General features: G+C 45.7%; 9 protein-coding genes across 10 annotated transcripts; 4 read left to right on the forward strand and 5 right to left on the reverse strand.

The window, feature by feature from the left end:
- The first annotated feature begins 33,329 nt into the window (after positions 1-33,329).
- DRD3 (dopamine receptor D3) lies at positions 33,330-46,033 on the forward strand. Its single transcript, XM_009987846.2, has 6 exons — positions 33,330-33,611; positions 40,945-41,057; positions 42,275-42,417; positions 43,574-43,770; positions 44,658-45,003; positions 45,837-46,033. Exons 1-6 carry the CDS (start codon positions 33,330-33,332, stop codon positions 46,031-46,033), a joined length of 1,278 nt encoding a protein of 425 aa, XP_009986148.1.
- Positions 46,034-57,959: 11,926 nt separating this feature from the next.
- Positions 57,960-70,794, reverse strand: QTRT2 (queuine tRNA-ribosyltransferase accessory subunit 2). The gene is given in 9 exon segments (XM_086620099.1): positions 57,960-58,369; positions 59,085-59,202; positions 60,749-60,880; positions 60,883-60,899; positions 63,311-63,510; positions 64,495-64,704; positions 67,507-67,583; positions 69,808-69,863; positions 70,598-70,794. Coding segments are annotated over 9 exon segments (1,269 nt in total). The 3' UTR covers positions 57,960-58,107.
- A 142-nt stretch (positions 70,795-70,936) lies between these two features.
- On the forward strand, positions 70,937-95,082 carry CCDC191 (coiled-coil domain containing 191). The gene is given in 17 exon segments (XM_086622767.1): positions 70,937-71,074; positions 72,283-72,424; positions 76,003-76,134; positions 76,665-76,843; positions 77,337-77,560; positions 78,358-78,514; positions 80,405-80,595; positions 81,360-81,609; positions 82,966-83,453; positions 83,889-83,906; positions 83,976-84,052; positions 85,639-85,721; positions 87,594-87,695; positions 90,405-90,548; positions 91,648-91,800; positions 92,171-92,325; positions 93,809-95,082. Coding segments are annotated over 17 exon segments (2,835 nt in total). The 3' UTR covers positions 94,011-95,082.
- A 7,959-nt stretch (positions 95,083-103,041) lies between these two features.
- Positions 103,042-106,125, reverse strand: ZDHHC23 (zDHHC palmitoyltransferase 23). The gene is made up of 4 exons (XM_086620217.1): positions 106,019-106,125; positions 105,039-105,737; positions 104,218-104,385; positions 103,042-103,353 (listed from the first exon to the last, which is right to left on the reverse strand). Exons 1-4 carry the CDS (start codon positions 106,123-106,125, stop codon positions 103,086-103,088), a joined length of 1,242 nt encoding a protein of 413 aa, XP_086476343.1. The 3' UTR covers positions 103,042-103,085.
- Positions 106,126-107,475: 1,350 nt separating this feature from the next.
- Positions 107,476-161,551, reverse strand: GRAMD1C (GRAM domain containing 1C). The gene is made up of 18 exons (XM_086620334.1): positions 161,468-161,551; positions 159,939-160,067; positions 143,442-143,526; positions 139,511-139,614; positions 137,706-137,801; positions 136,399-136,479; positions 129,941-130,059; positions 128,666-128,786; positions 124,389-124,548; positions 117,223-117,369; positions 116,315-116,433; positions 115,058-115,200; positions 113,221-113,324; positions 112,334-112,513; positions 110,763-110,820; positions 110,141-110,251; positions 109,207-109,312; positions 107,476-107,599 (listed from the first exon to the last, which is right to left on the reverse strand). The coding sequence occupies exons 1-18, from the start codon at positions 161,549-161,551 to the stop codon at positions 107,522-107,524; spliced, it is 2,025 nt and encodes a 674-aa protein (XP_086476460.1). The 3' UTR covers positions 107,476-107,521.
- A 3,546-nt stretch (positions 161,552-165,097) lies between these two features.
- On the forward strand, positions 165,098-172,759 carry LOC147529353 (uncharacterized). Its single transcript, XM_086622777.1, has 4 exons — positions 165,098-165,164; positions 168,674-169,117; positions 171,469-171,609; positions 172,440-172,759. The coding sequence occupies exons 1-4, from the start codon at positions 165,098-165,100 to the stop codon at positions 172,757-172,759; spliced, it is 972 nt and encodes a 323-aa protein (XP_086478903.1).
- A 1,570-nt stretch (positions 172,760-174,329) lies between these two features.
- On the reverse strand, positions 174,330-186,798 carry LOC104373682 (phospholipase A2). The gene is made up of 4 exons (XM_086620451.1): positions 186,756-186,798; positions 183,436-183,601; positions 177,630-177,736; positions 174,330-174,493 (listed from the first exon to the last, which is right to left on the reverse strand). The coding sequence occupies exons 1-4, from the start codon at positions 186,796-186,798 to the stop codon at positions 174,330-174,332; spliced, it is 480 nt and encodes a 159-aa protein (XP_086476577.1).
- A 19,014-nt stretch (positions 186,799-205,812) lies between these two features.
- On the reverse strand, positions 205,813-213,300 carry CLDND1 (claudin domain containing 1). Of its 2 annotated transcripts, none has more exons than XM_086620614.1 (5): positions 213,131-213,300; positions 209,060-209,358; positions 207,754-207,861; positions 207,203-207,340; positions 205,813-207,094 (listed from the first exon to the last, which is right to left on the reverse strand). In XM_086620614.1, exons 2-5 carry the CDS (start codon positions 209,346-209,348, stop codon positions 206,874-206,876), a joined length of 756 nt encoding a protein of 251 aa, XP_086476740.1. In that variant the 5' UTR covers positions 209,349-209,358; positions 213,131-213,300; the 3' UTR covers positions 205,813-206,873. The 2 variants fall into 2 exon arrangements, with proteins under 2 accessions (XP_086476740.1, XP_009977931.2); XM_009979629.2 differs by having other exon boundaries at positions 209,060-209,361.
- A 9,045-nt stretch (positions 213,301-222,345) lies between these two features.
- GPR15 (G protein-coupled receptor 15) lies at positions 222,346-223,467 on the forward strand. Its single transcript, XM_009982160.2, has one exon. The coding sequence runs from the start codon at positions 222,346-222,348 to the stop codon at positions 223,450-223,452; it is 1,107 nt and encodes a 368-aa protein (XP_009980462.1). The 3' UTR covers positions 223,453-223,467.
- The last annotated feature ends 13,673 nt before the right edge of the window (positions 223,468-237,140 follow it).

A 237,140-nucleotide genomic window follows, 5' to 3' on the forward strand; every position in this document is an offset into this window, starting at 1 on the left:
CATCCTGGCTTGAAAGGACTGGAAGAGAAGATCTGGAGAGATCCCCTGATGTAGGGTCAGATAAACTACTGAATGACTCTTCCCTTGAAAGCAGGCAGGACAGTAGAACATGCAGTCTCTTTCTGAGCCATCTGCAGGAATCTTGTGAGATGAAAACCACTGGAAGGTCATCTTCCAGTAATGAGGCAGTGGATGCCCAACAAAAGCACAGTTCATTTGAGAGCCAACACAACACAATGGCAGGAGAGCACCTTTAGTTTGTGACGTTGCATTTGCTTCTGTAAGAGTAGTGACAGCTACAGAGTCCTGGTATGAGAGGAAATGAAGTCTGTCTGCTGAAGTTAATTCAGGTTATGAGCCAATACTCCCCTTTTTTGTTTAGGTGAGTTTTTGTTTTGTTTTCTTGTTTAAGGCAGCTGCATATATTGCTACTGTCAGAGTGACTTTGCATTGTCGAAGAGGAGTAGTGGACTGCTCCAGGGAAAAAGTGGAGCTGAGGGTTTACTGAGCCTGCTGTGTCCAGAGTGCCTTTCCTGCTGTGGTAAAATAAAGAACTTCTGTAGTTTGAGCTGTTGTGGCTGACTGATTGCTGCATATTCCTCCCTTGTGGTGTGACCTGATGGACAAGGAGAGGAACACTGCATGCTTGCAATGCTGTGATATGATGCCATTTGCACTAGTTTTTAAAAAGTACTGCAACCTGAAGAAGTGGGCTTTGAGCCATGCTCCAAATCCAGGTTTGAATTCAGCCTGTTTAAACCTGATTCCAGATGACTCAGTTTCAACAAAACCGGTGTAGTCCATGTAAACAGGAACTAAACCATCTTTTAAAAGCCACATTCCAGCCTATGTTTCCACTCAGTTACAGCGCTTGACTAGATGAGGTCCTGGGCATATGTGTGATTGTATAGTTTTAATGGCTTTTAAATAAGTTGTTCCTTTTTACATGGTCAGTTTGAAACTAGTTTAACTGGAACTGCATTTAAATATAGCACAAACTCTTTTTTTTTTTTTTCAGCATGGTACTAAAGCCCGATGTAGACAGTGCTTGACTGAGAAACCAAGGATAACTTGAGGTTTATTTTAAGAAGCCAAAACATATGTTGCTGACTAGAGATGCCGCATAACTTAATGCCCTATTTTTCTCTCCAGATGGAGAAACACTAACTTCTATAATTCTCCTCCATTTGTCATCCTGCTTCATTGTTGCACCTTTTCTCTTGAACGAAAATCACTTTGGCCAGTGGGCTAGATCCAAAACAGAACTTCCCTGTACTGTTTGATCGTCTTGTTTCTGTGCGTTCATTTCCTCGACATTGACAAGCACTGCTGAGGATCAGCTTGAGTTTTTGCTGGGACTGTGTGGCATAGTTATGGTTCAATAAGATGCTAGTGATATTTTCAACATTATGGTAATTTTAGAGCTTACCCTGGAGGAAAATGTTATGTTTCAGAAGTTCCACGGAAAAAAGAAAATGCCAAGAATCACGATGGAGCTTCAGTCACAGTGCTATAGCCAAGTTTGTAGGGAGCACGTTTCTGGTGGCTGATGATGCTGACATTTACAAAGGCAATTCAGAAGCAACAGAGAGCGTATGCTTTCTCATCCCTGCAGAACTAAGAGAATTTATACTAACAGAACCATCCCAGAGTAACCTGTCAGTATTCATCACTTTTTCCTTGATGGAGGAGACTCAACAATCTGTCACATCACCTTAGACAGCCTGAATTTGCTTCAAGACTGCTCCCAAATGGCCTGCCAGCCAGGTGCCCTCCTCATTGATCCTACTGTCACACTGGCTGGTGATTCGTCACATCAGCCGAAGTGACCAAGAGATAGCCTTGGCCCCAGCTAGGAGCCTTTTTCCTTTCGGTTTTTCATCAAACCAGGAGTGCAATTAGTGGTGAGTAGATGGCAGGTCAACTGTTGCTCCAGATGACAAGAATGGCAAAGCCACATGGCAACTGAGCTACTGTTGTCCTCAAGGACACCAGTAAAGGCAGAAGACCAGGCTCTGGTTGCTGGTGTAGTTGTAAACCTACAGCTTCTGCTGCTTGCCCCTCCAAACTTGTTTTGGTCAACTATGCTGTTGCCCTCGAATATGCTTTGTGTGTGAAAAACTGAATGCGGTTGTTCTGTTGTCTGTCTTCTTTCTTCTGCATCATGGATGTGGCACCAACTTACTCTCACAACAAGCTCGAGTTTTTTTTTGCTGATGTTATTAATATGTAATTCTACTGTAGACCAAAAAATATGAAAAGGAAAAAAAAAACCAGTTTCAAGACATAAAAGACCAGTGAGTGAAAGGTGAAAAATTTAGAAAGCGAAGGTGTGAGAGAAGCAGTGGTTAACTGTGTTAAGTTAGAAATCTCAGAATAGCCTTACCTATTTCTTAACCAATGCTTACCAATCATCCGGTAGTGAGGTTAGATAGCTTTCTTGGCTCATTCGTACTTGTATCCTAATATATATATATATATATATATATATTTTATTTTTGTTTCTTTGGTATTGCTGTTGCACATCATGTTGTCTTTTATAATGCCTGATTTTTATTGTATTGTACATTATCAGTCTGTTTTGGTTTTGTTTTCCTTTTGAAGGATGGGAAAAGTAATGTTTCCTTTTTGTTTTGAATTTTTGAGAAAAAAAATGCACTGGAAGTAAACACAAACACATTTTGCCATTTGAAAAAAAGGAAAACACACAGCCACGTGGTGGAAAAAGCTAAGAAAAAGCTTCCCTCTTCTTCCTTATTATAGAAGCGTCCTCTAAAAGATATGCTGTAAAGAAAGCAAACAATCTCAAACGAAAGAAGAGGGAAGCCTCTTTGATGGTAGCTCTGCAATATGGAGTATTTTAGCACATCATTTTGCAGAGTGAGGCTCCTTAATGGCCAAGAGTCATAAAATCCAGAACCACGTGGGGCAAATTCATCCCTGGTGCAAGCAGGTGTAATTGCGATGAAGTCAAAGGAGGTCCACAAAGGATGTATTTAGCCACATGCGTGCAGGATACAGCGCCTTCCCCCTAGTACCTAAGTCCCCACTGCTAGATTTTACTGCTGTCGCAACGGTTGGGCTTTTGGCTGTGTTAATTGTGTCATACCCCTTGAACGTTGTTCAAGGCAGGCAAAACACTTCCCCACTGAATAAATCAGTTCTGGATGCACCTTGGGGTGACACATTTTGCCTACCAGCTTTCAGCTGTCACCCACTCCCAGCCGTGAACTGATACGATCTAAGGCTGGTCAAAGAGCCTGCCTTTGCCAGAAAAATGGACTTGACGATGAAGCGTAGTAAAACTTCTGCGTGTTTAACTACTATGATCCAGAAATGACCCTTGCACTTTTAAGGCATATGGAAACATCCTCTCTGTCTTTCAAAATGGCAACAGTTCTTTTGCGAGTGAAACACCACATCGTGCGCGCACACCCACATGCAATGTTTGGGCCCGTCGCCCAAAATTCTCCCCAGATCTTTCTGTGCCCAGCAGTGTCCTGTCTCCATAGTGCCTGGTCATGCGAGTACAGCGGGGCAGAGACCTGTGTTGAGATAAACGCAAAGAGCATGCATACATTTTTAAAGGCAGATGGTTTTCCTGGTATGCCAGCATCTTTGAATCCCAGTATCAGCTGATGGTTTTTCGTAGCCTGACGGCTTTCAATCAGTTGTTGAAACATTGGCTTTCTCTGTTTTGTTTTCTAAGGAGGGAATGTGGGGTGGGGAGAATAATGAGGTGTTGTTTGTAACTTCGCAGTCCTGATAGTTGGTTTGTATCTTCCATATTTTATGCAAAAACAGACCTTATAAGTCAATAAATAATTGTGCCCTAGGTTGAAAGTTAAGTGTTCAGGAAAGGAAAAAATGGTTGGCATTTTTCTACATTTTTGTGAAGACTCTTTTGGAAAGGAAGGGTACATATTTTTGTTGTGTAGTATTTTCTATTTTTGAATGCATTTTCTTGGTACAAGACTGTTTTGTGGAATTTTTTTTCTTTTTGGTGAACACATTATTTAAAAAAAAAAAAAGAAAAGAAAGAAAAAACTAATTGAAAAGTTTGCCCTTAAGGATATGCTGCAGTTTTGAGGTTTAAAATAAAAAAAAAAAACATTCAAGGCGCGTGTTAAAAGTTGGGGGATTGTATTGTTGGGAGTTTTTTTGTAATTGTTACAAGAAGAAGTTTGTAGCCACTGCTGTTTATTTTGTTTCAGATGAGTAAGTAAAGGGATTGTTCTTGTGTTATTCTTTTTTTTTTAAAAAAAAAAGTTATTTATGAAATGTCACAAACACTGGACTGTGAGTTTGTGTGGAAGCATTTTACCACCCTGTGTCTTCATAGAGCTGTTGGTGATCCTCCTTCTCATTACTCTGCCTTATGATTTCCTGAGCAAATTTGAGGGGTGATGGTGAGAGGGGGAGAGAGAAACTAAATATGTTTTTGAGGCAGAGACTCGGGGGAAAAATGCAAAACAGTGTTTTGGAATCCCAAAGCTGGGCTGTCAGCACTGCTTCTTCTCCCTCTACCATAGGAATGGGAAAGACTTACAGTCACTGGTAGAGAAAGAAAACTCGTGGTTACCTAGACGTGGCGATGTGCAAGGGGTTAAGTGACTAAGAGCGGCGATGCTCATAGTGACCTCTGTAAATGACATCCCGGTTTCTCAGTCAACAGCTCCTCTTGTTTGCCCGTCATCGGGCCAGTGGCTTTTGTGACCAGCTCACCAACCCACCTGAAACCGTGCAGATGGTTTGCAGTTTCAGTCGCTAATCAAGCCTTTTTGGCACCCCAGCAGTGGGAGTGACCAACAGGGAGCACTACTCAGTTTGATTACTGGTTCTGTATTTGAGGAGAAGTAGAGGCTGAGGGCGACCAAAGAGGTGTACCATGTTCTTAATTTCTGAAGAACGGGCTTAAAAAGACTAACACAGTGCTCCAGGCACTCGTGAGACCAGAGAAAAGAGAAGGAGGAAGACACCAACAGCCATAACAAAAACTGGAGATATGTAACTGGGCTACATTTGAGACCAACCAGACTCTTTTCCTTCTTGGACAATAATGCAGCCAAATCTTGAGACTGTCAAGCAGACAGAAAGCTGAATGTGGCCTTCATTTCTCCTGCCTTTCCTTTTTATCCTCCCTCTTCCTTTGCCCTGAGATTTCTTCTCGGTGAGCATCCGCTCCACTGAGCACTTTTTGCCCTCCACCTAAACTGCCCTTGCTTTCAAAATGTGGGTTCAGTCAGGACTGAGTAAAATCATGTGCCTTCTTTTTCCCCTTTTGTAATTATACCAACCTCCTCCCCTTCCCCAAGTTACACGTGTGAGAGACGCAAGAGGAGGCTCTTTAGAAGTGCTACTTGTCTATAGGTGTCCAGCAAAACAGTAAGGTGGTGGTGAGGGGAAGGGGAGCGGTGAGTTGCTATCAGCTCCTTTCCCTTTCCACACGTAGCAGGTCTTCCCAAGGAGACACCCTCCACCACCACCTCTCAGATGCTCCTCTCTCCTACAGAGTGTAGTGGGCATGGGGTTGCTCCTCTCTCCGATTCCTATCCCAGCTGAGCGAAGCACTCACTTGATTTCAGTTCGTGCCGTTTGCAAGCAGTTATGTTGACGAGACAAATGCAGTTCGTGGCCTTATTGAGATGACTTTTAATCTACTAAAAGAAAAAAAGACAACTCATTTCCCGCCCAAGGTTTGCGTCACTTCTGAAAACCCAGCCCACAGCAGTTCAGGCTCCTTGAGTCTCAATCCATTTTACTGATGGTGGCTACACTGACCAACCTAGAGCTTAAACACTAGACCGTCTGGTCGCATGCTTTCTTTGCTCTAACCCCTACTGTCTGCTTGCTTTTCTTACTTCTGCTATATTCTCTGCTTTACAAGGCAGCTCTAGCCTTTGGTGAAGGGTTAGAGGAGCCAGTGGGATCCTGGCTCAGGGAAGGTAGTTGATGGATCATTTTCAGCATTTTGGCAGGAGAAGGATACACCACCTGCCACAGCAAATGCGTATTGTGATAGGCTGACTGCAGTATTTTTAAGGCCAATAAACCCCACCCAGTTACTGGAACGTGGCTTGTTCCTAGGTCAGAACCATGGAGAGAAAAGACTGCATTGGCGTAACAGGAAAGCATCTTGGAATCCACAGCTACTTGTGGGCAAAGACAGGAACCCAACTGCCACCCGGCTTCTCTGCAGACTTGCCCACTGCACAGCCAGCGTCCTTGACTCCATGGTGTGGTGTAGAGGCTTTTCTGATTTTAAGAATCAGCACAAAGCAGCCCTTGAGTAGTGTCTGTCTGGCAGACGAGCGCGAGAGTAGACGGCCACCCGTGCTGTTCTTCTGCACAGCAGGATACACCACACAGGCTTTCCAGGAGCTTACTCTTTCAGAAATCCACCTGTAAACCCTGTAGCACCTGGGTGATGGGAATGAAAAACCCCTTGATTGCTTCCATAAATGATGCAGTAAATGAAAATGTTGCAGATGGGGGACTGGAAATTTATTCTTTAGGCTGGGCTCTAGAGTCAGGGAGGAGCAGCAGGGGAACGGTGTAGTTATTCCCCCCTCCCAGTTAACAGTCTGCATGTGTGCGCATACGTACAAGAGAAAGGGCGTATTCCTACCCATCTTTGGTGCTGATGGACTTAAGACATTTGTCCAAGGCCTACATTGAACACACTTAAAGAACAGAATAAACTCTATCACATGCAATATTTAAAAAAAAAAAAAAAAAGGAGGGAGGGGGAGGAGAGCAGTGCGGGCAGTTGGGATTGTTAGGGTTGGATTATTTTGCATCTTTTGTAAAACTGTAATTTCAACAGTGCCTTATTCCTAATAGATGCTGGCACTTGGGACACACAGACGATGAAAGACAGAACTAGGGAGAGTCAGACACGTACATCTGTAAGACAGAGGTCATTAATCATTGTAAAGGAAGCTTTATTGGGAATGACACAGCTACGTCGGAATTGAAAACGGTTCAAATATTCAACCTCTAAAGCAATTTCCCTTCCACCACCTCCTGCCTTCCCTCCTTGCCAATGGTGCTGCCCAAGAATAGCTGCCTACACCAAGGCCTGTCACTGCCCCATTTGCTTTTGGGATTGTCAAGTCCGAGGAGTTTAGCATAGTCAACCTTTCCACTGCTATCGTGTTTTCCGTGGGGTATGTGAATGCCAGTTATTTTGCTTTAAATGCACTTTAAAAAAAAGATCAAATCAAAGCTCCAGACTGTTTCAAATACATAGGGGAAGATAGTGCATATGTGTTTGAACCCAGTTCACTTTATCTCCAGTTAAAACGTACTCCATGCAGTGTGTATGTATAGGACAATGTGTATGCATACAAACACACACGTCAACCTTAAATATCAGCAGGCTAACCTTTCTCCTTAAGCTCATGAAACCAGATGCTACACAAACACAGCAGCAGCAGAGGAATTACAGTTGGGCTCTTGAAACAGATCACAAAAAATAAAAACAACTGCTTGGTCCTTTCTGTACGTTCAATAATTACAGAAGGAATTGGGTTGTAACCAGAATAAAAAGGAACGGTGCTAACTGAATGAATGGGCAAAAAAAAAAAAAAGAAGACAAAAACAAAAACTCAGCCCAATAAACTCAGCAGTTTGACTTTTACGCTGATTCTGACATTGGGTTGGTTTGTTACTTTTTTTTTTTGTTTATATGAAAGAAATTTGCATCTAAACTGATCCACCACCACCACAACCACAACAACAAAAAAAGAAACAAATGAAAACGCATCCTGCCCTGAGGAAGCTCTTGTTTATGGGGGATGTCAGAAGTCTCAAAACTCTCGGCCTTGCTCTCACGTACCACATGCTCAATCAGTCCTTTTTTTAAAATGTCTGAAACTGAAAAAAAAGAAAAAAAAAAGAAAAAAGAAAAAAACAAACCTTTTTGAAGCACCTTACGTGGCTTTCCATTCCAGGAGTGGGAGCCACCTTTTTTTCTTTGAGCACCTTACTGATGTGTTAATGCTATCTGCTGTCTTTTTGTTACCCGTGGGCCGAGCGGTGGGCCGTGGGCACGGGTGCGCGCGCAGGGGCGAGGGTATGGCTGTGCTACACACGCACATTGAGCGCGCAGCCCCGCGTCGGTGCCCGTCCGCGTTCCCATTCCTCGCGGCACTGGCTCGAACCCAGCTGGAAATTTCTTGGTTGGTCTTTGTTGCATGGAGGGGAGGAGGGGGAGCTGAACGGTGCAGAGGAGAGCACGCACTCGTGTGTGCAGATGTTTAAAAAAAATAAAATGGGATGTTTTCTTCTTGAGGACAAAGAAATTCCCAATAGTCGTTTGATGCTGAGGGAATGGGAAGCTGCACCCAGGCCTAAATCCCGGGGTCTTTATACAGGCAGCCGCCACCCTCACGAGGCCACCTTGCCAGTGTAGAGACTTCGGGATTTGGCCCCGGGTCTCTGCCGGTACGATGCGTGTCGCCGTGGGCATACGTGTCATTCCACACCCACCCACCTGCACGCCCACGCACGAGCGCTGCCGCCTGCACACACACCCCACCACCACCGCTGTACAGGCATCTCTCGAGAAACATGGTTTGTGACGATGTGAAGAGCAGGTCAAAAGTTTTGAGGGGTTAAGTTCCTTTTTTTTCTCTCATTATACTCTGTAAATGGTATGTCAGTTATCAAAAACAAGCAAATAGAAAATTGTTTAAAAAAAAAAAACCACCTTGCATACGCCTTTTCTATCAAGTGCTTTAAAATATAGAATAAATACACACATCCTGCCAGTTTTTTCTTACAGTGAGAGTATCCTTACCTGCCATTTAATATTAGCCTCGTATTTTTCTCACGTATATTTACCTGTGACTTGTATTTGTTATTTAAAACAGGAAAAAAAAATAAAAAAAGAAAATTAACTGTAGCGCTTCATTATACTATATTATTATTATTATTATTGTGACATTTTGGAATACTGTGAAGTTTTATCTCTTGCATATACTTTATACGGAAGTATTACGCCTTAAAAAAAATACGGAAATAAATTTTACAAGGTTTCTGTTTTGTGTGGAAGAGTAATTGATGTTGCTAAGAATGATGTTTGTTTTTTGTTTTTTTTTTTAATGTTACCAGCACTTTTTTTGTAAGTTTCACTTTCTGAGGTATTGTACAAGTTCACACTGTTTGTGAAGTTTGAATATGAAGGAATAATTAAAAAAAAAAAAAGACAAAAGAACGTGGCAGGTGTCTTTGTGCGTTTCTTTTTCTGCGGAGGACACGGAAGGTGGATGGGGAGTGTCCTGCAGACCCCTCTTAGCTCCAATGCAGCATGGCATGAGTCCTGCTGGCAGCTGTCTGTGAGATCAGCCGAAAGCATTGTCATGTTGGGATCACTGTTGAGTCTGAACATCCATGGTATTTGATGTTAGGGCCAGATGCCTGGAAGTCTGGGATACTGGTGACGAGATTTTGCTCCGAGATAGAATTAGTGACTTCCTGTTCTTCCCATTTGAAGCAACTCTGCAACAGCGAGACGTGTCCCTTGCTCAGCCCTTGTCAGCCCCCTCCAAATATCACAAGAACATTCTGCCTGTTGGTCCAGACTCTTCAAGAGGGAAGTGCTGCTTGGGAGCCGTGGGATCTGCACTCACTCTGAAGGGTCTCGTTTTCCCTGGATTTCCCCTTCTTGACAATGATTAGTCCTCAGTCCACTAGTTCCAGTAAAAATTTTTTTCCTTGGTCATTACAACAAGCAATTTAAAAAGAAATCCCAAGAAGCTACTAATCACTGTGTTGAAGGGTGGCAAAGAACAGCAGCTGATGGTGCATCTGGGTTCATGCTGTTCACAATCATTTTTCCTGCAGATCCAAAGTTGAAATGGTCAAAAATCTGCCAGGCACTGTGTGCGACAGAGACATTGCTGAATGAAACCGGCACAGTACTGTACTTCAGCAACTTTTAAAAGCAGACTTTTAAAACAGAGCAAATTTTGTTAACTGTGGTATTTTAAAAGTTACTGAAGATGTAAGCAGTCCTACCCTTCAGCTTTGTCCTTCCAGCCCTGTCATTTTCATAGTGGATGTCATGCTTAACCTTCCGTACCTTCACTACGCTTTTCCCTCCAGTACCTAGTCACCACCAAGTTGCAATATCCTAAATTGGGTGACTTTCATTAAAAACAGTGGTAGTCAATCCCCACCCAACTCACTCCCAGGTCACGTTTGAACCAATGCCATAAAAAAACTGAAACAGGTTCCTGTAAGTTACAGCAGAAGTGGTGTAAAAAACAGGGCAAGCTGTCGCCAAGCTCGGGCTGCTTAGGCTGAGAATCAGAATTATTGTACGCACCAGAGCTGGGCACGCAGACCTAAACTGAGCTCCTGCTCACTACCAAAACACCGCTCCCACTTAACCAAAACCACATTGGATCTAGAAAAGCCCCTAATTTTCTTTCCAGGTCACATATTGCAAACAGTTGTGTTTAATTTAGGAGAACCAGCTGTCTGCTTGGAGCAGACTGAGCACCCCAAGGTGAGACCAAGGTATTCTGTCTTAACTTCCTCCTTAGGAAAATTAGGACCATTTTGTCCTTTTGTTTTCAGCTGCGTGCACTGTGTGCAAAACAATTATCTTCATTTTCCATAATGGGCTGAAGGACAATTGTCCCCATAGTCCTCTAAGCCATGAGTGGTAGAACGGAAGGACTTCTCCCACCTGGGAGAAACCATGTTGTATGACGTGCTCTGTGAACAGCTCCAAGGGACGTTTTAGCATGGAACTCAAATCCTATTTCTCAGCCACCCTCAGCAAAAATGCCAATCTGTCTCACATCTGACACCTTACACTTCCCTGAGAGTCAGGAGGACAAACACACAAGGATCTGCTTGGACACTGAGGTTTGCTGGCCAAAGCTGGCTCAAGCCACAGCCTTCCCAGACATATCCCCTGTGTGTCCTTGGCAGTGGCCACCTTGAGGTGGGCTGAGACGACAAGAACTTGGGCTTGGTCCTACCTGACCTTTTAGTTGAGAGGCCTCACTGACACCATCATTCATGATGCCCGATAGTTCTCACCCTCCCTGCAAGGAGGAGCTAGCCCTCCAGTGGAGGCCTCCACCAGTTTATGTTTCAACCAGCCCCACAATAGTTTCACCCATTTCCACCAAACAGCTCCTTTTCGTGCATCTACAACTCTCTCCCAACCTCTGGACCTGCTTTTACAGACCTGGGAGAAGTAGGGGAGCCCAAGATAGAACTGATGTCAGGAACAACAGGGTTGACCTCACATCCACATGTTCTGCCCTCAGCCTCCCCCTCCTCTTCACCAAATCAACCCATTTTCATTGCAATGCTCATGCTACTGACATGGCTTTTGTAGTGTAGGACATTGAAATGCTCAGGTCTGGTGCACGCTGGTACTCCAGGCTGACACTGCCCCTTCCTCTGCTGTGGTGCCAGGTCCCCTGGTGTTCCTCAAAAGCACCCTCCATGGCAGTCTGTGTATCATGGTTAGTTTTTTCTACAAGGCAAACCAAGTTGTTAGATTCCTTCTCAAACTAAATTGTTCCACACCAGAGAAGACACCCCCAGGTCCACTGATACCAACAAGTTTTCCCAGGCTACAGGCAGGACTGGTACCAGGGTTTCAGTGAGTCTGGGCAGTGCACTGGTATGACCCAACCAAGGGCCGTACTGTCTCATGAGGAGATTTTGGATGTGAGCTCAGTGGAGGGGTAAGGAGACAGGGAATAGAGATGATTCGGGATGTGTCCCTATACCAACCCCACAAGCTGGAGTGCTCCTTAAAGGCATCACACACTGTTGATGAAGGAGGAAAAGGACAGGTTGAGGAAGGAGGAGTCAGTCATTTATTATGACTGTTATTTATTCCCAGTCAAGGAATAAATAAAGTCTCCCGGGCTGTGACCTTGCCTTTGGTTTGTGAGTGAGAGGTGGGTCTTCTGGGGCGTCTCTGTGGGGTGGGGCTGCAGCTGTAAGATATGCTGGCACATAGGCACACAAGATAAGCCTAAAATGAGGATCCTGACATGAGCCTCTCCACAGAGTTGCACCTGTAGTAGCTGGGAGTGGGAAAACCGGCAAATTGCCTAGAAATAGGCTTCTGGGAAGCCACTGCATGTCCTCAGTAAGCACCTGGAAGGACACGGGGACATCTCACACATACACACATGGGCACACACATGCCGATGTTAGTTCCTGCCGTCACACAGCTCAGAGAGGTTTCCTCGCCCTGAGTCACGGCCCCAGCTCAGCCCTCCTGGGGACTTGGACCTCAGGCCCCAAAAAGGATTGGAGAATGCAGTTGCACACAAAAGCACAGAATTAGGATGGGTTCAAGAACCTCCTTCAGATTTGCTAAGGAAGGAAGACTTTGGCCAGGAGACATTTGTTTGAAACGTTCAACCAAAACTCTGCTGGCCAGGGAGATCTTCCAGCTGCCTGCCAGGAGCTGGGCTGGGAAGGTGCATATTGCTCACACAAGTGGTGTACATCGAACCATACGGTAAGGCAGGGTCCACAACAGCAAGCAGCTTCCTCCAGAAGCTCCATCAACAGCCCTTCCTAGCCCACCAGCAGGGAGGTGAAGCTTCACTGCTGGTTGGCAGACACGGCTGCAACTCTATCAAGGTCAGCCTTATTTTTTTTTTTTTTTTAACGTCCTTTAGTGCAAGGGTCAACAGCTAAACTGCCCCCACAAGGAGAAAAAATGCTATTAATGGACAATTGTTTACCACCTTAGCAAAGGAATGCAAGATCCACAGCTGGAGATCTGTGGCCCAATGCTCAGGTTACAGTGCAACTCCCAAATCAGGATTTTCAGAAATGCATATTTTAAGCTTCATTTTTGCATATTTTAGAGTACAGAAAATGGAACATGATTTTAAAAAAACAGGAACCTCAAACATTTCAGGTTGCTTTCTTATAGAATTAGAAATGCCTCCTTGTGCCAAACCCAACATGAATAATTCCCATTTCCAACGATAAAGTGCACAATTCAAGTAATTTTCATCAAAACTGAGGCTTTTCCTAAGTGCTGATAAAAAATTTAATTATAGTGGAATTTCACTAAAAATAGCTTGCTTTTTCAGAAGGGCTGCTGTCCTAATGTTCCCATTGGATACCCATGGGATGCAGAACTGTTGTGAACAGTGGCTTGGTGATTTCAGAGGCCCGGACAGATTTATGAAAGAGTTTAAGGCCAGATCCATGGGGGCAATTCTGTGTCTCTTGCATGGCTCTGTTTCAAAGGAGGGAAAGCATTTACGCAGCTCCTCAGAGTTGAGCCCCAGTTCCCTTTCAAAAGCAGGATGTAGCTGCTTTTGAAATACTGCCTTGCTTGTCAAGATCCTGCCTTCCTGCAATCTTCCTTGGCTGACCCATTCACTGATGGGTCTGGGCACTGAAACCCAAGTCTGAGGCACAATAGGAAACTGAAATATCATTTTGCTTAAGGAACAAAACGTGACTTCCTTCAGGAGACACAGGAGGATGCCCTTACACAGCTGTATGGAGATGGACCAGGTGAATACGGCCATCATTGCACATCTATTTGAGTATCAGAGCTGCTCCTCGCAGTCCTGGTGAAACGGGGCCGACTGCCACCAGGTGACTGACCTGCTTCTGCGACTCATCCTGTCCCTGCACTGAAGTTCACTGGCCCAAATTGTCAGTCTGGTGTTTTTGCTGGCAATCATAGAATCATAGAATCGTAGAATCATAGAGTGGTTCGGGCTGAAAGGGACCTCAAAGATCATCTAGTTGCAACCTCCCTGCCATGGGCAGGGACACCCTCCACTACACCAGGTTGCCCAAAGCCTCATCCAACCTGGCCTTGAACACTTCCAGGGATGGGGCAATCACAGCTTCTCTGGGCAACGCGTGCCAGTGCCTCACCACCCTCAGAGTGAAGAATTTCTTCCTTATATGCAATCTAATCTAACTCAGCTCACATGTCCCCCTTGGTGGTAGCCCTTGTGCCATCAGCAGATTGTAGGCATCAACAATTTAGCACCTCGTTCACACTCAGTGGCCCAGGGGCCATCTTTGTAGCTCAACACTGGTGAACCTCACGCTCATACCACGGCCCACCCTTTCCCCATTTTAAATTCGCGGGCTGTTGTGCCACGGGATTTTCATGCCATGCTGGTGTGGTGCGTTGGCCCAAGCAAGGAGAAGCGCATGGTCACAGCATGGGCAGTATTACTGACCACAATCCCATCTATCTTGTCTCATTAAAACAAGCAAGCGAAGAAGAGCCCAGCTATTCAGGCAAGTTCTGTTTTCCATAAAGCCATGCTGCCCATCGTCAATTAGCCTGACGAATGGGACAGAGACAGCTGCCTGGAAGAGACCAAAACCAAAGCAATCAAAGTACAGCAAGAAAACAAACAAGCAAACAACAGGATCCCATCTTTCCCAGACAACAGCACAACCCTCCTTTTTGTTTTTGTTGGGTTTTTTTCTCTTTTGCATGATTTTGGAGGCTGGCAGCACTGAGGGAAAGCACTGGGACATAAAAGCAACTCAGCCCCACTGCAGATGAATGCCAGCATTTCAGACAAATCCCGAGATTTCTCATTCCCTGCCTGAGCCCCAGGAAAGCCACGATATCCCAGCACACTCCTAGGACCACACCCGGACATGAGCATGAGGATGCTTGTCACATGCCAGCAGAGCCCCCTTGGCAAGAGCAGCCAGGCCATGGTGCCACCGAGCCATGACAGCTAACAAGCGATAGCTCTCGCAGTTCCCGCTCCAGCAGGCACTGCTGTTACAGAGAGAATCAAAGAGATTACTTTAAAAGCTAATTGGCAGAAGCAGCCATCTCACCTGTCCTCTGAAAGAAGCACAAATGAGCATGTCGCTGACCCGCAGTCAGCAGCACGTGTCTGCAAAAGCATTTCTAGTTCCCAGCGTAGCAGCTGCAGGGTGGGAGATAACTCCTCCTGCATCCCCCGCAGCGGAAATAAGCCATATGGAGACTGCTCTGCTGGTTTGGAGGGGAAGGAAGAGGGGAGAAGCATCTGCAAGCTCATGTCTTTAGTGATGGGAGGAGAAGGAGAGTTTCTCAGTCCAATATGTCCTTGTCCTCTGAAATTAAGACCCACATATCCCATGCCCAACCTGGATCCCAGCAGAGTGCAGGGCTGCATCTCAGCCTCTCCACCAGCAATCCGGTGCCTGTGGGAGCCAAACCTGACCCAAGGATTTGGGCAGCGGTTGCTTTGCCTTTGCCTAAGTCCCAGCCTTGAGACACAGAGCAAGCTGGCAAAGTGCTTCCAGACTTTGCAGCCACAACTCGTGCTTTCTTGGGTCTTGAATCATAGAATCATAGAATGGTTTGGGTTGGAAGGGATCTTAAAGATCATCTAGTTCCAACCCCCCTGCCATGGGCAGGGACACCTTCCCCTAGATCAGGTTGCTCACAGCCTCATCCAACCTGGCCTCGAACACCTCCAGGGATGGAGCAGCCACAACTTCTCTGGGCAACCTGTTCCAGTGCCTCACCACCCTCAGAGGGAAGAATTTCTCCCTTAAATCTACTCTCTTGCAGTTTAAAGCCATTACCTCTTGTGTCCTGGCCTGTATCAGAAATAGTGTGGCCAGCAGGACAAGGGAAGTGATTGTTCCCTGTACTCAGCGCTGGTGAGGCTGTACCTCAAATACTGTGTTGAGTCCCTCACTAGAAGAAGGACACTGAGGTGCTGGAGTGTGTCCAGAGAAGGGCAATGAAGCTGGTGAAAGGTCTGGAGCACGAGTCTTATGAGGAGCAGCTGAGGGAACTGGGGTTGTTTAGCCTGGAGAAAAGGAGGCTGAGGGGAGACCTTATTGCTCTCTACAACTACCTGAAAGGAGGTTGTAGCAAGGTCGTTGTTGGTCTCTTCTCCCAGGTAACAAGCAACAGGACAAGAGGAAATGGCCTCAAGTTGCGCCAGGGGAGGTTTAGATTGGACATTAGGAAAAATTTCTTCACCAAAAGGGTTGTCGAGCATTGGTACAGGCTGCCCAGGAAAGCGGTCGAGTCACCATCCCTGGAGGTATTTAAAAGGCATGTTAGATGCAGCACTTAGGGACTGGTTTAGGGGTGGGACATGGCAGTTAGGTTAATGGTTGAATTTGATGTTCTTCAAGGTCCCCTCCAACCTAAACGATTCTATGATTCCGTGATTCTATGCAATTACATTTCTTCCTTACTTCACCTCTCAACCTATGTCTCCTCTGATGCACTCACCACCACCACTCCCATCCTGTCCCACAAGCCACAAGACAAGTATGGGTCAGTTTGGGGTGCCTGGGCACAGCCATGACAGGGGGGTCCCTTTGGCCCTGCTGGCACATGCAGCTGGTGGCACTCACACCACTCACTGCTTCCTTCTCCCCACTGAACAGCATGCTGAGACTTTCCCTGCTCCTTACTTTTTGCTCTTGCATGCTCGAGCAGAGGAGGCTGCCTCCAAGGGGGTTTGCTATCCAGCACGATGAGGTCAACAGTTTGACTTCACAGCTGCGCGTGGTTTTCAGGGCGCTTCGTGGCCTTTACAAGCGCGGCGGTGCGACGGCCCAGGGCTGCAGATCTCCTAGCTGCCCTTTGGCTCAGAGCTGCATTAGTGACCTGAGCTGACCATAAATACAAGCTGCTGAGTTTAGTATCTCATGCGCATAAGGAACGTCAAGGCATTTTTAATCCCGTTTCCTTCCCCCTTTTCCCTAGGTTTTAGATGAGACCTACTTGAATCTATGTATCTTCCCACCCACCTCTTTTCATCAGACCCTTCTTTGGTCCATTTGCAATCTGCTAATATGGCTTTTGGGAAGATATTTTAGTGACTGTGTCTCATCGCAGTGCCCAGGCTTTGGACAGCCTCCTGTGACGTACTTCACTCGCAAGAGAGAAGCAGCAATATATTTCATCAATATAAGACAGTGAGATAACAAAGTTGCATGATAAATGTGACAGGGTAAATGGTTTAACAAGATTCGATGGCAAGGAACACTTGTTTATTTACTGCATAGAGGACAGGGTTGGATAAAACTGTCAGGGACATCTTCCCGTTGAGTCATGAGGTTCAGAAAGGATCTCTTTGCTTTCTAAACTCCTTCTCAGAAAGGAGATTAGGTGCTACTGGATCCAATCCTAATCCCAGACTTGGTCAATGGTTTATGTCTAAAGGATTTTATGTGCACCATCAACCCTATAATCTTAATGAAGCTTCAAAGTTTAGCCAGCTATTAGTCACTTGCTGAGGATTTGTTGCAGCAAGGAATCTCTCAGCCTTGAGGAGTAACCCTACTCAAGGGGAGACCCTCCCTGCAGGAGAGCTCCAAGGGCTGCTCGCTATTTATGGAGCAAGATGATTGACTTATAGTCATACTTGCATATCGACTGCAGACGCCAGTTTCTACCAAATTCGTCTTGAGTCGGACACTGACCAGCACTGTGACCAGGTGGGCATATTACCATAAATTAGCCCTTGCTATTGTGCTGTTACGTTTGTCTCCCCCAAATCCACTTTGAGCCAGATGCAACCATCATGACCAGACCCATCCATCATGATTGCCACCAGTGGTTATCGCTTGAGCAGGGTTATGGGAAAAGGTCAGGTTAGGGGGAGAGGAGAGAGCACACCGTCACACCTCCGAAGGACTTTAGCCAAGGGATTTAATTAGTCACCATTAACAAAGTGTATGAACATCTGCTTAGGAGAAAAATGGATCATAAATCCATTCTAAGTTCCTGGCAGTGAAGCTGGCACTGCAGAGCATCTGCACTGCTCGGTGTCCACTGCACCTTCTCTCTTCTGAGTGCCCAGGAGTTATGATGTCTGCAGGGACCCAAGGGTGGGAAGCACACATATGTCCCCAACACACATGATTCATAAGCCATGGACCCTGTCAGGCTTGATCCTGAAAGCACTTACCCAAAAGATATGACTACCTGAACATGCTCTTGAGTGGACTTTTTGGGAAAGCCCACCAGGAAACACTTCTCCTTTTGTGTCTGCACTTATCTTTTCTCTCTGCTTTCTCCTCTTTCACACCCCTCCTAGACCATCATCATTCCCTGGCCCTTTGCCCTGCCTTCCTTTCAGAGAAGGAGTACAGTAGTGAGTGGATTTAAAAATCCCAACCGTTTGTGCAAGTGGGAAGATTCGCATGGGCCCCAGCAGACCAGGGCCAAAGCCCATGGCTGCTCAGTCTGAAGGAGGATGTAAGTAGGGTCCTGTTCCAGAAAAACATTGTGTACCCATTTGAATGTGAGTATGTCATTGATCTCAAAGAGACACTGGCACTCTTAAATTTTAGCTTAAGTCCATTAGTAGCTCAGGACTGAAATCAGCATCACCCTGACCTCACAGTTCACAGGGAGGTGGAAATCTTGGTGAGGAAAGGCAGCCAGCATGAGGTAACCTCCCCTCCTAACACCGTCGAAGCCTGGGGAAGGACTCCAGACGAGCCTTTTCTTCCCTCGCCTCCTACATAACAACAGGAGAGTCAGCACTTTAACAGAGACTTGGTACAAACGTGGCATGAATGGCCATGTCTGCAAGCACCAGAAGGAGGGTTACAAGACAGACCTGAACTGATGCTGAAGGACACCATTCCCCTCGATCACATCATGGCCAAAAGGCCGCTACGGCTGCAACACAGACAAGTCATCAGCAGAAGACCCGGCATCCAAACACCAGGATGATGGCAACAAGGCTGTATCGTGCATACCCTTCCATTTCCTGACGGAAGACTAAAGTCTGTTCTTACAGCTCAAATATATGGTCCAAACAAGGAAGATCAGACGTTAGGCAGCAGCTCAGCCCATGGGCTGGTGGAGAGATATTAAAAGGCACTTTCTACCAGGTACTCAAATACTTCACAGCTTTGAAGCTCTTAACTGAAAAGATAATACGAATCCACAAGCCTCAACCAAAAAGAACAGACTGGTAGCACACCTTACCTTTTCAAAAGAGAAGAAAATAATTAAAATGGCTTAGTACCTGCCTTCTTATCCATGGATAAGAATAGGTTAGTACCTTCCATTCTTATACTCAATATCTTCACCAAATACAACTCCTGTGGTTTCTAAAAGTTTGTGGTGAAATCTCCGAAATAATGCCTCCTCTTTCTAATCCACATCAGCAAGTGACTTCAGTCCTATGGCCCAAAGTGTGTATTTCCTTAACTGCAAACGTCCTTTTTGCTGCAAGCGCTTGAAATGATTTAACTTTCCTTCTAGTACATTGAAATACTTTCAGAATCCCGAGGGAAGCATACAGACAGCAAGAACTTTTATGGAAATATTTAGTACTCCAAGGAAGGCTGAGGCAAGGAATTAATTACGCCAATGTTGTACTACAGTTGGCCCACGCTGATGAGCACGGACCTATTGAGGCACCAGCAGCTGGTGAGCAAGGCAAGTAACAGCAGTTTGGTTCTCTCCAGTCCCTCCCAGAATGAGGGCAAGTCTGGCACAGTGCTGCAATAAACTCTGGGCACTTAAAAGTTCCATAGCTTTTTGTTTTACTGAAGGAACAGCTCACGTGCAATTTCCATTGAGGGGAGGGGGAAGGAAAAATGAAAAAAAAATTTTTAAAAAAAAAAAACACCTAAGAAATAAAGCACTGAGGATACAGCCAAAATTTTACTCTGGAGCAAGGCAGGGACTCTTGCTTTAGGTCTGGTGAGAGAACCCCATCCTGGTCTAGCTGCCTTGATAGCTTGGCCGCAGAGCGCTGGTGCGGAAGCTGTGTCACCGGTGTGTGTCGGGATGCACTACACACCATGAAGTAGCTCTGACCCACTTGCCAGAAGGTATACTGGAACAAATTCACACTTAGACACCTCTAATGAGGGACTGAAAAAATTAATGTTCTGCATTGAAAAAGAAAAGGTTAGACATAACAACTAGTTCTCTTCTCTCACTGCATTTAGTGTCTTGTCTTACCTTTTCGGAGATCAGTGCTTATTTCTCCATACCTGAAAGCTTCCTTCCTATGACTAACATGGTCATCCCATAAATGTGAAGCTCCTCAATGCAGAGACACTATAGTCTCTTGGACACATCCTAGAAACAGCACTAGGCAAAGGGGCAGGTACTGATCCCACTTGAGCAGCAGGAGGAATTGGGTGAACTGAGCTGCTGATGGCCCAGAGTTTGCCTCAGAAACATTAATAGCAGCAACATGATTGTTTTCTCTCTTTTGCTATCAGCACTGTTAGTCACATGTTAAACCAGAGAAAGAACGGCTCTCACATTATCCTATTAACATGAAGATGACCTTTCCAAAGCAAAAACACCCCACTTTTTGCATTGGCAGAGGAAAACTCAAGACAGGTGGCTCAGCTGATCGGAGGTAGCCCTCGGAGAAAGACCCACCCCCTGGGACCATACTGCCTGCAAGGTGACAGCCCATGCTGCATTGCAGAGAGCTGGCAACTCCATGGGGGAGTGCGCTGTGGCTCTGGGGGGGCTGGCCCACAAGGAGTCTGGGTCCAGCCTGGAGATTGCCCAGCGTTACAGTGCAGAGACCTCACCAGTTCTCCTGGGCATCTCTATACAACCAAAAGCCTCCACGGGGGTAACTCAAGGCTAAAGTTTCACTAATCTAAAATAAACCAGCAACTATGGACTTTCTAACAACTAGCAGAATGTCGTTTATTTGTGGACTTCTTGCTAGGACGTAGGAGAGAAGATTAGCAATCTCCCTCAGATGTTCATGTTTGACTCTTTCTGGACACAAATGGGAGACTGGCCTCACAACTGCAGGTCTTTGCTTTGGGCAGCACCATCTTATGACGCAATAACAGAACAATTAGGGCCAAGAACAGAGCCAGGTCAGTGATAAAAGTATGAATAATTTCACTGCTGCTCTCTTACGCTCATCAGAGCTGCTAGACAACAACTGGCTTTTTACTGATCAGTTTAACAAACATCACTCGACTTGATATCATTTTGTGTTTCTCCTATGCCGAAGGCGAAAATGCACAGAACTAGCATTTTTATTTTCTTATTTCTGCCTTTTGGAGTAAGACCTTAATCACCCCATTCCAGAGGAGGAACTGAAATTGGAGGTGGGGCTGCCTGTAGAGCTACTCCAAGAGGGCTGAACACCTTTCCCCAGCTGTGACCTCCCTGGAGGCCCAACGCAGGAAACCTCTCTTTCCTCAGTGTGTTGGTCATGCACAGGACTACGAAGTTCTCCTATAATTCTGTGTTTTCTCTGAGTTTGCCCCCACCAGCGCGACTCCACGCCGACTGCTCCCCACCTTCCCAGCCGAAGGGCCGGCTTTTGGCCAGCGGCTGCTGCCAGGACGCTCCGGTACCTTCAGCAGCGGCTGCTCTGGGGAGCGCAGCCCCCGCCCAGCACCGGCCCGCTCCGTGGAGGCTGCTCGGTGCTCCGCGGGGTCCCGGCGGACAGCCCGGGGGCTGCGGTTCTGCTCACCGCCACCGGGTGTCCCGGCGCAGGTGGGGGGGGAGCTGTGTGTCAAACACCACAGAGCACCCACTATCTGAAAAGTCACTTTGTAAATACATTTCCAGAGCTGTTGTGCATCCATTGTTCCTCCCAGCAGCAGCACCTGGTCTGCTGGTGTCCAACAGATAGGCCCATGAGCCGCCAGTACCGCTCCCAGACACATCACTGCTCTGCCACCTGCCACCAACACCCCCCCACCCCATGCCCTGTGGCAGCTGCCTGTGCCCCCACCTCCCTCCACAGCCCTTCCACCAGTGGGACTCAAGCCTCTGTGGCTCCAGTTGGAACCATCCCACGCAGTACGTCTTGCCCGCATACAGGGAAACAGCTTCTTCTTGCTAGAGGCATGCCCAGTGCCTAGTTCAGGATGGTCTTTGTCTTAGGTGGGTCTCCTCGATGCTGTAGCAATAAAAGTAATCAGCCCCGCTACTGCGCAGGAGCTCAGCAGAAGAGATATGCTGGTGAGAGCAGTCCCCAAACCTGTTCATGAGATGTCACCTGTGTGTGCAACCTCAGCTCTGGGTTGGGGCACATCAGACAAACCCCTGCGTGCGCAGGAGCAAACTCCTCCACCTGACAAATTTTGAGTCTGAGCCCTAAACCACAGAAGGTTTCAATTAGAAGAGGTAGAGTTTCAACAAAAGCAAAACAGCATTTTTATTACCCCTGTGTTCTAGTTCTAGCTTAACACTTTTGAAAACATTCAGCATGAATCAGGCCACTGGCGTGGAAAGTTGTACATGTAGCACAGGTAAAAGAAGAGAAGGTGGCGGCCGTATAGCAGGTGGTGTTGGGCAGGTGATCCATGAGCATTGCTGCAGAAGCACAGGGCTCTCAGATCTTAAACACAGTATCTGCCGTTCGGCAGATCTAGCAAGTCAAATGCTATGGGCTTCTGGCTTTCAGGTACTTTCCATGACGAGACATTCCCCCTCCCAAAAGCCACATTGCTCCCTGTCACCAGCCACCCATGAACCACTCTGTGGCTTCACAGGGCTGTGGTGGCCCTGCTCCCACAGCCCTGGCCCCACGGTGCTCATTCCGCCACTGAGTCCTGGCAGAAAACAGCCCCAATGTCTAACACAAGTGGACACTGAGATTCCTGATTTCTGACTCTCAGAGGCCTGGTTTAATAGAAATAAATAAATTAGCCTGAAGCTCGATAATGCTTATGCGGCTGCAAGTGCTCTGCAGATAACTCTGATGAAGCTGCTATTTGCTCCTTCAGGAAAAACCACTTAGTGAAAGGTTCTTAAACCTGAGCAGCATGCAAATGGCAGTGAGATAGGAAGACGCAATTCTGAAAAACACCTTGAACTGCTCCTTGTCTTCTACTGCATGTCAGGGATACAGAGTGGAAAACCAGGGAGGCAGCAGCAGGTCTCACCATTTTCTGTCCCAGCAGACAGCCCAGAATAGAAGCTTACCTCAAAAAGTTCACAAGAAACCCCAGATAAAACAGGGTTCACTGAGGCAGGGCAACGAGTAGGACTCAAGGCAGATATTTGAGGGAGTGCAGGAGAGAAGAGGGAGGTCTGCAAGGAGGTTTGACTTCAAGGCAGACGGGAAGCAGAGAGAGATTTGTTCACAGCCAGGGAAATGCATAAATGCTACATCCACCCCAGCAATTTTCCCTTGAGATCGTTTCATGGTGTGTCTGTATATAGCAGCTGAAGTACCTCTGAAAGCTATAATGAAGAGTACCAGAACACAGCCTAATTATTTGGCTCACTCTTTGGGCTATAATTTTGTCGGTCTTGCCTCGGGTCGGTGTTCTCAGTGCTTTTAAGTAAAAACAGTTCAGATATGTTTTTAGCCTCATTGCTCTTTTAAGAGCAATAGCTCGTGCAATCGTACCATCTCTCTGGCCCTTAGCAAAGATTTCAAGCCCAGTGACCCGAGCCTGACAGAGGAAGTAGCATCAAGCCTAAAGAGGACAACATTACTCTTGGCCCCACACAAACTAGCAGCTCAAGGAGGAGAAAGGTGGCAGACGATGCTCTGCTGCTGCCTGCTCTCCCCAACGTGCCTGCTGTGCTTGCTTGGGACAACTCTCCCGCTCAGACAGGGAGTAAGAGGAGCAGCTGGGGATACAGCGGTGGGAGGAAGGCAGAGGTCTCAAACGCATGGGAGGGCAGACTCTACCCCTCCCACTGCTCCTTCAACAACTCATTTCTGAAAAAAAGTGGAGACAGGATCATCTGTTGCCTGTCTTAAAATGAAACTAAATCTCCTGGAACACTCTTGTTCTACTCATGGGTCACCCTGGCTCAGGGCTAGAAAGTCAAAAAGAGGCAACACTCCCACATGAGGCTTAAGTGTTTGGTGTTTGTTGTGGGCTACATGGGCATCTCGGCCAAAGGCGATTGGGACATGCCAAGTCCATGTAGAAGGCACGGTATCTCCCCACACCCCCCCCAGCAACAGGGATGTCTGACAGCCAGTCACACTCCAGTCTGGAAAGGAGAGGCGGCCAAAGCTGCTGCCCAGTGAAGACACCCCGTGGGGTGGCAGCACAGTGCCACCCAAAGCAAGGGGTAACTCTAGGTGGAACCGAGAGGTCAGGAAATCAGCACAGACACCCCAGAGCCGTGGGTGCCAGATGGCCAGGTCTGAGCAGGAATCCCAGAGGTAGGATAGAGAGCATCGGTACTGTTACTGACAACGCCAGGAGCCCAAAAGCCCTTTGGGATGGAGGAGGTGCGAGGGAAGAAGAGAGACAGACGCACCACAGAAAAGACACCAATGCTGCGGCAGAGCTTTGCTGAGGAGGGAGCCTGTTTGCTGAGGATCCTCAGACAGAGGGGAGGAATGGCAGTAGAAGGACAGTGACTTGAGGAGCAAATGGAGCGTCAGCGTTTGGGTTTGGCTCATAGGACCCCTCCTCCTGTTCAAACTGAGCAATTGTTCCTATAATTGGTCCTGCCTCCAGCGGGGCTTTGCTTCCTTCCAGCAATGAAGAGCTGTCCCGTGCAGAAGGGTCAGAGGTGAGATCACCAGAAAACCCTCCCTGCCCCCAGAGGCAGCTGCGACCAGCGCTTAGCAATAACCAGCCTTGCTGAGCTTCAGGGCCGCTTCCATAAATGACTTGGCAGCCCCAGCTACGGACAGGCTGTGCCTCACGAGAGCGCACAGCCAGAGCCCCAGCAACACCATCCGTCACCCAACAGACAGAGCTGTTTTCAGAGGCGGGGAGAAGGGCCGGAGGTAACGCCAGCCCTGCAGCTCCACCGCTTGTTTGCATGAAAATGTGAACAGGTTTCTCTGGTGAGCAGAATGGTACTTTTGAACACCGATGTCCTTTTTTTTTCCCCACACATAACGTTAGGCCTCCAGCATTTTTGCTTCCATACCTCCTGGAGCTGCTCCACCCAGCTGAGCCCCTCGGGCTCCCTGCGCATGGTGCACCGTGGAGCTCGCCGGAAGGTATCACAAGGTGAGGTACAGCAGTACGGTCCCGTATGGTCCCCCGGCCCCCTCCACGGCCCTTCCAATGGCAGGCATCCCTGCACAAGTCACCCTCCTCATTTTCAAAAGCCCCATCTCCTCTCTTCATGAGCAGCACCGATTCTCCAAGACTGGATGCAGAAGAAAACTAACAGCAGCAGGATCCGTCCTTTCGTGGACGAGCTGCAAAACAGGTGTTCTAACACGAACAAAATTTAAAGAAAGGAAAATAGGATAAAACCAGTAATTTTAGAGAGGAGTTTGGCAGGATGCTGGCTTTATCCACCTGGCCTGCCTTGTGGGATGCAGAGCATGAAGTCCCAGTTCTGCCTAACAGAGAGAGCTCCTCTACTCCAGATTGCATCTTAGGTGAAGCAGAAGAAGGACTTGGATCTGAAAGTCCCAGCCTAATATCTAACCACCTGATGAGAAAGAGAGTTGTTATGCTACCACCTACCCTTGTAACAACATTATTTTGCTGTATAAAATCCGCTGTGGATGCGATTTACATGACGAACAATCCCTGTGGGCTAAGCTCACATCACAGCACGCGGCGCAGGTTCGGGATGTGCCTCCTCTTTCCAGAGTGCCAGAAGAGGGAACAGGGAAGGTACGGGCTGAGCAGAAGGGAAACAGTATCGGCAGGATCTGAATCTCCTATGAATCTTATTTGATTGTAGCTCCCTCCCATTTCTCCAAGGAGTCCGTACTGGTTCTGCAAGCTGCTGTGCGTACATTATCCTGAAGCTGCTTGAGCTCCTTTTTGTCACCGCTGCGAAAACAAGTGAGTTTTGTGAAAAATATAAAGCGACTAAGGCTGAATAGGCATAGTCTGCTGAGACGGTATGAGTATGAACTTAAGTTTCATCAGAATTTTGCAGGTTGTGCCAGCCAGGAAAGCTCTGTTTGTTTTACATCCAGCAGGCAAGGTGATTTTTACGGCAGCATAGGATAATTCAGGTTGGGAAGGGTCCTGCTCCAAATAGGGTCAACCATGAGATCAGATTAGAGCTTTAAACAGTTAGGTCTTGAAAAGCTCCGTGGATGCAGAGAATTTTAACAATACTCATTGTCAGGGGGGCATCCTGGCTTGCAGGATGAGTGATGGAAGGTTTATTCCACCTGAGTGGCACATAAGGGACACTGCTCTTCAAACACCAGCTGTAGTGACAGCAATCATGGTGTGGAAGCATAACAAATAACATTTGCAAACAATCCTCTAAGCTGCAGGGGACTAGCAACCCCACCAGAGACGGCGAGCCAGGAGCTTGGGAAGGCACAGTAGTGGGAAAGGACAAATAGGCTGCGTGGAGCTGACAGAGGTTTGGGAACTGGATAGAAAGCTGAGAGTATGGCTCAAAACTGAAGGAAGAAACACAAGTGTGGGCTGAACAGAGTCACAAGCTAACAGAGGTGCACAAACACACACTGGTCAAACTTAGCCCAGAAGGACATTGGAATTGGGAGTGGGAGAAAATTAAGGGGGAACACTGAGACTTATCCAAGTTACTTGGAATCTTTATCAAAGAGCTTTGGAGACACGTAGGACTGAAAAGAAGAATTAGGGGAGTCAGTGTTGGAGGTGGGGGCAGAGAAACAGGCTGGAGAGAATCCAGAGGGAATGGACCAGGTTTGGGATCAATGGACTATCTCAACTTCTTCACATGGGCCAGAAAGTCTGGCATGGCGCTGGAGATCCAGGAGTTGGAGCAGTCTTTGCTGTTAGGATACCCCTGTGAAACCTGCTGGCACAGCCTCTCGTTTTGAGGTTCCCACAATTCATTACTGTCCTGTTTCTCTGCCACGCTCCAGTGACACCAAGTCGTCACAGCCAAGGGCTGCAACCTGTCCGGTGTTTAACTGGGGCCAATATAAGCCACATACTCGATTTTGGGCTAGAAAGAAGGAGAAGAGTTTATGAGAGAGGCATTGCACTAAGCACTATATTAAAGAAGATGTAATGTTAAAAAAATTCACTGCAAATATCACAATTGAGATTGCTTATACAACTTTAATTCAACCTTACCTCTGCATGTGGTACAATATAATCTAAATTAAACAATCACACAGATTATCTTGCTCCACAAGACCTCTGCCGCAGAGCAAACACAAGAAAGTCATTAAGTTCCTACCCTAAAGAGCTTCCAGTCTCAGGAAAACCAGACAAGGGGCCTGAAGGGAGTCACCCCGGGAAGGAGGTGGGAGGGAGCACTGGTGAGAACAAATTTAAACAGAGCAGCAACATTTACAACAGGATTATTTTTTTTCTCGAGTCAGAGCAATATTAAGAAAAAGAGATAAAAATAATTAAAGCAAGAAACAAGTTTCACAAGCAGAGGGAATCAGTTTCATTGATTCATGGACAGACTGTCCATCTGTCTCATTGATCTGAGGAGGTTGATGAGGACAGGTTGCTGCAGACCTCTCAGGACCAGAGGAGGGTAAAGGAGTGGGACATTCACAATGGAGATCTATGGGGTGGGAGAGACAGCACCAGAGGCTCCACCGACACATAAAGCAAGGTGACAGGGAAGGTTTCAACACTGGAAGATAAAGATGTGATTCAGAACAGTGGTGCTTTTGTGAGTAAAGCACTGGGATCCCCTTGCTGAATCCCCTCTGTTTTAGAGGGGGAGGCGGGTGCAAGGTAACACCTCTTCATCGATCCTTGGTTAGCCATCACATTGAACAGACAACATCAGTAAAGTGTATTGCAGTAGCGCCTCGTGCTCCCAGAGTCCTAGAGACAATGTGAGCACCTTGCCGGCCACAGTCCATCGGGAATCGCCTCCAAACCAACTGCATTTAAAAAAATGCTAAAATGAAGCTGAAATGCCTCCAGCCTGCAGCTCTCCAGCCATGCTGTGACGAGCCGTGCTCACCAGCCATTCGCACCTGGCCCCTTCCCGCAGCCCCAGCTAGACAGAACAAGCATCACGGAGAGTGCTTTTCCCTCCGGTTTTAATCACACGAGTGTGGGAGTGTTGGACTCTTTCCAAGCTCACAGCTAAAAAGCCTCTGCTGGGGATGGTTGGAGGGTTTCCCCCTGCCTTCCTTGGCTGCTCCAGGCACAGTTAGGAAATGCATTTCCCTGAAGGTGAGAGGTATGGGACGAACGACAGCCAAAGTTTGATGTACATATATAATATAAGCACAGTAAAGGTAGTCTGTGTCACATCGTTTTGGAGCTCCCAAGGGAACAAGGGGGCTGTAGAGCCCTTTGTGGCTCATCTGGTCTATATGCTCCACCAAGGACACCTGTGAATGTGTCACCTGTAGGGACTAGGCAGTGACTCACCACATTCACCCAGCATCATCCACAGATCTGCCTTGGGGCAGTCACGCCCTTGACTAAAGACGTTGGTACTGCTTAGTCTCCATCAAGTCCTGTACGGGCACTTCCATCATCCCCAGCCAGGCTAAAACTGGTACTCTCATACCCCTCACACCTCATGGGTGGTCTCTACAGCACTCCTCCCTCCTACCACCCTTACCCACAGAGAGATTAGCTTGGATAGCTGCAATCCGGAGAGACGACCCAGGCAGCCAGAGTCCCAAGGCATGCTTGTTAAGGTAACTAATTTCTTAAAAATAAATAAATAAACTCAGCTCTCCACAGTATCTCCTTTTCTTCTTGCCCACCTCCAAGTTAGCCCATGGCCACCAGCGGGTGCATGAAGGGGAAGAATATTTTCCCTCCTCTCTGCCGGGGCTGCAGTGCTGATCCCACAACTCTCGCATGTTGCTCATCAGCCTGGGCTGCAGCACCAAGGACGCTGTTGCATCTTCTGCAGCCAGGAGGAAATGGCCTGCCTCTTGTAGGCAGGATCAGTACGTTGAGTTGATTAGTAATTAGTTCATTATCTCAACTCAGTCCAGTTGGGTAATAATGACTGGTTGTCATAATTCCCCCTTTTTGTTTTACCATTTTTTGTTTTCACGAAGGCTTTAAGGTGAGCAGAGACCCGGCCCATTCATCCAACTCCAGCACGCTTCCCTCCCGCGAATACCACGTCGGGGCTTGCGGCTTTACCTTCTTCTCCGAAGGACTCTCGCTCGGGCTCCCGGCTCTGGCTGTTTTGGCTCGGGCATCAGGGCTTCCCAGGGTCTCACCGAGGTATCACGTTGGGGTCACCAGTTGTTGCTCACCAGCCTGGGCTGCAGCACCAAGGACACTGTTGCATCTTCTGCAGCCAGGAGGAAATGGCCTGCCTCTTGTAGGCAGGATCGGTACCTTGAGTTGATTAGTAATTAGTTCATTATCTCAACTCAGTCCAGCTGGGTAATAATGACTGTTTGCCATACTCGCACACCTGAGAAAGTGTCCTGGTTTAACCTGCCCAGCAACTAAATGCCACACAGCCGCTTGCTCACCCTCCTCTGCCCCTGGAAAATGGGGAAGAGAATTACAGAGGAAAAGGGAAGGAGGCTCATGAGTTGAGATAAGAACAATTTAACAATTAAAATAAAATAAAATTTAAAGTAATAACAATAAAAATTATAATATATAAAATGATAATAATATATAAAAACAAGTGGCACACAGTGCAATTGCTCATCACCCACTGACCAATGCCCATCCCATCCTGGCAAGCGATCCCAAAACAGAGAAGTCCCAAAACCACAATCCTGGAAAAGCAAGAGGCCCGAAAAGAGAGATTTGAAAAAAGAGACCAAGAGAGAGAGAAGACCTGAGAATCTGAGAATTCTAATATAACTTCCTGGCCAACCCTCTATATACTGGGCATGACATTGAATGATATGGAATATTCCATTGGCCAATTTGGACCTCAAACCTAAATCTACGTTCAAATCATAAGCTAAGGATTGTGGGTTCTTTGTTCCAGCCGTGCTCCCCCAGCCTGTTGTGCTCCTGCACACTGGCAAAACACGGGAAGCTGAAAAGTCCTTGATGTCTCAGCACCAGCTATAAACATCAGAGCGCTATCAATATTCTTCTCATAACAAATCCCAGACTAAATCCAAAACACAGAGCTATTCCAGCTACTAAAAGGAAAAACTAACTCTGTCCCAGCCGAAACTAGGACAGAAGGGAAAACTCAGCCCTGCAGCTGAGCCTCCTGCACCCTTGAGACAACCCACAGCGATCCCCACTTGCTATGCCAAAGCAGATGGTGGGCACAGCCCAGCTACAGGAGAAAGGAGGCCCACCAGGATCCTTTGTATCCCACAGAGCCCTCTCAGGGACCACAGTCCAAGGAGAATTGATCTCAGACCTCGAGGGAAGCCACATCTCAGATGCAGAGGTTGTGGTCATGCTCTGGCTATGGTAGATGTGATGTGCTGTGCCTACAGGCAGCGGTCCCAGGAGGACACGACCCCAACATCGCTCTCCTTCCTGGCTGCCTCCCCGGTTATCCAGCACTCTTTCATCTGAGGTATAAGGTAGTTTATGTAAAGATTTTTAAAATTCTCTCCCTTTTTAAAACCATCTCTACTTTGACCATTTTTTTCAAACTAACAATGTTTTTAAGAGCGAACTTCCTATCCCACGCCGCGCGCTCGCAGTCTCCCAGCAGCGTTCCACCTGTTCCCCTTCCACCGCAGCGCCGGCAGCTCCGGCCGCGGCACCTGCCCGGGCTCCGCCACAGCCCGGGGCCGAGGGCACGGCCCGGATCTGGGGCTCCCAGCTCTCTGCTTCTTCCTCCCAGGTCAGTCCCGCAGCAAAGCGCACCGTTGCTGAGGCCCCTAGCTCCAAAATTAGCCAAGATCCCTCCGCCAGGTCCCTTTGGGAGAGGGGCAACCTCTCGGGCACCTGAGGACGGGACGCGGAGCGCAGCCCCCGACCCCGCTGCCCCCTCCCCGGGCACCGCGGTGTCCCGGCCCGCGGACACCGGCGGGCCAGGGGCGGGGGACGGGCGGGGAGGAGGTGGCCAGCCCGGCCCCGCCCCGCGGCTCCGCGCCGGGAGGGAGGCAGGAGGGAGCGAGTCGCGCCGGGAGGCGGTGCGACCAGGACCGGGGTCAGCACGGGGACCGGGTCCGAGCCCTGCTCGGCGGCGGTGCCACGGCCCGGCGGGCCGGGGGTAAGTCCTGGTTGCTGCCCCTCCGCTCCCCTCCCGCCCGGTGCCGGCGGTCCCCTTCCCCGCAGCTCCCCCTTCCCCTCCCCGGGTTCCCCAGCCTCCCTCGCCCCCCGCGGCATCGCTAGGTCACACGGCAGCCCCCGGCCGAGGACACGGCGGGGAGCCGCGGAGCTGCCGCTGCCCCTCGAGTGCGGGAGCGGCGGGCGCGGAGCCGGACCCGAAGCCGCGGCCACGCCTGGAGCCTGCGCTCGGACCTCGGACCCCTCCCCTGCACCCTGTACCCCACTTCTGAACCCGCGCCCGGCCCCTGCCCTCCGGACCGGGACCTGTACCCGGCCCCTCCGAGGCTGAGACGTACGGGAGGAGCATCCCTCCCTTTCCCCTCCGTCTGCTCGTCCCCACAGCAGCGACCCTTGTCCCTGCCGCAGCTGGCGGCCCGGGTGCCCCGGGCGGTGGGCATCCCAGTACCCTGGTGTGCCTCTACCCCTGTGTCCCGCCACCCTCATATGCGGGTATCCCAGTACCCCAGCACATCTGTATCCCTGTACCCTGGTACTCACCTGGTTTGGCAGCACCTTGGCCGCGGGCAGAGGGAGCAGGGCCATGGGGGTGGGGAGCTGGGAGGGATCCTGATAGGGAAGATTGGCCTTTGGGCAAGAATCAAAAATAGTCCTTTAGGATGTAAGGGGCAGGATACAGGGCAGGAAATCAGCAGGCAAACTGTGTAATGCGGTGCCTTAAGCCTTTTGCTCGCATTGTGTGTGATGTTTTGTTCATTCCCTGTCGTGGCTTCGCTTACCAACTAGGCAGCTGCTTAATGCATTTTTTTTCCAACACGATAGAACTGCCCTTCCGTGGCCCCAGACAGTACAGATTTCCCAGGGCAGGAGCTGTGTCGGTGCAAGGGACGCTGCAGAATGAGTCCTGTCTTTCGGCAGCAGCCAGCACTCATGCTACGGGAAATCCTTGAGATCCAGTGGAAGGCTTAACAACTTTGTCAGGGGCAGGCAGAAGAAAGATAGAGAAGGTGAGACAAGCACAGGCACTTTCAAACAGCACATATGCCATAAGAGATTGTTTCACCTCTGTCCTGAGGGATCTGTGTTCACGGGACAGAGGGAAGTTCAGTTTCCATCTCATCTAGCCCTTGTCCTCTCCCAACTACAAAGCAGCAGGGCTAAGTGACACCAGTTTTAAGGATGAATGTATGCCAAGGGGCTGGAGCGATTCATACCTATGGCACGGCTAGTCTTCCAGGAGCGTGTGCATCACTGTTCAAGGGATGAGGTGGAACAAGGAGTAATGTTTATACCATCAACATTGCAACGTTTTGTCCTTGCCTTTCGTACCTGTCATATTGATGACGAGTTCAGCGATGGAAGCACTGGCAAAGAAAGGAAAAAAAAATGGATACAAGCGATTAAATGTCACAGAACAACCCTAGGACAGCAGCCTTCACATACCTGGAAAAAATCCTCCTCCTCCTAGATCAAGGAAGGGTAGGTTCTTGAGCACAATCATGAAGCCATTGTGAGAAAAAGAAACGCAGAGTACGCTGCAAGCATCCTTCCATTATTGCATCCCAAATGACAAGCTGATTTTGCTCTTCAGCGCAGGAAGCAGGTCTTCAGGCCAGGCACGGGAAACACAGGGCACAATAGGGATGAAACGGGGGCAGCGCTGACAGCCAGGCGTTGGCAAGGCAGGCAGGGCTGAAGCGGAGCGTCGTTTGAGCAGAAGGCCTGGGACAGAAAGATGTTGCAGGAAAAGTGTTGCAGTAGCTGGTGCTTGCTGCCAGGCAGCCGGGGTTCAAGAGGCTACTTGAGCGTTGCAGGTGCCGTCTCTCTGCCAGGCTGCTGAGCACTGGAGTGTGTGAAGTTATTGAAGAGATTTTTTTTGACGAGGGAAGGGGGAAGGTCCTTCCCAGAAGAAAAGACACTAGTGCCAAGCTTCTGGCCAAGCCTTACTTTGGGTAAATGCGTTGGGTCTTCCTCAGCACTACAAGCTGTTGTCTGTCAGGCTGCGCTCTTGCCCGGCTGACTTGTACTGGGGTATGACTTTGATGCATCTTAAACCCTTGCCACTTTCCGTACAGCAGTACTGGTTGGTACGATGCACCTTTCAGATGCGCACAGGAGGTGAAATCTTGCATTCCTCTCTTGGCTTAGATTTGATGAAAAATCCAAGCAAGACTCTAAGCAAAACTCTGCCTATGTATGGGCAGGAAAAAAGACCTCTATAATTGCCTGGAAGTAGCATTCTTAAAGGATGTATGAAAGTCATACACCGTCCACAAAGGTACTGTTCTCCACAATTATTGCAGAGCCCTGATTTTCACTCATCTCTTTCTCTTTGCAGCAGCATGCCCATGGCGCTCTTCGCAAGAACTGTCAGTCATCCTAACACCACTGACCCCATTCCCTGTGGGGCAGACAACATTACAGAGCCTGACCTGCCACACTCACATGCCTACTACGCCCTCTGCTACAGTATCCTGATTTTGGCCATCATCTTTGGGAATGTGCTGGTCTGCTTAGCCGTGCTGAGGGAGCGCACCTTGCAAACCACAACAAACTACCTTGTGGTGAGCCTGGCGGTGGCGGACTTGCTGGTGGCTACTTTGGTGATGCCATGGGTGGTGTACCTAGAGGTGAGTATATCTCAGAATCATAGAATGTTTAGGTTGGAAGGGACCTTAAGGATCATCTAGTTCCAACCCCTCTGCCATGGGCAGGGACACCTTCCCCTAGATCAGGTTGCTCAAAGCCTCACCCAACCTGGCCTTGAACACTTCCAGGGATGGGGCAGCCACAACTTCTCTGGGCAACCTGTTCCAGTTCTTCCAGTGCTTCACTACCCTCATTGTAAAAAAATTTTTCTATATATCTAATCTAAATCTACCCTCTTTTAGTTTAAAGCCATTATCCCTTGCTCTATCACTACATGTCTTTGTAAAAAGTCCCTCTCCAGCTTTCTTGTAGGCCCCTTTAGGTACTGGAAGGCTGCTAGAAGGTCTCCTCAGAGCCTTCTCTTCTCCAGGCTGAACAATGCCAACTCCCTCAGCCTGTCTTCATAGGAGAGGTGCTCCAGCCCTCAGATCATCTTCATGGCCTTGCTCTGGACCAGCTCCAACAGCTCCATGTCCTTCTTATGTTGGGGCCGCAGAGCTGAATGTAAATTCTCCAGGTGAGGTCTCGTGAGAGCAGAGCAGAAGGGCAGAATCACCTCCCTTGACCTGATGGCCACACTTCTTTTGATGCAGCCCAGGACACGGTTGGCTTTCTGGGCTGCAAGTGCACATTGCCGGCTCATGTTGAGCTTCTTGTCAACCAGGAAACCATCGCTGTAGGAAACGTTAGCAGAACTGAACTGCAGTATGAGCTCACTGGCATTAATGCATGCTCTCAGGATAGGCCAGCTCTGGCACAGATAAAGTCCGTTCATATTTTAACCCCCCCAGCTAGCTCTTGGGCAATTGTGGGGTGCATGGCAGCCCACAATTCTATACAGGTGGCCCTCGTAGGCTGGACGCATGCCAGACAAACACACCACAGTCCCACCCTTCAGCAGATGCCCTGAGCCTTGCTCCTTCTGGCAGAGCACGGCCTCTCTGAGCTTGAATAGCAGCCAGGCTACAGCCAGTGAGGTAGATTGTGGGTTCTGATGTGCTAGTACCACTTTCATGTGAGCATCCTTGAAGCTGAGTCCATCAGCCAGAAGGGTGGCCAGCGAGCACCGTGGTGATTCAGGAATGACGGGGGAGGTAATAGAGTGGAAGTACCTTATAGGAACTCATCTTAGAGCCCAGTTCAGTCCCTGCTCCTGCTGGCCAGAAAACAAGCCAGGGCAGTCAAATCCTCATCTCCTGCAGAGTTTAACAGCCTTAACGTTCATGATGTTAGGTCATCTCCAAGCAACATTCCCCAAGCTGGCTGAAAAAGAGGTGAAGCTGAAGAACATGCTCCAAAATCTCTTGAAGTCATGTGAGCATTTTCGTAATAACTTCAAAGGACTCATCAAGCCCTTGGGGTCTTATTCTCCATTTCCTGATCTTTGCACATTGGCTGGTGTAAAAATGTACTGGCATGACCGTGCACGGTATGGACAACACCACCAGATATAGGGCAGCAAAGATGGAAACCAAATTCCCCCCCACTGCGGCAAAATCCTGAATTATTGAAGCCACTTCTGGAGCAAATATTTTTACAAAAGTAAATACGTGAAGGTATGCTGCAGCTGACGTTTTTCATCTGTTCTCTTCAGCATTTTTACACTAATTCACAAAAATTGGTAGGTCTAGAAAAATCAGAGTGAACATGTGCCAGCTGTAAGCTTTCAGCTGAGCCCTAGTACCTGTTCTCATGCTAACAGAGACAGAATAAGCCTCTGAGCCATGATCTTGCTGAAGCCACGTGCTCTTTCTGTAAGGCGCAAGCCGGGATCTGGCTGAAGGATAGGGCTTCAGCTGCCCACCTTCGGCTGACCTCCTTCCTGCAAAATGAAGCAGAAGCAGAGAGGGATTTTGACTTGCGCGTATGGACTGCGCAGTGCCCGAACAGAAAGTAGGACAAGACAGGACAACATCAGCAAATGCCAGACCTGCTATGCAGGTACAAGGAGATTTGACCAAGTAGCAGAGGACCGGCTGTGGCAGACGGCCCTCCTCTGCCACCAGAGCGCATTGCACAGGCAACACAGCTCTGAGCTTTGGCACTCAGCCTGGGCATTTCCCTTGTGTTGATCCAAGTGGCTCTCCCAAACCGTACCCACTGCAGTCTCAGCAAGGCTACAATTAGAGAAATTAGGGGTTTCCTCTGTGTATAAGCATATTAATAAGGGCGTTGGTGGTTAATTACTTATGTATAGCATCGCTGTGGAGTGAAAGAACAAAGAGAGCACCATGATACCTCATGTGTGATCACATTCCTAATGAAGTCAGCAGCAACATTTAGACTAATCTGTGTGGAGCGGTCGTGGAGCTGGCCTGCAGGATGTGTACAGCCCCATTGTGTTACATCCAATGACTAAAAAGCAAGAAATAAGTGGGGGGTGGGGCAGGAAGCCATCCCATCAAGACAGAATTAGACTCTGAGATTTGGTTGCAACTAAAAAGTACTATTAAAAGTCAAATTTTATTTCAGACTGGAATAGTTCATCACCTCAAGCATCTTTCAGTCTTTAATGAAATCATGGTATGATTTGCATTAGAAAAGACTTAGCACTTACTCTTGCTGTGGGCAGGGTGGGACTGAGGCACGTCTGTGAAGCAGCCTCTGCCCTCATGCCGTACTGTGGCCACAGTTTGTGAGCATCACAGTAGGTCCATCCCCTAGATGCGTTTGTAGATCCATTCAAGATTCATTTCCATCTCTGGAGCTTGGAGGATCAAAGTAGCTGATCCAAGAGTCACCTGAACAACAAGGAGAAGAACCCACACTCATCCCAAACCCAACCTGCCACTCCCAGCATTGCGCAATATCTCCTAGAGAACTAGGCTATAGGACTCCAGCAAGATTAAGATTTAAAAAACAGTCCAAAAAAGCCCCAAAGTTGTTTAGATATTTGCTGCTGTTTATGGATCAACGATGCTATCAATGAAGCGGAAATGGCATCATGCTTCAGTACACTATGGGCCTGGAAATCGCCAAGAAATCATTCAGTCCCCAAAACCCTGTAAGATACCTATTCATCTGCTGAATGTTTTGCCAAAGCAGACATCTGAAACCTGGCTATTATTTATGGAGAAGCTAAAGGTGGATGAATACCTCAGATTTAAATGTCACTTGTGAACTTTGTGCTTTACACTCAGTTTTTAGAGCCATCTGTGGCCTGGACCTTCTCCACAAAATTTGTCATATTATCAATCACATAAACTAGAACTGTCTCTTTCTGAGAAGTCTTTTGTGAAGGCTGTGACAGAGCAACAATAGGAACATTTTATAACCTCAAAATCCTCATCTCCAGCTAATGAAGTTGCTGGCACAAAAATGCTAGTCAGCACTATGTCTAGTGATCTTTTGGGGTCAGTGGATAGGTCTAATATACCAGTACCGCTTCCCCAGTTCTTTACTGGTCTCTGATGCTGTGGCTGGTGTGACTCCTGAAGCTCACAAAGGTTTCCAAGACAGTGGCATTAGGGTATCCTGCCTCCTGGAGTTTGATGGCGTTAAATACAGTCAATGTATAAATGGAGGAGGACATATAGCAGCATGGCCCGTAGCATCCTTCTCAGTCTTCTCACAATATCCAGTTCTACCTCCAAAGGGAAAAAATCTTCAGGAGACGATTGTCACCGAGGCCTAGTCTGCAGCTCCGTTCATAGCATTTGAGAGGAGTAAGGGTGTCTTCTCCTCTGTGGCTCTCACACTGGAGCAGCAAGCCCTACAATTGCTGTTTGAGCTCAAGGAGCTCACCAAGCCCCCCTCAAAGGGAGGACAGGCAACTGCGTCACTGCAGCTCTGCAGTTTGTCACTTGTCAGTGGGCCAGACCGCACACATGCTCTTGGTTACTCTTGCCGTGCAAAAGTGTAAGCAGCCGTTTCGCAGCTGTGGGGAGCTAATGGCACCCCCAAGGAGAACGCTCTCTTAAACACAAACCATTAAAGCAAGCCTGCTTAGATGCACCGCTGCTTGCAACGCCTGTCGTCACCTGATGCAACTTCGTGTTCGCGCTTTAGTCTTTCCCATCCAAGTACTCCTCAACACGGTGTCATTATACAAATCTGATTTACAGAGATTCTTTTAGTTGTTGCTAAGGATTCAGGAGAGTGACGGATTTGAGTAAGTTTATGAATGCACAATGTTTGGGTTTTTTTTTAATGGAAGACTTCCTATAGGGTTGGAAAGTTAAAAATATTAGAACTGCAATTTTGTGGATAAAGCAGACTGGTCACCAAGAAAGATGAGGTGAGAGCCTGACCTGAATAGTTTATAGGGAGCTTTAGCATTGTCTCCGACGGAGTCAGGATTTCATCCTGGACTCTATTCCCACTTCTGCCACACACACACTGAGTGGTAATGTGAGATCATATGAGCTCATCTCACTGTGGTTTGCCCTCATCAGCTGTAAGAGAATAATATTTGACCATCCACCTCACCCAGGCAGTTGTGAGGATTCATTCAATTAATACCCGAGATGTGCTTTGAGATTCCTGGACAAAAGGCACCAGAGGGATAAAGAACAGGTACCCTGCCAGCACATGAAAACCAGAAGCACACACCAGCAAGTTCTAGCTGCTGTAGCAAAGATGAGTGGAACAGAGCAATAAAAGAAAGAGCAGAAATAGAATTAAAAAAATGATGAACGAGGCCTTTAATAAAAAGGCTCATCTTCATTGTTAAATTCTGGCATAAATTCTGGGTGCGCACAACCCCCAGGTAAATATTAACTACTTCGTTGACTTCAGCAGAGCTACTGCCCATTTTTGGGCACCACCAGTTGTGGCTGGTGGAAGTCAGGATGGGCTTTAAGCCCAAACGTTTTGATCTGTCAAGCTACAGCTTAGTATGCAGGTGGTGTGATCCGAATGCATCATCCTGAGAGGGTTCACTTCAGAGCCATTCCCACCACCACCACCTTCATTTTTAATGGTTCCCATTCCCAGTGCTTCTCTTCAGTCTTAGTGTTTGAACGTGCTCAGGACCTTGGAAACTCCCTCACTTAAGTGCTCGCACATCTGCTGGGCTAGCGGCATCTGGCTTTCATGCCAACACCTGGCACCAGGTCCTAGTGAAATATTCTTCAGACTCCACAGATCACACAGACACTGCATTGCATTTTGTCTCAGACTGCAGAAACACCCCTTACTGGGTCCCACTGCAAAGGCTTCCAGCATTTATAATTTTTTTTTATGTTTTGAGGTGGCCAAGCATGTCTCAAAATCTGCAACTAAAGCAAAAAGTGTGGTATTTCTTTGAAAACTGAACCTACCTATTAAGATCCCAAATTTCAGAGGAGCAGCCTTCAGTTTGCACATCTTGTAGCCCACCTTATTGTGCAGAAAAACTCAAAGGCGTTTTTTTTTTCTTTGCTTGCTTTTTTTAAAGAAAAGTATCAGAGAACTGAAGATGGAAGCACAGTTCCCTACTGCATTTTGCAAGCCAGTTGCCATTTCTCTCCCCAGCATTCATTCAGCGTCAGGGGGTCTAAGGAAGACCGCCTCGTTCACTACTTGACTTCTGACATGTAGCAGCTGGGTCCAGCAAAGAACATCCTAAAGACGCAGCTCACCTCAGCAAGTTTCTGTGCCCATGTGCAGGAAAGCTGGCGTGACCAAAACATCTGAATTTCTCAGGATTATTTCTTAAAGAACCCTGAAAACAGCCCTCACAGAGTGAACTCTGTGTTTATACAAGTGCTTCTCTCTGCAGGGAGCTGCATCCTTCCTAAGCGTCAACACTTGCTGCAGGGTTGGCTTTAGAAGCCAAGCTTACTTGTGGCACCCTCTCCAGCCTGGTCTGTGATGGGTACTTTTGAGTAGGTCTTGAAAACCTCCAAGGGTGGAGCCTGCACAGGCTCACCACACAACCAGTTCCACTGCCTCACTGTCCCCATGGTCAGAAAGTTTGCCTTCATAACCGGTTTGAACCTTTCTTCTTTCAGCTTATGCCCGTGACCCGTTGTTCGCCCACCACGCACTGCTGCAAAAAACCTGGCTCCATCTTCTTGGTAACCTGGCTCCAACCTTCTTAATGACCTCCCACTCGGCACTGGGGGATTGCTGTTAGGTGCCCCCCAAAGCTGCCTCTTCTCCAGGCTGAACAAGCCCTGTTTCCTTAGCTGCTCCTCACCAGACAAGTCCTCCAGCCCCCAGGGGCTGGCTGTCTTGGTGACCCTCCGCTGAACTCGCTCCAGTCTATCGATGTTTTAACTGTGCTAGTGCCCAAAAAGCAGATGCAGTACTCCAGATATGGTCTAAACATAAGCAGAGAGACCAGGAACTAGTGCCAGTTCCTGATAGCTTCCCAGGGTCCAGCTGAACCAGCAGGATCTACAGGCTTGAAGGCTAAAATCTCTCCAAATTCTCTAAAATCTCTCTAAATTCTCTCTTGAAGGTAACTCTCTCCAAGCAAGGACTTTCCTCCCTTTTTCTCTCCTGCCCTCCTTCTCCAACTGCCACAACATTAGACTTGTTCACTGTACTCATCCAACGGGCTTGTCTCATGGAGGGCAAGCTGCCTCCTTGGTCATCTCCTCCTACATGGAGCGAGTGCTGAGGCAGACCACCTCGCTCGGAGTCAGGCTGTCATCCCATCCCCGAGAAGAGCAATGCCACACGGTGCTTGGAGCATACTGTAAAGCAAAAAGGTCATAGTCAAAAACATGATGGTTGGGCCATAAACCGTGTTTCTCCATCACAAAGATCTGCCACAGCTAAGCTTTCATGATTACACAATTAAAAATTCAAACCAACCAGAACAATAGCTCGACATGGTAGCAAACCAAACCCCTTTATCCAAACAGCTTGTGAGTTCTTACTCAGATCTAATAATCAAAATCCGTAACTGAGATAAGAATCTCCGATTGGAGAAGCCTCAGGTCTCAGGTCCCTGTTTCATACATAAATGCATAAAATTTGCAGCACTTTTCCAGCTGACTGCCTGCAGACAACTCCAGCAGCTAAGCTGAGAAATACTTTCAGCCCTAAGATTTTCTCAGGTAATCCTTAATCAAAGGCTATATACAGCGATATCAAATTTCATTCGATTTATCATGCTGGGCCTTAAGGAATGGGATAGCTGCTACCTATTTCTTCACCCTGCCTCCTTCTGTAAGAGTAACTAAAGGACTGAAAATCAAGGTGTGGATCCTTCTCCGTGACCTACTACTGAGGCAACATAAATGCCTCAGTTTCCCTCTGTGCATCACAGTGGACATGAACTCACCTGGCTGTTGAGATACTCGGAGAAGAGCACCTCCTTGTACGTAACTTACCAGGGCTGAGTGCAGAACAAGGCTGACAGTTTTGTGGTTGCTGGTGCAGGTGACTGGAGGAGTCTGGACTTTCAGCCGCATCTGTTGCGATATCTTCGTCACCATGGATGTGATGATGTGCACAGCCAGCATTTTAAACCTCTGCGCTATCAGCATCGACAGGTGAGAGCCAACAGCATCCAGGGGGATCATCTGGGGATGGGGTCGGCCCCGTACCCAAGTGTGGCAGGGATAAGGATGTGGGATTTGCATAGGCAGCGTCGGTGTCTTCAGGAACATAAACTTCCATGCAAGCCTGTCACTGCCACTACTGCTGTTAATATGGCTCTGCCCACCACGTGCTAGATGTTGGTGCTTAATAAAAGGGCAGAGGGACAGAAGTGATAGGGCATCACCAGTAGGTAGTCAATCACATTCTTGTGCTTTTTGAAGGCAGGAACCAGAATTGGTCATCTAATTCCCATTGAGTCTCAAAGAAGGTTTCTCCTTCTGGAGACCTCACTCAGGAAGTTTTAATAAACAAAATCCTGCCATATATAAGGAGGGGTGAAGATTATTGCTGCGTAATCTTCATCCTCACCCTGGTGTTCTGCATCTTAAAACTGAGCCTATTCTAAGCAACGCTGAGGGCTGGGAGCCAAGACCTCGGCACACGTGATGCTGTCAAGACCGAGGAGTGGGGGAAGGAAAAAACACTGCAGGCTGTGCCTCTGCAATGTGTGGTTCAGCGGTAACCGTACGAAGCAGCTCTGGATGCTGGGTTGGTCCCATTGTTCCTCCACGGCAGTCTTTATCCCCCTTTCAGTTCGGTTCCATCTGCAAGGAGCAGCCCCTGGGCTATCCTCAAGACGAGGCCTTCCAAATCCCAGGCTTGGCGAGCTGCATCCCCTGGGGCACCGCGGCCGCAGAAGACTCTGGACTCTCACCCGTGGGCAATGCTCTGGCTGTCAGCGAGGCCGACACTGGTGCAGGTGGCTGAGGGAGGCAGAGCGTAGCAGACAGTGGTTGCTCCAGAGCCTGCTCTTTCCCAGCAGTGCACATATAACTGTAGGGCCTTGAGGGATGGGGGTTTCCTGGGGTTTCTAGATCCATCCCAAATCTTGCAGCTTCATAGTGCCAGCGGTTCTGCAGGGCATTTCTCTGCAGCACTGCCAACTAACTCTGATTTCTCCTGTTCCTCCCCACAACGCTCTGCTTACCATTTCTACAAAATGCTGATACCATCATCTGATCTTCTCTCCTTTCCTCTCCCGTTTCTTCACCATGTTCATCATCACGTTCCCTACGTGGCTTTCATTTCTCCTTTTAAAACCTGGTCCTTTTCCTTTTCCTCCTTCCATTCTTACGTCTCCTCTTTCTGGAGCTGGTTTGGTCTGCAGATACACGGCAGTGGTGAAACCAGTTCAGTACCAGTACAGCACTGGGCAGAGCTCCTGCAGGAGGGTCTCTCTCATGATTGTGATTGTCTGGATGCTGGCGTTTGCAGTGTCATGCCCTCTCCTCTTCGGCTTCAATACTACAGGTAGGTGACATCCCGAAGAACAGCGCACAGGGAGAGGTTGGAAACGGAGCTGCCCTGTGTCATTTAACACAGGTCATTTAACTGCGCCTAGGTCATTTAACGTAGGGCCTGCAGACTTTTCAAGTTCCAGGAAACTTTAGGGAACTGGAAAGGACACTATGAAGGATGAGAAATATCGCCAGTGCTGGAGAACAGATACGCGCTTGTCTCTGCACTTGCCATTTGCTCGGGCAGACACTGACTGTTGCTCTGAGGACAGACCTGCCTGCTTTGCTGCCAAATCAATGCCTGTCAAAGTGTCCAGGTCTACAGATTCCCCCCCCCCAATCACCCTGCGCACACAGAGCAGATCTCTGGATGTGCAGCACTTACAGCACACACATTGGGTTTACTGAATCTCGCCCATATCAACAGGTCCAGACACCCAGTTTTAAGTCTAACACAAGACTTCTACACAGCAAGGATTGCATATTGGCATGGCTTGTGAGAAGCCTCCATCCCTAGCAGTCTGCTTCCTCACCTAATACCTAGAGCAGAGCAAACTATTTAGCCTCCTCCTTGGAAGCAGGTTGGTCTTCCTCGTTCCCCTCACCTCGGGCAGCCTATTTTCACTGGAGGCAGAAAGACAGGGGAGCTTTCCTTCCCTTGAGCCACAGGCAGAAGTACTCTGCTCCCCATCCATCCTCTGTGCAGTGCGTGAGGCGGGAAGGGGATGGGGGAGGGAAGTGCTGCTCTACCCTACTGCCTGGTCCAGACAGGTGGGGGTGAAGGCACACTTCTGCATCTGGGCGGCTCAGAGGGTGTCAGAGGAGTAGGAGAAAGGACAAAGTGAGAAAAGATCCTCTGAGAAGGGATGGGAATAGACGTGAGGGAAGAGGGCAGAGCTGTTGGCCAGAAGAGCAGGTAGATGCATGTTGGGTCATGCCGGGTGGCCCTAGGTAGAGTCCATTTTAAGCAACTGTTAGATGAGTGGGTAGACCACAGTATAATTTGCAACAACAGAGGTGACAGGAGATACCTGTACTCCTTAGACTGCCTTTGTCCCTTGGCCACCTTTCAACTTGCGTTGCCAACGCACCAGAGCCTCCACGTAATAAACCGAAGCAGCTCAGCCGCTCCTTTCTCCCTCTCTCTCTCTCTCTTTTCACCTCCCCAGGGGATCCCAGTGTCTGTTCCATATCCAACCCTATTTTCGTCATCTACTCCTCTTTGGTGTCCTTCTACCTCCCCTTCATGGTGACCCTGCTGCTCTATGTCCGGATTTACCTGGTGCTAAGACAAAGGCAGAAGAAGCGAACCCTGACGCGGCAGGGCAGCCACAGCGCCAGCACCAAGCCTGGTTATGCGCACGAAGTAAGAGCCATGTGAATGCAGTAGGAGCTGCCAAAAAGGACAGGCAGCTGTCAGCCCTTCTCCCCAAAGGGTCAAAGCGCAGAACAGAAAGCATAGAAAAGGACACAGCATGTTTTCGTCCCATCCATCACTCATACACTATGATATTCGAGATGCAGGAGCTCCCGTTAAATCAATTTCAGCCCTCTAGAAAGAGGATACCCCTTGTGTACCTCTGCTCTCTAGAACCAGGCAACTAGAAAAGAGCATGGCCTATTTCAATATTTCTTCAGAGCAGTGCTTTCTCAGCCGTGCACAAGTCTGGCTAATTTCTTCATTTGTTGATTTTAATATCTTCATTTATTGATTTTTGCTCTATGAAGTTTCATTCTCAGGGCTTCACAGGCTTTAACCTAGATTATTTTTAAAAAAACCCTCTTCATGTGACAAACCAAAGAGGTCAAATTGCTCATGGTGCATGGAGCATTTGTTCCACTGACCTTTCTAGATGAAATATCTGCAACCATGGGAACCAGGACGATGGTTTGAAAGGGATCGCCTGGTCATGCGTATCTACTTGTTTTCCCCATTTTCTTACAGTGAAGCTACATTTTAAAAGGGTAGGGATGTTGAGGGGAGCAAGGCCAACACAAACATACAAGTGAAAGCTTAGCAGAGGTGGTGTTTCAGGTCTTCTTCTTCTCATGCTTCTCCTTGGTGGGATGGAGGCAGAGAGTTGTCTGGTGCTGGTTCACCCCTCTGATAAGCCAAGGTCAGTCCAGAGGGTACAGTGCAAACCTAAGAAGCAAGTGGGGCTAAGGTTGATTCCTACCACTTTCCTCATCATCCTTTGCCCCAACGAACGGCTTGGATGGTTGTCAGGTCCTCTGTGGCATCTTCTTTTGCAGGAACACACGGAGAAAAAAGCTTTGCCAAACAGATGCCAAGGGACCATTTCCTCCTGTCTCCCGCTCAAGTGCTCAGGCCAGGAGATGTCTACCAAAAGGAAGCTGCTGACTGTCTTCAGCCTGCAGCGGTACCGCAGCTTCTGCCACGAGGCATCCCTCACCAGGACACCGGGAAAGACGCAACACAACAGGCTGGAGGAGAGAAGAAAGAGTATGAAGCCAGGACTGGAGGTACGGCGGCTCAGCAACGGCAGAACCATCAGCTCTTTGAAGCTAGCGCACCAGCAGCCCCGGCTGATCCAGCTGCGGGAGAGGAAGGCTACACAGATGCTGGCTATTGTCCTGGGTGAGTGGGAGCCACTCTGCCTAGTGGGGTGCAAGGGGTGATGGTTTGGGAGTTGCAAGAGCAAGGAATCTCCTAAAACAGTATTGAGACTCAAGAAACACAAGCCAGGCCCCGACTTCAGCTGTCACTGCTTCACAAACTCAGGAGAGACAACGGCAGGATCGAAGGGAATGCTCTCAGATGTTGAGAGCCGCGTAGGTTAGTGTTTGATTTGCTACGTTTTGTTTTAAATCAGTGGCCAACAAGCCCTGCTAGAGAAAGCAACAGCCAACATCTTTGCTTTCCCTTTTCCTTTATTATTATGAATAAAGCTGGAACAATCCTAAGTTTCCATACACGCTGCAGCTCTGAGCTCCAGATACAGAAGGGGAAACTGAGGCAAGGAGCAGCAGAGGAACCTGCTCATAGATCTGGGTACAAAAGCCAGGAGACTGCATCCCCAGTCACCTGCCGTGGTCACCAGACACTCTGCTTCCCCTCATTAACTCAGCACTAGCAGGGAAATAGTGCAGACCTCATCACAACTGATTAAACCAGCTAAGGCAGCAGTAGTCTTTCCCTCTAAGTTGCGGCCACTGGCTTTTGTCTGTGGCCAGGCCACTTCTGAAGCCCCATCCATACATCCATCCGTTCACACAACTGATCCCAAGGAGCCTGCGCTTTTGCCAAGTCCCTCTGCATCAGAAATAGCCGTCACCTTCAGTGTTTATCAAATGTAGACAAGTGCATGGAAATAGCAAGAGGATGGAGGGAGAGGGCACAGGTGCAGGCCCCTTTCCAAGCAGTTGCTGCTCTGAAGTCACGGGTTGTTTTCTCCCTCTCTGTAAACCCAGGGGCATTCATAGTCTGCTGGCTGCCGTTCTTCTTGATTCACATCCTCAACGCCCACTGCCCGTCCTGCCGTGTGCCCCCCGGGCTCTACAGTGCCAGCACCTGGCTTGGCTATGTCAACAGTGCCCTCAACCCCATCATCTACACAACCTTCAACACCGACTTCCGCAAAGCCTTCCTCAAGATCCTTTGCCGCTGACCGCCGGGACGGCACCGGGCTGCACGGGGGGTGGTTTGCAGCAAGACTTCTGGGCTGGGGACATGGCGGGGGGCCCTGACCTCCCTCTGCTTTACACGCTATGGAGAGCAATGTGCTCCCCTTGGCTATGAGCGGCGGTGCTGCTGTGACATAGTCATTGCCAGCAGCCAGGGACCTTCTGCACCAGAGGGAAGAGCAGGAACATGTCCCACTCGCACGTCTGGCTGCCCACACTGAGCCTCAACGTTCCTGCTTAGGAGAGGACAAGTGCTCCCCACTTCTGGGTATGGAGGGAGGGAGAGAAGATGCATAGGCGCACCAGTAAGTCCCTCAGTTCTGGGCACCATAGCACTGAGGCAGACCCAGGTGTGCGGTGGAAGATCAGCCACCGCATCGTGCTGCTCCTGGGAGCTGTCGGGCTCGCCAAGCGCACAGGATCTGAGCGGATGGCATCTCTCATCTCCTCCGCCTACGTGCTGGGAAGGCGTTTGCCCTCCCACTGCTGGAGCCTCAGCCTGCAGAAGGCACCCAGCTCACGTGCAGCAGCCCTAATAAGAGGGCAAGAAAGTGACCTCCTTGATAAGGATCCTGTCTCTTCGATCGAGAGCCAAGAGCAAAAATTTGGCAAGGCAACTTAGAAACAGGGCACTGGTGGAGAAACGACAACATCACTGTTGTCTCCATCAAAAGGTTTGCCCATAAAACTGGATTAGTCTCAGCGCTTGCGAGAATTGCCCCAGTTGCAAATGAAACCTTCCTCTGGGCTGCCAGTTTGTATTTTTTCACTCCTTCCAAGGTAGCGAGGTGGCTACCATCCCTCCGGTACATCAGATGGCACGATGTAAATGCAACGCTGTCACAGTGTTCCCTCTCTTCCTGACCCAAGGACCAGCATCAGACTGGCCCCCACTTAACTAGCACACCCCCAGTCATCTGCTGGGGCCACTAAACAGTGAACCTAGGAGCCTAGGACAGCTCCAGTCATGCCTGCAATAGATTCAAACCTGGTTTTTCAGCTGGGGCAGGTTGCACGTGCCCTGTCTCAAAACTCCTTCATGGTCTCTTTGGAACCAATCTCCATTCGTGCTCCTCTCCTTGTCAGGAGCACTGCTAGAACAAGGGTTTGTCCCATCTGACCACTGCGATAACTCCTGTTACAGCCCATGCCTGGAGGGAGCTGCTCCAGTAACACCCCTCACAGTAAGCAAGGATGTGTGCCTGTGGGTCAGCCCCAGGGCTCTCCCTGGCTCCCCTCGCCAACAGACCCATCGGCACGCAGGACTTCTGTACACCCCAGCTTCCAGGAGCTGGCCAGACACAGCCCTGCCACGGTCGCCTTTCTCAGCAGTATTTTACAAAGCCATCTCCAGTAGTTCTGGATGAAAACACCAGAGAAGCTCTGCCATGCCGTGTAAGCTGGTCTCACGTCTCTCTCATGCTCTTCTCTGTGTACAGACAAACCTGACCTGGGGCAGCCTCAACACCTTTCTCTCAATTCTCCCCCTCACTATATGGGATCGGAGGCTCCAGCTCTCGCTCCCAAGTTAGCCGCATTCGCTTGACAGCTTTGGGCTAACCGTGCGTGCTGTCTCTGCCCGTGCCTGTGCCACAGCTCCTCTGTTCAGGAAAGGCTTCCTCTTGTTCCTAGTATAAAGCCAAACCCATTGTCTTCTGCCTCAGGAGCACATAGCAGAGCTCTATCTTCCTCTTTTGTTTGTCTAGGTTTCGAGAGGAGATGCTCATGGACAGCATCTGTTGTTTGCCTGGGGAGGTGCCTCTGTACTGCATTGTAACTGCATTAATCCAATAAAACACAGATGTAATCGGAAGTTTTGGTACCTTTGTGGTGAGCGTAGCCCTTCCATAAGCCTCATCTCACCTATAGCCCTGTTAACACTTTCCCTGTACGAAATGACCATCCGCCTGGACACCCACAAGAGGTCTTTAGTATTACTTGCATTTTACTTGCAACTGGGAAATAAATCGACAGCTACTGTAAGCACTTCCAGCAGATGAAATCTGAAAATATGCTTTCCATTAGTTTCCCAGCTACGGCAGGCAGGCGTGCAGCAGTGTTACTCCATCTGCTCAAAGGTGCCGGAGAGCACGGGAAGTGCTCAGCGCACAGGGTATTGGGGGCATCAACCGAGTGAATCAGCCTGTGGACGGATTGCTGCTCAAGTAATTCTCATTAAGGTGCTTCATAACACAGATGACCAGAGACCAGTTTCAGTTGCTTTATATACACAGTTGCCAGCAAGGTGGAAATGGGGAAAAAGCTCTTTTGAAGGGTGACTAGGTCCATTTCAAGTCCTGGCCCAGCATCTCTCTCAAGTGTCACGTTCAGTCTGATCTTACAGTCTTCAAACCTGTTCTTCAAGCAATGATCCCCGAGGCGATTCAGGATAGAGGTAAGGAACAGGAGGTGTGGCAGAAGACCAAGCAGTATTTTGGTACCCACAGAGCTATGAGAGCCCCTCTGTGCGCAGCCAGGGCTCCCACCCGTGGTGCTGCTCTGCGGGGGCTCCTGAATGGCACAGCCCACCCAGGCGTGTGCCCTGGCGGGACACGGGGGACCCTGGTGATGGCTGCAGCTCTGAGGTGCTTTTTGTTTAGAGTATAATATGTAAATAAAATGGATTATGAATCCGCAGTTCAGAAAAAGAGATTTTTCAGAATAAGTGGTAAGAGGCTGACTCTGGGCTGGAAAGGACAGCTGGCCAGGCAGCAACCTGCTCTCCATGGTGCCTCTCAATCTGCAACCTCTCCTTAGGCTGCTGTGTGGTAGCCACGATGGTAGAGGGTATTAAGGTGGGTATTGATCGTCTGAACACAAGGCAAGACAAGACAAGCCGCCCTGAGCAGCTCTCACTCACTCACTGCTACCAGCGTGGCAGGCAGAAGCAAGCAGAGAGCATCTCCATAGCTCACCGCCACCCCTTCACAGACTACCAAAAATTTCTATTTAGGCTGCTCTAGGCGGTTATTGTAACTAGTCCCGTGGCTTACTGGGGTGCAGGTGCAACAGGAGATGTCCATCACAGATCAGAACCCACGCGTGCCCCACGGCTCTCGGTTGTGTTCTCAGGGGCCACGATTTAAATTTCAGGTCTAGCAGCAAAAACACGGGTTACCCAAGTTACTAAAACCTTAAATGGTACCAGGCACCAAACTGAAGCCATCCAGAGCTAAAATCAGCAGTTCTTATGTCGAGTTTTACATCATAAAACGCAAACAGAGAAGAAACCATAAAACACTCTCCCCTATCAGAGGCAGCAGTAGGCACAACAGGCACCAGGTCATGCAGGAGTCTTAAAGCAGGAGACCACGAAGGCTCATGGGGCAGAAAGTAAAACAGTCTTCCATGAGGGAAAGCTGCCTGCTGGGAAAGCGAGGAAATGATGGAGGCCATCATCACAGCCCTCCTGCTCTGCTGATGACACTGCTCAGCTAACATACAATCATAGAATGGTTTAGGTTGGAGGGGACCTCCACCACACCAGGTTGCTCAAAGCCTCATCCAACCTAGCCTTGAACACTTCCAGGGATGGGGCAGCCACAACTTCTCTGGGCAACCTGTTCCAGTACCTCACCACCCTCAGTGAAAAGTTTCTTCCTTAGATCTAACATGCTCCAGCGCACCTTGCAGCAGCTGTTGGACACGTTGCCTTAACAATCCCAGCTGCAGCCAGACATTAAAAAAAACACGTGCCAGACTACAACAAGTCTTGCAGAAAACCTCGCTTCCCCAGGTAATCCTCCCTGAACTCCTTTGGGGATGGAGAGACCGGTTACTCAGCTGAGCTCAGCTGGACTCCACTGTGGGGCTGAGGACGAGCAGGTCCCCTTTTGCGGGGAGTACACCTGGAATCTGCTGTATTGCAGCCTCTCTGAGGGGGATCAGCGTGACCTGGGGATCTGCTTCCCCAGGCTGGTTCTGTGTCCATGGCCGGGGTCAACATGACCTGCTCAGGCTAGCAGCTCTGCTGGAAGGGGCAGCTTTACGCCAGAGTTTGGCTTAAGTTTATTGCAAAGCTTAAGCTTTGCAAAGCTTAAGGGCAAAGCAAAGCCCTGTCTCGGTCACTGTTACTGCCGTGATGGTTTTTGAAGAAAGTCTAATCAATGCCAGCATTTCAAGGAAGGATCAACAGGCTGCAGGCTGCTGATATGGTGATGCTCAGAAAACTACAAACAGGCATCACGGACACCCAGAGGACATTGGTACCAATGTGATGAGTTTCAGCCAGGTGTGTGATGGTTTGCTCAAGAAGTGATGATGGGCTCCGGCAGCCTGCAAGCCCTCCTGGTTGTGAGGTGTCTCATCTCCCAGAGAGAGCGGGCACATCAGCTCCTTCTCAGACCAATGCGAGTACCCCAGATCTGAACTAGTCTTTGAGCGAATCGTTGAAGTGAACTTTTCCTTATCTAATGGTAATAATGAATTAACACATCGTCATCTCCCGGTGGTACCATACCATCTGACCTGCTGCCTCAGGAGCAAAGGAAGGCTCACGAGGCTGCAGGTGATTCAAGGTGCGAGGGACTTGAAACAGTACCTCTTCAAAGTCAGCATCAGCTGCTACATACATCTTGCCGAATGACATTGAACAGGAGGTAGAAGATACATCCCAGACCAATCCTGCCTTTCAGTCTCAAATGCCACTGATCCGGCTGTGCTCTGCTACTCTCCAAACAGTCAACCTCAACTCAAGACAGAGTGGTGACTTTTCTTGTTCCGCTTTCCTGGCATCATTCAGGCCACCTTCCTTGGTTTCACACCACCTCAAGTGCCAGAACGAGAGCCCATCAGCTCTGATGTCAACTACACCTTTCTCCAACAGGGATGCTCTTTCTCCCAGGCCCAGGCAAGGAATTCTCCTGAGCCTCCTTTGTGATTCTGCCAACGTGTCAGTGAATCTCTTCCTGCCAGACACTGGTCTCATCCCTGAATGCCTCTGGAAATGTGAGGCAAAGAAAAAGAAAACCCCTAGAGCCAAAGAAGAAAATGAACGTAATTAAAAATTAATTTCAGTATAATGATTTAAGCATCTCAGCAAGACAAGCACCGGGCTGCTGTATGTTTGGTGATATGGGGAAGACCCTCCTGGTTCCCCACCCAGGGGACTCTTGTCAGTTTGAATAAGCTTTGCCCCGCGGCTGTGAGCATGGCAAATCAAACGGCACAAATATAAGCTGCTTTTCCCTGGGCAGAAGCACACCTTCTATGGGACCTCACGTTTCTTTCTGCCATGCCACACCGTGGGCAAAGAGCTGTGGTGCAGGTAGGCTTCTCACCTCGCTGTGCCTCTGCTGAGAGGCAGCAGCATTTCTATCTGTCTGGGAGGGACAGGCAAAGGGAGACGGGCGGACCGTCAGTGCTGTAGGACTCCCTGGGATATTTGGGATGGCACTGGCTGCTGGGAACAGGGGAGCTGGGTATGAGGGCAGAGTCAGTTCCCCACCAGCCTCAGGTCTGAAGGCCACCAGCATTACTCTGTAGCCTTTTGCCCTTGTAAGCAGGAGTATAACAGCCATCACTAAACTTCCTGAACAACAACAGAATGCCTCTTCCTCCTCAAGACACGTACGAAACAAGGGATGCGCATGCCAGCATCTTCTGCAGCCCGCTGTTGGCAATGCTATACATGGGCATACTGCACAGCTCCCACTCCTTTCTTTGCTGACCTTGCCAAATCCTAATCATCCTGTTTGCCAGTGCTCCTTCCTCCCAGATGCTCCATTTCCTGCTCCCTTCCTTGAAGATGCTGCATCTCTTCAAAGGCTTGGGCTGCCTGCCAGTCTCTGTTCTCTCCCACCCCAGTTCACTCAGCTTCATCTGAGGAAAGCATCTGGCTTTCCTAAGGGTTGGTTTCTTCAGCTGTTTTTCAGCACATGGTAGCATTAAATTTGACTTTACATTGTAGACAGTTCCATTCTGGTCTGGGAAGGGCAGTATAAAAAGCTCAGGACAGATTTGTAGCCTCTGCTGACTTCCTGCAAGATGCTGGCTACATCACTTCAATACGTCCTCTGACTACCTCATCAAAAGACAAATCAGTCTTTCTCCTCTGAAAGGAGGGAGCAACAAGCACAAAGCATTGCTACAAAGCCACCTTCATGTCATGCTTTGCAATACATGTCCAATACCTCAGAAAGGCAGTCAACTCAGCGGAAGGTATCACACACACAGTGCTGGAATGGGCCCAGGAACTCTGGCCAAGGACCTTGAAACCACTCCTTCCTTTTGCAAAAATCCGTGCTGGGCCATTCCATCTGAGGGCCGTAGTTTTTAGATTTTTCTTGACCATCAGTCTGCAGATCAGCCTGCTCTGCAAGTACGGACACATGAGATACACCTTGTCCTGTAGAGCCGCAGGCACAATCCATAGCCATTGCCTTTCCCAGCACACTGGCCATCCTCTTTATCAGAAAATGCTTTACACAGTAGCAGGGGGATAGGGAAGATGGGAAGCTGTCTGGCAGATCCAGATGCCTATAGTTGCCATTTCTTTATATAGGGCACTGTCCCCACTACATAGCTTCTTGAATTTTCAGGCTGAAGGTTGAAATAACCCTGGTTAACCAGATAACCTCTTTGCATCCCAACCTGCTTCCCGACGAGCTCTGCAAGATGTTCAGACACACAAAGAGCTGCCGAACAGAGCAGGCTTTCTCTGTAGTTTTTGAAATGATGGAGTGAGTAAGGCCAGGAGCTGGAGAAGGCAGCATCCCACTATGTCACGCCTTAACCCAACCAGTCTAATTAAACCGTACAGACGACAGATGTAGAAGTAACCAGGTAGTTTATCATCACCTCACTGTGAGGCAGGGAAGATTTTGCCTTTCCCAGCCAATATGCCACTGGAGAGGAGACTGTGCACTGACAGACCCATTCACACTGGCAGGTCAACAGGGAAACAAGAACATTTTGCTGCAGGAGGATGTTAACCGCTTTTGTGCCAGCACCAACTTTGCTAATCTAGATCCAACTCCTCAAAGGGATTTAACTTGTGGTGGTTTTAGGCTGATCCAGCAACTAAAACTCACACAGTCTCTCCTTCTCCAGTAAAGTAGAGAGGAGAGAAAAAAAACCAAAGGGACTGAGGGTTGAGACAAGAACAGAGGGAGCACCCACCAACCATGGTCCTGGGCAAAACAGGCAGAGCTTTTCTCAAAGCAAAACAGTTTATTAATGATTACTTAGAAGGACAAAGGGAAACAAAACCAATTACTTGAGAGGACAGAAAGAAACAAAACCAGATCTTAAAACTGACACCTTCCCCCCCCTTCCTTTTCCTCCCGGCTCTACCTCCTCCCCCCAGCAGCACAGGGGGCAGGGACTGGGGGAGTGCAGGTCAGTTCATTCCGTGCTGTTACTGCTGCTTCTTTCTTAAAGGAGGAGGAGTCCTTACACCCTTTTCCCCTGCTCCAATGGATCCCCTGCCCACGAGGAAAAATCCACAAACTTCTCCAGCGTGAGTCCAGCCCACTGGAAACAATCCTTCCCCACAGATTGCTCCGGTGTGGGCTTTACCACAGTCTCGGGTACTTAGGGGGCTGTAGCCACTCGCTCCAGCGTGGGTCGTCACGCAGACTCCAGATGCCTCTCTGCCTTGTCGTGCACCCCAACATGACCATCCTCAGGCTCAGGCATCTTCTCCCCACGGGCTGCAAGTGGGTCTCTGCTCCACCAAGGCCGAGCTGGTTGCAGGGGGGCCGCCTGCTATCTCACCATCAGCCGCAGGGGAAACTCGGCTCCGGCACACCTCCTCCCGCTCCATCCTCACTGACCTGCTGTCGATGCGGCTGTTTCTCTCAGATCTCAGTCCTCTCCAGGTGAACTCAGCCCAGTGGGCACCCCGGGAGTGGGGTGCCCCCGAGTTCCCCAGCTGGCTCTGCCGCTGTCATTCTCCGTAGGCGGTGCTGGCCCAATGCAGGCAGCTGCCCGGCCAGGAGCCAGGGAGCGGGGGCAGTGCCCTCCTCCCTTCTCTGCTCGATCCTGGGCAAAGCACCTTTTCCGGTTCCTTTGTCCTGACTTAAACAGGGCAATTCACAGAGGCGCCCTATTGGCTCAGTCCCGAGGGGGATGGCAGTCTGATCTGGTGGCCAGAACTAAGCCTAACCCGGTTCCAAAACCGGGGAGGTCGCAGGGAGCAAAACCCCTCTCCTGCCACCAGAACCAGCCCCCCCTCCACATCAAACCATGACAAACTTCATTCTCTTTTTGTTTGGAAAGTTCTATCATGCCTACAGAACGTGCTTAAGGAAGGATGGTAACATGCGCCTAAACATCTTTAATAGTCTGAAGGAGTGCTGCATTACCAGAAAAGAGAGGAGGTCCCTAGTGGATTATGTGGATCACCCCAGAGTACTACAAATAAGGCCATTAAACTGGCCTGCACCATCATCTGTTTTTGTGTATGCCTTTCATATCACAGAGGAAGCCTCTCTGAAATTACTGAGAGGAAGGTTTAAACATTTTACTGGGGCCCTTTGCCTGCCGACTCAGGTTATGAATCAAAAATCAACAGAGCTCAAGAAGAAAAAAAAAAAAAAAGCCACCCAATGCTTAAAAGCACCTCTGAAACATACCTGGAACAGATTTTTCTACACATAAAAACTCCATGATCTGGAAGTCCTCTGGACCTAAGAGATGTAGAAATGAATTGAACACCCTGCCAGAACACTTCCAGTCTTGGGCAGCTCCTGCAATTCTGTAGAGCCACAGCACAGCAGACCTAGAAACTGTCAGACACGGCTTGATATAACCTGTCATGGACCCCGTGTCCTACTAATTTAGAGGATGGATGAGGTGGGTGAACGTGTGGGGAAAGAAATTACATACCTGAAGGAAAGGAGAAAACATTTTTGTGATAAAACGATTTCATTATTTTTTTTCCTTAACAGATTTTAAAGCATACCTTTGAAACTGCTAAAGAGTCTGCAATATGAAAATAGCTCTGAAAGGAGTAAGTTACTGAGCAGAATACTGATGCAGCAGTCAGAAAGACACAGGACTTGGCGTTTAACATGTGGCCCTGCCAGTTATTCTCATCGGAAACACAAGAGAAGGAAAGATTTTTCTTTATCAAGGGGAAGGTTACACTAAAAGTTGCTAAGGGAAAGATGCTCAAGGGTCTAACGTTTTTGTAACGCACCCTCTCTTTTGTATTCTGCTCTGCTCTTTTATATTCTGCCATTTAGGGATGGATGGCAGCCGAGGATGTTTTTGCAGCATTCTGTGCTACATAAAGTAGCAGAGAAATTTTTCCACTCCTTACTCATTTAAATTTTCACTTCTCCATGAAAAGTTTAGTTTTCTTCAAGTAGTTTTCTTCCTCATATTAGGACAAGAATTCTGTTTTTGAAAAAGATCAGATCTCTGCTTGGAAATAAAATAAAAACTTTCTTCATTAAGCATGTTGCGTAATTTTTACAGTGTGAACTAGGAGGGCTGACAGACTGAAAATGTAGGTAAATACAACACATTAAGATTGTTTCAGGGCTAGTGCAGTTTGTTACCATATTTGTTAGACATGTTCGCTTTGTGCAGCTCTGGTACTCACATGCACACACATACCAGCTAAGCAGAGAACCGTAACAGGAAAACCCGACCAGTACAACTGGAGAATAAAGAGGAACACAGCAGCATGGAACAACTGGAAGACCAGAAGGGCTATTGAGAATGGCACATTATTGGCACCTGGCTTAGCGGGTCACTAACATCCCAGTACAGCTTTGCGCAGCTTCTCAGGACACCTAGGTTGGGAGACCAAGAAAAATGAGTATATACTAATGATTCACAGAGGTAAGGCAGGATGGGGAGATAGATCACAGCTAGCTCCCAAAGGGTACAAAATGGCACCTCCAAAACTGGCAATAAGGCTACCGACCTAAGAAGAATGCAGGCAACGCAAGGAGCATACAATAGCTAGCACCCCTTTTCCTCTGTGTCTTCACAGAGCGTCCCTGATAGACCTCTTGAACACAAGCGTCTTGGTGCCTGAGTGCTGGGCTGACTCATGCATTTCGGTAATTGTGAGCATGTGGATATGAAAGTGTCAGTGAACGAGAAGTTTTAAGATAGTCACTGTCCCCTCCCAGAAGGTTTTGCACTGACACTTGCAACATTGCAAAACCAGACATTGCAGAAGCAAGCGTTGCAACGTCCCAACACTACCATCATATCCTGTATTCCTCTTGAAAGAGGCATAAACCACTTTTGTTTCGTTAGAATTCCCTGGCCTATAAGATAGGCATACCTTCTACCTCATGCTGTATATCCAGGACACCATCTCCGAGTTTCCCAGTGCTGCATCAACATTAACAATCGTAAGGTACTTCTTGGCATGAGGACGTTCGCCCTGTATTTTAAGTAGTTTCTGTGGCTGGATTATTTCCCATAATCTGTTTAAAGACAACAGTAGAACAGTCTTTGCACCGTTTCTTTAGGATCCTGCGGAACAGAAACATAGTGCAACACAGTGGATAAGGCTGGAACGGTAGGAAGGACACTGACACCATTGTGTAGCTGCTCAAGGAGCTAGGGATGCACAGGCAATGCTGATAGGGAAGCTAAAAACTCCCTACACTCTACGGTAAAATCATTCTGATGTGAGATATTAAATTCTTAAGACTTTAAAGAAACGGTGAAGAGCAAACTGCAGATTAATCCTTCATTGCTTTAAGGTCAGCAACTTAAACTGTAGTATTTTTTTTTAAGCTTAATTCAGGTAGTAGAGTTCTTATGGTGAGAGGGATGGGCAGGTGTCTTTAACACTTCCAGGTCTATTATGGCATTCTTTTGAAGAAAATATTTGGACTCCTGCTCCGTGACAGGACCCTCCTCTTAGATGAGTCACTGTCCTGTGTCAGGCTGCTGGGTCAAGTTTCCAGAAGACATCTTGAGCACGGCACTCAAGCTCTCTGGTACACCACTTCTGTCATACATTGAGGAGCCTGCGTAATGAGTAATAAAATTTCTTTATTGTTGCTTTGTAACATAAAATGAATAAATCCAGGATTCCAAAGTAAGAGGCATAAAAAAAAATAAGTAAGAGGAATGTGACATAACTAACTCATACTTTAAAACAAGGAGCCACAAGAACCTTTTCTAAATGCCTTTTCCTGTTATGCATCTCTTCCACAGCCCCACCTCACACTAACATTTGTGTAGCCTGCTATTTCACCAGTGCTAGGACAGCTGGAAAGAATGGTACATTCATTATCACCCACATGCTAGAGTGGGAGTGAAATCTTAGTCCATACAGGTGAAAGGCTACAAAGTCAAAAAAAAACCCCTCTCTAGCAGGAAATGGAAAATTCCTTCTCTTCTTTCTGGCTTTAATGTTGCAGACTGGGACTCTGGAGGCAGGGGTTTTCAAGGCCAGGCTGATGTGGAGGGCGTCCTCCTGGCCTCAAGAACATTCTGCACTGCAGGTGGCCCGAGAAGGACACATACAGTCCCTGGAGCCACTGAACACAGCAGCACCGCCAGTCAGTTCTTGCCAGGGACACAACGCTGGCAATGGCCACAGCGAACAGTGTGTTAGACTGAGGTGGCATCTTCCATCAAGGAGCTGCACGATGGGACAACACCACCACTAGGATTTTCTAGAAAAATAATTACCTGTAATATCCATTGGGTATGGAATGAGAGGCCCAAACAGCTGCTGAGCCTTCAAGCAGCTGGATTAATTCTAAGTATACGTCAGCCGTATTAATTCTAAGTATACGCCCCGCTGCTTTTTCAATCACAAGTTCAATAATTCTATCCTTCTACATGGAAAACCAACAGTGAGTAACTGAAAACAAAGCTATCCGTACTGGTCTGGCAAGCTGTTCAGGCTTTTCCATACCCCAAAGAAAGCACCAAGCCAGTTAACTGAAAGGGGATTTTGAATAAGATCTTCCTTCCCTACCAGGAAGTGAGATTTTCTTCACATTCCTCCTTCAATTTCTGGGAAGGAAGGTATTTTACTGCTAACAGGTCCAGGTGACTCCACTGACAGCCCACCTTACACAGCCCCACCAGATAAGGATGTAGCGTGTCACCTCCTCTGTCCTCTCTGAACTCACTGGCCTGGCTTTGCGTTTGCTGGCCCTTGAAGCGCCTGCCTGAAGACAAGCTTTTTCAGCTGATCCAGTTTATTGTCTCTCAAGGCATCCCGTATGGCATGGAAGAAACTGAAGTAGTGCTGGAAGTTGTGCATCATCAGCAGGACACCAGCCAACAGCTCGTTGGTCACGAGGAGGTGATGGACGTAGGCGCGAGTGTGCCTCTGACAACAGTAACAGGTGCATCCTTTCAGCAAAGGACCAAAGTCTTCTTGGTATCTAAAGGAGGGAGCAATGGTGGGTAACATCAAAAGTAAGAAGACCCATTCAAGCAATAAAGAGTATCCAGTTACTACATGACCTTATGCAGGGACCTGAGCCCTGAATCCAGCTGCTGTAAGATGCGTTGACACCTAAGACCAGCACCACTGGCACATGGGACTTCAAACACCATGCCAGAACTCACTACAGAGCCAAAAGGCCACGCACCTAAGTCGGAGGATAACTCTACTTCCCAGCTAACAGCAGAGAGAGGCCTTATCCGTGCCTTCCCTGACAGCAAAGCTGCAGCGCAAGACACACCTCGCTAGCTATCACACAGTCTGCGAAGGAGGAAGCGACAAGAAACAAGGATTTACTGATTCCTCTATTCACAAGGCGGTATCCTCCTCTGCCATGAGAGGAACCTTTGCGAACCTACTGTCTTTCAGTTGGAACACAGTTATGACCACAGTATGTCTGCTGGATAAACGACCAGAAAATCCCTGGCTTTAGGTCAGGCAAAAGACAGCGCTTTCAGCCATACACTGTTGCCTGACAACAAACTACAACACTTGTCCAACACTCTCCATTCAATGTCCAGAAGTACCGTCTTCAACACCTTCATGTTTTATGAAGTCTCCCATCCAGCTACAGACCACATGCCATCAAATACAGAGGACAAAAGCATCATATTTAGTAACTGACACGGTACCCTCCTCACATATTCACGTACCTTTTGTCCTTCAGAAATATCTCAAATGGTGTCATTTCTGGGTCAGCTTTAGAGATTTCATCCTGGTCTTCTTCAACACTATTCTTCTCCAGGTCCTGGGCCTCAATTTGGTTTAAATCTGTTTGGAAAAAAAAAAAAAAAAGACACGACTGCCTTTTATGAACAGACAGCAAGGGCAGAGGAAGGGTAGCGACCTTACAGTAGGCATTTCTGCTGCTCTCTTGCCAGATGAAAACTCCTGCCATCAGTTTCCACCTCTTTCCTATAGCAAGCAACTATTTTTCTTTAATTTTCATAGGTTAGTTAACACAAATACAATTTTAGATTATTGAAACAGCAAGAGACAAGTGAAAATTAATCTACTAAACCTAATGAATAGTGAGAGCTGAAACAACAGTATAACTTTTTGCTGCTCTACTGAGCTGAATTCTTAATAAAATGTCAAAAATATTTCCAGTCTGAACTGCATGCTGAATAGAATGCAATCACTTGAACAAATTGATTTTATTGAGATTTTTGTTAGAGGAGACAGGCAACTCATCTGCATTCAATCATTCTACTTTTCATGCCGTCATCAGGCTCAGAGATCTAGATGCCCCCTTTTTTTTTTTAAACAATTAGAATCAAAAGAGGTTGGTAGCACTAAAGCAGAAGACACAGATTCCACATTGCTTTTTCAGCAGTCTATCTTAAAAATAAAAAAATCACTCCATAATTTTGTAGGTTTGCATTTTTAGATTTGTTCTTAAGCAGGAGATATATCTGGAAACATCAATATTACTATTTGCACGATCCATGTCCACTGAGTGCTAAACAGACACAGAACAAAGAGACTGTCCTTATGCAGAACCTTCCAATTCAAGAATAAGATGAGACAAGGTAAAGGACAACAAATTAAGAGAAGGGTTAAAAAAATAGCAGCAAGCACAAAGAAACAAGATGTTCTGTTCCATTCAGCTGGTTTTGAATTATCCAGACATGAAAAGCTGCTAGGTTCTACCTAGGAGGAAAAATGTAAAGTGTTTTTCTGTATTAAAAGCATTTAATAGGTGAAAACAAAACAGCTGCTTGAAACACATTTGACAGATGCTTTAATGGGTGATATACATGCTCCTGTCTCTCAGCATAACGAGGTAATTAGCTATGAACATCTCCTTTTTGTTATGATATGAGCTGATGAATACAAGGAGAGAAGAAAGCTGACCAAAGAAGTGAGATCCCTAACTTTTGTCAGCTAGAAAGAAGGGACTTCAAAAACATATTATTAAAACAGACACATATTCAATTAATCCTAGAGATCAAAGTAGCTTAAATCTCCCCTTAACAGGTCTAGCCTTCACTTCTAACAGTAATAGAAAATTTGCCAATGGTATCGAACAAAACCCCCTCTATTCAGTAAGTGTTTAAGAAATTCTTGAGCATGTTTTGGGTAATCAGACATTCAGATCCTAGGTTGAAGCCTCAAGTTTTCCTCAACAGGTTTCACACCAAAATACTCCACCTTCAAAAAGAACACTTGACAGTGGAATCCCAATTTTTCCAGTGGTTACTGTACTTATTTCAGGAACAAAAACCTCAGATCCAGATTCCTCCAAAGCACGAACTACGCTTGCCACAATACTGGCTGATACAGTAAAAATTACAATGACCATCAAGAAGCCTACCTGCTGCTTCGGCATCTGGATGGCAGTCATAACTGAAAACCAAGGCACAGCCTCGCTCCGTCACTTGGAAGGGGAAGAAGCTCTCAAAAATGTCCACTCCCCTTTCAATGCACTCAAGCACCTCATCTGGTTGCCTACACCATGGATGATTCTGCAAGAGACACACAGGAAGACAAGTATAGAATATTCTGAGCAGAAGCAAACAGGCACCTGAACGAAAAGACACAAGTGCAGCATGCGCAGCTTACCCCTGCAACTGCTAACCAGAACGCAAGCAGGTACAAGAGTCATCACTCAGAATCCTATGTGCCTCCAGTTCCCCACCTCCAACCTATCCAGTACACAGCAGCTTTTCTTTATCTGCCATTTGGAAGACAGCAATAATCCCTCATTTACTGCAGAAAAATCTCATTCTGTTTGTTACATTTGAAGTGATTTGGTTTCTTTCACATACACATGTTTACACTTAGATTCAAAACTCACCTAACATCTATGCTGAAAAACAGATATTTTCCTTAGTCATGTTTGTGCCCCAGGGAAGTACCATTTTCCAGACACATGGAGCCCTTTGCTTGGTAACTGTTTAGGAGACAGTCTGAAAAGACTTGATCAAGAGCAGCAGAGACAGCAGTAGATGGCTGATCAAGGACACAAGTCCTTCAGGTGACAGACACATCATATAGCACTTGCAGAACTGCCTGGAGGGGAATTCACTAACGAGAAATGTCACTGGAAAGAGAAAAGTCCTCCCCTCCTCTTACACTCTACCTGCTCAAATGACTTACCCAAACACCTGGGCTGTAACATCTCCTGGGACAAGGCATTAAGAGCCAGGAAGAGCCCAGCTGGACTGCCGTCTATGGTAACAGAGATCCTGCTTTTAACCAAATTTAGCTGGCAGCTTCTCTGAGAGTGGGTGAAGCAGAAGAGAAAAGAGCAGTGCCTGTTCTGCAGGTGCATGGCTGGGCTGACAGAAGTAGAAGCTAATGTATCGCAATGAGCTAAACAAATAATTAGGAAAATACACAGGGGCTGATAAATGAAGTCACAAGGTGCCATTTGTAATCACTTTTCTAAGTACTCCAATTAAACTGATGAGCACAGAATAAAGACGAGAGAAGTTTACAGCATAAGTGTCTCATGTTTCAGGCTCTCATGGCAGGGAGAGAACGATATTCAACAGTTAAAACAGTAGCTCTGCATATATGATCAAAACCCTCGCTAAAACTTTTGTTTGTCCTTACCTTTGCACAGGTAAGGACAAACATTTGTTCTTCGAAGGCTTCTGATGCTATTGAAAAGGAAAATAAAATTTTACCAAGAGACTTTAGCGTCTTTAGGTATCCGAAAGGACTCTAAAGAGCACACTCATAAGATCATTTCACCATCATACAAAAAGTGTTTGTCTTCTATGGAATTACATATTGGAGTAGAACACAGCTGCAGAACAACTTATCCAGCCAGAATAGCAACGGTGATTCAGGAAAGTGGGATTGTCTGAAATTCACTTGAGGTACTTACAAGACCCCTCAGGGCTAGCCAGCTTCCTTCCTACAAAGAGGTCAGAAACATTTGTCTTAACCAGACAAGCAAACCATCTGATAGATGAGGCAGATGCACTGGTAGCCACTAAGGTTAGCTGAGCAGATTGGACTCTAATGCTCCCAGGGGACCTTTTTAAGGAGCTCAACCAGACAGGATGGCAACAACATAGCAAGCCTTCTAATTGTCAGGAAAATTCAAACCCCAGGAAGCTGCAACACGAGACACGTGCTTTTGCATCTAACTTCCTTTTGAACACCATTAGATCAGAGCAATGCTCCCCTAGCAGAGGGCAGCACAGCTACAGAAAGGGACCTGAGTCACTCTCTTCAGGAAACTATGAAAAAAAGCACCCATACTACTTCTGCTGCAGCTGCTCTTCTAAGAGCAATCCAAGCAAAAGCCAGCAAGCTCAAACCAATGCTAAGAAACCCCTCTACTTCTGGACCCCTATCAAATATTAGCACATTTTCTGGAAGTCTTTAGTTACTGTTAGTCATTTGTAAGAGTCAAGAACACTGCCATTCCTGTCCAGTCTCTGGCATGGATTTGGTGGGCATAACTAACAACTCAGAAATACACAACGACCCCCACACTATGCCAGTCCAAGCAGAGCATACAATTGTTTTGGGCCAGGTTGCACCACCTCTGGTGGTTCACAGGCTCCGTGTGTCAGGTACTAGGTCAGAGCTGGCTGCTACAGATTGTGTAAGCGCTGGCTGGTCCTGCCAGCACCCCTCTCTGCTCTCCTCTAGTTCAGACCAGAGAGAACTGGAAACATGAGTTTTTCAGTGAAGAGGTCATGTCAGGAATATTCAAACCCACAGCGTGAGCACAGCTGAAAATTGAAACAAGGGTTGAAGACTTCAGCCTGACAGTGGTAGAATTTAAGCAGCCAGGCACACGCACAGAGCTGCACAATACTGTGATTATTTCCTACAGTGATATTGCACAGCAGCCTGCAGATACTCCTCATACTAGGACAGATGGACTTCTTGGGATGTTGTCCACACAACTTACCTTGGTTTATCCTCTGGCAGCTCTGCAGTGACAGAAGCTATCAGTTTCAACTTGGTCTCCTTGGCCATGGCACATCCCTGGAAGCCATCTAGCAGAAAGCCACCCACAGGTCGCTTGGCAGTTTCCCTGGCTGATCTGAGCCTCTCTTCCAAGATATCTCCACCTTCGATTGCCCCAAACATTACACTTCCTTGGAGTTCCTGGCTCAGGAGAAAGCTACAAGTGTTAGAGCGTGCTCTGCCAAAGACACACAAGACATCTCACAGTCCAGACTCCAAATGCCTGCTACTTAAGCCCCACATTCCCAGGAACTTGCCAGAGCCACACTGTTTCATCCCATGTAAGACTCTTCCCCACACAACACTGTGAAGTCCAAGCATAAGGTAGAAATAGAATCAGGAGAGACAAGATTCTGCTCCTTACCTTGACACTAACCCAACTTTGGTGCCATTCTGCCCACCTCCCTACAGAAGGCAATAACCACAGATCATCTTCGTACACAGCTTTTATGGATGCCCTCCAGCACTACTCGTGTCAGTGCAGAATGCAGAGCAGGTGCCATTATCCTGGCTGTCAGACACCAGATGTCATAATGAATTGCCTTTCAGAGGACACCAGTATCAGCTCCTGTCACCCAATTTCCTTTGTACTACAGACCCAAATAGTATGTCACATTTCACCAAAAGGGAGGGAAGTTTCAAAGCTGCTGGAAGAAATAAAAAATTCTGGCAAGTCCTCTCTCACTCGGAACTGAGGAACTTCAGAGAAAAAAGATGAGTTTTCCCGATCTGAATGAGAAGATCCTACTTTGCCCAAGTATATAGCATGAAGGTAAGTGGAAAAAAATGCACTACAGTCCAATAGCAGAAAAAAAAAATAATTTAAATAAAAATAAATTAATAAATAAAATTTAAATAACTTAAAATAAAGAGTTCTCTTCAACGAGTAAAGATCAGTATCTTGGTGCAGGAGGCAAGTTATTAAAAAAAAAAAAAAAAAAGAGTGGCAGAAGGAAAACCCACTATGCTACTGGTTATACCTCGTCCAGGACTGTCACCTGGGCATTCCCTGATATGTATGCGTGACATGATTTCCTACAACATCACATGCTGGACTGGCCCAGGATGCAGCACAGACCAAAAAGCAGCTGTGATGCTACTGCCCTGATGTTCTGGGGACCTCACCGGTGATTCTTCTAGCAGCTGAAGGCATACATCCAAGAAGGAAAGTGACCTATCCACAGCCTTCTTGGCCCTTTTTCTACCGTGCTCTCCAGAAATGGTGTCTCCATCAGAGATACACTGGAACCAGTCTGGCTGGATGGCCCGCTGTATGTCCATGAACTTGGAAGCTGTCATTTCCATGCGCCCTGAGTTTCCCCACAGGGACACTGTCTGTCAAGGAAGAACAGGGATGAACATTAGTTTCAAAGGTTAACAGATCTTAAGGGTCAAAGGAGAGAAGGAACTGGTCTGGTGAAACACCAGATACTGGAATGACACTTCATAGATAAGTTCTCCAGGAGCATGGCTCAGACAATCAGCTGCACTTGGCACAATGAGTTAAAGGAGATAAATGACTGAATTGGGATTTCTGCAATACTCTTTAGGGAAACCATCACACTCAACACAGTGAGTTCTCCACGTTTGGAAGTCTGTGAGAACAGCTGGCCTATCATCACACAAGTTAGCGGCACAACTGGAAAAAAAATAATAAGAAGAAAAGATTTAATTCCCATCAAACATATGTTGCCATCTCATGAAAAACAGCAAAGGCTGCGATGGGAAATAGAGCTCACTAGTTTTCCGTACACGATGCAAACCCAAGAAAATATTTCCTCTTCTGAGCAGTGAATTCCTACCACCCATGTGAATACACGTGTACATATAAACGACACAGACACACTGGGAAGAATACAAAAGGTCGTTACGCAATTTAATCTTAGAATCCAACGCTATTTTAGGTCCCAACTCCAGCCACTTAAGAGGAGACTGAAATATCAAGCACGAAAGAAACACATAGCCTTCAAATCGAGCCAATGCAAGAAACGGCAGGTACTCATTAGGATTTTACACCCAGTCTTCTCAGTCTCTTCACACACTTTCCACTCTGTGTGAGCAATCATCTTCCACTGTTACTCCATGCTACCCTCCAAAGGTTTTAAAGCAAGACAAAAGCACCTGCACGAATAGGTTATGTTACCTGAACACCTCAGGGCTAATAGATGTCCCTGTTCAATTCACTGAGCTTTCAGATGCACAAAACGTTACTGCAGCCACCGCAGCTATGCGTGCTACCACGTTTCATCAGATTTCACAGAACCTGTAATTAACCTGTGCGTGCAGCTTGGCAGTTGCTTTTGTTGTGTTACTGCTTGACTTGTGACACTGCAGCTCCAAAATTTTAAAGGAGTATTCAAGTAGGTCAAGTATTGGGCTTGAGCCCTTCAGAAGTTAGTTCTTTTCATCTGCAACTCCATTAGTGCTTGTTTAAATGAGGACCGTTTTTTTTTCAGCTATCAGAAATAGCTTATAGCTTTAAGTGTTATGGGGACTTTTTAGGGCTTGAGGGTTTAAACACATTCTCCTAGCCTGTGCCAGACAGACAGATTAAGCAGTGCAGTTCTCATGCATACTAATTCACAAATTGAATTTGATCAGCTGATGCAAAAAATACAAGCAGAATAATTTTTTTTTATATGTTCTCCATAAAAAAACAAAAGGATTGCACAAATATATAGCATATCTGTTGTTATCCATCCGTCCATCCATTTCTCCTGATTACTTTTGGCCTCATCAGCCAATTTCACTAAATTTAGAGTAACAAAACCAGACAGAAGCCTTCAAAGTAATAACGTTTTTGTAAATATCCCATTTGAAAAAAAGAAAAAGCAACTCCAGAGGAGGGAGATGCCAAATTAGTACCTGCAGAACAGCTGGAACGCAGCAGCTGCACGTTGTTATGCAGCAGTGTGTTGGCCAGTTAGTACCTACTGCCTCTTACGTGAGAGCACCAAGGACCAGCTGGTGAAGGCAGGCTGAAGAAAGCCAGAGCTCTCTGAGGCAAAGGACACTCAGGGTAGTCAAGTCTAGTTACCTTCATTCTGCTCTCCAGAGGAAAAAAGCTACTTTAACAAGTAAAATAGCCACATGGCTTGGAGAACTGAGCATTACCCCACGATTATTTAAATCCAGCCTGGGCCAGGCTTTTTGGCACAGAACCCAGAGCTTTCTGTCTTGGTGCTTTCAAAAAGCTTTCCTAAGCATTTGTCAGCACAGATCCAGCTGCAGAAGGCCTTGCAATAAGGTGACAAAAATCTTCACCAGCTTAAAAAACAAAACCAAACAAAAAATCCCCACACCAAAAAGAGCCGAATCAAACCTGCAACACTCAGGCTTAGATCGCTGCCATCACCTCATAGCTGCACAAGAGTGAGACAAACTTCAGGTAATTACTTCCCTGCAGGGAGACAGCACTCAGCCTGTTCCCAGCAGCCAGGAATATCCACTGACAGCTGGATGGCAGTGGTTACCCTCGGTCATTCAGTGACCTTGCACCAAACGTCACCATACCCAAACAGGCCTTGGGACTGACTGTACCTGAGCAGGTGCCAGGAGTGGCCCCTCCAGGCCAAAGCCGTGGCAGGCAGCAGGTAGCTGTGGATTGCACAGGAAACGCGTGTGCCTGTGGGATGCAACGGGCAAACATCCGCAACACTATGCACTCTCGAACTGCTGAGCCACCTTGCTGCAGAAATACCAAGTTCTTCCCCTTTGTGAGCCTGTAGCAGACTGCAAATACACACTTAGGGGTTCAGGTTTATTGCGTATCAGTGGCATCACCCCGCGCCTGTAGGGCGCATAAGCTAAAACACATGTATTTTCTTTTACTACCATATTAACCACAACAGCATGGAAGTCCAGAGCTGTCCTTTCTATCTGAATCGCCACTAAACCATTCAGGAACTGTTCAGGGAATGTACTGCCAAGTAAGAAAACGTCCAGCTTTATTTATTTGGAGGTACGAGCATGTAAATGACATTCCTCTTTGGGCAAAGATTTATTTTTCTATTAAGCATAAAAGTCTTGTGGCTGTCTAAGCACACCCACACAGATGAGGGGAGGACTGGCAGCTTTCTTTTGGGAACTTTAGGCAGACTCTTTACAGTTTACTTTTACCCTTTACAGTTACTGTACCTTGTTAGTATTGTAGCCAGATGGACAGGGAGTGACCGGGTCATGAAGGGAGCAGTACAGCACGGTGTCCGGCATCCCTGGGAACAGAGCAAAAAACAGGCAGCAGAATTTCATGAATCAAAACAAAGCTAAAGCAAATATGTGGTTAGTAAATTTGCAAAAGGGAAGAGGGTATTCTCCCACATGCAAGCATATCCACTCTGACAAAGAAAACATTGTTCCTTTGATCTCTCGCTCCAAAGGCAGCAGACTTTTCCCCCAGCTTTAGCTCCAGGGAGGAGAGTGCAGCATCAGGACAAGCCATCAAATAATACCCTTTGGTTTTGCAGCCTACATAGCTCCTTTATTTATGTTTCTTCTTGATTAATACTCCTGCTACCAAAATTTGCCAGACCCAACAGCTGACTCACTTGACCACTCAACTGCCCCACTGGAGACATTTGACACAATCTAAAGTGAACAATAGCCTCAAGTCTAGAACTTTTAAGGAAGGACAATGTCTAGTCAGAGAACAGATCAGCTACACAAATGAAAAATTTATCATCCCTGCCAGATTGGAGGTCTCAAATGTCAGAAAGCTACACAGTATGTCTCAATGACACACGGTTTTCTCTTCACAGATAGTCACTGAAATTGGTGAAGCCTCCAAGAAGTTTTGAATAAAGAGATTTTCAATTCTTCTTGAAGGAATAAGTTGTCCCAAAGCAGTCAAAGTTTATTGAAAGTTGGGTGCCAACTTCCTTTGGAAATCCAAGGCATAACATTTCATTACATAAGCAAAGTACGTCCAAAATTTTGATGTGCTTTCTTTTTTTAAAAAAAAAACAACTTGGTCGCTGTATGTAGGACGAAAATGCTTAAAACTGTAATAATTTACATTATTTTATACATTCACAATGTATGTGCGACTGGCACATACAAAACATTCATAAAAATACCTCAGCTTTGACTCAAGCATTAGCAACTCAAAAGCTTTTCTCCCAGTCCACTGGATTGCATATACAAAGAACTATCAGTAAATTACAGAAATTAAAGACGTCCTCATTTCGACAGGACTGACCCTACACCCAGTTTGGCCTGAGACATACAGACAAACAAAGCAACCCAGAGAAGCTCACTGACTGGGCTGACTGCTGCCCAGCTCCCCGAGCTCCCTCCCCAGACATCCACCCAGGCTCCGACACAGCCGTTCGCACAAGACGCCAGCCCTGCACTCACTGTGCCTGCGGGTTCCTTGGCCACAGGAGCCCGACAACAGCGATCCTGGCTGCATGACGCACGCCGTCAGGCCTTTCCCGACCCATTACAGCAGCCAGAGGGAAAACCCGGGAGAGAAATAAAGGCGGGAACTGCTGCTTTACTCGTTCTGATCAGCAAGGTGTTAAGATAAAGATTTCATTCAGGAACTCCTCCCAGAATGGAGTACAGGGACCGGTGAAGATCACAAAGGCTTGGTGCAGCACCTGAGGGCTATGGCAACACTGACTATTTTGCATGTGACCATCCATAAGTAAAATCAAGTTTATTCCTAAAACTGACTCTTTAATATGGAAAAATAGAAGAATACAGGAAGCAACTACAGTCTGACTGCTAAACTGACAGTAACAAAGAACAGGGGAAAAATTAGCCTCTCCACCTGCTTCTTTGGTTCCTCAAAGCTCCCGCAAATCCAACAAGGGCCCTTCCCGCAACATCTTCTCAGAGCAGGAACAGCTAGGAGGCAGAAGTGTCCACCAGCTGAGACTGATCTGACGTTCCTGTTTATTCTTCATACTGGATGAAGATTTCCTGTTGGAAATCTTTAGACGAAACCAAGTATTTTATGAGAATCAAAAAAGCCAGCTTGAGCAGATAGAGACTCTCAGGAAACATATTTGAACAGCTGTATGGGGAAGGCCATTTTCATGATAATTTCTCTTCTCCTCATCAAAAGAAGTCAGAAATTGCATCTGGTAAGATTCATTTGCAGCAGTGACTAGGGGCTAGAGTGAAACCTCTCTCAGTTCTAGTCTCAATTTTTGGGCTAAGCCCATCCCAGTCAGTGCTGAAATCCTCAAGGAGAAGGCTGAGTGCAGAAAAAGAGAAATAAAGCAAAACCACGTATTTTCTGTAGCCTGTTTGAAGGATTCCTGGTCACACTAGCAACAACATACTATTTCAAGTCTTCCTTAGTGCAACTTTGAGTGAAAAAATGCCTGTGTGGAAAGCCTATGCCTACTGCACTGCCCAAAAATGCGCCAGCAGGACCCACCTGCATTATCTCTCCAGACACACAAGCAAACACACACACACACACTTTACCGATAAATTTTGCAGCTCCTTCTTTGTATTCTTCCAGGACGTCATGAAGTTCTGCCCTGCATCCAAATACAGAAACACATTAACTAAGTAAATGACTATCAGGAATGATTGGTGGCTTCATAACTAAGGCTTCTGTTTCCATACTGGTGCATTGTCTGAACTGGGATTGGTTCAGGCACTGGTAATGACCATCCAGCTCTCAGGTAGCAAAGCAGGGACAGACGGAACTGAACACCAGAGACACAGAGCTCAAGAACCACAGCTTACAAACTGGGGCACCATGCTCTGTGGCAAAAAGGCAGAGCCTTTACCTGCACTGACTGGTGACCACCGACTTGCTGGAGAGGAGGTCACACTGCGACCTTCCAGGCAGCATTCCTAATGCGTACAGAAGCTAGGGAGGGGAGAGGAGGTTCTAACGAGCTTTGTGATGGCAATCTTTCCTTTCAGTTGCCGCTAGTTTTGAGAGCTTGCTGCTTTTAAAGCTGGTTATTCTGCTGGGAAGATGACTATGAAATCGCTGAGAGAGGTTCGGCCACAACACACTCAAAAATTACGCAGCCCTCTTGGTCCCTTCCCTTTGCCTGCGTCCTACTAAACCACTGCACCCTCCTTCGATGGGTGAGCGGTGAAGGGTCAACCGAGCTCGATGGGTACGGAACGAAGGGACAACCGAGCTCGATGGGTACGGAACGAAGGGACAACCGAGCTCGTCATTCTGCCCTACACCTGGGGAGCGCGGCGCCTGCCGGCGCCCGCCGTCCCCCGGCAGCGTGGCCGCGGTACTCACACGGAGGACAGAGCGAGCTGCGCCACGGCGGGGACGCCGCGGACCGCCTGCAGCGTGTCGCCGGTGAGGTGGGGCGCCGAGCCGGTGCGCGTGTAGAGCAGGCAGCCCGGCAGCGCCAGGGCAGCGGCCCCGCTCCTGCCCAGGCCCGCCAGCGTCCCCAGCCGCCCGCCGGCGGCTCCACACAGCTTCACCCTCATCCCCGGCCCCGGTAGCGCCGGCCGGGAGACGCGCGCGCCAGCCGCCCCGCTGCCCAGACCCGCCCAATCACCTCACGCGACGTTATCGGCGTGCGCCGTCGGGGAGATACGTCACTTCCGCCCCCGGCCGAGCGGCGTTGCCATGGCGATGCCGTTCCCTGCGCGGCGTGCTGAGGCGGGCGGGCGGCTGGCGGGGAAGCCCGGCCCGGCCATGGCCTGCCCGGGGCACGGGCCCCAGCTGTACCGCTGGCGGCGCCTCACCGCCGGGGCCGGAGCGAAGGTAACGGGGTTGGCGGGCGGCGGCCGCCGCGGGGAGCGCCAGGGGGCGTGTCCTCTCGGTGAGGCGCCGCCGCCGCCATGCTGCCAACGGGGCGGGAACGGCGGGGCGGGGCGGCCGGGCCCAGCCGCGGGGGCGGTGCACACGCGGGGCGGCCCCGCGGGATCCCGGCCGCTTTTAGGAGCGGGATCAGGCTCAGAAAAGAGGCGTCCCGGGTCTGCGGGAGGGCTGCGGCCGCTTGCTTCGCCAGCGGTGGGAAGGCCGCGCTGCGCTTGGCAGCGTCACGCTCTGGTTCAGAGAGACAGGTGGCCGCAGCAGGGTTATCCTTTTAATGTTCTTTCCAGCCGGTTTGACTCTGGTAACTAGGTGCCCCGGATCGAGTAACTTGCACGGTAACTCACTGGTGAGTGAGGTGCCTCGTCTATAGGCATAAAGCTCCTGGGTCACACAAAAGGTGCTGTGGAGCAGTCCTGCAGGCTGTATGTATGAGCAAGTAATAAAAGAGATTTACCCCAAAGCACCACCTCCTGCATCTACAACCACTTGAGACCAAGAATTAATTCCAGGGTGAACTTCCCCGTGGTTTTCTTCCTTGGGCATCCCCGTGCTCCCACCCTCAGCCTGCTCCTTACAGCAGCAGGAGTGTGCATCTGCCTCCTGGTGCAGCCCCCTAGGCCTCCAGCAGCAGCTTGGTCTGCTTGCCCGAGCACAAAGGGAAGAAGTTCCACAGAAACGCGGGCTGTCTAGGGTCCAGGTATTGCAGTGACACACCAGGACCATTGACACCTTAGAGAGATGAACATGGGACAGAAAATCACTCAGACCATTCACACAGTAGCCAGCCCGGTTATGGCGAAATGCTGACACCAACTTTCCTCGGTGGGGGTTGCTGGGGAGTAGCTCAGCAAGGCTCCATCCAGCCCCCAGGGCCCGGGTGTTTGCATTCTGCCTACCTGTTCTCTGATCACTGTGATTGGCACTAATTGCCTAATGAGTGCGTATTACTTAATGATTCCTAAATCCAATTTCTCCAGTCAATCGAGCAGTCGGAGAAACATGTTTCAAAAGAAAGCTATTCCTTACAACAGCTGTGCTGTCTTGTATTATATTCCCACTGATATTTGCTCTCTGGAGGAGAAACTTGGATATAGGAAGTTTAAAAATTAAAGTCCAGAAATCTTTAGAAATATTTTCCTTTTTTTAATTTAAAGAGAGTGGACCAAGCCTCTGAGTGTGCTGTCTCTGAAGCTTTTTCCCTTCAAAAGTCAAGGTGTCCTCAGGGACCTTGGGATCGTGTGGCAAGTTTGGAAACCGTGGAACAGCTGCAAGATTATGATGAGGCCTGTGAGGAAGGTGAGCTGAAATAATGCTTGCCACGAGCTACCTAAAATGAACTGTTCTTGATCCAGCAGTGTGGCTCTGGTTTGAACAGGCTCTTGCAAAGCTTGAGACCGTAAGAAACAGTTCAGAGTAAGACATCTTTCATCTAATGGAGAAGGGCGTAAGAAGAATCAATTAGTGGAGTTCAGAGTAGATCTTTATTAACATGCCTAAGAAAAGGATAAACTCTCTGTCTCCTGGAGATTTCAGGGAAGGCGAGGATGAATACTGCCCTTGAAGACACACTGTAGGGTCAAATACAAGTTAGTGGGCTATAGGAAACTGGATGAAATTACCTGACATATTTTCAGCAGCAGGCCAGATGTGAAAATGGAGTTGCTCTGTGTAACTCTCACATCTAAAGTAAGTGTGTGGTTTGGCTTTGATTCCAATGCAAAATCTGCCTCGCTAGTTAGTTAACTAAATATTCCCTTCGTAATGCCTGCAGCCACAAGTGCTTACTGAAATTTCAAAATAAAACTGTGGTATGTTAAAAAGAAAAAGGGAAATTATCTCCCATCGGTGCTAGAAGTGTACCTGCAGTGTAGAAAGCTGATAGGAGACAGGATCTTAAAACCTGAGGTAACCATTCTTTTAAGACTCAAAAGTGAGCCTTACAAAATGTAATGAAGATGCATCTCAGGAGCATCCACGTCAGCTTTTTCACTTGCAATCGTCAAGAGTTCAACTGATAGTGCAGAACACACCTCTTTGCTTACAGGGCATTACAGTGGCTCTAAAGGAGCTGTCTCTGCAATTGAGGGAAAAGTTGCTTGCTTTCCTCATGTTCCTTTATTATTTTTGTTTGCCCTTCTCTCCTTGGGTTTTCCTTTTTATAGCGACCAATCCCTCAGGATTGTTCCTAGCTCAACTGAAAGCCTTTTATCTGGAGTGCATTATTAGAATGCTCAATGGTATCAACTACACAGTCCACTTGGCAAAGAAAGGTATCGATAGAGAAGTGCGAGGACTCTCTTACTCCAGTTATGAAGAGCTCACATTTCCCAGTCCAAAAAGTAAGCCCAAGCGATAAGCTGTTCTTCTCTCTTCTTTCACTTATCAGATATATCTCCTTGTTCCTAAGCTGGCCCAAGAGATTATACAAGAGAACAACAGTGATTTGAAGGATAACAAATGTTCGATTTATGTTTTCTTAAAAAACCCACCTTTTTAAGGAAGTTTTAAAAAGGCTTTATTGCCTTCGAAATACCGGGACTCAATGGGAGCACCTTCATTTTGTGTTGTAACTGGAGATGTGGAGCAGCTGCTCCCTCCTGTCTGCCAGCTGTGTGCCTTTGCAGGGACGACTTGCACTGAGTGGCCACTGAGATCCCGGCTTTTCGCCCATCCTTGCCGCGCGGATGGCTCAGCCTCTCATGGGGCTGCTCCTGGCGCCTGGCAGTTACAGCTCTGCGTTCTGCCTCAGGAGAGCTGGGCCACCCATGCAGCGAGGCCAGGTGGTTTGTTGAGGAAGCAGCACGTTACCTGTCCTCGCTTTTGAGTAGGAACTCTGGAAAAAGGAATTTTTGCATTTTTCCACAGAAGAATGGACATACAAATAAAGTCCACAGCAGGACTGTATACCCAGTTGCTCATTAGGGATTTGAGCTCAGTGAGGAGCACCAAACCCATCATGGGTGCATTCCTGCAGTTGCATTCTTAATTCTGAGTACAGGTAGTCCCTGGTGAAGCTTGCCATCTGTCAGATCTGTAATTTAGATTCACCAGTTGTTCCTGGAGCCCTGGTACTTGCAAAGCTTAACCTCTACCATGAAGCAAACGTTTGTCCAAACAGCGGTTCTTTTTCTATTTAACATGTGACAATTTTGGCTGTACATGTGGAAACTAGCTAAGTGTCTGCAAGGGCAGTGGTAAAACATATGAAAGCTTATCTGAGATGTGACTTACCTCATGTGAATTCCATCTCCTTGATAAATGCTATTATAATCACACGAGTGATCTAAATGTCCACAGAATCTTGTAGGAAAAATGGAGTGGAGAAGAATTCATTTGTGACATATGTGACTGTGCTGGATTGGCTGGGATAGAGTTCATTTTCTTCACAGTAGCTGGTATGGGGCTGTTTTGGATTTGTGCTGAAAACAGTGTAGATAACACAGGGATGTTTTCGTTACTGCTGAGCAGTGCTTACACAGAGTCAAGGCCTTTGCTGCTTCTCACCCCACCCCACCAGCGAGCAGGCTGGGGGTGCACAAGGAGTTGGGAGGGGACACAGCTGGGACAGCTGATCCCAGCCGACCAAAGGGATATTCCACACGACATGACGTCATGCTTGGCATATAAAGCTGGGGGAAGAAGAAGGAAGGGGGTGGATGTTTGGAGTGATGGCTTTTGTCTTCCCAAGTAACTGTTACTTGTGATGGAGCCCTGCTTTCCTGGAGATGGCTGAGCACCTGCCTGCCATGGGAAGTGGTGAATTAATTCCTTGTTTCGCTTTGCTTGGTGTATGGCTTTGCTTTGCCTATTTGTCTACCTTTAGCCTGTATCCAAGGCTAAAGAATAGCCAGCTGTTCTATTACCCAACAACCCCTCCCCACTTGAGAAGGGGAATTGGGAAAAGGAAGGAAGACCATGGGTTGAGATAAGAACTATTTAATAATTGAAATAAAATACAACGGAAAATAATAATGACAGTAATAATAATATATACAGACAAGTGCTGTATGGTGCAATTGCTCACCACCCCTTGACCAATATCCAGCCCATTCCCAGACAGCGATCCTGGAGCAGGAAAATCCTGAAACCACAATCCCAGAAGAGAGAGAGTAAGCCTTGGGAGCAGAATGACAGATGAGACCCTCCAGGGACAGCAACCATTGAGAAAGAGAGACCATCCCCAACAAACTTTGTAATTTATAGTGAGCATGACGTTACATGGTATGGAATACCCATTTGCCTATTGAGGTGTCAGTTGCCCTGGCCTTGCTCCCATCAGGTGCTTGGACATCAGGGTCGTTAGCAAAGACACGTTGAAAAGTTCCAGATCCCTACGGATACCTGCATACCATGCTGGCTACAAGCTAAAACAGTCTCTTATCAACTTTGTTCTCACCAAATCAGGTGCTGCAGTCTTCTTAAAAATGCAGCTTACTTTAGAAATCTGTTACTTTCTGTTACTTCTGAACAGAAAATTGATTCTGTGATTCCATTCCAGCGAAACCAGGACACTATTAAACTGCCTTTATCTCATCCCATGAGTTTTCTCACTCTTACTCTTCCGATTCTCTCCCCCATCCCACCGGCGGGGAACAGCCAGCGGCTGTGTGGTGCTTAGTTGCCAGCTGGGGTTAAACCGTGACAGTGACGGGGAAAAAGTTTGCCACCTTCTCTTCCTCTTCTTTTATAGATCAAGAAGATGAGAACGGAACTATTAGCCTTATTCCATGTTCTGGTGCAGATCAGCTTTCAGTCATTTTAGACAGCCTTCCCAGCATGTGATATAACTGTCCCAGAGACAGAGTCTTGCTAGTTTACACTTACCCATATATTTTTTAAGCAAGTAAAGTCATCAGTCTCTTTCTTTATGATAGCCCAAGAGCTGCTCAGTAACTGGATGAAGCCCAAACTGGAAGTGGAGCTGATGAGTGATGGAGAAGAGGACGTTGACTCTGGCCTCCTGGAAAAGCCTTCTGCAGCCCCTCTGAAGTGTGAGCGGTTTGATGGTGAGAGCACAGCAAAGCAGTTCCTGGCTTCCTTCCCAAGGATGTGCTGGGGGAGGGAGCAGGCCTCCCAGCTTGGCAGAATGAGAGGTAAAAGTTGCTCTGAGGCCAGGATAGCGGGCTCAGTAGAAGCAAGATTAAAGGTGACAATTTTTCACCCCCAGCTCTTACAGCAGCTTGCTGTAGGGCTGCACAAATGCACCTCAGAAACGTTCGGTGTCTCCCTTCGTGAAGGAGGAATTTACTTCTTTCATGTATTTGTGAGGCCTGCCAAATTTATACAGCCATTTGAGCTGCTCAGCGGCAAGGCAGTAAAAAATGGATGAAATGTTGTTACTGCTCTAGCGTGTTCAATGGGAGACTGATTAAGACTCTGGGGATAAATGGAGTGCAGTCAGCGTGTCCGCTTTCATCAGAAACGCATTCAGAGTCTGGGAAAGTGATCCCTTTAATTACATTAGGCTTTGTGATCTGAGACAGAGGGGTTTATTCATTTCAGACTAGCCTGAGATAATCTGAATTCCTCATTTCAGACTTGTGCAGCTATCTGGAACATGAACTGGAAACTTCTTCTGTCCAAGAATACCTGCAGCATCTTTTGCAGAGTGAAGTTGTAAACTGTGGGATAGAGGAAAAACTTAGACTTGAAGACATGAAGGAAAAACAAAAACTTGTAGATCCACGAATAATCATGGAACTCAGACACAAGCAGGTGAGCAGGCAAGGCAGCACAGTTAAAAGGAATAAGAGGGAGGATTATAGGATTAGAGTAAATGCTCAGTGACACTTCCCCAGTATTCTCTCCCAACCTGCACTAATCCCTGGCTTGGAGGCAAACACCTGAGGATACTCTTCCACAGTTGAGCTGAAGCGTTACTGCATTGGCCATTCACAGTAGCTTGCACAGTCAGCTTTCACTGTATCCAGTCAGGTTTTCTGCCTTTCTGAAGACTGACAGGAAAAGCCTCCATGGCAGCCAGTTCCGAACTTGCTCCTATCAAGTAATACTGGTTTAAACCCATTGTCTTAAATGGAGTTTTTTGCTGATCTGAGAGCAGAACCAGTCCAGTCAGTGCCAGCTACAGATAGGGTTGCTTGCTTCATGTGAAAGGTGGACAGTGACCCACCCTGTCAGTGTACCATGAACCTCAAATTCTGCAGCCTTTGGCACCTGCTTTGACTTTTGCTGATTTCCTCCTTCCCAGGTGAAAGAAAACCGAATGAGGCGTCAGAAGGCATTAGAGCTTCAGAGACAAGAAAAGTCCCTGAAGAAATCGGTTCTGTCCAAGGCCAAGCTCCAAGCACAGGAGGAGGACAGAAGGAAGGCCCTGAAGGCCAAGAAGGAGAAGGAGTTGATCCAGAGTGAAATGGTGAAGTTGCAAAAGGAGATGGCTGGGAAGAGGCACACCATGGCAGAAGCATGGATAACGTAAGAGGGAGGGGCAGGGCTTGGAAAGAACCATATGAAGAACGCTTCTCTTATCAGCTCCTTTTGCTAAACGCAAGAGGAGTAGTGGTCCCAAAGGAAACATCTGCTGTCCCTCGAACTCTCCCAAAACCTTTTAATCTTTTGTTACCAACTTCAAGGGCAGAGTTTGTCATTAGTGAGGAGACAGGCTAAAGACACAGCTGTAAAGATCCATGACCAGTGTGTGTACACTGAATCACAGAGTAGGAGTGTGTGTGCACCACCGTGCGTTCTCTCCACCAACACTGTGGCCACATGCAGCCTTGTTAGTGTCTAATGCAGCGTGAAAGCCAGTACACACACCCAAAAAATAGAATTAGTTGCTAGCCTGCCTAGAACAGTCTGTGTTGAAAGTCTAGCGCTTAGGATACTTCCTCTGCTATGAGGGAAGAAAGAGCGTTCTTGGCTGAGAATTCTGCAGAGACAGATTTTTGCTTGTGCTGAGCTTGGACTGTCCCAGAGATGTGACTTGTAGGGATGCCATTTGGTTACTTAGGCAGCCCTGAGATCCTAAATCTTCTCATGCAAGTGCTTTACTGAAATCTTACTATTTTCTTCTGCCTGTTACATTTTGGAAACGCTCCAGACTGGGGGCCTAAATCATGACAGAGGCTGTTTTCTAAGAAGGTTGAGTTCAATAATCAGCAACTTTCTAAGCTGTAGAGGTGATTCTCTTAGGATTGGCTGAAAAGACAGTGAAAACTGTGCTCTAGTACTTTCCTCATTGTATTACATCTGTATGTTTGTTCACTTTCCAGGGAGGGGAAGAGACAAGAAAAAAATCAGAAGCTGTCAATGCAGAATGTATCTATTGCTGCATCACCACCCCTGGTCCTGAAGAAAGAAGTGCAAGAAGAGGAGAAACAGAGAAGGGCTCAGGAGCTGCTGCACAGGATTCATACTAATAAGCAGAGAGTGAGCATCCCCCTTCTTTATCTGAGACTCTGAGTTGCCTGCCCTCCGCTACTGTTCGCAAAGCTGAAGTAAAAAGACGTGGTTATCAGAATTTTTTACTTCTTCCAAGCCCTCCTCCTGATACCAAGAAGAAGAGCAGGGCAAAAAGTATCTTGTAAGACTAGGAGCAAGAAATCCTGATCTTCCATTCCCAGTGTATCTGTCCTCAGGTGTACTCAGTGGGAGGTGTCACTAGAATTGTGGAAAAGATGTGGCTCTCAGGACAGTTGTGAACAACAAGGCTTCCGCCATTGAGAAACAGGCAGATGTACAGAGGAGGCAGTGGAGCAAGATTTGTCTTCCCTTGAGGAAGGAAGTAAAAGTGGAAAGTGGCACAAAAGGGCCTGAGAAGCCCTTAGTGTGTGTATGGGAAGATATTTTAAAGATTGTGTTGCAGACCCTGATGCAGGAGCAGGGAGAGGAAAGAGAAGTGCGGAGGCCTAGGATGAATTTTGAGCTGGGTCTCCAAGAGCTGGAGAGTGCCAGCATATCCACAGTAACAAGTTCCTCAAGGATTCACTCCCGCTGGGTGCAATAGGGTATTCTGTGATACTGCAACAGCTCTTTTGAGGCAAACATGGAGACTTTAATAATTCCTAGTAGGAACCTATTTCTTTTACCCTCATTATGCTGCTACCATGGCCAGCTCGGGGTTAAACACCTAGTCATATCAAATACTTGCAATTAAAGAGCCATCTTTTTGTACTGAATGATTTTATATGGACAGTCTCAGCAAAGGGAATAAATTTCCCTGAGTGCAGGTATGAATGCCATCCATCACCTCATGTTTTTAATTAATAGCGCAGTTATCATCACTAATATCTACTTGTCTACATCTAGATTTTTTTTTTATAGAAGAATCCTGTAGCTTTTATGGTGATTCTGCCCTTGGCTCACTTCATCTGCACGCCTGCTGGATTTGTGCTTGGCTACTGTTTAGCAGTACACAACCTCTCTCCAGCACAGTCTAAGCTGAGAAGATCAGCCTGCATGAAATCACAGACCAATTTAGAGCTGGCATCATGTGAGAAGCCACAGCTTAGCTGAGCTAAGCAATAGCGACACTTGGATAATTTTGCTAAAGCCAAAAGAAATAGCTAATGCGGTGACATTTTGCCCTTTTTGTAAGTCTCCATTTGGAGATCTCAGTGACTGAGAGGAAAACAATTAAAACAAGGCATCATGACAAAAGGCGAACAGCCGAGTCCTCCAAGTTGACCCACTTGGAGGGTCAAAATAAACAGTGTCTGCAGTGACAGGGCTAGAATTATGGGGTAGATTAGATAGCAATTTGCTGTTCTGTGCAGTGTATATCGCTCCCAGAGGCAGCGAGTCTAGTTTATACAATAGGGAGAGGTTTGGCTTCCTACTGGAACAAGGGCGAGCTTAGGTCGTGTCATAAATTCACACTGGGAAGTGTCTTCATTTTTGTCTAAGTTAAAAAAAGAAAACAAGTGGTCCGTAGAGATATATGTGAACTGTTCTCCACAGAAATGTTCTTACCTGTAGCATCTTAGACATGTTCTAGATTTTGAAACATCTTTCCTGTCTCTAGAAATTCTATGTTCTTCACCCATTTTATTCCTTTACACTGAACTAAGTGTGTTTCACTCAAAAGCATAGAGCCCCATGACGTTATCTTTCTAGTCGCTTTCTGCTTCTTGTAGAAGACCTGCACATGCTCTTTTCTGCTTATTTCTTTTTTATCCCTCAAGGTTATTGTGGAACATGGGATTCTAAAAAGAATCTCAAAAAGGAAAGTCAGATAAGGGGGAAGGGTGGAGAGAGGATCAGCATTTGTGTGATGGGCTATGTCTTGCTCACTGGTTTTCTGAAACTCTTCCCATGCAGTGCATGCAACGACATTTCTCTGCTTGGCTGAAAGTCATTCTGGAGTACAGAATTAAAATGGAAAAAGCCAGAGCCCTTGCTGACTGGAAGTGCCAACTGAAGGCCCTACGAGCTTGGAGAAACTATAACTGGGCCCAGAAAGTGGAGCGGGAGACACAGCAATTGGAAGTTCATCTCCAAGATCAGAACAGGTAGTGACCTCTACACCGTGGAATTCCTCCTACTGCAGAAGTACTTGGGCAGAGCAGTGCTCAGGGACTGTAAGAGGGGCTTGCCAGTTAGCCCGCAGGAAGAAGCTGAGAAAATTGCTACATTGCCTGCAGTCTGCCAGAGGCGTTGTGGCACAGATGAAAAGGAGGACAGAGATAAACAAGAGCTTTAGCGCTTTCCAACAAGCTTGCTGCTTGCTCTCGCTGTAGGTATCTTTCCTGGAAATCTCACCCTGGCTTGCTCTAGACCCTAGAGAACATGAGGTGCCATATTTATTCCTGATTAATATAGTTATTTCCTGTTTCAGTGGCAGTATAGCAGAGATCATTTTGGCCAGTGCCTTTCATTAAGGAGGCTGTTGGATGAATTCCCTGTCAGCCAGAGAAAATTTTGCTCTTGCAGGTGTCTGGCGGGCTGTGTGGTAAGGCACTGCAGCTTCCCTCTATGCAGCTGGCAAGGAACAGGATACCTCTTTTGCACCTATCCTACAGCCCGAGGATGACACAGGAAATTGCAAAATGCGAACCAGGGAAACTTACTTACTCCAAAGCAGCGGGCATCCTTTCTGCCCTCCCACTGCTCCTTGGAGGGACACTGTAGAGCTTTGAAGGGCCTTAAGCAACAAGACTTGGGAAGTTATGGGGCCTCGTGCCATGGCCTGGACTGCTGTACTTGGCGCAGTTGTTTCAGGCAGGCCTGGGCAAAAGCCTCACTCCTATCGTAACACAAGTGCTTCCACATTCAGGAAAACACAACTGTCTGTGGAGCACAACCAGCGACGGCTTTTGTGCCGCTGCTTTCTGGCATGGCAGCGCTGGAGCCACGCAGAGACAGAAAAGCGAGAGCTGCAGATCAAGAGGGAGGAGACGAAGAGGAAGATGGCACAGCTGCTGGAGGCAGTGTCACTGGGGAAGGGTGGTCTGAACAGGCCACTGGAGGTTAACAAGCCTGAGACAGCAGAAGTAAACCATCATCGAGATTTGCAGCAAGACAAGGTAAATCCTTCCCGTGTAGTTTTGTCTGTTGGCATCTCGGTACTCTTTACAAAGTACTTTTGTGCAATCTGAAATAAAGAGTGCATTGTCCCAGAGGAAGGCTTCTTTCCCAGGGTGACCCCCAAATACCTGCCTGCAACTGCTCAGGAGAGGAGTCTTTAAAAATAAGAGGCAAATGTGGCAAAAAGGACAATGGATGAGTTTTAAAAATAATCCCTAATGCCGCCAGAGAACTACCCTTCACGTACTGAGAGTCGCAGTGAGCGTCCCACCCCCAGATCACGTCTGCTGAGAGATCAGTTACATCTTTGATGTCTGCTCAGACTGAAAAAGAATAATGCTTGACTGCATGACAAGAGATTTTGTCATGCCAGTGCAGCTGTCTGGCTTTTAAACATGGGGGGGGAAATGTTGTCACTGTCTGTTTCAGGATAATGCGCATCACAAGGAGGTAGGAAAGGAGAATCAGAGCCTTGAATTGTCATTTGTCAAGTCAGCACCTGCCCTTCCTTTCTGTCTATAAATCCTGTACCACAGCAGTGTCCTGATCCCAGCACGAGAGCTCACACACACATATTACAGGTCAAGCTTTTCATTTGCTTAATTGTCAGCAAAAGTTGATCTCCTACAGTGCTTATATCATCCTAGCAGTACCGTATTTTTCTTCTGATGCACTGGCAAAATTTGTGCTGGAAGGATGAGACTGAATTTGGGGTTTGACCTAGGAATCAGAAAGCAGACCTTATATCTGATTCCTCGTCAGAGAAAGCCACGTGTCAGAAAAGGCACAGCACAATTACACACGGTGCACCAGTTTCACAGTAATATTTACCAAAGCTGGAGGAGAGGCATGAGGAAGCAGCACCTTGTAGACTTCCATCTGAAAAGGGGCTGTCCAGTAGATCAGTCACGTAGATCACTTCGACAACTGTTTTTTCCTTTATTACCCATCTGAGCGCTGAGTGGGGACAACACAGTCCAAAAGGGAGTGTGCTAATCCCTGAGGAGATGAGCTAACCCCTGAGAAATGAGCTGTCCTGAGCTATGCTCCCTAACCAAATAGTCAGGATATATTCCTGCCAGAGCTCTTGCCTGATCAGGATTTCTTCCTCCCAGTGAAATGGCACACAGCTTCTTACCAGTTCTTTCCCACAGTCTCCCATTTTGTGCATAACAGGACCCTTCTGCCCTGGCTAGGAACTAGATAAAGATTGCATAGCTGAGATTACCCTACTTCTCAGGCATCTCACCAGATTTCCACTAAAGAAACACTTACTATGTAGCAAGGGCAGAAGAGTGCTTGGTTTTAATCAATGCCAAAATTTCCTCTTTTTTTTTTTTTTTTTCCCACCTTAGCCAACCGAAACTTGTCTCACACAGAAAGAGCCTGACCAGACCAGAGACCACTCTTCTTGGGATGCTGCTTACACATCTCCTTCCTCCAGCAAACTCAAATTTTCCTGGGAGATTACCCTAAAACACGCAGCCTCCAGCACCCAGGACCAGGCTACGTACATCAATCAAATAGCCACTTTGTCCCAGCAATTTCCAGTACGTGGTCCAAAGACAGCTCCTGCTTCTGGTTGCCATTTTGAGGACCATCATGCTTTCCATCAACGTCTGATTGAGAAGCAGAGGCAGCAGCTTCAGAAACAGCGAGAGCTGATCCTTCAACTGCAGCAAAACCAGAGGCTGAGCAAAGCTAAAGACGAGGCAGCACAAGTCACAGCTGTTGCACAAGTCACAGCTGTTACCCAGGCGCTTACCAACTCTGCTTCGCAAACGAGAGAGGAAAAAACAAAGAGGTAAGAACAATCCAGATGCAAGAATACAACCCATTTGAGGTATATGCCCTCAATAACGCAAGCTTAATTAGTCAACGTCTCATTCCCACTCAAGTTGAGCCAGGATTTGCCAGGCACACTTCAGTCATGCGAGCGCTGTCTGCTCTTCCTCTCACCTGTGACTCAGCCTCAAGGGTAGTATCGGGCTGGCCACAGTTCTCCGTCCTTCTCCCTTTTTGCAATGGCTCAACATCATGTGATCCATACAGGATCCACCTGGAAACAGCAATGCTAGAGTGTCACACATAGTAGCAGCAGGGATTTATTTAGTTAGGGAAAAAAAGAGTGTCATTCTCAGTATTTCAGAACATGTAGCAGCCCTGGGTACTCGGCTCCTTTGCAAGCATCCATCGTTAATCCCAGTTCAAGCAGAAGAAAGGTGTATTGGGGATTCAGAATGAAAATGCAGCACAACAGAGGATAGAAACTACAAAGCCTGTTTCTCAACCATAGGTGGTAGGTGTGAGACATCACTGATTAATTTCTTTACTCTTTCCTTTCTTGTCCATCTGTTTCTCACAGGCTAGAAAACACAAGGGCAGTGATGCAAGGCAGGAGGCCCTCCAGCCAGCTGACCTCAGCTCATCCGATACTGAAAGGTATTGTTCTAGATGGCAAAGACTGTTCCAGACCACTTTTCTCAACAGCTTGTCTGGAAACCTCTCTTCGCCTCAGCCTTGCTGGTTGATGACAGTGTGCAAGTAAAACTCTGCACTTGGTTTCCCAGCCTGACCAGCACTGTGAGAGGGTGAGCTGTTTTCATGCCCAAGTCAGGCATCTGTAAAACCTGGGCCACTGCAAGCCCCTCAAGTCCTAACGCATGGGATTGATTGTTTCTGGTGTGACAAGACTCAGAGAGAGAAGCTCTACAGGGTTTTTTGCTGTCAGTCTTGTTGCCTTCATTGCTCATCCCAGTAACACTTAAACTGACCAGTTTCATCTAACTGTGACAGAGGTATTGAGATTTCAAAGGGAATTAAGTGCCTACCCAAGGTTTTGTGAGACAATAGTAGCTAGGCTGGAGAAGGAGCTCCAGATCCCCACCTTCTGTGAGATATCTCCCCTTCTCTGGCTGTGCAGGAACAGCATATACATGTTAGACATGCAGCACAGCCTCTTCTTACAGTACATTAAGATCAGGTTCTGTTATATCCCTAGGTCATGTTATTCCATATCAAGTGGGGGGTGGTCACAGCCTGCTTGAAAGACTGTCTGGAATATGATCATTGTGATAATTTAACAGTTTTAGGATCACCAGAGCTTTTTGGCCCTGATAACTGGGCATTAATAGTTGCTTTTCATTAACTGACCATGTTCAGCTCCAATGCTACCTAGTGCAAGCCATCACTCACTCTGATTTGCTTGAACTCTGTACAGCTTAGGGACAGTAAGCATATTTTCAGAGCACTCAGGTGCTTGTGTTTGAAGATCCCCCAAAAAAATCAGTGAATAAAGTTATCACTGGATGATTTTCCTTGGCAGAGAACCCTAGGACAGCTGAGAGGAAAACCTGAGGAAGGCCACTGTGGTCAAAACACGTAAATGCCCCCCAGTTATTGATTGCTCCAGCCTGTGCTTCATTTGTGACTTCAGGAGAAGTGAACACAGGTTCTCAATTCCACTGCATATTCTGGGTGGTCATGTCAGCACTTCAACACCTTCGCTGATGGCCAGCAAGAGCACCACATTGCAGTTCATCTCCCAAAAGAAGCGTTAAGCAGTAGTTTCTCACTAATGAGGCTGGGTACCTGTGTGTCACTGTGGCAGGAATGCTTTCCATCATGAAGTTGCTCTTTAAACAAGCAGCAGGAGCTTACTGGAGACCTCATAGCAATTGCTGCTAAATCAGGTTCCCTGAGCCTCAGCACTCAACCAGGAAAGACAGGGATACAACCTCTGGACATAACTCCTTTCATAATTGAGCTTCATGGCCGTGATTGTCAACCAAGGAGGGTGGAGTGAATCTAATTACAGTAGTCCGGAGTCATCTTATAAATGTTTATGGGTTCCTTGTTCATGACACTGCCAGCCGTAAGAGGCAGCAGAAAGCAAGTCCCTTGGTGCTGGTGTTGCCAGGTCAACGGGGGCCTGGCAGTAGAGAGTAGTTGTCATTCTTGTTCACTAAACTTCTGCCATTATCACACAGCTCATTTCCACTAAGCCTTATGCCCTCATGTTTCTGTAGCAATGGAGGAGAGAGCAACTCAGCGGGCAGAACGGAGGAGGAAACTAGAAGAAGCCAAAAAACAAAGAGAAGAGGAGAAACTGGTAAGGAAAGTAAAAAATTGTTTAAACGAAGTCTCTCTCGCACCATCCCAGTTACAAGAAATGCTGTTTTAACCCCAGAGCCAGTGACCAAGAAAAGGTCTTTTATCCAAAAGAAGAGTTTTATAGCTTGAGTTTTATAGACATCTGAGAAGGCAGATGTCCAGCACACATCAAAAGAAGTTATTGCTGCATTTGCATACAGTGACGGCACTAGCCCTGCCATATTGCAGGCAGACGCTTCATGTTGATGCAGTTGGAATTCTAGGAGCAGTCTCCCTTACCACCCCACCACCGCTTTCACACCTACCTCATGACTGTAACTGTCCTTGCTAAGGATGGGAAGGGAGGAAGTGCATGCAGAGATCCACTTGATTGGACCTGGCAATGGTGGGGTTCCCCTCCCCTGCCTTTTCTGTCTGGTCCTGTGCAGCTTGAGGATGCGCAGTCTGACCTAGTAAAAATCCTGCATCTTTCTAGCAAATCTTTGCTGGAGACAGAAGATACTGACAGTTAATATACAAATTCTGTGATACACATCCAACAGAGGAGCCTTCTTAGCATCAGGGCATTGAGCTGTTACTGAAAACATGGATAGTAAGTTGCATAGGATTAGAAGGCTCAGAACTGGGGTCCTAAAACAAACAGTGTGCGTTCCTTCTCCAAGCAGGAGAGAGACGCTCACATAGGCAGGAAGCTGAAACAAGCCTTAGAGAACACTAACCATAGAGCGGACACACAAGAATCAGAGTTTCCTCAGCTGCAGCTGCCATGATCTTAGAGATCAAGAAGCACAATCATAGTAATCATGCGTTATGGTTGGTGTGGCTTTTAGGCCTTTGATGCATACAGCAAGAGCAAAAGCTTTCATAGAATCGTAGAATGGTTTGGGTGGTTTGGGTTGGAAAGGACCTCAAAGATCATCTAGTTCCAACCCCCCTGCCAGGGGCAGGGACACCCTCCACTACACCAGGTTGCTCAAAGCCTCATCCAACCTGGCCTTGAACACTTCCAGGGATGGAGCAACCACAGTTTCTCTGGGCAACCTGTTCCAGTGCCTCACCACTTTCATTGTAAAAATTTTCCTTAGATCTAATGAGAATCTCTCCTCTTTCAGTTTAAATCCATTACCCCTTGTCCTATCACTACATGCCCTTGTAAAAAGTCCCCCTCCAGCTTTCTTGTAGCCCCTTTAGGTACTGGAAGGCTGCTATAAGATCTCCCTGGAGCCTTCTCTTCTCCAGGCTGAACAGCCCAACTCTCTCATCCTGTCTTCGTAGGAGAGGTGCTCCAGCTCTCTGAAATGAACTGAATTAAATTCGCCCCTTTGTGAAATGAAAGTGGAGTGGGGCTTGCAAGAGGGGTAGATAAACACTCAGAGAAGAACACTGGGCCAAGTATGACCAGTACTGAAGTAAAACAACTTCTTTGATCTTCAGTGTTTGGGGAAAGAAACATTTGAGTACCTGTAATGCTGCTTTGCATTTAGAAGTAAAGCTTCAGAGCAGAGCCCAGGGACTCAGAACTGACTTCAGCAATCAGGTCATCAATAAGTAACTTGGTGTGTGGTTTAAATTATTTACGGGAAGAGTGGGCAAATACTATAACTTAGGGCAAAGAAAGAGAGAGATAAATATTTATATATAGGTAGTAGAAAGATACATGTATAGGTAGTTGAAAGAACAGTCCCTCCTTCCTGTCCTTTCCACAGTTCATTGTCCAGCACAGATCATGTCCAGTACGTGACAAAGGCTGCTTTCTTCTGAAGTTTCAGATGCTGGTCAGTACTAGAGGAATACTGGGAAAGCGTAGAGGTCTGTATGTTCTGAAAAGGTCACATGTGCCAAATTAAATTTTACCTTTCTCCATTTCAAGGCCCAGCTGAAGGCTGAAGAGGAAGCACGACAGAGGAAGGAGGCTGAGGAAAAGAAAGCTCAGCAGGAAAAACGACGGGAGGAGAGAAGACAGCAGAAGCTGGTGACCAAACACCTCACCTATTTCCCCCCGCTTTAGCAGAGATAGGAAGGAAGATCCATTACCCAGTAGCACGCAGTCAGCAGCCAGAGTAATGTGACTAGCCAGAGTAATGGGTTGGACTAGATGACATTTGAAGGTCCCTTCCAGCCCTAACGATTCTATGATTCTATGACCTGAAGGTCTTCATTAGCAGAGCAGAGTTCCACAGCACAACACCCACCGTATTACCACCTTCCCCTTCTTTGGCAGTGTTAGGGGAAGGGTTGTGGGCCGAATACACTGTGAAGTATGTTCTGTCTCTGTCTCATCAGCAGGACTAGAGGTCCCAGCTGGTGGACGTTTGCTGCTGAGGCATGGCCACATAAGCCTCCACAATGGCAGCATGTTGCCAGTACTTAAAGGGCTGCTATAAAGAGGACTGAGGCCCTCTCCTCACAGGGAGCCACATGGAGAAGATTAGCAGCAACAGGTACAAGTTGCACTGGGAGAGTGTCGTGGTTTTTTTTTTTTTTTTTTTGGACTGAGGATCGAGACAAGAACCGAGCGGGAGCACCCACCAAACATGGTCTCGGGCAAAACATGACTCAGGCTTTCTTAATAAACAAAACAATTTATTAACAGTTACTAAACAAAAGACAAAAGGGAACGAAAACCGGTTACTTGAGAGGAGAAAGAGAAAACAAGGCCCGATCTTAAAACAACACCTCCCCACCCCCTATTTTCCTTTCGTTCCTGGCTCTGCCTTCCCCCCAGCGGCGCAGGGAGACAGGGAATGGGGGAGTACAGGTCAGTTCATCCATGTTGTTCACTGCCGCTCCTTTCTTAAAGGAGGAGGAGTCTTTACACCATTTTTCCCTTGCTTCGGTGGATCCCCTACTCACAAAGAAAAAGTCCCCAAACTTTTCCAAAGTAAGTCCTGCCCGCAGGATTGCAATCCTCCCCATGGATCGCACCAGTTCGGGGCTTTACCAGTCTCGGCCTCTTAGGGAGCTGCTGCCACTCGCGTCGGCGTGGGTCGTCCCACGGTCTCCAGATGCCTCCACGACCTCGTCGTGCATTCCATGCCCCATTATCAACAGTACCTGGTCGCGCATCCCCTGCTCCACGACCTCTCCTGGGCTCAGGCATCTCCTTCTCGATGTGGGTTCCTCACGGGCCACGAGTGGGTCGCTGCTCCGCCGAGTACACCCTGGCTGCAGGGGGGCCGCCTGCCATCTCACACCGATTGCAAGGGAAGCCTCAGCTCCAGTACACCTCCTCCTGCTCCATCTTTGCTGACCCGGTCGTTGTGGTTGTCTTCTCTTAGATATTAATCCTCTCTGGGGGAGCTCGGCCCGGCGGGCACCCCGGGAGCGGGGCGCTTACCGAGTCCCCCATGCGGCTCCCCGGCGCCATCTTGAGCACATGGCGCCGGCCCGGGCCCGGGCCCGAGCGGCCGCTCGGCCGGGAGCCGGGAGCGAGGGCCGCGCCCTCCTGCTCTCTCCTCGCTCCTGAGCAAAAGCCCCTTTCCCGCCCCTTTGTCCCAACTTAAATAGGGCAATTCGCAGAGGCGCCGCCTTGGCTCAACCTCCCCCGGGGGGATGGGACTCAGATCTGGTGGCACAGGGAGCAAATCCCCTCCCCTGCCACCAGAACACCCCCCCACACATCAAACTATCACAGAGAGGTTTCATCTCGATATAAAAAATAAACTTTTTACTGTGATAACAATCATTTGCTGGAACCACCTCGCCAGGGACACAGTAGAGTCCCCATCACCAGACATTTTCAAGATGGACAGGGTGCTAGATAACCTCATCCAGGCTCCCTTCCCCATGAGAGGTTGGACCAGATGATCTTTCAAGGTCCCTTCCAACCTGGCCTGTTCTACGATTCTATGTTTGGCCTACTTTCAGGCTGCTCCTTCCGCTTGTATCCCCCTCCAGCATTCATAATGACACCAGTCACAAACACGACACAAAAGCAAACAAGCCTGTCAGATATATCAAGGGCAACTTTCCACCTGAAGAACAGAAGCATCATGTCCTTGGAGCTAGCCTAGGAATAGCCTCACTTAATTATTGTTACTTGGAAATGAGCTGTCCTAATAAGCCAAATAGCACATTTGAAATCCTACAGGAGTTTGACCTACAACTACTGTTCTACTTGGATTGCGTGTTTTAGGATGTTTGACCTTCATCCCTGAGTCTCAGTCAAAAGTAATATTGTACAGTTATATAATACCCACAACCCTCCCCTGCTGTTTAGGCTAGATTAAGTGGCAGGGTCCTTGCATAAACTCAGAATAATTCTTGGACAGGTTTTCAGTCTGGATTTATAAACACAGAAAGCTGCCGTCCTTGAGCTCCCCGAAGCACCCCTCCCCACATTGATGAAGACCCATCAAAAGGAGGTTCCTGCTACATCAGCACTGTTGGTAACTACAGTAACACCAAACTGCAGTGCTCAGGGAAGGCCATGTGCTGATACATGGCCCAAGGAAATGTCCAGAAGTACCATCATCTTCCATGAGGATTTTCAAGACTGTTTGCTCTGCTTTCTACCACAGGTTCTAGTACATGGGCTCATATCTGGTCTGGTCTGCACTGTTAAAGATGATGCAGATCCTTATTTCCTGTCAGGTCAGGACCTGCAGCTCCAATATGACAATCTATTGTCGTTGCGTAACATCCTCTTCATCCAGATGAACTACTGCTTTTTGTATTGTAGAAAGAGCTAGAGAAGCAAAGGAGGCTGGAGAAAGAGCAGCAGCTCCAGAAAAAGGCCAGAGATCACTATGACAAGGTCCTGCTGAGAAAGCTGGGAATGGTGCCATGGAAAAGGCTGATGGAGCAAGCGAAGGAAAACCTGATGGTAAGTGCTGAGGATAAAGGAAAGGACTGGTGCCATGGGAGGAAGGGAAAAAAAATGGATGCAGCACTTAGCAGAAACCTTAATAGGTTCTTAAGCCAGGTAGAGATGGAAAAAGCAAAAATTCTCTCTGCACACCCTGCCCTATATTAATTCTTTCAATCAGCTCTTCTGACTACAATCATGAAAGGTCATCAAAACCCCTCATTTATAGCTGATTAAACAGGAACCAAAAGGACAGAGAAAGGAACAAATTTCCGTCTAACAAGAAGTCATCTTTTGTTACCCTCCACTTGTCTGCAGTACTAACTGCCACATGATGTGATGCCAGTAACACCGTGGGAGTTAGTTTGGTATGATACAGCCAAAAAAAGAAATGGAAGTTTTATGACATGAACCTGTCAGCTCTTTGCTCCACAGCAAAGCTCAGCAGTAAGACTCTGCCCAGGCACTGTAGTGGCAGCAGTATGGCTCCCCCAGCCCATTGCCAGGGCTCTCCCTCTCTCCGGAGTCACTGCTGGTGCAGTGTTGGCCGCTGCTAGAGGCAGGACACCACAGGTGACAGTGCAGCCATCTCTTCCAGCCTGGCCATGCCTCCCGTGCAGAATAGCAAGTGGTAGCTTCTGATACCTTGACATGTAAATATTGGTAATGAAACACTTCCATACGTGACTGAATCGGCACACCTTATCAGGGGTGGACTAATAACACCTGGACAAATGCACATAGGCCTCTGGCTGAGATGAAAAAGAGGAATAGCAGCTGCTCCGTAAGTCCATCCTGCTGTTCAGCGTTACGGACGGGGTTGGACTAAACTGGTATAGGCCATGTTCCTGCTCCGTTCACAATGGGTTAAAGTATCTAATTCAAAAGGATATTCTCTGGAAGTGACACAGCAGTAGCCTGATAGAGAGACTGGTCTTGCTCCTTATGCTGACTCCTCTTTGCGGGAACATATCCTGCAAGTTATTCCAGCTGTCAGACATCTGCATTTTGGGAGCCCCAAAAAGCTGAGGTGATTTTCTAGTGCACCCAGTTTTCTGTAGCTGTATGTAATCACTAGTCCAAGTAACCAGCTGCCATTTCTGCTGCCTTTACTCAGGTGGCACAAAGGCACCACTGCTTGAGTCTGCAGAGGAAAGGCCTGAGGACTTGGCTCCAGCACACCCAGGAGAGTCTCATGGACAAGATGTCACAGGCTGAGGACTTCTATTCCCATACATTGCTGAGACGAGGCTTCAGGAACTGGCTAAAGGTTTGCCTGCACCGCAGTGGAGAAATGAGCTGGCTGCTGCCACACTTTCCCCTCGCCACAGTGCCACTTCACACACCTGCAGCCCAACCTTTGCTGAGTTACTCTGTCGCCATTCCACCAGCATCATTCCCTTCTTCAGAGACCTTCTTTCAGCTCTCCACTATCCATCGTTCTTCTCCATCCAGGACGCTCCTATGTACTGCTCCCCACCTGCACCTTTGCACTTTCTCACCCTGGTCCCCGTTTCCTCTGCTCCTGTCCCCATTACCCTTCACTGCCACAGTCTCAGCACTGCTCTGTTTCTGCTAATTGGGCTGGGGGTTGGGAGGAAGAAGCCATTCTCACCTCTTTCTTTGTCCTTCTTCTCTAGTACAAGGATTATCTCTCCACTCTGGAGAAGAGAGCGAGTACCCTCCATGCAGCCTGGCTCATGAGGAAGTACTTCTGGGCATGGTTTGATCTGACTATGGAGGTAAAAAATATCTTTTGGGAGAAGCTGAAGATTGCTACTGAACACTGTAACAAGTAAGTGCATTCCTTTGCCAGCAGTTCTTTTCACTTAGGTTTAATATACCGTATAGATTATTTTTGAGACTACTTTTGACAGGTCAATTATCTGCTCTCCAGGAACATGTGAAGCAGGTTCTTTGCTGCTGGTATTTTGCTTCTGTGATATGCACAGACATCATCAGCAGAGGTTTATGGTAAGAATTTTCCATGCAGCCTGGAAAAGGAAATTTAGCGGTACCCTTCACAGGACTTTTAATCTGCTGAAAGAGAATACAGTGGAAGTGGATAAGTGGCTGAAACTTTCTAAGCTGATTAGCAGATCTGGCCACGCAACTTCTTCTAAAAGCCACCCTAGGAAAATCTTTAAGTACAACTATTGCAAGCCAAACGATCGTGCAGGAATTACACTATATTCTTTTGTCCACAGCAGATGATTTAGTTCACAAATCCAGAGTTGATCAACTAGAAACTCTACTTAAGGAATCTTTCGGTTTATGCCATCGTCAGCCCGACTTAGCAGCGAGAACTGTCTGGTTCTACTGATCATGACGGGAGCCAGATTCACCCAGTTCACTCATTGTCCCATAGCTGCATTAGCCATGTATTTCAACAGGAGAAAACTATTGTCAAAGTTCAGCAGAAAACAGAAGCACATTCATCTGCCCCGCAATGAAAGCATGTCAGCTGCATGCAGTCAGGAATAGGCTGTGCCTCCGCAGAGCCCAGACAGGATCCTCAGCACCTGGGAGGAGGAACTGAATTAAATTCACCTCTGTTGTGGTAGAGCGAACCTGTTCTAGCTTGCCATGTCAGTAAGATCAGAAGAGTGCGTGATTTAACCCAACAAGCTAGCAAACTGGAGGAATCAGGGAAAATTCCGACCCAGGAAGAGACTGGATGCATTCTATGCATGACCTCATATAGGAGCATAACCGCGTGTCGTTCCTCATTACCTCTTCCCCACTGACTGGCAAAATGCAGTTCGGACCTTGACATAGCAAACTATTCTTTGGACAGGACTGTCACTCCCTGTTGTCCATATGGGAAGCCAGGGCAACGCACCTGTGGTGGGTGATTAATATCAATCAAGATATTAATACAATTAGTATCAAGTAAGAATTGGAGCCCAGCTACCTGCGCTCCCAAATGGTTGGTCTGAACCAAACGAGCTTGCATTTTTCCTGAAGAAACTGCTTTCAGAGACCCTGTTTATTCTCAGGAAGCATCTTTCATCTTCAGAGCGCTAAGCAAACACCAGCTAGTGAATCCTGTCAGAGGGAGGAGCACAATTCTTGGCGGAGAGGAATAGAGAAGGGCAGTGTGTTTTTTTTCCCTGATTGACACATTAATGGAGTGGTCTGCATGCAGATGTTTAGACTGACTAGCAGCAGAAAGGACAAATCCCACAGGTGTTTTAGGGGAGTTCCTCCCTCAAATAGAAGTTATGACAACAAAAACGTGTCATCACTTTGTTCTTTGTGTCCCCGATTTCTTTAAGGAGACTTACGCTGAATGCATTCCAGGCATGGAGGCAGTACCCATTGCTGATGAAAAAGGAAAGAGAGAGAGAAGAAAGGAGAAACCAGCTACGCAGGAGAGTAGCAGAAATTCTCCCAGACTTCCAAAGAGGTCAAAAGAGAGTCAAAGGAGGCTGGGAAAGGGGACAAAAAGACCAGTTCTGCTCAGTGCTGTCTTCCTAATGACTGAAACAAATCCAAGGGGAAGTCGTGTCCAGTGCAAAGGGTCTTGCAGCCAAAGGAAGCTCCCTGCAGCTACTGCTGTCATGAACCAAGCACATATGGAAACTTATCTGCCAATTTCACTTTGCACTTTCAGGGGGTTATCCCCCACAAGCTCCTGCTCCTGTGAAGTCTCCATAGCAGTGAGACCTAGGGAACCAAAGCCCAGCACAGGGTGTGTTTCCGGCCAAGACCATTTCCACACACAGAGCTGCAGCACTGACATGAATCCTGCTCCATGACAGGAAGCACAGACTGAACTGCCCATTTTCCTTCAGCAGTAACCTGGTGCTGTTCTGTGCCAGTACTCTGCAGGGTGACACAGCTTGATTAGAGCTTGAACAGACCTGACCATCAGCTGATCCCTAACCACTACTGCAAACTTGGCCACCCAGAGAACAGTCTCTAGCTAACTGTGCCAGGAAAGTTTGGATGGGAGGAGGAGAGGGAAGAGCTATTTATGCAAATCATATTTGCTAATGGTCCAGATCACAGCATCGCATATGGACAATCCAAAACCTGGATTCTTTTTCTAGAGACTGCCTAGTTTGCAGCACTGGCCAGCTCACAAGCACAGTGCTTTGGTTTATGGTGGCAGGCGGTGATTCCAAGTTTAGGAGCCTCTACCTTCTTGTCATTTAAAGATTTTCTAAGCTGGTTAACTGTAGTATTTAAGGATGTATAGTGCAAGTCTGTCTGGGCCTTTTCACTTGATCCAACACTTCAAAAAACCCAAAATCCAAGAAAAAGGCAGACTGTATTTTTACATGAGCTAAAGCTGACAAAATGAAAATGAAAGTTTTGTGTCACTGTTTAACCTGCAGCACAGTGTGTGTAGATAGGGTAATGCTATTAAGGTACAGTATGCCTTGTCTTAGCAGCAGCATAAGGCAGGAATCTGGAATTGCTTCCCCCTCACAATAAGACATGCAAAGTTCTCTCCAAAAGCATTTGGCAGTACAGGGAGCACTTTGGCAGTGGCAGGAAGACGATGGTTTACTGTTACCCGTTGTATCAGTTCATTTTTTGAACTGTAATTTGCATTGAAAGTTTCCAATAAACTCAAATCTGAAATGAACACAACGGAGTCGTCAGTGCAAATTGTGTCAGAAGGCAACTGAATGGCTCCAGAGAGAAGTCCCAGGTCAGGGACCTAGACCAGCACTAAGCTCTGCCAATGAAGTGGCAGAGGACCGATGAGGTGCCCAGGCGCAGCAGCAGGCTCCAAAGCCCAAGCACCAGAAGCTTGTACATGCAGAGAGCTCACAGGGATGCAGTCGGAGAGCCTCCCTGCCCACACCAGCCAGGCTGTCGAGCAGACTCTGGGCGCAGGTCTGAAGATGACTGTCACTCCCAGGTTACCTCCCACAACCACCCTCTCCAGCAGATGAACGTTTACCATCTCCCAAAGGCTGATTAGAGGCCTGACCACCAGCAGGTCAGATGAGCACGTTATCCAAGCGCAGGCAGCTGAAGGTGCCTGCGTGGAGTGTGGGCGAGCACAGACCATCTGGCTGCACTAAAGGCAGACTGTGAGAGGAAGCGACAAGCTGGGAGAGGGCTGAGTAACTCATCATGCAGGGAAGAGCAGGCACTGCAGAAGGGTGGCATCTTCTGCAGAGAACCGAGCCAAAGGGGCAGGGAGGAGCAGAGCTGGGGACCGAGCTACTGAACTAACGCCCAAGCACAGCTGGCAGCCACACTCAGTGCGCGGCAGCACAGCAGCAGCGATCCGCTGTCTCTTGGTACGCTCTCCCCCATGGAGTGCCTGACGAGCTCCTGGAATGCCTCTGAACCAGCCCTTACGGGGAGATCTTCAGCAGCCTTCCAGTACCTAAAGGGGCCTACAGGAAAGCTGGAGAGGGACTTTTTACAAGTAGTGACAGGACAAGGGGAAATGGCTTTAAACACAAAGAGGGCAGAGTTAGATGAGATCTAAGGAAGAAATTTTTTTACAATGAGGCTGGTGAGACACTGGAACAGGTTGCCCAGAGAAGTTGTGGCTGCCCCATCCCTGGAAGTGTTCAAGGCCAGGTTGGATGAGGCTTTGAGCAACCTGATCTAGTGGAAGGTGTCCCTGCCCATGGCAGAGGGGTTGGAACTAGATGATCTTTGAGGTCCCTTCCAACCCTAACCATTCTATGATGATTCTATGCTACTGGTGGCCTTTTCCTAAGCTGACTTCCTCCTTACCAGGGCTTGGCAACAAACACAGCAGGGAAGGTCTCTACCCCACACTCCATCTGAATTTATGGCATAAGGAGCATAGTGACCCAGAGGATGAAAGGTGAGGATGCATCCTTTCTCAGCTAGAGAGAAGGCAGCATTACCGCCAGCCAGAGACAGGACACACTGCCGCGGTGAGGGAGCAGTAGGAGTATGGAGCAGCAGAGTGGGTGAGCCGATTCAGCCTGTTGCTGGGGTCAGGATCAGGCTGCGCAGGCATCGAATCTACAGCTCTCACAGTGAAAAGGATGCCACAAACCACTGGATACTCAGGGGTGCATCCGATTTGCTGAACTGCAGATTCTTTCCCCAGCAATGCCACACTTGCACATTTGGTCCTCGAGGCCCAGAGCTCCCACTCACCTCTGTGCCCACTCACCATCCATGAAAATACTGCTGCTTATGTGGAGCACAACTGCCCAAAAAACTTGGAAGTACAGTCAATACTTACTTTTGAAACTGGCCGTTGCCTCCAATACTCTCACCTTCTAAGGTTTTCTTCTATTCCTAGTAGCTTTGAAAAAGATTCTCCTGGTAAGATGCCCTTTTGCTGGACAGTTCCAGCAGCAAGAAGCCAAAAGAAGATCCAGGAGGAGCTGTGCTTTGACACCCCTTTGCCCTTGCCTACTGATAATTCAATGCTAGCACGGAGCCGAAGCCTCAGCTGAATCCAGCTGAAGGACAGGGATGATGTTCAGAGATCAGGCACTTTCCTACAGAACACGGTGTGAATCAACGGGCAGATAAGAAGCTCCTCAACTTCCCCATTCAATCCACACTTGGCTGAAACAACTCATACCTCCTTGGCAGAAGCAAGGCTGTGCCTGATGATGCTGTTGAGAGATTGGACAGGACACCCCTAAAATCCCTGGCATGATGTTAGTATTTTGCAAACTAAAGCTTCAGCAAACGTTTCCCAGCAGGAGGGTGACACACAAGAGAGCTTGTTAGTCCAAGGAAACAGCTTCAGCCTGCAGCTGTGCCAGAGTATCCCTCCTGCTCCAGCGCTTAGATGCAGATGTCACTGCCTTAATGCTGGTCATGAGCCCACACTCCCACAGCTCAGGCACACTCCTGCCTGTCAGCTCCTTGCTTTTCTTAGCAAGAGAGGGAGGTGGCTGCACAGCCAGACTTCCCTTCTCCTGCACAGGGACAGGGGGAGGATTTTCACTTTGTTACAAGGGCAAACACAGAACACTGCAAAAAATCCCCTTCTCCCCAACCCCATCCCCTGCCCTACAGAGTTCTTACATGCATTCCCAAAAACCTTGACCACAGAAATATCTTCTTCTTGGTAAATCTGTACACCAGTCTCTTCAAAGTCTCCCAGGCCCAGCTCAAACTGGATTTGAAACAGTGCCTGAAGTATTAAACTATTTCCTCTGCTCTCCCCAGGCAAGCAGGACTGTAGCTGGACACCGCAGTCAGCCTGAGTCCATGAACCAGTGTAGTCTGATCCACAGCTCACGTCTTTGCAGGCCTGTCCACGCATTACGGACACCAGCGGCACTAACATGCCCTTGCCTTGCCCAGCGCACGAACTGCCACTCCAGACACACTCCTGCTGTGCAGGGGCAACACGGCAAGCCCCAGGGGAAACATAATAAAAGCTGGGGAGAGGCAGTAGTCTCACGTGTCCATGTCATCAGCACTGGAGTTAACGAGGCTGGTGGCTGCTGCACCAGCACACCACTCACCTAGCTACAAACCTGGTTCACTGCTAGTGCGAGGTCCCTGTTGTCAGCAAGCACAAAGTCATCTTCAAAGAGAAACAGCTGAACAGCAGACAGAAGTGCCACCCAGGAAAATCAAAGCAGAGCTCTGGGAACAATCAAAGGCACCTGTGATTCTACCCATTAAAAGTCATCTTGCCTTTCAGCAGATGTCCCAAGATACTGACAGAATCAAAGGCTACATCTCTTCCCACTATCTGCACAGAAACTACCCACATCATTTCCAAACATGGCTTAGAAGAGGCTTTAAAGGAAGAGGTTGTTCCTTTTTGGGGTTCTGGATGTACTGTGTGGGCAAGACACTGGACAAAAAGGCTAGGAACCTGATCGGATACTGATAATGGACGGCTCATAGGGTGCAAGATCCCGGTACAAATCCCCACTGCACAAGAATATCCCTAGTTTCCAGGGTGGTGAGGACTGCCAGCAAGTCTCTGTTTCATCCCATCGCCAATAACTCTTGCAGAGTTGAAAGAACATTTGTTTCCTAGCTTCTCCTTAGCTCCCTTATTCTTAAGTCTAAGCTCACATCTAAATAGCCATGAGATGATGGCAGCTTTTGGTCCTTTGACCTGGCTGAGTGTTGGCATAAATCAAGAAGCCACTCAACAGATAATTTCTAATAATTTATTTTGATTCATATTTGCATCCATTTGGAAACACTTAATACAATGCAAAATGGACAAACACACACACACACCAGTCCTTTCAACAAAGCTCACAAATAAGTTTCACAAAGTTTCTTCCTAAAGCTTAGGGTGGAAAAAAAAAAAAATAACAAATAAAACACCAAACCACCTCGCTCTCCAAGGCAGACAGTTCTGCCAGAGCCCATCATCCTTCACATTATCATTAGAGGAGTTCCATAAAGACAAGATCTAGGGAGGCTGAATCCCGCATATCTGAAAAGAACCTCACCTGTCTGCAGAAAGATTTTCGCTGTACAAACATCCTAGTAACAGAAAAAAATTCTAGGAAACTGTAGAGTTCTTCATAGAAAGCAATTGAGGAAAACACATCCATCATCACACACGCTTCCTGCCCTAATGAGGCAATATACATTCATATAGAAGGGAAAAAACCAAACACATGATTAAGACATTAGGCAGTGAGGCAGTATCCATTTTATCTTCAGAAGAAATTTTACAGCAAATGGTTTCATTAAGACACTTGAAAGCAACCTACTTTGAAGAACAAAGAAGCACCATCATAGCATGGAGGCTGAAATGTGATTAGGAGTCACAAGCAGCACTAACTCAGGCTCACCAGTGACTTCTGTCATTTGAGGACCAGTTAAGTGGAGAAACAGTCGGTGTGGGGACCTGTGACTTGCCCATGGAAAAGCAGGATGTAAGAAGACACAGTTAAAGAGCTCCAAGCCACCATTTACAGGGTGTACCTAATGGGGCACAGTTCCCAGTACAGACAGCAAACGGCAGGGTGCTGGCATTTGGACACAGAGGGCACAACAGCAGCAACATCATAACCCTGGGCCCTTAAGAGCTGCTCTGGTCTGCAGAAGTCCACACCATTCATGAAACAACAAATGCCTCAAAGCATCACGGTTAAAGCCGTATAAACTCACTTCCAAGTCTGGGCGGACAAACATCAAGGGCAAGTTTTACCACAATCCTTCCTTGCTTCTGGCCAGCTCTGGGTCGTCTCTTCTTACACAGCAAAAGCTTCCAAGGGTCAGCAGGGTGCTGTTTCCGGCGCTGCCAGGTGCGTGCATGCAGTTTTACAGGTGGAACACTGGTCCTTGCCTCAAGGCCACACACTCATGACCTGCATGTCCCCTGTCAAATGCAGCCCGCTCCCACTACGCCAGCACCCAGGCAGCACGGATCTAGGCAGCTACTAACACAGGGAGCGCAAGGACTGACTCTTTATGCTTGGGTTTTAACATTTTTCTACCAGCGTGTCAAGTAAAGCTCAGCAAGAAAACACTCAGAAAAGGAGTTGTCCTTTAGCACACGAGACCACAAGAAGCCTGCCCTCACCACAAGTGCAACAGGGAACGCCACCCTCCAAGGGCTTCTTTCTACTTCTCAGGGCTATCAAAAGGACAGCTCCAAAGTATGCATCTGAAGCCTGCAGCTCTTCTACCCTTTTAGATATCCTGTTACTTCAGCTTCCCATCTCCCATGGCATGCACAAGGTAAATCCTCTCAGGAAGAAGCCAGGATGGTAAACAAAAGCCATGTCCTTAAAGAAGAAAGTCACCATTGCTACACAGATTACAGCCACATGAACTTCCTATTCACTGGGGAATCAGCACTGCATTCTCCTCCTAAAAAAAAAAAAAAAATCAGCCTTACAACCCTTTTAGTGTCCTGAATGGTTCCAATTCCCTCTGGGGTGAATGCAAACAGAAATTTAACACTTCACCTGCACTATATTGGAGTGGGCTCGACCCAGGTATGGAATGGTTACATTAGTCCAAGGTCCTTTGTTCCTGATCTGCACTCCGAAGTCCACACTGCCTGGGAGACACCGCTGAGAGAGTCTCGGTGTAAGCAGCTCAAACGAAACCTCCCATGCCAGAGCTCACCAAGGGACAAGGCTACACTGAGACAGGCTGCAAAGTCATCACCAGTCTCCGTCTGGGGGAGAAAGGGAGCACCAGGCACTGCCAGGGAAACGATCTGCTCTGCTTTCTCCCAGCCAGAACTCTTCTCTCCCAACTCTGAGAAACCACTTATCTCAAACCTGTAAATGCTCCAGAGCTCGTTCAGCTCGTGGGCTCGTAACTGATTTCTATGCGTGTAACTTGCAGGGACAGAGGTTGGCTGCCTCCATTGCAGGGGTTCATTCAAGCCCAGGAAGTCATTCTGCCTTCATCTTCCCAGGGGCCAGCAGGATGAGAAGATCACAAACCTGGCAGCCCACAGCACCCTCGTCTCCAGGGTTGCCAAGCTCCAGTTCATCTCAGCAGGCACCACAAAATGCATATGTACCACAGAAACATTTACAGACAACTCATGCGGAGGTGAGATCTTTGTGTGAATTTAATGTCCTAGGATCAGGCTCCAAACAGTCAGAAGGTCATAGAGGAACAGTTAGCACAGTCCAGCTGGGTGCCTTTTTCTTCACATTAGGGACAGAGAAGTGGTCAGAAACCTTTTTGTGTGTTCAGTTAGTGGCAGGAAGCAAGAGAGGTGTCCCCTTTACCTCCTCATAAAAGTTTGCTCACTGGATGAAAAGTCGTAAGAGGAAATAAGGGACATTCAGTAAGTCAGTTACTCTCTGCACAGCCACGTTCCAAGTGCAGCTGCTCCTCAATCAACTGCTGGTTATAGAAAGTGCCACTTGAGGAGACCAAACAGTGCAAAGAGGGACATGGTCTTCACCTTAAACTGGGACACGTAACCAGGAGCACACACCAAATGTGGCAGGGATCTCCAGGGACGCCCCCACCCCTGCTACCTTTTGGCACCGTGCACTATCCACTCGTTCTTCAGAGACCACGCACAGCAGCACGCAGCCGATTTGCATCGCTCAGCCAACATCCCCCAGCTGCTGGTCCCGCAGGCGGAGTTAGGGGTAGGCATGACCTGTGCATGCTGCACATGCATCTAAACATCAGTAGCCAGGACAAGGCTCTCCCCTCTGCTGCTGCATCTCAGGCCCAACCCGTAACTCTTGCACCATGGTCCCAGGCTTTTCCAGCCAGACCTTTCATACTACTGCAGGGCCAACAACATGCACAAAGGGTTTAAAACAAAAGAACAACAAAAAAACACCCCTCTCACAAAAACCAGAAACCATCACCACCAAAACCTTGTGATTCCAGCTGAAGCTCATGTCCTGGCAATAAGACAGTTGCAGGCTGATGAGGAACAAGTGGCATTCTTGCAGAGCACGTTTAACACATTCATTCACCTGCCAGTACAGGTCATCTAACCCCAACACAGAGAGCTCCAACACATTCTCTCCCTCTCCCTGCACACGCAGGGACCGAACTGTTTCTTTGCTTTCTGGCTTAAGAAAACAGATCTACAGTCAGGCAGCTCCAGAGTGACTGGGTTGAGAGGAGACAGGATCGCTATGTTATTAGCAACACAACCAAGATGCTACCTACCAAAAATGCTGTTGGTAGAATTGTCTGCTCTCCCACAGACTCCCTTCTCCCATAGAGGGAGGAAGAAAGGTAGTTTCCATAAAGCTACAGCAACCCCAGACAGCACTTGTTTTCCTCTCAGAGTCCACTGTTACGTGTTGCTTCAAAACATCTCCTTCCCACTTGGTATATTTATGTACTGTCTTATGGCACAAGCCATAATCAGAGCAGAAGCACTTTAAGGGAGATGAGCCAAACCTTCAAACCAACACAGACCCAGTTTGCAGAAAGAACGACGAGATCGAAGATGACAGTGTCTTCTCACCCAGCTGGACAGACAGGGATGGAATAACAGAGGTGAAGGGATCTTACAAAGCCCTACAGGAACGTTGCTCATGAAGGCACTTAATACAAGCCTGTATACAGCTGGATGGAAGAGAAGACAGAAAAAAATCCAACAAAACAAAACAAAACCCAAACGACCACACCAGAGAGGAGGGAGCTGCTCAGTGACTGCCTAGACAGTCTCTTTTAGCCAAAGGGCCTGGCTTCTGCAGCAGTCCATCTGTTATCTGCATCAAAAGTTCACCCTCCTGACATCTCTGAAATACCACACATAGGTACGAGCCATGTATTCCTTGGCCTTTGCAGGAACCAGTGCATGCTCTGACGTTTAGCAGTGGGTTCCTCTTGATGCCAGGGTTCACACCTGACAAAAACTCAAGTTCTCAAAACCTCGTGCTCTTCTTCCTGCTGAGCTGAGCTGCACAAAGTTTCTCACAGCAGAAAAGGCAGCAAGTCTCTCCAGGTTTGTGCGTATGGCTTACTGCTTTCTGCATCCTATTGCTGGCTGCACGTGAAGAACCATTCTGCCTGGGAAAGCTTCCGACATTGTCAGCGGATAGGCAGCCCATACACCAACGGTGAAGAAAGGGTGTGGGAGGAGGGAGTCCTAGTGGAAGGGGCCGTTCCCCTGCTAAAGAAAGTCAGTCAAGGTCATCTGCAGAAAGAGGGGAGTCACACGATGTCTTCAGCAGAGCGCTGTGGAGGAGAAGACCCCAGGCTCAAGAAATGGCCCCAGTTGCATAGGAAACCCCTGTTATACTGGCCAGTGTCTATCACTAACCCACCCAGGAGCCTGCGCCCAGTGTTGTCCCGCAGAGCCAGCCGAGCTTCCCTCTCGGTCACGTTGTAGCTGATGTTCAACAGCTGGATAAGGAGGATGTATCCCATGCCAGCTGTTACAATGGCACAGTACCACACACAGGTGAACGACAGAGCAGAGCTGGCAGCAGGGAAAAAGATGGGAAGGAAGCCATTTAGTTTTGGAGCAGCTGCTTTAGAGTGACTTTCCCTGGTAATCACTATCCTTTCAAATCCCTGTCTACATCTGCCACAGTGATCTCACTTTGCTGCTTTCATCAGATAATCCTTAAAGGCCCTCTCAAAATTAAAGCTTCAGGGCTTACTTAACAAGAGCTTTTAGCACTACCAGAGCTACTCCTGCACGCTGCTATCGCACTACCTAGCGCTTTACTCAACTGTGTAAAGATGCTCCATCCTTGTTTAAGGACACGACGATGCTCACACTCAATCCATCATGAAATGGAGCACGGAAGAAGGTGGAGTCCCTTATGCTGGCGTACTCTGCCCATCAGTGGTAGCGCCAGTCTCTGAACTCGTGTCCAGCACTTCTCACCGCCCTCCCTGCCAGACAAACCACACTAACACTGCCTGTGCTAAGCGGATAACTCGTAGGGACAGTCGCTAGATAAACAGTGAGGGATGATAGGGAGAGAGAGCACGTGGATTGCAGACTGTCAGGCCCGTTACCTGCAACTGGGAGCAAACGTATTTAAGGGTGTCTCTATATAGGACACAATAAACAAAGACTTCAAATCCCAGCTCCTCCAACAACTTTTTCCAAACTAACAGTTTTTTCCAAACTCAGACTCCTCTCTGAGTCTCAGGCTCCCCACCTTGATAGAAGCAGTGATGAATCCCTGCTTTCCACAGCTTGTTAAGGAGCACTTTTTAGTCAGGTTTGACAGCCAATACTGCTGGCCTGGAGCACAGAGTGAGGAAGAGGAGCTAAGCTGCCTGAACAAGCCCGTTCCCATCCCAGCTCTCTCCCAGACAGATGTCTCACCTGTAGTCAGAATAGGCCCCGGGGCAGTAGAACAACGCCACGAATGGAGTCCGGCCCCTACAGATGGTGCGCAGGGTCAGCGTAATCCCATACACAGAGGTGAGCATGAAGAAGGAGAGTGCAAGGATGAACGCTTGGTGGTTCTGCTCCCCTACACAGCTGTTAATCCTCCAAAAGGAAAGAAGAGATTACTTTGGTTAAAAGGAAAAGAAGCTGGCTGCCCTTGCCTCCTCCCTGCCCTAGCCATCCAAGAACCTAATTTCCAAGGTACTCTTACACAACGCAGGCTAAGAACTTCGAAACACGTTCAAAGAAACTTTATAGCTTTTTATGGAAAGGTTACAGGCACAAGTCAATAGACCAGTAGGGTAACGACGGTGGACCGCTTGCCTCAAACTTCTAGCAAGTGTAGCATCCTTGGCTGAGACACACCTATACCCTACTGCTCCTTGGTCCCAGTACCGCACCCACACAGTCAGCTCTGGGCTCCCTTGCCCCAGGAGAGCACTAATGCAAGGTAACGGCAGGATTGCTAGTGCTCCACAGACCAAGCCAAAAAAAAAAATACACCAGATGAAAACCAGTAGAGAGCCAAAGGCACTTCTGAAGCACACTGCAGAAGTTATCAGCGATCAGGTCATCTCACTTTAAGTTGTTCTTCAAAACAGTAAGTTTGTATTTAAAAATCTACTGTTTTAAAGAACGTCATCAGGTCTTGCACATAGCAAAAGCAACCCCATTTGACGGGGACTGTAAAAGAAGAAGCAAATTAAAAAGAAGGAGAAAGAGAACATATGTAGCCTGAGCAGCGCAAAACCTACCAGACACAGTGATGGTCCAGTCTCCGCACACACCTGCCACAAAGCCGGCAATGCCCTGCTCGGGCTGGCCTGACCAGCTGGCATTTCGTGCACCAGTCCTTTTTCACACCCTCTGGCTCCTCAGCTGATGTCCTGGAAGGGCCTTTGGCCTCCCCGTTCACAGCACGGCTGCTGGCAGCTCCCGACGTGACGCCATGGAGCCCGTTGGTGCTCCCTCTAATGCTCTTGCTGGGCGGATTCTGGCGCGATGGCTTCTCGCTGCTTGCTGGGATGGAAAGGTAGCCGGGGTCTTTCTTGGCTCGGAATAGGGCTGCGAGCATGAGAATCAACCCGCACGTGAGAGCAACCACTTGGGAATACCCGACGTGGCCTCGGGGAACCACCTCCTGGAGAAACACATAGTACATGTAGCCCAAGGAGAAGAGGCCCAGGCTCAAGAAGAGGAGGGTCCGTTCCTTCCGCCGGTGGGTGAGGTAGTAGTACCACAGCACCACCACGGGCAGCGACGTCAGGATGACGAGCCCCAGCAGGAAGTGCAGAGCAGCAACGTGCAGGAAGACGGGCAGCAGGACGAGGGGCGGCACGAGGCTGACGTTGATCCTCACGGCCCCCGCAAACCACGGGACCCGCACCCGGTCCGCGACAGTGTCGGCGATCCTCTCCAGCGCTCCCGGGGGCAGAGACCTGCACGTCAGCCACCTGCGAGGGGGAAGCACAGACGACGGGCGGCCGCGCACCCCGGCCCCTTGCCCTACCTCGCCCCGCGGCGCGCACAGCCCGGGCGCCGGCCGCGCCCTTCCCTCTCTCCCACCAAGTTTCCCGAGAAGCGGCGCGCAGCTCCGCTCCCCTCCGGGCGGCAGCCCCGCGCGGGGGGACCGGCTGCCCACGGGGCTTCCCGCCAGGCGCGGGGACACCCAGAGCCGCCGCCGCCGCCGGGAGGAGGTCTCGCAGCCAGGCGGCGCGGGTCGCGGCGCCGTTACCTCTCGCAGCCCTCGTCCAGGTCCTCGCAGTCGCAGCAGCACGCCGCCAGGTGGTTCCTCCGCCCCCTCCGGTCCACGTACTCGCAGCAGCAGAGAGGCTCCTCCATCGCCGCCGCCCTCCCTCAGCCGCCGCGGGGCCGGGACGCGGCTCGCACGGCCGCCCCGCCACGCCCCTCTCGCGGCCGCAGGTGCCTCGCGCCCGCCACCGCCCCCTCACAACGGCCCCGCCCCCTCGGCGGAGCCGCGCTGCCATTGGCCGCCCGCGCCGCGAGCGTCTCCCGAGCGCGGAGGTGTGCGCGGAGGGACATCCCCCCCTCCCCCCCCATCCACCTGACGGGGGAGCGGCCCAATGCCGGCCCGCGAGGGGCGGGGCTGCCCGTGACGCGCTGGCACCTGGCTTAAAGGGCCAGCGCAACAGGTGGCGGCCGCCAGAGGGGCACGGCGGGGACCCGCCGCCCCCAGCTCCTGCGGCCGGGGAGAAGCCCCGACCAGGGGGACACGGCTGATGAGCCTTGCTGCTGGCGGTGCTGGACGCGCACGGCTGGGGAAGCTTCTCATCCCGCAGAACAGCCAGCGACCCCGCCGAGGGCTTCACCCCAGGACCCGGAATTGCACAGCTCGAGCCCCCCCACGAGCACCCCCTAAGCGACCCCGGTGCCAGGCTAAGCAGCGTGCCAGCCAGCACTGCCCTCCAACCGCAGATTTTGTGTTCCCCTTGCTTTCCCTTTTTATTTTCATCTTCCTTCTCGCAAACTGCTCAGAACAAGCTTGAAGCCAGAAGCAAAGGTGTCTCATCATCAGTGGGCACACGCCATGCTACGGAACTAAAGAGCAGCCCTTGATGGAGGGAAAATACCGAGGGCTGAGATTTCTCTGGGAGAGCTAGAAACATATGGCAGAAGGCAGACTGCCAAAGCTCACAGTATGCAAGAGAGATTTAGCAAAGAGGTGTCAAGCATTTTCCTGTTTATGGTTAATTAATCTTAAAAATATTCATCTTTAAAGATGGTGACTTGCTTTAAAAGGTCCCCATGGTTGAAAAAAAAAAAAAAACAACATCTAAATATCCTGGGGCTGGGAAACCAGTACCTGTTCTTTCTCTCCAAAGCACTCTTCATTGATAGTCATTTTTCAAGTTGACATAAAAAGCTGCGATTTCATTAGAGACAAGCCCAGCTCTGTGCTGAGGATGTTCTCCCCTTCTCTGAACCTTGCAGATCCATGAACCAGCAGTACAACAGCCCTTGCTCACTCACCACAGGGGGATGTGAGCACTCTGCAGTTTGTAAATGAGACTCCCCAGGATACAGGGCCAGCAGGAGAGACAGATCATCAGGCTGTGGGAATGCAGAACCCATCTTACTTCCTCCAGAAGCCTTTATTCCGTGCAGCTTTTGAGCCAAATAGTAAAAGGTCCAAAGGTAACAGTTACAATCCCTACCCACAAGTCCTCAAACACACATCTGTTCTTCCCACATCTTGAATGGAAAGCTGATGCGAGTATTAACTCTCAGTCTTGCTGCTCTGTGTCCTGTTCAAGTGGTCAAAGCTTCTTTGCAGCATGGAAAGGGAGCTTTTTAACTGTGAAGACACAACCATCATACCCCCCCCAATTAAGTCAGTCTGTTGGCAAGTGATATCAGATAATAAATAATGTTTCCCTCCTCCTTTTAAAGGTTTCATACAATTTCCTCCTCCCTGTTTCTAGAAACAGTTGCCTTACTGTGCTCCCCAAACCACTATACTCTACAGTTTATAATTACTAACAATCCAGTGTGATAAAGTCTTCCACACTGTCGTCTGGTGAGGTGGTAAGATAAGCCCACCCAGCCATTTTACATTCAGTCACAGTTAACGTTTGTAACAAACACTCTAAGGAACATGACAGCGAAGCACGAATTTTCTTTTAATACCTGGTCCTCCCAGCGCATTTCGGTGCACAAAATGTTTAGATTATTGACAACTCTCAGAAAACACAAAGGTAACAGGCACTAAGATGTGTCATGACTTCCAGACAGAAGCGTTATTTGGGACGAAAAAGGTGATTGAATTCTCTTTTGTTTTTCAACATTCTGTTTGTTCGAAAGGCAGTTTAACACTTTAGAATTACAAATTTTTTGGGTAGTAAGCAGAGAAACTGAAAAGGGCATGGAAACCAGAAAACACATTTCTACAGTGAAATTTCCAGCCCTCAAGCTTTTTCAAGCTGTGATCAAAATGGTTAATAGATTAATAGCAATTCTGTGTGCAGAGACACCTCTGAACAAGGAGTATCAAAAACTGCTTCTTTTTCTACCCTCCTTCAGTGCGTGGGAGAACACAGAGCAAAGTGGTGATGGATAGAGGTGCACGTGAACTCCCCCACAGCTTTCCTAATCTAATAATTTCTTGTGTCACATTTTCAGATTTAATAAAAGAACTTAACATCAGAACATTCATAAGTTGTAAGTAAAAAACAAAGTATGAATTTACTGTCCTTCACTTGCTGAGCTGAAATTTCAGCCTAGGGGTTTACCAGTCCTGGACTTCACCAGGAGAGAGACACAACAGCATTCAACAACCTCATTTTTTATATAGTGTTTGTAGTATGTAAGAGCCTGGAAATGTACGTTACTGGAAAGAAGGAAGATTAACTCCATAGCTATGGAGCATCTAAGAAACATATGGTCTGTAGAATTTATTTATTTTTCACTGGAGATTAGGTGGTCTGTTGCTACCAAGACTAAGTGAAGCTCTCATCAATATCTAGAAGAGCAGTGGGGAACAAAAACCAGGATAAGCCTGAGTGAAGAAGCCTCATAATGAGGTGGGCAAATACTTAACGTTAGATTTTGAGTCGTCTTAGAAAAGAGGATCTGTTTTGAATTATTCCAGTCTTTGCTTTGTCATGATTCAGAACTGCACATTCTCAAACACACCTCATCAATAAAGGTACTCGACAGGTTTAAGAAAAATTGAGATGAATATTTAATCTTAGTCAAAAACAAGCAAAACCAACCCAAAACATCAGAAACATGAGCATTACCTATGCACCAAATTCAAGCCTAGGACAAAACAGGTCAAGGAATCATGAAAACTTTAGTGAGGACTAGAAGACATCAAACGAAAGCTATAATGGCATAAAGGAGAAAACTTGAGCTGCTGAGAAACAAGACAAGAATATCACTGGGAAAGACTGGCAGACCTACCTGCTCAAGCATTTCAATCGAGTCTCTCAAAACTCCCTTCACATGTTTGACCTGTTCCTTATCATACTGAGGGATCTCCTCTTTTGATACCATTTCTGGGGATATGCTGAAAGAGATGGAGATTACATCAGAAATACGAAACAAGTACCTCCATGCCTTTCTAAAAGCAGCTGCTCTCTGCTCTGCCATTGCTGAAAGCACCCTTTCCCAGAAGCCGCATAAAAAGCTGCCTGCAGTTGAACTTCAATCCCTGTTGCCTTGAAAATACCGCCTCAGACTTTTGCAGACAGAAGCTGCCACAGACAAGTGAGTTCACATCACGTCTGCAATGTAAGTCCTCACACTTCAGAGGGCAATATTCTTCATAAGAAAAGCTACTCTAACCAGTTCTGAGATGATCACTACGGGAGCCCACCACACCGCTTCCATACTCAAGATCAGGTTATGGTTAACTTGTTTGCCTACACCATATTTGAGAGAGGAAGCAATATCTGAGCGTCTTCCATGTCTCTGAATACAAAAGGAAGTTTGAAAGGGAGAGGAGATTTAGCAGGAGACTCACAGAAAGAGGCTAAAAAGCTAAATTAATCTTTAACATCACATTTGAGATCATGCTGGTTCACACAGGATGAAGTGAGCACTTCAGTTCTGTCACCAGCACTATGATATTCACGTAAGATGTCACAGCAGGGTGATAAATGCAAACTAAGGCTAACACTCCCCTAAAAAACAGCTTGTCAAAGGAGAAATTTACTACTGCAAGGTGCAGTCAGACATGTCACTGGACATCAGCATAGGCCACAGAAGAGCAACAAGCCCCAGCAGCTTTTAAAAACTTACCACCAAGTTTCATTGTTCAAAAATTTATTTCTTTGGATCAGATTCTCACATAAGCTGAGGAAGCAAGAAAGCAAAGATTGTGAATTCAACTTACTTCAAAGAGCTTTCTTCCTGAAGCTGGACACGATAGAGGGACTGAGCTGCATGCTCTATCTTTGACAGTTTGAGAAACAGTGTTATATTCAGCAAGACCAAGAGCAGCAAACTGCAGAGAGAAGACAACAAAAATTAAGTCCTGTCACAATTTCAGTTGCAATGATACAGAAACAAGATCCTGGCTAAAAACAGCTAAGAGAAACCTTCTGGGAGAAAAAGCCAAAGGTGTGGGGCAGCACTACACTGGAAATAAAGATCTACCCAAACAATTCTTAGCAGTTAGCGTTAAGCTGTATAATAGCAACCAGTAGTAATGACAACAGCGTCTCCTCTTGGAACTTTTAAAGCTAGGAATGAGTAAGTTCTAGACTTTTTTTAACAGGATCAGACCTAAGTAAACCTGCAAGGCAGACGACTTTGGCAAGTCAGCATTTTCATTCTGTGTGTCACTTAAGTCAATCCATTCCCCTCCTATACCCGAAAGCTCCATTCAAATTAGGTTAGAATCTATCATGCTACACGCAGTGTTAAGTTAACATGCAAGTGAGGTAGAGACAAACACAGATAAAGACCAAGATGAGCCTGAGTCAAAATACATTTCAATGCAAGTGCGTACTTACAAGACACTCATTACTACAATGATGGTGGTGGTCCTACTTACAGCGTCTCTTTTCCTTCCTATAGGGCATGGAAGAGAAGGAGGTTAAAAAGCACTGAAGAACATTCCTAAAGGGTGCCTGCAGATACATGTCAGTGCCCAGCATTTCACACAGAATAGCTCAACAGCTTCTAATGGGAAAAAATAACAGATTATGTGGGTGCACAAGATCACCTTCAACATTCACCAAGGCATTTCTGCAGCCATTTCAGACAAGTCAGCTGGACAGTCAGCCTCTTCCATCAGGAGCAGGATTCCCCCTACCCCAGTATGCTGTGGAGAACACAGCAGTGGAGCATGTTCACACTAAACCTAGATAGCCTGAGAAGGCTACAGTCCATCCCTTACTAATTCTCATTCAGCGCATACACTGCTAGTCACACACAAGCAGAGACAGGCTGCAAAGTATGTTTCTCCTGCTTGTTCTCCTGCCCACATTAGTCTTTCTGACAACCAGTGTCGAATCAAGTTTTCCTGTAACTTGTCCCAACCTTACTGGCTTGGTTTACATGTTGGCCCTGAAGACAGTCTTTCAAAAGAGCACCTGCTTGTCATCTGGCACTAGCGAGGGAGAGGAAGCGTGCATGTCCCCTGCAAACTAAACAGCAGTCACCTACCTGCCTACTGTGGGCAGGCTGATCTTTAAATACAATCACCTCTTCTCCTAAAACAGTTCCTTACATTCCCATTTCCTGCCCGGGACAAAGGGCATACATGAAAGCTGTAGTGTATGCAAACACACTCACCTGAAAAGGTGGAGCACCAGTAGCAAAATTAAGTAATCAGGAAGTAATCTCAGTGAGGTAAAGAGTCTGTTACACAGGCTGTTGATCCAAGTGCTCCCTGTGCTATACTCAGTGTCGTCTCTCCCTTTAGGAGAGGGCACTTGCTCCTATGTCAGTGTTCACAATTCAAGTTGTGTCATGAAATCCACCATTCTCTGGTGCACATTAGTGCACAGATGTTCATCTCTGTAGGTGTAGCTAATATTGTATATTTAGTGTCCAAGTCTGCCATGCCTAGTGGCAGGGGAACTGCAAGAAATGCTTCAGTGATGCAGAAATTACAGAAGCAGACAGGAAATGGACTCTAACATTGAAAAAAATCAAATAAGAAATGATAGGGCCAAGAGGCAAGTGACAGTTAAAGTTCAATCAACTCACGAGTTCGTGTGCAGTAATTCGAAGAAATGAAGCCATTTTTTAGCAACTTCACAGAAGTCAGGCTAAATTTATTTCCTATCCTATCTCATTTTCAATCCTATGCAGGTACAGTGCATCATTTTAGGTTTGGTTGGTTTTTGTTTGTTTGTTAAAAACAGAGGGTGAGATTACGTTCAATTTCGTGAGATACTCGTCTCTGTGCACAGTCCGAATCTATTTTATGCAAGCCTAAGCACACCAAAGCATTTGTTATCACAACAGTTAAAGACAGCGAGAGTAACTCACAAACAAGTGTTACTCTTGTACTATTTGAGAAGTTTAGCTTTCTTGAACACCTCTTTTGGAAAACACTTGATATAAAAATTCCTACCTGTTACGCTGCCCTGGGATTCTACTCCCATGTCACTAGAGGAGTGTTGGGAAGAGCGTTTGGGAAGCGATTCTGCCAGACTCCGGTGTAAAGTGCGTCGTCTTCGTCGCAGGGCAACTAATTTTCCAGAGTCTTCTATGGACTGATTAATTGCGTATTCCTCCATTAGGAGATCTGATTCTGCAGTGGAAAAAATAAGGTTACTGAACTTTCAAAAGGAAAGCTGCTGAGCCTAGCACTGAAGACTTAAGTTGTGAGATATGGAGGGTGGCAGTGAGGGGAGTAAGTCCACCTTCTAGCAAATGAACTTAAAGGAGGTGACCGACATAAACTTCACCTTGACCTGTACTACCTGTCCTATTTGCTAGAGGGCACTTAGTACACTTTTCAGATATGCTGTACGTTTAGCCTGTGCAGGATTGTTTAACGGTATGTTAGACAGCAGTTGGAGAAGCCCTTCAAGACACTGTTAGACTGAGACTAGGACTTGTGTCAGACTGTGAGCCTGCAGCTGTGACTGGCCAGACTGCTAACAGACACAGCCGGGGCACCTGCCAAGGGCCACTGCTTCTCTTCTTGTACCTACAACCACAGAAATACTTTGGCACATGCAATTTGAGAGTAACAGCTTTCCTGCTGCTCCCCATGCTTTCTTCAGAAAGCAATTATGACAAGGTATACAAGAGCTCCTTGTGAGCATTAAGCTACGAGGCTTCTTTTACACTCTGGAATTGGCAGATATATTGATGACAGCAACTTCTGACTTGGAGGTTCCTTTGGTGTTGCCTTCTTTTCAAACCATTCTTTAAAGAATCAAGTTTGACAGACATGAAGACATACACAGGAAAGGCAGCTTCCTTACTCTGCCGAAGAAGTAAATGCCTCACCAAGTTGTTTGAAGTTTTCCTGTATTCCTCCCCAGGTATTCTTCTCAATTACAGACTTGACAAGGCCCCAAGGCTGTTTTTTGTATTTCACTTCTGCAGAAACCCTAATAAACAGAATGCAATAGTGAAAGAGTGCTCTTCTAGGTAGCACAGTGATAGCAGAAATCTATCTGAAGCAGGCCTCTAGCTTATGTTCATAATCTGAAATACCAACCGGAACTGCCTTGGCTTTCCACCTGGGTAGCAATCACACTGAAGCAAGGCAAGAGACAGGCAGCAGCAAAGACAATGTGTCTACCTAAAGCCTCAGGAAATCTGAATGTCCAAATTATGAGAAATATATTGAACTGTTTTCATTCAGACTCAGACTAGGAGAGAGTTTTTCTCCTCTTAAGCGTTCTCATTTTAACGTATCTAAAATAGGCTTCAGGCTTTCAGATTATAAAGACCTGCTTTTTACTCTGCATGTGTACACATGACGTATTACATGGGCACCACAACGGCAACAGATGAAATTCATTATCACCACTTATGCACCCAGTGCTCAGATCTTACCCTGAGTTGACAGAAATTAAAATCTGTCTTTCTGTGAGCATGACAGAGGCGAAGTAATGGTCCTGCCTTGCATTCCCCAGGTCAAGCTAATCAATAACGCTTCCAGAATAGAAATGAATCGGTGAAGAATAATTCAGAGGGCTGCTTCTAAAACTGAATGAATCCCAAAGTTCTTAAAGGACAAAAGGACAGCCTGTGATTTTGAGGTGTTTAAGTCAATAACACTGACCATCCTAGAATACACTTTTTTCAACGTTCTCAAGTAATCACCCAAATCAATGTAAGCCTGTTGCGTTTCTCATCTAACAAAACAGCATCTTCCAAATAGAGGTTTTGAGCTATTTTAAATGCAGTATAAAGCCAGCTGTTACCACCACCATGCACCTTCTGTTCTGTACGTGCATGCTCTGTGCACCACATTGAAACCTAGGTTTTTGCTCTTAGCCTAGGGTTGCTATGCGTCTCAGATAAAACAAATACAGCCCTCAAAGAGGAAGAATGACTCACTCAAGAAAAACCCCATATCATCCAGAATAGCTGTTCAAGGACCTTTCTTCCCTTCTCCTCCCCATAGAGTGGGAGTCTTCAGCACTTTTATAGCCTGAGGTAAGTCAGAATAAAATCCAGGCTTGCTTACCCTTCCTGGGAACCGGTGAACTTTGAGATAAAAGGTTTTACTAAAGACAGCACAAAAACTACCAACGGTTACATAGTCAGAAAGTGACACAAGTGCACAGAACATGAAACTTGATCACTTCAGGCATTTTCAACAAACAGGAGAGGAAAGGGAAGTCCCTTTTAAGACTCTCCTATCTAGGCAGAAGTTAATAATGGAGCCTGATTCACTTGAGTACCTCCCCTGCAAAGGTAGGTATGTTCCATCTTCCCTGCACCTTCTTATGAAACCATCCTCCTCTGCAGGCCCTTAGCAAATATATATGGGAAACTCTGTAAGAAAACATCTCAGGTAGTTGCAATTTACCCCACTCACAAAGCTGCGCTCAAAAACACAAGGCTGGTCAGAACATAATTCAGTCTTGGAGATGAGTTCTGTACCTCAGAGAGTCAACACAAGAGTTTGTTTCTCACTGAATTAATGACATCCAAATGCAGCATACATGCGATGAGAGAAACAAAGCTTATTTTTCAGAAGAGATCCACAACTTCAAGGGAAGCTGACCTTCTCTATGCTGTTGGCAGATCTTTTGACAAGCACACTTCATCAACCCCATAAGATATGTGCCTTGGCTTTCCCCTCCCACTGTGCACCACTCCGGCTCACCGTAATCGACACTTGTGACTGGATGTGCGACTGATGCAGTATCTGTTCACAGTGTAGAAATAATCATGGTAGGGGACATCGTGGGTCAGTACCTCAGCATCCACCTGATAAGACTGACCTTTCTGGCTCTGCTTGTGCAGGATCTAGCATAAAAGAAAATAAAAATAAGGTATATTCATGGTACCAGATTTTTTTTTTTTCCTTTCAGCCTGAATTCCTTAGGCTAGATCAACCAACTTCAAGTGAACTGGAGTAGGGAGAAAGCCTGAACAACCCCAATAAAACCCAGTTAAGAATAGCAAGTATAGATGCAGTGGGGAAAGAGAAGATGCCTCCTGCTAGAGCCAACGTAGGCAGCAGCAGTACTTCCCCACTGCCATTACAAGTAGTAGATGCAAGGCTGGCCACTGATTCACGACCACAGCTCTTCTTTGAGACTGACCTATGAGACTTTTCTCAAAGCAGAATTACAGAAAGGCCGAGACTGGAAGGCACCTCAGGTGGTCATCTTGTCCAGCCCCCCTGCTCAAGTAGGGCCATCTAGAGCTGGTTTCTCCAGGACCAGATGGTTTTCCAATATCTCCAAGGATGGAGATCCCACAATTTCTATGGCCAATACGTTCCAGTGCTCCGTCACCCTCACAGTAAAAAGTGTTTCCTGATGTTCAGAGGGAACCTCTGGTGTTACAGCTTGTGCCCATCGTCTCTGGTCTTGTCACTGGGCACCACTGAAAGGTGTGGCCTTTGGTGGTGAAGGTGAAGGCCTGGCTTGGTCTTCTTTGCACTCTTCCTTCAGATACTTATATATCTTGTAAGACGCCCCCCAGCCTTCCCTCCTTCAGGCTGGACAGTCTCAGTTCTCAGCTGTTTCTCATATGAGATGCTTCAGTCCCTCAGCTACCTTAGTGGCCCTTCACTGGACTCTCTCCATCTCTCTCACACCAGGGAGCCCAGAAGTGGACACTGAAAGCATTTCCTTGCATCTTTTCACCCCTCGATTCACAAAAGGTGTTAATACTTTTCCCCACAGACTTTGTGAGAGAAGTTTACCACCATCTGTAAAGACAGAAAGCCTCTCTGATTTCATCAGCAGTTGCTCACTAATGGTGAGAGGGGCAGCAAGCTACCCTTCAAGATGCTACGTTTAAACTGCAGATTCAGCTCACTGAACTCTAATCCATGGTCAGACCTCTGAAAGACCGCAGAGCTGACCTCTCCCTTGCGTTAAAGGGCACCAGACAGACACACACACAGTACCTGCTTTTCAGTCGCAGTCGTGAACTTCCCACAAAGTGGATTGTTAATCGTTACAGTGTACGTCAAAGTCCTCAACTGATTGCCACTGGAATCTCTATTCCAAGGGGTTGATACAGCATCTAGATGAGAAATTATGCAAAATCTCACATGCAGATTACCTAAAAAGCATTATTTCTGCCCTGTCATATCTTAACAGTTTAAGAACAGTGGTGGGGAGAGAGACAGAAAACTGATTCCAAATGGTTGTGTTTTTTGTAGGAAAAAGGAAAACCGTAGTTCACTGATGGACAAAGGTGAGGCACTAAGTAGCTGAACCCGAGTCTACTGAAAGAGACTTGAGGGTGGGGAGAAGAGTAAGCAATTAAATGAAAATATGCCTTTTCCGCATCTTCTTAAAGTTGAATAGATTCACTTAGCATTATCAAAAGCTTTTGCCACCGTGCCTTCCAAGCTGACACTGAATAATTATTACCCTTTTTGACTTAATTTTCTGTTCTTATGATCTCAGTGAACAAGATTTACTCATCCAGAAAATTAAAAGCCTGTAAGCAACATTTAGGAGGATGCAATAATTTTGCTTATGTGCCAGTCATACACATTTCACTATTTCTGGGACACTATGTAAACAGAAATACCCCAGAGAAAGCATCAAATTAATAGTCCACCTAAAATTCAGGCATTAAGGTGCAGTTTTGTGGTGCACTGAAAGGAGGTTGTTACTCCAAAATGTGACTGATCTACAGAAACCAGTTTTAAATATCCTCTCTCACAATGGAACTTTGAAGCTTCAACATTCTTTTAAAGCAAGGAGAAACTTGAAATTCAACTTAGTCCTATTTAACATTTCTCAGAGGTTGAAATCTTCAGGATAGTTTGCAACACAGATGGAAGGGAGAAAAGTATATTACCTACTATACTCCTGGAATTGAGAAACCTCTGCATGAAGTGAGAATTGGTGAACAGGATTTCAAACATCTTGTCTGCAGTGATGTGAAAAACTCTGTTTATAAAGAGCCTCCCATAGAGATCATTCTCAGAGACAGCCTCCTTCACTGCTAAGGAAAGACAGAGAGGTCAGGTTAAGAAAAGAGTAGTACTATAAAGAACATTTACAATATTCTAGGCTTTATTACAGCTCAAATCCTTCCCAAGCTTGCATCAGCATTTATTTCTCACTCTCAGAGAATCAGTAATGATAGCACATGATTTGGTGGGCAGGTTGCCTTCAGGAGCAAAGTCCAGAGTTGATTTTCTAGCTCCCCCTCCCATTTCCTGTGCAAACAAATTGATAAATCAACATCACAAGGTCCCAGCCCTTTAGCTTTGCATGCGGCTTTCTACTAATCCTACAGAAAATATTGGGGAAGACAAAAAGGTAGTATAATCTTCACTAACATGTATGCCTATTGTACAAAGGACACGTGTTCAGTAAGCAGGACAGTGAAACCATACTAGCTTTCTTCTTACTTGTGCAAGCTAGTTTCAGAATTCTGCTTTTAATATCTACAATACTGAACAAATAATTGTAGATTGTCAAGCACAGAACCAAACCAACATTTTACCCAATATATTTGGGGACTATTAGGACACCTATGGTAGGAATACCTCCATTAAAGTTAGATTTAGTCTCACAACAGCTATCCCTCTTAATACTCAAAAAAAAAGTAGAAAACAGAAAGTGACCTTCTACGGAGTCGGATAGAAGAACTACTAATTTTTCTATGGACTTGCATTATTCCATTGCAGACTGTGTGGCATGACCAGCTATGCACTCTAGCTATCAATTCAATATAGCCAGTCCACAGCTACTTTCATTTCCTATAACACAGGGAGACAGTGTCCACAGTCTAAGAGACCAGATACAGACTGCCAAACGCTTCCTCAAACCGTTCCTCTTATAAAGGGGTATGGAGGGAGGAATCCAAGAGGTACCCTGCTCCATTTTGCAGTCCTGAAAAGTGCACCAAGGTGCTTAATTGCCATCTCCTACTTCAAAACCACCACCAAGCACCCCAGTGGCATTCTGTGGCTGCAGCACTGATCTTTGCTACTTCTGCTTCTTGTTGGTTGATGGCATGACTCAGCTTTGTGGTTGTCTCAGCCACTCTCACAAGAGATAAGGAGTAGAATTATAATCCTGGAGGGCAAGCAGTCTCCTGTGCCAACCCTAACTCGCTCTGCTTATGCCTTAGAAACAAGTCCATCCTAAGCTATAACTACAAAACGAACAAACAAAAAACCCCACCCCACGACTAAAATGAAACAAAAAGCCTGCAAGCAAATCTTGCAGAAGCAAGACAGAAGCCAGGACACCTAACCTTTCAACTGACACAAATGAACGGAAAAACAGAGCTAGCAAAGGTCAGTGCCAGCCACCAGTGCAAAGGTACCCTGAATATCAAGCTATAGTTCACAAGCTGCCTATAGGCTAAGGTTACAGCACTTAAAACATCACTGCTTGGTAGCAGTCAGTATTGATAAATGCGAATGCAGCAACTGAACACCAGAACAGTGCCCAAAGAAATCCAATTCTGCCTCCGAACAGACTTCTGCTCTAGTGCTGCTTCTAGCCTGCTAAAAGTCCCTGTTACACATCTACCTCCAAAAGAGTTCTCTGACCTAATCAGGCTTCAATCTAGGACTCCAGAAGTGAAGTGTGCATGCCACGTTTCTGCGCTTGCACAAGAGAATGTAGAATTGTAGAATCATAGAATGGTTAGAGTTGGAAGGGACCTCAAAGATCATCTAGTTCCAACCCCTCTGCCATAGGCAGGGACACCCTCCACTACACCAGGTTGCTCAAAGCCTCATCCAACCTGGCCTTGAACACTGCCAGGGATGGGGCATCCACAACTTCTCTGGGCAACCTGTGCCAGTGCCTCACCACCCTCTGAGCGAAAAATTTCTTCCTTATATCTATTCTAAATCTGCCCTCTTTCAGTTTATAGAAACATTCCCACACCATGTTCTGCTTATGCAGCTGTAAGTCTATACAATTGTGAGGTGGGACAGAAAGCACACGTGCGTTTTAAGAGGCCTATTTAATCAGCCAACAAGCAGTCACTACTTGCTAGAATACAGATCCTGCTGCGCTGAAACATTCTGCAGGAAGCCATAAGTTCAGCCTGGGTTTTCAGCCTACGTTCACCGTATTTCTTCTCAGACCTGAACCTAGTTCCATCGAAATGCAGCTCAAGTGAACTGTAAGTTTGACTTCAGCTAGCAAGACCTCAACATTACAGACCTCTGCTTTCAGAGTGCACTCCCCACTTCCTCTCTTCTGCTAAGAGACAGGAAGCTTCAGATGTTGATGTTGACATTCCCTTTGCCTACTGCGCATCAGCTAATATGCACGGAGTCAGATACCAGGTAATTCAAACCTAGTTACTCTGGTTGAGTCTTAGCTGGACCTTGACACACCCAAGGAATCTGCTATCACTTAAAAAAACCTACAAAGGCCCAAACACATGATCAAGTCACCATGCATCAGATAAGCTCTGACAGCTATTTGTGTATGTCTTAGCAAATACAAGATAATACAAGCCACCTTTGCCCCAGTGAGGCTTAGGGAAATGACACAACTGTATGGTCACCTGAAATGCCTGAGGATAGCTACGACGTTTCTGCTGATAAGAGGCAATTTGGTAAGCCACAGAAACTTACAATATGCACAAAGCCCATGCACTATTACTTTAAGGAACAGACCTTGCTACCGAGATATTTTACCCTTCAAGCATGAAGTTTGCCCTCCTTGTAGGGAGTCTTAAGCAAAAGCATCCACAGGTCTATACAAAACTTCCTGTTAGTTGATTTACCTACACCATTTCTACCTAGTCATGTCTCTAATAAGGAATAATCAATGAAGTGCCAAGTGCACAAGAGCATTTATCGAGAAGTATGTTTTTACTTACAATCCCTCTCAGCTCTTGGAACAAACAAAACAAATTTAAAAACGGTGTTATCACATAAAGCAGTATTTTCAGAAAATCCGAGCTGAAACTGGGTTGATGTATCAGGCCTATCAGCCACTTTAGATATCAGGATTCAAACAGCTGTTTTCCCAAAAAGTCTGGAAATCTTTCAGACAATATGTCTGGAAGTTACTTGTATGAATGAATGCTGCTGTGAGCTCCTTATCTGTGGAAGCAAGTTACTGCTTGCTTACAAGCTTCAAGTCACTTCCTTCTGGGCTTCTCCTAGACGAATCAGCGAGCAGAAATAGTAGCGCAGCAAAGAATAAGTGCACAGTTTACACACTTGCAATTTGAACAGAATATAAACTTTTCCTTGTTTTAACATCAAGCATTTTACCTAGGACTGGCTTAGAAATACTGTTTATGAACAAAGTGTTTTGTACAGGTCTCTAGGTATCAGTCTAGCTCCTTAGCTTTGAATACTGCTCTAACCCCTCAGCAGTGTGTAATCACCAACCACTGACTCTCTTAGCCTTAATATATTTGTAGATGCATTGGAGCTACTGTCTGATGAGAACATGAGATTATTCTGACTTTAGGTTCGGATCCCTAGGGACCCAAATATCCAGAAGTACACGTATTAGCCAGAGTGTCCTGGTTCAGCATGAAGACAGCAAGTCTGTTCCCTCCCCCACTACTGCCTTGCACTTCATAAGGTCACTTTCATCATTGCAAGGCAAGCTGTGAAATCGTGTTTGAATATAATACCACTATGCAGCAGTGATTGCAGAGATTTGAAAACATCTGCAGTGCAAGAAAAGGCAAACAGAAAACTGGAGGGGGGGGAAGGTGGCAGAAAAAAAATTGTTTTTAAAATTTCCATTAACAACCAACAGCTCGAAGCTAAACACACACCACAAGCAAATTAAGAAAGCTGAACCGGTAAGAGCAGAGGCATCAAACAAATTAATAAGACATCTGATTTTTCCACTCCACAGAGTTGAGGAAGTATCAGGAGGAAAAAAAAAAAAAAGTATCTGCAAATCTTGGCACTGTTGAGGATTTCTGTGCCACTGGGATGGGGAAAAATTGCACGCTGCATGAAGAATATACAGGCAGGAGGCTTTAACCAGATACACCTGAAATCAAACCAATAAAACCAATTCCTCGAGTGAACATGTTCCAGGAACCATCTAGTTAAAGACTGCATCAGCAATATTAACCATTATCAAAGCGCTCTCCTATCCTTTAAAAGACTAAGTACAAAATTAACTTAAGGAGGTACTAAGCAAATATTGTGACGGTTCACAGGATAAAATTTATGCCTTTCACCTTCAGATAACTCAAACATACATCCTCCAAACCCAAAGCAACAAATAATTGATAGTTATATATTCAACAAAATAAGTGCTTTTGGTATTTTGATTAAAATGCCAGTGAGATAACAGGGTCACTCCTCCTTACATACACTGTATATTCACAAAATTTCCTATCCTGGGGAAAAAAAACACAAACGAAAAAACAGGGCTGAACTAATTTCAACCACCCCATATTTCAAACATTTTCTGTCCCATATATCCCCATCTGCAAGAAAAGTTAAGCCACCACTGTACCCGTCTCACAGCATTGTAGTACAAGCGGTTACACTCTCCCTCAGACGGCACGTTTAAGGTGGTTATTAATATTAATAGAAACAATACAGTAAGTCCGTCAAGTTATGCAAGGAGATCAAGAATTTATGATGACCTCATATACAGTAAAGCTTTCTAACAGAAAAGACTGTTTTCCAGTTTTCTGCTTCTCCTCTTTCTTTCAAGTATTTTATGCTGCTGAACATTGTCACTGCAAAAAAAAAGAAAAAAAACAAACAAAACACCAACAAAAACCACTACATATGAAAGAGTCATTTGAGGAAATTCAGAATCTCTTGGCTATATTTTGGAAATGCATATTATGTGCTTCAACTAAAACCTGTTTTCTGAAATTTAGAATCAAGATCACAGATATTAATTTTTAGCTTAGCCAAAAGTTTGTCATGGCTCGAGATTTACACTCCAATTTACGGAATTGAACAAAAGCATCAAAAGGCAAGTCAATAGGCCAGTGGTGCGCAGGGAGATGCACACTCCCCTTCCCCCAAGTAAGCAACGTGGGAATTGCTTAGGGCAAGGGAACTAGTGTGGCTAAGGCTCTGGCATTCCAGCTTTGGGTGTCAGCTGGACCTGGAGTTGGAGAAAAACAGTCTTGAGCTTGCCCCTCACCGTATTTGCCAGGCCACCTTCACAGGCAGCCTGAGTGTAAGCCAGAGGACAAAAGAGAAATTAATCGCATGGGTAAACCTTTGCCATGTAGGAAAGCTGGTTTCGTTTGCACGAAGGAATTCACCTTGTAAGAGTATGAGGCAACTGCAACAGAAAACAGGCAGAGAAACAGAAGAAAAAAATTCTAAGCACGAAGAAGGGAATCTGAGAGAAAATATTAATGTTGTAGGACTAGAAAATCCTGCTCTGAATAAAAAAAAAAGACTAGTCTTGGGAGAGGGAGGAGAAATAAGAAAAGCAGCATGAAGCCAGTTCTCTTTTTATTAAAGAGACATCTCCAGTTTAATATGCTCTATTCACTCAACATCACCAATGCAGGGATGGCAGGGAGTATTTGCTACTTTTGTTTAGGCAAAGAGCAGCATGAAAGACAACAGGATTCTTAAATAAAATCCAGAGACAAGAGAGTTGTACAAAGAGGACAGGAAAACTGCGAGATACCTAAAACATCCCAAAAGGCCAAAACTTTCTGCTGCTCTGAAAGATACACCTGTGATGGAGTAAACAATTAATTTGCAAAACTTGCCGAGTGTGTAGGAGTACGGCATAAACAGCAGCCTGTTCAAGTCGGTGTGTTCACAAAAACGATACAGCCTGACACGCACCGAGCTGAATCTGAACTCAAGCAAACACAGAAGCAGGACAGGTGAGTAAAAGGTAAGGTAGTCGAATATAAAGCATCTCCTTAGGCAAGGATCACAACTTGCAGGCAGCCAATTCAATCCATGACTTTGAAAGCTTTCCTGGACACCTCATCATTGTGATCCCAACACAATGATACCTGCAAGCAACTTCAGTTGCCAACTCTGTTTGAAAGGATGAGATCCAAAGTTTCTCAGCCAGACTAAGAACTGGCCTCAATTAACTGAACTGTTCTATTCCTGCCAACAGGTGATGAAAGTAAGTTAACTCTGCAAATGAAAGACCCATTCAGCTGCTACTGAGCACATGGCTACCGTTGAGCTTTTCTGCCTTTCATTTGCACACCACCACACAACTTCGGAAGCAATCCAGGTTGTGCACACCTTGTTTTGAAGAACCACTATGAGACATACACAGCTACCCTTTTCCCTTCTGTGATGAGAAGACGAAAGGAAGCACTTAACAGCCAAGTTACAGTCTCTACATTACTGTGGTATCCAAATTTCTTCTCATGTTGTACTGGGTAACAAGGTATGAGTTAGGAGGACGGTACATTAGGATCCACTAAGATACCAACTCTGCTGGTACACAGTGTAATCTGCTCCAAGAGGCATGTTCAAGTTTTTCATCTTCAGACTAAACTCAGAATATGCACAATACACTCTTGAAAGCTGGGAAGCTGTCTTGCTTGGACTTTCAGTGAGTTCCTCAGTTTACTCTATGAATAACATTGAAGCCCATATGCCTTAACAAAGTAGAAGGGTAAAGAAAAAGGGGTGGGAAAATCTTTCAGAAACTGGAGAACAGTCTGAAATGTTTCCCTTCAGTTCCCAAGAAGTGAAAACAAAGGAAAGAAAAATATTTCAAATACCTATGAGAGCACGGAAAGTGAACCAACACCACCACATTGACAAGAAACTTTTTTTTTAGTTTAAGCTGTTAGCAACTCTTTACCCATCAAAGGAGAAAAAGCAAAACCATAATTTGTTTTCGTTTTAAACACCTCCAACAACAGCTGTTTTTTGTCTCCCCAGAAACTAAGATAAAGATGTTTTTGCTGAACTTCTGTGAAACGAGTGAGCAAACAAGTTTCATAAGATCAGAAAGTTCTCTAACTTGCTCCGCAAGTGAGTTCCAAGTGAAATGGAACACCAGAATCAGGTTGTCTTACAGATCCCCACTTGTTAAGAGATTTACCTTCTTCACTATCTGAGGCACTACTCTTCTCTGGAAGATTTTCATTCTCATTCAGGTCCAAGGACTTTTCTAAAGACCTGCTCCTGACTAGCTTAATAGGTTTTCTTTCTGAAGATGGAGGAGAGCTCTTTATTTGCTTCTCACTTGGAGACTCCTCCACCTGAAAAAACCAAGAGGAAAAAAAAAAAGCATCAGTAATCACAGATCATTTAAAAGATAAAGTTACTTTCAGAGAAGAAAGCAGTATAAAGGAAGCCACAAGTTCTATCTGTTCAATTACCACACAGTCAAGCACTAATTTCTCCTTTGTTCCCTGACCCCAACCAACCTCCTTTCATCTTTATTTCAAACTTTCACTTCACCCTGGTAACAAGGGACAGACTTATTCAGCTGTACTTTTGTATCAGGAGCTGCCTTAAAAGGGACAGTTTACTCCCCATCCAGTCCCCTGCACCAACCTGTATGGTTCGGTCCCCTTCCCTGCATCAATGCTAGCATTTATAAATTCATTAACCTAACACGGATTATTTACGGCTTATTGATTGGGTTAGTTTTTTCCTGCCAATTTAGCAAGGGTTCCAACAATCTTGAGAGGAAGTACAACGACATAAGCAGGGCTTCCCTTTTTCAGCAAGATTAGATCATCTCAATTACACATTTGAAAGGTGTTCATGTTTTGCAAGGCTTTGTTACCTTTTGACAAAAAAAAAGTTTTTTTAAACACTGCCTAGAGACATTTTACCCATAAAATGTTACTTCTTAGAAACAAAGCAATGGAGTATTATTTGCCATCTCCAATACATAAGCAGGAAATCCCCCAAAACATCAGTCACTGAATCAATGCTGCAGCTCTTAATTCCAAACTACAATAATTAGTTCCTAAGCTAACATGCCATTGCACACTTCAAGAAGTCATTTCTAATGAAACCGTACACACAAGGTTCATGCATCTCAAAACACCACCCAAAAAGCTTGGCTACTAACTTCCAATCAGTTTTCATTCTACACCTCTCCCCAGAGCTCCCATCAGCTCCGATGGAACAGCTGGGATCAACAGTGGTACAGCCACCCACAGGCAGTAGTACACAGACCGTAATAAATAAGGTCAGGCCTCCTCAACTGAGTAGTTCCAATTCATCTGCAATACCATCATCCTTAAAGATTATTCAGCACTGTCTTACAAAGCAAGAGCAGCCACCAATTGAGTAGTCGTCACGTACATCCTGTATTTCTTGGCTTTTTTCAAAACAAAGACTATCTACTTTTTTGTGCAGCTGAGGGCCACCAGCCAGTGACTGGCTGGAAAATGAAGATATGAAAGTACAAGCAGGCAAAAATACTCCCTCAAGGTCAAAAACAAAAAAAAAGGAAGACTCCACCAGAAAAGCAGATCAATTAACAGATGCTCCTATTGAAAGGAGCCACCATGCCTGAAGTTATACCCAGTGATACAACAGGAACTAGGAGAAAAATCAACACTTCCAAGTCAAAATACTCCACCAATACAGACAGAAGCCAGAAAGGAGCTACTTGTGGGAAAACAGTCTAAAAATTGACATAGATCCAGCACAAACCCAAGGAACTCTCATAGCATTTTGACAATCAGGGACTTGGTGAACAAGCAGAGCTCCCACCAGCAGCATAAAAGCAGCCCACTATGCCAGAAGCAGAGAAGGAAAGTCAGGCTCGAGTCAGAAGACAAGAGCAACAGCTCCTACAAAAAAGCCTTTCATGATGTCAAGGAAGGAGATTCATGCTGAGGCTTTTTGGGAAACAGATCAACTCCAACACAGTCGTCTTGTTTTTTGGGGGTTGGTTTTTTTTTGAGGGGGAAACGTGTGTTTGTGGGGTTTTTTTTTGTTGGTTCGGTGGGGGTTTTTTTAGGGTTTTTTTTGTTGTTGTTCTGTGTTTTTTTTGTTTGGTAGGTTCCTTTGGTTTTTTTTGTTTGGTTTGGTGTTTTGTTTTGGGTGGGTTGTTTTTGGTTTGTTTGGTTTTTTGGTTTTGTTTTTTTTTTTTTTTTAACACTGAAGAGTAATGATTTTAAGATCTGTCAGCTGGAATTAAAGATGTGTAATTTCTGCCTTATGTACATTTATCTCCTGAGCTAGTCCAGTACTGCCAAGCTCTGTGCCAAGGATTCTCTGTTTTTTTAACCTGTAAACAGCAGGCTCTGGGACTCAAAGGCCTCCCTACAAGGGATGGAGGGAAGAAGCAGGTGACAATACAGGCAATAAGGTGTTTCTCACACTGAGATGAACTGCACTTAGAGAAGCAGATCAACCATGACTGGTGTTACACACAGACTTTCTTTAACCAACTACGGACAGCTATTGACAATATTTTTTCCAAGACTGGCCAAGTACTGTAGCTCACCCTTCCATTAGTTCAGATCTCCCTCTGAAGAAAGCTTTGGGACTGACTTTGTCTATCAGAGCAGTAAAGGAGAGGTTAAGCCTGTTTTCCTGCAGTCTTTGGAGGGTGATTAACTGCTTTTTGTGTCATCAGGGCAATAGTTTGAGAAACATTCTAAGCACTACCTCCTCCTCCCATTGTCCCTGTGCTTCCACAATATATGCTGTCATCCTGGGGCTGTGGAGAGCGTTGACATTCTTGAGAAATACCGAGGCCACATACAGCTGAACACAATCATTATGTAGTTTAGTTACACTGAAACAGTAAGCTAAACAGTTTAGCTACACGTTTATCAAGACTGCACTTTCACACTGTAATTAAAGTACTTTTTAAAGGCAGTTTATTCAAGGGAGAATCCCAGCATTTTTCCTTGTGTACAAACCAAATCCCTAGGCATTAGTGCCTACCAACATACCCAATTAGATTTAGCACCTGCAAGAGATCTCTGGGAATGGCACCCAGTAGGTAAACAAAAGACTACTATTCCGGGCAGAGCAATTATTTTTAAATGGCTTGTTCTTGCGCAAATAAGACTTACAAGTCCAAACCAAGGCTACCTGGGTAGATTTTTAGTTATCCTAAAGAGCCCAAATTCCAGCAGCATCCACAGTCTTCCCAGGACTCCCTTAGAGCTCTCCAAAAATCTTGGTTTATATTGCTAGGATTTCCATGAGGGATACCCATCATCCAATTAACCAAGCTTTTAATCTATGTCAGCTAGTATTGTTTGCTGGGTATGAGTGTCCAGCCATTAACTTGGACTTTGACAAAACTATTTAAACCCTGCTTAACCTCCAGATCAGTTTTAGCAAGTGACAAAAGCCAGAAGATTTACATGGTACTAGAAACTATTAGAATCATCTCCTTTCTTCCCTCCCTAAACTTTCCAAAGTAGAAACAGTAATTAGGTACTCAACTCTAGTCAAGTTTATAAGAAATGCTTTAGTGCTTTATTTGCTTTTCCAAGATCTTTCCCTCGGGGTATCTATTAATCAAGAGAAAACATCTGTAAACCTTTAGGACTACAACTACACAGGAGTCTCCCAGCAACTGTGCTGGACACCGTGCACACCTCAGATACTGCTACTAATGCACTTGCCCTTCCCACCAGCCAAAGTACATTCACAAATTCATGCAACACCACGACTGAAGCACTCATGCTTGTTTAGTCGAACTAACCCAAAACATTAAGGCAAAAACTCATCTTTATTGTATCAGCTGTGCTTCCTTCTGAAACATTTTCATGAATCTAACCAAAAAAAGGTTTCATATACTCACAACAGCAGACTAACTGACCTTTGAAGACATAGATAACACAGTGTAACTACCCTCCAGTAAACCTCATGTATAGGAGAGACAGAAGTATAAGAGGAGATATTTTTGGAACAACAAATAGCACAAGCAAGAAAGCACCAGAAGTGAACAAAGGCATTACTTTCATAAAGCACTCGGATAAAAATGCACATTGTCCCTAGGAAGGTGGACAAAACAGTTAATTTTGTGGTTTGTTTGTGGTTTTTTTGTTGTGGGTTTTTGTTTGTTTGGTTTTTTTTAAAGACCAGGGCATAAGCCTCAACATTATATCAGGTTATGCAGTGCATTAGTGATAAGACATTGCTGAAACTCACACCAACAATTTTCTCTTATACAGAATTTTGTTCATTTCCAAATTCAACAAATAATCCTGAAATCTGAAGATATTAGTATTAAATTTCTGATGTGAAAAGCTATGCATTAGACTCTTATGAATTCTCCAAGGTTCTTTAGAAGTTACAATCCCAATGCATCCTATGCTTATAGATGCACAAATTAAGCATACATGCTTATCAGTCACAGATAGCAAGAAAGGCTGTGTCAGCACTTACTCCTGGTAGTGCGTGTCTATTGAGTGACTCTCCTTCTGCTTGAAGCGTGGGTTCCCGAACCAAACCAATCATTTTAGGTAGTTTTTCATCTCTTTCACCAGACTCATCACAAATGCTGGATCTGTCCAAAGCAAAAAGGAAGTTACACTTAGGGATGCAAGTGCTGAAAAATCTGAGAAAGCTTCTTGTGTTATTTTTGCATCCAAACCATGGCTGTTTAGCTAATATTAAAAACTATGAACTCATTCTTCCCACATCCAGCTCATTAATCTCTCAAGCCGTTTCCCTCACCCTAGCCACCTCTCAGAAGATTCAGCTTTTGACCAAGTAAAACCAAGCACTGGTGAATCACAGAGAAACCAAGTACTGTGGGAAAAGAGGAAAGAGATAGCTTAGAATTAATTTGATATGAAAACATTTTAAGAAAGCTTGAGACAAGAATTTTCTCCTGCATCTCTTATGCCAGAGTTGCAACGAAGTGCATTTTTTACAAGGGGGGAAAAACAAAACCAAACCAAAACCACACAAACCAGGAAATATTTAATATGACTTTTATATAATATAAATATAATCTTTTGAAGCTTGCAGTGAACTTAGGATTTTTTTTTCTAACAAACAGACTCACATAACAATTGAAAAAAGACATAAGTTACACTGTTTGGTTTTTGTAGAGCCGTACTTTTTTATGTACAGATACAAAATTAAAGCCCCGTTATTAGACTGACATAGTTCATATTTGTTCAAAAAAAAAAATCAAGGTAACCATTTTAAAAAAAATCCACATACAGTTAGATTATTCCAGCTTCCTAATTCAAGCTGAGGACAATACAAAAATAAGCTAAGACTTCAGACATGAGGAAAACAAAGCAAAACAAGTATTTCAGTCTCCACAGAGGAGAGGAAAATGTCTGAACATCATATACAGCTTCATTCCATTCAGCGCTTCCATATTGTTGAAGGGCACACAGATCCTGACAGATACCATCATGAGAGAAGGCTGCCATTTAAGCCCTCCTGCTGACAACCCAAGCAGATCCAGGGAGAATAAGGTCTTCCTGTCTCCCTCCTCTAAGCAGCCTCAGCTTTGCTCCTATTTTAGACAATGAACACAATTAAGTTTTTATGCCTGCTCAGTTTATGCAGTTCAATTCTTTGCATCCTTTTACTGCTTAACCTTTCTAGTAAGGCTACAGCAGCACTTTGGAAAAAGAATTTCTGAGAAAGAGAACAATGCTTCTCCCCGAGTATTTCAATAAGCTTTACAGCCTCCCTTACCGAGGCTGCCCGTTGTCCTCAGATGATGAGTGGAAGCTCTCCATCTCCTCACTGTTCAGGCCCAGCTCAGAGCCATAGCTCTGGTGCACTAGCTGCCAGAATTCCTGCTTGGTCAGCCTCTGAAAAGAAAGCGAGCTAGTCAAGAACTACAGCATGGGACAGGAGGTAAAACAGCAAGAAGTTTGAATTACGCCACAGCCTTTAACCTCAATTCTGACAAGGGCTGAAGGCATTTAGGTATCACATGTCAAGATTGGATTTCAGCATTTTGGGGAACCGTACTCCTGTCTACTCCATACTCCCAACCTATCACTATTCAACCACTGTAACACCAAACATGAGAAAAAACTGTTATTTCAAGAAAACACACACTTGTAGCCACTACTTGCTTCTTCACGTGTCACCAATGTTTTCACAGGTATCTTCAAGGAGCTCCCTCTTGAATTTCATTTGATACAGCACAAGACCAGTAACTGGCAGACAGTCAGGGACTCCCTTTTTGATCTTGGACAAACTGGTTAAGAGATACACGCCTGTTTCCTCAGCATGCTCAGAGCGCTTTACAAACGGTAAGAGGCTATTGTTTCAGTCACTAGAGACAGCAGTGTCTAGGTCAGCCAACTGTCCACTTTGCCAAGGTGGGACACCAGGTCCTCACTTTGGAACAACACCAGAACCCCCTTTACGAAAAACAGTTGCTTTTGCTCAACAACAGTACTACCTTGACTCACCACTAGCTACTCTTCTCTTTCTCTATAGCATCTCTGCCCTGCTCCATTCCCACAGCTACTGGGATATACTTAAGTTCTCTCAGATCATCAGGAAAGTTAGGAAGTGAAAATAGTATGACAAACTCGTATCACCAAAGTAAGCACCCAGTTTCAAAGTCCACTTCAGCTGCAAATGGCTAAAAAAAAAAAGAAAGAAAAAGCAGATAAGGTTCTGGGATTTAGCAGAGCTCAGAGAACAATACTAGCATCTCTTTTTTAAGATTGCCACACTGGAAAATGTGTCTCGGCCACAATCCATATTGATCAAGGGAACAGAACCGCGCTAACGAGGCAGTAACACAAGTACCGCTCGCTATTTGCATGAAACGATCACGTTAAACACCCATACATTATTGAAAGGGCTTCTAAACGATCCTCTCCGCCTCCCCGCCGCAGCTGCGGAGCGTTCTCCCACCCGCGCCTTTCGACAGACGCGGCGCTGGCCCGCACGCACCGACACAGACGGGCGCCAGTGCCGCCCCCAGCGCTCTGCCACCCACCCGCCCGCCCGCCGAGCGCCCATCACCCGCCCCGCCGCCAACCTGGCGCTCCCCGCCGGGACACCCCGGCCTCCCCCGGCGCCGCCGCGCTCCCACTTCCTGCTCGGCGCCGGGGCCCGGCGGGGGGGCGGGCGGCGGAGCGGGCCCGGGGCAGCGCCTTCCCCGGCGGCAGCCGCCGCGCTCCGGGGCAGCGGGGCACCCGCGGGCACGGCACAGCGCCTGGCCCCGTCGCCAGGACGCCCGCGGGGGTCCCGCTGCCCCCTGCCCCTCGCTCTGCGCGGCCGGGGAGCCTCTGCCCCTCGCACAAGGGTCGTTCCCGGGAAAGCGCGGGAGGGGCAGGGCGACGCCAGCCAAAGGGAGGACGCGCCAGTTCCCGACGACTCTTCCCAGGGGGTTTTCCCTCGGGTGCTTTCCAACGAAAGGTTTCAAGCTGTTCAGAAAGCGGCTGGCACAGGCATCCTGTTGTTAGAGAATCAGTTTCAAGGGTCTTAATCCTACCGAGGACAAAGTAAAGATGAAAACACAACACACAAAGCAAGGGTCGTCAGAGCTAACGCCAGCCTCCCTCTGCCATGGGGTTTGTCCCAAAATGCAGTGCTAAAAACGCAAACCCCAACGCACAGCTGCCCTGCTTGCCCCTGGCACGCTGTCTCGGGTAGCAGTGAACTCAGAACCACAACCACCCACCTACAGCGGTTTTCATTAAACGGCTAAAAACGGAAGTCAGCACCACGCGGCTTCAAAATATGACTGGGGTGTATCTCTAGACAGCACACCTTTCAACCAGGAACTGAAGGACAGAAACAGAGCCACTCTCACTTCTGTGGCCCAGCATCGCCACTGCCTTTATTTCCAACCATAAGAAAATAACTAGTGTTGCTAATTTTGCTAATGTTGCTAATTAAGTTCACTAGCACGATCTGCACCAGCCTGTGGGCAAACCAGAATGCCCTTGTACAGAGCACTCTGTGGCTTGAGGAAAGCAGAGAAACTTTCAAGCTCTGCATTTATAAATCTGTTTCCTGTGGTTTTGTGAAGTCAATGCTACCAACTTCTGCTTCTAAAGCAGGATTCTTGCACTCTGCTCAATTATTCCTAGCTCAGCTAGATGTAAGAAGCTGTTAATGGTCACAGCCCAAGATCAAACCAGACTTGCTTTATTGTATCAGAAAGGATTAGTTCTGAAGGCGAAGGGCAAAAATTTTCTGGGTCAGACTTCTGCTTCTGAGGATGGTTTGAGAAGCTCTGAAGCTTGAAAGGCTGAATTTAAACACGAATTACTTCACCCACTCAAGGTGACAGTCTATGCTGGGGTTTTCCTCAGTTCTTTGTACACAAAAACAAAGGCTATAAGAAGCAGCTGGGAGATGTTTTCGTCTTTTCAACCAGGAGCATAAAACATCATTACATTGTTTCACCCTAGACAAAGTGGTGGCATGGTACAAGGAACACTACAGAATATCATGCGTAAGCAAAGCTGACAATTTTTACCCCCTATGGACAGATGCAGAAATAAGAACAAGACATTCCGTACAGATTTACTCCAGAGACATCCACACACCACACTCCCACCAGGCATTCTGGTCCCTTCTCACACCTCTAGACTTACCTGCTGCAATGTCTCTGGAGACAGGTGCAAATCTCTACCCAGCAAAGCATAAGAAGAACAATAGGAAAATAAATCCAACTCTAAGGAAGAGGACTCATGGGAATTGAGACCGATTCAGTTAAGATCTTGTTCCATTAGAACTACGGAGCACTGTGTTGGTTGGGATTTGAATGACCTGCCTAATTAGATTTTAATTTGTTCCTTCTCCCTTAAACTAGAAGGATATTTGACACCAATAAACTTCAGAAAAATAAAGCAAAAGTATAAATGTCATTGCTCTTACTGTCAATAGCAGCCATTAGTAAACTTATTTTACCAACCCAGAAAGCCTATTGCAAAACAGGAATTTTGGCTGATTTTATAAACTGATGTATTATTGAAAGCCTCAGCTTCAATATGTGAAAGCAGCTATCTGTTTTATCAAGACCGGTGTCATGTCTCTTCCAGACCTACATTAATGACTCCTTATTTTCCATGATGCTTCCCCTTCAGCCAGGAGCATTTAAAAAAACAATGTCAAGGTAAAAGCCTAAGAGGCTCATTCTGAGCATGTTTTCCAACAGGACAGGAGAAAAAAAAGGGAACTCTCCTTGAAAGAAAACAGTCTTTACATGGACATTTTCTAAAAAATAGCCTAAAAAAAGAAGCATCTTAAGAGGAAGGTACCCACTGATTCCCAGAGGAGCCAAAGTTGAAGGGCACGAAATACATAGTATTGTACTCTGAGCAAAATCTGAAGGAGAAGCTATAAGGTAGAGAATTTTAACTCTGCCAAGGGGACCAGAAGTCCTATCAGAACAGTGATGCAAAGTTGGGGGAGAGCGTCTTGATGGCCTAAGTAAGCTTGGACATGGAATAGCATGTAACCATTCACTGTTTCTCTTACACAACGCCAGGTAAACAGCAAGTCATTGCTAACAGAAAGGCAGACTCTACAGAAGACTACTTGTTCAACGGTCTACACCGTGCGATACTTAAGTACAAGGCAGAGTGGCCACAAGATGGAGATCTGAGAAAGGACATGCTGATCCTACCAAGGAGTTCTGCAGAGGGTGAAAGCTTAAGGTACATCAGGTGAAGCAGATAGGTCACTCTTCAGAGGTGAGACCTTGTAACATGAAATCTATGCCCAGGAAGCATTGAAGAGGCCAGAGCCAGTTACAGAAAGTGACATCTGCCCAGATATTATTTGAAACAAATGCAATTCCGATCCCCTGGATCCAAATCCTGCAAATTGGAGATTATCTACCATCAGGTGGCACAAACCAGCACTATTGACAGCTGCATTCAGAGTTATCCTTGTGATGATACCAGAATGGCTTTATTTCATAATTTAACAGTTGGATGTCTCCATGTCTAGTAGATATACTCCAGATAATAATTAAGTTATCCACAGGCTTTAAAATATTTAGCTATCTGCAGAGAAAACATTAAAAACAGTTCCTTTTGGAATTGTTGAAATTGATTCCAGAGTGAGATTTGGTTTTGTTAGGTGGCTTTTGTTTTGGGTTGGGTTTTTTTGGTTTCTTTTTTTGGTTGGTTGGTTGGTTTGGGGTTTTTTTGTGTTTGGTTTGTTGGGATTTTTATTTTTGTCATTGGTTTCGGGGGTGGTTTTTGTTTTTTTTTTTTTTTTTTTTTTTGGTCACAAGCCTTACAAATTCTGACAGGACCCTTTTGACCACTGGAGCCCAGAAACACCAGGCTTCACATTCTAAGGGCATTGCACACCATGCCAAAACCTCAGATGCATGAGATATCTTTCAAATGTATGCTATGTCTGCCTTGGGGAGGGGCAGAGAGAAAGCAAAACAGCTTGGATGCACCAATAGCTTTCTTTTAGCATCAGGTCAGTGGACAGCTGTCATTGTAGCAGTCAGTGAATCCAGCTCTAGCAATTTCATTTTTTACTTTCGCCTCCTCAGTGCCCCTCTGCAGCTTGATCTAGTTTGGTTAAGGACTAAAGAATCAAAGCAGGCTGACAGGTGACTCAAAACACATTCTAGCAGAGAATCAGACATCACTACTACATTGCAGAAGTAGGAGCTCAGCCTAACAGAAATGCTGTTTCAAGAAGCAGCTCCAAACATACCACATAAAAAAACCCTACATATATGTCATGGTAATACTCCACTTTACAACTGAGAACTTCAAGCAGAAATTCATGTAACAGCCTTACCTTTCAACATGCTTCAGCGAGGATGCAAGAAAGCTAATAGCAAGACTAGACAGAAAAAATAAGGAGAGTTCCCAAGCTACTCAGCACTGGTCCCTAAAACCTGCTGGCTTAATTAATTTCATCTTACAGGCAGTCCACGTCTTCTACTTTCATATCCATCCTGTAGTTACTGCTCTGAAGTGAAAAATTGTTCCTAATGTGACACTCATTTCTGTGGCAAAGAGTAAAAATGCACAGGAAAACCTGATACTGAACAGCACAGAAGCTCTCTGTTCCAGACCTATGGATAGGTTCTTATGCCTGAATGCCAATATGTTCACCTTCCAGCACCACAAATTAACCAAGTCAATTACCATTCCTGACAAACTTTACCTAACAAAAGAAACCAAAATTAGTTCCAGTTGCATGTGCCAGTCAAAAGACGACATAGTACATTGTGGTTTTTGCAGTGCTACTGCTGGATTCAAGACAAAATGTTTACAATCTTACAGTTAAATAGTATTTGATATGAGCGATAAGAGATTTGGCAAGACACATTAATTTTGCCTTAAATGGTACTTTCCTTTATTTTCCAGCTTTTGTTTGACAAGTGCCTCTAGTCTGCCCTAAAATTAATCTAACAAAAATCCTGTGTGGGTACTACATATAAGCAGTGCAGCAGCTTTAAGTCTTTGGGGACCACTGTAGTGCAGAGTTATATATGGATATTTCAGCACTCAGTTGCAACTGTGTTGAAATATTTAAACAGCAACAGCCATAAACAGGAAGGAATTGGTTTACAAAAACTGCATTACTTACAGTGATGTTCTGCAAAAGTGTCAGTACATTTTTAGAAAGACGATTAGCTTAAGCATCCACAAATTGCAATATAAATCAAGCTAACTAGCACAAGTTGCCAAACTACACTTCCATATCATACAGCCTGCCTTTGTTGCATTTATTCAAGGTCAGGGGACTTCTAATGAGTTGGCTGGCAAAGGTTCAGCTAATTTATCTGAGAAGGTGACTTTTGGCTTTTCCTTAAAAAGAAAAAAAGCTTTCACTGAAAAAGCCTCTTGCCTTTTGATCACAAATTAGCCACAGAAAATGTGAAGCAAATGCATGCCAATTTAGTGCTATCTGCTTGAGTCGGTAGGGAAGAGAAGCACGCAACCTATCTTCAAAGACAAAATGTTCCATCAACAGTAAAGTTGTAGATGGCAGCATGAGAAGGAAAGGATGGGAAGTTTATCTATGATCTAAAGTACAAGGAGCCGAAAGAGAATATCAGATTAGATTTCTGTGTCAGAAATAAAAAGCTCATGTCTTAAGGAAAATCTCTTATCCTCCAAAGACAAATCTGCTTAGGTTAGAAAGAGATTATTTTGTTCCTCAACCACAGGTACCAGCACTCACAAGCCTACCTTATCCAGCAACACGTTCTGCCATAAACGGAAGATACTGAGGTAGCTTCTGTCTCTTGCACTGAATGACGTGAAGAAAAACTGTGGAAAAAAACAAGATGCAAAAGGCTCACTTGTAGGTATTTTCAATAACCAGAATGCTTCCTTACATCGTGAATATCCTGAGGTTTTCAGCAATGGCATGCTCCTCTCACACTCAACAAACCGAGGCTCATAATTCTCACTCTCCACACTTTTTATCACTTTTCATAATTAAAGAGTTAGTTCCCCAATTTCCACATAGTATATAAAGACAATTGCTCTTCTGGGCATCCAATTGCAATCATTTGTACCTTTAGCATAAAGGAAGAGTTCTCCCTTAGCTAACTACCCAGTTAAATCTTTCTCCCATTTTTGAATAGGAGGCAGAACAAATCAGAGATGCACATGCTTATTTCCTACAGGCCACAGTCCCTTCCACCATTCCATCACATATTCCTTTTACTAATCTTTTCCCGTGAGAAGATGTGAAGTTAAAATAATTAAAACAGGAGATCAAATTAGAGGTATCATTTGCAGTATTAACATCTTTCCCATTTTAAAGTTTGTTTAGCAGAGAAAGAGGTCTGTCTTCCTTGATGCTGAAAGTTAATATTTAATAAATTGAGAGGGAACAGCTAAATATGAGGAATCACAGTCCATTCACAAAGAACAGCTCCAGATTCACCATGGAAAACTGTTCTCTGCAGCCAGGCAAGAATTATTATTTTCAAAGCATTGACAGAAGTATCATGAAGCGTGTTGCACATAAGAACATTCTGCATCATGCTTTTCAGTTTTTCCAGATACACACCCAAAAAATCACACTTCCCAGAATCAAAAAGATTGTGTTCTATGGGTTGATCTCTCCATGACTCGAAAGCCATGTTATCATAGCTCTTTTGTTTTCAGCAATTTTCTTCCAAGGGCACTTTAAATCCAGTGTTATCACAAAAATATCCAAGTCAAGGACACACGTTCTGAATTCATGCCCTGAACTTTTAGTTTTCAAATGGCTTTCCTTTCAGAATCAGTGGGACAAAAACTTCCTTACTAGTAACTAGAGTTACTGCATCAACATTTCTAGTGAATTCTGCAATTAAACGAGAGTTCAATTATCAACCCAATATGCACAGAGACCAAAACACCAAATCCGTTTTCTAATCCCAATCACGTTTAAAGATTTGACAGGGAAGTTGCTTATGCAAATTTAAAACTACAACCAGTACTCTGTGCCCTAGACATTATAATTTAAAAAAAACCCCACAGATTTAAATACAGGTTTTCACCTTCTCTCCTTTTGTTGCTATTTGTATGGCATTTGGAATGAGCCGAGCAGTCTTCTCCTTTGTCATGAAAGTGATATCCTTCAATGCAATAGAAATCTAAGCAGAAATAGATTTAATAAGACATATTAAAAATAACTGTTAAGACCAAAAATTTACAAAGTCACAAAACACACAAGAGGAACTTCAACTAACCCCAAACCCTGAGAAGCAATTCAGCTGAGATCACAAAGGCAGTTACTGTCTCCACTTGCTAACCTTAATGGCAAGCATCCCAGAGTAGAAGCAAGAGTTAACTTCCTTTTCTTTCATACTAGGACTAGGGAAGCAAGTAGTTCGTTCTTCTTTCCTTCCCCTCCTCCAGCAACACTTGAGGATTAAGGGCACAAGCCCAACCACTTATCCGAAAGCCAATCCCAACTGGAACACTATACACAAGGCAGGACAGATAACAGACTATCTTGTCTATGTCATCTTACTGAAGTTTGCAGCCTAGTCCATTTTCAGAGAGGTTTATTTGTAGTCCATACACGGCAAGGAAATCTTCCTGCTTGGATGTCTGCCTTGCATATTAGTACTTGAAATGTTTCTGTTTAGAAGAGCATGGTCTGACTGAATGCAACAAGGCATTTCTATTCAGCCTGCTCCCTTCCCTTGAAGATTAAGCTGAAGAGAGAAGAGCCTTAAGGAGAACACACAGTGGGCTCTTGCTTTTTGCTGTGTGTGCAGAAGGTCCTCCACTTACTCTCTGTCTGCATCAACACAGCCTGCTAAGGAGAATCCAAAGCTTGGATCTACCATTGTAGCTGATGAGCTCAGATTGCCTTAAGATATCACTTAAAGATATCACACTGCTGTTTTGGCTGAAAAAAAAAAAAATCAGTCTTTGAATAGTTTATATATTCAAGAGTGTAATATTGTTTGTTTGGTTTTTTTTGTCTTAAGTCTACAATAAGATGAAATTAAGATTGTTTTCCAGTTAAGCATTTCTACACCCCCTCTCTGTCTTAAGTATATGAGATATTTGTTGACTGTGTACTTCAGAGCACATAGACTAGAATTTAAGAGGTTAGCTTCAGGTATGAGCAGTCTCACAGCTGCAGAACATTTTGACACATCTCCATCACTTAATAACTGTCACCTGCCCTCTCATTCACTGCCTCATGCTATTTCTAAAGCAGAGGCAACAATTGCTCAAATGAAAGTTTTTAACTCATTAATCCAATTTGACAGAAATAGAGGGCCAACATGTCACAAATATCTACTTTTGCTCATACTGTTCAAAAGCTACAGACCATAATATGAGAACTTGCAGAGGTGACTCAGAAATTCTCTTCAGCTAGTCTTAGATGCTGATACTTACATGTGGGACTAAACCAAGTTAGGGTTCAGTGATGGAAAGCTCTTGAACATGGCAACACCACATACTGTATCATGCTCCTGGTCTCATAGGAGAACATTACACATCACAACCCTTTATAGAGCAAGTCTCTTGGGTAAGGAGAGGCAAACCGTTATCCAGAAATCTAAAGGATCAGCTTTAGCCTAACTCCTGAACTCCTTCCTATGCTGAATGGCTGACTGAGAAGGCTTACTTCAGCACTCACGTCTCCAATGCTACTCTCCTTTTAAAGAGCAACAGATCTGCATTTCCACTCAGGGAAGCAGGCTCGCTCTTTCCAGCACAAAGTTACTAGCATGAGATTGACAGGAAAAGATTTTTTTTTTTTTTCTTTTCGAAGAACTCTTATATCCTGATAGTCCAGGACAAAGAAGAGGTGGGATTCAAGTGAGCTAAGAGATCTTACTGTGGTCTCCCATCGGAAAATGTTGCTGTGGAAACAGAGCCAGTTTTCAGAGAGATATAAGCGTCCTTGCAGCAGGATATCCTTCTGGAGTGCACAGGCATAATCTATGTATAGAGAGCAAGAGCAAGTTTACTCACTTATTACAGCTCAGTTGACCCAAAACTGTCAACTTAAATTGAGATAAGGGTATTATAATACAAATAAAACCCCACTTCTTTCAGTCTTCAAAGGTCTGTCAAGGCAGACTTGTAGTGGCTTGTACCCAGGCCATCGTTCTGGGAACATTCCAATCCCAGAGCTGATGGAAGCACCTGTGTGAGGACAGCACTCCATGTATAGACCCCCTGTGCATTAACCTGTATTTTCAGAGAAGGAGAATCAAGTAAAATCAGAGTACATAGGAGAAGTATTCATAAGACAAACTTCAATGTGCCTCAACAACAGAATAAACAAACGTTGTATAGCATAACAGATTATACTGTCAACTCCTACATAACAGTAGTTCCTATGTTGTAGTAAGATAATAATTTTCCACTAAAGAGGTCCTATCACTAGCTAAAACTATCTGCAGAGTGAGATACTAAATGGCAGCTTGAAGCTATCCAGTTCTTCAGGCAGGGGATATTTTCAGAAGCTGACTATCATTTTTGTTATGATACTGCCTCTGGCTGAAACATTCCTACTGAGAAACAGATTTCATCTAGAATGCAATTATCCATCATCAGATACTTGTTAAGTAAGAGCAGAGGCTGTGGCTGCACTTTTTAAAAACCTCTTTGAGAGAACTTTCATAATTTCAGAGCTTGAATATTCAACAAAATGAATTTTCAAAAGTACTACTGCTAGAAAGTTAAGACTGACAGACCTCTTTGGGAAGCTCCAACCTAAAGAAGGTTACCTTATATATAGAAAAGACCCAGAATGCATCTATTCATGCAGGACAGTAATGATTTTAACTTAGAGGTATCAAAGAGTTTTGTTATTTTGAAAAGCATTGTACCTGGTATTGTCCGAGTCAGAATTTTGATTCTGTGTACAACAAGATGATGAATACAGTTCTTGAACAAGTACCAAGAGGCTCAGAAGTCATAGAATGACTAGAAGTCCCTCATCATCCTAACTTCAAGGTAAGACTGCATCTGCAGGTTTTATTATTGTTTTTAAAATTCTCTTGGGTTTTCTCCTCAAATAATCAAGTGGAAATAAAGTTTCTTGCAACAAGCATAAGGCATGTATACAAGCCCTTGGAGACATAACTGCAAACAGAATTACATAAACTGCAAGAAATTCAAACCCATAAGGTGTAAATGCATGTTTAAAGAGAAGTCAGACACCAAAATGCTGGAAAGCAGCAGGATTTTGAGGCTAAGGAAAGCATTACTAAGAAGCTTGCACCTGCCTTCTACCTTTGAGGGAAAGGGAGGGATTCGGACCTATAAATATCAGAGCACTGAGCAAGTGATGAGCAACACCACCGTGACCTACCTACGCAAAAGAGAATATCAAAACAAGGGGAAAGATGAGCATTTCTGTCTAAATTTTTAGATCCAGTAACTTAAGACGCTGATTGTAAACAATATTTTCAGACATATTAAAGTTAGTGGCACTTCTTTAAACTCCTCTTTTGAAAGTTCAAGTAATTCCTCTTTCACTATAAGAAAAGAATTAGACTTCCTATAATCTTTACATACAGTGCTCATTACAGTGAAATAGTAGCTTTTTTTTTAACAGCTAAGTTAAGAACAGGAGCAGTTACAGTTCTTTTGATGAACAGCAGCTAGTAATTGCTTCTTTCAGCACACAAAGCCTGCAATAAGTTTCTCTGCCTCAAGCAAAGGAAGAGCTCTTTGCTTGGAGGATGCAAAAAGTCCTTCCAAGGGAGCACTGCTTTTTATGGGAGTAAAAAAAACCCAAAGGCATAGAGTAATGACTTTGGTTCTGATAGAACAGGTGCTATGCTGTTGAGATTAACCCATTACTAACTCTTTCTCCAAGTTGTAGGCAGTCAGTTCATTGAAACTGTGCTTCAGAGTTTGCTCCATGGCTTCCTACATCAATCTTGTGTAAGGAGAAACATCAAAACACATTGAAGTAATATCCTTTTCTTCTGTACTGAACTCAAATATTTTAAAAATGCAGAAGGCATTTCAGAGGATAACTGCCCTCCTTCTGAGGCTGGAAAAGGACACAGGGATTTAACTGTTTCTGTGCAAGTGAAAGCTCTGATTTCTCTTCCATTAACCTGGAAGGAACTCGCCATGCTGCAGGCCTATACTGACAGCCTCTCAATACTCACTTCCTTAAAGATTACATAAGATGACAGATGAACTTTAAACGGTCACAATGCCGCTTTTGTATGAAAACACCACCCAATTCTTGGACAGTGTATTTGTTACACAATGCTCAGGCAGCGTGAGCAGGCTTATCTGCAAGGCAAGTGATAAAAGAAGTAATAAGATGCATCACCACATGCAAAGGAGGCAGGGTTATACACTTGCCTTCTTCAGATTTCGCAGTGGAGCAAAACAAGGAATCAGAGCTCAAAAGGAGCACTTCAGTGTTAAGAAGTTATGCACCATAGTCTGATATTCTCTGCCACCTGCTTCTGTCCTCTCCCATCCCCCATGCACTTCTCACTACCTCTGCTCTTCCAGCTGTGCATTACTTCTATGCCTGCACCATGTCATAAGCCTATGGATAAACTAACCCAGTATACTGAGCTGTGAGAAACCTCCACTCAAGGCACAAGCCAACCCAGAACTGACAGATTTGCACAGCACAGCACCAGATAAAATGTACTTCACGCTCAGCACTAGCCTGGGCAGGAACTACAACTGCACAGACCAGCATGGGGCACAAAATGTTTTTGTCTACCCTCAAGATAGCACATTGACAAATCCATCCAAGTGCACAGCATTATAAATCAGGATACAATGAAGATTGGTTTGTGTTTTCCACCGATCTCCTATGATGGCTGATGGGAATTACACACTTAAATACTGAATGTTGTGTCCTCGTACCACATAGCTGCCATTTGTCTCTGAAAGAGTCTTTTAGATTATAAGCCCCCACTCTGCCACTCAGTCCCAGAAGTCACATTAATCACAATGCCTAGGACAAGGTTCTAGGCTTAGTCTAGGGAGCAAGGGAAAAGCTTCTGCTATGGATGATCTACCTATTTAACAGTCACTGAAGCAGCATCCCTTACCATTGTATCCAAGTACCAAACCATTACAACTACGGAATCATTCCCTCCTCCCCCAACACCTATGGCAGCTGTCTCGGTCAGAACCAGTTGCCTCTTTTACTTTAAAGAGAGAACTCAAGACACTCATAGGATAGAAAAATAAATGATTATGACACTGCAAGAGGTACATCAAGTTGTTTGTCCTTGCTAGAAAGAACATAAAACAAATTCAAGGATCTCGGGATTTAACTTTACCTCTGTTATTCTCACACTTGCATTGCACGAGCCCATCAATGCACATACGTCGAGTTTGTGTGCTCAGGGCTCATCCTGACCCTGCATAGTGATCTATCTTCCTTTCCAGCTTGTCAGCTAACAGCTGTCAGACAGTAACATCTCCACCACTGCCAGGAAGGATTTTTTATATAAAAAACTCATTAAAAAGTAGTGGCAGAAAAAGACATTAAGAGGCTCCCATCCCATATCTAGATGAACTGAAGGATTCTACATCCTCTCCTTCACTTCTCTACCTTCAAAATAAATCTTTTTTCACAAAGCAGGAAGTACAGGAGAATAGTATGGACCTGACATTCCCTGAAGGTATTTGATGCTAGTTCAGAGACAGGAGAATAGGAAGGTATCAGCTGTAGTTAGAAATTGCCATAAAAACCCCCACACTTTGGCAGTACTGCAATTTAGAGTTATCAGTCAGACACAAGCACTTTTGGTGTGATTATGGCTTACCTACTATGAGCCTCTCAGAGTCTGGCAGATGAGAAAACTGTCTCTTGAATTCCTCGCTCCTATATTTGTAAGTGGAACTTGAGAGCTGCAACAAAGAATGGTAAAAGGTTAAGCAAACAGATTTCTTTTCAGCCATCAACTGTCTTCCTACTGGATATGTAATTTTATCTTGAAGAACAAACGGACATGAAAAGAGCAATGAAGAATAGGTGGCATCTAAATGTGATCATCACTGTAACTTTATGCTTGCTTATGTAAGAATGTGCTTCCAGTATTTAGGATAGGATGGGCCGAACTGTTCCCTGTATCAGGCCAGCTGCCAATTACAAGGCATTACAGCTGTATGATGGCACTCAGAAGGACACAAGAGCCCTTTCCAGGCCTAAGTCTTCTAGCACAGACTAAATGAAGAGGCAGAAAGGCCACAACACACAAGGTGACAGAACAGATCAAGTCCTCATGCAGGCCACTGGCGAGACACAAGGACACAACCTAGAACATCCATTTCCAATTGGAGTACCATTTCAGGAATATGACAATGCAGCAGATTTTTGTTGCTGTAATCAGATCTGTAGGAATAAAGGTAAAAGTTTCCTCCAGTAAACATAAATAGCAGCACCACCATCACCTCTTGTTTTCCTGATCTGTTCTGAGTTTCACCCCATGTTTAAAAAGATCACTATCTATGGTTCATCTAAGATTCAACTTGGATGGTAAACTCACAGCAAAGAGGACTTCATATCCTTATAAACAAATGTCCCCACTTCCATTCAGATAAAGCACTTCAGTGTGGTCTCCAGAAATGATTCTGCTGTAAAAGCCCTATTTTTCATTTTGCACTAATAAGGTCATATTTTCCTTCCTAAAAGATGTTGGCCACTCATTTTAGAGGCCATTCTAACTAAATGCTGTATAAGGCAGCAACTCAGCTGGAATATAGCTTAGACGGAAGAAGACATGTTGCCAAAACTAGGTATAAATATACTACAAAAGCCTCTTTTACACTTTTTTTTAACCTTTCTAAAGATCTTAAGCATGTGGCTGCTATTATCTCCTTGAGCACCTGTATTACTCCAAAACTTGACAACCACCATTAAGCCCATCTCTACCAGAAGATCAGTGGCTATTTACATTTAGGGTGGAGGGGAAAAAGAAGGAAGGAGGCAAAGAATCACTTTTGACAGTATGACCTTACAGCAGGTTAACCAAAAAAAAACCACTCAGTTTTAGCACACTCCTGCAGTATATTAGCTCATCACTACCCTTTCATTATGTCCATGCTTGTTGTCAAAACAATCCCAGAATGAAGACTTATCTTCAGCTTCAGGGTCTTTTAATAAACCAGTGCAAATAGTGTCCCACCTCATCAAGATTTTCACATTTTGCTATTTTCCACAAAAGAGATTCCTGCTTCTTGCAGTTCATAAGTTCCCTGAACATCACCCTACACACACACACAAGCACCCTATGATGGTCTGTCATCTACCGATACTTGAGAACGGGGCTCTTTGGCCACAAGAACACGTAAGTGCTACTTCAAGGTCAGATGTTTAAGTGCATCTAACATATGAGAGGGTAAAGTCGCCCTGACTCAGTTCAGCTTTAAAAAAACATGTTTGTGTTACCTTCCATTACCATCAATAAAAGAAAGTCTTTAAGTCTGACCACTGGTGAGTACATATTTGCTGTCCACTAGTATTCTGAGCATTGCAATGTAAAAAAGCAGTGAGGGAGGGAAAGAGAAGATACATCCACCCCTACTCTTCTGAGAAAAGTAAGCATGAAAGCTTTAGGTGCAACTAGCAGAGCAACAGCAGACACATCCTTTAAGCTGTATGCTTCCACTTATATTTCAGCTATTTCTGAGATTATGAAAATAACATTCTTGGAGAGCGTGTCACCTACTAAAGTAGACAGGCTATGGTCTTCCTCTACGAAAGTAAACAGGCTAGGTTATGTGGCCTTGCACATGGTGCCCCGAAACACACATTTTTAACTGATCTGAAACAGGCATCTGATGACTGCAGCACTTCCAAGAAAACAAGTTCTTTGCAATTACTCTGGAAAGAAACACAGAGAACAATGAAAAGCTAACTTGGATCCGTAAAGTTTCCACTTGTAGCTCCAGAGACCCTATAGCTTACACAGTTCACACCTCAACTGACTGAAGTCTGAGCTTGTGGTGACAGCACTAACGTACAAGGGGAAGAAAGAACTGGTCTGCCATGAGAGCAGAAGAAAGTTCACAGTCTTCAAGCCTGACTTATGAAGCCATAATTTAAGAAGCCATGCTTTTAAGGAGGGAAGTCATTTCTCAAGCACACTGTATACAGAAAAGATAAAAGATTAAGAGCTACAATGAATTTAAGCATTTTTGTGGTTATAAGACAAAAAGAAGCAAGAGGAGAACAGGAACATTACACTATCACAATTTTAGTGCCTGAATCAGCCAGTTCAACAGCTCCAAGAATCCAAATTCAAGATATCTTGAGTTTTACTTAAAAGTGGAATTTCTCTAGAGCATAAAACCTGCTATTGCTTGTCTAAGAAACCCTTGCTGGCATTTAAAAGTGTTTTTTTGTCACAAGTGACAAACAGGCTATAAGAAATCCTCTTATTAATTGTAGATTTCTACTGAGTTCTTACAACATTTATGAAGAGCCAGCTCCGAATCTTTATGTCTAATCAGCAGAAAAAACAGTGAGGCTTTTTAACCTTATCTTTTCCTTACTTTGTAGGAAAACTAGCTCAGTTAAATCTCTAATTATTACACCCTCAGTATGTGGCTTGGTGATTGATGGACTTGGTAAACAACAGGGACAATATTAACACTATTAGCATTATCAATCCCCTTAAAGTGAGGAAAATGAGCTTTTTTCATTTCTATGAATGCAGCATCTCTCAATCACCATTATAATATCTAAGACATGGTACCATTTGAGGTAGGTTGCCACCTCTGGGTTACAAAACTTACCACTGAATATTAAAAGAAGAAAGGCATAAATTCGCCCGCAGTATGACATTTAAGAGATGAAAACAGCAACTCATTTTTAACACATGCACATTTTTAAGTTTAATTATAAATCACCAGGCAAACACTTTGCCTGAGGATAATCTTAGGCATTTATGGGTACGCTATATTTAATCACCAAGAAAATCATTAAGTTCAGCCAACAACATATTAGCATTCTTTATCTGAAACCTCAAAATATACCAGAAACCTCTGTAAAATAGCATAAGCGGAAAAACCTTTCCAGCCTCATCTAGAAAGTTTTACAGAAGACAGTTATGCAAGAACCAGATACTACTTGAAGACACATAACCAAGTGATTCTTATACCTTGTTTAGAAATGGACCAGAGACCAACTATATAAAGTCATGTTCCAGAAAAATATGTTAACTTAAATAGGACTGGGTTATTTATATGACAGAAGGTTGTTAAACAGCTTCCCTTCACATTTATATCTTCAAAGGACGGACACTGCAAATAATTTGAGCCATTTGGCAAACTGTGGGGGGAAATTAAGCTACACCTTCTCACCTTGTCATTAGGAAATTATTTAATTGCACATATAACTAAGCATGCAAATAGTCAATCAACCTCAGCAGAACAGCATGCACATTTTTTTAACATTTGCTAATGACAGCAATAATTTTGCATTTGCTTTGTTAGTATTTTCCTTTTGTTTTGAGACACCACAAAACCCACGTTACCTGACAATTTGCATTCTATAGTTCCGACACACAGCTATGAATACAAACAGCTGAGAACACAGGTAAACTGACCTCACCACTAGAGTAATACAACTCTCATGTCACCTCATCAGATGCACACGTGCATCCCACCAAGCTTTAGTCTTGGTATCGGTTACCACCAAGTGCTTGGGGTCCCAGAAACCAACAAGCCTACAAGCAAGCTGTCCAACCTTCTCCTCTTTTATGCTCAGAACTTTTATGCTCATTTAACCATCAAAATACGGCCAACGAGATTCATGGCTTTGCTCCTCTGTCTACAAGCAAGTAAATCCATGCCACTACCTACGCTCCCCTTAAAGACTACCTGATGTTCTATTCCCCAAAGATGGAAGACCTTCACCTGTATTTTCCTATGAAGTTTCTAGACATGGTCAAAAACAAGTTTAGAGACATGATTAGGATGAAAGTACTTTTTAATCCTACACTAGCCCATTAAAACAAACATTAAATACCCTAGCAAAAATCATTGCATTTCTATTGAAGAATGCATTGTTTCCCCTCCCCCTCTTCAAATTCATCTAAAATCCTGCTTAGCATCAGGAGAAAGAAAAAGAAAATAGCCTCCAGCAGAACAACACAGTCAAAGACAATTTTGATTTTATACAAAAAGACTACAAATATTCTTGAAACTTATCTGGTAGGGGAGAGTGGGAAAAAAACAAAACAAAACAAAACACCACAACAGCCTCTTTTCAGTGAGACTAAAACCTCACTGGGCTAGGAGAGAGCCAAGTGGACAGCCCTGAACAAAAGCCTCATCTAGCAGCCTAAGGCAGGCAAACTTAAGACTTCATGTACTCTGAAACAGATTCAGGCAGGCTTGTCTATAAGGACAAGAACAACTCCCACGGCACACTGAGGTGGCAGTCTCTCTGCTGAGGCTCCCTGTAAAACATGCCCAGTCTGAGAGGCCTTTCCATCAGAGAAACGGTGATGGCACTGCAGCCGTTTCTTTCTTCAGTCCAGAAAAGTTCATTATGATCCCACAGTCTAATCTATAGCACACGAGCCACAGCTATCTCACAGTTTAGCTCCTGCTTTAAAACCAGAGTGGCGATGACGAAATCCCTTTGAGAAAGAAAGAAAAAAAAAAAAATTTTACCTTCTACCTTCTTAAATTAAAAATCACCCTGACGGAAAAATCCATCCGAGGTATGGATAGTTCTTCTAGCGGTCTGTTGGTTAATCTTATCTTCACTTTGCAAATTATTTTCAGATTGTGAGCAAATTACCCCGTATCTTCTTTTGGGGTAGGGATTAAGCTTCAAGTCTAGTAGCAAAAAGATTTTTTTCAGACTTATTCTCATGGCTCTTCTGAATCCCCCCTTATTTTCCATGTCCTTCGTGAGAGCTAGACGTAGCATTGCAGGAGTCACTGCAAACACACATAAATCCAACTCACATTTGCTACTGGGCACAGAATCACAGTAGAAGCACACCTCCACGTGACTACCAGTCTCCCTTACCTGTTCACAGCTCTCGGGCAGAGTTTTCCATTTCTTCTGAAAACAAGCACAAGGATGTATTTTGAAAGTGTCAGACTCATTCTCTGTTTAACCCTGTCACAAGCAAACAGTCCAGATCCGCTCTGTTAGTGTTCTATTTTCACTGACCATTCCTTGACAGAATCACAGAAAAATTTGGTTAGAAATTACTTTCAATTACTCAGCATTCAGAAGTTTTACTGATAGTAACTTACTCTTCTTTCTCTTGAAGCACAAGAATATTAAACTTGCACAGGGAAAGAACCACTCGCAAGACCTGAAGAGCACCACCACCTCACTTCGGGTGACTTACTTACAAAGTATCTGACACCCAGTGTCATCAAACTGACTACACTGGGTACTTCCGAAAGGGACGATGCTCCCATTTATTTTCAGGGCCAGATCTAGCACATCAAAAGCCCTGTGCCCTACAACACCTCAACAGTAGTCCAGACCTCAACGGCTCCACTGCGGACATCAGTCTCGTCAAGTTGTCATTGACCTGACACATAAGACGCTGTTTGTCTGAAAAGCGGTTCTGGTTGACTACTGAGCAGGGAGATCTGCATCACAACTGTTTACTCCATGATGTGACATGAACTTGGCTGCACTGGAGTCCTGCTCACAGAGGCCTGGTCATTTTCTGCACTCAGTGGCCACCTGGTCCTTCCAAAACAAGACAAAGTCTCATACCTGAACTTTGACTATGCAAGTACAGATATCAAACCATGTCGGAGCATAGCTTGGAAAACAGCCTACCAAATCCACAACTAAAATTGTCATGATTACAATTTTGACAGACAAGAAAATTTAGCATCATATGAAATACTGGCAACTATGCTGCTAACATCAGGTTATATAACTAGAAATAGAACAAAAGTACCACTTTTGTGAAGAATTTTTAAATTTGACTTTCTTCCCAAGCAGAAAGAAAACTCAGACTTAATGTTTAAAAGATGAAAGATGTAAAGGCATTTCTTTGGAGAACTGTAAGTTGCACAATCAGTTAAAGATTATTATTTTTCAATGTTCTTTAGAAAAAAATAGTAGAAAAGATCCTGAAAATTTTTTTAACAAAGTATTTCAGTTTAGAACAGGTGAGGACCCCTCCCAGGTCTCTCCTTCAAGATCCTACCAGAATTAGCTCAATTTCACAGCCATTACATTTCATTGAAATAGGGTTCAGCTGAAGCTATTCCAACAAAGTCCTTGGGAAACAAGCTGATAACCTTCTTATCAATAATGAGAAAGCCTCTTGTCATTGAAGCTGTTCAGCCTGGAGAAGAGAAGGCTCTGGGGTGATCTTATAGCAGCCTTCCAGTACCCGAAGGGGTCTACAAGAAAGCTGGAGAGGGGCTTTTTACAAAGGCATGTAGTGATAGGACAAGGGCCAATGGCTTTAAACTGAAAGAGGGGAGATTTCGATTAAATATAAGGAAGAAATTTTTTACATTGAGGGTGGTGAGGCACTGGAACAGGTTGCCCAGAGAAGTTGTAGCTGCCCCATCCCTGGAAGTGTTCAAGGCCAGGTTGGATGAGGCTTTGAGCAACTTGGCATAGTGAAGGGTGCCCCTGCCCATGGGAGGGGGGTTGGAACTAGATGATCTTTGAGATCCCTTCCAACCCAAACTATTCTATGATTAGTAGTATTACAGACTTTCTCCTGAAAAAAAAAAAAAATAGCTTGGATTTAGAATATCCCCTGCTTATTCTGAAGCAATTGCTTTGCAGTATTCAGTACTGACTTTCTGCAAATAAGTGTTGTAAAGCATTTTTAAACAGTGAAGCCTATGTACTTTCATAACAACTCTGATTTGGGTATAAAATCTCAAGTTTGACACATGCAGTGAGAGGCAAAGCATATGCTCCATTTCAGAAATAAAACTGATGGAAGCATGAAACTAACATAGTCAGAAGAGACACACACCCCCTACACATTCCTCCTCCTCTAGCTGCCTGCAGCCTCTGCAAGACCCTGGCCAATGCTCAGGCAGCCTCTACAGCTCCCACGCACGCACACTTGTTCAGAGCCGGTGCTGGACACCATCCAGCAGGACTAGCAAGCGTTCTGCCAGCCTCTGCTTGCACGCCAGCTTGGAAAACAGGCTGAAACACACCAGCCTTGCAGAACACACACACCAAACGCTGCAGTAAGCAGTTAAAGAAAACTTAACAGGAGGGGGGCACACAGAGCTGCCCAGCTCCAATCTAAAATCACTATAATCTAAATGGATTTTGGGAGGCAGACTGCAGTAGCACAGGTCATTTCAAGTTCACAAAAGTCCCAAAGGGGACAGCAGAGGAAAGTACCATCACCAGGGAAACACCAGCTTGGAAAGGAGCACTCAACGCCCAGCACTCCTCCTCTCTGCATCACTGAAGGCTACAGCCTGTGCACCAGTCTTAAAGGCAGAGTACATCTATACCTGGTAACTCTGCACAGACCCAAACCTACTCTCACACAAGAGTTGACTGTTCTTCACTTTGTAAGTCAAGCCCTTGCTAAGAGACCTCCTCAGTCTGAGCTCCAGAGCATCGAGAGGAGGAGATCAGGGCATGCTTCATGCACACCCACGTTCCCAAAACAAGCATGCTATCACTCGCCCCTCCACCAGCTGCCCAGAGCTCAGTTCTTCACAGGCACAGAGCAGAGACTTTGAGCTACAGGATACAGGGCTTTGCATGCCCATCAGACCTCTCGGCTGGCTCCAAAAGGGGAAGAGTAGGCCTACCTCTGGTTCTGTGTCCTTTGTGCTGTCTGTGCCTTTCCATCTGCCTCAGCTAGGGCCTGCCTGCTGCATTTCTGCAAGTAACTACATGGTCAGGCTCCAGCTGCTGCTTGTGTAGGGAGCTGTTCTGGAAGAGAGGAAGACTACAGAGGAAACAGCAGGCTACATAGGAGCTTCACCCTGCACAGACCATGAGCCACTGCTGCAACAGGCAGCTGTGGAGCCCCTCTTTGCTGCATGGCACCACCCGCCCATCCCCAGCTGCAAGACTGCATCCCTAGAAGCTATCACAACACGCACAGGGTTTCAGAGCTACAGGAGAAGAGGCAGTTCTCTCCACGCTGCACCCACCTCACCCACTGAAGGCCCAGCCACACGTGGGAACCCCTTTGGCACGTGGCTAAACGCAGAGCTAGTGACTCACTCCACAGCAGGGAGAGATCCCTCTCCTAGCACAGCCCTACTGAGAGAGAAGAAACAGAAAAATACATTTTAAGACATTTTGATCACTCCTACAATCAGATTTAAATCAGAATGCCTGAAAGGAGAAGATAATTGAACACGACGAGGCCATTCTGCCAGCCACAGCTGCTCACTATGATGAAGCACCTATCTGGGTGGTGGTACTTTAGGTCACAGGCAGTCCTGTTGTCAAGATCAGCTACATACGTAAGTAGCAGGAACTGGTTTCACCAGAAAAACGAGGCAACTCTTCTGCCTTCCCAAAGCAAAGCCAGGATATGTCACAGGGAATCTGTGCTGAAAGGGCAGCAAAATATTGGGAGGCAAATCTATACCGAAAAATATTCATCAGCGATTTCTTTCCATCAGAAAAGACAGGAAGAGGACTCAGTGATCTCAAAGGCTCTGCCAAAGCCTGGATATGACTGACTCAGGCTCAGAAGTTGCACGAGCACAAAGTGATTTCAGTGCGTTTCCTGTTTATAAGATAGCACCGCCTTCAGCTGATTAAACACCTGAGTCTGGAAGTTTGCAGTTAGCAACAAGGCTGGTAATTTCAGTTTCCAATACAATTGTTTGTATAACTGCTACCAAGAACCTCTGAGTTTATTTGAAATAAACACATTTTAAATAAGAAGGTTAATCAAGAAGTTCAAGAGATTTGGACTCTTCCATAGAAAAACATCTTCCCCAACTCCGAATCAGAAACTCTTTTAGCTCTTCCAAGAGGCAAGATGCTCCAATCTCAGATTTACTCAGCATCCTCATCAATACCATCTGTAGCTGGCAATAATTTCTTTGGTGGTAAATTATGCCTATAATGCCTCTGCCAGAGACTGTGTTTTGTACTGCCTCCTCAAGACACTAGTACAAGACAAGATCACAAGAGTCTTAAGTCCCTAAAATGAAAAGGAGCTAGGCAAAACTTGTGCATCTGTACCTACTTTTCTGGCTTCAAAGATGTAGCATTCAAACCATTTTTTTAAAGCAATTTATCACAAGGATTGGTGATAAAATTACCAAAAGGATTTAAAAAACCTTTCTTCTTTTTTTTTTTTTTTTAAGGATTTAAAGGATTTGGGGAAAAAAGCAAAAAAACCCCACAATACACCCAGTTCTAAAACAAACTTAATACATATAAACCAAGTGTTTGTATGAACTTTGCAGCTACTATTTTAAGATTAATTGAAATGAGTTTGTCACCCTCCCAACACCAAGTTATCCTTTGCTCAGACAATTTGTCTGCTCCCCAGTTTAATTGGTAACTACATTGTCCAGATTTCAACAGCCATAAGTGTACTAACTAATATGATGCAATGGCAATTAAAAGCTCAGAAAGATGATTTCCTTTTGAACAAAAAACGCATTCCTTTCTGAACAGCAGTTTCATCTGACTCACATTTCTTCCTACTGCATGTGTACGGAACAATTAGGCAATGTTATTTGTTAAGAACATCTGTTCCTTCACCTGATCTTTCACTGGAGGCTGCTTAAGTAATGCAAAAAATTCAAAATACTTGTCTTTAGACTTAATTGATCTGTTTAATAAGTAGGGGAAAAAATCTAGATTGGGGCAGGGGGGTGGGACACGACCTCATACAATAGAGTAACAAAATCACATTACTTCTGAATTCTCATGTTCATTACCTGTGACAAAGTCCCGCCGAGATTACTTAATACAAAAGTAGCTAAATATAGAAGCAAAAGAATGGCATACCTCAGTCCCACTTTCCCTTCTTACTCTTCCAGAACTGGACTCTGGCATCTCTGATTTGTATTTAAGTTTAGTAACAGTGCCTGAGTATCAGTCAGAAGAGAAAGGTCATGAAGGAAACAAATAAACCCCTTGGTAGTAAGAGTCATAGCAAGATATATTTTGGAAAAAAAAAAAAAAAAAAAAAAATCGGACTTCTCAAAAGATTTATTTCACTTTCATTAGCACTTCAGATGTAATAACTGATCTGTGCTATTTACTTTTCAGGAACTCACAGAAGAATACATAAATATTTTGGATGAGGACTACAGTGAAAACCAGGAGGAATGTATTTGAGAAACTACAACAGTAGTACGTAGTTAAATGCAGTAGTGACTGTACCCAACTACATGAACTGTGTTGGTATAAATCACACTGGTCATCACCTTAAGCCTGTAAGTAGACCTACTGCATCTGAAATTACATGGAAAATAGCACTCACCAAGCAATTGCCCCAAAACTATTTTTCTCATGAAACACCTAATTTGATCTCTTCCTTTTCTACCTTAGAAACCAAATGCAGATTTTACTCTTAGCCATTTTTATATTAAAAGCTGCTACCAGAGTTGAACTATTTTCAGCACAGACAGATCATACATAATTTTTTTTTCAACTTCATACAAAAATGGAATGCAAAGGGAGCTACATACACACCGTGGGTCATGATCACATCCCTACACTCATTCTGAACAAGAGATGGTATCTTGAGTCCTGGTGGGTAGGAACAGCAGAAAACAGAAGCAGCTGAGAGGTCATACGAGCAGGTGGAAGTCCTGAATGACTTTTATCTGTCATTGCCCCAGGGGCTTTAGGGGGTTGCAGTAACAAATATACAATCTGAACATATCACCAAAGTTACACTTTGTGCATGAATATCCCAAGTGTAGTCTTTACTGACTCTGCAAGAAACTTCAATAAAAAAAGCAATACCTAAAAAAACACTTACTCCACGTAATTTTTAAAATGCTGCCCATATCACCAAGGAATCTCAACATAGCTCAATTACTGCACAACCATCTGCTGCATAGGATGAGAAAAAAGCGTAACATCCAGAGCAGTCATTAGCAGAAAAGCCAAAATTCTTGTCTAGAATGCCCTTATGTTTTTGGATAGGTCAGTAGGTGTCCCAAATCATCTAAATCTTGACAAAAAATTTCAGATTTTTTTTTTCCTTAAACATTTTCTGGAGAATTTTCCACTCCTAGTTGCTGCTGTTGACTTAATTAAATGTACCACTAAGCAATCACATCCTGTAGAGTTTTGTTTATCAGTCATCTTTCCCTCCAAAGGGAAGCAAGTAGCTCACGTGTAGCAGGCTTAAAGACAATGTTACACCACTGCTTGTTTGCAGAATACTGAAAAATAAAAGCTGTAACCAAACCAAAGACCAAAAAAAGAACTTAACTTCCATCTCCTAGATTTGCCTTTTAAAGCTTTCGTTCCATAAGATATGAATTCCTCTCTCATTAAACAGATACCACCATTTAACCAACTCCATGCTGATTTTCTGAATGACATCGCGTTTCTGATGGTTTTGCTCCCAATGACTTACAAAATAAATAAACCACACAAATCTAAAGTATTTTCTTCCTCATTTATTTAACTTAGCTTTCAGATTCTAAACTAATTCTTTAGGTGTGTGTAATAATAATTCATTTTATATAGAAATTCCCACTACTGCAGCTTGGGAAAGCTTATTTAGACAGGGCACCAACTGGCAGTCTTTTTTCAGAACACACGAACTCAATGGCAGTCAGATCTATCCAGTGCTCAGTTTAGAGCTGCATCAACAGCAGCAAAGAGATTCTCTGGGCTAAAATAAGTGAGAAAAACACTGCAGCCTCATCAGCCATGTTCAAAGGCTAGTCAGAACTACAGTTTATCTTTTCTTACCATTTTAAAACATAGCTTCTGTATAATCAGTGCTGCTGCAGGACTCAAAAAAACCCCAAACACTTATTCTAGAGATTTCCGATCAGTAAACAAACAACATACCAGTGCTACAAGTACAGCAAAAGCTATTTATACTAAAGTTACGACATTTCAGGAAAAAAAAAGCATAAGTATGCTTAAGATTTTTATTTTCTTTGGACACCTACGGCAGTTAGCCAATTCTCATCCTCCTTAGCAGACTGCTTCATATCAGCAAACAAGAAGGAGGCTAAAAATCGTCCTCCGATGCCACAAACAGTGATGTTTCTCCTTCACAAGCCAAGCATTTAGAGGCACAGATGAGAAGAAAAGCTTTCTTCAGAAGTAACATACCAAGTACACAACACAGGAGATGAAGCAACTGTCAGAGGGCCTTAAATACCAGTCTGCCAAAACATAGTCACCTATTTAACAAGCCCAGTAAAACATTCCCAGAGTGAACATGAGTCTTCAGAGAAAGGTGGAAGAAGTGTTCAAGCAGCTACAGATGCAAGAAATATTTCACTTAACCCTTACTAGTCTTGGGCCCCAAAGTATTTCAACTTGTATCTGTGCTGCAAGAACTTATCTGCATCCCTCCTGTGCAGGTTTGAGTCACATATGTTTATCATGTTCTTGGCACACGTATTGGCACATGCTCCCACAGACTAGTTCTTTCTCACAGAAACCAAATCTGTGTTTATCAAAATTCAAAATCCTTTTCCAAAGCTTGTGCTACCTCAGTTGTTCTTGTACTATGAAAAATAAATGGCTTACTTTCACTTTTCTCCATTTTGTTTGTTTGCTTCTATTGTTGTACCCGTTCATGCTGACCAACTCTTTCAACTGACATTACACTGCATAGAGCGTGTTTTATTATTCTTTCCAACACCTTCTTGGCACCTCATGTTCTCAAATTCTTAAACAAGCCTCCCAGACAAAAACAATTTTCCAAGATGCTCATTTAATTTTGACTCTTTCCACCTACCTTTTCATTGCAAGGGAAGGACTTACTTTTTTGTTCTTTCTTTCCACAGGCATTCTTCTTATTGTAGACATTTATGAACTTACTTTCGCTGTTTATTACTAGAAACTAGAGTCCCCAGACAGAACACCCTGACTTTTAATGCAAGGATCCTTTTCATTAGCTTCCTCATTCACCTTTACCTTCTTCATTACAGCAGGAGAAAACTTAAGATTTTCATGAGTTTCTTCTTCCAAGGATATTAAATTTAATTATATTTCAGTACAAAGAGCGTAAAAAGGATAAAATGCAAATTCAGAATCTTGAGATAGGGCTTCCAGGTGTAACAACTTCCAAAGCATCTTTGATTTTCATCAATTCTCTTTGCAGTTGCCAAAACTAGAACTATTTAATCAAAAGTAAGCTTCACAGGTTCCAGTGAAGAGGGAAACCCCTGAGATTAAGTTTGCAAGCAAGCTTTTTTTTCTTCCTCCAGTCCATCTCCAAGGAACAATGTTCAAAAAAACACCATACCACAAAAAACCACACCCACAACCAGCCAAAAAAACACACAACTTAAAGCCAGCAGTTAGTACCACTACCAGCTTAAGAAGTGCTTACAGTAGTACAGAAAAATAATTATTTCTCAAAATTTTTCAATAAAGCTATACAAAGTATTATTTTTTTTAGAGATCGGTAAAAATAATGCATTTTAGGACTCTCTTCTTTTCTTCCTTTCCTGCTAATTTTTCTGCTACCCTTCCTTCTCCCCACTCACCATACTCAGGAAAGAGATTATATCCCAGAGGCTCCCAGCCCTAGCTTGCTGCTAATTACATGTGCTCACAGCACCTCTTGAGCATTTATGATACCTGGCCTTACTTCCAAAGGCATGGCACAACTGCCTACTCCCACTCAAATCCATGAAAAATTGAAGTCAAACCAGTCAGGCTCTAACATCCACATATGGTTTCCATCGCCAGAGAAGCAAGAGTACATACTTAGCAAATAACCCAGGCAACCAAAGCTGATCCCGGGATGCTACCACGGGCTAGCCTTGCCATTGTAGCAATTCCTTACTTCTACTGACTCTGGAGCAAGAACGAGCATAACAAATCACACCTGCCACAGGACACCAAGATCATCCTTTGTCAGATGTTAATGACACACACTTTGTACGCTGCAACAAGCTGCCTTTCGCGTTATCACCTACACGTTTACTATGACTCAGTATTTAGGGAGTTTTAATGATTTGTTTATACACTCAGCAGCTGATCATCAACCATGGCAGTTATTAAAACATATTTTCTGTCTAGAAGAGCAGGGAAAGATGCCAATAACATACTGTTTTAATTAGAAGATTTTAGTTTTTTGCCTTGAATTTGTGACTTTCTGTCTCTTGCTACTTATAAGTTCAGTCCCCTTGAAGCTGAGAAAATGAGTACCACAGCCTCCTACAACCAGACTGAGAGGTTTTGAAAACTACCCAGTGACATACACAGTAAAGCTAGAACCTTGCAAGCCACAGCACTATCTTATAAAAGGGAAGTATTTACACAATTCCTTCTGTTTTGACCACAAGGTCATATTTGCAGAACCAGCTAAACGCTAACTTCAAACAAATACTAAGGTCTTGAAGTACAAATCATAGACAGAAGGCAATCGATTAATCATATCAGATAACACCTCACACTCTTAGCAGCTGCCACCACACTGAAGTATCCCATTCCCCTGAAGTTACACACACACACTACTAACAGGAAGCAGAGAGTGGCACTGCGAGGACATGCAACACATGCCTAAAGCTCTGTCTAAAGAAACTTCTAACTTTCAGCACGTGTCTCAAACCTAAAAATGCAAAGCCAAGAGCACTATTATATTCTTCACATATTATACTTTACTGACTTTATTTTAGATTGCCAAACTCACCAAGGAAAGACTGAGGTGCTAACTGCAAGTCCAACAAACTGACCTCAAGACCTAGCCAGGTTTCTTCCTCACAAACTACCAACTGCATTAATGGCTGTATACAAACCATCAAGAGTTAGTTTACACAATCTAATTGCCCATCTAACAAGAGCATAGCAGGCAGTTACAATGTTTGTGCAGCATGATTTGCTATCGATTCAAGTACAGAGATACAGCTGGACACAGGCAGAACAGCCCTGTATCGTCTTTGTTGCTGTAAGAACAGCAGAGAAAATACTGAAGAGTCCAAGCACTCACTCCCTAGCAACACTATTCTGTGACCTGCTGGGATTCACTTGGCCTGTCCCATTTCTGTTGGCTCCAGACTACTGTCATTCAGTTTTAAAGTGCACATGCATTTTGAGGGAAGTTTATGCTAGGGCCTGAGATGCAAAATCAGTGTTCTGACCATTAGGACATCTGCTTAGTTTGAACAGGAGGGATGAAAAGATATACAAGCTAGATTTATAAATGAGTTGGGAAATACGATCCCTGAGTTCTGCTCACAGCTCTGCCACAGATTCCCTGCAGCCTTTGCTAGTTACTTAATCTTTCAGCTGCCGAGCACAACGAACGCGGCACTGACCTCATCAGGACAAGGACACGGTAGTCCAGATGATGCTCCTACGCACAAGCAGAAGCACACCAAATTTACTGAGGCCACCTGATGGAGAACCTGAGCTGTGAGGAAGAGAACCTAAGTCTCTCATGAGATCAGGTGTCACCCTGCCTGTGGCTGCACACAGGTGTTCCCCTTTTTTATTCAACAGCAGCAACCCATCCACCAAACTAACAGCAAAACATATGCTCTAAGCCTACACCCATAAGTTTACCTTCTCTCATGGCACTGGAGGGCAGAGAGAGAAATCCATCAAAAGCATGATAAGAGTGTTAAGGACAGCATTTATTATTACACTCTCCACCTTCAGTGGCATTTCCCTGGTGAGGAGCAAAACCAAACCCCTCTTTTCTGCCCTTCTTATTCACAAGTCCCATTCCTTCCACAGAAAGCTTATTTACTCTTGACGAAAACAATCCTGTTTACTTGACAAAAAACAGGCACTAGGAAAGCACATCAGAAGGACTGCCCAACACTGAGAATCAAAATTCAGCCCTTACTGTTAAAAAGCATCAACGACATCTTTCTAAAAGCATAAAGAGGCATTGGATAGGTTAAAGAATTAGGAGGCAGGACTGAGCACAAAAGCCAGAAGTCCTGCCATTAACTTGATATATGACAACAGGTAAACAACTTCACCCCCTCTCAGTCTCAGCTTACACTTTAGTAAGCTGATGATAAAATTACCTACTTCACTATATGTGTAGAGAACACTTTACTAATTCATGACTACACAGCAACTTGAGAACTGTGGATATAAAGCCAGTACATATACACACATATATAAATTAAAATATACATGTAACATATTTATAAATAAAACACAAGTTAGAAGAAACATAAAACGTTACCCAAAAGCTCCAGTCAGCACTCCAGCTATACTGAGCAGGACTCTGCATTTTCTCTGTGCACGAACTAAGAGTCTCCTCTGAATCAGCAAGTAGCTGGCTAATAAGACCATGATCCACTTCATGAACTTCCTGTGAACAAAGCAGCAGGTATGTAATTCAACAACGGAGGAGAAAGGTAAAATAAGAAGATGGTTAATCCATTGAACGACTGTATATTAAGAAAAACTTGACATGCTAGTTCCACCAAGGCGAGTGGCATGGAAACACTTCCCACTGACAGACAGCCTTTTCATTGATTTTACATTTCTTCCAGAGTATCCTACATTTAATACTTTTTTATCTGTGTATTTTATTTCCACCATAACCCCTCAACTTGCACACTGAAGCTGCACAGACATTTAGAGTTGGAATAACATCAGCACATAACATGCAGCACGGCCCTAGCATGTGGGACCTTTCAAAACTTGACAAGGGTCATGCAGGTGTAGCATTCACCAGAGGACTGACATATATAATACAAAACCATCAAATATTTATACTTAATACTAGCTACACTATACATTATGTATTTTGCCATATATAATTACAAGCACAACACTTCAAAGGCACACAGTTCTGCTGATATCACTTATTATAAAGACAAGCACCCTTCTGCAGCACTCTCCCTTGATATCAGTATTCTTCACTTGGGAGGTCACGAAAGGAAGCTGAGCCCCAGAAAGGCCCTTGTCCCAAGCCACCTAACTGGGACAAAACCAGACCGGGGCCCTAAGCAGTCACTAACACCGCCTGTCCTACCGGATCCATCGACGAGCGACGGCGCTGGGTTTGAGTCCAGAACGACTCCAAGCCGAACCGAAGCCCGCACACACCCGTGCCCACGGCCAGGCCGGGTGCGAACACCGTGCCGGCGGGCCGGGCCGGGCACGCTCGAGGGCAAACCACGGGCTGAGGCAGCGGGCAGAGACACCCCGGGCTACAGGGCGTGGGAGAAGGGCCGCTCTCCGCAGGCTTTCCACGCAAACACACGGGCTCGGCAACCTCCGCCAGCTGCCGCTCGCCGCCCCGGCTCCCCGCACGGCGGACAGACCCGTTAGCGCCACGGGAGCGGCGCTCCCGACCCACCATGTCACCGGAGTTAAGCGGCTGCCACAGCAACCCCGAAGCCGCCTCCCCGCGGCGCGGCTGGGTCTCTCCCCCGGCGGCTCCCGGCAGCCCAGACCCTCCCTGCGGAGACCGCGGCAACCCCGCGGGACGCTCGCTGCCCCTCCTCACCGGGGGCCCGCAGCGCCGGCGCTTCGCGGGCCCGGAGGGCCGCCGCCACGCCCCGGCCGTGCCCGCCTCGCCTCGAAAAACTTTGGGGAAGTGACGCCCCAAAAAACTTTCGGGGAAGCGGGCGGTGGCGGCGGAGCGGACCGCGGCGACCCCGCACCCATCCCACCGCTGGGCCTCCGGGACAGCCCCACAGCCTCGGCCCGCCCGCCCCGTCCCCCGGGGGAAGGAGCGGAGCTCCTGCCCCCCGCACCTACCTGCGCAGCCCGCCGCCGGCCACGGAGGGCTCGCCCGGGGGACGGCGCGGCGGCGGGCCGCGGCAGGGCAGCGGCCGGGGGCATGGAGCCCGCCGGCGGGGCGGGCGAGGGCCGGCGGGGAGCGCGCAGACGGCAGCCGCGGCGCTTACCATGGAGGGGGGCGAGGGCGGCGCGGCGCCCGCTAACTGCCTCAGCGGGGCGCACGGCGGGGCCGCGGCCGCCATTTAAAGGGGCAGGCGCCGGCCGGGCCGCGGACCCGGGGCGGGAGGCGGCTGCCAAGGGCGAGCGGTGCTGCTGCTTCTGAGGGACGAGAAGCCGGGAGCAGGGCGGAGAGGGCCGCGGCGCCTCCGATCCCCTCCTCGGCCAGCTCAGAAAACCTCTCAGCGGCTGCCAGAAGGGTTAACTACGAAGCCTCAGGGCCAGTGGAAAGTTTGAGGACTGTAGCAGGAAAAACTCCTGGCTGCGGCAGTCTGCGGAGGGGGGGCGCCCTTAGCCGCCTTCCTCCGGAGGGAAAGCCCCGCGCCCCGCCGCCCTCCCCCTGCGCACAGCCCCGGCAGCCGATTAAACAGCGTCCGGGCAGCAAAAGCGGTTCCTCAATCTGACGAGGGGAGTTGGGGTTCAGTGGAAAATACGGCCGCTCCCGGGTACACGTAGGGGTAGCGCGGGGACGGACAGCGCGCCCGCCGCTGCGCGCCCCCGAGGCGCCCCGGGCCCGGGGCACAGACCCCGCGTCCCCCGCCCCGCCGGCGGCGGGCACGGGGCTGCGCCGCCCGGACCCGCCGGTGTTCGCGAGGGAGCCGGCGGAGGCCTGTCTGTGCCCCGCCGCTGCGGCGGCTGGCGGCGGGCTGAGCTGGGGGTGCGGTGAAATAAAGGAAGTAGGTGGCGGGGGACTCATCCCAGGAAACCCGGGCCCTCGGCTCGGAAGCTGCTGAGCAGTGCCGAGTGGCTTCTGCCCAAGCTGTGGGCACCCAGGGCTTCGAACAGCTGGGGTCTGTGTTGGGCAGCACCAAACGGTGCCCCTCGAGTCAGAGGACCCAGCCAGAGCGATGAGCACTCAGAGATTTGTGTCTGTCCTCGGGTTGCCTCTGGTCACCTCGCAGGAAAAAGAAGAACCCTGTGATGTGAAATCACCTTGCTGAGTGGCTGGCTGGTAGGCAATGAAAAGGGATGGATGGATGGATGGATGGATGGATGGATGGATGGATGGATGGATGGATGGATGGACAAGGGAAGGAGGAGTAGAGCAGCCTGTCATGGCAGCACTCTATTTCCTGCTGTCCCTTTTCTCCCGCTGCCTCCCCAGAAAACAAGTTGAAGCTCTCCCTGAAAGGACATCTCTGGGCCCTGGGATATCTGCCTGCTGATACACTAGAAAAGGTGCCAGGAGTTGCTGTGGCTGATGTCCCCTGCCAGCTGTTGACCCAGACAGGACAGCTTTAGCACCTCTGACTGCGAGTCTCCCAAATTTACCAAAAAAGTGTAAAAAGTAATGTGTGTTTTATTTAATTTTTGTTGCTTGCTTTCTTGATTTGGACCTCTGAAACTCATTTTTTTCTGGCTTTTCTCAACAACACTCGGGGGAGCAGTTTACTTTCCATCTTGTCCAAAAATTGAGATTCTCTCTCAATCATCCTGGGTTATCCAAGTGGGAGAAGTTTCATGTTCAACTGATGGCTGCCAGCAGTGCTGAAACCCCTTTGTATTCCTTCGATTAAGAGCTGGCTGACTGACAGCTTTGCTCAGGCATGTCCTATTTAATGGAGGATTCACAAGAGAATTGCTATTACAGGATGAAGTTAACATATATGGCATTTGCACGAACAACGGCGGTATGTCCATCGCAACACTCCTGATTTTTTTAGAAACACACCGACTACTTGGGTTTAAATGAGACGCTGTTTGGAATGCTTTGGTGCAGCTCCATCTTCCCACGCTGACTTCTCTGACACGTGGTCATGGCCAGTACTCTAAGCCAGTAACTCGGTCCCAGTTCCTCTTGATCTGCCAGGTGCCTTTGACTTTACTGATTATTCCCTCCTCAAACTCTTAATTGTTTTTGACTCCTCTAACTTTTTCCTTTCATAGATATTTCAGTTTTGCTCACTAACACTCTGGCAGTACTTCCTTCAGAAGACCCTCACAATCTACCTTCCAGTTTTCTACTGAAGTGCTATGGTGCTCTGCACTTGGTCACAGTTCCCTTCTTAATAAATAGTTTACTTTGGAGTGATTCCTTCCTGGTAATCTCAAGTCTTCCCTCTCTCCCAACCCATTTCAAACAGAGAAGAAACATTTGCCTTTTAGGTTCCTTTAGCCATATTCCCTCTGGCCTATCCTGCTTTCGCTGATACAGGTGTCACCACATCAAGGCTGGAGCAAAAAATGATCACTCAAGGAATGGGTTGTTCCTCTTGACATTTTTGTTTAGCAGAGTTTTGCAACTCAGATGTGAAATTTCTTGAAACAGTTTTTCTGGAGCATCCACATGCAAAGAGACCACAGAATTTCTTAAAAGTGTATTCAAGAAAGCCATATGACAGTAGCATGATGACAGATTTCCTCATGGTGTGATGAGGGCTTTTTGGAGATCCTTTTTCCTTTTTTGCTTTCAAATACGAAGAAAAGCAGAAATACTCATCCGTCTCAGCCGAATTGTGCTTTGTGTTTTAACAAATGTGAAACTGAGTCTTTTCTGAATACTTAAGTACAATTCCATTATCTGAAGAGACCTAAAGATAAGAAAATCGTTAGATAAAACCAGCAGGCTTCTGGAAAGGTGTGCCATAATCCCTAATCCCATAATTCCATACCTGGGGGAAAAGGAGTCAGCTAGTTAGCGAGAGTAGAACGTGCTCCGTACAGCAGTAGCACTGCTGGCAGGGCTGGATGCTACAGGTGAGGGTTTGGGGCAGCTGGAACTCTTCCTACAAAGCAGTGCTGTGTATGTACCTTTGTGCAAACCCATACGTTCTGTTCCAGAGCCAAGTTTTGCAGATAGGCCATCCCTTTAGCAGCTTGCTCCTCTGCCCTGGTGGCATAGATGAGCTTTACTTAAATAGAGTCTGAGGAATCAGCTTTTGGTGTAAAAGGATTTGTACTGCACCGGAAAGAAATACTTTGAGGAATATGTTTTACCTATAAACACCGCGTGCAAATAGCCACAAAGATACTGAATTCCTGTAACTTCCTTTCGTAGTGAATTAGAATGATAGGAATCTGGGTGCTCTGAAAGTCAAGCCAATGTTCTTTCTCTTTTCACCTCCACTAGGGAGGGGTTCAGCAGAAAAGAAGTCTCCGTTTGATCGTCTGGATATTCTGTATTCAGCCCAAAGTTCTGGTTTATACAAGGCAAAAGCGAAAAACAACAGATTATCTTGCCTCTACTCTCAGAGGATTTTCGGCATCTTCTCTGGGAGAGATCAGGACAGCCCCCGGGATCTCATTGTTGTCACTTCAAACGTGGCTGTCATCCAGGCAGCAGGCAGAGCACTGTGAGCTCGAAGCTGTGGTAACTTTAGTAAGTGTGACATTCACTGGGCAGAATGCGAGGTCCTGTTGCAATAACACAGGCATATTTTTTTGCCTGTACTACTGGAGGGAGAGACGGTGAGGCCATATACTTCAGCAACTATGAGCCAGCACATTGGGAAGCTCTATAGATCTGCAGTGTCTTCATTCCTCCTCTTCTTGCTGGTGGGTGAGTACTAAGCCACCTTCCTTCATTAGAAGAAATATAGCTTATTCGTAGAGTTTGGCTTGACAGGTTCTCTTTTTCTTTTTTAAAAAAAGCAACTTTCCGCTGAGGGCTACCTCAGGATGCAGGAAAACTGTATCTAGTGGTGTGCACTGCATTAAAACATACTTTTCTTTATAGATGCATTCAGGTTTAGCTATTAGAAATGTTCAGAAAGAGTGTGTTTGCTTGTCTTTTTCAAGAAGAAAGGCTGTGTATCATAATTGCTAGAAGCTTCATTTCTATTTTGGTTCTCTGATGTATTAGCAACCAGTTATCATCACAAGGTAGTTATTCATATCAATTTGTGAAAGCCAACCTTAGCCGAGGGAAAAAGTCGTATAAATTAAAATGAGCAATGTGCAGTCATTGATCACTTCATCACAGACAACTGGAAGCTGGATACAGCTTGTATAGCTCCCTCATGGCTCCACCTGAGTATGAAGTTGAGCTCTAAAGCCAACAAAACTATCTGAAAGACGGTCATGCCAGCGTGAGAGGATTTTTATGTAGGTTGGAAATGGAGCCCTATTTGCCCTCAACCTCTCCTCCATCTGTTGTGAACGAAGGAGAGGAGGCTCAACTGGAAAGGTCAATTTTGCACTGACCTCCACCCACCATTTGGTTGCCCGATGCTGTTGGCAGCTGGCAGAAGAAGCTTGCAGGGCTGCTTGGGTTTACTCCAGGCACCGAAGAGTAAGTTAGAGGCTCCAGGACCAGAAGACAGCACAGGTATATTATATTCTTTCCTTTGGTCACCCTGCCTCCTCTAGCCTGCCTTGTGTATTTCTCACTCACAGCCAATGATGTGGCCTTACATGGAAAGTATCAACCTGCAGATTACGTAAAGGGGAGGCTGATGGCTTAGTAGGTGCCCTATTAGTACTGGCAAATGTGGAGCACGTTGTCACATTACAGGGAGTCCCAGAGAGCTTTCTCCCCTCATGGTTGAAAACTGGCCGTAAACTACCGATTTCATATGACAATGACCTATTAGATCACCTAATCATTTTTCCGGGTCAAGACAAGATCATCCATGCTGTGTTTCTCTGTACTCTGTCTAGCTCAAGTACCTTCCCCAAAAAGCCTTGCATTCCCCTCCATCGGGAACTGAGCCCTATAACCCACATGACAGGGGGATCTACACGTCACTCTGCTAATGAAGCGATTGCTTAAAAAGAGCTTTGAAGCAGAGTCAAGAAGGCATTTGGCATGGTGTGCTCCCAGATGCCAATACGATAAGGGCATTGTGTATTTGAATACCAGTGAACTAGTACGTTCCAGTTTTGAAAAAAGCAAGGAAGGAAGAAAGAAAAATAGAAGCTGTGCTGTGACCTTCTCAGTGAAATCCCTGAACAGCTGAGACAAAACAATACAGCCTGCTCCTCTTGTGTTTTGATTCTCCTAATTAGCTTCAAGTTATATGATTTGTATTGAATCAAAGATGTGGGATGACGTAGATGGCAAGGCTAGTTATTTTGTGATAGGAGGTGCAAATGACACCCATGATGGACAGAGGCAACATCAAAGCACATTGTTCCTGCTCAGTTATGTTCTCTATGCCACTGAATGGCTGTATAAAAATGATACCTTTAACATCACTAAAAGGAATAAAAATTATAATTGTGTTGCAGGGGGTGCGTATGGGAAGACTGGAATACTTGTAGTGGAGAAGAAATTCTGTGGCCATTCCTTGAAAACAAGGTAGCAGTAGCACATACTGCTTTAGCTAAAGCAGCTGTATCCAGTGGAGATACTGGTTAATGAACAGAGATTTTAGAAGAGTGCTCGAGATGAAACTGCTCAAATTGACTCTAACAAATAACCAAATATATCACATCAGAATATGCAATGCACAATGACTGTAATATGTCAAGCTACCAAGTATCTTTAATAAGGACTACTCATTTTAGGGGACTGGAAACAAAACTACAATAATATCTGGGTACCTAATTCTCAGGCATCCAGCTCCCGTGGATTGGTGTTCCAGTTACAAGACCAAAATTTTCACTTTGAGTTAACAGCACAGAGCACCAAACAGCTCTGAAGGTTTTTCACATGCTTTGCTGTTGCCTGGTTTCATAGACAGCTTATATTTTCTATATTTTTGCATCCATGAGTTATCTGTCATCTGATATGTGATATTTGAACTGTGAGCTCTATACCCCATCCTTTTATAAGGCACCTAGAACAACAAGGTCCTGCTGTCTGACAGAAATTGTCAGTGCTACTCCCATACGCGTCATAAATAATAACAACTATGAACACAACTGTGATTTTGTGCACAAGGATGCCAGGAGTCGCCATTCAAGTAACTCTTAAATCGATCATCAAGGGGTTTGGTTTTCCATTGCCTTGAGGCATTTGTCCCTGAGCAGAGAGAGGCTATTGTTATTGTGAAGCTTTACCAGACCCAGACAATAGCATTTCACACCCTTTGGATGGCAATGAAAGACTCGAGACAACGGAAAATCAAGACTTTCACTGTGGAATGGTCTGCAACCCTTGAGAGGGCACCAACTACTGTGAAGGGAGACTATTTCACTTGAAGAAAATAAAACAACAGGATAGATTTTTCAAGAAATTGATCTGAACTCTTTCTTGGCGACAGCTGTTGGCTTATTTGTAAGAGTTTGTTTTTCCCTCTTTTTGAGACAGCAACTATTCCTCTCATCTTCTGAGCCCAAGCTCACACTGCTCAGCTCGAGGCTGTTTGATGCTGTGAGGAGCAGCTGAGTGAGAGAAGGCAGGTTTAAATTTCTACTACAGGCATGTTGTCCATATTTTTCTAACAAAGGGTAGCAGGACAATGTGGTCCCTTCACAGAGAATAGATGTCACCCTCAGTCTCAGTACCTGCAGAATGCTAAGGTGCCATGCCCCAGGTCACTAATAGGATCTGCTGGGGGTTCAGTCTCTGGCAATTGAAGTTCTTCCCACAATTTCAAGATTTCCTATCCTGAAATTGGAATTGCATGCCAATACTTCTAAGAAGCTCACATTATGATTTGGGATACGGGTAGCTGCATTAGGATGCACACATGTTCACTGTACTTGTCAGAACAGAGCTGCCTGTGTGTAAATGTACATGCATTTTTTGCTTTGCTTCAAAAGCAGTTGAGGCAGGAACATCACGCCTCGAGACTTTTTGGGATGGGAAGAAAGAGGTTAGTGTTCCAGACGGAAATGTGGCTGAATGGGCTCTAAATTTCACCCAAAGCCATTGGACAATGGCATTAATCTTCCTCTAGTATGACATTAGAAAGGAACAGAGGATGGGGAAAAGACCTATCTGTACACATGAACATAATCTAAGCAGGAACCAGGAAAAAAATCCTGATCCTCATAAGAGTGACTACCCTCAAGTCCTAATTCCAGGAGCTGTTCTTTGTGCTGCTTAGAGGTCAGGAGCACCTGGAAGGTTTATCATCTTATCACCCTCAACCCTCCTCTTCTTTCTCTTTCCTGGTACAGATGTTGATGTTAGTGGTGGAAGTGCAAGCAAGGAGAATGCAGCTGTCACTCATATGACAGCACAGCCTTCGTTTTTCACGACATCTGAGCCGTGGCCCCTTTTGGTGACTCAAACACCAGCCAAGGAAAAAGCCAAAGAGGGTGAAACTGTGTTCTTGGATTGCCACTTTAACAATCCGCGACGTCCCTCCCTGACTGACCTGATGGTGAAGTGGTACAAAGAAGATGAAAAGGGGCAGACGAACCTGCTAGAAAACAATGTGACCGTCTTACCAAACAACTCCAGGGTTTTCATGAGTGGAGACTTGTCCCAGGGGGATGCCTCTCTGGTGATCCTCAATGTAACAACTGGTGACCATGGTATTTATTTCTGTGAGGTTACACTTCCGGATGGGAAGGTGGTGACAGGAGATGGCACAAAGCTCAGGATCAGGAGGGCTCTGGGTAATATTTGATGTTGTTTACTTCTTTTATCACTCTTTCTCCTCCAAAGCTAGTCTATATGCTTGCAGAAAGAGGGACGTTGGCCTGCTTGGCCCCTAGCAGGTAGGGCCTGGTGTCATGGAGTGTAGTTGCTCCATAGCATTTCTCATCACTTTCATTAGGCCAGCTAGTTTTGATTGGCTTGCCTCTATAAACAGTCACACAGATATTAAAAGGAGGGGCATTTACAACCAAAAAAAGAAGAAATACTTTTGTCACTAAAATCGAACTCAGTGCCAAGAATGAAACAGTCAGACAAGTTCTCTTGTACTCACAGCTCTGTTTGGCAAAAGCCCCATGAGTGACAGGTGTGAAGATACTGTCTCAGGGAACAGCTCCAAACTCCTTTTTTTTTTGACATTATTTCTCTCCAGTGAATACTTGTGTATTCATTCCTGAACTCTGGATGACATAAGTAATCCCACAATAAACATGAGGATCACATTATATCATTTCTGCTTCACTTCATTCACATTAAAATCAAAGTAGCATTAGAAGTGCCATGCTATGTTTTCTTAGCCTCACAAATAGACACTTGGCATATTAAGTAAGGAGATAACTTGCTTTGCCTTGATCAGCTGGAAATGTCAAAGCAGCTTTCCTTTTTATGTAGGCTAAACACATTCCAGTCCCAGCAAATCAACACATCAGAAGGTTTATTATCTTATTATCTAATTAACAAAAAATAGCACCTTCTGTGTCAGGAGTGAATTATGCAAGTGCCATTTCCCCCTTATTCATTACCAAAGCTTCTAGCTCACCGAGAGTCACTAAGCCTTTGCCCTTTTGAGTTCTTCCTTCACTAATTTTTATAAAACTACTCAGTTTAAACTGCATCACTAACAAGGCAAGAAAACGGTGCCCCCCTGTAAGGGCTTCGTCATGTGTCTAATGAGGCCTTCCATTGGCTTGATCTCACAGTCTCACAGCGCAGGTTACCCTTGCCATGTCTGCACCCTGGCCAGTGTAATTGCCTTTCTGTGTTCCTGAGAAGATGAAATATATCATTTCCACACTGTGCCTGAATTAAAGCGACAAGAGAATGTGAGAAATATAAAGAAATGTTATCTGCCACAAATCCAGACTGTCCAAAAACTTATCTAAAATTAAAAAGAGAAATTAGCTGGCCCTGTTAACGTGTCCATTACAGGAAGCAAATGACATATATTTTGAAGTAAGGTAAGTAATGGTTCTACATCACCTTCATTACTCTCAGGATGAAATGAGCAGCCCCACAGATTTGAACTGCAGGATTCCTCCCTGTATGCAGGAGAAGGGAGCGGGTTTTTTACTGATGAGCTACAGCTGGTTTACTGGATGTCCATCCATTCAGTGAGGTCGCACAGAGTAGTGGCTGCTCCTGGGAACAGGTGGCCCAATGCTTGGAAATCTGTGTGTGAATAAGGCAGCAAAACCATCCAAATTTTCTAGTGAAGCTTAAATACAACTGCATAGATATATGTAGTGCATACCTGATCATACTGTAATTGTAGATAAAACTGGAAGTCTTTTAATCATTCTTTTATTACCTTTCCTGGGTGAGTGACATGGCAAAACAACTACCATGAGCGTGAGGCAGTTGCTTAAGATGTGATCAGTGGTGCGCCACTGCCCATCCAGCTTGCCTCTCTCTAAAGACACATTCCTGCTCTGGCAGACTCTAAGCTACAGGGCAGATGCCCTCCATGCTGCATCCCATAACCTCAGTGCTCACCTGACCAAAGGCTCTTCCTGAATCATCCTTCAGTCCCAACAAATAATAAAGCCAGAACACCAACATGCTCTTATCTCAAAGAAAATGGTATCATCCCATCTCTGCCATGCAACAGTCCCAAAGAGCAACAAATCAAAGAAAGGGCTTCAGTGGAGCTCTGCCGGCTCTCTGGTGCTGTCTCCTTTGGAGGTAGACGGGGAGACTCAGACTTTCTCAAAATTATGTCAGAGTATTTTTTTACCATCTGAAAATCATGCAGGCATGAGTCCCATTAATTCAGGCAGCAGCATCTTTTGCCATCCCTTAGCATCCAGCTGTTAAGGGAGATTGCTAGGGAGATGAGGCTGTCCTATCTCTGAATCTCCAGAAAGCATAGCAGCTTCCTCCATAGGAATGAAAAAAATCAATAGCTCTGTAGTGCAACACACTGTCTTCCGTGTAGAAGCCCACAATTTCGTGTCAGACAAGACCTTGGCATAATCAATATTGTCATAAGTAGCTTCCTCTGCAGCCACCGCAGAAAACGTGCTGGCTGCATTGCATATACTTGCCTGGAAGCCATCTTACATTACTCTCTCTACCTTCCCTTCTCCCCCAGGCTTGTTTGGTATAGAAGAATCCATTGGAACAATCCTTGGGGTTGTGGCGGCTGGTATCGGAGGCGTAGTGGTTCTGATTGTGGTTTTAACACCACAGCTGAGGAGGTGCGTCCTCTGCATGAGACAAGGCTCTCGCCAAGGTAAGGAACACAAAGCAAAACGTGGAATCTCTTGCTAGAAAGATGAACCCAACTGCCTATTTCCAAAGGTATGGGTTTTTTTTTTTAACTTGAGGAATTAGCTGTTTACTTACCTGTGGTCAGACACGGGATCTGGTTCAGGAAATGGGCAGTGTGGATGAAACTCTAACAGGGCTGGCACTACGTTCCATCTCTTTTTCAAATAGTTCCTTGTTTATGTTGGGTAGAGCTTCATGCACAGGCCTGGTGAGTTATCTATAAACAAAACAATAACATGTTCTTTCATTGCCACTTTCAGCAAAGAGTTGTTCAATGAGATGCTGCTGATGCTGCTTCTTTTAACAAAGTCCTGGGTCTCCTTCAGGTCTTTTAGGTTTATGCTGAAGGATGGTTCTTCCTCCCAGCAACTACATGCTTACATCCATATTCTGGTGATGCTTGTGTACAGAAAGCCTATGATGGCCTAAGCATATGCTTGAGGTGTGGTTTGTAAAGCCCAGCAATATCTTTTATTAGATCAGCTGATCAGGTTGAGAAAACTAGATGTTTTCTTCAGACATGAGCCAAAGAAGTGACCTGAGGAGATGCTGATGTACCTGAAAGCTCGCCTGTTTGTTCCAGCTCTGTCGGCTGGTCTGATTAGAATAGACTGACACTGAAGGCTGGATTCTGAAACAAGCTGAGTTCCTGCAGGTGCAACTCGAGATGCGGTCTGCGTTTCTGACCGAGCTCAGCTGACTTTTTGCTTTCCATGGGGAGCCATGCGATTCGCACCTCTTCTCCCGGCACTCCAAAATCTTGCTCGGCCTGCTGGAAAAAATCCTCCCCAGCCGCCGAAGGGCTGAAGGAAGAGCTGCTCTTGCCATTCCCTGGAGCGCTGTCGCCACCTGATGGCCATCCCGGCGGGGACAGGGACGCGGCCGGGAGCTCTGCCCCGCTGACCACCGGGGAGCGTCTTCCAGCCCTTGCTGAGAAGTGCACCCGCACTCCTACGCTGATGCTGCCCGCGCAGCATCATCTGGTGCAAATCCTCTGCATGAACAGAGTTCATCACTTTACTTGCCAGAAAGCCTTGGAAGAGTTTGTTGTGTTGTACCAACTCTGTATCACTCACTTGCTGTCTCTCCTTTCCTTGCTCAGCATAGCTTGAGATGCGGCACTACGAGAGTAGCTCGAAGATGCAAAGCCTACAGATGGAACGACTTCTGATGCCCTGTAAGCCAAAACTGGAGCTCTAGATGGAATAAAAGCTTTTGCCTCAGTACATGTTATCTTTGGCATTTTTATTTTCCTTGGTCTGTTTCTTTTTCCTGCAGCTTTGACAGCCACAGTGGAGCACAACAACCTTTTGTAAAGGAATTTGTATTAGCACCTGCCAAAACCCCACTTAGTTTGCCCACATATCTCTGGATCTAGACCCTAATGAGGTACCTTGGGTCTTTCCCTGCCATTACTTCTTATTTTAAAAGTGGCACTTGAAGTTTGTCAGTTGTGCTTCAAAAGAGACAGAAAGAGCCTGACCTACCCAGGCCACCCAGCTCCCCAGCTGCTAACACCCCCCTGAGGAAATCAAATGTGTTGCTTCTGGGGGTGCAACCATGGCTCCTGTCTGTCTGTGCCTCTCGGTATGGAGGCTCCCGTCCTGGTGGCTTGCTCAAGCCTACCAGCTCGTAATGAAGAGACAAAGAATGAAGAGACCTACTTGAACATAGCTATCCCAGCTGAAAGAATGGGAATTTGGTTTACTCTCACCAGAAGGACACATGGCATTTCAAAATAAACCTCTAATACCCTTAAAAAAAAAGGAGACATGAAAGATTTGCTTACATGACTGATGTTATCCACAGCCCTGGTTTCCTGACATGACAATAACTGATTCCCAGGTGGTCAGTGACCTGGGGGATGTGCCAATACCTCTTTAGGAGAGCAGTGTATCAGCTCTGAAGCATGTGTGGCAGGTAAGCTATACATTCTTTTGCAAAATATGGGCGTGCCCACTAGTGAAAGTCAGAAACCCTTGCTGGCCTTGCAACAGCAATAGTCCAGTGTAGCTCTTCTTACCCTTGAATGTGCCTCAGAAGTGTCCCCAGTGCTGCGAGGCAAGAACACCAGGGACAAGGCGGCTGGCTGTATCAGCTAAGAAACACACACCCACTCCCACCTCTCCACAAGAACGGATGGAGCCCTCCCCTATGCCAGACTCTGCTTTTCCTTTGGTAGGAAGCAGAATTCCGAGCACAAATAAGGAATAAGGAGGCATCCTCCCTCTTTGATATCCCTGCTCCTCCTGCAGGGAGGAAAATAAAGTGGGTCACTCTACTTCAGACAGGCACACCTTGGGTCTTCAAAGGCCAGTGCATCTTTTCACAGAGTTGTTTGGTTTTGTTTTTTTTTTACAAACCAGTCCAGCAGAAATCCCTACGTATTTTCCAGATTACATGTAAATGTGTGGGAGCTGAAGATCAGGCAATGTGAAAGGACAAGAAAGCCATTTGGTGATGGGTAATGTGTTCTCATGGATCAAATCCTCCATTTCTGCAAACACAGCGATCAGAGCAGGGTCTTGTTCTTACTTCAGCATGTATTTTACCCTCTCTCCTCCCCATAAACCCCAGGCCTGATAGAAATTCTCTCATACTGTTGTTAGCTCTGGTAGAAGAGGTAAATTTTTATTCCAGCACTTTCAAATTCAAAGGGTTTGAAGAAAGGTTCCCAAAAGACTATTCTGCCCCCCCATATCCGAAATGGCAGGTGGGATGAGTCTGTCCACATAAAAAGTCTGGCCAGAGGATGAAATGTGGGTTGTATGGGGCAGCTCCCCAACATTTGGCTGCTTCTTGGTCACACAGGCACACCATTTTTTCACATCGGTCTGTCAGGTTATCTGCGAAAGAAAACATGAGTGGAAGATGAGAGATTCTGTACCAGATGAAGGCAAGAAACAGTTTGAAGAGGAGAAATTCCCTAATAGAGCAAGTCTTAGGGAACAGAGGCTGTGAGAGCAGGAAGAGAGAAAGACTAACAAGTCATGTTGTGTATGGATCTGACCTTCTCTGTCAACAGGCCTGACCTTAATTGTGACCAAGAGCATCAGAAAGCAGCTAAATGTAAATCAACAATACTTAGAAAAATTCATCCAGCACAGAGCACTCCCAGTTCTAGAGCTGTGTGAACAATGGGGATATAGTTCAGTGGCCAAAGACAGAAAGAAAGTTATTTTAGCTTAGCTTGAGCTACATATATTCCATTTTCCTGCAGTCAGTCAACTTCCCTTTTAAGTTCTCCCTCTGCAAATCAGACCAATTTCAAAAGAAAAAATGCTGCTTCAAGAGGAAGAATCTCCTGGTGGGACATTTGGAAACCCAAAGGTATAGAAGCACCCACCAGGCATCCTTCACTCATGCTCCATGAGTTGCTGTTACATCCCTCTGATCATGGCAGAGAAGCCAAGAAACCCCAGGGCACAGTTAGGTACCTGATTTTTGTAAGTCAGCAGGTAACGAAGCTGGTCAAGATCATATGTGTGGAACTATTTATAATGCAATTATATGACTACATGACTAGGTGAGGATCATAAGGAACATCAAAGTAACCAGCTGAGGTGGCTCATTGCAAATGACTGATTTGGGGTTAATGAAGCCCATCTCACCTACAGGTGGCCTGAATGCAGCTAATATGATTTCAAAGCACAGTGCCCTGTTTATGTGAGGTTGCTACTATAGATTATCTAACATTCACCAAACCCTGCACTAGGCAGAGTTTAAAGTGTGACTTCCTGCCAGCCCACATGGGCTTTGCTCCAAAACCAACTGCAAAGAGTACAGGAATCTTTCCAGATTTCACTGGACTTGCTGGATCAACCCTGTACTTGATAAATAAGAAAAGCCCATATTACTTAAGCTTTTCTAAAGAGAATCACCAGTTTACCAGTGTTTCAAGGGTCCCATCGATGAGGTTTCAGCACTAAGTCAATTTTTTTCTTAGCTACCAGTCCTGCCTGATTTTCTCCTTGCCCTCTACTCCTTGAATTCTTCCTATGCCGCGCCAACCCCTGTCAATCTAATGTGAGTACAGGAGTCTGGCTTGGCAGTCATTTCTGCTAGAGCAGAATGATTTCTTTGACCAGCTCCCACAACTTACACCTTTTTCTATATTCCAGATATTTACTGAAAGGAATTTGCCTACATGTGATGGCATATCTGGACTGAAAAAACCGGTTTTGCCAATTTTTTTCATTCCACAAACAAAACTTCCTAGCAGGAGTGAAAGGAGGACAAGCCCCAGGTAAAATGAGTTTCTGTTTAATTTACTCAAAAATATCTGTGTTTATGATACAGTGCCAGGCAACAGGCATTCTTTTCCCCTTGCATAGACAGGACAGTGCAAGCAGTTCTGCTTCTAATGTTTCTGGACTTCTCTAGCCTGGGCCCAGCAAGCATGCCTGGAAATGTAATTCTTCATCCCTTTTGTTTGAATGGGATCAGACATTACACCTTCACACCTCAGTAAGACCTGCTGTGCTGTAGCCCGGGGTAGTAAATTTGCCTTCAGAACACATTTCTATTGTTCCTCCCCACGGGGGATGTCGGGGGAAGTGAAGCCGCTGAGGGCTTGCAGACAACACTTGATGGATGCTTCTCAGGCCTTGCCTGGACATCAGCTCAGGAATTAATGGCATTTGTTTAACTAATGGTTGTTAGACAGGCTGGAAAAACTGCAGCCCAGTGCAGTCTTTTGGGACAGACATTGCACACGTCTCAGGGACTCGATGATACGTCTCGCATCTGCAACTAGGATTGTTCCTTCACAGCAAAAAGAAACAGTTGTTTGGTTTTTTTTCATATCAAAATAGCTAGCAGAAAACCTCAGCCGGCTATGGAAATACGGGTGAGTGGGCAGGAGAGCAGTTATACATTAAAGCAGTATAGCCAGCGGTTGTTCTGGCACTTGGAAAAGAGCAACTGCAGATGTGTTGTGCCACATCCTGTATCTGCTGGCAGATTTTCAGCTGCTGGAGAGGCTGAGGATTGCACCAGGAGGATACGGTCTTCTGACAAGGTAGAAGTAGTCTTTCAATGCTCCAGCAAGTAGCTTTGATGTTATGGGGACAAGTGTTCCCATAGGAACACAAAGGAAATCTCACGTGTTCATTTTCCATCTTCTAAAGTGTTCTACAATGGATTTTACCATCAGGGACTTTTTGGAGACTTAGAAATAGAAGTGACAAATTCTAAGACTCAAGTCATCTGGTGTATGTCAAAACAAACTGGTGCGAGCCACCGGCGGGCTGTGACTGTGCAATTCAAGACCTTCTTGCCTGAGTACCAGCTGTAGAGCTGAGCACAGCCTACACTCGCTGCGTGGCTGCGGCACTCGAGAGCATTTGACTCTGCAAGATTCAAAATCCCCACTGGAGCCCTTGGGCTTTCGGCTGGAGTCCCACACGAGGCAAAGATGCAGGCGAGCGCCCTATTTAACCTCTTACAGACATGTGTGATAGCATGGCTCTTCTCTAGCTGTGCGTACTGGGAAGTAAAACAGCGAACGGTCCCGCTGGGGGGAGGGCCAAAACTGCCATGGGAAGACCACCCCTGCAGAGACGGTCACAGGCAGATCATTGCACAGCTTTGGGAAGGCATCGGTAAGGAGCAGGCGTGCTTAAGGTGGGTGGGCAGAGAGCCTCCAGAGAGGCATCTGCATCCTTGCCAAACTGAGATGGCTTGTTGGCTCCATGGCCCCCACTGCCACTCTTCAGCCTGGGGAGGCCTCGTTACCTGGTACAGGTGGTGCTGGGGCTCCAGCCTTCCTCCCAGCTCCAGCTGGGGACTCTTGGCAAGCCTGGTGATCCAGGCAAGGGATGGGAAGAGAGCTCAGAAGAGAACAGACATTGCCCAAAGCAGCTTTTAAACCACCTCAGCATACATAGACCTACCTCTGAAGCCCATAAAGCTCTTAGGTCAGCCTATGTGCCCGCGGAGGAGGGAGCGAAACGAACCCAACGCGAGTGAGCGTTTCCTTACCGCACCGCACGGTGTTCTGCTCACATGCCCACTGGTACCGCTGCGCCTTGGGGCTGCAGCCTTCCTTCTCTGCCTTGTCATAGCAGCAGTCGTGCCTGTGGCAGCACCTGGGAGACAATAAAAGGTAAGAGTTTGGGCTCAGGCATCCCGCATGTTTTGCTCAGGGGTGTTTGCACGCACTCCAGGAGTGTTCCGCTCACGCATTGCTTACAACACCAATGTTTGCCCCAGCCTGTCAGTAAATTGTCTGCTGATGAACCAAGTGTCCTGGCATCTCTTTGAAAGCTCACATGGCTCAGGAGCTCATTAATGCCATATTTGCTCCCAAGACCACTGTGCTTCTTTCTCTGAGCTTTTGCCCTCGGAAGGCAGGTGCGGTCAACACGAGGTAATCCCACTTACTGAAACGGAGCTGAAGCATTTCTGAGTCGCATGTCTGAGGCTCACTGGCTTGGGCTTAGACCCATCTCAGGATTTGAAATCAGGATTTTTTTTGCCTTCCTCAGCATCACCAAGCAGCTTTGTCTCTTCAGTTCACCTGGACCTGTCACGTGCTCCTTGGCCCATCCAGTTTCTGAGAGCTGCCTACAAACCCATCAGCCTCAATGGTGGGAATCATACCAGTTAACTTCAGGTCCCTAAGTGTAAACATCTCCATCTGAGGCATTGATCTATACTGCCTTTACACACGTCTGGGACACAGTTCATATTATCATGCTGCAGAGATCTAACATAGGTGAAAAACATTGCATTTGAAAGTGCAGTTGCTTTTTATTGACAATTATTTATTTTTATTTTATTTATTTTTATTGAGGGGGATGAGAGTGATTAGCTCAGCTGATGAGAACTATCCTACAGACTAGTCAGTGAGATAACTCCCACTATCAATTACTTCAGAATTTATAGAAAACTTGACCCCACTTGAATTTTATTCTGGTAGTTTAGTGACTTGAAATACTCAGAAAAGATTCAGCACTTAGAGGAGTTCTCTGCCAGATAACAAAGGTTGTTTGAGCAAGGATGCAAGGTCAGAAGCTAGAGCCAGAGAGAAGTGAGGTCCTGCATTTCCAGAAGCTGTCCCCGCAAGATCACTGCGGGGAACACAAGACCAATCTACCAATTGGGAAGCATCGAGGCAGGCTGATTCTCGGGATAAATGAAGAGCAGACAGCTTCTAGAGAAGCTCTTGAGTCCTAGATGTCAATGTCTTCAAGATGTGGATGAGCTGGCCAAAAGGGAGCATGCCCATGCTGGCTGCCCAAATCCAGTTGAAGACTTTGATCATTATCTTCAAGGCCTGAGGCAAGTGTACCTGAAAAGCCAATAAAAGTCTGTGATGCACTCTGAGATCCACCACTATATCGCTCTGGAAAAATGGAAAAACCCTGCAAGAAAGATAAAGGTCCCTTGTGCAGGAAGTGGGGCCTCTGTGGAAACCCGTTGGGAGCTGCCAGTACCTTACCCGAGAGCTCAGGAATATCACAAACTTCATCGCCTTCTGCTGCAGGAGGATTTTGCCCTTTTAGAATTTGGTTTACAGATATGAGGGCTGGTGGGCTATGTGAGGTGATAAAGCCTAGGAAAAAAAAATCAAAAATTTTTGAAGTGCAAAGAAGATCCACCACTGATGCGAATTCTAACAGAATGATTGGAACTAGATCAGGTGAATCACGTGAAAGAGACAACAGAATCAGACCAGTCAGGTCAAGTTCAGCATTCAAGTAACCCTTGTGATTACACACAGGCCAAATTTAGTCCAGTGTGCTTTCCCTACTGACTGAGCTCCTGGTTTAGTAGTTAAAGTAAAAATTTCATCCCACAGATGAGTCTGCAAACTAAATGCCTTTTTTTTTTTCTCAGCTTGCAGAGATGAAAGCTGTGTGATGATTGCAACCAGACTACTCACTGCATTGTGAAACCTAGATGTGTAAGTTAGCGGTAGCAGACTATTATGTCCTTCCATGCCAGCTACTCAAAGGAATTCAGAATGGGACTAAGCCCTGTAGGATATACGTATCTAGAAGTTTTCCCATGAGGAGTTACAGCAATTGCTGTAATTGAGAAGACCTTATCCATCTCATGGAACTGGTTCTGTTGGACATGACAGCACTAACAGGCTGTGAGTCAGATCTTTGTCGGTCCAGTAACACCTCACTCCTGGGCTTGTCCTGAAGAGGTTAGAAGTGAAAGGCTAAAGGAGAGAAGAACTTGCAGCCTTGGGTAAAGTGTGGAAGTCTCAGCTTTCTCCAACGTATGAGTCCCTATGCAATGTGCCATATATGACATGACTGGGATGGACTACAACACTGAGCTACAACTGGGGCATGTGTCATCTGGAGGAGCTGCTGTAGCCCAGGGCACCCTGGCTAACATACCTGGAGCTGCAGCACAGCCTCATCCATCCTCAGGGAGGCAGATGGCAGAGCAGGCCCATCATGGGTGTCTCCTATATGGGGCACAGAGCGCAAGAGGCCCCGGTGGAGAGCAAAGAATCGGGCCGAGCTGAGGCAGAGCACCAGCTGTAGAAATCTGTGAGGTCTGAAGAGTGAATCAGTAGTCAAATCAGTAAAGTTGGTGTCAGCAATGGAGGACTCTGGGGAGAAGGAACGACACAAAGGTAGATGGGCAAAAGGAAGAGTTAGGAACCTGTGGGCCAAGGCAATGAAATTGCTCTTCATGGAGAGCCAGAAGGAATGAGCAGAAAAAAAGGTAGGAGAAAAGTGAGATCTTGGAAGAGGCGAAAGATGGTCTGTGGATCAGGCAAGGACAACCAAAAGCACACAAGAGAGGTGTGCTAGCTAGCTGTGAAAACTCGCTGCTCCATTGCTGGCTTGTCGAAATCAGGGGGATTGTATAAATTCTGCAAGACCACAGGTTTTGGGGCACAATTCTGCTTCCACTTACACCGTCTCCTCCTGATGATACCCATAACTGCAGAGAGGTGACATGTACCTGACACCAACACAAAGCAAGAAGACGTTGGCTCATGTTTTACAAACACCTCTTTCAGATGCTCTGACAGAACTGCCAGGGGATGAAGAATGAGGAAACCTATTGTTGTCCTTTGTCACCTTCGATGGTCCCATCCTCCCTGGAAATGCCCTTTCCTGCACCTGGGTCAGAGCGTGGTGTGAAGTTTTTAATAATCTCCTAACCCTCGGTTAGACCAACGCAAACGGAGTCAGCCAACACTGTGGCAAAGCATTGGTCAACAGGTATGGAAAACAAATACAACCATGTCACCTAGTTAGTAAACTACCTATTCATCATGTCTGGGCTATGAGACAGCCCTCACGGCTACAGACAGCTCTGGCTGGCCCACAGGGACCAGCTGGCCAGACCCCTGCCGTTGAGCAAATGCTATTAAGGTCAGAATTTGTCACGTTGTGTTTGTCACGTTAACAGCACAGCCACCGCTGTGTGTCTTTTTGTTTTGCTTTAACTCAGCAACTGAGGGGAAATCTTACTCTTCCTGATGAGATTGCCTGGACTCAGATGAGCCATACATGCCACCCTGCCTTTCACGGCATTCGGTGTCTTCAGGGAGACACCAAGCACCTTCAGGTCCCGTTTCACAAAACGGGTGCTGCAGCAATCTGGAGGGAACGAAAGGGGAAGGAGAAACAAATCTATTGACTTTATCTGGAAGAGATGCCATTATTTCTTGAAGTGATGAGACTGCGAGAGTGGAACAAAAGGGAAAAGGCAATTGCCGACAACGCCACATCAAAGTCAGTGTGTGGAATAAAACTTATAAAAGGATTACTCATCCTATGGCTTTTTTTTTTTTTCCATAAAGGAGAGGTGCTTAGGAGCACTCTAGCCCTGTCTAGACAGATTGACTGAATTACTCAAAAGAAAATTGCTCCTCTTGTAGGGGTAACAGTAACAAACCTGGAAGTGTCAAGGGAGTGAGTCACTTCAAACAGCGTTTGTCACTCCAGGCCAGTAGTTCTCCCACGCCACTTCTTTCTTTTTTAGAATGGCAAATATGGAAAATAATGTGGTCACTTTGACAGGCACAGGTGCTCAACCACACTGATTTTTGCAGTAGTTCTCAGTGACAGGTATCAGAAAATTCCTCTAGCAAACAGAAGATGGAAATTTTTAGGGCTAAATCTAGTGGGCCATTGCTGATTCTTTGTAGCTAAGAACCTAACTAAAAAAGGTTGGTGGTTTTTTTTTTCAGCCAAGTATTGGAGCTAAGAAATAATAATGAACACACTCAACAGGTCAAGCCTCCTTTTTACAAGCTATCTGATATTTTGAGGCATTTCCAGTTGCAGAGTTCCATTTTTTGCCATTAGGATAAAATCCACATCCCATGGAAATCAAACAGCAGCAGAAACACTGGCCAACGAACATGTGGCTGCATTTTCCTCTTTCTCTCTGTTTTTCAGGAGCACTGACCACTCGTGTCTCCCGGAGTCAGCTGTATCTGGGAGGTAGCTTGACCCCTATGGAAAACAGCTTTTAGGTGACTCCACTCAGTCCTTCGGTAAAAGAAGTACTCCAGAGTAGTGAAGTCGTGTTTTACTCTAACAGCCTGATTATGAGAGTTGGCAAAGGGCTAACAAAAATAATAAACGTGTTTACAGACACTTCTGTAGATGGCGATAAGAGGTCAGGAGACACTGCTGAAAATCAAAAGAAATCTCTACACCTGAAAGCTATGACATTTTATAGGCAGTTACTCATTATTTGTAAGTCCCATATTGACTGTTTCGTGGATTAAATCTTTCATAAACTCAAACCAGGGACATGGAGAGAGGGCTTTGGGAGTGAAACATCTCGCTGCATTAATGAAGACATCTCCACTAGTTCTAAGGCACACCTGCTCTTTTATGCCCGTAGAGGAGTCGGCTTTCAAATTTGGTGTCTTTTCTTCCTTTTTTTCTTTCGTCCTGCCAATTCAGCAAAGTTTGGTTTTGTGGCAACGCGAAATGTCTCCAACATTACTGGTGTCTCCAAAACCAGCTGGGTGTTCTGGAAAGCTTGGTTTCCTTCCCAGTGAGCTGCATGCTGCCTTCATCCCTGCTAAAAGCGCCACTTGCTTATCGGTAACAACCAGGCTGTTAACTGTAGATGAACAGATAGACTTGTGTGTTCGGTCTTGGAGGTTTAAAGCCAGACAAGATGGCAAATAAGGGGCTCAGAGCACACAAGAGCCTGCCATGCTCAAGATTTACAGGTATGCTAATTGCAAAGCACAAGAAAGAAGCCTTTGATCACAACACCTCCTAGGCTCATTGCTTTTAGCCTCGGGACTAACAAGCACAGCATCTTCCTCACTAACAAAGAAGGGAAATGCTCTCTCCTGTTGTTTTTTCTTCCTTGTTGCAGTGTGAACTAACAGGCAATGAAGGCAACAGGTTTGGTTACTCCTTGAAATGATCTTGATTTCTTCCAGAGGATAAACTGTAACATTCCCATTGCTGCCATTTTCAGCATGTGGGTGAAATAACCCTCCAAATACCATAGTCACTCCCCTTTTTCCAGGCAGGGCTTGCTCTCTATGAATAAACATGCAGCTATTTCATGAAATCGTACCCTAGTTCCTCCTTTGCCCTCTGGCCCACAGACTACCGGGTCCCAAGAGCTCTGTTCTCATCATGAAAGTGGTTAAATCCTCATTCAAACCCCAAGTGATATGAGGGTCCTCACTCACAATTGCCCAGTGCTGTTCATACATATTAAGTTCCCCTTCCACAAGGCAGTAATGAGTTCCTGGAGTCACAGGTGTACGAACAGGGAAGTCTGGGAAGATCTGCACTGCTTCTGGACAGATAGTTGAGGCTCTTCTTACCAGTCTGTTTTATCTCTAGGCCAGCCTTGTCCTCCCAGTCCACAGTAGCATCCGTAGCCAACATACGCCAAGGGAGACCGTCCCGTGCCGCACGATATAGCTCCTGCCAACTCGATGATTCCCCGGGTGTGCAGTGAATGGGATTTTCCCAGAGCGTCTTTCCAAACTGCAAAGACAGGACATGGCTTCACACAGGGATTAAAAGCACCTGATACTGATTTTCTTGAAGTCCTTAAAGGGGGATTTTTTGGGGTCTTGACTGGTTGATAGAGTGCAGCCTTGACAATCTAATTAGCCTTTACATTGACCCTGCAAAGGAGACTCTGCAGGGGCTGTACCTGAGGGCTGGGCTATCCAGGAGGCCGGTTCTCAGGTAGCTTGATCCAAGGAAGACTTACTAGCTCTGGCACACCAGTATGTGATTGCAACTACATTGCATCTGGGAGCACGGTGTCCAGTTTTGTACATCACAGAGCCCAAGCTGTTCAGCTTTGCAGGGCCTGCGCCAGCATACCAGAGCTCCAAACCTGGGAAAGTTTATTAGCTACGCTGTAGTCCCAAGTGGGACAGGGAGCAGCAGAAAACAAGCACACAGCCAGACCTAACCGGGGTTCTACAGAAAAAATAGGTTTCTGGCTTGCCCAAGATGTCTTATATTATCCAAGTTTCCCCTCCAATTTAGGGTATTTTAACCCATTCTCCAGATGGCAAAGAGCTGACACTACTGTTTGTGTACCTGGATAGCTACAAGTCCCCAAGCCCGTAAGGTATACTTCGTCAAGGACAGAGTGCCTGCATTAGCCAAGATGGATGTATATCAGCTTTGAGTGTTTGAAAGTGCTGGCAACACTTGCATCTGCTTCCCTTATTACATTCTGTTTAAGTCGTAAAATCAGGCTGGCTGCATTAATTTGAGAAAAAACATAAAAGGAGCTCTGTGTCAGCTGAAGTGTGCAGACGGCTACCCGCACCGCTCTGGAGTTTTTTTTGAGCTACTAGTCTTTCAGTGTTGTGATTTCACATGTTAATTTGCAACTTTTTTAGAAACCACAGACTCTACCTTGCAGTAACTGCTGCGGAAACCAAGAGTACCCTGCCCCTGATACTCAAACCACTGTGATGCTCAGCTGCAAATGTTGATGCTTATCGGGTTAACCATAGCAACAGATAGGAGCTTTTATGGCCTGGGTTCACCATGAAGGACCAAGTGGGCTTTGCACTGCTCTATCGTGCATGGCAAAGCTGCTCACCAGTAGCAGCAAACGCCTCAGACAACTGCCTGACCCATCCGCTTGTCCTACCCGGGCACAGCTGCTCTGAAAAGAAAAGCGTGCCGAGACGGAGGGGGACGGACTTCACAACGGGCTTGGGTGGAGAGGAAGGTGACCCACTTGGGAACCCACCACCAAAGTCGCTTTGCCACCTGCCCCCAGCTATTGCAGCGCATTTGACCTCTTCACAGTGCTGTGCAAGCACGGACTAAGTAATCCCCTAAACCACCCGAGGACTCAATACTATTACTAAAACGGGTGCTTTCCTTTTAAAACCTGGCCTCTAATCCCCTTCCTTGGGTCTGTCCCCGCATCTCCTGGGCTGGCTCGCCCTCTCAGCCTGATCCGAATCCCTCGGCGAAGACAAGGAGGGTCTCTTCCCGTGAAGGACAAGGCTGGGCGTTGCTCCCTCTCCAGACCCTGAGCCCCCAGCTCGGGGAAGGAGCGCTTCCCACTGCCAGTTTCACCCCAGGGTGGTTGGCACCTCAGGCAGCCCCGGGGACGGGTTTCGCAGGGGTTTCACACAGCCTCCTTATGCTTCCTGGGGCAGTCCTCGGGGATTAAATGCACATTCCTGAAAAAGTAACTGCGCTGCTCACCTAAACACTGCTTGAGTGTTCAGGTTTCGTGCTAAAAACACATTAGACGGGTGTTATTTGAAACTAAAGAGACGACCTACTTCCCCTGTCTAAACAGCAATGGCTCTGGATTCAGAAGCAGGCTCAGCTCTCCGGCACCCTGGGGGAAATCACCAGCAGTGAGATGTTCTGTGTTTCAGGTTAAAAATCATACTTTTTTCAACCTGCTTCGGTTTGCAGACCCCAAAAACGTTCCAGTGGAGACAAAAACTTCTTTGTAGGCTTTCAGGCCTCCTGACAAGCAGCTCGCATTTTTTTCAGCTGTCTTTCACTGACCTCTTAGCTGGGACCGCTGGACTTGGTCTGTTGGCCACTGACTGAAAACAGCCAAGGCTGGTGTAGGGTAACTGCACCTCACCCAGAAGAAGAAAGGCCATTTCTTCTTTTGGGGATATCTCTGAGGATCAAGGAACTGTAATTAGAGTGCAGAGCTGCTTGTGAAAGCAGAGAGAAAGCCCCAAAGGGAACTGAGCCCAAAAAATGGTGCTTAGGGCTGCGTGCTCTGCAAGAGGTTGAAATCACACCGGCATCCAGGTGGCCTCTGATGTTCCTGTTCTGTTCTTTGAAAGCTGTCTGGGTTTAGAGCCAACTGCGAGTTGCCACAGCTGAGAGGTCAGCCCAGCAAGTATGTTTCAATATTCAGGTGCACGAATAATAACTCGACCGAGAACTGAAATGGCTTTATCTATGCCAAGCGGCCAAGCCAATGCAACTGGGAAAGCCTGGAAAAAGTCTGAGGCTCCACAGCAGCCTGCATTTAGCCACATCTCCCATTAGGAGCACGTCCAACCATCAGCTATACTACTAACAGGGTGCCTTAGCAGAGAACATACCTGCAAGGAGGTGAGCAGAGGTGGGTCTGACAACTTACACTTCCTATTTCCTGCTTAAACGGGCAGCCTTTGCTCCAGATTAAGGCAAAGTTTTGTTTTTATTTTCAAACTGTGCTGCAGGTATAAACTCAGACCAGTTTTGTGGTGCGTTGCCTCTGTGCGTAGGGGCTTTATGTGAACAGACATGCACGGCTTTTCTTCAAGAGGCTTTTTAAAAATTAGTTTAAATTCAGATTAATTGAAAACTGCTTAGTCCACAGTCACTGGTATAAAAAGAGGGTATTTCTATGAAGAAACACAGACATTTGTAGCAGAAAATTATCCAGAAACAAAACAACCCATATTTATACAGCCCCAGCCCTGGAAAACACCAGGGAAGGGAAGCGGGCAGGCAGCTCACTTACAGAGCCCCTCGCTATAAAGTTGAACAGAGTCAAGCAGCACTTTTTTTTCAGTCGGTTGGCCAAACCACATCGAGGTGCCTGCCGTGAAGCAGGCAAAGCTGACGGCAAGGGGAGAGGCTGTCCCGGGACAGAGAGAAGCATGGGGAAGGAGAAGCACCGAGAGGTGGTACTCACCTGCCTGGAGCAGCATCAGCATCAGCAGCAGGCGGGAGCCCATGGGCAGACCGCTCCTGTGCTCCTGTACACCGCGGTTCAGCCACCGGGACTCCCGGCAACACCTCGCCGCGCTGCCAAGTGAGTCGAGGTGTGGGTGTGCTTAACAATCCTGCCGGGCCGCTGCTCCAGTGTTTATATACACATGGCTCTGTGCCCATCTGAAGTGAAACACCCTCTTCTGCGACCTCCCTGAGCCCCGGCCCAGGTCCAGCCTGTGCCCACAGCGGACTTCTGGTGCCTGGAGAGAGGGCAAAGGCTGCCTCTGTTTGCCTAGCATCGCCTTTGGGAAGGAGGGGCTGCTGGAAGGGCATTAGGCTGGCAGTCCCCCGGACAGCCCCAGACACCCAGGCACTAAGCTGGGCTCCTGCTTTAAGCTGTTTGCTTACAGACCCTGGTTAACCTCTGAGTAGCTGCGGAAAAGGGAAGCCTGCAACCGGGCTTTCTGCGGCTTGCGCTCGCTGCTGTGGCATCCCCCTGGCAAGGATCTTCTCTTTTTATAGACCACTCTTTCCAGGGTAATTTTTTTTTTAATTATTTTATTTTAAGACTGATTATTTTTCACGTTTAAAAAAGAAGAGACAAAACTATAAAAATCCAACAGAAAAAATACTGTTTACTGCAAGTGCCTAATTATAAACTGACCAACAGAGCTAATTCCGCACCACTCCCAAGGGAAAAAATACCCTCTCAGTCTGTTGCTGCACCTGACCAAGACCAATTAATCTACTGAAGACTCCTCAGTATGTGAGTTCCTGCCACGGCATCAGACCAGCAGCTGGGGACAGTCCTCTGAGGCCAGCCATGCTCTGGCCACACCAGGCAGCCGGCTTGGCAAGGTGGCCTCCCCCTGGGCCAGCAGGCAATGTGAGCAGGAGGGATGGCCACGGTTGTTTTGCCTTTGGGGTTGAAACACCTCCACCCAGCCCTCCAGGGCTTTAAAACTCCTGCCTTGCTTGGTACAGCAGCCATTTGTCTTGTTGGGGTCCCAGCATCTGCTGCTTACCCAGCGTTAGCGCAGCAGGCAGGGCTGGCTCGATGAAGGCTGCACAGCCCAGGCCCTTCTCCGCAGCATCCCTTCCCCGAGTTCCCCCGGGTGATGGTGTGCTTTTAAATATTGCTTGCTAAATATTGGTCCTCGAAGCAAAGGTCAGCAGTAAGTCATTTACAGGACTGCCTTCTGCTGAGACCAGCCCCTTGCCACAGCAACTGGCACTCTTTGCCAAGCAAGTTTTCAAGATATGGTATGTATCGGGTGCCTTTAACGACACAGGGCAAACAAGGCGGCGGAATTGGGTAAACCTCATGAAAACTGTGAGCCCGAAATCCCCTGCCCATTGTGGTCCCCGTGATGGGCTGCGTGCTGGTGGCGGGTGACAGAGAAGGGCGAGGCGGGCACACGGCTGCTCCCTGCCCTGGCTCTGCTGCGATGTTGGAGGGGGGGTCCAGGAGAAGCTGGGCAGCTTACACCTCCCTCGGAAACTCCCTTCAGTATTTGTACATTTACTCAAGTAATAATGCCAAATCCTATGTATGCAAGCTGTTGCTGGCTAATATTTAACCCTGAGACTCTAAGTTTGCGGAAGGAGGATGCTGGAGGGGGTGTGTGTTGTATTCGAGGGCTCTGCGGATGCAGGTCCTCGAAGTGGGAGGCACAAAGAGGAAGGCAAGCTTGAAGCACCACCTGGGACCTGGCTGAACAAGACACTTCATTAGAGCAAGCTCCATCCCTGACGGATACCTGGTGGGCCCTATTCTTAAGTGAGGACCAAGGGGGAGGTGTGAGGAACTTCTGCAGATGCTTTACGAGATTCCCGGGGTCTCCAAGTCTAGTGAACTGCCTTCGACTGCCCAAAGTGTCTACTCTATGACTTGAATTTATCAGAGTCATTTGGGTTTGGAAACCTGCATTTAATCTTGTTCTTTCAAAGCCTTCCTGAATTACAAACCTGATCAGAAAAGGTATTATAAATTTTCAGGCCACAGTATAATTCTGTTCTCCCTTTCTCACTGCCCCCTGCCCCCAAATAATAGATAAGGTTTCTGTCTCCACTTCAGCAATAAATATAAAAGAAAGAAATATAGACTCCTTTGGTAGCCAAATGTGTCAGCAATGTTGGAGGAAGACTTCTGCAGGGTATTAGAGAGGGATGCCTAAATTTAAACTTAAAATGGAAAGCAGAATTAATGTATTGTTCCCTTGTGATGATTTCACACTGCTGACTGGTCAAGTTTGTTATTTACATCTGCAATTACTGACTGCAGTTGCCTAAGTTAATTAACATATTTATTAAACAGCACTATTTACAAGGGTATATAGTGATAAGACAAGGGGCAATGGCTTTAAACTAAAAGAAGGAAGATTTCAATTAGATATAAGGAAGAAATTTTTCACTCTGAGGGTGGTGAGGCACTGGAACAGGTTGTCCAGAGAAGTTGTGGATGCCCCATCCCTGGAAGTGTTCAAGGCCAAGTTGGACGAGGTGTTGAGCAACCTGGTGTAGTGGAGGGTGTCCCTGCCCATGGCAGGGGGGTTGGAACTGGATGATCTTTGAGGTCCCTTCCAACCCAAACCATTCTACGATTCTATGAATGGTATTAAGTGCTAATCGTGGTCTTACTATGTTATGGTAAGTGCACTGGGATCATGAGGGCACTTCTATTACTGTTTGGGGAAACCAAATGAATTCCCTGATCTCACTCCTTCACATGCATTTGGCATGTTACCTTCTCAAGCTCCGCTTCTCACCACTAGCAAGAGGCAGCACATGAGGGTGTTGGATACCGCTCCCGCAAATTCAGCTATACACACTACTGCCTGTCCAAAACTGCATAGAGAATAAATTTACTTGGAGCCTCAGGTCACTTGCTTGGGGCAATCAGTCTGTGCTGTTTGAGGGCTATTTTTTCAGATGAACTAGCTCCACTGAAAACAGAGTTCCCTTGCTCTGCACCGCCAAAGCACCTGGCCCTCAGGGATTACACTACCTCATGCTCTTGGGCTACTTGTTATTGAAAGACACTATTAGGTAAAAGGTTTCAGCTGAAGAGGAGAAGAATTTCTAAGGACTCCACAGTTTTTAATGACTTTTACCCAATGAGGTTTAAGATGTCAGATGTTCTTGTAGAAGCCAGGCTGTCCTTCATCCCATGGAGGCCATTCTTCCTCAAATGAAATATCCAGTCATCTCTGTGGATGTCACCACTAACTGCAAGGAGAGGTCTTTTGTCAGCACCAGCAGATTCAATGATGTTTTTGCTGCCCAGGCCAAGGGCTTTTCCCAAGAAGGGCGGAGGAAGCTTTCCTGCAATACTAATTTAGAGGTTTCCTAAAGGAATTGCCCCCCCTCAAAGGCTGGTTTATAGGAGGATGACTAAAGAGTCTCAAGGGTACAGAATGACAGTTTGGGTAGTGAGAGTTAGAAGAGAAAATAAGTTCTAAAGGGAAACGAAGTCCACATTAGCTGTTCAGAGGGAAAAAAAAAAAACTTATCTTGGACTGCCACATGATTTGTGGTGACATAACCAGTTACACAGGCAGCAGAGTTAATGTGACAACATACTAAGTAAACAGTCTCATTCAGTATCATCTTGCATGGAAGGTCCGTCTGTGCCTTAGTGACGGGTTGCCCAGAGAAGCTGTGGATGCCTCATCCCTGGAAGTGTTCCAGGCCAGGCTGGATGAGGCTTTGAGCAACCTGGTGTAGTGGAGGGTGTCCCTGCCCATGGCAGGGGGGTTGGAACTAGATGATCTTTGAGGTTACTTCCAACCCAAACCATTCTATCATTCTATGATACGGCCTAGTCCAACTTTGATGAGGAAAGTCAACATTATTATTATTTCCAATTTATAACTCAAGAAAGTTTTAAAAGTGGCTCCTTGTTTGAGAGTGTCCAGTATCTATCTCCTTGAACTTCACTGCTCCTGTGCCCTGGGTCTCATCTTGAGGGTGGCATTTCTGAAACGAGAACAGGCTGAATAAAGGCGTCTTATTTAAATACTGACACAACCTCAGGCTGCTTAGTTTATGAGATTCAACAAGACGTTTGGCTGCTTCATCCAACAGGAGGCCCAGGGAACACACATACACAGAGATGAACGCACTGATATCTCTGATATCCAAGATGAGCTCCTGAAAGGCATCTGAGTTCCCTGAAAAGGAGTGGCTAACGTAAATGTCTGCGTCCATTTAACAGCAAACCTTTTAGAGACAAAGCTGGAAGACCCCTGATACCAGCTGATACCAATGATGCCAAGATTCATGATAGTCGTCCAGACTCTGAAGCCATTAAAATATTTGTTTTGTCATGTCAGTGTTTTGACGTGTGTTGTTTACATTCATGGGCAGTCCTCAACAGAGCAAAATTACATTTTTCTTTTCTGCTTGTAAAGATAATGTAAACAGAGGTGTGTTCATAGCTCCTCCTGGGAGACAGAGGAAGGGATGGTCTGGGTAGGGAAGGCGTAATACAGACCAGGAGCACATAAAATTCTTATTCCACCTTTGCAAGTACATTTCAACCCTAACAACTGTAGACCAGCATCCTCTTTCAGCTCTGTCAGTATATGCCAGTGCTGCCTGTGTAGTCTGCTGTGCACTGTCATCTCTTCCAAACGCTGTCTGCTTTAGCTTCTCAGTTCCCTATTGTCCAGGCTTGGTTTTCCTTTTTTTTTTCCTCTGCTAAAAGTTTTCTTGCTTCTGCACTTGCCATCTCACACCTCTCTCCTTCCACCTTTTGTCCCAACTGACCACTTTCACCAACATCATCATAAATAGCTTGAAGACTCATGCTGGTACTGTCTCAAGCCTCGGGTACCAAAAGAGACAGAAAAGTGCTTTTTTATTGAAGGCCTCCATTGATAACAGCGGTCGGTTCTGTTTAGATCACGGAGCACTTGGGAGCTCTGAAACTTCCGCTTTTAAGAGGATGGCCAATTAGAGACTTCCTGAAGAAAAGAGGATATACGCTACACTCCCTCCGCTCCATTATCCAGATCGCTTTGTTAGGATGCGTCCAGCGTTCACACTAGTGTCTTTTATGTTTGGTATCTGAGTATATAAGAGAAAGTGAATAATGGGCTAAATTTTATGTGGTGTTGTCACTCCTTCAGGAAATGTGAAATCAAGCATTCCCTGAAGGTGCTACTACGATGATTCTTGATTTGCTTTCCTGTAGCCCTTCTGAAGGCTGGCCATGAGCTGTAGATTTACTAGGTCACTGCTGTAGATTTACTAGAAGAGGCACTGGAGAACAAGGGTTTAGCTGCTTTCTTTTCTGGACATCAACCAGCACTGCACATGGCAAGTTTTTAAGCACTCCTGGAATCCCTCTGCTGTTAGTCAGGCCAGGGTTTTGTTAACCTCCTCCCCGAGACACACAATTAAGCTTATCTTTAATAAAGTACGCTTTTGGGAAACTCTTTACCATTTCCCCAATCACAATCTGAATTATCAAGCCCAAGTTCAAGTACTGTAATTTATACAGTTAGTATCGTTCCACGGGCCCTTCAAAACCTCTCTCTTTCTATACATGCATAGACCCCTGCACCAACACTCATATTTGCCACCACTACCTTGGTTTTGTTTCATGACTCATCATCTCTTCACTGCTGTGGAAATAGGAGTTTTCCGAGTTTCATACTTTTTATATAAATGGTTTGAAAAAACAAATGAAAACCCATCAGGACAGTGAAAAGAGCTCCACCTTTCAGGAGGAAGAGAGGAGTCAGCTCTGCAATTTGTTCTGCTGGGAAGGCAATGCTCTGAGCTGGTCATTGTGGTCACCTAGTTGGTTTGTGTTTCTTTTCTGTCTGACCAGCCCCTAGCTGAGGGCATGCCGAGTGTATTACGTCGCATCTTCAGGCTCTGAGCTCATAGTGGGTAACCCACCACATCTGCAGTCCCAAGGCCAGTTCTTTTCTCCCTTACATGACAAGGATTTATCTGATCAAAGCCTGCACCTTTGCGCCCAAGGACAGGTTAGGTAAGGGCTGGATGCTGCTGTGCTCTGAACGCTGAATAGCCTGGTGTGACCAACAGCCCTCAAGTCACAGCAAGGAACTGTCAACATGGGAAGCTCCCAGCCCCATAGAGATCTCCTCAGTTCCCAGTAAAACTGCCTCTTTTCCGTTCAGCAAATAATCCTGACGAGGAGTTTTGGCTATGATTTCATGTAGTCATTTGCTTACAAGTACAGGAAAATTTCAACCTTTACCTGGCTCTCCGGCCTGTTTCTCATACCAGACCTGGTATTTACAGCAAACTTAAGACCACGCTGAAGGACATAGATAGCATAATTATAATTTTAAGTGCTAATTAATCATTAGTGTGTTGTTGGTTGTGACATGGTGGAACGAGATAGCAGGCTTCATGGGTGCCAGTCACCATCTGGGAGTTCAGGAGTTCACCCAGTTCCCAGCACACCAAGAAACAGCCTACAATAAGAACACTTGTACAGTTAGCAGGAAAAAAAATCTGCAATGATAAGTAGATAAATTCACGTAGGGTATTTGGCTTCTAGGCTGGGCAGCAAAAAGTAGGTCAACTCAGTACAGCTCTAGTTAAAATGGCTACATTCATCCTCAGTGCATTTTCCCCACAGTTAAGCACTCATCCTTCCCACTTTGCTCCATTGCACATTCGGAAGTCGAGTATTTGCATTGTCTTTTTTTGCATCTTGTCCCCATGCATCTATCCCACTGGACGTCAAGTCTCCGATCTCTATCACAGTCATATTTGTACATCAAGCAGCATTCGTCTCTGCCTGGAGACACTCTTCTTGTTCCAAACAGCTCTGATACGTGTTGTGATGAGCTCCTGAAGTCTCTGGCATAAGATTTACTGAAGTTTTCAGTAACTTCATAAGCGATGCTGTATTGGACACTCAATCCACAGCGATATTTTGGGACACATGAGAAGAAGATGAGGCTTCTCTTTTCTCCAGTCAGAAAAAGAAGTGTGAAGAGTGGTAAAGCTCATGTCACTTCTTTGCCTGCTCGCAGTTTCTTCCTGGCTTCTGCCTGGAAATTGGCTCACCAGCAGCTCAATAGATATTTACTCCTACTTCTATTGGGCCGAGGGCATAGATTTGCTTGGTTCTCACATTCTCCTGTTGGGCAGGCAGCATATTAAAACATGACAAAGGCTACAGATGTGGGCTTTTTGTGGTGACTTTTCCAGACTTGTGTCACAGACTCTGTTGACAAGCAAGTCTGCCATGTATGATGTTGCACTTATTCCTCAAACATTTTAGTTTTGCTTTGTTGGCTTCCTCTAGGAGACACAAGAATCATTCAACCAGTTGTCCTCACAGCCCTACACATTTTCATGGCAGATGACCTTCTGATATAATAGCTAGTGTGCTGTGAGGGTTCATATATACCCTACATCAGATCCTCAGAGGCATTCTCAACCCCTCTGTCCTGCTACTAGCATTCTTAAAAGAAGGACACGGACCTGTTGGAGCAGGTCCAGAGGAGGGCCACAAAGATGATCCAAGGGCTGGAGCACCTCTCCTGTGAAGACAGGCTGAGAGAGTTGTGGCTGTTCAGCCTGGAGAAGAGAAGGCTCTGGGGTGATCTTATTGCAGCCTTCCAGTACTTAAAGGGGCCTACAGGAAAGCTGGAGAGGGACTTTTTACAAGGGCGTGTAGTGATAGGACAAGGGGCAATGGCTTTAAACTGAAAGAGGGCAGATTTCAATTAGATCTAAGGGAGAAATTCTTCACTCTGAGGGTGGTGAGGCACTGGAACAGGTTGCCCAGAGAAGTTGTGGCTGCGCCATCCCTGGAAGTGTTCCAGGCCAGGTTGGATGGGGCTTTGGGCAACCTGATCTAGCAGCAGGTGTCCCTGCCCATGGCAGGGGGGTTGGAACTAGATGATCTTCAAGGTCCTTTCCAACTCACACCGTTCTATGGATTCTATCCAAATTGCTGATTTGGCAATTTTTGGCACCAAACTGTAAGAGTAATGTGGCCTCTTTCCATATCAGATCATGTTTCTTTTGTTGCATGCGCTTGACAATCAATTCTTTAGGGAGTTTTGTTTAAATTGTTTGGGCCTAGGCAAACGTGCATCTTGGCTGAGTTTTTGAGGGTTACCAGAGCTGGTCACCTGGCTTTATGTACTTCAGGACAAGGATTCTGTCTACTTGCTTGATTTCTTCCATTACTTTAGAAATACAGATTTTTACTTTTTTTCTTCAATAAGTACTCTGTAAAGCTCTGCTGGAGTGAGTGACACAAGCAGTCGGAGTAATTTCTGCAGATGTTACTTGTTTTCTTTCTAAAACATTAAATTTTTTTACAGCTTCGCTACGGAAAAGCCAAAATCACAGGCATGCTCTGCCAGTAGCACTTGTTTTGTTTGTAGACCTACTGAGGGCATCATTTGTCAATGGTTTAGTGAGTTTAACTGTAAATAAATATATCCACAAATCAAAACATATTTCTCAGTAACCTCTGTATTTGTGGATATTTTAACTTTCTACTTTTCCTTGGTACTGCAGTTTGGCTTTCCCTGGTGGAGTGATAGGCCACTGTCTGGTTTAAATTTGGCTTGGCAAGTTTGCTATCCTTTCTTGCACGGCGCTGAGCACGTCTTCACACATTCAACCACTGCCAAATTGTGTGTTTGGTGCTTTGTTTCCTGTTTGTACAGGGAGTCTTTTTTCTGAGACTACTGCTGAATTAATTTCTGCTTATCTGCACTATGTTAATGCCAGATATGACCAAAATGTTGTTTTCTGAGTCACTGCCTGCTTTCTTTAAAAAAAACAAGTTTTTCTTTCATTTTCTTCTTGCGTACCTTTTCTGGCTACAACTAAGGCACTTGGCTAGTAGAAGAACATTTCTGAATTTGATTTCTTAATTCCTACATGTGGGATTGGGGAGATTGTGTCAAGTCTGAGTTCTTGCTCATTGCTGTGGTTCTGTACTTGTGCATTTATACTTGTATACTCAGGGCTCCCTTGTGCTTTTTGCTGAAGTATCTCTGTACCATCATACACAGCTGTAACTGGAAGCCTGATATTAGCAGGCTAATGGCAGGGTGCGTTGTCAAAAAGTAAGGATCGAAAACGTTCAACTGGCTGGCACTTTCCCTTCACCAATATTTTTATAAGTCTTCATAGGATAAAGCCTCAGACAAGGTAATTTGTCATAGTGCATCGAGGTTGACAATGCACAAAACAATATAATCCTAGAGATTAATATGTTAGTCCACTGATCTCTGCAGAGACACTTCTACTTACAACAGTGCAGTAAGATTTTCTTTACCTTAAAAACACATGAAACCCCAAAGCAAACCAAACCCCATAAGCTGAACAGTCACAACAAATATCAAAACAAACTCCCTATTACCACTGACTCTAAGTAAGCAACAAAGCCCCAGAGTTTCTCCTTATTTTTCTGTAAGACTTAAGGCAAGATTTTGAAACAAAATTAACATCCAACACTAAAATCTTATATTTAAAGCCTTTAAATGTGTGATCTGGTCATACCAGAGTTGAACTCACAGCATCTCCTTGTAACCTGTGAATATGAGAGCTACTGCATCAGCTTCATATACTCACAAAGCACATAAAGTACCCACCACCATAGTGTTGAGATGCTAGCAACTCTCTTCAAATTCAAATATTCCTAGTTGGACCCAGCTCTTCCCTCTGCACTTAACTGCTGAAGATTTTAATGCATTTACCTCTTCATTACTCTTTCTTCGTTAAATTTTGACACTATGAGAAGATATACTGTGCAGTGTTCAATAACATGAGCTGGAAAGAGTTCAAAGAACTCATCTGAGAGAAGCCATTTGTAGATTGGAAAGAACCTTTCTTAAAAAATAAAGACGGAGAACACAGAGGAGCTTAAGATTGGAGCATCTCTGATAAGACACAATGAATTCAGATAGGGTAGAGTATTGTTAGAAAAAGTATGATGAGAAACAAATCATTTCCTATTTGAAAGATAATTATTCTATCTTAGAAATCAGTAGCAATGAAGAAATCTTGTTTAACTTCATTTTCAGATGCAAATTTCAAAGAAGTTTTTGGGGAACCAGCTGATGAGTACTTCTGTGTGAACAAGCTCAAGAATAGTATCTCAGAACAGATATTATTATATCACTAACATAAAGGTATCTTCTTTCCTGCAAGGCCAGAAGGAATATCAGCTTTATTATTTGCAATTCAGATTTATTTTCCAAACCTTGCTTTTGTCAGGCTGTCATCTCTTATTTCTCATGCTTTCCCTTGATCACTTTCCTTTCAGCCTGACTGCTCTTATTCTCCCATTTCTGACAATTTTTTAACATCACTCCATGTGAACTCATTCATCAATGCCTAAAAGGGAGCAATTCTGGGCTATGAACAATAGGTACGTGTAGTCTCATTTCGCTCCTACAGGAAACACTGTAAATGGAACAGCAATCTAACTTAAGATACATTGTGAAGAGTGAATCAGTTGGTGATTCTTCACTACACTAAGTGACTGACTTCCTTAAAATGCTGCACCAAGGTTCGAAACTGATATATAGAGATATATGTATGTGACTGTGAATTTTACAGGCCAGGTATGCACGGCATCTCTCAACTACATGCAGCATTTCAAGGCTAGTCGTTTGTTTGTTCTAAAACCAGGGGGAACAAGTCCCAGTGTATTTCATTCATCCCTTGCAAAACCACCTAAAAAAGTCCCAATATACAATACCTCTCATTCATTGTGTAACGGTGACATCAGTGATTAAAAAAAAGGGTAAGACGATCATCAACAGCAAAGAATCATAGAATCATCTGGTTGGAAGAGTCCTTCAAGATCATCGAGTCCAACCATTCTAGCAATCTAGACAAAGCACTATTCTGTTTAGTAGGCATTCAGATGGTGATGCTTCCTTCAGTGGAGGCACTAACAGTGTCCCTGTCCTCTATGAGGCCTCTTTACAGGAAATTTGTAAGAAACAGTATTTCAGCAACTCTGGCTTGAATAGACCAACAGATTCTTAAGGGGAAGGAAAGACAATAATTATAGATACATAGACATAATAATTTCCTCAGGCTTGTCTCACTCAGAAACTAGATTAAATAAGTGCCAAACTAAATACAGTTCAAACAAATACAATAACCAAAAATTTTAGGAAAGTCTACATAAGTGACTTTTTGGAACAGATCTCGAGCCAGTGTCTCAGGCAAAACAAGTGGCTGGATCTTCACTGAATTTCACAACCCTCATTTGAGGGTCCATGCTCAATTACCTTTTACGGCACTAGCGTTTCACAAATTTTGTGACTGGATAAGTCAAGAAAGCCCCACAGAAATGGTATCTCTTGATAACACTCAGCAGATCAGCCCTTGGGTAGGTGGAATTTTTTCCTGAAGATGGTTTGAACAAGGAATATAATGGCATAGGGCTGGAAGGGACAAATAATCATCTAGCTCAGGATCAGATCAAGCATACTTGGACCAGGATTCTTTTCTGTCCATGACCTTAGTTCTCTTTTACCATAGACTGAGCTGGTTACCTCTTGTCCTATCACCAGCGGATGTGGAAAACTACTAGCTATTGTCTGTATCAATTCTTTTTGTAAAAATTATTACTCGCCCCAGTCAGAGTCCTTCCTTCTACAAAATGAATCCATTGCTCCCTATCTTGTAGGTTATGGTTTCTAAACCTTCTAGAGGTGCTGTTCACTCCTCTCAGGATACCCCCAACTACCTACAACTTCAACACACAACATCAGCTAAGGTTGAACACAGTCAAGTGAAGAATAACAAATATTTCCTGCATCTTTTATGCATCTCTCAAGTTACTACATCCCAGAATAGGAAACCTACAGGAAACATTACCTTTGCCTGAAATTCATCTTCCTGAATCTTCAGTGTCCACAACTTTCTTTGTCCTGCTTATTTCTCACTGCTTCAGGTAAGTCTCAGGATTTTTCCTGGGGTCAGGGAGCTTGAAATCAGTGACATCTTTGTTGAAAAATCTTCCTTTTCAGTGAGAAGACAAAGGTGACTCTCACAATTTTTAGAAACTCTAGCAGTTAATCTAAAAATTAATGGCAATAAAGGAAAAACTTGAGTTGAATTTACAATACAGCCCCTGAAAAATGGAAAAAAATTCCCACAAACTGTCTTTATCTATAGACCAGAATCTTTGCATTGTGCATGATGATGGCACCACAGGGGTTTTCTCTTCTGCTCCATCAGTTGATCCCCGTTTTCTTGCCAGCTTGTGGAACACGAACAATGCCCATACATCAAGAAGCTGTCAGCTCCCTACTGGCATCTCCTGGGGTGAAGATGACCCAGGGTAGGGAGCGTAACAGAAGCAGGCAGCTGGCAGGAACGAGAGCTCCTTTAGCCCAGACTGTACTACGTAAATCTTTTACTGCAAATGAAGGTCTTATTTCTCATTCTGTAAACACTGGATGCAGAATATTTAAACCATAAGTTAAGAGCCCAGCAGAGCAGAGCCAGCAGCATCCAGGCTACGTTAAAGGGTGCTAGTGCTTCAAAGGCTTTCAGGGCCATAGCCACATACCCTCACAAACGTTCTTGCACCTACCATTTTCAATTAGCTGGCTTTAGGCTTCCAGACACACCCAACTGGGTGTGTAACAGGGATGTGGACAGACTTAAGGTCCTCTGATACAGCCCAACCCACTTCTGAAGTGTGTAACTAGTTTATTTATTGTGGTAAAAAAGGCTATGAAAGAGAATGGAGAGGGGGGAATCAGTGCAGGAGCTGGGAGAAGGAAGCGAGAAGACACAGAAGGGGAATAACAAGTCTATTGCCTAGATGATGAGACTCCTGTCAGCTCTCAAAGGTGGCTGGAGGTAAAACACACCTGGTCTGCTCCAGAACAGGTTTGGCTTCCTTTCCCCGTAATGCTACACGCTTCCTTGTGCTCCCCTGCAGAGGGCAGCGCTTCAACCCCAGGCCTGCAGGGGAAATCCCGATGTATTTTCCATGCCGTCTCCCTCACATGGTTGATACTGTTGTTCGAGTGCTGTTTCCGGGCAGGTCTGCAATGGCTCAAGCAGAACGGTGAAGCTGCTCCAGAACCTGCGACCCACTCTCAGGGACTGCTCATTTCCCACTGCAGCCCGTGCCCCACTCACCAGCTCCTCTTGCCTCACCTCCCAGTTTGGCACTAGAAAGCAGGGGCAACTCTTCCAGCAGCATCCCACTACTGACACCATTCCTGACATCCTCATCAGTTGCAGATGGTTAATCACTTTCCAGAACTTCAGCAAACCCAAGCAGTTCTAGCACTGGGCAGATGCTGTGTTTTCACACCACAGCTGCTGCTATTTTGTGCGGAGGTAAACATCAAAATGCAAATCAAACCGAGCTAGTAAAATGGGTCACTCAAGTGCGAGACAAAAGGGATTTGTTTGCAAAAGAAACTACTGCAACAGCCTCAGCAAACACTCACAAAGCAAAGCTTATTCCTGGTGAAGACGAACCCCACCCCTTTCTCAACCAGAGCAATTTACTGAAGGTTGGAGATACTTGAGTAAATCACAGGGATGGCAAAATCACCCGCACAAGCAGTTTGTTCAAACTAGTCAATCAGTGGTGGTAAGAGAGCATGGTACGGCACAGGGCTGATACCCAGGAAGGATCTGGAGAGGCTGTGAAAACAGTTCTCCAGCGTCTGCTACTGTAGGCAGGAAGGCTCTGCTCTGGGAGAGCTGAGGTGGCACAGAAATTTAGCATCTGCTCTGCACTGCCACTCCAGTGCCCTCCCGGTCTCATCCAGCCAGCACTCCCAATGCACCACATCAGTTTGACAGTTAACTGGTGGATTCGATCAGTGTAAACATCAAACGCTTAGCTACCATGCTCTTTACATGTTTGCTTGTAACAGGCAAAGCCTCTGGTAATGAGAGGGGTTTTTTTGGTGAATTATCATAGGAATCATTTAACATAAAAAAAGGTACTGCCGTGGCCACTTAGCCAACAGAGTCAGCTACCAGACTCTGGAGAGCAACCTCCCAAAGAATTGAATTTGCTAAAGGTACAAGCTGCACTTGGCCTCAGAGGAAGGAAACACACCATTCAGTGCAGTACTGACTTGGTAGCTTAGCCCAAGATTATATTCATGGCACATCATAGTTGGAACTGCTGGAAAAGGTTCCAGTCACACTTGGTCGACACCGTGCGAAGGACATCGGATACAGACGCTCAGAGCTCACATGAGTCTCCACCACTGAGCTTACAGGTATGGAAACATGGTGAGGCACTGTCAAAGAGCTACACTCCCTCCACCAGGAAGGGTCTGCTTCGGTTTCTCCAGGCAGACAGCTAACAGAGGAAGGTTCTTCCACAAAGAGACCACGTGCTGCTTCTTCACAGGGCTTTTCTAGCTTTCTAGCAACAGAGGCATTGTAGTGTGTCACGAGGAAGATAACAGATGAAGTTACAACAGGGACTGGTCCTCAACCACGGCTCAAGTTAATGTACAGCAAAACAGACTCCCATGCATTCAGCTGTGAAAGCTGAAGGGAAGAAGGGCTGATTATAAGGGTCCAGACACATGGTAGGTCGTAACATAGAATAGAAGGAGTCCTTGCTAACAAAGCGCTCTAGAAACACTTCCTCATTATTTACTTTTTTTGAAAGGCTATTAAACATGTTGGGACCAATCTTATTTTTAATAGGTACTCCAAATTTTTTAAAAATATGTATGTCTGATAGTGAGAACTAGCCCAAACGACAGAGGTAATGGGTAAGCTCATTAAAAACTTACATATATAAGGGTTTCCTCTTCTCAAATAGTGATACAAAATAAACAGTAGATTATCTTCTTTGCAATCATCAATCTAAAAAAAGCTAGTATTCTAACACCATTTAATGTAAGAAACACTTCAAAAGTGGCAGATGAAAGAGTTAAGAAAGCAGGAAAAAAGAAAGAAGTTTATTAAAAAAAACATTAACTTCTTTTTCTAGGAGGGTTCTGATTAAGTAATAATTAATTTTCATTAAACAAAAGGTTCTGGTTTTCTTGAAAATTTTCAGTCTTCACCTCAGAAAACCCAAGACTAGAGAGATGCTTGGATCCTCTGCACAAAATCAATTCTCATCTTCACCCTTGTGTGTACACAGAAAGCATGGAGCACAGAGACATCTGACACCCATTGCTCTAGGCTGATCAATAAATAAAACATTGTCCCTATGGTTATTTTTAAAAGTAGTAATTTTAGAAGGGAGGAGGAAAGAGAGGAGTGGAATATGTTATCACCATCACATTTTTTTCTGTGTTCATCAGTTTCTATAAAGGTTTGGCATGCATCAGTAGGCACAGAGGTGCTTATTAAGTGTGATTTTGCATATGGCTATTATTACCATATCCAGATACCTACAGAGTCTTCCAGTTACGGAGTATCCATTCTTCCACTGCCATGTATGTGAACCGTAACTTCAACAAAGGCTTCACTTTGCACTCTGTAGTTTTGAAAGCTGTAGTTTAAAAATATGGGGCAAGAATAATATTCTACAGCAATAGAAGAGTGAGTAGTAAACACGCAAACTTTTGATCCTTTCCTATTAGAAACCAGGTTATAAAGAAGCTCTATGGCACGAAAGTCTAGCTATTCCTGAGGAAATGGAAAAAGAAAAAAAAAAATGCAGCTCGAAGATGTTATCTGCTCTCTGTTGAGATACACAATCTACTCAAGCAGGAAATACACACAGATAGAGGTGGACAATCAGCCCAAGATATAATGATGACAAGCTGCTGACATTTCAGATTTTCTCTTTGAAGAGCAGGTGCTGGCTGAGTACACACAATGCTAGTAAGCAGGAAACAGCTTTTCAGAAGTCATTGCCTTGAATCACAGAACTAAGACAGCACTGCAAGAGACAGACTGTGAGCTGGTAGATAACTTGGTGCCAACCGTAAGTGACAAAGAAGAGAAAAAAAAACCACCAAAAAACCAAACATCTTTTGAGAAAGACACACAGAGCATTTTAGATGAGGGGAGAGGAGGCATTCATGATCACTGTAGCAAAAAGATTGCAACAGACCTTCCATGGAGAAGGACCACTTGGCCAGCACACAATCCAGAAGGAAAACTGTATCACCACACAAAGTTTCTGGCATGACAACAGATTAGAAGGGCCTCTTGGGTCACCTATGACTCTGCTATCACTTGTACCCACAATATATTATTCGTTTCCTAAGTGGCCAACTGCTCCATTTACAAAAGAAGGTAATTTTTTGTGTCTGCTCTATACCGCTTTTTTATTAAAGTAAGGAAATGAGATTGACTATTCTCATGTTTTCAGAGATCTCCAATACCAGTGGGAGCTGTCTTTACAGCCACAATAATAAAAGTCCTCTTCACAGGTCTCGACCAGCCCCTTTCTCAGAGCTGTATGGGGTGGGGGCAGAGGAGAGTGAAAACATCACTTCAAGGAAAAACTAAGAGGCTGCTACCTAGACTAAACACTGTACTGCTCCATGCAGCTTTCTGCTGGTCCTGCTTTCCTAGAGGTTACGCAGTGTTGGCAGGAATACAAGCTCAAGCCTGTGAAGAAAAAACATTGTCATCCAGGGGCATGTTTGAAGGACAACTTGCAGCTTGCCCACCTCAGATTCAGAGGACAGAACCTTGATGGGCTTCGCATAAGCAGAAGAGGAGAGTTGACCCACTTGCTTGCGCTGCCACTGTGATGGTGCCGTGGGTGGGCAGGAAGGTAGGAGTGGTGGAGGAGCAGCGGGTGGCCTTTGCTGTGCTGGCTACAGAGCACCACGCGGGAAGCTCACGCCGGAGTCCCAGGAGCTTGCACCTATGCACCTTCAAGAGCCTTTGACTCTCACACTCAGTCTGACGGGATTCCTCCTCCTCCTCTTTTGTTTCTTCTTTTCCCTTTGATACACCTTCTTTTCACTTTCACTGGCCACACAACAGTGTTAGAGATGTGTGCCATTGCCCCTGTGCCCACAGACACACACAGACATACCTTTTTTTCATCTCTTTTGATCTCACTGTGTGTATCTGCCTCTCCCCGTCTCCAACATTGAACCAGTATCAGTAAACATCTCATGATCAGACCACAAAATACCGAGGAATACAAATCAGCCTTTGATCTCACCGCTTTCTTCCAGAGCTAGAACACTCTTCACTTTTTTGAGCAAAAGCGTCTGAATTTGCATATACGTATACGACCACAACCATACGCAGAGGCCTCAAGCTTCTCTTGAAGGCAGCCAACATCTGAACGTGGCATGAGGAACTGCCGCTGTGAAGGGCATGTACCACACAACGGGTCAATATCTGTTTCAGTATCTGTTAGTGTGCTTAATCATCTCTCTTTCAGAGAATTATCCATCCCCAGCCTCTACTCTGTTTTTCTGTCCTCCTCCCACACCATTCAGAAGACCCAAGCCAGCAGTCCAAGAACTACTCTTGCTCCCTTTACACCTTGAGCAAAGCCTAGTTACAAAGCAAGATAGCTACATGCAGATTTATCACCCCAGATAACGGAGAGGGATAGTCCTCTTTCTGAATGAAATCTGCTTCTCACTGAAATCCACCCTGATGAAGAAATCTTCACACAAGAGTGAAGAAAAATAAAAACCCTGAAAGGTGAGCCTCATTTTAGTTAAACAGTCCAAATCAAGGATCAATTAAAGCCTGTTTTCTACATTTCAGGGCAGAGAAAACCAGCAGCATTTGTCTGAGATACAGACAAAAGCCGGCAATCTTGGTTTTGTTGACACTCAAAATGATCAACAAAGGACTGACAGCACATCTAACATCGACTTTTCTCTCCATAACAATCCTTCTTTTGGAAGCAAGAATGTTAACATCTGAAAACTGAGATTTACACTTCAGAAAAACAGGTATCTGACACAACAGGAGAAAGCAAGCACACAAGATTCCCATTGCTCAGATTAAAATCATAAAATCTGAATTATTCTGCCAGCTCCTTAAAAAGAAAAAAAACCCAAACAACAAAACACTGCAAACTGTGCAAGGTAAAATAACCAGCAATGTTTCCTCTCAAAGTGCAGAATAGCACCTTCCAGTCCTTTTGACCTGAGCTGAGGTTTGCATGCCCTAGTATTTCTGACTAACCAGGAACGAGACAATCAGAGCAGTTAGGCTTTATCTACTACAGTCAGAGATAACTAATTACTCTGAAAAAGCACCACATCAGTACATATCAGCAGCACGGGTTTTCATCTGCTCTCAGATACTGCACAGAATTACCACATCCCATTTCAAGGTGTTAGAATTGGCCCAGACATTGTGAGAGGGAAAGAAGCTGTTTTAGAAGGAAGGGTGAAAAATTACTCAAACAGCAGGAGAAAGAGGATTATCTTGAATGGCCCACTGCTGCTTATTCAGTGATCCTGGTTTTCGGCATCATCCTTGTTTCATTTTATAAAGATTCCAATGATGATAAAAGGAGAAGTAGGTTGATCATTATCATGCACGTGATAAAAAAAAAAAAACCAAACTATACTAGCAGATATCCCTGATCTTCAGGGAATTAGTGACTATGGTTGTTTTCTGACCCACAAAACAAAATAAAAACACAATCGTGAAATAAAAACGCATATTTCTGTGTCACTCTCACCCACAGTATATCACAAAATCCTTGCCATTGAGAATTATTCATTTTGTCAGGATTTATTTCTTCTAAGACACATTTCTTCTATTAAGCATGGAGTAAGGAAACGCGGGGAGTTAAGGCCTCAGAATTAAACAATTTAGTCTTGGAATGTTGTTTTCTAGGTAAGACATGCCACTCAGTCTGGCTAGAGTTGCAGTGATTTGGAAGAAAGATGTGCAGAAGTTGTGAACTGGTTAGAAGTTATGAGGTGTTGCACTCCCCAGTGATGAGCAGGAGAAAAATTAAAGTTATCAGGAGCCCAAGAATTTAATAAAAAAAATAACCAAACATCTTTGTTTCTGGTGACATTTCTCTGAAAACAGAGAACAATCTAGACATTGGGCTCTTCTCTCCCTAAGTAAAATTCACTTCAGACCATTCCCTCACCCTCCCATCAGACTCGTGCAACGCTGAAAATTTCTGAGCTTTTTATTATTATTATTTCATTTAAACAATAGGTTTGGGGCAAAATGGGAAAAGAGCAGCACCTTTTAAAAAAACCCTGTTGTGTGCTATATAGGATTAATAGGCGAGCTTTAAAAAAGGTTAAGTTTATATATGTACATGTACACACATACACTAAAACAAATTAAAACCAAAAAACTTTTGCAGGGTCATTTTCCACACGAGAGAGAGGAAAGCCTTATTTCACAGCAAGCACAAGCACCACCAGTTAAGATTAGAGTGCACAACCACATGTAGTTCAGATACCAAACTAGGCTGGGTCCTGGAAGCAGTGCAGCTACAGCAGCACAAAGCTCCACATGGGCCAACTTTTCCCACTCCTTGGCAAAAGCCAGGGCAGAGTCTGCGTTCAGCATAGTGCACTGTGCAGGCACTCCCACAGCCAGCTGCTCTGCCTGCATCAGTTTTGACAGAAGCCACAAAAAGTAGAAAACTGGTGAGAATAAGAGAACCAAAGTGAAGCTACAGGACTGATTTAGCTACAAGATTTCCATAACAGAGGTTTCTGAGTTCCCCCATGTCTCCCGGGTGCTCTCTGCTTGGGTTGCGCAGCAGACAGCTCCTGTGTAGTCACTATTTGTGCACTGAGGTTCCCATTTTTGTTTACCTGCATCTTTTCTTTTCCTATCTCTCTTCTGCCCCACCACACCATTCCTATTTCCTCCAGGCTGACGGGGTAATAAAATCAGGAAGCAGCAAGTACACCTAACCAAGGGGATATTCAACAACCCAACGAAGCTTAAAAAAATATTATTAATTATTAAAAAAAACCTCCAACAATTTAAAAAACCTGTTCAAGTTCTGCAGGCTTCTGGCAGAGTTTGGCCATTTAGCCCAGAGGTCTCTGTCTTCACGGCCTGCAGGCTAAATTGTCTCAACTGGCCAGAAGCAGGCAGTACAAGGTAAAATTCCGACTAAAAGAAAAAAAGTAGTAAGGGTTGTGGGGAGGAGAGGCTGCGACACGGAAACCCAACGCTTCAGTTGCAGTACTCATGCTACACGGTACGCTTTCAAGAGCGTGAATTCCTTTCTGTTGGTGCGCGCCGCCCAGATGAAAAGAGCAGCTGCCATGAACTGCAAAGGTGCCGAGACACAGGCCAGGCAGAAGGACCAGCCGAACTCGCCCCTCACATCGTCCGGCAGGGGCAGCTTCTTATGGAGCAGCTCGATCCCGGCTACATAGCAGCCCACCAGGCCCAGCGTGCACAGCCCTGGGGAAGGAAGCAACAAAGCACCATGAGCTCACGGTTGAAGTGCTCTGGCTGTGGCTACCAACTTCTGGAGGAGGGAGGGCTGGTGGTGGATGGCAGGAGACCTACCTGCTAGGAAGTGGAGGACTCCAGTGGCAATGGCCGGGTAAAGGCTGCGACAGGCACAAGCACAGAGCCCAATCAGAGCCCCAAAGCACATGAGGCCAAGGCTGACAAAGGGCAGGAGAAACTGCAATCGCCAGAGATCTGCACATGAAAACCACACAAGACACAGTTGTTGAAGATGTGCTAGAAACTGATCTTCTCTCACCGTTTTATATTCCCCTCTAACCACAATGCCTCTGCTTCATCAGACATTCTACATTCATAGCTAAAAAGGACCAAAGGCTCCACTGAACTCAGAAGGACTCCATTTGTTAACTCCCAAATTCCTGTACTGCATTCACGGGCAAAACCTTTGCTAACACATCAAAGTTTTCCTTTTAAACTTTGACCTACTGTCTGTGCTACTGTAAAAAAAAAAAAAAAAACAAAAAACAAAAACTCACAACAATAAATGCAGAGCAAGATACAGACACTTTCCTCACTAGTGACTGCATTTGAGAAACATTTTTTTTTTAATCTCACTTGTTTACCTGCCAGAAGTGAAAGACACTTACAAGTTCGATTCAAATCTGTGCCACTATTGTGATTTCCAGGCTCTACGTACTTTTCCATAAACTGATCAGAGAGTGAAAAACTAATGCAGCTTGTAGTCATATCAGGTTCTGGGGGAAAAAAGAAAAAAAAAAACAACATTAGATGTCTCCCTCCCACCTCCTCACCCTTCAATTCCTCCTTTCTCAACCATTTAAGCTGGGAATCTCCTCAGAGTTCCATTTTAGAGAAAAAATTACCTCTCAAAACAGAAAACAGATTTGTAGGATGCCTTATCACAATGTAGTTAGCATAACACAGTTACTACAACGAGGGTCAGCATTCAAACATGCTTATATGGGTTATCTGCAGAGAACTGTGCCACACTTGACAGATTAGGAAAGAAATGTGGCATACAATGCTCAACTATGTTGTTACATATTCTTGTACTCAGAGTCCCTTAACTAAGCTGTGCTTATCTCCATGTGCAGAATGCAGTACCATACTAAAGACTTCGTTCAAAAACGAGACAGAAAGGACTATTTAAAGAACAGAAAATATTTGCTTCTTTACAGTAAATTTCTCCTCTTTTACACCTCAGTTAGATTTTGCTTTCAGAATACTATTGAACAGATCTGGTTTAAGTATCTTCCAAAACAAGTATTTTCATTAGGAAGGAAGCATTTCATGTAATATTTTTTTCCCCAGAAAAAGTGATTGAAAGCACATTTTTTTAAAGAGGGTTTAAAACGAAGGGCTTCACACATACATCGTGTGTCAAAATCTACTTTGAAGCAACTAAAATAATTGCTCGCTACACTTTTTTAGCCCCCAATTATTGTGAAAAAGAATACAAATATTTCATTCTATATCTAGCACTACAGTACAAGGAGTCCATGATGTGCTGATACAACAGTGGGACGTTTGTGACATGTGAGCAAAATGAATGACTAGCTAAAAGGAGTAAGTGCCCCTTGATAAAGTAGCATCTTTATTCCATTGCTGGATCCCAGGACCTCTCCTAAAAAGACAGTGACTGGCAGAACAACTGTAACTATCTCCAGTTGAACAGCAGACACAAAAATCAAGTAATACGAGACTAAATTTAGATCAAGTATCATGTGTCAAATCCAGAGTCTGTAGCACTGATAGTCACAGATAATTTTGCCTTTCGCTTCTTTAAAAATTTAGGCTGTCTCTATTTAAAAAAAACCCACACAAGCTAGAAATATGCCTTCTGGAGGGACAAAGTGGCATGAATATGTTGTGAGGAAGTTAGCACATACCACCCCAGGCAAGCTAGGGAAATGTTAATTGCTCTGGAGATACCTGGTGGGCTGTACCAGTGCGAGTTTTTGGGTACAGTGATACACCTCCGCCACAATCCAACTGTGCCATTGCACCGGAAGAGCGCGTCTGTGTAGGTCTTCTCATCTGCCTCTTCGCTGACAAATTCGTCCCAGATGCTCCTACCAGCTTCACTAACGTTCTCAGCTGGGGACAGGGTGTGGTATTCGTACCAGAAGTCGGTGCCAATAGAAGCTGCCATATAGATGGTGGAGATGAGGCTGAGAACGCAGGCAATTACTAGCGCTGTAGCGAAACGGTTATCCATCATTGTGCCCTTGCTGCTGTAAGGAAAGAGAGGGCCAAGTGAGCAACTCCTCTGACAGTAAACGCAAAGTTATCCCAGCACTATCGAACTCGTGACATCATTCCCCTTACGCAATGCCCCCTCAGGATATGCACGTCATCCTTTTCCAACATGCTGGAATTCAAGGAACACGGAATGAGTCTATCAGTCTACCGTACTAGGAAGCATCCACTGGATCTGCGATTTCAAGGCATGGATATCGCTCTTCTCCCAGCCGTGCTGCACTAGCTGCTTTCTCTCCAAGACAAAAACCGACAGAGGAACAGTAACTCTGTCCCCAGAGCACATGGCACAGCTCACTGCCATTTGTGATCCTGATTGGAGGGAACTGCAGAGAATCCATTCACAGCACCCAGGCAGAAGACTTATCTTTCCTTAAGAGATTACCAAGGGTTGAATGTATTTTTAGCCTGCCATCCCATACAAGACAAACACGGCTTTCACAGCTTGTGTTTACAGCAGAGATAAGAATCACAAGCATGCCAAAAAAGCTCTTCCAGACTGTTCACAAAGGGCAGCCATGCCAAGGTGCTGGAATGCCTTTAAGGAAGCAGAGAGATTTATCTAGGCTCTAGAGACAGAAAACGAAGGAAGCACTGAAAGACAAATTTGGAAGCTATGATAAATGTTGCAATAATGTCACAATACATACAGTGGTGTTTCTGAAGAACTAAAATGTTTGTGTGTCTGTGTGTGTGTCTGTGTCTGTGTGTGTGTGTCCGGAACAGGATGACAAGAGGTTCCAAAATCAAAAGGCCTTCATGCGCTGACATGAGGACCTTGCTCTGGCTCCCTGTGGTCACTTATGCCCTCCTTTGCAGGCTCATGCTCACAAATGGCATAAATCCAGGGTAAAAGGAGGCATGGGAAAACACAGATATCCCACAGGCTTATGCTTATGACAATACTGTGACTTTAATGAGTAATTGATTGCTAACACATGGAATGTTTTGCGGATAGTGCAATATGTCAGAGGGCTCTCAGATGCCTGTTGTGCTCACCCCTTTTCTGTGCTTGATTAAATTTATGGATTATGATGAATCAGGCTTGATGGACTTGCCAAAGAAAAAAAAAAATTAATTGAAGTTAACTTGGCAGCTAGAGCTAGTCTGGTAACACGAGCTACTATCTAATCAGCTCTTGTCTATTGCTTGTTCTACCTCCCTTCTCCCACATACTTTGATCAAAATATTTTGGTTTAGTTTCTTTGCTACTGAATGAACCACAACTAGAAACAGTAAGTGCCTTAAAACAAACATTCACAAGGAAAAACACCACTGCCCAAGTCAGACCTGCAAGTAAGAAATTCTGAACTATGAAACGAGGTGCAAATTAAAGCTGAGAGCTTCAAACACACCGATACTGTCTGCTAACAATGCCATTCTTCTTTCTTTTCTCTCCCATCTGCTCCACTATTTGGTTAAAACTGGAAAACGGGGTTGGGAAGGAGAAATGATGTGTACCCATATCATTCCCTATGCTTAATTTCCATATTCAAGGAGGGATATTGATATTACAGGGAGTATGCCTCATTTAACTGCATCCTTAGCAATGAGCAAGAATAAAACCGATTTTTGGTGAACTGACAAGCAGCACCTATTTTAAATACTGCAAAGTTTGCATACCACAACTGTACTTAAATATTAATCCACAAGCTGTGAACTTTTATAAGCTAGGACAAATATTGAGAGGAAGAAAACATCATATCTGGGCTTATTTATCTAGAAGACATAGAATCAAGACCAGACTTGAAAGCAAACTCCCAGTGCAGTGTTTAATTCTTAGTTATGTACTTCCATTCTCCTTCGATATCCTAGCATCTCCCTCAAGGTACACAGGACACTGATGAGCAGAACAGGGAGAGAGCAAGTTGGTGAATAGGGCTGACCTCACTATTCATCCCCAGTGAGTTCACTGAGGGATCCCCTCCCCTTCACAAACTTCTCAAAAAGCAAACAGGGCAAGTGACATCTCCAGGGCCAAAGCTGCGCTGCCCAGCTGAGCTCAGAGCTGCACAGATCCTCTGGGAACTCACTCTCACGGCAAGCAGAACAGGCTGGTCTGGATTTTCCACTATATTGCAGTCTCATTCACTGTAAGAGGAACCCTCTGCAACAGACTCCTCTCTTTAGAAAGGGCTCTTTCTGGAAGGAGGAATCAAAAGAACCTAGAACCTCCATCCTCAGAGTAGTGTCTGGCGAAAAAGAACGTAAGCAGGACATTATTGGGCCATTGGTTTGCTGCCATTGGCTATTAATATAAATGCTTACAATAACAAAGTCCTATCAACTTTGTGCCCAACATACAGGAAGAAAGCAACTGGCTCAAAAAAAAAAATCACCTTACTTTCAGATACAACATCCCTGCTGCCAAGCGCAGAACACTGGTGCCGCATCATTAAAACACAACCACGCGCTTCTGGCCAGCGTTCTGCGCATCGGCATAGAGTGGACTTGGCAGAGTTGATGTTGGCTGGCAACCAAGAGCAGCTCACAAGCAAAATGAAGGCTTAAAAATCAAATAGTAAATTAAAGCACTGTCTAGTGTTCACTTGGTAAAAGGGATGCTTCAATGCTTGTCATGCAGAGCTCCAGGGGTAGGTAGAAAGCAGCTGAGGTGGCTACAGTCCACAAAATCTAGCAGGTGGCATTTGCCCCAGAAAGAACACGCATGGATTTTCAATATGGACAAGACAGTGCCAGGGCAAAAGCAGATCCCCAGTTCCTTACAATAAACGTCCCCTCAATGCTTCTGCCTAACACTTCAACTACTTACAGAAGAGATCAAGAACTTCAGGCAAATTTTGAACTAGAAGTTCTTCCTGCCACAGTGCAGCAGACTTGACTACCCTGCCCATTCACTGAGTATATCCAATGCATCTTCATTTACGGTAGGCACACTCCGACTTAAACAGCTGTCCTCTGCTCTGTTAAAGAGAGAGCCATCCTTCCCGCCCCAGGCAGAGCTCAGAGTGGTTAGCACAGTCAGTAAGAAATAGTTACCAGAGAAGACCATGAAGAAAGACACTGCATGTTTACAAGATTATGCCATGCTTTGCAAAAGGTTCTACACACAACAATACGTACAACGTGCCTTACAATAAGCTTACTTGCCAAAAAAAACCCATTACTACTACCGAAGATGACATTAATTATAAAGACATGAAAACAGATAATAAATGGAAACACTTTGCAAAAGAAGTGAGACATGTAAAAGTTTCAAAGCACCAGCTCATAAAAGAGAAGGCAAACGCCAAACAGCAGCAACATTCAAAGGAAAGACTAGATGCATGCACTTCATGGAAGGGAAAAAACCAGGGCAAGTCAGTAGAGTTGAAAAAGAAAAGACACAGAATAGCAGAAAAGCAAGCATTGTGGCAAAACATCAACTGTAAGACTGGAGAATGGATAAGCATTTTAAGAACTTACTGTACCATTGCAGCTGGGAATACAAAAATATGGGTTTTTTTATCTTGTTACAGCAATCATTCCCTTCAGCCAACAGCAGGCCACTACATTTAAGAAACTCCTTTCACCTGACATCGCAAAAGAATAAGGCTGTGTTTGCTGGTATTTCCTCAGAAATCATGCTCGCAGTGTGACTGCTCCTTGAGAAAGCAGAAGAGGCAGAAAGCCTTAAAGGTGTACAGGTGGGGAGAGGGCTGCCAACACTATTGAATGGGATCCTCCTACTAATACTCATGGACACGGAGGGTTAGGAAAGAAAGCCACCGAACACTTTTTTACCTTCAGAGGTCCTCAGAGTCCCTCAGGACACGCAACTCCGACGATTCCAGGTCACTTCAGAGACAGTGTTGTTTGTGACTTGTGGCAAGCGGAGCGCATGAAACGCAAACTTCCTATGTGCCCTAACTGTTCCATTCATTCAGTTTCTTCAACACCACCAGTTCACAAAAAGTCATCTAGAAGGAGAAAGCAAACCAAATAGTCTGAGATCATCGCTTCACTTCGAAATTATTTCACAAATAATCTCACTGAAAAGAGAAATAATAGTTTTCTTTTCATTAAGAGAAAAATATTAAAAAGAAAAGGGAAAAAAGACTTCGAAAGCCTTCAGACCAACAGCACCATGCCCCACCTCCACCATTCTCGCGGCCAGGCAGCGCCGGCGGCTCCGGCCCCACGCAAACGCGGCGCCCCGCAGCCGCACGGGACCCGGGCTGCGCTCCGGCACCGCCGCAGCCGCCCGACCGCTGCCCGCACGCTTCACCCCGCGCCGCCAGGACGAAGCACGGACCAGCCCGACCGTCCTCCCCATCCCTCCGCTCCGCTCCGGCCTCTCGGGCGACAGCCCTGTGAGGGGGAGCGGCCGCCGGGGCACCGGGAGCCGCCGGGGGCGGTACCCCCGAGGGCGCCTCAGCCCCCCCCGCTCTCTCCCCTCCCGCACTCAGCAACCGTCCCCCGCAACGGCTGCACGGCCGCCGCGCAGCGCAGCACCCACCGCCCATCGCCGCCTCGCACCCCCCGGCCCGGCCCGGCCCCGCCGCTTCCGCCCGCGGGGCCCCGCCCCGCTCCGCCGCGCCAGGCGCTCGGGGGATGTAGTCCTGCCGCCCCGTTCCGGAACGGCTGCCGCCGGCTGGCCGAGCGGCATCGTGGGAGCGGTAGTTCCCTCCGCGATGCCGCCCGGCAGCGGCCGTCTCCCGCCGCCTCCGGGCCGCCCCACGCTCACCCCTCGGCGCCCACCGGCCTGCCCGGTGCCCGCCGCCCGGCAGCCCACCTCGCACCGCCCCGCTCCAGCCCGACGGGCAGCACTGATTGATGCCGACATGGCACATCTGGGACACGCGGGTGCTGGGGGGTCGGGAGCCCTGGTCCCAACGTGCTGTACCTGCTGTAACCACGAGTTTTTACAGAAACACAAAAAACCCACTCCGCAAAGTCTTGTTTCTGCCATTGCAGTTATTTGGTCTCTCCCTGCAGCCGTAAGGCTCGCATTCCTTTCTTTTTCGCTTGATGGCTTGTAAAAACGGCGACACGATATCCTGGCTGAATGACTTGGCACAACACCAAGTAACGGAAAAAAAAAAAAAAAGATTTAGTAAAAATCAGCAACACTGGTTCCATGCCCCAAATTGGACATACCCCCCCTCCGGGTACACATACCCACACAAATTACAAGGGGACTCTTAAAAGTGGTTAACAACTCCTGTGGCTGAGAGACCACCACATCCAGTTCTGATTTTACCAACCTCCAAACCAGCAAACAAATACTCAGAAAAAACAGAATCAGGTCCGAGGTTTTCACATCTCTGCGGAGTTCTGGGGAATGATCCCAAACAACTCCTCTCTCAGAACAGCCAGGAAGCATTTTTGTGGCGAGGTAAGAAGCTAGGATGGCAAAGGTGAAAGCAGGGATATAAGAAACTTGTCTGACTTGGTGCACCAAAATACAATTTTATTTAAAAAATAATTAGAAATTCTATTTAATTAAGAAACCTCTGCCTATGCACCCCACCTTTCCCCATCATCTCACCAACACCTCATAACATAACTGTCTGCAAGGACATGATGATGAGGCCCAGTCAACATGGATTTATGAAGGGCAGGTCTTGTTTGACCAACCTGATCTCCTTCTATGATAAAACGACCCGTTTAGTGGATGAGGGAAGAACTGTGGATGTTGTTTATCTCGATTTTAGCAAAGCCTTTGACACTGTTTCCCATAACATTCTTCTGCAGAAGCTGGCTGCCTATGGCTTGGACGGGTGTACGCTTCGCTGGATCGAAAATTGTCTGGACGGCCGGGCCCAGAGAGTGGTGGTGAATGGAGTTAAATCCAGCTGGTGGCCAGTCACCAGTGGTGTTCTGCAGGGCTCAGTATTGGGGCCTGTTCTCTTTAACATCCTTATCAATGATCTGGATGAGGGGATCGAGTGCACCCTCAGCAAGTTTGCAGATGACACTAAATTGGGAGGTAGTGTTGATCTGCCTGAGGGTTGGGAGGCTCTACAGAGGGACCTGGACAGACTGGATCGATGGGCCAAGGCTAACTGTATGAAATTCAACAAGACCAAGTGCCGGGTCCTGCACTTGGGCCACAACAACCCCCTGCAGCGTTACAGGCTTGGGGGAGTGTGGCTGGAAAGCTGCACAGCAGAGAAGGATCTGGGGGTGCTGGTCGACAGCCGATTGAACATGAGCCCAGCAGTGTGCCCAAGCAGCCAAGAAAGCCAACGGAATCCTGGCATGTATCAGAAACAGTGTGGCCAGCAGGAGCAGGGAAGTGATTGTCCCCCTGTACTCAGCACTGGTGAGGCCACACCTGGAGTACTGTGTCCAGTTTTGGGCCCCTCACTTCAAGAAGGACGTTGAGGTGCTGGACCGGGTTCAGAGAAGAGCAACAAAACTAGTGAAGGGTTTAGAGAACTTGTCCTATAAGGAGCAGCTGAGGGAGCTGGGACTGTTTAGTCTGGAGAAGTGGAGGCTCAGGGGGGACCTTCTCGCTCTCTACAATTACCTGAAAGGAAGTTGTAGGGAGATGGGGGGCGGTCTCTTCTCCCACATTATGAATGACAGGACGAGAGGGAATGGCCTCAAGTTATGCCAGGGAAATTTAGGTCAGATATCAGGAAGAATTTCTTTACAGAGAGGGTTGTGAAGTATTGGAACAGGCTGCCCAGGGAGGTGGTGGAGTCCTCATCCCTGGAGGTGTTTAAAAACCGTGTGGATTTGGTGTTGAGCAACATGTTTTAGGGACCCTGACAGTGCAGGGTGAATGGCTGGACTCGATGATCTTGAAGGTCTCTTCCAACCAGACGATTCTATGATTCTATGACATATTTTGGGATATAACAGGGATTTATGCTAGACTCATTATTTGACATCTTTATCCATGGCCTGGAAGAAAGCAGAGTATCGCTGATAAACTTCACAGATGACACAAGGCCTGAGGGAAGGGTAAACAAAGACATGGAGAGGGCACTGGTACAGGGTGACCTGATAATTTGGCAGCCAGGGGCAAGCAAACATGCATTTCAATAAGGTCATCGATGAGCTCATTCATTTAAGAGCAAAGAGTGGAGGCTACACTTACCTGACATAAGACTTTATTCTGAGCAGCACAAAATGAAAAGGCCAAATGAGTCACAGTGGATTACCAACTGCCAAGATGGTGCTGTGGCCAAAAAAACAACTTTCCTGCAACCTAAGACTGCAGGAGAAACAGAGAAATCACAAGGAAGGAAGAAGTTATATCGTATCTAAAGTTGCTGCTGACTGCTGAAAATAGCATGTCCAGTTTTGACATGTTGATAAAGGAGAGGGAAACCTGAAAAGGGCCATGAAAATCCCTGAGCGATTAGAAAACCTCTCTCAGTGAAATACATCACGGAAGGTCAGTCAATTTAACTTAGTGAAGAGAGAGCTAAGGAGCTGCAAGACCGTAAAATATATGTAATGGCAATAGGAGACAAAAAAATCATTAATAGTTTTTCCAGTATACCTGGCTAATTATCAGAAGTTGAAGCTAGAAAACGTTAAAAAAAACACCAAAACCAAAACCAAAACCAAACCCCTCTGTATTCTAAGCCATGGGATAAGGAGAATTGGAACCGTTTACAGTAATCATATTGAACTACCTAACACTGGCAAGTCTATAAGTTTTTCTCCTAAAAGATCTAATCTCTTAAAAATCAGAATCAATTCTGGAAAATTTTGCAGCCATTGCTACTTCCATGACTAAATTAGACTACAGTGGCCTCCTCTTCTTCATAATCTGCCCTGATCAATATGACAGGTGTGAAGCAAAAACAGCCAGAGAGGAGATGTGTTTTCCTTTTATTTACTTAATTTCAAATACTCTCTACAGATTTCACCTGGATTTTTTTCTTTTTCTGGAAAAATACCCCTCCATATATATATAACAAGAGTAACCCAATAAAAACATTACAAGCGAACACAGAGTGTCATTCCCGGGCAACACCTATCTTTTTTTGTTTTCTCCTCTTTTCACTCCTCCTCAGTGTGCCTTACCAGAACCACTGGGTGATCAGTCTAGCTACAGAACAGGATCGTTTGAGAAGGTTTTCAAAGTAAAAGTTTGGTTTAGAAACTGTCGCAGTTTGCATGTGAAAGCACGAAAGGAATAATGCTGGTGGATACAGCTTAAAAGCTGTTCCTGCTTTTTACCAAAAGTGAAGTTTCTTAGATGGCAGACCTGGATCAAGTGCAAGATTAGTTAGTACCTCTAACAGAAGTTTTCAGGCACCGACAGAGAGTTTAACAGCAGTGCTGCAAACAAAAAAACAAGCAAACCAACACTTCATATGTTGCAAAAGAAAACCTTCATAGAAAATTTGTGTCATTTTAGCTCTCGCAGTCTAAGGAAATATGTAAACATTTGTAGGAGATGGTGCTATCTGTATTAAATTGTATTAAAGTTGAAAGAGGATGAGAAATAAAAAAACCTTTTCCATATAGCACACTCACTTCATGAGCTATTGATTCAGCCCTGGAAAAGGTGCTCAAAAGTCTGCATGTTTCTTCCAATATTACTAGCTAATTTGCTACAAGATACTGCCTCTCCCAACAAATATTATCTCTGTAATAACAAAAAGGGCAGTTTTATTTTTTGTGTTTTAGGCACCATCTACAAGCATTTCACATAGCTAGAATACAGCAGAAAATCCCATGGATTCCCTTCAGATCTCTTTATACAGTCTCGCCGATTTTATTTCTGCCTCCTATGTTTTTCTACGTGTGGCACAGAACACAGCAGGCTAAGAAAACCCTACCGCAATTATAATTTTCACAGAGACAAGACCTTCTAGATGTGCTCCTTCCAAATGTGATGAGTAGCACAGGTCTTAATGATACCCACTTGTCCACTACATCAGTGGTATCCAAACCCTTTTATCATACACCCCATCAAAAAAATGTTTTCAGCATGCACCCCCTATGACATGTATTTTTTAAGAATCATATGCAGGTACTACTATATTAATATATTATGTATATTATAAAACATACACAAAAATATAAATTAAAAAGGGATGAGATAATATTTGTTTTATTACATGTACAAAAAAAATTTTCTTCCCACACCTCACTTTGGAGATCACTGCTCTCGGTATGAAACTATTTCAACGTACTCCGATGCACTGTCTCAGTGCCCACAATTTCACCTGAATCAGTTCTACCCTCTCCCCTCTTTGTGCAGAGGTGAAACTTCTGTTGGTTACCATTCATCTGGTTACCTCCGAGCCCGCCTTCGCCTAGGTTAAAGTATAGTGGGGCAGTTTCAGCCAATTTGGTGGGGTTCTTTTGGTTGTTGTTTTTTTTTTTTTTAATTAGATCTGCAAATCTCTATTCCTTACAGAAAGTTTTTGAAGCACAATCATTTAGAAACCACTACACTTTCTTTTACAGCCAAATGAACCTCTGTTCCTTTTCAGCATTTATCATCATTAATAATTCACAGGTACGTAGCTTATTGTATCTAGATGCCTGTGCTTATATAAAAGCACATGTGCAAGTTGGAATAAACCTACATTTAAAGTATCAGTAAAATAGAGAATGTAAAAAACATTGAGAAAACAAACCGCACACCTTGCTACCAGAAAAGCTGCGATTGCAGAAACATGTAAGGGGAGTGTGTGTGTGTAACAAACTACTTCAACAACCCTGCTTACTTCCTGTGCAGGTTGTTCTGCTGCACATCTCTTTTACTGGTTTTGCCATAAAATGAGAAGGCTACCATAATATCACGAGCATCACAGAACCGTGAACAAAGACATGAAATCTTCTCCCTTGCCAGCGTTAGAAATACCTCAGTATTTCCTGCGAGGAAGATGTGAGGAATGGTACAAACACTGACACGACAAACTTCACAGGCACGTTTGAGGCAGGCAGGACCATCAGAGAGAGACACACTCTAAAGTCGAACCAGCCAAACGCACAGCCACGATTACAGTCATGAGCGTGTGGCTACAAAAGCTTTGGGTTCACTCTCAGGTTCATAACTACTCAGCACTCCACGGCTGCATTTTTTCAGACTGTCTCAGCAGAGCTCCATCAAGGGCTGGACAAGATGGGTACCCCAAATGGAAGAACGTACACCCAAGCCAAGCCAGGAGCTCTGCTTCAGCAGAAAATTTTGTTTGGGAAGAGGGTTTGCATGTGTCTGGTGGGGTCTAGGAAGATGAAAGTGGTGGGGAAATCTAGGAGGGGGGTGAGGAGAGGGCAGAGGCTGTCTTCCCGGTGACAACACATCTCACCACATCTTTTGGATCGTAGCACATCACGTGCTGAGCTTCCTGGAGTAGCTATGCAGAAGTGTTATGAGGGGAATTTCTGTGTGGTGAGCATTTTTGAGAGCTTGGCTCTACCTCAGGGAAATGAGCTCTGGGAAGAGTCAGACCCTACATCACACCTTAAGTGAAACAGTACCACATAAAAAACCCACGAGAGTTACAGACTACCTACAAATACGCCTGCTGCTGCTTCACTCGGAGAATTACAAATCGCTTCATTATTCATGACAATGCTATGTACTATCTTTGCAAATCTTCTGTCCAGATAAGGAAGTGTCACATCTGTCATACGGCAACACACAGCGACATTCCCAAGCCTGTTCAGAGCATTCAAGAAATACAGAGCATACGCAAGAGAAAAGAGTGGATCCCTGTTGGAAAAGGTTTACTATCTGATTTTTTACTTTAGTAGGTAAGGCTGTTAAACTACAGGGAGACAACAAAGCGAAGAACGGCAAACACAAGAATACACATGCTTATCTTTATGGTTCCACTAAGCTTTTTAAAAAGTTACTCACTTTTCTATCTGCTCCAGGATGGGAAAAGGGAGAAAATGAATTTCAAGGAGCATGTGGTGGTGTGAGATGGAGGAAGAGAAGTTTGTGCCTGATTTTTAGAGCTTGCAACTGCATGTGAGCTGTTAGGATCTAAGTGCAGAGTAAAATAACACATAAGTCCATCTTTGCAAAAGAGGCAGAACTCTTATACTGCAGATAGTAAGGTTGAGCTGATGGAAAGAGAATGCCTCTATTTCCCAGTGCTTTTTGGAAGAAAAAAACTGAAACACATTCCTTGAAGCAGAAATAAGCAAAGATGACACCAAACTCACCTCTGCACTGAATCTATCAAAAATAATTTCTGTGAACTGTAAGGTACTTGGGCATTTTTACACGACACTTAACTGAAAAGTACATATATCTTTTGTAATCTTCAGACAGCCAGAAGATGATTTTTCGCCTATGCTTTCTTACAGATTCACACTTAATGTCTGTGGTATACAAACCGGTAATCAAAACCAGGGTTTTTTTATACACCTTGATCTTTTTTTCAGAGTTGGTGATGGCTGAATTACACATATCGAGATAACTAAATCCCTACAGATTCCATGAAAAATAGCCAGCTGGAGTCCGCTAGTGCCCTACTGATAGGAAGGTAGTGGTACATAACTAACTTCTTACTAGTCATCAGCATTACCTACACAAGAGGGAGTCCCCACCTAAATATCCCATGATCCAGCAGTCAGTCATTTCACAGCAGGTGGCTGCTTTTCCAGGCACCTGGAAGTCTACCAGGTACCTGCCACACAGGAGCACATAACCTGAGCACTGGCAGAGTGAATCTGAGGGCATCCAGACTGCACTTGATGGGATAAATTTGCTGCCTAAGCGATTTGGCATTGCTCTTTGCCCATGGAGACACAACATGGAGGCAATCTATCTGCCCAGGGCTCAAGCACACTCTGAGAAGCAATTTCCGTAAAGCTTTGAGAATCCTGAAGGCACACCTGATCTGTGAACGTGCAGGTGGGAGAGAGAGGACGGAGAAGATGAAATTATCTGCATAAGAGGAAGGATTATGAAGGCCAGTGATAGAAGTTTCAAATTAGTATGCACTGCACAAAGCTGTAATAAATTCAGTAGTTTAAGAAGTGAGAATTTTCGTTCGATTTGTGCGACGTTGCAAGGGCTGTCTGTAAGGTAAGCCACAGCTGAAGCAGTACTGATACTGCAAATGAAAGATGCAGGAAATCAGAGGTCTTTGAGAGAAGCAAGCACTGTACATAACCAGCTCAAGAGCCATGTGGGCTGCGCATTCAGAAGGAGAAGGAACAAAGCACGGCTCTGGAGATCAGGACTGCGGCTGACAAAGAAGACTGTGCAGGGATGGGAACATCAAGTCAAGTCTCAAATTGCAGAAGAATACATGACACACCAGAAAACTGTCTTCTAAGTTTCTAATACATTCATAAAGTTGGGTGTGGGGAGTCCAGGGCTTGGGGAACTGGAGAGGCTGCAGGGCAAGACAGGGGCACTGGCAGAGCAGTGGAGAGCCTGGGGCTGGTAGAAACCAACTAATTACGGGCCAGAATGGAGATAGTAGTTTTAAGGGGTTTTCCCTAAATATGTTTCTATGAGAGAATTACTCTTGACAGAAAACAACAATCATAAAAGGTCAAAGAAAGTAAAAATCTCCAAGTCTCAGAAAAGATGAACTTGCCCTGAAAAGCAATTTATACAAAATGTTTTGAGTACAGATAAAGAATGTAGCACCTGAATTCACTGTTCTCTGACTTCTTGTGAGCTGGTACAATCTTGAATCTCTGTAAACTAGCAATATCCTGTCCTAAAAAGTAAAAAGTTCAGAATCTTGAAAACTACCTTCCCTCCCCCCCAAATAAGAGCAAAACCTGGTGTGCTTATACAGGCAAATGCAAAAAGAAGATAAAATCAGTAAAACTAAACCTGATTTTAAAAAAAGAAGCAAGTGTTTATTCTGAAGACAAGGTTTTGACTAATCAGAGACTCTTGTTGCTTGTTCGCTGCCCACGTGATTGGCTAAAAGCATGTAGATTACCCCCCTAAAACCACTTTTTTCCTCCCCCTACTCCTCCCCCCTCACTTGCTAACATGTTTTTAAAGACGACCTTGAAAGGGAGGGTAGGGGTAGCTCAGAGACTTCCTCAGAGCAAGGATGAGGACAGCTTGGCCAGAAATGGAACTCACCCAGCTTTCGCCCGTAACGACAGTCACGTTTAACTATGACTACTACTATGATGACAACTGCCAGTATCAGCATCTGCAACACATGTCTACTTTCCTCCCTATCCTGTACACTGCTGTGTTCCTGGTGGGCATCGTCGGCAACTCCATCCTGATAGTAGCCTTGGTCTTCAAGCGACGGGTCCAGAGGCTGATCGACATCTTCATCATCAACCTCGCTGCATCTGACTTCGTCTTCCTCATCACGCTGCCGTTCTGGGTGGACAAGGAGGCGTCGGACGGGAGCTGGAGGGTAGGATCTTTCCTCTGTAAAGCTAGTTCCTACGTCATCTCAGTCAACATGTACTGCAGCATCCTCCTCCTCACTTGCATGAGTGCCGACCGGTACCTTGCTATCATGCATCCTTCTATTGCTAGACGGGTCAGAACAAGGTCCTACTCCAGTGGACTCTGTATCTGTGTCTGGCTATTATCCTGCTGCTTAGGGATGCCAACCCTTTTGTCCAGAGAACTGAAGAAGCAATATGGAAAGACTTACTGCACAGACAAAGCTGTGACAGAAGCCAAACAGATCATGTCACTGATGCTTTTAATCCTGGCCTTCTTCTTCCCACTGTTGAGTATCTTAACCTTTTACTGCTCCATCACCAGGAGACTCTGTGTGCATTATCAGAGAGCTGGGAAACATGATAAGAAACTGAGAAAATCCATCAAGATCGTCTTTATTGTAGTGGCAGCTTTTGTTATCTCCTGGGTTCCCTTCAATCTTTTCAAGCTTATGGCCATCCTTTTGGGACTCTTGAAGCAGCCCGACTGTCTTCCCAACACGGTGGCCCAGGTGGGCATGAAGGTGAGCAGCCCTTTGGCTTTTGCCAATAGCTGTGCCAACCCTTTCATTTACTATTGCTTTGACAACTACATCCGCAGAGCCATGCTCCGGTGCCTGTGCCCACGGGTGAAAATCAGCAGCAGTGGCAGCAACTCTGATACTACGGACACTCGCCTGAGCCACTCCTTATCCAATTTTGTTGTTGGGGAGTATGCTGCTAGGAAGAGGAAGCGCTCTGTGTCCCTCTGACTGGGAGCCAGGACTGCGGAGGAAGGAACTTCTCTCTCCAAAGATGGCAGGAAAACAATAAAGCGAGAGAAACCAAAAAAAAGTAACGAGCGGTGGGAGGAATGCTGCCTCCCTTTGAACGCAGATAGATGGAATAGGAAACCTTAATGACAGAATTACGGTTCGAAGTGATCGCTGTGTCACTGCACAGTGTAAATCTGAAACCATTCTACGGAGAAACATCCACAAACGCTTACACTGGGACTCGAGTACAACTGCTACAAACGTCAGAAAAGAATCACGATTCAGTCAAAGCCGCTGCGAGGCAAGCTTTGAACTTTAATGTACACAGGTTTGTATTCCGTGCAGAGCAAGAAAAACAACACAACAAAAGTGTTATCTTCTCCTTGGTTCCTAGCTTCACCACAAACGTGTCGCAGTGTCCACAGACCAACCTGGGCAATTCTGGGGGTTTTTGGAGGTTTTCTGAATTTAGAAATCCAAAGTTTCAATGAATTTGTGTGTTACCAGTTCTCATAACTTGAGTCTTGTACATTTTTCTTTACATCTTAGCTTCTTATTTTGGCATTAAATCTCAGTTTAATCACAATAATTAAAGTCTCTAGCCCCTGTGTTTTCAGAAAAAAGGTAACTTGAAGGCAGAAAAACCAGAACACAAGCAAAAGAAATCCTGCATTTAACCTTTTTCTTAAAGGAAAAAAACAACGAAAAACCACTCGTGCTATTTAAGACTTTTCCGGGGATTTGACACAATTTCTGACTGCTTGGGTTGTCATATAATGGCCCAACATTGTGTGCCATTCAAAGTCCAGGTCTGCTTTGTTTAGTTGCAACCGGTATGCAGTAGGCCTATTTTCTCCCACTGGAGTCAAAGTCAAATGCAAATGTGCCTGAAAAGTATAATTAGCCAGAGCTTCACAAACATTTGTGAGGATGTTTGTGAGAAACACGGAGAATCACAGAGAATGCTGAGAAAACCTGGGTGCAGGGATGCTGCCAGAAAAGGAATTCAAAAGGAGCAATGTTTTAGTTCATTTACAGAGTCGAACTCTGTAAATAAAATAGCTCTACAAAGTTGGCTCATTCCTATCCAGGAATCTTTAGGAAATGCAGAGGTCTTGCATTTAATATGGTGTGGGGAAGATAATCACTTGCCCAACTGGTCTCAAGTCTGACAGAAAATGGGGTGAGGAAACAGAGAAAGATCCGTATTTTTAAGAGCTGTAATACCTCCTAGATTTACGAGGTGAAGAAATATGTAGCAAGGAGTTAAGCAGCTCATCAGAAAACTGGTACTGTACTTTTATAAAGCTGACTAGATTTATTTTATTAAATCTTTCATATCCTTCTAATTGCCAATAATTCATAGAAATGTTTGCTTAAAAGAAAGAAACCAGAGTACAATGTTTTGAAGTGCACGGTTAAAATAAGAATTAAACTTCCAACAGCACTGGGATATGTTGGCTGTGTTCCAATATCTCATATTCTGTTGTCTTCTTTGTTAAATGTTTAGCTTAATATAACACTGCTTGACATAAATATAATAAATCAGTATCATAAAGCATCCAAGATGTGTAATGTGACTAAGTCAAAAGACTGTTAGAAACTTTCCTATTTCCTGATTTTTAAAGGTTTTTATCTCTCTTCTCTTTCGCACTTAGCTTTTGAACTAGCTTTCACCAAACCCACAAAGGTGTTGACTAGTGGCAGAAGTCATCATATCACTAAGTAAGCAAACAAAAAACATGGAAACAAATCCTGAATTGCAATAAGTAAAATATTTTTAATGGTACTTACAGTCCTGCAGAATAAAACAAATTCGACTTTGCCAGTGAAAGAAAAGAGTCAGCAAATACACATCTTTGGGTCTACTTTTTAAGATACAAAATCAGCTGGTAACAACTTGCATGCAATTTGCTATACAGCAAACCCCGTATGATTTTACCAGGTAGCAGTGTTTCAAGTTAAGTTTTAAGAGCTTGAGTCTGTGTTCCCTTTTCCCAACTTTGCCAGGAAAGGAATAAGCTGGCACACAAATCCATACTGTGACTGACCACAGGGACTCAGAGACCAGTCTCATAAACAAAAAGATTTGCAGCAATAGTCCCTGGTTCACTTTGATCACCAGAGAAGAACGAGACTTTTACATCTCATTGAAGCTAAGAATTGTTTCCTAGGCAATCAGATGCAGGACATTGTTCCTAGAATAACAATGAGCCATTTTACAAATCTATGGAAAGTTACTTTTATGCTAATTAGGTCTAACTAAAAAGAGTTACTGTCTGCTACTTTAGGCCACAGTGAGTTTTAAGGTGAACGGTTACACCCATGCAGACCTGCTAAAAGGCTTCAAAGGGAAGACAGCTGTATCAGCTAACATCATCCACCAGAAACAGAGCAACGGGCAAAGCTTGAACTGCTGGCTGGACAGCGGGGAAAAAACGTGTAAACTTAACAACAGGAAGAGGTATCCCTCTGATGTAAGCACAGCACGAGTATAGAATCACAGAATCATAGAATCATTCAGGTTGGAGAGGACCTGTAAGGTCATCAAGTCCAACCATCAACCCAATACCACCATGCCCACTAAACCATGTCCTGAAGTGCTACATCAACATGTTTTTTGAACACTTCCAGGCATGGTGACTCCACCACTTCCCTGGGCAACCTGTTTCAATGCTTGACAACTCTTCCAGCAAAGAAATTTTTCCTAATGTCTAATCTAAACCTTCCCTGGCGCAACTTGAGGCTATTTCCTCTCATCCTATTGCTAGCTACCTGGGAGAAGAGACCAACACTCACCTCATTACAATCTCCTTTCAGGTAGTTGTAGAGAGCAATAAGGTCTCCCCTCAGCCTCCTTTTCTCCAGGCTAAGCAACCCCAGATCCCTCAGCCGCTCCTCGTAAGACTCAGGCCCCAGACTTCTCTGGACACGCTCCAGCACCTCAGTGTCCTTCTTGCAGTGAGGGGCCCGGCACTGAACACAGTATTCGAGGTGCAGCCTCACCAGTGCTGAGTACAGGGGACAATCACTTCCTTTGTCCTGCTGGCCACACTATTCCTGATACAGGCCAGGATGGCTTGAGCAGATGGAGAGCTGGCACTACAGGGTCAGGGGAGGCAAGTGTGACTTTCAGCAATTGCTGGTGACACTGGTAAGATGCTGGGATGTGTGCTTGGGCTAGGAGGGGGTCATCACTGAGACACACACTAGCTTTTTGCTCTCTCCTCTCTTCACTGCATGCATTTTTTTTTTCTCCGCCACTACCTCTTCTAAAAGATTTTGGTTTTCATCCTCCACGTGACAGACTTTTCTGCCCACACCTAATGGCCTAACTCCTTTTTCAGGCTTACAAATGCATGAAGAGCATCAACTGTTTTCAGACCTTCCAGTATTTGAAAATCAGAACAGTGTCAGTTCAAATTTTCATCTTATTTGCAGTGACCCTCAAAAACTACTGTCTCAGTAGTCCTCTCAATCTCTTTTCCTCCCTTTACCTTTACTAGTACATAACAAGACTTCAATTACGTAAAGAAGCCTAAGATGTGCATTTCAACTAACGTATGATTTTTCTTACAGAAAAAACTCACATCTTAGTAAGTCAGACTCACTCATTATTTCCTCAATTCCCATCCAAAGCAAAACAGCATCTTTGCACATCAATCAATCTACAAGACTTTAAATAATTTTAAGTTAGGGTTGCTGGTTTCTTTTTTTTTTCTTTTTTTTTTTTAAATACTTCAAAATACCAGATAAATTGGAACAACAACTAAGGAAATCTACCAAGATCTCCTTGCATTGCCTAAAGCTTTAGTACTGGCATCTCAGAAAAACCCAAACTTGCTAAATATTGCCAGGCTTGAAAAGGCACATATAAATGTGACAGCAAATGCTCCACATGAGCGGAAAAAAATACAAGAGAGACAACTAATTCAACAAAGCAAAACTGTCCAGATTCTTTTAGGCTTTCATCCAAAAGACCACACCCTATGAAGGTGCTTATTTTACTCTTGTAAACTGCAGATCTATTTGACATTTTCATGACAGTATAAACATTATTTTCAATTATTTCTTTCAAAGCAAAGGCAACCTACGCTTGAACAAACTTACTTCTGGAATTTTGACTATTCCATATTAATATTCATTATTCGTTTGTTAGCTCTAATACAGCTTAGGACGATATCAAAATTATTTTTAAGTATTTAACCTGGTAGACTTGAGTAATGTAACAGGACACCTATTTTATCCATGTTAAAAGACTTAATGACTGTAAAGTGGTTTGCTATGTGAAATGGAAATGGTGCAATTTTGGTATGACACTTGCCAAAGATCTTGGTAAGTAATTTGGACTGGTTTTTTTTCCCCCACTTTTATTATTTTAAAATAAACCTGATATGATTGCAGCTAAGAAATATGGTTTGATTTTTTGTATTCCAACTTCTCCTTTCATTGTCAAGAAAAGGTAGCAAAGCATCACTGGGAAATCTGCCAGCAGATCAGGATGGGAACATCCATCCGCCCATGCCACAAATCTTTTCATGATTTCACAGATGTTTTGTACTGCCTCGGAATGAAATCAAGACCTTTTGAGGTTTTTCATGAGAACAATTACACCTCCAGCATCACCCCAACAATCTAGAGGTTGGTGTACTTTCCTGAGATGTGCACACAGTTGAAGTGCCTCTGCCTCTTGATATAAATCAGGAGCTGGATAGATGCAACTCTTGGTCTCCATTTTGGCTTCAATGAATCAGTATTTTTCAAAAATTAAAAGTATTTAATCTCAACACAAAGAAAAATTGTACCCAGATCTGATGCTTACTTAAACGGGCAAAAAATTTTTGCAACCTTCATTTCAGCAGCAGACATGTTAACACCGACAACTGGGCTGCCAATAAATGGTACTTGGAGTTGCAGAGGACTGAGGAGAAAGTCACGCAGGGAATAGCTTCAGATCCAAAATGAGCAGGGCCAACTTCCTGCCCTCAAACAAGTAAGACAAGTGGTGTAGTCACTGCACTGTGCTGACCCTCCGCAAGTACTGCATTAAAGGTTGGTTCTTGGAAACTAAGAGGAAAACTTCCACTGACTGAGGTGCATCAAGAATTCATCTGCAGCTTCTAGTCCTGGCTCTGTCAGACTGGTGGGATGAAAAGCCACTCATGGTGTGTCTGTGCCTCAGGCTTCAAACAGGCTGAATCACAATAAAAATACTTCCTGACTTTGCAAAGACATGTTGGTTGACTGTTGTAGGGAACAGTAAGGACGTTGACAAAAGCTTTTTTTTTCAGGTGCTTGTAAGGCACACAATACAAAGAGATGTCAACTCACGGGTGGTGACACTTATGTGCACTTTTAGGAGTTACACACTACTGGAATACTAATTTGTTATCACTGTATGATCACTGACATTCATGAGGTCAATAGGGACTTGTAAGTAGATTTGCAAGCTGTGAGCACAAATCATTACATGTCCCAAAATTTCTAACTGAAAAACAGTTCTTCTGTTGTTTAAAAGGCTTCACCCAGCTAAGGAGCACATTTCATGGCAAGTGAAGAACAGGAATCAGTGACCACAAATGGCCTAGAGACAATCCTGCAATGGGAAATCCATCCACTCAGGCTATTTACTAAATACGCCAGCATTATGCATGTCATCAGAGAAAGGGAGATCAGTTCATGAATAGGAACAAAGAGTGAGCTACCTAAATTCATAAGCAATGGAAACATGCACTGACAATGCATGAAATGATTAGAATTAATTTCAATGCTTCCAAATGTCACACACAGAGGTGGCTGCGTAGCCCCAGAAAACCAGAAAAAGCCCAAGTTATCTCATGTAACATTTTAATACCATACCACAAAGCCTGCAATTAGTGCTCTCTAGATTTCAATAACAACCCAAGCACCTGCTCAGTTTGCAGATGGGTGTTCAGTATCCTGCTGAAGTCCTGCTGCAAGCAGCAGGAGGTTCTGGAGTACTCCACTCGCAGTAAAAGCCAGAGAGTTTGGCCCGGAACATTTAGGCAGCTTAGACTAGAGTTCATAATATAGTAAAAGAATGTAAAATACGGGAGATGAGAAAGCAAGTGGATTGGAAACCAATAGCCTTCAAGAAGAAAGGCTGCCTTCCACCTGCGACTCAGTAAAAAAGCCCTGCCAAAGGCCAGGCTGCTTGGGTTGATGCTTATTTTTAAATACGAATTGAATTGCAGGTTTTATTTTCCCAGTTCACTTCTATGATTTTGTAACAGATTGCAGCAGCTTTGGACATAGAGGTCACGTGTTATGGTTTGAGAGCATGCAACCTTATCAGTATCAATCATCTAAATAATGCATTGTGACCAAAATATGTATTTTCAAACTTCAAAATAGTTTCCTTATTAGTAAGAGACCATATTCTTAGTCAGAAGCTCCCACTAAGTCTAGTTAGTGAACATACTACTTCTACTATTTACTTTTCACATTTTCTAGAGCACATGGGATTTTGCAAGAGGCATCTCAACATCAGATCTCAAGAAAAGACGAGAAGAATGTTTCTCTTGAAATTTAGATTGCATTTTGCTGCTTTGGAGACTAGAGGAAGGCACAGGGAGGTAAGGCAAGAATCTGTGTTCAAAGAAAAGCTTCCCACAAAGTGATTACTAAATTCAGAGGCTTTCATTTGTAAATGCCTAGGTTCAGATCCTTTGCAAAGCACTGATTTCCAGAAAGGGTTGAGTACTCACTTTCAAGGCAGCAGATCCTTCAAAAATAAATGAATTAGATGATATCAGGAAATAACCAGATGCATCCAAAAGTCACTAGTCAATTCTGGAAAAAAAAAAACTATCTGTGTTTTACTGAGCGACGGAGATCCCAGAGTCTGATGCCCTCTTTCTTTCTAAACTGATAAAACTAGTTAATGTTAATATTAATATAAAAGAACAATTGTTCCTCAAAGGATGCCCTTTCTTTTACCCTATATTTGAGGCAAAGAAAACCAGACTGCGAAACTGTGTGGCACTCTGCTCAGTTAAGAACGAAACTTGGTCAGTGGTTTTTAAATCAATCCAAATTTTCAGTCTAGCTTTAAAACTGGTACTCAAAACGACCAGAAAGTCAAACATGAAATGCAAAGAGCAGTTTTTCCACTGAGGAACACGATGTGTAAACACACAGCAAATATTCGCCCTATATAGTACCATGCACCTGACTTGACCACTCACTCGACTTCTCTCTACGCGCTGCCTAAACACCTGCATGACCACACCACCCATTTCCCCTGTCGCCCACTCCTCACCCTCCCTCCTCTGGGAACCACAGAAACATCTACCCACGCCTCACACACAACAAAACATTCAAACCATTACAAAAGGATTTAAAAAAAAAAAAGAGAGAGAGATGTGCATATTTGGTTTGGCATAGCTTTGAACCCGTGGGAGTTACCCGCCATGAGTATAATCATGCCACCTAAGGAAATGTTGCAGGTAAGAGCAGAAGCTGGATAGCTTTCAAGAAACACATACATGTACATAAACTTCTCCTCTCCTCATAACCAACAAGGACATGAGGAATGGAGGGGTGTTAAGAAGCAAAGAGAGGGCAGACAAACACACTGAAAAGTGCAATGGCATGCCCAAGATCTCACAGCAGCTCAGCTGTAGATAAGCTGCCAGATATTCTGATTTCTAGTCAAAGAACATGGCACTTCAGACCACTTAGGAACACTCGAGTAACTGAAAAACCCTTGTGGGTATCTGGCCAGGAGAGACAAAAAGGGTCAGGGAAAAATCACGAGAATAAGGGTGAGGAGAGACCTGTAGAGCACTTTTTTTTTTTGGTGAGAGTAGAACAAAGAGTATACAGCAGATATGAAATGTGCTGAAACAAGGTACCCATGAGAAACTAAGCTAGCACTTGAGAAGAGAGAACACTTCAGAGCAGAGCTGCTGCACAGAAAAAGGACTAGATCTAGCTAGAGAAAAGAAGAGAATAAACCTCCAACAACTCTCCTAATCCAACAGCTTCTAGGGCTAATATTTTGGCAGCATTACTCAGTGGTGCTGTGGCATGCTTACATTTGCATCGTCACTTTAGAGGCTGCAACCATCCTGAGGCTGTTAAAAATGTCTGAAATCCCTGCTGATTCATGAAAGATGTAACCTCCTACTATTCTAAGAACTTGTGCAACTAGACTAATGCTGCTTATCGGTCTTTACGTCCACTGTCACCCAAACAGATACCAATTAAAGTCAGCAGGGAAACTGCTGGTTTCACCGAAATGGAGTTTTATACGATTAACTTCAAGAGAGCTGGGGTTTAGCTGAATGAGAAGACCGAAAGCCTAACCCACAGACTACCTAGCCAGTAGTGAACCCAGCTGGATTAGCGTGTCCTCTTCCAGAGTTCGTGCTACTGATTCATCTCCAAAAGATCTGAAGACCCATGAAACTCCTATAATTATATGGATATCTATCTATCATGCATATAGAAAGAAGCCATCTGAACATATGCTTCCAGCTGTGCTGCTGGACTAGGTTTACCTGATACTATTAGCTGCACCTTCCTTAAATTGCCTTTAAGCAAGCTGGATAAAGTGTAGGGTAAGATCATGCCAATTTAGGCACCTGTGTTCTCTTCTAAGGCATGCATGATCTCATGTGGTTGTAAGAAGATGAGCCAGCACAGTCAGGGAGCGATGTCAGGCACAGGAATTCCCCAGGCAAGCACTGTAGGTCCCTCTGCAGTTTGTGGCTGGTTTAGACTTCATTTGCACCAGTGCCTGAACCAGCAACTGCAATGCTGGAACCTGTGAACCTGCTCACCCAAATGCAGTGATCAGAGGTAAGGGCAGCAAAGATGCAGTGATGGAAATGTCAACACAGGATGAACACGCCTCAGGGGACTGGGAGTGTACATTTGGGTTGCAAGCTGATGCTGAAGTGCATGCTGGCATTTCTTCATCTATATCAAACCTGTGAACTAGTCAAATGAAAGAGCTCAGGTATTCTAACCCACGTGGCTACCGCAGCTCTGGCTGCACTGTAGGCCGGTGCATTACACAGTGAAAGATGAGTGGTTTGCGTGTTTGAAGGCTGAGTCCCCTCTCCATTATGTGACAGGCAAAGACAGCGCCTTCCTCCAGTGCCCAGCAGCTGGACAGAAAGTATCACTGGGGAGTGTCCCCAAAAGATCAGGCAAAACCAAGCCTGTCACTCACAAGCTTCAGGTTCAGGATGGGATAAGGTTTCTGCCATGGAAAGGGACCAAGCTGGAAGGGTGCTGGAGGAAGCAAGCCTCAGGAAGGCAAGCTTCCTACTCCCCTGGCCGTAAGGCCATCCTTCCCTGGCAGCATGTCCACCTCTGTCTACCCAGCTGTCCCGCAGCAGTCAGCCACCAGCCCCGCTCTCCAGACCTCTGGCACAGGCAAAACAGGCAGCAGGGCTACAGCTAATGGGCTGCTCTACCCCTAGATGCCCCTGTAGGCCACGTACTCAGACAACATCCACTTCAGCCATACCTGAAAGTCAGAGGTGGAGAGTGAAGCAAAGTGGCTCTAAAAAAAAGAGAATAATTCAAAAGAAATCAGTTTTTGCCTTGAGACTAGCTAGGGAAGCATGTGCCCTAAATCGAGTCTTGTGAAAAGGTCCAGAGGAAGTGAAAAAGGAAGATCAGAATAAAAACAGGATTTCCAAAACACTGCACATAGTAAACAAGGACCAAAGTATACATTTTCAGTCTTATAATTAATCTAGAATGACAACAGAAAACAATTGTCAGTTCATCTTATACTGAATTCAGCCTTTGGATGGAAGCATCCACATTTTTATCAGACAGAAAAACAAACCAAGGGCTCCTGCCACGCAATGGGCATGATTCGATTAGTGTGTACGACACACAGAGAGTGAAGGTGATAAACTGCCGTGTAAAAACACAAAGGCTGAGGTGTCTGCTAACAGCTGTAGAATACTACTGGTTTTTGAGGTGGTGCTTCATGTTCACAGATGGGACAATAGTGACATACAGCCACCTTCTTTTTTATTTTAAGAAAGCAAACTTGTATTCTGACTCATGCTTTAACACAAGTGGTATTACCAGCACAGCACAGCTGGAGGAGACCTCAGGCAACCATCTAGTTCACTAAGAGCAAATACACATAGATTATCCTTGACATATATCTGTCAAAAAACATAAGGGTATGCTATCATTTATCCTCAGAATTCACAAAATTCACTGAAAATCCTGAGATGCCATGCAAATATATTTAGAGGATCCTTTTAATTGCTTTTGAACTCGAAGGTTTACTCTTTAACCACATGTTTTCTTTGCAAACGGGGGAAACAAGCCTTCATTTAAAAAAAAAAAAAGAGTCGATGGGCTTTGAGGACATAACCAGCTATTAGCATCACTAAATTGTTAGTTCGCTCAGGGAATGGACATGATCCCACACACCAGTTCACATGCTTCAAAAGCAGATTTTTGATTTACTCAGTTATGCAAGTCGGGCCTGTGATTTACTCAGTCAAGGGAGTAAATCATAAACTCTGGTACTCTCTGGGAGCAAGTGCTTGTGCATTACTGAAGTACTTTGTGCATTCATGCTCCATAGTTAGATTTTATGTGTTATGACATAACATGAGTTAGCAATGTCTGCACTACCTGTCAGCCCTCTAAGGTGGCTGCCTGCCAATAACTTGCCCAAAAGACTTGTAACAGAGCCCAGTATTGTTCTATTCTGCCTTTTACCACAAGCATTTTTCTCCAGGTTGACAGATGACAATTGACTGCAGCATATTTCCTAACACTGTACATGAGCTGACAAAATTACTGACCTACATTGAGTCAATTCAATGCAGAAATATTTCTTTTCCTCTCTCATTCAGCCACGCAGTGTACCCTCCACAATAACATATGACGGAGCAAAAGGCGCATACGTTTGAAGTGGAAAATTTTTAAACCTAGCCACTAATAAGAAATCCTTAGAAGGACGACAGAGTTTATATGGACAAAAGACATTTTTACAAATGTAGACGTTAATCAAATGAATGACTATTTCGGACAAAGCACTGCTTCTCAATAAATATTAGTGTGTATTGATTTTATACAGATCTTTATTTTTCTGAGGTATCGAAGTACTCTTTGAGAAAATGGGTAACTCCAAATAAAATTAGCATTCTCTCCCTCCAGCAGTATCTACCAGAGTTATTTTTATAAAACATGACTTCTATTGAGTCAACTATTAGAATATTCAATTATTAGAATACTAAAAGCTCCTTTTAAATGTAAAAATCACCACAAGCGTTACCTGCCTAAAAAGGCTTAATGAGTTACTTAAATTGCTAAAATAACTGTATAGGTATGCAACTCCAACAATTTTTGACACCCAAACCCGAGAAATACGAGACTTCCCACTTTCACACCACGCAAAGGAGCTCAGAAGCATGGGAAACCTGAAACGATAAATTAGCCAACAGCTACAGTGGCAGTTTAACTGACAAAAGACAGAATTAAACTAAGGCTACAACAGCCCCCAACTATTAACAAAGCCTGATTTGGGTGGGTTTTCTTCTTCTTAAAAAAAGAACTTTGTGTTTCACTGACTACAACTGAAAACAGATTAGTACTGCAGCTCCCGCAGCCGCACCGGCTGTTTTACAGTTCTGCGCTCTCCGCGTGGCAAAGCCGCCCTGAGCTTTGAAGGTGTCTCTGCGGGGAAGGTTACCTGAGAGTTCTGTACCCCACTGCAAAGGGAGCAATCCTCCACTGGCAGAGCTTTAACATCATCACCTCACAGAAAGGCAAGGGACAAGGGAGCCTTTGGAGAGAAGAAAAGAAGTTACAATTAGAAAAAAAAATAATCTTGAAATGGTTGTTTCTAAGCAGTAAACTTAATCCACTTGTTTTCAAACACTGAGTTCCACGTTTTCTCTTGTACCTGAGGCTTTCATCTCTTACGTGGACACTGTGAATAAAGCAGCCTCAAACTCAATATCCGAACGTGTTTAATGGGGATGCTACCGTAAACCTAGAGATAGGAAGCTGTGAAAAGAAAAGATCTGCGCTCCTCACTGATATATATCACAGCTGTACTTGTAAATATTTATTCTGCTGTTAAGATCTTCAGCAATCAGCACAACCCGGGGTTGATAGCAACTTCTCTTATAAACCATCTCCAGATACGCTCCTGGCACGGCAGCGAGCAGGTCAGTGCATCTCCCACAAGACATGGGCAGCACCTGATGCTGTGGCACGTGCTCGAATGCCACCAAGCTTATGGCACCGGCAAACTTTAATAAAGCAGTTTTATCACTGCTACTGTCAAGACTGTTGGCTTGCACTTGTGCTGGAATTTTCTAGATTTTTTAATAGCAAACCCAGAATCTGAGAAGTGACCTGGTCCTGTAACATCCCCAAATCTAAGCTTGAAGACGAAGTCTGTAATACAGGATCATTGGGTTTGGCACACACTCCCTCCCCCCCAAAAAAAACAGGGTCTACAAAGCACAGCGTCGTCATTACTACACTCAAGTGACGGGAACTCCCACCTCACTGGCGAGATGCAGGTTAAGCGGGAAAAGGCATGCGAAAAAACCGTCTTGCTGCACCTTACGGAAACGGCATTCAAACCCTCCCCACCCAACACCGTCCCAGCTGCAGCCTCATGAAAAAACACCCTTCCCCTTCCACGGGCTCCACGGGTGGGCCCTCGTCGGCTGGGAGGGGGCCAGTTACCGCCCCGGCCGCACAAAAACGTGGCTTTTCTGCTACGAAACTGCTCCTCCCTCGTCCCAGGCGCCTCTGCTCGGCTCCCACCTTGCCCAGCAGCCGCAGCTCGGGGCTGGGGACCCCTTGGCCTTCGCAGGCGGGGCCTGTGGCACCTGGAGCCGGGGGACTCCGCTGCCAGGTGCCAGCCCCGTGGTGCCCGCGCTCCGCCGGTGCGGGCCTGACGCGGGGGGTGCTGAGGGTAACGCAGCTCCCTAAAACCCCTCCCCGCCCCACAGACTGAAGTAAATGCCGTGTGCGTGTGCGCGCACAGGGAAGGAGGTGCCGCGGCGGCCGCCCGCCTCGCCCTGCGCCCCCGCTGCCCGAGCCTACCTGCGCGCCCGGGCCGCTCCCGGCCGTGCCGCCGCCCGGGCCCCGAGCGGGGCCAGAGTGAGACGGGCACGGCGGCGCCCGGGCCGGGAGCGGAGCCGGGAGCGAGGCGGGGGTGGGGGTGGGGGAGGCCAGCGGCATCGCGTGCGAAGCGGGTCGCGGCGGCGGTGCCGCTCTGAGTCAGTGCTCGCCGCGGCGGCGGGAGGCCGCGGGCGGTGAGTGAAAGCGAGACAGGCGCTGAGCCATGTCTGCCGCCCGCTGGCACGCAAGGCTCTCTGCCGCCGCCCGCGCCCCGCCGCGACGGCGCTGCCCCGCCGCCGGCCCCGCTCGTCTCCTCGCCCCGCAGCCTCCCAACAGCCCGGCCTGCGGCGCGTCTCCTGCCCCCGCCGGGCACCCTGCGGGCGGGGCCGGGAGCCCCGTTCCTTCGCGCTGCGGGAGACCCGCAGCCGCCCCCCGCGGCGCCCGCCCGGGACCGGGGAGCGGGGCTGGCAGAGGCCGACCGGCGCCTTCCTCCGTCGGCTGCCCCGGCGGCCTCGCTGGTAGCACCTGTGTTCTGTGGGCGCCAGTTTCCATTATTGGCGTCACGTACACACAGACCCCGTGTGATTTGG

This window comes from Tauraco erythrolophus, chromosome 1 (genome assembly GCF_009769465.1).
Source record: "Tauraco erythrolophus isolate bTauEry1 chromosome 1, bTauEry1.pri, whole genome shotgun sequence".
Lineage (NCBI taxonomy): Eukaryota > Metazoa > Chordata > Aves > Musophagiformes > Musophagidae > Tauraco > Tauraco erythrolophus.

Excerpts from the sequence above, each read along its gene's own strand:
- DRD3 (XM_009987846.2), top strand. The coding sequence starts at position 33,330 with ATGGCGCTCTTCGCAAGAACTGTCAGTCATCCTAACACCACTGACCCC. Across the intron at positions 42,418-43,573 it reads CTTCGGCTTCAATACTACAG|GGGATCCCAGTGTCTGTTCC; the intron begins GTAGGTGACATC and ends TCACCTCCCCAG. Across the intron at positions 45,004-45,836 it reads GATGCTGGCTATTGTCCTGG|GGGCATTCATAGTCTGCTGG; the intron begins GTGAGTGGGAGC and ends CTGTAAACCCAG.
- ZDHHC23 (XM_086620217.1), bottom strand. The coding sequence starts at position 106,125 with ATGGAGGAGCCTCTCTGCTGCTGCGAGTACGTGGACCGGAGGGGGCGG. Across the intron at positions 105,738-106,018 it reads CTGGACGAGGGCTGCGAGAG|GTGGCTGACGTGCAGGTCTC; the intron begins GTAACGGCGCCG and ends TCCCCCTCGCAG. Across the intron at positions 103,354-104,217 it reads GGGGCCTATTCTGACTACAG|CTCTGCTCTGTCGTTCACCT; the intron begins GTGAGACATCTG and ends CCCTGCTGCCAG.
- GRAMD1C (XM_086620334.1), bottom strand. The coding sequence starts at position 161,551 with ATGCCCCCGGCCGCTGCCCTGCCGCGGCCCGCCGCCGCGCCGTCCCCC. Across the intron at positions 137,802-139,510 it reads TTTTCCGATGGGAGACCACA|ATTTCTATTGCATTGAAGGA; the intron begins GTAAGATCTCTT and ends ATTTCTGCTTAG. Across the intron at positions 107,600-109,206 it reads CGATTGAAATGCTTGAGCAG|TTAAAAAGCTCCCTTTCCAT; the intron begins GTAGGTCTGCCA and ends GTGTCTTCACAG.
- LOC147529353 (XM_086622777.1), top strand. The coding sequence starts at position 165,098 with ATGAGCCAGCACATTGGGAAGCTCTATAGATCTGCAGTGTCTTCATTC. Across the intron at positions 165,165-168,673 it reads CCTCCTCTTCTTGCTGGTGG|ATGTTGATGTTAGTGGTGGA; the intron begins GTGAGTACTAAG and ends TTCCTGGTACAG. Across the intron at positions 169,118-171,468 it reads CAGGATCAGGAGGGCTCTGG|GCTTGTTTGGTATAGAAGAA; the intron begins GTAATATTTGAT and ends CTTCTCCCCCAG.
- LOC104373682 (XM_086620451.1), bottom strand. The coding sequence starts at position 186,798 with ATGGGCTCCCGCCTGCTGCTGATGCTGATGCTGCTCCAGGCAG. Across the intron at positions 183,602-186,755 it reads GCTGATGCTGCTCCAGGCAG|TTTGGAAAGACGCTCTGGGA; the intron begins GTGAGTACCACC and ends CTGTCTTTGCAG. Across the intron at positions 177,737-183,435 it reads CCTAGAGATAAAACAGACTG|GTGCTGCCACAGGCACGACT; the intron begins GTAAGAAGAGCC and ends ATTGTCTCCCAG.
- CLDND1 (XM_086620614.1), bottom strand. The coding sequence starts at position 209,348 with ATGATGGATAACCGTTTCGCTACAGCGCTAGTAATTGCCTGCGTTCTC. Across the intron at positions 207,341-207,753 it reads CACAGATTTGAATCGAACTT|ATCTCTGGCGATTGCAGTTT; the intron begins GTAAGTGTCTTT and ends TTTCATGTGCAG. Across the intron at positions 207,095-207,202 it reads AGTCCTCCACTTCCTAGCAG|GGCTGTGCACGCTGGGCCTG; the intron begins GTAGGTCTCCTG and ends TTCCTTCCCCAG.
- GPR15 (XM_009982160.2), top strand. The coding sequence starts at position 222,346 with ATGAGGACAGCTTGGCCAGAAATGGAACTCACCCAGCTTTCGCCCGTA.